At 33.0% G+C, this 288,358-nt stretch overlaps 25 protein-coding genes and 1 pseudogene across 36 annotated transcripts; 13 read left to right on the top strand and 13 right to left on the bottom strand.

The window, feature by feature from the left end:
- Positions 1 to 5,272: 5,272 nt before the first annotated feature.
- LOC130827391 (pentatricopeptide repeat-containing protein At3g57430, chloroplastic) lies at positions 5,273 to 8,348 on the bottom strand. The gene has a single exon (XM_057693098.1). The coding sequence runs from the start codon at positions 8,262 to 8,264 to the stop codon at positions 5,580 to 5,582; it is 2,685 nt and encodes an 894-aa protein (XP_057549081.1). The 5' UTR covers positions 8,265 to 8,348; the 3' UTR covers positions 5,273 to 5,579.
- A 1,131-nt stretch (positions 8,349 to 9,479) lies between these two features.
- Positions 9,480 to 17,200, bottom strand: LOC130827390 (delta-aminolevulinic acid dehydratase, chloroplastic). Its single transcript, XM_057693097.1, has 12 exons — positions 16,420 to 17,200; positions 15,129 to 15,240; positions 14,952 to 15,025; positions 12,881 to 12,949; positions 12,686 to 12,769; positions 12,534 to 12,603; positions 12,367 to 12,422; positions 11,553 to 11,674; positions 11,361 to 11,432; positions 11,173 to 11,254; positions 11,015 to 11,092; positions 9,480 to 9,973 (listed from the first exon to the last, which is right to left on the bottom strand). The coding sequence occupies exons 1-12, from the start codon at positions 16,747 to 16,749 to the stop codon at positions 9,806 to 9,808; spliced, it is 1,317 nt and encodes a 438-aa protein (XP_057549080.1). The 5' UTR covers positions 16,750 to 17,200; the 3' UTR covers positions 9,480 to 9,805.
- A 3,453-nt stretch (positions 17,201 to 20,653) lies between these two features.
- LOC130827389 (monothiol glutaredoxin-S6-like) lies at positions 20,654 to 21,180 on the top strand. Its single transcript, XM_057693095.1, has one exon. The coding sequence runs from the start codon at positions 20,727 to 20,729 to the stop codon at positions 21,039 to 21,041; it is 315 nt and encodes a 104-aa protein (XP_057549078.1). The 5' UTR covers positions 20,654 to 20,726; the 3' UTR covers positions 21,042 to 21,180.
- Positions 21,181 to 26,210: 5,030 nt separating this feature from the next.
- On the bottom strand, positions 26,211 to 33,734 carry LOC130827388 (BTB/POZ domain-containing protein At1g03010-like; annotated as a pseudogene).
- Positions 33,735 to 35,827: 2,093 nt separating this feature from the next.
- On the bottom strand, positions 35,828 to 42,397 carry LOC130827387 (zinc finger CCCH domain-containing protein 32). Its single transcript, XM_057693094.1, has 7 exons — positions 41,932 to 42,397; positions 41,656 to 41,798; positions 40,394 to 40,459; positions 40,195 to 40,314; positions 39,792 to 40,079; positions 39,395 to 39,706; positions 35,828 to 36,569 (listed from the first exon to the last, which is right to left on the bottom strand). Exons 1-7 carry the CDS (start codon positions 42,002 to 42,004, stop codon positions 36,285 to 36,287), a joined length of 1,287 nt encoding a protein of 428 aa, XP_057549077.1. The 5' UTR covers positions 42,005 to 42,397; the 3' UTR covers positions 35,828 to 36,284.
- A 15,803-nt stretch (positions 42,398 to 58,200) lies between these two features.
- Positions 58,201 to 72,574, top strand: LOC130827386 (cysteine-tryptophan domain-containing zinc finger protein 3-like). Its single transcript, XM_057693093.1, has 13 exons — positions 58,201 to 58,788; positions 60,706 to 60,778; positions 60,853 to 60,983; positions 61,155 to 61,523; positions 61,605 to 62,881; positions 63,071 to 63,417; positions 63,510 to 65,197; positions 65,317 to 65,474; positions 66,701 to 66,861; positions 67,891 to 68,051; positions 69,620 to 70,302; positions 70,408 to 70,470; positions 72,390 to 72,574. Exons 1-11 carry the CDS (start codon positions 58,651 to 58,653, stop codon positions 69,806 to 69,808), a joined length of 4,692 nt encoding a protein of 1,563 aa, XP_057549076.1. The 5' UTR covers positions 58,201 to 58,650; the 3' UTR covers positions 69,809 to 70,302; positions 70,408 to 70,470; positions 72,390 to 72,574.
- Positions 72,575 to 74,832: 2,258 nt separating this feature from the next.
- Positions 74,833 to 83,314, top strand: LOC130826812 (homeobox protein LUMINIDEPENDENS). Its single transcript, XM_057692405.1, has 13 exons — positions 74,833 to 75,211; positions 75,377 to 75,404; positions 75,676 to 75,806; positions 75,911 to 76,260; positions 76,359 to 76,452; positions 76,534 to 76,627; positions 77,127 to 77,244; positions 77,323 to 77,374; positions 77,464 to 77,507; positions 77,601 to 77,689; positions 77,843 to 78,253; positions 80,884 to 81,464; positions 82,211 to 83,314. Exons 1-13 carry the CDS (start codon positions 75,038 to 75,040, stop codon positions 82,934 to 82,936), a joined length of 2,892 nt encoding a protein of 963 aa, XP_057548388.1. The 5' UTR covers positions 74,833 to 75,037; the 3' UTR covers positions 82,937 to 83,314.
- Positions 83,315 to 96,601: 13,287 nt separating this feature from the next.
- Positions 96,602 to 107,511, top strand: LOC130826430 (metal tolerance protein 2). Its single transcript, XM_057692020.1, has 12 exons — positions 96,602 to 97,086; positions 98,387 to 98,456; positions 99,372 to 99,469; positions 100,925 to 101,070; positions 101,232 to 101,347; positions 101,932 to 102,028; positions 102,789 to 102,873; positions 103,352 to 103,414; positions 103,865 to 103,970; positions 105,671 to 105,804; positions 106,690 to 106,781; positions 107,102 to 107,511. The coding sequence occupies exons 1-12, from the start codon at positions 96,733 to 96,735 to the stop codon at positions 107,217 to 107,219; spliced, it is 1,479 nt and encodes a 492-aa protein (XP_057548003.1). The 5' UTR covers positions 96,602 to 96,732; the 3' UTR covers positions 107,220 to 107,511.
- On the bottom strand, positions 107,266 to 114,102 carry LOC130826429 (potassium transporter 5-like). Its single transcript, XM_057692019.1, has 8 exons — positions 113,862 to 114,102; positions 113,074 to 113,299; positions 111,424 to 111,672; positions 111,253 to 111,303; positions 110,107 to 110,367; positions 108,976 to 109,143; positions 108,632 to 108,886; positions 107,266 to 108,551 (listed from the first exon to the last, which is right to left on the bottom strand). Exons 1-8 carry the CDS (start codon positions 114,000 to 114,002, stop codon positions 107,590 to 107,592), a joined length of 2,313 nt encoding a protein of 770 aa, XP_057548002.1. The 5' UTR covers positions 114,003 to 114,102; the 3' UTR covers positions 107,266 to 107,589.
- Positions 114,103 to 121,374: 7,272 nt separating this feature from the next.
- LOC130827329 (wee1-like protein kinase) lies at positions 121,375 to 126,888 on the bottom strand. The gene is made up of 10 exons (XM_057693008.1): positions 126,513 to 126,888; positions 125,650 to 125,710; positions 125,498 to 125,567; positions 124,712 to 124,975; positions 124,027 to 124,094; positions 123,824 to 123,933; positions 123,548 to 123,588; positions 123,307 to 123,455; positions 122,292 to 122,639; positions 121,375 to 121,896 (listed from the first exon to the last, which is right to left on the bottom strand). Exons 1-10 carry the CDS (start codon positions 126,767 to 126,769, stop codon positions 121,816 to 121,818), a joined length of 1,449 nt encoding a protein of 482 aa, XP_057548991.1. The 5' UTR covers positions 126,770 to 126,888; the 3' UTR covers positions 121,375 to 121,815.
- Positions 126,889 to 130,084: 3,196 nt separating this feature from the next.
- LOC130827861 (uncharacterized) lies at positions 130,085 to 140,811 on the top strand. 5 transcript variants are annotated; one of them, XM_057693735.1, is made up of 12 exons: positions 130,085 to 130,158; positions 134,227 to 134,374; positions 134,562 to 134,708; positions 134,854 to 135,046; positions 136,423 to 136,754; positions 136,821 to 136,946; positions 137,026 to 137,156; positions 137,277 to 137,374; positions 138,447 to 138,538; positions 138,730 to 138,851; positions 138,930 to 139,094; positions 139,975 to 140,810. In XM_057693735.1, exons 2-11 carry the CDS (start codon positions 134,357 to 134,359, stop codon positions 139,090 to 139,092), a joined length of 1,422 nt encoding a protein of 473 aa, XP_057549718.1. In that variant the 5' UTR covers positions 130,085 to 130,158; positions 134,227 to 134,356; the 3' UTR covers positions 139,093 to 139,094; positions 139,975 to 140,810. The 5 variants fall into 5 exon arrangements, with proteins under 5 accessions (XP_057549718.1, XP_057549714.1, XP_057549715.1 ...); XM_057693731.1 differs by lacking the exon at positions 134,227 to 134,374 and adding an exon at positions 132,971 to 133,010 and having other exon boundaries at positions 130,089 to 130,158; positions 139,975 to 140,811; XM_057693732.1 differs by lacking the exon at positions 134,227 to 134,374 and adding an exon at positions 132,971 to 133,010 and having other exon boundaries at positions 130,089 to 130,158; positions 136,435 to 136,754; positions 139,975 to 140,809.
- Positions 140,812 to 143,793: 2,982 nt separating this feature from the next.
- Positions 143,794 to 145,257, top strand: LOC130827860 (protein SRC2-like). Its single transcript, XM_057693730.1, has one exon. It carries the CDS (start codon positions 144,053 to 144,055, stop codon positions 145,115 to 145,117), a length of 1,065 nt encoding a protein of 354 aa, XP_057549713.1. The 5' UTR covers positions 143,794 to 144,052; the 3' UTR covers positions 145,118 to 145,257.
- Positions 145,258 to 150,806: 5,549 nt separating this feature from the next.
- On the top strand, positions 150,807 to 154,651 carry LOC130827859 (vesicle-associated membrane protein 722-like). Its single transcript, XM_057693729.1, has 5 exons — positions 150,807 to 151,196; positions 153,020 to 153,161; positions 153,240 to 153,360; positions 153,794 to 153,856; positions 154,226 to 154,651. Exons 1-5 carry the CDS (start codon positions 151,007 to 151,009, stop codon positions 154,373 to 154,375), a joined length of 666 nt encoding a protein of 221 aa, XP_057549712.1. The 5' UTR covers positions 150,807 to 151,006; the 3' UTR covers positions 154,376 to 154,651.
- Positions 154,652 to 158,012: 3,361 nt separating this feature from the next.
- On the top strand, positions 158,013 to 160,665 carry LOC130827858 (60S ribosomal protein L13a-4-like). Its single transcript, XM_057693728.1, has 4 exons — positions 158,013 to 158,364; positions 159,115 to 159,231; positions 159,344 to 159,431; positions 160,328 to 160,665. The coding sequence occupies exons 1-4, from the start codon at positions 158,093 to 158,095 to the stop codon at positions 160,469 to 160,471; spliced, it is 621 nt and encodes a 206-aa protein (XP_057549711.1). The 5' UTR covers positions 158,013 to 158,092; the 3' UTR covers positions 160,472 to 160,665.
- A 2,108-nt stretch (positions 160,666 to 162,773) lies between these two features.
- Positions 162,774 to 176,700, top strand: LOC130826759 (phosphatidylinositol/phosphatidylcholine transfer protein SFH9-like). Of its 2 annotated transcripts, XM_057692332.1 has the most exons (14): positions 162,774 to 163,087; positions 163,281 to 163,307; positions 163,392 to 163,677; positions 166,908 to 167,007; positions 168,757 to 169,023; positions 169,116 to 169,193; positions 169,295 to 169,396; positions 169,476 to 169,525; positions 169,626 to 169,719; positions 169,799 to 169,888; positions 171,405 to 171,486; positions 174,232 to 174,647; positions 174,732 to 174,806; positions 175,822 to 176,700. In XM_057692332.1, exons 2-14 carry the CDS (start codon positions 163,301 to 163,303, stop codon positions 175,849 to 175,851), a joined length of 1,677 nt encoding a protein of 558 aa, XP_057548315.1. In that variant the 5' UTR covers positions 162,774 to 163,087; positions 163,281 to 163,300; the 3' UTR covers positions 175,852 to 176,700. The 2 variants fall into 2 exon arrangements, with proteins under 2 accessions (XP_057548315.1, XP_057548313.1); XM_057692330.1 differs by having other exon boundaries at positions 162,774 to 163,307; positions 175,822 to 176,698.
- A 4,660-nt stretch (positions 176,701 to 181,360) lies between these two features.
- LOC130827523 (cyclin-dependent kinase inhibitor 3-like) lies at positions 181,361 to 184,478 on the bottom strand. The gene is made up of 3 exons (XM_057693262.1): positions 183,871 to 184,478; positions 181,952 to 182,149; positions 181,361 to 181,863 (listed from the first exon to the last, which is right to left on the bottom strand). The coding sequence occupies exons 1-3, from the start codon at positions 184,269 to 184,271 to the stop codon at positions 181,794 to 181,796; spliced, it is 669 nt and encodes a 222-aa protein (XP_057549245.1). The 5' UTR covers positions 184,272 to 184,478; the 3' UTR covers positions 181,361 to 181,793.
- A 3,613-nt stretch (positions 184,479 to 188,091) lies between these two features.
- Positions 188,092 to 192,927, top strand: LOC130827337 (uncharacterized). 2 transcript variants are annotated; one of them, XM_057693018.1, is made up of 3 exons: positions 188,092 to 188,608; positions 188,749 to 188,997; positions 192,014 to 192,927. In XM_057693018.1, the coding sequence occupies exons 1-3, from the start codon at positions 188,593 to 188,595 to the stop codon at positions 192,376 to 192,378; spliced, it is 630 nt and encodes a 209-aa protein (XP_057549001.1). In that variant the 5' UTR covers positions 188,092 to 188,592; the 3' UTR covers positions 192,379 to 192,927. The 2 variants fall into 2 exon arrangements, with proteins under 2 accessions (XP_057549001.1, XP_057549000.1); XM_057693017.1 differs by having other exon boundaries at positions 188,094 to 188,997; positions 192,014 to 192,926.
- Positions 192,928 to 193,166: 239 nt separating this feature from the next.
- LOC130827359 (putative pentatricopeptide repeat-containing protein At3g25060, mitochondrial) lies at positions 193,167 to 196,208 on the bottom strand. The gene has a single exon (XM_057693053.1). The coding sequence runs from the start codon at positions 195,875 to 195,877 to the stop codon at positions 193,847 to 193,849; it is 2,031 nt and encodes a 676-aa protein (XP_057549036.1). The 5' UTR covers positions 195,878 to 196,208; the 3' UTR covers positions 193,167 to 193,846.
- A 772-nt stretch (positions 196,209 to 196,980) lies between these two features.
- On the bottom strand, positions 196,981 to 200,962 carry LOC130826668 (probable pectate lyase 8). The gene is made up of 4 exons (XM_057692237.1): positions 200,871 to 200,962; positions 199,511 to 200,153; positions 198,496 to 198,741; positions 196,981 to 197,665 (listed from the first exon to the last, which is right to left on the bottom strand). Exons 1-4 carry the CDS (start codon positions 200,960 to 200,962, stop codon positions 197,447 to 197,449), a joined length of 1,200 nt encoding a protein of 399 aa, XP_057548220.1. The 3' UTR covers positions 196,981 to 197,446.
- A 1,538-nt stretch (positions 200,963 to 202,500) lies between these two features.
- On the bottom strand, positions 202,501 to 207,874 carry LOC130826949 (ER lumen protein-retaining receptor-like). Its single transcript, XM_057692589.1, has 6 exons — positions 207,693 to 207,874; positions 205,701 to 205,966; positions 205,447 to 205,562; positions 203,747 to 203,820; positions 202,884 to 202,947; positions 202,501 to 202,799 (listed from the first exon to the last, which is right to left on the bottom strand). The coding sequence occupies exons 1-6, from the start codon at positions 207,781 to 207,783 to the stop codon at positions 202,763 to 202,765; spliced, it is 648 nt and encodes a 215-aa protein (XP_057548572.1). The 5' UTR covers positions 207,784 to 207,874; the 3' UTR covers positions 202,501 to 202,762.
- Positions 207,875 to 210,502: 2,628 nt separating this feature from the next.
- LOC130827536 (uncharacterized) lies at positions 210,503 to 213,218 on the bottom strand. Its single transcript, XM_057693274.1, has 2 exons — positions 212,765 to 213,218; positions 210,503 to 211,942 (listed from the first exon to the last, which is right to left on the bottom strand). The coding sequence occupies exon 2, from the start codon at positions 211,935 to 211,937 to the stop codon at positions 210,858 to 210,860; it is 1,080 nt and encodes a 359-aa protein (XP_057549257.1). The 5' UTR covers positions 211,938 to 211,942; positions 212,765 to 213,218; the 3' UTR covers positions 210,503 to 210,857.
- Positions 213,219 to 214,298: 1,080 nt separating this feature from the next.
- Positions 214,299 to 215,037, bottom strand: LOC130827287 (uncharacterized). Its single transcript, XM_057692955.1, has one exon. It carries the CDS (start codon positions 215,010 to 215,012, stop codon positions 214,806 to 214,808), a length of 207 nt encoding a protein of 68 aa, XP_057548938.1. The 5' UTR covers positions 215,013 to 215,037; the 3' UTR covers positions 214,299 to 214,805.
- Positions 215,038 to 218,758: 3,721 nt separating this feature from the next.
- On the bottom strand, positions 218,759 to 242,728 carry LOC130827581 (chromatin modification-related protein EAF1 B-like). Of its 4 annotated transcripts, none has more exons than XM_057693337.1 (24): positions 242,377 to 242,728; positions 236,644 to 236,838; positions 236,474 to 236,528; positions 236,290 to 236,387; positions 234,872 to 236,204; positions 234,674 to 234,790; positions 234,239 to 234,505; positions 232,909 to 233,100; positions 231,773 to 231,853; positions 231,375 to 231,447; positions 230,825 to 231,297; positions 230,672 to 230,722; positions 227,658 to 227,712; positions 227,387 to 227,565; positions 226,939 to 226,992; positions 226,779 to 226,859; positions 226,482 to 226,619; positions 226,201 to 226,317; positions 225,596 to 225,696; positions 225,003 to 225,221; positions 224,561 to 224,924; positions 221,414 to 223,147; positions 221,143 to 221,324; positions 218,759 to 220,348 (listed from the first exon to the last, which is right to left on the bottom strand). In XM_057693337.1, exons 2-22 carry the CDS (start codon positions 236,778 to 236,780, stop codon positions 221,498 to 221,500), a joined length of 5,835 nt encoding a protein of 1,944 aa, XP_057549320.1. In that variant the 5' UTR covers positions 236,781 to 236,838; positions 242,377 to 242,728; the 3' UTR covers positions 218,759 to 220,348; positions 221,143 to 221,324; positions 221,414 to 221,497. The 4 variants fall into 4 exon arrangements, with proteins under 4 accessions (XP_057549320.1, XP_057549319.1, XP_057549318.1 ...); XM_057693336.1 differs by lacking the exon at positions 221,143 to 221,324 and adding an exon at positions 237,373 to 237,514 and having other exon boundaries at positions 218,760 to 220,348; XM_057693335.1 differs by lacking the exon at positions 221,143 to 221,324 and having other exon boundaries at positions 218,760 to 220,348.
- A 14,799-nt stretch (positions 242,729 to 257,527) lies between these two features.
- Positions 257,528 to 261,928, top strand: LOC130827345 (uncharacterized). Of its 3 annotated transcripts, XM_057693029.1 has the most exons (9): positions 257,542 to 257,699; positions 257,863 to 257,980; positions 258,089 to 258,120; positions 258,419 to 258,466; positions 258,575 to 258,616; positions 260,063 to 260,146; positions 260,692 to 260,780; positions 260,882 to 260,932; positions 261,352 to 261,912. In XM_057693029.1, the coding sequence occupies exons 2-9, from the start codon at positions 257,907 to 257,909 to the stop codon at positions 261,376 to 261,378; spliced, it is 447 nt and encodes a 148-aa protein (XP_057549012.1). In that variant the 5' UTR covers positions 257,542 to 257,699; positions 257,863 to 257,906; the 3' UTR covers positions 261,379 to 261,912. The 3 variants fall into 3 exon arrangements, with proteins under 3 accessions (XP_057549011.1, XP_057549013.1, XP_057549012.1); XM_057693028.1 differs by having other exon boundaries at positions 257,528 to 257,980; positions 261,352 to 261,911; XM_057693030.1 differs by lacking the exon at positions 260,063 to 260,146 and having other exon boundaries at positions 257,535 to 257,980; positions 261,352 to 261,928.
- Positions 261,929 to 267,022: 5,094 nt separating this feature from the next.
- On the top strand, positions 267,023 to 270,052 carry LOC130827316 (ras-related protein RABA5b-like). Its single transcript, XM_057692996.1, has 2 exons — positions 267,023 to 267,600; positions 269,558 to 270,052. The coding sequence occupies exons 1-2, from the start codon at positions 267,267 to 267,269 to the stop codon at positions 269,863 to 269,865; spliced, it is 642 nt and encodes a 213-aa protein (XP_057548979.1). The 5' UTR covers positions 267,023 to 267,266; the 3' UTR covers positions 269,866 to 270,052.
- Positions 270,053 to 273,404: 3,352 nt separating this feature from the next.
- On the top strand, positions 273,405 to 279,862 carry LOC130827935 (adenylylsulfatase HINT3-like). Its single transcript, XM_057693840.1, has 7 exons — positions 273,405 to 273,783; positions 277,190 to 277,245; positions 277,330 to 277,387; positions 278,574 to 278,640; positions 278,822 to 278,877; positions 279,267 to 279,320; positions 279,410 to 279,862. Exons 1-7 carry the CDS (start codon positions 273,493 to 273,495, stop codon positions 279,548 to 279,550), a joined length of 723 nt encoding a protein of 240 aa, XP_057549823.1. The 5' UTR covers positions 273,405 to 273,492; the 3' UTR covers positions 279,551 to 279,862.
- The last annotated feature ends 8,496 nt before the right edge of the window (positions 279,863 to 288,358 follow it).

Below are 288,358 nucleotides of genomic sequence, written 5' to 3'. Positions count from 1 at the left end.
TACAAAAATCAAATTATGTAACACCAGTTAAATGTTAAAATGCACTCTATTTTCTAATAAAAGAAATATACTAATATAGTCCTAATCATCGATTGAAAAAAAAAAAAAAGCCATACAGTTAGAACAAACAACAGTAAATCAGAAATCACATTTTTCTAGCTAGTTGCTCTACTTAATTACGAAGACGTAAAAGCAAGCATATAGAATATTGTGCAACTCTAATCCTAAGCTGACTCAACCTTATAAGTCAGCAGCTAAGTCAGCATATCTATGCTAGGTGGCAGTGGCAGCAACAGAGGAAGTATGAGAAGCTGACAAATACTCCCTCCGTCCCATTAAAATTGCAACATTTACATTTAAAAACTTTTACATAAATTTATGTAATGCTACAATCTCAATGGGACAGATGCACACACTACCTTCTTCCCAATGGCGTGTCATTCATTTTTAAGCGAGCTCCTGGACCAAAGATAAAAAATATATCAAAAAAATATATTTCGTAATAATTATTCTTTTTGTTTTTTATTACTGATATTTTAACTAATATAGTTCTAGATAATATTAACCTTGCACATAAAAATAAATTTCTCTCTCAGGAAAAACTTAAAATGAACAAATAAAAAGAAACAGAGGCAGTATATACTATTATAGGTCATTAACTATCGTTTTTAAATTTTTTGGATGAGTCCAGGGCACACGCTCTCCGAATAAGACAATAACTCAAAATAAAAATGACAAGTACTACTATCTCAAAAACATAACCTTTCCCCAAAAAAATTATACAGTTTTTTGTATCTCGTAATTTGCACCAATTTTATTTTAGATATGCGTTGCATTTTGCATATTGTTTCTTTGACGATGGTTTCACTCTTTTTTTTAATATTATATCCACTAACTTATACTATTTCTTCATTTGAACAACTTATTTATATCATGGAGTACTTATTTTTCGTCTCATTCTCCAATTAAGTTTTCCTTTTTACTAAATTTTAGTCATTTTACTACTTATGTAAATGAGGAGAGACTGAGAGACTAACTATTAAAAAACACTAAATTCTCCTTTTGTATAAACCTAACTCACGGCGAGACGATCTCATACAAGATATAGTTTGAAAAGAATATACAACTAGTCTCTTAAGAGACCGTCTTTTTGAGAGATATATCTCAAATCTAGCCCATTAAAAATTAATACCTACTTACCGTATTCTTAATGCCTACTTACATTATCCTTAACGCTTACTTAAGGTAAACTTAATGCCTACTTTTAATATCTTAATTGTCTACATACATCATTTTTAATGCCTATTTACAATATTTTAAAAAATATATAATGGAAATTATAAATGTTCTTTCAAAGAGACCGTCTCTCATAAAAATTTGTGAAAAAAATATAAAGACCATAGTTTACGGATTTAGGAGCAAATTGAAAGTTGAAGGCCATTAAAAAACAACCGAAAAACATGAGGTACATATATATATATAGAAGGGAGGGATCCATTGAGAAGAGGTTGAAAATGAGAAGGATAAGAAGGACTCTACACCCTTGATTTCACTAAAATAAAAAAAATCTATGATCATGATTGAGCCAAAACTCATAATTGTAAAAGTAACTATGTTACACTGAAAGATAACTATGAAATAATTTTTAAAATGTTCTTAATTTATAACATCGTATTCTTTTTTGTATATATAGTAACCAAATAAAATCAAACAAAAATTCTTCTCACCCTTCTCATTTTAAAATTCTTCTTATTTCATTATATATATATATATATATATATATATATATATATATATATATATATATATATATATATATATATATATATATATATATATATATATATATATATATATATATATATATATATATATATAAAATCTGACCTATGTAAAGAAGCCACGTCGAGCAGGAATATTTATCCTACGTGGCTGCGTACAAAAAGGTTGTCCTGCTGATCATGATTTGATGTCAAAAGTGAATAAGATCATATCGCAAAGTCGATAACAAAGAAAATAGCTTTAAAAAAAAAAAAAGTTAAATATAGAATACTTTTTATTTTTATATATCTTAACTTATATTTTTCTAGTGACTGTCTTCACCTCTTGCTTTAATTCTTATCTAAGTTTTTTTGTTTCTTTTTACAATTTAATAGAATCTACTTTTTGTGAACAATTATGTAATTTCAATATGTTAGAGACAGAGAAAGTATTACTTTAACTAAATCTATGTCATAATTAGAGGTGTTCATTCGGGTAATCGGATCGATTTCGAACAGGTATCATTCGATTTGGTTGTATTTCGGATCGGTTATATTCGGATGCGTGTTGCGACGGATCATACTCGGGTTGGATCGGTTAGTCACAGTTCGGTTGAAGATCGTTATTCGAGCTATCAGGTTAGCATCAGTTTGGTGTCGGTTGAAGTTTGTGTCGAGTTTCAATCGGACTCGGGTTGTCATCGGTTAATAATTGTTTCGATTTTACCGGATGCAGATCAGGTTCGGGTATTTTTCAAGCAGAATTTGGCTACGAATTGCGAATTACTAATTACTATTGATCGAGTCAGTATCAGATTAAGTTGTTAGTCATTTTTTAATTGCTGATAGGTTCCTTTACTTAAAGCAAAATAGTTAAAATGCAAATCAATTAGTGATCATTATTACATTGCTACTTTTGCTTGTTTGACCGGAAATTAAAATTATAAATTTCTATCAATTTTTATATAATTCGATTAAAAGTAGTTAAATAAACATTGACCATTGATTATTAACTCTAAATATATGAAACCATGTATTTATAAAATTTATTTTACTAAAATATTTATGACTTTATTAGAATAACTAATAAGATGATTGAATATGAGTCAATCATACTTCTATGTAAAAAATTGGTTCAGGTTTACAGCAATTCGATCTAAACTTCATTCGGGTTAAGTCGGTTTTAGCTGGATCGAGTTCGGTTTTGAGCATAATTCGGGTCGATCACTATTAAGTTCGGATAATCTCGATTAATAGTTACGTGTCGGTTAGAAAAATTGGTTACAGCTTGGGTTCAGTTTTCTCATTTTCGGTTGTCGTTCGGGTATAGCTTCGGGTCGGGTAATATCGGTTCGATAAACCTAAAAAAGGAACACATTTTCGGGTCGGTTTGCTGTCGGTTTCGGATCAGATTTTCAGGTCGGGTCACTTTTGAACAGCTCTAGCCACAATAAGTATGCGGATCATAATTCTGGTTCAATATTTAGAATAAAAGAATATTTGTTTGTTTATAAGAGATACCACACTTTTTTTTTCTTTTTTAATTATAGTTTTCTTTTATAAAAACATATTTATTATTTTCTTTAATTTTTATCTATACATTTTAACTCTTATTAATATCATGCACACAATTTTAATAATTTCACATTTTCACTGTTTAATACAACTATATTAATATCTTGAATACAAATTATAATGTAGCATCATTAAAGTAAAATATTAACCAATGAGGTCGGTAGAAAAGTAGAAAGATCACAAACTTTGCAATTTGTGGAATTATTATGTACATGTGAATATGTGATGCCATGAGTCGGTTATGTTTACATTAGATAAGATGACTACAACTATGATAATGTCAATCTATTAACTTTCTAAAGGCAGATTTAGGATATTATTATAAGGTGGTTTATAGTGAATCAACTTGTTAATTTTTAATAAATTATTCATGTTATAACATAGGAAAGTCGGGTCTAATTTTTCTTTTAAACAATCTGGGGTGATAATAGACTCATTTATAGCGCCCAATCGCCTAAGGCCCAGAAAACAAGGGTCTTTATAGTAACAAATTCCTTATATAATTCATTAGTTGAGCGTAACGTTAAAGTTTTATATTGTTGGTTAGGGCTTCAAAAGCACTAACGTTAAAGTTTTACGGAAATTGTAGTTCTTAATTTAACATTAATATAATGGTTGAGGGAGAGCCTCAATTTACTAAATATCAAAAGTAAATAGGACTCCTAGTCTTTATTTCGCCTTGTGGACTATAATCACATTATGTCCCTTATTTATAATCAAGTATTGCGATAAGTAGATAATAACACTTGATATAATATATAATCCAAAGTTACAGTATTACGTAAATCTATATGAGTATTTTTAGTAAAAATATTGCAATCTCAATAATATAGAGGAAATATGTGTTAAAATTACATTTTAAATATTATATTAGCTTAAAATTCTATATCAAATTCACTTATTAGTATTGTTTGCTTATTAAAATTCTTTAGGATACTTTTGAATATTTACATTTTGTTAAAGCCAAGAAGGTAAGGCAAAACTAAATGCAACAATGTCAAACATTATTAAATTAAGAGATAAGGCAACTTTAATAAAGACATAATCAACAAACAAAAGTGCAAAGCAATAAAGTATTTTAAGCTTGGGCCCACTAACAGATAAAATGAGCATTTAATAATTATATTTCAACAAACAAAATATAGGTAGATGACAAAATTGTTTCCAAATTTTATTAAACTCCAAAAATTAACATTCAAATTGATTTGATTTTGATCTAATATCAAATCGATTTATAATTACGTAAAATTTTATGTGTACACAAGATTTATTTGAAGCAATTCAAAATACTGAACTTCAATTAATTTAATAATCAGAATGAATATCTATATGCAAGACTTTTTTAATTGCAAAAATGAATATAGCGAATTATTTAGTTGTATTAAATAAAAATTAAAATTCAACAATCAAAAAAAGGAAAAAGGAATGGAAGTGCTAGGAATATTTGAAATATAGGAATGAGGTCACTTGTCCCTAGCTTATCACAGTGTGAAACATATTTGACCTTTGGCTATACATTGAGCTGGTTAGTCTTAGTTTTGTGTTTCACATTTGCTTTGGAAGTCTATCGGAACCGAACCGAGTATAACTCTAAGAAATTCAAGTATTCATAGTTTAGGATTATTAGTGTAAATATACTTTTAATAAGCGAATGAGATATCCTTTGAATCAGCCTAAAATATATTCCGTTTTTACGTACTTTTATAATGTAAGTAGTATCATTTAGACTTAAAAATCTTTAAGATTTAGCCGATATAACATAATGTGGACTATAAGTTGATTGGGTCGACCTCAATGCCGTCACGTTTATTTTTGGACCCTGGAGCAAAAGATAAAAAGGGCCAATAAAAACTTAAGGCGTAACAAATAATATAATACACTTTTTGTTTTTTATTGTTGATATTTAAACTATTTTATAAAAGAACACTAAGAACTCATATCACTTAGGAAAAAATGAAGTTATTTCCAAATTTTGAATCAAATTAATATCACTTGTATACATTAAAATAAGTTTTTTTTCCCTTAAAACTTTAGGGTTCTGGGCGGTAGCCCGCTTTGTTCTTGCTAATAGACGGCCATGGTCGACCCGCCCCGTTAAACACATGAGAACTGATATCATGTGCACACTGCATGTCTGCACACCTGTGTTCACAACTGGTAATTGTATATGAAACACAGCTAGTATAACAACAAATTGAATGACAAATTCCAATCAAGAGGGAAGTTAACAGAACTAACTATAATTCACCAGTAGTCTCCACAAGAACAGATTCCATCTTTAAAATGATGAAACCTCCTGACATCTCGAAGAATAATTTCTCTGTTTTCGATCTTCGATATAAACTTGGTAGCAGTATGGCAATCATTGCAAACTCGTAGGTTCTTTGCAACACGAATTATACGTCCAGGAGGTGAATTCAGAATCCCGAAAGCTATAGCCAATTTCTCACTATGCCCACACAATAGCGTCTCCTTTTCCCCTTCATCGATATTGTGTAGAACACACGACGTATCAGGAACATAGCCTTCTTTTTTCATCCGTTCTGATAAATCCTCGATGAAACCATAGAGTCGCGCACTTTGTGGGTGCAACGAATCACCCGCGAGGAATTTATGAACCTTATCGCCATGTTCGATCCAACTGCATCCCGGTTCTTTTCTTACTCCCATTTGCTTCATATTCTTCCTCACATCCAACGCCTTTTCCCAAAACCCAGCTGACGAATAAATATTAGACAGTAGAACATAGTGGCTATCAATATGTGGTTCTAAATCAATGAGATTTCTCGCTGCGATTTCCCCTAACTCAACATTCTTATGCACCCGACAAGCACCCAACAAACTGCTCCAAGCACCCGTCTTGTCATAATTCACAGGCATGCTATTGATCAGTTCATAGGCAGCTTGCAGTTTCCCTGCTCGGCCAAGCAAGTCTACTAAGCAAGCATAATGATCAGAATTCGGATCAATCCCATATTCGTCTCTCATACTATGAAAAAGATTTAGGCCTTCATCGACCAAACCCGAGTGGCTACAGGCTGCAAATACAGCGATAAATGTTACATCGTTGGGTTTCACCTCACTCGACTGAGAAAACTGGGCAGACATTTTTTCGAAAAGACTAAGCGCTTTGTCTCCTTCCCCGTGCATACCATAAGCCATGATAAGCACATTCCATGTTATAACATTCTTCTTTGGCATATGATCGAATACTTTTTGGGATAACGACAAACACCCACATTTCGCATACATGTCAACTAGCGCACTTCCGACAGCAACATCTGATGCCATATTATTTTTTAAGGCATAAGAGTGTATCTCTTTCCCTTTAGCGAGTGCTGATAAGCAAGCACAACCAGGAAGAATCGCCATGAGAGTAATCGAATTTGCTCTTTGATGGTTTCTTCTATGGTTTTCATTTTCATGTTCATCATTATCATTTTCATGTCGTTGCATCTCATGAAGCAGCAGAAGAGCTTCACTGTGCAGTCCACAAACAACAGAGCCAGTTATCATTGTGTTCCACGAGACAATATCCTTTTGCTCCATGCTATTGAATATACCTCTCGAAATTTCAACCTTTCCTATCCTAGAGTACATATCCATTAGAGCATTTCGTACATACATATCGTGACCAAAACCCAATTTGATGACAAAACCATGAATACCTTCTCGGTCTAAGAAGGATCGACTATGAATACAAGATGGTAAAACACTTGCCATAGTGGTGGGATTTGGGATTAGCCCTGAAACTTCTAGCATTTCAACGAAAAGTCTCAATGCATCGTCAAAACATCCGTTTAGCGCATAACCAGCTAGCATAGCATTCCAAATAGCAATGTTCCTCACATGGGTGTAATCAAAAACTCGACGACCACTTACAAATTTCTTGCAATTGCAATACATGTCAATCAAAGCACTAGACACAAACGAATTTTCACTCAAGTTTTTATTTCTAATCACATAAGCATGAATTTCTTTACCTAAATCCAACATCTCCAGATGAGAGCATGCAGGTAAAACACTAGCAACTGTTACTGCATCCGGGTTAATTCCATCACGAACCATATATGTCAAAAACTCTAATGCTTCAACAAACGAGTCATTCTGCGATGATGAACTTATAATCGTATTCCAAGTGACTAAATCGCAGTCCTCAAATGTGTAAAGAAGGGATTTTGCATAATCAAGCTGCCCCAATTTTGCATACATAGCCATCAATGCATTGATATTATAAGTTGTCACACCTCCTTTCCTTAAAGCATAAGCATGAATTTGTTTACCAAGCTTCAACCCATTAACAACCCCCAAATTCCCACAAACCTTCACTAAACTCACCAATGAAAACGAGCTAGCTTCAACGTTTTCTGCTTGCATACACGAAAACGCTTCTAGAGCATCCTCCCATTCCTCATGCCTACACAATGCTGAAATAAAAGAGTTCCAAGAAACTTGATCTCTTTGACGCATTTCATCGAACACCTTATATACATCCCTGATATCTCCACATTTACCATACATATTCACAAGTGTATTATCCACAGTAGTTGATTTTGACCCATACCCAAATTTAACCACATGAGCATGACCCTGTTTCCCAAAATTCAAGTCACTAAGGTCCGCAGCAGCTTTAATAATGGCGGGAAAAATGAAGTTGTCAGGTAATATATCCTCCATTAACATAGCAATGTAGGTTGAAATGGCTTCTGATAAAAGACCAGAGCGAACTTGAGAGCGAAGAGTTTGGACCCATGATTCTTTAGAGCGGATTTCTGAAGTGGGTTTTGGAAGAGAAACAGAGGGAGTTGAATATGAACAGGATTGAATAGGGACTTTTTGAGGGGTTGGGAAATTGTGTTGAAGGATTGGGAATGAAGAATCAGAAGGAGAGGATAATGGAAAAGATAGCAATTGAACAATGGAGGACATTGATGAGTAGTGATAATTCTAGTATACTTGGTAGTTATGACAGTTGAGATGGAATCCGCGCATATTAGGGCACTTCTGTCATCTTAAAATGGAAAAAAGTTTCCATAATCGCAAATTTTTAAATTAGATTGTTTCACGATAAGACGACTCTTTATTAAATCAATCACTTCTAATTTTAAAGTAATTAATTAGGAAAATAAGTTTATTATATGGATCTTTTTCATATTGAGATGTCCTCATATAAGACGACTAAAACAGCGACAAGGGATCGATTCTCGCAACATACACCAAGGATTAAATTTTATTTTCCTTCAAGAATAAGATTTTATTGCAGTTGGAGCAAATATTACATTTTTAAGTAAGATTCTGGTTTTTGATTCTAATCTAGTTTTTTCATTCACTCAGTCTATTGATATATACAAAAAAAAAAAAAAAACTTATTTTTTCTTCTTAACAGTAGAAATTCTCCAATATAACTCGAATATAAAAAATGTCAAATTAGATAAATTTGGAGTATAGAATCATAGTAATAATGTGGTCAAATGAGGCGATGCATGGTATAAATTGGACCTATTTGAATAATTGTAAACCATGTAAATTCAAAATATTGGTCAACTAAGTGACAAAAGCCTTGACACTAAGTTGGTTGACTTTGATAGAAAAATAAAATTGGTGACAAATCGTCGCTGTCGATGAGGACGAGATCATTAGTTCTCGATCATCATAAAATTTTGTTGTCGAGATCATTGAATACATTGATGGGGATCAACAAGTTAGTAAAGATCTTTTTCATTATCTAAAAGAAACAAAGAATTAATCTTAGTCTATACCTCAAAAAACAAAAACGAAGAAATAATTTAGTTTACTATATTGCATTAATTAACTTTATTATTTTGAATTAAATAATCATAAAAAGTTAAATCTTTATAATAAGCGATAAGTACAAAAGATATACTTTTTTGTCCTTTAAAATTATTAGTAACAGTAATTTGCGAGAAAAAAACATACTCAAAGAAATAGGAAAAACATGTATCTCAAACTTTAACTCATTTATCAATCTTTTTTAATTTTTGTGTATATATACATTTAAATCACTTCTAACCCAAAATATACTTTCCTTTTTGAGTTATAACATCAAAAATTTTTAATTTTTCGTTCTTTGGAGTGCCCTTGAAATATTCTCTCCAAACTTCAGCTTCTATGAAAGAAATATACTTGAAATAACAAATTGACGATAATATTATAATTTTTCTTTCGCACAATTGGCCAAAAAGCCTAATAACTAAAAGTAGTAGCTACACTTGTTCATCAAATGTTAAAACATTATGGTGTAAAATTTCCCTAGCTCATACACAATTTATTACCTCTTCAATTTCCTCGATTTTTCTCTACATTTGTTCTACGAGCCGTCAATAGGCCATAAGTAGCTACTCGTCGCCAAACACAAATTTAATCTCTTCGTCAAGTGACATTAACAATTTACGTTGCTACGTTCACTACCGATGTTCAACTAAATCATCCAGAGAGAGCTAAAGAGGGAGTCATCTTTTTTCTCCACATAAACACCTTGCAGCTTGTAAAGCAAAATATGTAAGGATGATATCAGCACCAGCTCGACGCAGACACAAAAGTGATTCCATCATGACCTTTTCTTCATCGATCATTTGGAGAACACCGGCAGCCTTAATCATGGAGTACTCACCAGAAACCTAGCATGGGCAGTTGAGACAAATAAATGACTATAAGAGGCAATACTCCATTAATCACGAGCAGAGTGGTTTGATCGATATGATATTAGTTTTATTGTTTTTTTTATCGGGGTAAGGCTGGAGAATCCCAGACCGATAAAGAGGAACGGGCTGGGTAAAAAGAAAATCTTCAGCTACTAGACCAATTCATTATTCTCAATCGTTATGATATTAGTAAAAAAATAAGTCAACTACTAAAATTCAGTCGAAACCCCAATTGTTCTAATATTAAATTCCCGGCCCCAGAATTAGATAGGCCAAGTTATTCTTTGCCTTCAAAATGATTTTGAGGATAAATGATTTTAGATACAGGCAATTTGGTGTAAACGATTCAAACACATTCTAACAAAATATTTTCAGGTGAAAGGGGAGGAGAACATCCATATAAATTGATAAACTTCATCGGCCCAACAGTGCTCGTAACACAAGAACCGCACTAGTTTTATCTTGCATATTAGAGGCCTCAAACTTAGACCCATATATATTCTTATTGAAATTTGTTGTATGAGATGGTATCACTGAGAGGCGTGTCTCATCCATCGGTTAAATAGCCCGATCTTATACTCACTCCGTCCCTCTCAATTTGCACCTCTTTTCATTTTAGTTTGTCACACTCATTTTGCACCCTTTTCTTTTTTGGCAATTACTCCACTCTCTTTCTTTAGATCTCATCTACAAACTTTTTATCTCTCTCCATCTTAACCACTCATTTCTTTCATCCACTTGTTTTTTGTCTAATTTTCCAAATCAAATTCACTTTCCACTAAATTTCACCTAAAATAATTTAGGTGCATTCTCATAGGGACGGATGGAGTACGTATTATGAGAATATAGGCTCCTTGTTTGAGGTGGTCTCACCGTAAAGACGGTCTCTCACAAGAATAGCTCTATTCTTATAGGCCTCATAGGTTACTATTAACAAGACATGTAATAAAAACTAGTAGAAATCCATACAAATCCGAAAATGTGAGCCTGACACTTTTGTTATATATTTGTTTGTACCTGATATGCTGCAATTGGCAAAGGAGAGTTATCTCGGAGGAGCCTAATGATATCCAAGTATGGAAGCCCAGGTTTTACCTGTAAGTCAACCGTAAAGCCACTATAACTAACAAGCAAGCACCGGTAATCATTAGATTTTAGCTTGAAAAGAGACCAACCAACAATATATCTGCTCCTTCAGATTCATCTTCTTGTGTTTCGATTAAAGCCTCTCGATAATTAGCCGGGTTCATTTGGTAGCTTTTATTCAATCCAACAAAACAAAAAAGAGATGAGAAATCAAGAGTGTTAGTCAAGTGTAAACACAAGTTCATCCATGAACGACAAGACCTAAAAGCATACTTACGTTTTCTTATCCCCGAAGCGTGGATTTGAGTCGAGAGCTTCTCGGAATGGACCATAAAATGAACTTGCATACCTGTATTTAAATAATATTAGGAAACAACCATTAATTGTTTGCAGGTGACAATGTATAAGAAAAAGCAAACCCGATTGCAATTACTTAATCTTGAAAAAATATATCAGGAAAACAAATTACTTTGCCGTATAGGACATGATTAAAACATGCGAAAATCCTTCTGCATCAAGTGCGGCACGAATCGCTCCGACACGACCATCCATCATATCACTAGGACTGACAACATCAGCTCCTGCGCGAGCCTAAATAAGTTCCCAGAACAGTTATCGCACAATGTTAAAAAATGATCAACTAGAAAGTAGAAAAACGAGGGAACTCCCCATATATAAATCAAAGAACAACTCATAATAAGTTTTCTAACACATATAGTACACTCAATATGTTATCGAGATCAACTAAATCTAACACATGGCACTGCTATACCATTCTATAAACCACAACAATACATCAGTTCAGGTAACCAATTTTCTTATCCAAGAAAAAACAGTTTATCGGAAACCCAATCAAGCACAAACCTCAAAGTTATAATGACTCGTTAATGAAGTGGGAATGAAACATTTTCCACAACATTGTACATGCTTGCAACTAGAGGCGTTCAACATAGACCGGTGACCCGATATTTACCCGACCTTAGAACCGAACCAGACTTCAAAATGAATTTAATGTAAAAATCAATGTGAACACAAGATCCGATTTTAAACCGACCCGAAACACCTAACCCGTAATCTACCCGATTTTGTACCGACCCCAAACACCTAACCCGAATGAACAGCTCTACTCGCAGCAGTGAGAACACTTATAAACGACTCACCCATAGAGGGATGGTTTTCCACTTCTCACTGACAAAGGATAAACAATTCTCAATGTCACACTTTTGATTCATGAAAGATTCAACACTCAAACTGTTAAAAACAAAGCTATATATTATCATCACCTGGGCCACAGCTTGTTTACATAACTGGTGTACGGTCTCATCATTCATAATCACACCTGCAGGGCATATAACAAGAGAGAATCACTTCATCCAACTATTGAAAACCTCTCAATCTTGAAATAAAGCTACACACTATCCAAAATCTATTAAACCGTAGCCTTACATACCGTCTTCTCTAACGATACCGTCATGTCCATCAGAGGAATATGGATCTAAGGCAACATCCGTGTAAATTATCTGCCATGTTGAACTTGTATTACAAAAAAATGCTATTGAGGCACCTGAAAAAGAGAAAAGATAATATCTGAACTACACTTACAACATCGGGAAATTTATCCTTCAACATTCGTATTGCCCGGGGCACTAACCCATTATCATTGTATGCTTCATCACCAGTGGGAGACTGCCGATAGGAAACAATTGTCAAATGTCATTTACTCATTTACTTCTGCGGAAACATACATGAATAGGAAATTGTGGTAGACATGTAAAATAACCAAATCAATTGAAATACCTTTAAAGCATCAGGAACTTTTGGAAATAGCACGAAGTTCTTAACGCCAACATCACGGGCTTTTGCCACCTGTAGACATTACAAGCAACGATGTTAAGTGTCCAGTAAATCGTGGCAATGCGTTAAAAAGTGCAGACATTTGGCCCATTTAAGAGACTGGTAAGCATTGGAAGCAAATATATCTCATGCACTGCAAAATGTTTTTTTCTGATGAAGATTTTTAAATACTTTAATCTAACATACCTTCAGAAATACTGCATTGTATCACATTTTGTTACAAAAAAAATTCTACGATATCCCATCTAACAAAAGCTATACACACACACATATGTATATATATACACATATGATTTGGATCATGTGAAAACCAATTAAAATGGTGAAAACTGAAAACAGTACATACAACATTTCAACCTTGAAAGGTGTACATATTTGGGTGGCAATTTTGTAAATAATTGGACATTTGCTAAAAAGTGTACCTATTCACGTGAAATTTATGTAAATAACTTCAACATTTTCTTTCACAAAAATATGTACTCCTTTTGCCACAACATTTATACCTCAGTCTGATTTTCAGTTTTTGCCACTTTAGTTGTTTTCACTTGATCATGTCCGTATATATATATATATGCCTTATTGTTTTCACACAACAAAAACATAACTTGCTTATTGAAATGAACACTTTGGCTAAGTGACACAATAGCAATGATTAACCTTCAACTTAAATCTTAATAATACTAATGGAAACTTTGAAGAATTATACGCCTTTTACCCCCCTTAAAGACAGATATAATAAACCATTAAACGGATATATTCTTTTGTCAAATATAGATGCCAATGGAGATCATATAACTTGTAAACTGCAACTTAGTAACCAATACAACTCCATTACTTAGGAACATTCAAGTTATAGTTTACATTTTTAGTCCATGAATTTTCTTGAGCGATTCTTATCAGGGTAAGAGATTTGAGGAGGGGGTGGGGAAGGAACTAGGACTTATAGATGCGGATTATATGATGAAAAGGGAATGAAGGATAATTAGTTATCACGTTTGGTAAAAACAATGAGGTTAAAAGGAAGGGAATATGATCAGCTCCGTAAGGGAGAGGTGATTAGGAGCATAGTGCAAAAACATGGCCGCATAGCCATATCGCGACCGTATTGTAAAGGTTTTATTATTTACTACGACCAAAATATAGACTGGATTGACCGTGAAATTATCCCTATTGGCCATGAAATCCGTTTGTGACCGTTACCGACTTACCGCTACCGTACTTTTGCACTATGATTAGGAGTGAGGGGAAGGAAAATCAGTGACTATGAACAGATCAGCTTGCGCCTCTTTCAGAAGTGGGGCGACATCAAAATTATCACAGAGCAAACCTCCATTAACCCCTGAAAAGACCCATAATAGAAGGAAGATGCTCCATACTAATCATTATTTATCACCCCCTCATGACCGACAGGGGTAATAGAACGACCCGTATAATTACCAGAACAAACATTAATTTGAAAACCAAATCAAAATGATTTATTCCTAGATAGCACAGCCAAAATTCCAGGTCAGATTCCAGAAAAGTATAAAAGTGTTCTGTTTTTTTATCCACAACTGCCACCATTGATAAGGTAAAAGTTGGCAATAATGAACTCAAAACAGCCACTGTGATTTGGGCCTTCTTACACCTCAAAACGCCTTTTAGTGCACCTCAAAGTGCTTCATCTAAAACGCTTTGAACCAGGAAGTTCTAGGTATTTGGGTAGCTGCACACCAATCATTTGGGATTAAGGCTTTGGCATTGTTGGTATGGTGTGTGGGTAGCTGTACCTTGAGTAAGTTCCTAGACACACCTTGTAATACAGAATTCAAAATAATACCCCATAACAACTACAGCAAAAAGGCCCCATTTTTAGGTAAATCACAACTTAGACAAAGCTAATAGATCACTTTCAAGATTTAAATTCATATGTCAAGCAGGAGACTTCCGTTGATATGAGATGCAACACTTTGCGGAAAGATGATTACAATATTGACTTTACACGTAAATGTCACAAGAATCTTAGAACAATTACCTCTTCCACAAGGCCATGTCTCCATCCAAGTCTATAACATCCAGGCATTGCTCCAATAGGTGTGTCCTCTTCTCCTGCAAGAGGAAGCATAAATCCAACCAATAATAGATCCACTAACATTCAAATGAAAGGAAAGACCTGAAAAATGAGTTAGGAGCCGTTCACTATATTACTGACCCTCGTGAATGAACAAAGGATAAACTAGATTCGCCGGGGACAAGGTTGTCTCTTGAAATGCTGCCCTAAGGACAGGTGATCTTCGATTGCGACGAGGACGTCGACCTAGTGACTGGTTAAAAGGGATAAACAAAACTTTAATCTTATGGTGATAAGCAATATTCATACTCTATAATCTTAAGTGTAAAAAATCTAAGAGATAAAGAATGCTTGAGCAAGCGGTGTTCACACCCCCAAATATGTGCTAAAGTACAATAAAGGGAGTCGGCGTCCAAAGACAACGACTCCTCGATAAGACCATAATGACCATTTTTTATAAGTTTGATGCAGGATAATATTGCGATCACAGCGGTAAACATTATGGGGCTGTTTGGCAAACGACTGATAGCTGATAGCTTCAAGTACGCACACCAGAATATGAATAGTTCGACAGGCCTGTTTGGGTTAAAGATAATGATTTCGATTAACTAGTAGGCTCATACACTGGAATACATAACATGTCCAAGACAAGTATCCCTAGTTCAACTAACAAATAGGAAGCTAAAACCAAATACCATTTACCCTTGGTATTGACTACTACAATAAATGGGACCAATCAACTAGTTTATTCTAAATCAATTACAAATTCAACTTAAAGAAAGCCTCATATTATTGAAAATTCTGCACAAAATAGTTACCCCCTCCGCCCCCTTAGCCCTAAGTTTGCCACATATTCTATTTTTGTCCGTCTCACTTGTTTGCTACATTTCCAATTAATGTTTTTTGCTCTACTCTTTCGGCAATTAAAATACTCCAAATCTTTAAGCTAAACCCTTCGATAGAAAACTCAATGGGACAGATGAGTATATAAGCCTAAGGGCAACTATATTACCTAAAATAGCTTTAGGTGGTTAAGATAGTAGATATATGTAACACTAAGGCCTTGTTTGGATGGAAGAAAATTGAGAGAAAAGAAAGGAAAGGATTTAAACCCCTTGTTTGGATAGTAAAAAGGGAGGAAAGGGATTTGAAGGGATTAAGTGGTCATTTAGTAAAAATCTCTCCATAAGAGAAAAAATTTAGAACGAAAATAAAATTTCCTTCTTTCCTCTCCCCTTCCTTCCTATACAAACAATGACGTCTTTTCCCTCCCCTTCCTTTCCTTCCCCTCCCTTTCCTTTCATTTCTCTCTTAATTTGCTATCCAAACATAGCATAACAGCTATTATACCACCAAATCAAAAGTCAATCAATGAAATTAATGTTTCATTAAAAATACCTCAAAAATAGAAGGGTAAACAAAGAAGACTCACAAGGGGAGAAATAAGAGGTGTGTTAGCAGGTGCTCTAGGCTTAGGAGAAACAGGAGGAGCTGAAGGTGCATTCCCTGAAACAACAGCAGCTTCACATTCTTCAATGCTCAAACCTTTCTTCTCCTGAATCAAATTCTCCCTTTTTTCACTTGCCTTCACCACTAATTGAGATGGAGATACAAACCCAGAATTTCCCCAATTTTTCAGACAAATTTTCCTGTTTCCAAATACTAAACTTGAACCAAACCCCACAAATTTCTGAGAATTATTGAAACCCTTTATTGACCCAACATTGCAAGGGATGTTATTGCTAACAAATGTTGATGCCATTGACACAATTCAGAGTCCAAACCTTTTTTGGGTAAATTAGAAATGGAAATTGGACCTTTAGGTAAAATCAGATAAATTAACAAACAATTCTAGTGAAAATTGAACAAACCCAGAATTTGTAAAGAAAAATTAAAGTGAAATATGATGAATTTAAGTGGTGGGTGAAAAAAATTTAATAGAAAATGAGAAGATTAGTGGTTGAAATTGAAGGAGGAAGAGAGAGAAAATAGAAATAGGGCCTCAATCCTTATCTGGAGGATTCAATGAAGATTGAAGATTGTCGTTTTTTAGTTGAAGGGGGGATGGTAAATTGGTTTAGACTTGCGCCAATTGACAAAGACAATGCTTGTTCAATTACTCAATCTTGATCATGTGATGACTGCAACAATATTATTGTATTTTTATTATTTCATTAAAATTATTTTATTATAGATTTATTTGTTAAATAGTCTTGTTAATATAATGGAAAGAAAAAATAAAAATGTAAATTTTGAGGTTGTCTTTTTAAAATACAGAAATATAGTCTGTCACATGACTAATAATTTTATTATAATTGAAACAAACGAACAATTGTCTTATTTCAAACTCTTTTTAAATTACTAGTATTTTTTCTTTTTATTTGTTTCCATTTTTTTTAATTGATTTATGAATTTTGCACATCACTTCTTTAAAATCCTCATAACATGTTCTTTTAGAAAACTAGAAGTACTAAATTTATACTTAAATATTAACTTCCATGAATTGAAAGCTTAATAACAATTAATTTAACTATGCAAATGACGTATAGAAATAATTTCTAACTAAATCTGTCTTTTTCAAATTTTAAAAATCCTATAAATGGTTCTAATTGCTTGTTTTATACTACTTGATATCCATATAGTCGCATATTTTGTGTGACTGTGCAAGAATTTTAAAAAAAATATACTTTCTTGATTGTTATTTATTATTGTTATATATTAATTATTTTTAAAGTATATTGCATATTATATGGTCTCAAATATCAATTTGAATTTTTAAAATTATTATATATTTTTGTTTTGCCCCACTATTTAGAATGATAGTGGTTTTAACTTAAGTATAAATAAAAGTGATATCATTGTGAGCTAATTGTGTTTGTAAATAAAGATCATTTTGCAAATCATTAGTTCCTAACTTTACCGTAGTTTTGAATTTCTTGTACAAGCAAAAATAATATACATCTCACATTTTTCGAATTTCATTGTTAATATAATCCATCAATGTATACAATATTCTTCCATGTTCTTCATTTCAAAAAAAAAAATTATTCTTCCATGTACTTAAATTGTTTCTTATAAATTTCTAGTTATGACTCCTCTCAATTGAACGAGAACATCATATATATACATAATTGTCGATTAGCATGTTCAAAGTGGTTTACGAAACTCAATTGTCTGAGTCTCATTACCTTTGAGCATCTTCAAGTCATCGGCAATAAGTTTTACACCCCATAAGTTAACCTATATGGTCTGTGTTGAAGTGGCTTGAACAATTTGCAAAGTAGGTACTTAAACCTATAAGTATATCACTCATTTCTTTTTTAAAGTTGATACATTTAAGAAAATTTGGAGAATTTGCATAAATTTAACTATCTCGACATTTTCGATGTTGAATTCACCTTTCATGTTGTTTTAATGTTAAATTTTAGTTGATAAATTTATTTTAAAGAGAAATTTAGAGAAAAGGGAAAGAAAAATACATTAGGGGCAATTTTGGAATTTCATTTAAAAAAATTGTGATTAAAATAAATGCCCAAAATTTATGGTTATAAATAACATTTTACAATTGTGCTTTACGGTTTAAATCAAACACTAAAAATGTAAAGCATATTAAAAAGAGAAGAGAAAAAATAAACATAAAATAAGTTTTGTATGATACCGTTCTACTATAAGATTGAGTCATTTAAGAGTTTGTGAAGTGTGAATGTGAAAAAAAAGACACCACAAGAAGAATAGCATATACAAATGTAAAGAATGTAAAACAAGTGTTGATTTATGGATAAGGGATTATCCATTTTGGATTTAACACATTCATTCAAGTGGTCGATGGAATCGGCCTTTCGCTTGCTAGTGAGCTACTTATGTATTGCATTTGCATTCTTATTAATTTAGATAGGAAAAAAATAGAAAATAAAAGTGAAGAAATTTAGAAGGAGAAAAAATCTTAATTTTGATAACAGAATAAAAGGAAAGAGATTTAATAAAAAGAGATTGGATTGGAGAAATAATATGAATAATTTTTGTTAAGATTTTAGTTTTTTTCAAAGTTGAAAAGATTTAAAAGAAAATTTTTGTCTATTTTAGTGACTTTTATTTCATTTCCTTTCACTTCGTTTTCTCTCCCCTTCCCCTTCTCTTTTCTTTATTCCTCTTTAAAATTGTTATTCAAACAAATTATATTTAGCCACTGAAAAAGCTAGCTGAAACTTGAAAAATGCACTTCTATTTATGAAAAGTCACCATACAAAAATTTCTTTTCGCCAAAGTTATAATAGGCTTTTTTGCTGGTTTAAGTAATCTTAATGCTAAAAGTCTTGCGTCAATTCAAAAATGTCACAAAAAGAGTCAACTTTGACACGATAAACCCTCTAGACCCTCACACGAAAACCCTTTGGTTTGGAAGTATGAATGCAACTCATGTTTTTCTCTTGATGCTAAATATTCCATTTAAAATGAAGAGTAAATGAAATTCAAACTCGTATCCTTTCTGTCATGTTGGCTTTAATTGAATTGATTTCTTAACAATTAATTCATACTTCTACGTGCCAAGCACTACATACAAATTGATTATAGAATATAGTATACAGATTTTAAAACAAATCATAGAAGTTCAACCATCAATTTAAATTTATATTTAAGTTGATTTATTAACATGATATCAACCATCAAACTTTTTCAGATATCAATCTCGAGTATAGTAAAGTTTTAAACCCTAGGTAGACTTGAAATCCTTCATCCACATCATTAGATTCCTCCAAAAATAGCTTTAAATTAAACAGTTCTCCAACACTTGAAAGTAAGAGTCAGAGAAGAAATGATAAGCAAAAGCCACATCTAGTTTCCTCATTTTACAAAATATCTGGAACTACTTGAACTGAAAGGCCATTTTTAGAATTTGTTCTTTTACTCCACTATCAGAACAAACACAGCATCTTAAAAAGTGGAATCTTCAAAGCATTTGATATTTTTCATTACATTCCTTGCTTGTAACAGCCTAACCCTTTGTGGGTTAAAGACAAACTAGCTCTATAAATCAACATAATTCTTTTTCAGCACACTTTGTCTTTATTCATGCGCTTTCTGAAAACTTTTAGAGATTATACTGATAATTCAACCTAAGCACGTCTAAATGTGGAGATTTTCTCCTAAAGAAGATGCACCTTATTGATATGAGCAACTGTGAGTATAGAATAAAAATAAGGCCATATTGTACAGGTTTTCAAAAAATCTAATATTTGTAAAAATGTTAAAAAAAAAAACACTTTTTGAGTTGTACTAAGGGATATCTCATGCTTTGACTAATATATAAGCGTTATATAATCATATCACTCTTGCTTATCGGCTGCATTATAAAGGTTTTAAAAACAAACAAATCGATATTTCTGGCGTTGTAAAAGTGTAAAAAAAAAACTGCCTTAAGGCCTAAGGGCTAGCTGTATCAAGGGTTGTTTTATGATTCAACCGATATTTAGGCATTATGATAACCGCATTACTCCCGTTACCAAGTTGTCGTTTCGTTATCGTTACCGCATTTTTACAATCTATACTGGTCCAAGAATATTAACCACAAATACTATCTAAACTTTTGTTCAGCATAAATACCAGATCTTTGTTTCGGCTGATATCTATAAATAGCCCTTGTAGGCATCATAAGTAGAGCACAAAAAACAGATCCTAAACACAACCATTACCATTTTACACAACTTCAATTAGAAAAGAAACTTGCATTGCTTACCAAAAATGGAAAGCGTAAGGAATCTAGTGAATGAAAAGCCATTAGTGATCTTCAGCAAAAGCTCATGTTGTGTGTCTCATTCAATGAAGCAACTAATGAGTAGCTATGGAGCCAATGCAACAATATATGAGCTTGATGAAATCCCTAATGGGAATGAGGTTGAAAAGGGTCTTACAAGTATGGGGAGTAAGCCAAGTGTGCCAACTATTTTTATTGGAAATAAGTTTGTTGGTGGGTCCAATGAAATTCTTAGCCTTCAAATTCAGGGAAAATTGGTGCCTATGCTTATTGAAGCTGGTGCCATTTGGGTTTGGAAGTAGATCATTTGGGTATAGATAAAAGATTTAGGGTGTGTTTTCGGGAAATGACGTTTTTTGGTTGGGTTTTTAGTTGACTTTTGGTTTTGGATTTTTGGTTGGTTAAATAGGCTGACTTTTAAGTCAAAACTAAAGTGGTCAACTTATTTTGTAGCTTATTGATCCGTTTTTTCTTTGATAAAAAGTCAATTGTCAACTGTCAACATAACGGTTAGCTTGAAAATTTAGACTAACAACTAGCAAATAAACTTGCAGGTTTCACTATCAATCAACAGTCATTTGTAAAATAGACTCTTTTTATTTTAAACCTCCTCTTTTTATTGTGGGAGCTTAAGAATTTATAAGTTGAACATTGATCAATAAAATGCTCGTGTGTAATCACTTTCAATTGTAATGTCTTTCTGTTTTTCTGGTGTAAGTGAAGTGTATTTGTTTTGTTTAAAAAATTGGGATAAGGATAATTCCCTATAATAAGAGGAAGAATTGATAATCTTATAGAAATTGATCATCGCACCAAAATTGATATTTTTGTAGATAGTGATAATCGTATTTGTATCAAAAGGGTAGAAAGGAAAAGCATTTCATGTAAACATAAAGATCTCTACACCTATAAGCCATAGATTTATTCATCAACTTTTATTGAGTAACGTTTATTATTTTGATGGGCTAAAGATCTATAGTTCTTTGATTTTAATTTTATAATGAACCAAAATAAATTAATTCATTACATGACATGTGCTACCAAAAATTAATCTGTAACAATCTCTTTATTAGTTTTTGTAACAATTGATAATAAAGATGAAAATCGTACATTCAGTCCTGCAAACTCCAATCTAGGTGGAGCCGCTAATAGCAATGGGAAAATGCTGAATTTTTTTTTGAAAACCTTATTTCTAACTAAGAAGCAACAATATTACTCATGACTTCAAAATAATTATGTGAGAAAATAACATCATATCCTAAAAATAGGTTAATACTCGATACTCATTGTCTCTTATGGCCCACTTGAAGCATGTTTGGTTGGGACATAGTAGCTTTTAGTAGTTTGACTTAAATTAAAACACTAAGTATTTAATAGTGTTCAATGAGTAGTGTTTTGTGTTAGTTTTTTTTAGCGTTTTGGGTAGTATAGTTGTAACACTCTAAAATTTTCGACCCCTTAACGAAACCAAAATCGTAAAGGACGGGTGGAAATTCAGGTGTTACATAAAAGAAAAGGAAAAGAATTTGGATAAATGTTAAATATTAACTTTAAAAAGTTGAGTAGGAATTTCGGCAGCATCTATTCTAAAAAATCGAACATGTGGTAGAGCACTTAACACAATAAAAACATTAAAAATAATCTAAGGCATCATTGCCTTTAGAATCTCACACCACGATGGAATGATTCATCGCCGACTTCTCTAATCAACATGCCAAACATGGATCGTGGTTCTAGTGTCGACGCTTGCATTTTAAAATGACTTAACTCCTTAAAACCATACAGAGTTATAAACTACGCAGCGGAAATACAAATATACAAAGGAGGACACAAGGCCTCGTAACAGAACATATACAACCAAAGTTTACAAAAGATAATAACAGTTACAAAATCGAAAGATAACGGTATGACACAGGTTATGCTTCGCCCTCATCACTCTCCCCCAATGCAACACAATGCAAAAGAAGCTCCAAAACCTGCTACACCTGTCTATGTAATACCCCAGATTTAGCTTGAAAAAGGATTAACAGACTATTCATATCAACAAGATGCATCTTTTTTTCTAAGGAGCCCATTTGCTAAGAACTCCACAGTTAAGCGTGCTTGGTGGGGAGCAATCTTAGGATGGGTGACCTCCTGGGAAGTTTTCCCGGGTGCGCACGAGTGAGGCCAAAGTGCGCCGGAAAGACTTGTGTTGGTTTGTGGGGTCAGTCTATAGTCTCCATGAGTAGTCACCAGCGGTCCGAGGGGCCGGGTGTTACAGTCTATGATCCTCCTGCTGCTCGACATTAAACCAAAGACCAATGTGTCATAGCAGGACAATCATAGAAGGTCATCAACAATCAAACATAAACACAAACACGTACACATCAGTAACTAGCATCAGAAGATGATTTCATAAGACACAAGCACATATAGTAACCGTTTATCGTTCACTTATACTTCTTGATCTCATTACGTCCTTTCCAACCCGAACCATGTGTTCTTGGTAGAATGCAGGTCTTCACACTCCACTTTTCAAAACATAAACTCTTGCAAAACACGCATAGTATCAACTCAACCAAGGCATTAACAGAATACCTAACACATGACCTTATAGAGCTTGTCTATCTTAAGTTAAGTGTGATTATAGTCTGTAATACCCTTGAGGTAACTTAAATTAGGCACACTCCTCACTAGCATAAACTATTCTATCAATGAGTAGATATTCTATCAATGAGTAAACGTTCTATCAATGTGTAAGCTTTCTATCAAAGAATGAACCTTCTATCATTAAATAACTTTCGATCAATGAATAAACTTTCTATCACTGAATAACTTTCTATCAGTAGATCTTTTCTCTACTTCCTGGCATAGTGACACGGCCAAGGGCGTTATCGGCCATCCGGTGCCCATGGAAAAGTATGAGTTCATGCCCTCTCCAGCTGACCCTCTCGGGTCCTACCTTCGGGAAAAACTAACACACTAGGGTACTAAACCAGTGAAGAGGCCACCATATTGGGGTTTGCAAGGCACGCATGGTAACACCTCGGTCAAGGGGCGTTATCGGCCATCTGGCGTCCAATGACACAAGCATGCTCATACCCCCCTACGGTGATCCCGTCGGATCTCACCTAGGGGACTAATAAATCAACCGGACATAATCCAGTTGAGTCACGCCAGCTAATCATAATCTAATACTTTATCAGATGGGAATAACTCCCACTTTCGACTATTAATGAGCTCCCTGGGATAGCAGCACGCCAAAACCCACTGAGCCACTCGACAAAATATGAAATTCACCTATAAAGGAGTCATTCTAACTCCAAGTAAGGCATAATCCAATTCTTAAATAAATAAGGGGGTGGTCCCCGCCTCCTACTAACACTCTCATTCTCTATAACTATTCTAAGCGCAAGGATTTCATAATCGATAGCTTTTCGTATAAAGTGTATTCACTAGTACCTCATAGTTTACAATGCATATTATCACAAAACAATGATCTCTTGAAGGAAAATTGTATATAAGGATTAATTACTGCGTGTACGTACCTATAAGCGTCACTGCACGACCAAAGTTACAAAATTCACCCAATAAGGTTCTATTTTCCTCTTATGAACTGGAAACCTATACAAGTTAGGAATAAAACTAATAAATCCACTTAACTACTTTGTCATATCAACTAAATACCAGAGTAACCACTATCACCTATTCAACATGAGTTTTTCGATTAATCTAGCACGTACACAACTCATTCAATACAAGTCAAAATCATTAACTCAACACAACATAAGTCTTTTCACTTATTTAAAAGTAAAAGCATATGTGAATCGTTCCATTTCATCAACTAATTTTGAGTATATCGGTTTACGTTACCCATAACTACCTAATCACAACTAAGCCTTACAATTTTAATATAACATTTATACAGCAATAAGGCAAATTTTAGAGTTATCGAATCGCGATATCATTTGTTACATTCTCCAAAGTTAGAAAGAATTATAATTAAAACACGACAAGTAACTTTAGCAACTATTGACGATAAGTTGACATTATGCTCTTGGCTTACTAACATTATGCATTATGACTTCCATAACAACCTAATAAGGGTACTTGTAATTTGCAACAATCAAACCACAACAATTAGCAACTATTATTTCCAATTTAACAACCAAAATCACTTCCATAATCAGCTACAATCATCACCATTACTAATCATCACAACAACAATCAATCGATTAAGTTTCAAAACAACTTTTAAGGTTATTTAATCAATCATCACACCACCCAAAATATAGCATAAAACACACATCATTAGTGATTTCATTTCTAAATCCAAACCCTAGTCATTTCGTATTCAAAGATAACATATTTAATTAGTACCCATACTAAGATTCAAAGAAAGCAATACAAAACCAACACATCACCCTTAATTTCAAATCACACTTCAAACCCTAAGTCATAGACATGTTTAATTCATCAATCAAATTCTTACCCACAAAAAGATTCAATGAAATTAACACAACCAACATCAAACTCAATACACTTAATAAAACTCCAATTAAAAGCTAGAAAATAAATTAGAGAAAAGAGGAGATGGCTCACAATGTTAAAACTAGCAAAAATGGTGAAGAAGGTAAGTGAAGGTTGTGGTGGTGGTGAACCAAGGCTGTCGTGGTGGTTGAAGGGCCCAACGCAGCCTAGCTGCTGTCCATGGGCTACACAACGCAGCCAAACTGTTGTGCGCTGGCTGCACAACGCAGCCTAGCTGCTGGTGGGAGAGGCGGCGCTGCTACTACATGGCTAACTGCCGGCTGATGGTGGTGTTCATGGGGAGGCTTGTGTGGCCTGTGGTGTGGCTGGGCTGCTGCTACCGTGAGGAGTGAGGGTGAAGGAGAGAAGAAGGGTGGGGAGGTCAGGCGTGTGAATTGAGTGAGGGAGGGAGTAATACCCACTTAAAACCTTAACTCACCTTCGTGTGCTCACACATTTTTATAAAATAATTATTTTGATTCGAACCTCCTTATTTAGAAATTGTAATTGTATTTTTAATATAAATATTAATGTTAATATTTAAATTCGTATATGAAAGGAATTTATTAAAACTACTTCTAACTTAATTTAACATAATTATAAAATCCCCAAAATTTATTAAAATATTAATTAATGACGTCAAAAAATCTCAGGGTGTTACAATAGTTTTGTATAAAAGCTAATAAAAATAGTTTTTTAATACTTTTTGAAAAAGACATATATACTATAATTGATAGCTCTATTGCTATGCTTAACCCTTATCTCAAATAATAAATTACAGCTAATCACTATATGATACCTTAAAAAAAATATGAAGTATACAATACACTCACATGCATCATAATATTCACATTTTATTGTCAAATGACCGTCTAGACCTTACCTTAAATTATAAATTATTATGATTTTCTCAAGAAAAATTGTATAATAAATTACATTATTGTAAAAAAAATATAATGTCATCCAACAGAATGGCGCCTTCGCTTCTGAAAGAGGGGTCGAGATTCATTGTTCGGCTTAAACGATGAGCCTAAGGGCTTACCACTCTTGAGCCGAAAAAGGGCATTAAGCTTGCTCAGTTTCCTTGTCAAGGATGTGAACAACTTATTAGCAGGAAGTGATCTAACCATCTTTTGTTTCATAGAAACATGATCTTTTTCTAAGTCGATTAGTCTTATTCTCATCCTTGCGACCTCTAGTTTAAGCTCGCGATTTTCTCTTCTTACAGACGCATAGTTATCCCTAGGGGATATGGCTCCACTTGCTACTCCGCTACTTGGCCTATGTGTAAAATGATGTGCATTGCTAGTATTCGTAGAGCCAAAGAAGAATGGGTAATGTCCTCCGTTCATTGCATTTCTAAGCCTGATTTGTTCGAAGTAGAGTACTTGTACCGCAATTTGTACTGGTAGTCGTTCATTTTTTTCTGCATGACTACACGCTTCTTGGGGAAGTTTCTGACAATCGATTGTTTTGCGCAACCAGTATCTCTCTGAATCCTTTATATTTCGATGAGCCTGAAAGGATAACCAACTCAACCAAATGTTTAAGTTGATGACACTTAATATAGCATTTGAAATGACGATGGATGAGGCTCAAATCCAAGACTGGCGACATCTGATACCATGTCAGAGAATAAACTAAACCAAAAACTTAAACTGATAGTTGTAACACCATAATAGTGAAAGTGGATGAGACGAAGGATAAGAAATGTTACCTTAAGGAAGATATCGACTGCTCTACAGAGGCCGTCAGTGAAAACACGAGCATGATCAGGCAACAACTCGGCAAGAGCAATGAACTTGGAAGGTGTTAAATTTGAATCCAAGGCAACTTCTGCAAGATAATTGTCTAACAAACTTGATACTTTAATAATTGAGCTTTGTTAGGGCGAAGTCGGACTATCAAAACTTATACATCATCGCACCATCATCCCTCAACGGTCCTCATCATCATCCTCATCTAAGTTCATATATATCGAGTAAATCCTCAAAATCGAATCAACAGCATACACAGGACTACAATCATTCCCATGTGAACTCGCGGGAATAAGTATGTCTTCCAAGATTGCTTGATCTAATTGCAACCCAATCCCTTTCTCTAAATCGGCGCTACAAGAAGTCGAACCCATTTGTGCAATCGCATTCTTGAGTCAGCTTGAAAGAAACGCCATAGTAACCGAGCTTTTCCTAGATTGCGTAGGCAACAAACTCACAATCACTTCGACAAGCACTCTTTGCTTCTTTCTAACTTCCAAATCGCCCATGTAGTTCCACTTCATAAGCCCACAATCTCTTACGACTAACCCTTGAATATATTTTTGCGCGTAGTTTATCAATATCTTGCTAATCAAATCTTGTTTAAGACCCTTTAATTTAACAGCTTTCAAAACCCTTTGGAAGAACTCAAGATTCAAAACTATAAGTGATTTCCCCCACCAATCTATAGGTGTTTTGGCTCCAAATAATCATGTTTAAGCTTAAGTAATCCTGAAGAAAGTTGTTCTTTACAAGCATTATTAACAATGGCAGTAATTAACTCTGCTATAGGCAAAAGTGTCTCACATTTATGTAGAACTGATATAGAGTTTGCTATACTTTGTAGGATCGTGTCGCTTAAGTATTGCTCGCTTTTGGTTTCAAGGCTTTTGTCTGCGTATTGATCAGTCATTTCGAGGAAATATGCAGCACACCGAAGCATAGCTACATTAGATAGAGTGATCTCGATTTTGATCCCGTAACAATACTTTGCTGCTAGCTCGAATGCTTCAGCACCACCTGGTACCAAAGGGAGACTAATCTTCGACACTTTCGAATCCTTAGCCTCTAATACTTGTCTTCGGATTCTTCCACTCTGAGATAAAGAGGAAACTGGAGCAAATTAACATATGTTAGAGCCTTAACTATCAGCTGAAGCGTTTGATCGAGTTGATTCTTGTTAGAGTATATAACATATCCTGGGACCTCAACCATGAGCTTAAGCTTTTGGATGAGATGGTTCCTTGACAGTATATAACATATCCTGGGACCTCAACCATCAGCCATCAGCTTAAGCTTTTAGTTGAGTTAGTTCCTTGACATGGTATCAGAAGCCAACGTGACAAGAGGTCACGGGTTCAAATCTCAACCACCCCTCATTTAAAGTGGAATATTCAGCGCCTATGCGCATCCACACTTCTAGTCCAATGGGCTCTCGTTTGAGGGGACATGTTAGAGTATATAACATATTCTAAGACCTTAACCCAACAGCTTAAGCTTTTGGTTGAGTTGGTTCATTGACAATTTTGTGCTAGAATCATATTTAATCCCTCTTTAAAGTGAAATTATTAGCATCAGGTATGAGGAGACTTGCGTTGCACCTAAAGGTGTTCATTCGGATAATCGGGTCGATTTTGGGTCAGTTCAAAATCAAGTCTTGTGTCCACAATAACTTTTACATAATTTTAAGTTCATTTTGAAGTCAGGTTCGGTTACAAGGTCGGATAAATATCGGGTCATCAGGTTCGTTTTGAACACCTCTACTTGCACCCACAGTTTTAGCCTAAAAGGCTCATGTGCAGGGTCGTGATGGAGAATATATAACATATTGGGGACGCTACCATCAGCTAAAGCTTTTGGTTGAGTCTGTTGGTTCTTTGACAATTTGAAAAAGAAAAAAAAAACAAAAAGAACTTGAATTGTAATGAAACTATGAACAAATCCTTCTCTACGTAAAAGTTGCAACAACATGATCATCAAGCAGAGTTCTTACTTTGTGAAGTGCAAAACTAGCATCGCCTACTTCGATTGTGAGATCACTCAAAACATCAAATATCGGCTTGAAAAGCGCAAAACAATCACAAGTTTTCAAACAAACCAACTAAAGAAGCCATCAGTATTAGTACGGTTTAATCTAAAACACAAATACGCGCATATATGCTTCCGAACAATGAAATACGTGCATAAATCCATGTGGACACAAGACCGATTAATGAAATACGAAAGAAATAGCAAACAGTTCAATCAAAAATGTATAATAATCTATCGATTGTTCCTCGAAACGAAGGATTATGACTAATGTGGACAAAAATATCATTGATCAATCATGTAATAATGGATTTTCTAGTATTCTACTTGTGAGTTGATGCAGGTTGGTGGATAGACAGATTAGGCCTAGTTTGTGATACAGTCATTATCAGCAATACAATTGCAAGCTCTGAGGTTAAGGTTCAACTATGGTTGCACAATCACATTCTTAGGTTAATTATATTGTCCCTAACCCTCATATCGATATACTACATGAATACACTAGTGGAAAAAACCTCATTTGCTGCGTGTCATTTGCTGCGGTTTTTCTTAGACGCAGCATTAAATAGCAAAAAAAAAAGAAAAAAATATATAGTACAAATGTTGCGGGCTACCTGATGCCCGCAGCAAATAAGCATTATTTGCTGCGGTTTTATTAAGCCCGCAGCAAATAAGTGCTTATTAAACGAAAAAAATAAAATAAAAATAAAATTATTTGCTACGGGCTTTCTAAAACCACAGCAAATAGTCATTTTTTTTGTTTAATAAGCACTTATTTGCTGCGAGCTTCTTAAAACCAAAGCAAATAATGCTTATTTGCTGCAGTTTTTTAAGAAGCCCGCTGCAAATAGTCAGTTCAAAAAATATAAAAAACGCGTTTTGACGTTCAATTACTTAAAACCCTAAAATAACTTTCTTCAAAAACCCACGAAGACGATTGTCTCCTTCTTCAAGCTCTTCAATTTCAGAAAATTTCTTCAAAAACCCACGAAAAATCTCTTCAAGTTCTTCAAGTTTTTCAAATCATACGACTCTACTGTGTTTTCTCTTCATTTCGTTTATCATCTTCCAAACCCCACGACTTTGTTTAAGTTCTTCAAGTTCCTGTGTTGTTGAAATTTGTTGCTTCAATAACCACCCATTGCACGAATTTCCTTCTCCATCTTTGTTTAAGTTCTTCAACCCACCATTGTTGCTTTTCCTCCAAAAGCCACGAAATTAGGGCTAGTCTTGTTCTTTTTCAAGTCATTGTGTTTTAATAAGGATTTAGTCTTTTTTTATACTAATTTTGATTTTATTTTTCATTGTAGGTTACATAATCTTATTGTAGAAACAAAATTATCATATCTCATTACCAAGGTATGTATTTTATATTTGAATGTGAATAATTTACTTATGTATGTACTTAAATATTTGAATGTGAATAATTTTAATTAATTAGGATTTTTAGGGTAGATTGAATGTGAATAATTTACTTATGTATATATGTAGTTGTATATTTGAATGTGAATAATTACTTATCTATGTAGTATCAATGGTTCAATGGGTAGTTGTTCTTGTAAACGACATCATGTAAGATTATAATCATGTAATTTAATTATCAATCTTTATTTGGTGATGATAATTTTTCCTGGTATTAAACCTGCTTTGCTTTATTATCTGTGTGAAGTAGAAATTTGGAAGTAGGATAGTGGCTTTTGCTTATCGAAAATCGGCTAAGAAACTGAAGAGATTTAAAGAACCTCAGAATGAAATGAGATTTATATACATTACTTATAAAATACAAGAAGATATCTTTTAGCTAATGAACAATTCTTTTAGCTTCAATCAGGTTCAAAAGGTTTGTTGCTTTTGTGTCATTATTTTTATGTTTATAAAGATTTAAGATTGAACGCGATGTTTGTGAATGATCAAGTTCCTTGGTGATTGATTGTTGATAATGTATTATTCATTTTCTATTTTTAGGATTAAGTTGGTATTCTAATGTACTTCTAGGGTGTTAATTAATTATGTTTTTGGATGAGTTTAATGCTTATTTGTGTTTCGTTGGATTTGCAGATTGATAGTTTGCCATATCGATGTTTATTCGAAGGACAAAAATTCTCAACTCGAATAATCCACTATTCACTTTTGCAAGCTGCTTCTATATGAAACATATAGGATTGAATCTCAAAAATCGAGAGCTTTTGATGTGTGACACTCTTTTTGGAGTCAAGTATTCATTATTTTTATGACTAGAGTAAGTTTAAAAGTAATTGTGTCAAGTTTAAAAGCACCTTTTGATTTATTAGGACTTTAATTTGTATATGTACATATTATTATATTATATATACGATCAAGAATTTACAAAGAGATTATTGGTGTTAATTGGTGATTATCATTGGATAAATCATTGTTTATTACATTGTACATTATTGGATTATTTAATACTATTAAACGAAAAAAAGCAAAAAAAAAAGGCTATTATTTGCTGCGAGCTTCTTAAAAACCGCAGCAAATAGTCATACACTATTTGCTGCGGTTTTTTAAGAAGACCGCAGCAAATAGCCTTTTTTTGCTGTGGTTTTAAACCGCAGCATTTAAAATAGGTCATTTGCTACTATCACTATTGCTGCGGGCCAAAACTGCAGCATATTATGGCCAAAAAACCGCAGCAAATAAGGTTTTTTCCACTAGTGATATGTATGTACGTATCTATGTACATCAGCATTATACCCAGTGCATCCCGCTCATAGAAGCTAGTCAAGGTCTGAGAAGGGTTGGAAGACGGCAGAATATACCCTTGTCAAATAAGATGAAAAGGTTGCGGCCAGTGAAGCTGTTGGCTCGAGAAAGATTACATATCTATGTACAAGCTAAATCTGGGCTTGGGCCTTGCCTAAACCCATGTCTCAAGTCATTTGGTAAATACTCTATTAATATTGAATTGTGTAACATGTAACGCAAAATTAAGTGTTCGAGCTATGTTGTACTTATATCTTGGATTTGGCCTGTTGTAGACATGTATCATTCAAACCCATTGCTGATTATAGATTATTGTTCAATCAACTTTTAGGAGAAGAAATGGCTTAAAAAGGTTAGGAACCCACCAAGTTTTTCTAGAAATTGGTTAATATACAAGACATTTGACTGTTACACGAAAATTTGTATACTTGCATTATTTATTATTTGATTATGGTGTGGACTGAAGGAAAGAAAGGACTAGAAAGGACTAGATGAGAGTCGAACAACGAATTTTTCTTAAACAGTGATATTTAATCTCATTATTGAGATAAAACCTGATTCTCATATTTATAATTTAATTTGCTATTTTTGTTTATTTTAATTTTCTTATGCAATTGCTAAAACACCTACTACTCTGAGAGGATAGTTGGTACTTAGGTCATCCCCATGATAATGTATATATAATTTTTTGTCATTTTATATTATTATTTAATATCACATTTTTCAAGTGGTAATGAATAATAATAAATTTTGTAAAGAAAAAAAAGGTAGGACAAGCATAAAAATAAACATTGACAATTATTTTTTTCAACTAAATTGCAATTAATACCAACAACGTAACATATCCAAAATTTATTTTTGTCTCAGGATAAATATTACTTTTTAATAAGGTTATAGATTTAATTATCACATGTTCCACTGTCTTATTTTATTTAATTTTTGTCTTAATTAAAGAGTATTAGACTGATAAAAAAAATTGGATAAATTTCGTGAGATATCATAATTATGTGTAAAGTTTAATCTCATAATTTAATGGCTACAATCAAGTGACGGCTACGATCAACTCTAATCATGTGACGGCTATGATCAAGTGTAGTTATGTGTAAAGTTCAATCTAGTGATTTAAATATAACTTTTTAGATGCGTCTTCAGGACTGAGTTTTTGATTTGACGAAAAATATATATTTAAAAAATAAATTTTTAATATAAAAATTAAATTGTAATTTTTTTTGTTTGGTTTAATGAAAAAGAATTAAGAGAAGATGTGTAAGTGAAAAAAATTTATTTACTTTATTTTTTTATGAAAATTAATTTTCTTCTATTTTTGCAAAAACTATACTTTTCTTTTTTCCTCCGAAGAATATATTTTATCGGAAAAGTAATGAAAAATTATGTTCCATGCAATTTCTTCATTTAAGTTCACTTATCAAACCAAACAACAAAAATTAGAAATAGCATTTTTCAGAAAAATGCATTCCCTCAAAGGTGAAGAAAAATACACAAAATAAGACTATGAGGCCATATTTAATTTTATTTTTTCATAAATTTGAGACTATAAATTAATAATTAAACTGAAACACAACCATCTTAAATCAATATAATTTAACTTTAAGAGTTATGTACGAGCAGACACTTTATACGTAGAAAAAAACCAACTTTACTCTCAAACTATAGATGTTCATTTGAGTTATTTAATCGATTTTAAATTGGTATAAACTTTTTACATATTTCAATTTATTTAAAATCGGATGAATGTCGAATTTTGTTAGTTAAATGTTGAATTATCGGGTCTGTTTTGAGCGCGGATAACTCCAACCAAAGAATTTGAATGCAAAGAGAAAATGGAAGAGAAGGAGGAAGAGAAAAGACATAGCATTGAGTAGAATGGGTGGTAGTAGAAGTAGGGTGAAAAGCTCTCTTTACATAAATAGTATTGGTGTTGAGATCAGCCATTGTATTTGTAAGTACTCTCATATTTCTGTCTTTTTAATTCCTTCAAATCTTTCCTAATTAAGTAACAATCTCTATATATCATAATTCATAGCTAGCTAAGCTTCATCTGATCATGAATTCAGTTAGGTCATCTGCACTTTCTCTCTCTACTCACCCTCTCGCTCTATTCGGTTAGATCATGGGGTATAGGATAATATGTTTTCATCATTTGTTCGAGGTAAAATCACAATATCCACCGATAATTAAGGTCACATGATATGTTATATATTCTAATACGTGTTTTTATAAGAGAATTTTTTGGGTTAAATGCGGTATAAGTCTTCCTCAAACCTGGCGCTAAATAAATATATCACGTTAAATGAGGGGTGTTTGAGATTCGAACCCGTGACCTCTTGTCACGTTGGCTTCTGATACTATGTCAATGAACCAACTCAACAAAAAATTTAAACTGATAGTTAAGACCCTAGGATTTGTTATATACTTTAACATTGATACTTTTTAGTGAAAAGTTGAAAGTATAGATCTATTTGGCAAATAATTGTTTAATCGATATTTTTTATTTGGTTTGACTAATTGGAAGTTTTGATTGTTAACTAGTCATTAAGTCACTTACTTAAGGTAGTTGTTACATATATGTGATCATTTATTAGTCGCTTAGGGAAAAATAGATCACTTCAAAAAAGCAATAGTTTACTATCAAAAAATAGTCAATGAAAATTAATAATTTTTTTTTTACTGTTCAAGCAACTAAAAAATTAAAAATTAAAAATCAAAAAATTAAAATTTTATTTGCAAAACATTCTTTTATACTAAAATGAATAATTAAATTAATAAAATTTAATTTGGAGACACCAACCGGATTGTTGATGAGGTGCAATGCTTTTGGGTGTATGTGAATCATGCCTTTTTGAAAGCAACTTAACATAAATGTATTAATTAAAGAGATTATGTGTGAAAAGAGTAGCTTTGGGGTCCTTAAGCATGACTTAATGGGGTATATGTTTAATCATCAACACCATACTTCACCATCCTCTATTAATGCCCTATCCATTTATGCTACTAACTACTCCACCCTCTTTTTGAGTTTACTAGTCCGTATTGACATTTCCCTTTATGACATGTCGCTATTAGTAATAATTTAAAAGGATGAAGAGAGTGCACCTTATACTTTTATATGCTACTTTGGGTGCTATTTATTTATTTACTCTATAAGTAATTGTCTTGTAAACAAAAAATTTCACAAATGGTAGGAACTCAAATACCAAATAGAGTGTCGGGAATTTCAAATAATATTGACTTTCTACATCAATTAAACGACCTCTAAAACAAAGAGTTATTATTTGGAATAGTATAATATATTTGAAATACTCTCTTTGTCAACATGAGATTGACCAGATGAAAAAGGACAAAAAAAGTATATTAAAAATTTGTAATTGAAAATTAAAATTAAAAAACAGTTAGACAGAACATAGAAGAAATGTGTGGAAAATATGAGAAAAGAACAACTTTGTGAATGAAACTAAATTAGAAAATGTATGACCACAATAAAAAAAATCAATTCAAAAAATGCCTCAAACTCTTGAGAAACAAAGGAAGCAACATACTCGTGAATTGTATTAATAAGGTAATGATAAAGTATGATCAATATTAAGAATGATACTATGAGCCATTGATTAAAACATATTTCTTTCTATTCAGCCTAAATGTCTCATTTGACCAAAAACATTTGTCAATACACAATTCCAGTCATTAATATCTATAATTGTGAATAATTTTAATAAGTTGAATTAATAATCTTTATATTAAGACGAATCAAACAAGATTGGAACTTGAAAACGCAAAGAGGAAACCTATCTTACCCAAATCATGCTCCTTAAGAACTATTTTTTCAACCTCCGTAGAGGTTAACTCTAAGTACAGTAAGACAAGGAAACAATTTGCATCACCGGCGAAATCTTCAGAAGATTGAACGACGGATTTCAAAGCTAAGGAAAGGATGCAATGGGTAAAAGAGAAACCGGTCTTTCAGGGAGGACGGACGAGTGCCATGTTTCGTGTGAACCCTCCCAGGTAATGTACCCGAGGCCTAAGGGCAAAGTTGATAACAATGTACCTCAAAAAATCCATAGCATTCCCTTGATATAATATCATAAAAGTGCTATTAACAGATGGGCAATAATGTTATTGTTGGGTACATAACCTGACAAAGGTTACCCAAAATGAGTACCTTACATATACTCTACATACAGAGTCTCGCAGGACAGCATAGCTTAAAGGGTATAAAACAGCTTCCCTTCATATCATTACTAAGTAGCAAGGACATAGTCTACAGAGCTACTTGCGACGATAATTTATTACGCGATATAAAGTTTTGAGCATATATGAGGTTATTTAACCCCTAATGTGAACGGTTTGATAGCACGTGAACACTTGACAACAATACAAGTACCTTTGGACAGGTGACTTACATGATATTTACGATATATGACAGAGATGACAATGGTAGATTGGTGATAAGGGCTGCTTTAAGGTCTTGAAGATAAAAATGGGCATCAACCGTGGAGTAATGGCTTAGTTTGAATGATGAGATTCGTCATCTGCTCCCGTGCTTCTGGTACTGCTTAATAGTGCAGAACTTTGACTGGGCCGTTGGATGTTAGAACCTAAAGCGTATTCTGGAAGAAGCTCAGTGGATGATGAATGAGGTAAAGATCCCGTCAAATAGCCAGCTGGTGTCTCGGGGAGAGATGAAGCTGATGGACTGTATTTCATCAGACTCACTGGGTGATCAAACTTACAGGTGGGCCCGAATTTGCAGTATCCATTTTGCATATAGAAGGTACAAGGCTGTGCTCCCTGTTCGGAAGAAAAGTAAATAAGACATCGATTTAGCGCATGCAGGTGACTATGTTTGGAAATATACTTAACAAATTAAACGACGATAGCAGTATGCAGTAATAAACTTCAAAATCAGGATAAGCATTGCCGGGGGGGGGGGGCGGGCATGTTCAAAGAAACACTTCTCATAGAATTTACTACGGGTAATTTCCAGACACTTTTTATTTATGTGAAGTTGCACATGATATTTGCTACCAAGAGTCAATCGGAAACAACCTCTTTAATAGGTTTATCACTTACAGTGGTAAGGTTGCGTACAATCAATCCTCCCAAACCCCACCCTAGGTAGGAGCTACTTAATGGCATTCAGGTAATGAAATGTTGAATTTCCATGCAAAAGTTGCAAAGCACCAAACATCACACATTTCTCAAATGGATTTGCAGCCCAGAGTTTTGATTGCGAAGGTCCATCTGAAGATGATAACAATCAGAAAAGAGCACAGGAAAATCATTGGAGATAATGGGGGCAATTGAGGTCAAGGATAAGAGAGACGGCAAAAATAGAGATGCCATTCAAATAACTTCGTAGGCATGGCTACCCATTTTGACTACTAGACGTCACATGAAGGTGAGCACATATTGTCCACACTGCAAAAACCATCCCACAGAAGAGGATTTAATAAAGAACAGTTGACCAACATCTAATGCCAAGGCCTCTGAACTACTAGATTTCCAAGCACTTCTTTTTCATTAATAAAAGAAAAAGTCCACATTTCTATTAATATATATGCTCTGCAAAGTTTAACAAAACAATATGGATGAATCAATGTTCAGTTATCCACAATTTATGCAGACACATTTTAGAAAAACGACATGGATGAGATTGCAATAGTGGACATGTTGCAGGTGGAAGTGTCATCTCTTGTGTACTACAACATGATTCACAGACATTGCACGTGAATTAATGGGTTGATAAAGATCCGTTTTATAAATGTAAACAAAGATATTTTTTGCATTTCTTAGATTTTACTTAGAAAATATAGCTTTATGAACGATAATCAGAATATATCAATAGATTAAAAGGACTAATATGGTAATGTTGTAGCTTTTGTACTATAAAACAATAGCGTATAACTAATATCACGTGTTGATTTGTCATCACACGTTATGTTACGGTGTTTCTGTAACAGATTAGCCCCAAAGGTCCAAAACTGACTTTTATTGATGATTAACAAGAACGATACAAGGGGATGTTCGAGTCTACCAAATACTCCAAGTGTATCCACTTAAGTTCCTAGTTATTTTCCTCCCTTTAGCATTCCATACTCCCCTCTATAAGATATGGAAGGAGAAAAACAAATAAGAATAAAGGCTAATAAAAGACCAATTAACATAACAACATAAAATAACAACTCTAACTACCTTTATTTAGTTACTTTGCTTTAAGACCTTATGTAATATCCTGTGCATGACAGTTTCACAGAAGGATATATTGAAAATCCATAACAAACATGTTACATTATGGAGCAACCTCTTAACTATTCCATGGCACATAATGGTAGCGCTTCAACAATCAACTTTTGCGTGTATTGTTTTGAAGGCAAGGAAATACCCTTCAGTGTGTGTTTCATAAAGCATGGGTCAAAATTTTCAGTTCATGGAGATATTGACCCACAAAATAAGTTGGGTTGGTTCAAAGTTCAGGGCAACAACTGGAATATTGTGTAACCAAAGCGTACCTCTATGGTTAAAAGAAATATTCTACAGGACAAGCAGTAGACTAACGTTATTCTGGGTGACACTGTTGGGTATCTTGAGAAGATCATTGTACAATGGGGTCTCTAAGATGCATTTGTAGAGATTATTTTCCACTTTGATGGTACACATTATAAGATAGAATATAAATGAAGATATTTGAAGGAAGTTAGAGATGCAGGTAAGGAAGATCAGATACGGGAGAACCGATTTGTGGGTTGTTATGTTCGATGAAGATCAGAAATATGCAAGGAAAGTAAAGACGGGGGATTATAAAGACTATTGACGAAATCCAGGACAGCAAAAGATGACTTGACATGGGAATAGTGAAAAATGACATGAATATGCATATAGCACTAGAAAAAACAAATGGAAGGATAGGACTTGTCAAATTACAGTTGACTATAGGAGATTATTTTTTATTTGGTTCATGCAACTAAGTGACAAATTAATATTTTGGAACTTAAAGAATTCGCAAAGTTGTTATTGTTCGGGGGTCTAAAAGAAAGGATTTCACCTCCTAGTCATACGGACACCTTATCACCGTCCAAATTAGGCTGGGGTGATCAGAAATCAAATTGTAAATCCAGATACAGAAATATTCTAACATAGTAGCATGTCAGATTTATTTTATAAATAGTGCTTCTTCATATTAGATTTTCAATAAAGAATAGCAAGAATACAATGTGTTGTCAGAGGTGAGCTACAGCTCTTCACGTCCCAAACTCAGAATAAAGATGAAACACAAACTAGAAAGTTCACTCTCAGGCTGAGATACTCAGAGAATTAAATAACCATACACTGCAACCATAGCATTCACCTTTGACTTGTACAGTTACCTCCAACCAAGCCCCAACCTTCTTCACCACCCCCCACCCTCCCCTTACACATCAAAGAAAATCCTGATATACTTAAAGTTCAGAAAACATCTCATAGATATTTTCAAAATCGTAAACCCAAAAATCTTGTGAATAAACGTCAAATCAAAGTCAACTATCAACAGAAACAAAAGGAATTTGCAAGATTCAGTAATCATTATATATCTGAAACAGTATGCACATGTGTACCAAGTTCAAGGAGAAGCTTACAGGACGTAGGGGCAGACCAAGTGGTCCAAGAAAGCAAGCTGCAGATGTACCCTGATCCGGTGGGTGATGATATTTACAAGAGGATCCATATTTACAGTTTCCTGTTTTCAAATAGTATTGACACTCAGGTTCACCTGGTCTCTCTGGAAACTTATGTTCTGTGACACCAGTGATTGACTGCCCAGCAGAAGACAGTAGAGGATAAGATCCAGCAAGACCAGGTGTAGAAGGGGATAGTGGGGTTACTCCATATACAGAACCTCCAGCTGCAGCAGGTTGAACACCAGGGGATAGCGCGGGGCTTACAGGTCCCTGCACCAATGAAGTCCACAGATCACTGACCAATGTTTCAACATCTTCCGCGCAACTTATAACACTAAACTTCATTAAAACTTACAGAATATGAACCCCAGCCTGCCATGGGCATAACTCCTGGAGAAAGGAGCACAGGACCGTAAGACCCTGGAACATACGAACCAGGTACAAGAGGAGGCCTAGCTACTCTAAAGCTAGGGGATGACCCTGCTGCTTGTTCAGGTACAGGAACTGAAGACTGCACCGTCGGATAAAATGGAGGTGCAGCTGCAGGCATTGACATGCCAGCTGGTTGAGGATGATGGAATTTACAAGTTAAGCCAAATTTGCACTGCCCCGTTTTCAAATAGTAGGAGCATTCTTTCTCACCCTGTCCAGACATAAAAGCACCGTCAATCAAATTTGTCAACATCGAGGAAGCATACTTAAATAAGTTACATGAGTTGAGTACTTTTTAAATACAAGCAGGACAGGAAAAAACAAACCGTTCGTAATGGGTATCCATGAATATTTAGAGGAGCATTAGCCAATGATCCACCAGCATTTCGAGGATGATGGAACTTGCAAGTAGTCCCAAATTTACAAGTCCCAGTCTTTAAATAGTACTGCATAAGGGGAAATGCTAAAATACTTGCATGAAGCATTTAGGGTGATTCAATACAAAGAAATGCAATTACAACTCACCTGACAAACAGGCTCACCAGGACGTTCAGGGTATTCTCCTCCAACTAATCTTGCAGCTGCTACAGCCTAGGAAAAATGAAAACCCCATTCGTTCATAAAAGAACTACTCACACTTAATCCTGTAACAATGTGCTAAGTAGGACTCTTTAATTCTCCTCAATAGAGTTTTCGTGTCAATTTTGATGAATTGTGCTATGTCACTCCCATGGTAATACTCAAACATATTTTTTCTTCACAGTTTTTCATTATCATCTAATATCATCTTTTCAAGTGATAACAGATGAGAATAAAAAAGATGATTGGCGTAGGATGACCATGATCATGAACTTTTTAAAATTATTTTCTAGCTAAGTTACATTGACATTCGTTATTAATTCCATCACTGAAAACTGACAAAAAAATTAGGTTAATAAGAAGAGAACACAAAAGGTATGCAAAAACCCAAATGAAAAGGCACCCTTGTTAGTATTATAAACCATGCAAGTACCCTAATAAACTCTTTCAATTCACTTACATTCACATTCCATTACCCCAATGTCATTAAGTGGTTTCCACTTAGAGTGGGTTTGGGAAGATCAGATGTAGGCAACCTTACCCTCGTTATTGATTTCTAACAAAAAGGTTTTTTTCCGATTGACTCTTGGTAGAGAACGTCATGTGCAACTTCACGCAAATAAGAAGTGTTCATGATTTAATGAGTTATTTTACTTTAGTACATTATAATTCGAAACCAAAGAAGTATAAATCTTTGGCCCCAACAAAATAATGGACATTTTTCAACTCACTCACATATGATACTAAAATCTCAAGGTGTTCATCAAACACATAATGCGCACACATTACTTTCTAAAACCCATGAAGTCATATTCAAAAGCTTAAAAAAACATATAATTTCATTGATTTCTACAAAATTAAGCAACAATCCAACAACAAAGTATATATTCTTTGAATGTTTGGAAAAATAGTGTATTGGGAAATTTAGCTTATTTCTGGGATTCGGGAAGTCAAGTATTTAGCGTAAGTGTTTGGTAAATTAGTTGGGAAGTGTTTGCAGATTTAGTTGGTTGAAACAATTTGTTATATTTTGAACAAGTTGCCCGTTGCCCCTAGCAGTGTGTCCAACCGGTCAAATCAGTCATATCAACTATTTGGCAAACAACCATTATTTGACATTTTACAAATTGTAACCCACAAACACAATGCATGTTAATTTGAGCACAAAATCAACAAAATAAACAAATAAAAAGCCAAAGAGAGCTCACAGCAACACGATCACGAGGGTGATTGTACCGACACCGGGTACCAAACCCGCAGAAACCCGTACGCATGTAATAGACACAATCAGATACTCCAAGACGCTCAGGGTACGTCTCCCGACCCGAAACATCCATCCTCCACATGGACTCTACATTATGCTCAAACCAAACACAATCAACGGAACAATAATCAACAACATTACAAAACCCTAAAAAAAGCACAAAATAGAAATGGGGAAATCTCAAAAATTGAAAATTGAAAAAAGGGATAAAATCAAGTACCTTCGAGTCCAGTATCCCCCCATTGAGCTGATGGATCCACCTCCGAACCCTGATTTCTACCGTACAATTCCATTTATATATCTGATTATTCAAGTGAAGAATCGAGAAAAAAAAATACCTTTTCGAATTACTATTAGTGATTCTTCTACTACCCAAAAAGGAAAGTAAATTACATCAAAAAAAGTGAAAAATTGGAGGTTTACAATTGAAAATTGTATGAAAATTAAAGATTAATAAAAAATTAAAAAAGGGGAAGAATGAGTGAAAAGCTTGATCAATGGAAAGAGAGAGATTAATGGAGGGAAGGAGAAGGAGATGCGGGAAATGGAAATGGAGATTTTGTCATTTTTATTTAATTTTTTTTTATTTAATTTTTCTCTTTCTCTTTCTCTTTCTCTCTCTTGAGATCAGTTGAGTACGGACTATTTTTGTAGTTTGTGAGAGTGAGTGTGTGTGAACTATCTTTCTCTCTCCTGTTTGGTCCTTTTTTTTGTTCTTTTTCTTTTTATTTTTCACTTTTTATTTCAAGACTTTGTATTTTTAGGGCTTTTTAATTTTATAATTATATTGAATAAAATGTGATGAGCCAATGTATAAATGGCACGTGTAAGTGTGCTACCTTAGTTGTACCAACTATTCTCCTCCTACCTTAGTAAGTACTCGTGTCCAAGTATGTACACTCTTCGCACTTTAAAGTTGTTATAAAACTAATTATGAGAAATCAAAATAAATAAATTTTTTTAATTGGTTGACATAATAGTGTAGCAATTATTGTTCATCAACTGATCTTATTTGGTATATATTTTTTTATGTATAATGTAAAATATAGTCAAGTGAGATTTTATTTAATTCATCTTAATACATATTTTCATAATATTAATTTTTTTAGAAATTTTTATCATATGAAAATAAAATATATTAACGATTAAAATCGTATATTGAATAGCGTGAAAAATAGAAGTATAGCAATTATTAAAAACCCAAAAAAGTATACTAGCTATCAAAAAAATATTTAAATAAAGTTAACGTAATATTTTTATGACAAATTTGTATAATACTCCTACGTTTGTTTTTCTTTTTATTTACTTTTTGTATAGTTTTAAAGTAAATTTTGAATCTCAATATATCTAATACGCATTATAAAAAATTTTATAAATTATGCATATGATAAAAAGTCCTATGCATTAAGACGAATTTAACAGAGATCTCATATTGATTTACTTTATCTTTATTTTATATATGTCTCAAGAACTTTGATCAAATTTATCTCTTTTTAAAATGAAATATTCTAAACAAGAAGAACTTTAAAAAACGAAGGATGTAGTAATTTGTGCTTAGCCTGATTTATTTTGTGTTCGTGAGCATAAATACATCATTGATATTATTTGAATATATAATTATGATAAATGATATCACTTTATTTAATCTTGAACATTATTTTGCTTATATTGATGAAAAATATATATTTTCTTACATTTATTTAATATTTTCTATACACTTTTCATTTTGGGGGAAATAAATGTGATTCCGACATGTGTTAATTAATATAATCCATTTAGTATATTGGTATAAATAGATTGGAACTAAAAAATTGAAATCAACACAAACCAAAAATATTTAGTTTGAAATAGGTTGGAATTAAAATATATAATATTGAAAATACAACATGATTTAATTTAAAACATCAAATTCATCTAAATTATGCATCTAGCCTTTCTTGTTAGGACTCAATGGAATTATGGTTTAAGAGATCTCTGAATTCAATTATATCATATCATATTCATCAAAAATTAGAAAATAAAAGAATTAAAAATTTTTCAAATGACAACTTAAGAAATCTCTACATTAATATAGAATTTAATTATTAGATGCTACTTGCATTGATTGCGTGACGTAATTTTGACAAATTATACATATTTGTCAAAAAAATTTTAAAAATTATCAACAAAATTTATTTTGACAGCAATTGTTGTTTATATTAATCTAAATTAGGTATTATAAAAATATGATTAATTATACTAACTTATATTTTCCTTACACCAATATTTGAAATTTAAATATTTCCATACCTAAAAAATAATGCACTATATATTTTCAAAAAATCTAGCACATAATATCTAAGTTATTAGCTATATTGCACAAAATATATAGTAATATTCAATTTTTGAAATTTGATTATTATATGTCTAAACCTCAAAAAATATTAATTTAAATAAAATTAATTTATGATATTTATGTTGTAATATGAATGTCAATAATAGAATTTAAGTAAAAATATTGAATATAAATGCTAAAATAGTATAATTTTTATTTTAAAAATTTAAAACGAGGCTACATTAGTTAATCAACTTCAGTTCAAAAAAGATTATTATATAGAAATAATTTTATTGGTTTATTAATAAATCTAATTTAGATATGATAAAAATATAATATTAGTTAAGATTTTAGATTAGTGTTTAAAAACCAATCGATTACCTATTAATTAATAACAGTATTCAATTATTTTTAACTTATTATAAACTTAGAAAACTCTAGAATAATTCTTTAAATTTGTTTTTATTTTCTTATTTAATGGATTTTTAATTGATAAGGATAGTTTAAATATTAGATTTAATATGATAGATTGTATATATCCTATGGTGAATTTCCATATCAAAACTCATGTATGTTTGTAAGGAGAACATTATAAAAAAGTTGGCAATCGTCTTTAATCAGTTGAATTCGTAGCCGACTTTAGTGTACGTTGCAAGCAAATGATAGCGTTGTCCATTTTACGTTCAAAACGAGTATGGAGTCTAGTAATTCAAGGAGATTATAAACACAATTTGCATGTAGTATATATATAATATTATTATTTTTGAAAAAATTATTTAGAATAATTCAATATTTTTATGATTTTTCTATAATAGTTCCATGTATAGATAAAGCATGAATAATTTATGGGGTATTTGTCTAAAGTAAATTCTTGTATTCAAATACCTGCTATAGCAAGTTAAATTTTTTTTAAAAAAAAGACAAATTAAAATAAATTATCAATAAAAAAAATAAATAAATATTAAAATTTTTAAAAAATTCTTATGTAAATTTTTAAAATTTTCCTCTAATTTTATATATTAATTTTCAGTTTACTTTTTTAATAAATTACCGACTATAACAGATCATTCGATTACCCGAATTTACTCTACGCAAATACCTTATAAAGTTGGGATTGTTCATGGTTTATAATACATGAAATTATTATAAAAAAATTATGAGAAATTAGATTATTCTAGGTAATTTTTATTTATACTTCTTGTATATGTAATTTAGAGTCCCAACTAAGGAATTGTGAATCAACTCAATACTTTTTGTCCTTTTAAAATTTAATGTATATGGATATAATTATTTTATTAATTTTTAAAGGTAGATTAATAATTAAATAGTGAAAGGAAAATTATTTGAATATGATCAATAGATATAAAAAGATTTTTGGATAAGAATAAAATAAATACATGAAATTAAAATTTAAGAAAATATTTTAAAACTAAAGTAAGGGATAATAAAAAGTGTCATAACTTATACTTTTTCGTTGAAATTTGAAATTTACCGGTGAAAGTGACGTAAAAGTATACATATTTCAAATTATAAAATACTTTTTACGTTTCATTTTGAAATACTTATTATAGACAAAATATTTAAGAACAAAAATAAACAAGAAAAAATGGGTTGATTATTTATTTATTTTATTGGGAAATGGAAGGGGGTGACCGGGGGAGGAGAGAACGTGAAATAGAGGCCTATTTTTGTGTTTTGTTGGCTTTAATTAGTGTGGGCACTCACATGAAGATGAGGTTTTGCTCGTGCTCCCTATGTTGCTCTCATTCTATGCATAATAATATAAAATGAATGAAATTTAGTCGAAACGGAAATTAAGTTAGAAAATAAGACAAAAATAAATAAGGATATAAATTAATAGTTAAGATGGAAAGAGTATAAGTTTATGAAAGTGATTACAGGATTAAGATTGAATCATTGTCAAAAAAGGGTGCTGCAAAGTTAGTACGAAAAACTAAAATGAAAAAATTATGCAAAAATAAGAGAGATATATAAAATAATTATTTTTAATTTATTTTTTTAAAAGGAATATAATTTACTTGATCTAATTTGATTCTAATAATTATTTAAATTTTAATTGTCATAATATTTATTTTTACTAAAAAAAATTGAAATTAATCGGATTAAAAATATCATACCAAAAACCGGTATCAACAAGACACTTTGGCTTGGTCCTATTATATCAAATATAAATATATATCTGACGACAAAGTATTATTATTTTTATTTTAAGAAAGGTGATAATTGTTGTACCGACAATTGGTTTGGGAATTTATGCTAGTCTATTTTTGTTTGTTGCTCTAATTTTTAAATTTGTTGTCCTTAGCTTTTACACTTACATTCTTCACTCATTTTAGTCTTTATTCCTAGAGCTTATTTAGTTGGAAGGTAACTTAATATTTTCCTTATAATTATAATTTTAATGAAATATTCTATTGAGCTTGTATTTGGGAAATATAAATTCAAAATAAATCAAATTTTCTTTGTAGCTTAGGAATTCAATAACTATATCTCTTCTTAGTAATTACAAATTATTGTGTTATTTATAAATATTTATAGCCAATCAAATTATATAGGTGTGTTTGACAAACGACTGATAGCTGATTGTTGTGATAAATTTGATTAGTCGATTTTTTTAACTGGTTTGACCACTTGGTTTTGAACCCGTTGCTATTAGCAGCTTGTTCAAAAACAGCTTATTCATAATAATAAGTGATTTCAATAAGCTAATTTCCAAACATTAGCATTGAATGGTTTTACCACACAACTCTATTTCTATTACAATAAGTTAAAACTACTCAATAAGTTGTGATTTGATTTATACACAAACAAGGATGGGGTTTAATCACGAGGAAAGAAGAATGTGAGGTCTCAACCCGTAAGGAAGATAAAAAGTTGGAACTATAAGACTTGAAATGAGGGCGAAAAAGACCTAAGATGACTGGAGGGCAAGAGAGGAAAAAAATATGAAGGATAGAGGTGTTCATTCGGGTGATCGGGTCGATTTCGGACAGGTGTCATTCGATTCGGTTGTATTTAGGATCAGCTATATTTCGGATGCGTGTTGTGATGGGTCATACTTGGGTCGGGTCGGTTAGTCACGGTTCGGTTGAAGATGTTATTTGAATTATCGGGTTAGTATCAGGTCGGTGTCGGTTAAAGTTCGTGTCGAGTTTCAATCGGACTCGGGTTGTCATCGGTTAATAATTGGTTCGGTTTTACCAGGTACAAATCGGGTTCGAGTATTTTTCAAGTAGAATTCGGCTATGAATTGCGAATTTACTAATTACTATTGATCGAATCAGTATCAGATTAAGTTGTTAGTCATTTTTTAATTGATGATAAGGTTCCTTTACTTAAAGCAAAATAGTGAAAATGCAAATCAATTAGTGATCATTATTACATTGTTACTTTTACTTGTTTGACCGGAAATTAAAATTATAAAGTTCTATCAACTTTCATCTAATTCGATTAAAAGTAGTTAAATAAACATTGACCATTGATTATTAACTCTAAATATATGAAACCATGTATTTATAAAATTTATTTTATTAAAATATTTATGACTTTATTAGAATAACTAATAGATGATTGAATATGAGTCAATCATACTTCTATGTACAAAATTGGTTCAGGTTTACAGCAGTTCGATCTAAACTTCGTTCGAGTTAAGTCGGTTTTAGCCGAATCGAGTTCGGTTTTGAGCATGAATTGGGTCGGATATGACTCGGGTCAGTAATTATTAGGTTCGGGTAATCTTGGTTAACGGTTACGTGTCGGTTAGAAAAATCGGTTACAACTCGGGTTCAGTTTTTCCATTTTCTGTTGTCAACCGGTTTATATATAGCTTCGAGTCGGGTAATGTCGGTTCGATAAACCTAAAAAAAGGAACACATTTTCAGGTCGGTTTACTTTCGGTTTCAGATCGGATTTTCGGTCGGGTCACTTTTGAACATCTTTAATGAAGGATTTATACTTACATAACGAGATGGTTGAAATCAGAATGAATGGAAAAGAAGAATCTATATGGATGACCATTGAAACTGATATATTAGTTCAAGTAGTCAGCTCTAAACTTTCGGGATTACATCACCTCCTTCCTTCAAGAAGATGGTGAGTGGTTGTATGAATATAGGTAAAGATACGAAGGCTTACAGCGCAAATATCCAAACAATGACATCCTTGACTTTTAAATCATCCAAAAATTTTATAATGATTTGAGAGCCAACATTCATATTTATTTAGATGTTGCAACTACATGAACTTTTAGTCAAGAATTTGATTGAAGAAATGGTTTTGAATTTTTATTGACAAGATAAGAGAAAATCCAAGAGGGATAGGAAGAATGAGTTGTGGGCTGAACATAACAAAGATAGTTTAATTAATCAACCAAGACTCGCACCAATATTACCTTAATTAGCCAAATAGTTAGATTGCTCATAAATAAACTACTATAAATACACAAATGGAGCAAAATAAGCTATATTTTGCTAAAATACGTCGTTAATTACCCAAAAAAATAATATAAACCGTATGTATTATAAGTGATAATAATTGCATTTATCAGCGCTTAAGTAGTTGATAAAGAACAAGTAAATGCAATGTATAACCTCTCCATTCCTAAGTCTGAGTTTCAACCCATAATACAATATTTATAATGACAATTGAAAAGATCATCCAAATTTTTCATACAAGAAATAAAATATTGCGTTGAATCCTCCTCCGATCCACCTCCTTACAAGTACCAAATTTTCAAATCATCGTACCCAATGTTTCCCGCTTATAGAAAACTACGATCAAGGTCTGAAGAAAGAAGAAAGACGGAACTCATAACCATAAAAGACGAAAACCCGCCGATCCTCTGAATCCAACCACGAATCCCTTATGGAGACTGTGATATTGTTATAGGACAAATAGGAGAGTTCACCCAAAAGACTAGCCTATTAGGTAGGAGAGTCCATTTGTCTATAATCCCCACACCAATTGCATTTTACAATTGATGTGGGACAAGTCACTTACCTTTCAATGGACCATAACTAGGGGTGTTCAATGGGCCGGACACCAATTTTGAGCCCTTGTACTGCCCGTTTTTAGAAAGGTCGGGCCGAAAATGGGTCGAGCCTAAAACGGATCTACTATAATTAAAATGAAACAAGCTATAAAAGAGCTCAATAAGGGTCGAAAATGGGCCTTTGTAAACAATATAATTTATGTATAATTTAAATATTATAAATGACAATGTCAATGAGTATTGTTAATATTTTTTTAATTTAATTATTATAAATGAAAGCCCGGCCTATTTAAAGCCCATATTAAATTTAAAGGGCCCTTATCTAGCCAGGACCATATTTACTTAAGCCTCGCTGGCCCATATTAACCTAAGCCCCGTCCGAACCTTATCCGGCCCTAAACACCTCCAACCATAAGATATATCCAGTCAAATCAAGATGCACTCAGATACCACAAATTCCATTTAAAAACTTTAAGCTCACAATATATATATTGTAAAATAACAAGACTAAAAACAATATTTATACAAAAAAAGAAGTTGTACAAAGAATCATAACAGAAAGTTGTTAGCCTTACATGACGTGGCACAAGAGTTTGAGGAAAAATCAGAAACTTAAGGAGAGCACGGATCAAGTGCATGGCAGCAGCATATCCTATGGTGCGCCTTAGCTTGTATATTGTTAACATCCCCCTCAAACTTGGGGTGGGATAAACACCAAGTTTGGACAATAATGGAAGGAGTTGAGTAGAAGGCAATGACTTAGTGAAGAGATCAGCAAGCTGTTCATTAGTAGGAATGTAAGCGAGGTGTAGGAGGCCTTCAAGAACCTTTTCACAGGTAAAATGACAATCTGTGGCTATGTGTTTGGTACGCTCATGCTGTATAGGATTGTGAGCAAGATGTATAGCCGACTGATTATCACAATAGAGTAACCGACTGTAAGTGAGTCAAGTCTAGGTCACCCAGCAAGCAAACAATCCAAGTAATCTCTGATGCAGCAGAGGAAAGGGCACGATATTCAGCCTCGGAAGATGACTTGGAAATAGTGCTTTGCTTCTTGGACTTCCAAGAAACGGGAGATTGACCACGCATAAGAACATACCCTGTGATGGAGCGTCTAGTATCAATACAAGAGGCCCAATTTGAATCGGAGAAGGCTTGAAGATTAAGTTTATCAGAGGCTTTCAAAAGAATGCCCTGGCCAGCTGTGTGAGCAACTTAACTGAGTGTATGGATTAAGGCATCAAAATGTTGGTCTGTGGGATGTTGCATATATTGGCTTAGAGTTTGGATTGCATAGGAGATATCAGGTCGAGTGTGGGTTAAAAAATTAAGTTTTCCAACAAGACTTCAGTATAGAAAAGGTTTAGAGAAAAGAGGGGAGTTGGAATGTTGAAGCTTGAGATGAACAGGTAAAGGTTTGAGAGCTCTTTTGAAATCAGTAATGCCACTTTCTTGAAGAAGTTCAGTGGTAAATTTCTTTTGAGAGAGAACCGTGCCTTCATCCAAATAAGAGACTTCAATCCAAGAAAAAAATTCAGTTTGCCAAGGTCCTTGATACTAAAGACTATGTAAATGAGCTTTCAAGCGATGAATCAGAGAGGTGTCATTCCCAGATAAATATTATATCATTAACGTAGACAGCGGCCATAGTAAAGGAATCAGCAGTATGTTTCACAAATAGAGAATAATCGTTCTTTCTTTGAACAAAACCCTGATGTAAAAGTTCATTAGTTAACTTGGAAAACCACTGACGAGACGCTTGTTTGAGACCATATAAGGACTTTTTGAGCTTATAAACCATGTTGGGAGGATGAGAAAAACCTTCAGGGGGGATCATATAAACCTCTTCATGGAGATCACCATGAAGGAAAGCATTATTGATGTCTAGTTGATAAAGAGTCCATTTTCTATGAGCAGCGACGGCTATAAGACACCGAATAGTAGTCATTTTGACTACGGGTCAGAATGTTTCTTGGTAATCAGTACCATACTCTTGAGTGTACCCTTTAGCCACCAATCAAGCCTTATACAATTCTTGACTCCCATCGGCTTTAAGCTTAATCTTGAATACCCATTTAGAGCCAATAGCTTTCTTGTTTGGAGGAAGAGGAACCAATTCCCAAGTATTATTTAAATCAAGAGCATTCAACTCATTTTGCATAGCTTGCACCCAACCTGGATCTTTAGAAGCAGTGATGTAGGATTTAGGTTCTTTCCATTGAGCTTAAGAAGCCAAGAAAAGTTTATGAGAAGTAGGTAAGTCATTTTAACTGATAAGATTGCAATAATAATCATGAAGATGTTTGGGTTTAGAAGAGGACCTAGAAGAACGTCTAAGAGGTAGTGATATAGGAGGATTGTTTGAGTCAGTGGGTGAAACAATAGGCAAAGGACAAAGAGTATCATGTGAAAAAATAGGTAAAGGACAAGAATTATTATCATGGGAAACAGTAGGGAAATGGGAAGGAGTAGGAGGAGTGTGTAAGGTAGTATGGGTTTTGGTGGGTAAAAGAAAAAAGGCAGTAGTATTTGAGGTGTCAAAATCAAAAGGTAAATGGTTAGGATATGACTCACCAACATGGAAATGGTATAGGTAGGTAGGTAAAAAGGAAAAGGAGTGCCATTAGTAGAGAGTTGCTGGTGATATGGAAAATAATGCTCAAAGAAATGTACATCTCAAGATATAATCAGTTTCTTGGTGCTAGGATTGTAGACCTTTTAGGCCTTTTGCCCATAAGGATATCCAAGGAAGATACACTTCTCAGCTCTAGGATCAAATTTAGATCTCCCTTGTTTGATAGTTGAAACAAAACATAGGCATCCAAAGGTTCTAAGATGATCATTGTTAGGTGGGTGCCCAAATAACTTTTCATAAGGAGATATATTACCAATGGATGTAAGAGACATGCGATTTATTAAATATGTGGCACATTGGACAAAGTCACCCCAAAAACTCAAAGGTAAATTTGATTGGAAAGAAAGAGCTCGTGCTGTTTCAAGAAGATGACGGTGCTTGCGCTCTACAACACCGTTTTGTTGCGGAGTTTCAGCACAACTCTTTTGATGGAGAATTCCCTTAGAATGATAAAATTTTAACATAATTTTAACATAGCACCTTCGCACTGTTCTTTGGCATTATCTGTGCGAATAATTTTTACATGACCATGAAACTGAGTTTCAATATGATTAATAAGTTGCTGCAAAACAATCACACTTTGATCTTTAGATTTCATCAAATACAACCAAGTGTTGCGTGAAAAATTATCAACAATAGTAAGAAACAAGCTACAACCAGAGTGAGTTTTATTATTATATGGTCCCCACACATCAACATGTAACAATTCAAAAGGTGAATTAGACTTTACATGGCTTTGAGGAAAGGAAATTCTAGTTTGCCTAGCTTTTGGACATATTGAACAAATAAAATTTTCTTGGACAACTTTTACATCCAAGTTGGGAAACATCAATTTCATTCTTGAAAAAGGTAAATGACCAAGTATTAGCTGCAAGAGCTTGGCGTGTTCTATGCAACTTTTAAAAGCAATAGTGACTATGCTTGCTTTATTGGAAAAAGCTTTTGTCATCATGAGTAGGTAGTAGGATATTGTCCAGTGTGTAATAGAGTCCATTGTGAAGTTTACCAAAATGCAAGGACCTTCTCATTGAATGGTCCTGGAGATAACAAGAGTTAGTAGTGAAAAGTATGTGCATAGCAGTATCAACTGTTAACTTGCTGATAGAAATAAGGTTGAATTGTATTTCTGGAACAAACAACACATTTTGAGAATTAATCCTTCTTTCAAATGCACACCACCAATTTTCTTGACAACCATTTTATTACCATCTGGTATGGTAATACTGTGGTCATTTCCTCTAATGTCTCTAAGATCCTGGAATAATTTGATAGTGTTGCACATATGATCCGTTGCTCCACTATCAATTATCCAATGTACATCATCATAAAAGGAAGATTGGCATAAAGTACCTGCTAAATTAGCTGAAGCATCAATAAAAGTGATTTCTTTTTCATTCACATTGTCTTTCTTCCAAGGAGCATAAGAAGAGTATTATATTGAGCAGGTGTAAAACCAGAATGATTAGCTTCCATGTGTGTAGCATTTTCTTCAGAATTGACACTATTTGCAGCAAACTTCTTGTTTGGAAGAGATTTGGTGGAGTTAGGGTATCCAAGGATCTTGAAACACCGTTCAATAGAGTGACCGGAAATTTTGAGAGCCATTTTTATAGTTCCTATCATGAAACTTCCTTTTATCTACAACAAAAGCAGCAGGCTCAGTAGGAATGACACTCATTTTACTGATTTTGTTCTTGCATAAGAAGTCTATAAATTTGAGAAGGATTAGGAAGCTCATCCATCATCAAAATATTAGTTCTGATTTGGCTGTAATGCTCGTCCAATTTCATCAAGAAATTGATGATTCTTCGATTTTCTTGCTGCTTTAAATTTCTTTTCGTTGTGTCACATTTGCATCCATTACAAGAACATACGAACAGAGGATCTACATTGTCTAGTTCATCCCATAGTGCCTTTGCCTTAGTATAATATTCTGCAATATTCGATCCGGACTGAGTGAGAGAAGCTAGATCTTCTTGAATATGATAAAGTTGCGTAGAGGAAGATTGTCCAAATCTGTCCTCAAGATTGATCCATACATCCCTAGCAGTGTTATAATACATCACACTTTTAGCAACTGTTCTTTCTAAAGAAGTCATAATCCAACCTATCACCATTGTATTACATCTCTCCCATGCTTTAAGATCTGATGAATTATCTTCTGGTTTTGGCAAACTACCATCAACAAAGGCCAATTTATTCTTGGAAACAAGACCAATAAAATAGACCTTTTCCAATCAGCAAATTCGGTTCCATTAAAAGGCATAGTGACAAATTTTAAAGTAGAATGAACGGACGGATGTATGTAATATACACTACCAGGATTTTGAGTTTGATCAAAAGAAACATAGAGGTGCTTTGATTTTGAGAAGCCATGAACAAAACAGAGACTTAAAAAAAAAGAAGAGAAAGAAGGATTCAAGAAGAACAAAGAAAAGAGAAAAAAAAAAATTACTTGAAGAATACACGAACAGAAGCAAAAGGTAAGGGATCTCAATCCCGCTCTGATACCATGATAAAGTTTGGAATGAAGATTGGATTTCAAAATATTCATTCTAATTAAAATGCATTACATTGCCATGTTATATATATATTTAAAAATAACAAGACTAAACACAATATTTATACAAAAAAAGAAGTTGTACAAAGAGTCATAACAGAAAGCTGTTAGCCTTGCATGACGTGGCATAAGAGTTTGAGGAAAAATCAGAAACTTGAGGAGAGCATAGATCAAGTGCATGACAGCAGCATATCCTATGGTGCGCCTTAGCTTGTATATTATTAACACAGTAAAAGAAATACCTGGTTGTGTAAGGCTCAAATATTGTAGGCTACCAATGAGACCTCTATATTCAGTAGGATTAGCAATAGGAGTACCATGCATTGCTAAAGGTGGAGTGGTAGGTAAAGGGGTAGCAATGGCATTACAATTATCCATGTTAATTTTAGTGAGAAGTTCTATAATATACCTTTTTGATTAAGAAATAAACCTTTTGGATGGGGTGTGATTCTACTCCTAGAAAGTAGGATAGAGAGGTCTTTGAGAGAGAAATGGTTTGCAAGTGTGTGTATGAATTTGTTTAGAGTGGCGGTACAGTTACCAGTGACGATAATATTGTCCACATACACAAGAAGATATATAATAATCTCAGACTTATTAAACACAAACAGTGACGAATTAGAAATGGTGTTTTTAAAACCCAAAGACATGAGAAAATTTTTAAGTTCAATATACCACGCACAAGGAGCTTGTTTGAGTCCATAGAGTGCTTTCTTGAGCTTACAGACATAGGAGGGGTTTGCAGGATCAACAAAACCATGTGGTTGACTTGTGTAAACATCATTCGTGAGATTTCCTTGAAGAAAGACATTGTTTATGTCTAATTGGCGTAATGACCATTTTTTACTAACTGCAATAGATAGGACTAGTCGAACTGTGGTGGGTTTTACTACAGGACTAAAAGTATCCCCATAATCTATGCCCTCCCTTTGATTAAAACCACGAGCTACTAGACGAGCCTTATGTTGAGTTATTTGGCCATGTTGATCTCTTTTGGTACGAAAAATCCATTAGATGCTGATTATGTTGTGAGATGGTGAAGAAGGTACAAGGTCCCAAGTTTTATTTTCCAATAGAGCACTCATTTCTGTTTCCATGGCTTTACGCCAGATCGGACTTTTCAATGCTTGAGTTATATTTTTGGGCAATTCAACATCAGTAAGTTGAGCATGAAGATTGAGTTTTGTGATGGGTTTAGAGATGCCTCGTTGAAGATGAGTTGTCATGGGATGGATAGAGATAGCCGAAGGTTGATGAAAGTGGTCAGTAGCATTGTTTAGAGGCTCATTTGTTGTAGAGGATTGATTTTGATTAGAATGATATGTGGAAAGTGGTGATGGATGACCAGTAGAAAGAACATCATTAATATGGATTTGGTCATTTAAAGGTGAAGAAAAATTGTTCACTTGATTGTTATTTATAAGTGAAGATATGTTGTCAGGAACATGAGGTTGGATATTGGGGTGTAGAGATAGAGTACTGTTTGATGGAGATATCGATATCTAAAGATAATGGTGCCCATTCATTAATAAGAGTTGAGATAGGTGGAGGAAGTGGTGTTTTATCTGCGAAACGAAAAGTATTTTCAACAAAATGAACATGACGAGATGTATAAATACAATTATTATTAGTGTCAAGGCAGTAGTACGCACTTTGAGTGGGTGAGTATCCAAAAAATACACATAGAATAGATTTAGGTTGAAGTTTGTGAGTGGTGTATGGTTTTAGCCAAGGATAACAAAGACATCCAAAACTTCTTAATTTTTGATAATTAGGTGGTTTTCCAAAAAGTCTAAAATAGGGAGTGTCATTGTTCAAAGTAGGGGTAGGAAGTCTAATGAGATAGACGGCGGTAATACAAGCATGAGTCCAATAAGACAAAGGCATATGTGAATGGGTTAAAAGTGTAAGGAAGGTTTCGAAAATGCGTCGATGTCTACGTTCGGAATAACCATTATGTTGTGGTGTATGTGGTGGTGTTGTGAGATAAGTAATATCTTCATGACCAAGATAGGATTTTTATGCCTCATACTCCCCACCATTGTCCGAGTATAATGTTTGAAGTGGTAGTTGAAAATTTTTTTCGACAAGTGCTTTGAATCTAGTAAATATAGGTTTTGTGTCTAATTTTTGTTTTAGAGGATAACGCCAAATGTATTTGGTGTAGTGGTAAAAAAAATAACATAATATTTAAAACCATCATGTGAGTATATAGGAGATGTCCATACATCTGTATAGATATATTGTAAAGGCGCGGTGGAAGAAATAGAAGAGGTTGAGAATGAAAGCTTGTAACTTTTTTTAATGCAACAAAAGTTACAATCCAAAGTAGAAATGAACATTTAAATTTTGTAGTGAAATTAGTTGTCTAAAAATATGAAAAGAGGGATGGCCGAGATGATGATGCCAATCCATTGAAGTAGTTTTCGTAATGGCTTGAACTTGAGGAGCTGTAGGCTTGACAACATAGACTCCTTGAATAGTTTTTCCTTGTAAGAGGAGTTTGTCTTTTAGGAAAAAACAGGTTGAAGAAAAATGAATAGAAATATTATTATCTTTGCAAAGTTGCGAAATAGAGATAATATTTTTTGTCATTGTAGGAACAACTAAAACATTATTAAGTTGCAAGTTGAAGAGATTCATAGTACCTATATGAGATATGTGAAGACCCATACCATCACCAACAAGGAGTTTCTCAGTTCCATCATACGGAGCATGAAGTGAGAGATTGCTTAGATTGTTTATAACGTGATGGGAAGCCCCACTGTCAAGGAGCCAAGATGCATCAAAAGATGGCACATTCATATTATAGTTTTGGTTTTGAATGTTTTTTGGTGAATACAGTATGCAGAGTATGTTTTTCAAGATTTGAAGAGGATCAAAACATCTAATACCATATAGATAATAGGTTGAAAATATTGTTTTTGCTTATCTTTATTCAATAACAATAGTGAGTATATATACAATGCTAGGCTAGGATAATAAGGACTAAAGACCCTAAATCAATGGCTACAAGGATGGTACTCACGGCTAACTTAAGAAACAAATATTAAACTTTACATGATTGAAATTGAATAGAATAACATAATCTATAATTTAGGATAGAATAATAATTTGGCTTGATTTGAGGAGAAGATATAATTTTATATTCTTTCCTTTATAGAGGGTAAACGGAGCAAATATTCTCACTTGATGATATTTGAAAATCAATTCCATAACATAAAAATCGTATAAAAAAATCTGTAAATTAAGAGTACCATATGGAAAGAACTTTACTTTCCTATTCAAACTCATGGATATGGTAAGTTATTATTGAGATTAACCATAGTGTTTCCTAATCTACCAAAGAAAGGACACAAATTTTCATTTAAGACGGTCTCCTCGTCATACGATTAAAATTGAGCTTTATATTCACATTTAATTATTTAATGTTAAATAAGTCATTTTGAATGTTAAAATTAACAATTCATATATTGAAATATTCAAATTTTCAAATCGGATTTCTTGTATGTATCTGTTATTGTAAGACCATCTCATACAAGAGTTGTTAGAAGCACAAATTCTTGTATGAGAAGCTCACCGTGAGACGCACCTCATATATGGGTTAAAAAGCCCAATAAATACAAATTATCAGTATATGAACTTTTTTTGAGCTCATCACACCGAAAGATGGTTTTTTTACGAGAGTAGCTGTACCGGAAGAATGTTAAGTTTGCATTTTGAACCTACTTTAACACTTCACAAATTGTTGTGAGAGACGGTCTCTCCGAAAGACGCATTAGATATATATAGCCTAAATAGTCCAATTAATACAAATTAAAGAGATAATAAAAATATGAGCTTCTTGTTTTGAGGTCATTTCTTTGAGAGACGGTCTTCCACAAGAGTAGATGTTAACACTTATGTTATGTGTCGAGTTGGATCGGCCCACCTTTCTTACACTTAAGAAGATAGGGAGAAGAATTGTATGAACCCTCAAAATAGGAAAACAAAATATTAGAAAAAAGAAACAAAATAAAAAACGCTGCTGCTTTACACCAAAACCGTAGTTTTGTCTGCTAATCAAATTCCAGCTCCTCCAGATCGTCAATTCACGATCCAAACCTAGGAGGGTTTTCAATTCCTTTTACCCTAATTCCGATCAATATTTGACGTTAAGCAAATGTGTTCATTCTGTAACCTATTTTAATTTCTGTTCTATTTCGTTTTGTTGCAATTTTGCGGTGGCTTTGGAATTAAGCTTTTGATCTTGATCTGTTATGGTTACACCACTTATGGAATTTTCTAGATTTCGAAGTTTAATAATGGGTCGAAGAGAGTTTGTGATTTTATTTTCTGGTTAATTGGGAATAAGAAAGTGAATTGATTTGGGGGTTAATTGGGAAAAAAAGAAACGTTTGAAGAAACGTTTCTGAGATGATTACTTTGGGACTTGAGCAAGAATTTAGCAGTAATAAAAGAGAAATGAATGAGATTGATCTTGAAGAAGGAGAAGCTTGCTCTTACCAAGATTTTGATTCTACCATTGACCCGGATGTTGCCCTATCCTATATAGTAAGCCTAATACTTTCCTAGTCTTGATTTTTATAAATTGATTTGTGTAAATTTCGTATCCAATTATATCCTATTTTCAGCTGAATTACAGGCTTTACAGCAACCCTTTTTAGATCAGAGATGTTTAGCAAAGCTGAAAGCATGCTTAATTGACTTTATTGTTTGTAGCTTGCTGATGATTTTATTTTTTCGAGTTTGAAGTAGGTGCATTTCATATGATTTATCTTGTGGGTGGTATATTTGATCAATATATTAGCTTTATGAAGTTAAATTCTTGGTTTTGAGATGTAATTTTGATCAACTTAGGTGGGGTATGGAACATTTTGGTGATAAGTTTGTTGCCAAGTACCAACCTGCTGTGTTGGGAGAAACTTTTTTCCTTATTAGGTTTGAGACGAACTTTGATGTCTAGGTGATAAGTTTATCTTAATTGTGATATTTGGGTCGTTATGTTGTAATTATGAATTATGATAGTTTCTTAGTTTTTGAATAATTCAATACGGAATTACATAGAGACTATGGCATTACCGAAAACAATAGATATTAACAAAGGAAGAAATAATGAGTGTGCTTGATGTGTGTATTGAATCGCCAATATCATAGGCTGTTTGGAAGAAACTTTTATGGTATTGGACAGTTTATAGACTTAGATTAGAAGAAGATCTTTTGATGCAAACATCTATCACTTATGTTTTCCCCTCATCTTTATTTCTATTCTCTTCTTTTTTATTTCCTTAATTTTATTCTTGATTTTCAAGTAAGATTTTTTATTTCCTTTTTTAATAGGATTTCGGGCGCTTCACACTCAAAACCTAGCGCCTTTACCTTGCGCCAAGAGTCTAGGCAATAGGAAACCTTAGCGCCTTAGAGAGCCTCGCGCCTTTTTAAACCAAGTTCACAATTACTGCACTTGTGTAATTGTTAGTTGATGATCAATGTCTCACCAGTTAATAGAGTGGCACAGTGATCTAACACTTCAGAGGTATCTTTGGATATGTTTCCACACGAAACCTCAAAACTTCCTTAGAACTTTGTGCTTACAGGCTAGTATATTGCTGAACAAAAGATATGTAAAGCACGATTAACAATAAGATAAATCCAAGCATTTGATACTAGACATATTCACTACTTGCGACTTGTGAGTCATAATCTATACAGCCTCTTAGAGTTATGGCTATGTTACAATTGAAGTGCTTGCTTTAGATTGGTTGGTAATCGTTGTATAGAATATGAGGGATATGGTCCTTTAGCTCATAGCCTGCTAATGATGACAGCTTTTAGCATGTGATTTCAAGATAGATGCTAGATTTACCTGCTTCACACCTTTGATATCTCCCGACTCACACGCTAAAACTTCACTCCTCAAAAGATAGGGGAACAAAGTCAAAGAGGCCCGAGGGAGTATATGAGAGTTATATATATAGATATTGATTTTCAAATGCTCTTTCTATGCAAGATGTTTGTCACCTTTGGAATATGAGGCTGACTAGATTACGGGTCACAACAACTAAAGAGGCTGAAAAGTTTAACTGTATTCGTTTGTCTTCACTTTTTCTTTTTATCCTTTTTCCCTCGTTTTGGATAAGAATAACTAAATTGAGAAAACCCATTTTTGGGTAGAGGCTACAGGAAGGCTTTTAGTACCTGAAAGATTACATTCAGAGTTATATATTATCAACTACTAACATCAATATCTGTTGTAAATTAAGGATATAGACTTGTAGGGTTTTTATCATTCAATGTCATTTCTTATTTCTGCTGTACTTGTCTTATGTAATAGAATAGTGATCAATTAGCTTCTTTCATGATGCAAGTCCTCTATTTTTTTTTTCTCTATAATCTATGGGAACTTGGGTTCTTATTACTTTGTTTTGGTATCAAAATAGTACACCTTATTGTTTTTAATTGTTTTTCAAGGATGAGAAACTACAAAATGTACTGGGACATTTTAAGAAAGATTTTGAAGGTGTTGTTTCGGCGGAGAGTTTGGGTGAGTTAAGTACTGATAACAACCTGCTCTATTTAATGATATAAAAGGCCTTTTAATGAGTCGTATTCTTCCAGGGGCAAAATTCGGTAGCTATGGTTCATTCTTGCCTGCTCATCGCCGATCACCTGTTCATGCTCACTCTAAGACTCCACCAAGAGTTCAAAACCATGTTACACACCAGTCTCCAAATACTTTTCAAGCAGAGGTACTCTTATTAAATTATTGTTCACGACTCTTATTAAAGTGTTTTGTGGAAAATGATTAATTTACGTGAACTGTGAAAGGCCTCACCTTGAATCTTTTTTATGTACAAGTTTTTTAAGAAACATTACTCTATTGCAACAATATTTTTTGATCTTACTTATCCCTTTTTTAGGTTGCCCATCATAATTCTCTTGGTCCAGCCAATGTCTCCTATTCAACTAAACAGGGATCTGCTTCTTCTGGTTCTGCTTCTTCTTTTGCTCACAAACCGCCACCCCAAAATGATTCTTGTTTAAAAAATGCAAGTACAAAACCAAATCAGTTAGTTGAAGTTTGTTCGCCTAAATCTGAAGTTCGTGACCATAACACACTGAAATTTCGAATTAAAGTGGGCTCTGAGAATTTGTCGGATAAGAAAAATGCTGAAATCTACAGTGGTCTTGGCCTTGTTGGTTCTCCAACTTCATCACCTGATGAGAGTCCCATGGAAAGTGAAGGATTGTCTTGCGATGATTTTGAGTCTCCAACTCGGATTCTTCAAGTGAGTTATGTTGTTTACCTTTGCTCTGGGCATTATTGCGCTGTATTGACTCTTTTTGATTTCTTTTTGTATTTATGGCAGATGATGACTTCATCCCCACTATGTAGAGGCCGCTTCTTGTCTCCACTTCCCAATAACCTGATATGCTTGAGTGAAAGGCCAAAATCCGCGCAGAATATTTTTGTTCAACCTTCTTCCAACGTCAAGTTGGAAAATTCTGTCATAGGGCATCCCTCATTTTCAGTTAAAGATAAGAAGACAATTTCTGGTGAGAACTGCATGAAGTTGTTGGATAAAAAAGGGTTGGTTCCACAAGATAAAGCAGATCGGAAAGAGAGCAGTATACATTCTCCTTTTCATTCAAAAGAGATGGGGATTGATGCTGTGTCTTATGAAGATCTTGTTTCTGATACTTTGAAGCTACCCCTTCTATCTAATGAACCCATTCACATGAAGGGGTCGCCAAAAGCCTCATTCAAGGAAGAGGTTTTCTGTGACACCACAAAAAGGGAGTCTTTTGAGCCAGTTTCTAGCCATGTTAGCTTGAATGAGAAGTCTAATGAAAAGATGATTTCAGCTGGAACAATTGTACATAACAAAGTTTGCGATGCTCGGAAGAATATGATGACTGAATCAAAAAAAGTAGGCGATAGCAGAAGTGAAACGGTTGACAGTGTAACCAATATTAATATCGGTGTTCCAAATCTTAAAAAGGCTTCAAAACTTGGACAGAGAAATCCTGTTATTCACAAGAGCGACTCATCAATTTACCATGATGATGCCATGATTTTACCTAGTGGAAATGAGCAATTCTCATCAGGGGATGAAAAGAGGCCCAAGAAAAGTCAAGTTCATGGCTTTGCTAATAGAAAGAAAGTAATGGAAATAGGTAAAGATAGTGATCAGGTGCTGAAAGACAGAATGTATTCTGGTGCTGAGAATAATGCGTGTATGCGAAAGGATTCAGCTAAGGCCAGGGATCAATATGCTGATTTTTTTGGGGAGCTGAATGAAAATGAAGATGATATCGACTCCCCAGTTTTGCCTTCTGGTGAGATGTTGAAGACCTCTGAGGTTGGTGAAAAAACCATGTTAGCTTTTGAGCACACATCAAAGGTGAAGACGAGCTCCATTGACACATGCAAGGGACCAACTTCAGGTGTGAAAGTTGGAGGTTCCTCTAACATTGTTTCTGTACAAGAAAATTTCCAACCAATTTCTGAGTCAGCTCCTATTCCTGTTGTTGAAGATGACAATTGGGTCCTGTGTGACAAGTGTCAGAAATGGAGATTGTTTCCCCCTGGCTCGAAAGTGGACAACCTTCCCGATAAATGGGACTGCAGCATGATGACCTGGCTGTAAGTTCTTTATTCAAGATTATCTTTAATTCCTGACTTGTTATGCAATTCTTTATCATTATAGAACATTTGTATGCGTCATAAAGAGCAGGAAAACACATAGGATAGAAAATTAATTTCTCTAACTTATATGGAGGATGGTCTTTCACTCTTTCTGTGATTTCTTATATAATTATGATTTATGTCCAGACCTGGTCGGAACCGCTGCAGCGTTAGTGAAGAAGAAACCAACAATTACCATGCACCTCCTCTGGGCATGAGCTCAGCTAATATTTTGAGCTCTGTTTTGCCGATTAATGGAAAGGTGAACAGTAAAGGAAAGAAAACATTAAAGCCATCCCTCCAGGATTCTCCAAGTAGGCTGCCAAGCTCAAAGAAGAAACAACAGTTAGGGAAAGGAAAGACATTGAAGGAAGCCAAGGATTCTTTCCTTACGAATGGATTGGATCTTCAGCAACAACCTAATATTGATTTATTTCTGGAGACAGGGTCAGAAAAGAAAACGGAGAAGCGCAGAACTGATCGTGATTCTGATGGTAATATTTAATGTCAAGTACACTTGTCTCCTTGTTCTGATCAAATAGCTCTTCTTTGTTATAGAAAACTCACTTTCTTGATGTTGACACAGGTCATACTAAGATCTTAAATGTAAAAGGCAAAAGGGAATTTGATCTAGAGCTTCATAAATCTTCTAAGAAAAGCAAGACACAGAGTGCACAAAGTGGGGATAATTATCAGGTAACAGCTACTCAGGATCAAGGCATTGAGAATTTGGGTGTTAACCCAATCTATGGGTTTGGAGCCCGTACAACTGCAAAGGGTCGGGCATCTAACTCTTATCAGAATTCTAAGAATGATATGTTGAGCACCCCTTCAGAAATATATGGCAAATCAAAGTTCCAAGTTGAGGCACACCCAGCTGTTGGTTCTGTGCTTGTCGGCAAGTCGGGCAGTGGAAATAAGAAGAGAAAAGGTGATAACTTGAAGGATTCTCCAAGTTCAACTCCGTCATCGTGCAAGATGATTGATGATGATAAATCAAGTAGAAAGAGGCATAAGATGTCCAAGTCTGAGGGAAAAGAATCTAGTCTTAGTAAAAGACACGGTAAAGTAGATAAGAAAAGTAAAAATGTTTCTCATCAAAGATTGGATGGTATTGAGTCCTTGCAAAAGGATTTATCATTTGTGAATCCTGTTGTGGCAGCTACATCAAGCTCTTCAAAAGTTTCTGGATCTCTTAGAGTCAGATACAAAGCTCAGGAAATAAAAGGTTCTCCAGTTGAATCAGTTTCTTCTTCTCCCTGCAGAATTCCAAACTCAGATAAACTAACCTCAGGGTACGAAGTCATAGGAAATAATAATGTCCAGGGCGATGTCAATCTGGAAACTGGCAGTCCAAGGAGGTTCTCTTCAGCTGATTATGAAGGTAACGGTGATCAATCTGGAGCTAGAAGGAAAGATATTTTTGTAACTGGCACTTTTAATGGCTCTTTAAATGACGACATGCATGAAAAAAATAAAGGAGGTTTACATGTGGCTAATGGAAACAGCTCCATTGATTATATAAATCATGATAATGGGTATTCTTTTGAGGCACAAGTTTCATGTAAAGGTATCAATGAGACAAGTAGAGCGGAAGTCCATATTGATGCTAATGTGTCTAACTCAAAGAAATCTTGGAAGGATTCTCTTTCACTTTCTAAGGATAAGAACCAGACTTCAAACTCTAATTCTGGGAGAGGGAAAGTTAAGATGTCTGTGTCAGATGATAAGTCAAAGGATCTTTCATCAGTTAATGAAAAGAAAGACAGGAATAGAAAAGAAAAAGTTGGTGAAAAATGTGCTTCAAAAGCCAACAAAACTGAAAATCGCACATTAGCTGACACTAAAGACCGTGGTTTTCCAAATTCTGAAAGAAGACAGGAAAATGATGAGAGAAGATCTTCAAAGAGGTTTGATGTGGAAAAATCTGAGGAGTTGGTGCCAATATCTGCCAAAGAAAAATCTCGACATATACTGCAGTCTGATGGGGAGAGAAATGAGGGGTCGAATACTATGCAACCTTGTCAAAAAAACAAGGCAAGTACTTCAGCCTGTGATGTTCAGTCAGATGGTCGTCCTAGAGAGCCCAGACCTAATAAGAAAACTGATAGCCACAATGGGACTCATACTCCATCGAAAAATTCAATATCTAATGGGCATAAGATGAAGAATCAGGATGCTCCAAGTCCTCTGAGAAGAGACTCTTCAAGCCAAGCCGCAAGCAGTGCGATTAAAGAAGCCACACTCCTCAAACACATGGCCGATCGCCAGAAGGTATTATATTTTTTATTCTCCCCTTACCACCTTCATCCAAGAAAAAAAGAGCTCTGAGGAAGCTTGGGAGGGGAAAATTATTATTTGTTCTAAATTGGTTCTATTGTTGTGTGTTGCAGAGTTCTGGTTCAACTGAGAGTACAGGAATGTACTTTGATGCAGCTCTGAAGTTTCTTCATGGTGCCTCGTTACTAGAATCTGGAAAAACTGAGAACATCAAACATGCAGAAGTAGCCCCATTTATTCCAATATATAGCGATACTGCAAAGCTTTGCCAGTAAGTAAACAGATTGATCCCAAATTCAGTTTATTTTTTCCTGTATCTGCTCAATATTTGGGTACATTTGCACAGATGTTAGCCGGTGTAACTTACTATCATTCTATTCTTGGTGACATATATTTTCTCAGCAAAAATGTAGAGATTCTGTTAGATGAGTGATGATTTAAGCACTTTTGTGTTTCTTTTTCTCACTGATGTCACATCAAAGAGGCCTTGAATTTTGAGTGAGTAGATCACAATTTTATTATTGATAATAAATGCGCTTGTAAGGAAATCGGGGAGTTGACTTACTTGGATTCAAGAAGCCAATAAATAGGGTTGATATAGATAACAGGAGTTAAAATTGTTATGGAGTAAATGGGATTGTTGTTGCACGTTTCAGAATATATAAATGCAAGGAGGATCATTTTTGTGGATGAGAGATAAATCGTTTAGTATATTTAATGGTAGTACCGTAGTGGTAGTATGGTTTTGATTGAACTTTATTTTTTATACCTGAAATTTTAGCGGTTATGTAACTTAGGCACAATATGTCTCTTTATGATGGATCAAAGGATTTATAGTTCTTTGATTAAGTATCATAATAGACTACACTATTATTGTTTCTTGTTTTCTTTCTATGTGAAGATGTAACCGGTGTTTCCAATTGGGGTCCTTCAGAAACAGTCTCTTTGTTATTCAGGGCATGGCTGCATACATTTGACCCTGCCAAGGAGGGAGTCACTTAGTAGCATTAGATTGATGTAATGTTGAAAACGTAACTTAGGCACAATGCCTATGTTGGTGATAATCTAGTTAAAATTTTGAGCTGGACATGCAGTTAATTGTTTAGCTCTTTCTGAAAATTTGTCAAGAGGCAGTGGCACAGCCTTTTATCTGTTCCTCATTGAAGCTTAGAAGTGCATTCGATATCTGGTAGAATTGCGATGGATTAGTATGTGGTGGTTGAATTGATCTTGCAGAATGCTGATCTAAAAGACTACTGATTGTTCCTGTTGAGAATACTTGAGTTGCTGTCTTCGTTATGGAGATAGTTTTACTGTCTAAAACTATATAGCTGCTGCCTTTTGCCTTTTTCCTTTTGTTGCTAAATGTTCTATCAAATGCTACCTGTAATTTGTTTTCATCAATTAGCAGTATATAGTTATATCATATTGATTTATAAGGTTCTCTAACTCTGGAGTTTCTTGTCCCTCAATACAAAAAAAATAAATGAAATATAGGTATTGTGCCCATGAATATGAAAAGTCGAAAGACATGGCCTCTGCTGCACTGGCATACAAATGTGTGGAATTGGCATTTATGAGGGTAATCTATTCTTCACATAACACTGCAAGTCGAGATAGGCATGAGCTGCAGACTGTTCTGGAGATGATTCCTCCAGGTAATATACTTCTACTTGTAACCACATTATTCGATTTCTGCTTTCTTTTATTTCTTATTATTCCTTCGTTTATATTTAGTGAAAGGCCTAGCAGTTGTAACAAGGAAATGCCGAGACATATCTTTATGTTGGCAACTCTATTTTGTGTAAATCCTTTATCAGTGGGCTTTTCCGAAAGTCCCTTCTCTGTTGTGTGTCTAGAGGAAAGGAGAAAGAAATGGTAGTGACCGCCCCTTGCATTAACTGAAATTATATAGTCCCTCCATCGCCTTTTGTTCTATCCATTTAGCCTAAACTAGCCCATTTTTTATGATTTGATTTGGCGCTGTAAACTAAAGCAGCCCATGGCATGTCACTGTAAGAACTACTATTTTTTTTTAATTGTTTTTAACGGTTTTCAAAATCTTTTCAATATAATGGATATAATGTAGTTAACTTGTTTTTACAATCTCTCAAGTCTATCTCAAGTATGCTGATATAAGTTTCTAGAATAATATATTAAAACATTAACAGCCAAAATGTTGTATTTTATAAATTGATATTGTATATGTACATTTATAACCAGTAATCTTATTTGATCTTTGAAGAAAGTTGTCAAATATCAATATTGCAAATCCACATGATAATTTATTCAAAAATAATACTTTAAAATAAAGCTTTTGAAGGATGAGCCAACATGAATAAGCTCATGGACACAGACACTAAAAGATCATAGCTATGTAATGCTAAGGACTGAACATATGTAAGTTGGAATGAACGCCTGACATGAGGCTCAAGCCAGCCTGGGGAGTGCCATCTTTAGCCATAAAGGCTTTGTTGAGTAGATAGATTCATATCTACATAGTAGCGGCTATCTGCACATGGCTTAAATACTCACATTTTCAATGTTCTAATGTTACTTTTTCAGAATGTATGTCCCTCGTGCTATGGGAAGCTTTCATAATCTTATTTATTTGCCATTGATTAGATCTTATAACATGATGTTGGAAAAAATCAAAACCACTTATTTCATGAATATCTATTTTGTAGGAGAGTCACCTTCTTCTTCTGCCTCTGATATTGACAACTTGAACAATTCTGCAAATGGGGACAAGGCTGCCCAAGCTAAGAATAGTGGTTCTCCTCAACTTGCAGCAAACCTTGTTATTGCAGGCAGGAACCGTCCAAACTTTTCAAGGCTTCTCAGTTTTGTAAGTTTACCTTCACCTATGTGGATAATACTGACATGTATTGATGTATATACGTATGCTCATCTAGATCGATGTTCGTATATTAGATTGATAATTATAATGGATACAAAAATATTACCTTTGACTAGTCTACAAGAAAGATCCCACCTTTAGTTTTTCTACGAGAAGTTTCACCTTTAAACTATATTTGCAAAAAGTCCCCTATTTCATCTAGTAGAAGTTCCAAAAATGCCTGTGTAAACTAACCACTGACAGGTAAGATATTCTTAAGTATGGAGATTGAATTTTCACTAGCCTTGAGTTAATTCAGAATAATACCAAACTTTGAGGAGTCCCTAATCACTTTCTTCATGTGGTGTTACTACTGTCAAATACGGATTTTTAATGAAATTGTAGCCGAACAAGGTTAAAGGGAGCAATTTTCTGGGGAACAACTCACATTTTATCCTAGCATCATCATTAATCACTACAGCCACCACCTTCCTGTACTCCCTATCCTCCTTGTGATTATCATCTACACTTCTTTCCATAGTGCAAAAATGAGACTTATCTACCTTAGCAAAGGGGTCTTGGCAATTTACCCCTCTATCTTTAAAAGTGGCTGCTACAATCGCACCTCTATTGAATCCTTAAATGAATTCGTATTTTTTCTGAAGAGTCATGACTTAAGCATATACTGCTTGTTTGTTTGCTTTCAAATGAGTGGGATCTTTGTTGTGATTTGCTGATTTCATGTCGTCAAATCTATTTGTGTCTTTTCTTCATGCTTCTAAATTCTGTAATCAGCAGACATTTTGGTGCTGTATGATCTCACTTTGATTACTTTTTAGCTTAATTAGATGTTGGAACTGTCCAATTGTGATGGTATGGAAGTTATGACTGTTTGATGTAGGTGAATTATGGTTGGATACATGGTATGGGTATGAGTTGGTGATAATTTCCTTTTTTGATTGAGATAAAAGATGGCTATGGAAGGGGTGATGCGGAGGATAAGACTAGGGTTGTTGATGGATCTAATTTTCTGATGTACTCAAATCAGTCTTGAACTTTACTCGAAGAAAAATATATATATAGTGAAGATTCCAAGTGGAAAGAATGTTTGAACTTGCTCAATATAGTAAGTGGGAATAACTTTTAGGAGTAGAGAGTGTATGATTTTTGTGAAGCTATGCTATTAGTTGATAATCAATCGCTTACAATTGATATGTTGATCCCTCCAGTTTGTGAGATTCTTTTACCTGTGGGCTATTTTTTCAAGCTTATTAGCAAATATGAACATGAAATGTTTGACTACGTAGCACAAACAGTGTTGAAGCTAGTAACTAACGGCCATAATTACCATAAGCTGATCCTGTAGTCTCAGATCTTTTTCTATTAGCTGTTTTTCTCTCAACTTATGCCTTGTGCTGATTAGCATGCATCAATATTTGGAGTTTAACCAAGCTTTATTTCAAACATGAGCCATGAGGTCAATATTATGCTTGACCATACTTCACGTCAGGTTTCTGTAGCTTAGAGAAGGTTAATGTTTAGATGTTATGCCCTGAAAATAGGTGAATGTTTTGCAGGCTCAGGATGTGAGTTCTGCAATGGAAGCTTCAAGAAAATCACGCATTGCTTTTGCAGCTGCTAATGGTAGTCAGGATAATTTAAAAGATGCAATCACCTCCATCAAGAGAGCTCTGGATTTCAACTTCCATGATGTAGATGGACTTTTGCGTTTGGTACGGCTTGCAAAAGAAGCAATTGGCCGTTGAGCAGGTTAAGCATTATGGCAGTTCATGTATCCATACTACTGAGAAAGCAACTGTTTTATGGAGAAAAACAATTAACAGGCTCAATATGGTGCTCCAACGTGATTTTTATTTTGATGTCATCTTGTCCTTTGCTTGAATATGCTGTAGTATGTCCCAGAAACCGTCTCACATCTTCATCTGGTTCTTCTAATGGTCAAGCGACAAGTTACTTGTTGAGGATGCCTTATCAAAACGATTGATGCACTTTGTTCTTTGGGCTGTGGTTTGATAAATTTTGCCGGAAAGTGAAGGTTGCAAATAGAGTTTTAGTGATGAATCTTGATTTTGCACCAAGACAAGTGAATTCTGATGCCATTCATGTTTTTCTATTTCCTGTATAGTGTACATAATCAAAGAATAGGTTATGAGAAATAGTTCATATAGTCATTGGTGTTGCTAGGAAACCCTGACTGCACCGTCACTCTTATTTCTCAATAATGCAGAAGGTTGAGACGGTGAGTGGAATTTGTTTTTGCTATTGTCTATAATAATGAATTTTCAAGGACTAATACGATAAATTATTTTGTATATACTTAATGGTACCAGTGTCTTTATGGCAGTGCTTGCAAGATCCATGCTGGAAGGAGGCAAGTTGTATGAACCATCAAGTGCATGTATATGAGGTGAATAAATCAAGTCTTATTTCTCTAGAAGTCTTCATTTTGTGTGGATGCTTTTCTTAATTTTAATCTTGAAGGTACCCTTGATGAAGTTATATTATGAGTTAGCCATATTTTTGTGTATTGATTAGTTTTTTAGAGGAATATAAGGAATTATTATATTGTCTTTTAGTGTGATAAATTCGGTATCAATGAAGAGAGAGATTGAATTGTGTGGATGTCAGATGGTATTGAAAGTGAGTTGAAATCTAGAGATGTGATCAAAAGAGAGTTTAAATGTCAAGATGTGATTAAAAGAGTGGAATGGGACGATTGAAAATAGAAAATGAGGTGTGGAGAAAATGAATGGAGGGAGTACGAAAACAAAAACAACAACAAACCAGAGTCTTAATCCCAAAAAAATTGGGTTGGTTACATGAACCAATAAATCAGTTCCATTGGTTGTCCATATGGATTCTTCTTTTCCATTCATTACGGTTTTCTACAATCTCGCTCTTCCTTCATATCCTTTTCACTCCTGCCCTCCAAGTCATTTTTGGTCATTTTCGCCCTTTTTGTAAGTCTCTCGAGCTTTAAATTTCTATCTTCGTTATTCGCTAATGTTCCGTCTTTTAACATTACCAAACTATCTTCAATGATTTTTTTTAATCTCTTCTTCAATATTGACAACTTCTAAAATCTTTCTTATGTTCGTTTCAAATTCTATCCCTCAAGGTCTGCCCACTTATTCACACTCCCATCTTTCTACTATAACATTCTAGTCCATATGAACTTGTCCTTTAGCTTTAGGGGCACTCCTCAATCACATAATGGAAGGAGTACTAGATTTTATTTGTACAGGTTGACGGGCAAAATTCCTCTGTACATAGTTAGGAATAAACATATCAGGATATGCTGTATAATCTCCTTTCCTTTCCATTTTTAATCACGCGCACTAACGTTGAGATTGGCTTTAGAAGACACAATCTCTAGATCTTTAGTTCTTTTTTTTATCTTGCTCACAAAGTACCAAGTTTATTTTTTTTTTCTGATTGGATGTCATAGAAATAAAATTACTGTACTTGGAAAACGAGGGAAAATTTATGATTATTGTGTTTTCTACCTGGGAAGAATATAGGATAAGAGAAGTGTTTTTGCTGATGATTATTGTGAATTTGATTGTGTATCTTCTGCTTATTATTTATCTTAAGTTGGAGACTTAGAACTCATTTAAAACCGTTAACATACATGATTACACATGAATGTGAAGTCATTTAAAAAATTATATTAATGGACTAAAGTATTTCATTTGCCCTTCTTATTTATGTGAAATTGCGCATGACTTTTGCAGTTTTGCTACTAAGCGTGAATCAAAAACAACCTCTTTGTTAGTTTTATCATTAACAAGGGTAAGGTGGCGTACATACGACCCTCCTAAACCCCGCATTAGGTAGGATCCACTTTTTGGCATTGAGGTAATGGGGTGTTGTAATATACACAAACATGAAGAGACTAGAACAAAAATGACGGTGCAGCATTTGTTTGTTTCTTTTCAGATTACCTATCATGTTTTGCACCTGTCTTTAAAAGTATTGTCGTTATAGAATATGGTCAGCATAAGTAGTTAGCTGTTAACTGTATGTGTAATCTTTATTGGTGAAAGAGTAGCTATTAGTGGTTAGCTGTTTGACAACTGAAGTATCGTTTTACTACGAAACACTACCCGAACACTGCTATTTTGTAATTAGTAGTGTTTTACACCGAATTGGTAACAATTATCCAAAAACCTACGCCTAACACGCTCATACTCTTTGCTAATTTACTATCAATGGGACTTGTGTCGCTGAAAAGTGAAAACCGTGCATAGTATCATGTTTGATTTTTCACCCTATATTTCTGCTTGATGTTCCAAACTGATCAGCATTCCTCTGTGTTGGTTTCAGGTGTATGCTGATGTTTATACTTTTATTAACCAGGAAAACTGTAAATAGATGAAATATTAGAGTACCCCACCTGTTTTTAGGGTTTTTGTTCCCTCTTAGATTTATTGATTATTTTTGAGCAGTTTTGTAAACAATGTTCAAGTGACATATTGTCTATTTGTCTCAATGTATGTAAATTTTTGATCGTCTCGGTGTATTAGATTGATAAAAGAGCTGTACAAACAGTCGGGCTTCGATTGCTAGATTTTACAGTCGCGGTTTTTGTAAATTTTCCTTGGGAGTTCGGTGTATACATTGACACCATTGTTTTAGTGAATGACTGTCGTGAACCTAGTCGAGGTACCCGAATGGCAATCCCATTGTTGCATGATTTGCTAGTCTTGCGAATGTAAATCTAAAAAAGAAAATTGTTGGCATATTTTAAATTAACCGGTGAATATGGTCATTCTGAAGTATGCACCCCATCCCATGCAGTACAAGAGAAGTTTCAGAAGATGCACCAAAATAATGTTGTCATCAACCTTGTCAGCAAACAACTAACAATTGGGTCTTACTTTGTAACTTTTGTGTTTTTATAACCACTTGGTAAAGCTAATTGTTTTCTACAAATTGTTATATCAAAATGTTAGGGCTAGATAGAGTTGTTTGTATAGGTCATCGGGTTGAATTTTGGTTACATGTTTTGGGTTGGTTTGAAATCGAATTTTGTGTCCATATTGATTTTTACATAATTGTTAATCCATTTTTAATCTTGGGTCAAATCTGGTTTGGTTATAGTTTCGGTCAAATAACGGATTATCTGGTCTGTTTTGAAAATTTCTAGGGCTAGGTGGCTAGTTGTTTTGTAGGGCTTCAGTTGCCCACAAATAAGTTTGTATATAATATACACAATCAGAACTAGAACAATTGAGAAGTAAATATGAAGTAGAAGCAAATGAAATTATATAGTGTTTGGGGACAAGTTTTTCATATCAAATTATAAATTTCAATTATGATATCATAAATGAAGAATTTGAGAATGACAAGATTTGGGTAGTCATTCTCCAATTCTCAACTTTAACTACTTCATAAACAATGGTGGAATTTAATTCAAATTCACATTTGAAAATATTTTATTTGCCAAACAATAAATTTGAGCCAATTTCAAATTTTCAAATGAAATTATTATTTTCAAACATGACATTAAAGAATTAAAGAAGTAAATCACTTAAAAACTATAAAATTCACTCAAATAAGGGGAAAATCCATTGTACTCGATAGATAAATGCTGGAGTACAAGAAATTACAAATAAGAACTTTTCACTAATTTCACTCATGAAATTCCAAGGAATTTTAGTGTTTAATTTTACGTGAGTTTTCCCTTTCGTGGCTTAATTCATACAATTTCTCTTTAAACTCTAATTGAAGCTTTCTCTATGTGTATGGGAGGAAAACAAGTCGGAATTAAATCCCACAAAATACCATTAACATTATCAACATCTCTATTTTCAAAGAAAAATATAAACACAAGAATATTAAAAGATACTTGAATTAAAAAAATCATGTATTTAAAATTTTTTAACTCCGAGAGATCTTGTTTTTTAAATCAAGTTCCCAAGTGAGATTTTTTTAATTGGAATAGTATTTTTATTTAATTTAAATACAATAAAAAAGAGTATGTAAAACTGTCAAATATTTTCTTCAACGTTTGTAAATTTATTAACTTTAATTGTTATTTGATTTCATAAGTTTATTGTAACATTGTATAACTCATAATTATCAACAAAATAAGCTTACTTAAAAAAAAAAAAATAAATACAATGAGTCATACTATAGAGCAATTGTTATACTTTTAAATACTTTTCATATTTGACACAATTTGTTCAAATATAGACATATATACTTAAAATCTATATAGAAAAAACGCAACACATAACTCAATTATAAAACTATATATTAAAAGATATTTTACTTGAAAATATCAAACCTCAAGTGAGTTTTTTTTTTTTTATTAGAATTGTATCTTTATTTGATTTAACTATAATAAAAGAGAATCAATTTCAATTATTATTTGATTTCAAATTTTGTAATGTAACATAATATATCTCAGAAGTTATCAACAAAATAAACTTATTAAAAAAATATCCAAAATAAATTTTGAGAAATTTTAATTTTAAAAATAAGCGCTTCTTGTTCAAGTCTGAGGTCAAGTATGTTCGCAGTTACTATCAGCAAACAAAGAATTTTGACATTTTGATCGGTTAAAGTGAACATACTTGACCTCTGACTCGAAAAAAAAACGCTTAAAAAACGCTTATTTTAAATATTAATACTTTTCAAAACTTATTTTGGGTATTTTTTTGATAGTACGCTTATCTTTTTCAAATTTTCAATAACTTATTTATCAATAAATTACTTATTATTATTATTATAAATAAAATAAAGTAATAAAAAATAGCCGAAGACGTATTTTCACCTAAACCGTCTTCCTCTGTCTCCAACCCATTCCAATCATGAACCCGTAAACAGACGCAATTCTATGCCCTAACAGCCGTGAAAAACCCTAAATTATCATTGCAATGTCTTCAATTGATTTAATTTTTCCTAATTGAATCTCCAACCAATACTATCCTCAAATTCCTCCTTTTTGCCCCTGAAATTGGTTCAATATGGAGGCTTTGAAGGACTACTCTTCAGAAATTTTAATCGGAAGTTCCATGGATTCGTTTCAAAAGACAATGGAGTCTCAAAAGCAGCTTTTCCATAGTCAGATCGATCAACTCCGCAGTGTTGTCATTACTCAGTGCAAACTAACCGGCATTAATCCTCTATCCCAAGAAATGGTTCTTTTTTCTTCCTTATTCCTGGCTCCTTTTTTATGAACCCTAGTTTTTGAATATAAATTATTACTGTTTCTCATTGCATAGCTTTACTAATTTATAGGGATCGATTTTTACTTCGGTTAGGATGTCTAATGCTGGTGCTATTTTTTTGTTGTGTGATTGCAGGCAGCTGGTGCTTTATGTATAAATATTGGTCAGTGTGTGAATTTCTCTTTTTGAATTCTAATTTGTTGCTCATTAATGTTCTATTTGGGTTTCTTAGTTTTTGAATTCCTATGGATTAAGACTTTGGCATATGTGTTGTCATGCTAAGATATCTTTATTTATGATCATTACCCACTTTTATTTCAAGTCCATGGGTGGCGCTGGTTGTGATTAAGACTTTGACATTGCTATTGTTGTGGTCGTATTGAATATGAATTTTGAACTCTACAATGCTAATATGAAGTTTTAACATTTGATAGGGAAAAGACCTAGGGACCAGCTAAATCTTAAGGCTTTGAAATATATGCAAGCTGTTTTTTCTATCAAAGATGCTATTAGCAAAAAGGAAGCTCGGGAGATTGGTGCTCTTTTTGGTCTAACAGTCACACAGGTACCTTTTTTGGGAATAGTTTTAGCATTGAGGTACAGCATTTTTGTGATTGATAATTTGACATTGAACTTGCTTTTAATTGGTGTTTGTGAATCCTATGTTAGGTTAGGGAGTATTTTGCCAGTCAGCGTTCTTGGGTGAGGAAAATGGTTCGGCTGTCGAGAGAAAAAGCTATTAGGGCTGGCACAGATAAGGAACTACAAGATGGTGTAACTGCTGATTCTGATCTTATGCTACCCATAAACCCTACTCCATTGACTACTGTTGGTCCGTCTGATGCTGAGGAAGCATCTTCTTCTTCAAACCAGGACGAAGTCTTGCCAGGACTAGGCGAGTCTGAAAGAAAATTTGTTGAAAATATATTCAGCTCTATGTGTAAAGAAGAAACTTTTTCGGGCCAGGTGAAATTGATGGAGTGGATTTTGCAGATGGAAAACCCTTCAGTATTATGCTGGTGATTGATTGCCTATGAACGAAGAGCTACTTCTGATTTTTTTTTCAATGTGAATATTCATGCTTTTGCTGTGACTGAAGCTGCTTTGTCTTTGGCAGGTTTTTGATGAAAGGTGGTGTCATGATTCTGGCTACTTGGTTGAGCCAAGCTGCCAATGAAGAACAAACTAGTGTCATTTCAGCTGCTCTCAAGGTTCAAAGATATGCTGTTACACACTTCTTAGATATTTTGTCAGAGGTTAAATTATGCAGTGATGTTTTGGGTATCTTTCAGGTTCTTTGCCATTTACCCTTGAATAAAGCTCTTCCTGCTCACATGTCAGCAATACTCCAAGGTGTCAACAAATTGCGGTTTTACCGAATACCAGGTGTGTGCATGTTAGCTTCCTTTTTCTTTTGACTCTCAGTTTGTGCTGCTTTTCGAACTACTGGCTCCACATGGCATCTTGTCGTAATAACATATGGTCTCTTTCCATGTTTCTTTCTAATAGATTTGCATGAAGGGTGCTTTGTACTCCCTATATCTAGTATTCTAGTATTTGGAGTTGAATGGGGGTAATAGTGCAGATCTAGTCTTGGTTTTTCTAAGTCTGGTTTTAATGTTGGGGTTCTGGATACTGGTCCTTTTTTCGCTTCACCACACCCTTGTAGAAGTATATGCAATGTTTCTATTTCAATGTTCTAGGTTTATGAAAGCTTTATTCTAATTAGAGTACTCTTTTTTGTAAAGTTAAACCTTGTGTGGTGAATGGAAGAGAGACTTGTAATATTTCTTTGGTACGGTAGAATGTGTTAATTTTTGTTTCGCCATTTTTTTTGTACACTCTCTGCTACTTTCACGTCTTATTAATCTGATTAGAAGATCAGATATCTCAAACAGGGCCAGAGTTCTATTGTCAAAGTGGAGCAAAATGTTCGCCAAAAGCCAAGCTTTAAAAAAACCTAATGGCACTAGAGCTGCTGGTGATATCGACCTGACTCAAAGGCATGTAACAAGTTTCCCACATCATTTTCTAAATACCAGCTGTTTAATTTCCCTCTAATGTTGAACATGACATTTCAGGATTGATGAACTTGTTGGAGATGATTTATGGCCGTCTTCTGTTGATGACCCTGTGAGTAGTGTAGTCAATACTAACTTTTGCTTGAAAGTTCGTTCACGAGCTTTTGTGACATGTATGTGACTTTGTTGCTTTCCTCACAGGATTCTGTGTTAGTTCCATCTTGTGTGGATCCAAATAATACCAGGTTGTTCTAAATTCTGCATTCACTAATAGTTCACGTAGTTAGCCAGCACTGTAAACTTTCCGTATTTTGACATTCCTGACTTGTGCTTATCAGGAAAGGGGAATTTGTCGAAGCAGTGAAGCTGCTAACTGCACCTTCTGATGAATCTAATAAGAAACTTATGCTAGGGACTTCGGCTGCTCGTATCCTTCAGATTTTGTCTTATGAGTTCATTCTACAAGTTGGCCATATGAATCTTATGGTGTTACTTTATAGATTCTAATATGTTGTGTAGCTTTTCTTTCGAGCACAGTCGATCAAGAAGATTTTCACACTCCTTAACGGGCTAATCACAGATAATAAAGAGCGTAGAAAGGTTCAGCTTGTTGAACAACCCGGCCAAAAAACAAATAGCAAAAGCCATATTGTAAAAGCAGTGCCTACCAATAAAAGGCGTCCTATCACTGCGGATGAAATTCAAAAGGCAAAAATGCGCGCGCAATTTTTGCAGAGTAACAAAACGAAAACGGATGGTCCTAAAAGACCTTCGTTACTCACAAGTGATTTTCTCTCGGCATCAGAAGCGTATCTTAGGCCTAAGCTTGAAGCACAGAAAAAAACTTGGTTGCATCCTCGGTCGAGTAGTAAACAGGTGAATAGTTCATCTGATCAAAAGCTTGCTTTGGATCAGAAGTCAGCTTTTGATCAGAAGGAACATTTGCTGGAAAAGTGCCGAAGGGTTGAAATCCCTTGGCGGGCACCCCCAGGTACAGTTTCTTCAAATTTTGTTGGATTCTTTTTGTGCATTTCAGAACTTTCTCTCCAAGGGTACTTAACTTTGAAGAGTATTGTTTTTAGAATTCCTTTCACTAAAGGCGATAATCATGGTTATTAGAATCCTGATTCTAATTTACGATTCTACGACTTGACGATCTAAAAACAATTGAGCGATTTAGATCTTTAGTATGATTTTGATAATGGTAGAATCATATGATCCTATCAAGCTCAAGAATATGGGTGATAAAATCATAACACAATTTTACGATCTTACAATCCAACAAGCAAATCTTACAAGGTAGTCTCAATCATAAAAAATTCTTATATTTTAGCTTTTACTAACATAAATACAAGTCAAAACTACTATATTGTCATCACAATTATGAAAATTCATGTACTTATCAATTTGTAGTTTATAAATGATTATTAAAAATATTTCTTTTAATTAGTTAAAAATAAAGTTAAATGAATTTTTATTTACAGCTCAAAACTTTAAAGATAATTAAAATGAGCAAATATGACAGATAATTAATTATCCTATAGCATGCTAAATTATATTCGTAGGATTTTACGATCTTACGATTTTATTCTGCCTATTTTGTTTCCATGCCTTCACCTATCCCAACATTGTCAATAATATTTATGGCATTCTCTGAGAAGCCTCTTTCATATCAAAAGCTATTGTTTTGACAAATACATATAGTTGTGAGAGACGCTTTCTTTGAGAGATTATTTTTAATGGGGCTAGTTCATTATATATTTTTTCAAATATATTTAGTAGGTATTAAGAATGATGTAAGTAGACATTTAAGATAATGAATGTAGGCATTAAGGATACAATAAGTAAGCATTAAGGATAATGTAAATAGGCATTAAGAATACGGTAAGTAGACATTAATCTTAAATGGGCTGGACTTGAGAAACGTCTCTAAAAGAAATGGTCTCTCAAGAGACTAGCTCTTTGACAAATAGTTCCACTCATAGGCCTAAAATATGAATGCCAATTTTTTCTTTTTATAATAAATAGTTCCTTTTTGTGAATTTGAACTTTTGTTGTATAGAACAGAGATATTGTACACCTTTTGGAATACAATGTAGTCTACTAGGGTGTTCAATAAGTGAGGGTTTAGTTTCATTCTCTCTCCTATTTAGTATATATATTTAATTTTATTTTGTTTTGACCCCATTCATATTCAATTTTAATTTGTATTTTCTTTGTAATCTTTAACTTAAAGTATAGTCAGTCAGGTGAATCTTGTTTGATTTGTCTAAATATAAATTTAATTTATATCAACTCTTAACTGTGTAAAACATAATAGAATACATAGACAGAATAGGAGGGAGTATAATTGAAAAGTGGTCCAAACGCACCTTAGTTTCTTCGAGCCTTGAATAGCATTGTTAAAATAGAAATGATTTGAGCTGACTATTAGTTTTTGTACATTTGCATCTGAGCTATAGTTTCTGAATACAAATGGTTTTTCTTAAATAGCATTATTGGAAGATATTTTAACTATTAAAATCCAAAAATAGAGTTAATAGAAGTTTAATTATCAAAACAAAATGGGCGTTAACAAGCATTGTCGAATGAAAAAAGTTTCTTCAATCATATGCATAGGTTAGTGATTATAATGTTATTAGAGATTACTATATGATAGTTCAACAGTTTTGTAAGTGATCATTTCCAAAGTTCCATGCAAATCCATATTTGCAAAAGTGCAAATCGGATTACACTGTATGAATGCGGATCATTGATACCTGGTGCTCGTTTTGATACTGATTGGTTTTCATCACGACTCTTGCCCTATTGGCACACATATCTAGTCTTCTATATGTAATCACAACCACAAAACTATGAAAATTTGTATGAATGTTGGTTGTTTACGAAATGTAATTTATGTAACATGACGAGGATGAAGAAGTGTTAGAAATGAGAGCCTGTGTTTCTTCACCTAGCTGCTGGTTTTGTGCTTCTTGCTTCATAAGCGCCACCCAAGACCCTTATTTCGCAGTAAATCTGTATTTGAAGAAAACTTCGTTTTTATAAGTTTATGTGGTGTACAAGTTTTGATTTTGTGATGGATACTTGTGGATTTGGCTAGGTGATGTTGCGTTACTAGAAGTCTATATTTTGTTTTACAAATTGTTTCGATCAAGGGAATCAAAGGGAAACGAAGGAGACGGATTTAGAGGGTTATAATTTTCTTAGTTTGAATACTAATTTTGAAGGCGAGGGTTTTAAAAGATCAATCAGAAACGTCTTTGTTATCATTAACAAGCGTAAGTATGCGTACATTCCACCCTCCAAAATCCCGCTTTGGTGGGAGCTATTTTAATAGCATTAAATGTTAAGACAATTGTGAAAAATAATAATCAAAGGTCATCTGTATATCAAATCTAAAGCTAATCAATAACTGCAAGAACGAAATTCTGGGTTTTTGCACACTAATTCTCAGAACCCGACAGCAATCATAGACGTTGCGTTACAAGCCATGGTTTGATCTTTAAAACAACGCGGTTGTGTGTTTATCCAACCGATGTTATTTACCTTTGATTACGATCAATTGGTTCTATATTACCCATGTTAATCACTGTTCTCTGTTTTTGCCCATTTGTGCAGAAATTCAAATTACATCACAAGTTAGCACAGGAGAAAGCAGTAAGGAGTTAGAAATCCAGAGGAACCGAATCCACCGAGAAAAGGAAACCGTGTACCAAACGCTTCAAGATGTCCCTTCTAATCCTAGGGAGCCCTGGGATATCGAGATGGACTACGATGATTCCTTAACCCCGGAAATACCCATCGAGCAGTTACCAGAAGTCGATGAGGATGCTTCAGTGGATTGTCATGTACCCGAACCTGAACCTTCAACCTCGACACAAGCTGAACCCGATCTTGAACTTTTAGCTGTTTTGCTTAAAAACCCGGAATTGGTTTTCGCTTTAACATCGGGCCAAGCCAGTGGGCTGTCTAGTGAAGATACTGTGAAGCTCCTGGACATGCTCAAGTCAAGTGGAGGGGCCGGGTTGTTGAATGGACAAACCTTTGTGAAGCCCGAGCAGGCAAGGATTGAAGTTTCGCTTCCTTCGCCTACCCCTATTACGAGAAATAATGTTGAAGTCTCTCTTCCGTCTCCTACCCCACTGAGCAGATTCGAGGTTTCTCTTCCCTCCCCGACGCCTTCTACCAATCCTGGGCCGGTGCGTGAAAATGTTTTCATATTGCAGTACTCACATTTTTCTTGCAATCAAATATGGCAAATTTTATGGGAAAATTTGGCAAATTTTTATATGGGCAGAACAAATTTTTGTGGGCAGTTTTAGATTTTTTTTTTGGGCAATTTTGGCAAATTTTATGTTTAACTTCGGTCTGGGCATTATTGATCGTTACAAGCTAATCACCATAACAAAGCTATGCTAGTGCGTACAAAATTAAGACGTGGAATCTACATAAATGATTTTGACTGCCTATCAAAATTTTCATTTTTTTTTGTTTTCGATGACGTCTCTTTCCTTTTACTCATCTATCACTTCCAATTGCTACATAATGCAAATAAAAGTGAATTTTTATTTATTTATTTATTTATTTATTGCTGTGTGGCAAATTCAAAGAGGTAGAAGAACAGTATTCTTTTGCTTTGAGTGGAGAGTCGATGTTCTGGGTTTAACATTTTAAGAATATGACCGCAAACCTTATTGGGTATTCGTTTAACATTGTAGTCACCTGTTTCATCGGCCCAAGTTAATCCGTCTTCCAAAGCCGATCATTATTCGTATATAATCTAACAATGATTTAATAGACAATGAACTGGTATAATACTACACAATTTTAATACAAAATGATATTTTTATGCATCATTTTACCTATTTTGCTGTTACATTGCACATATTTTCTAAACATTTGCACTCAATCATTCTAAAATTAGTTTGTTTTACATAATTTGCAGAGTGGATGGACAGCAACACAGGCTGCAAAGAACCCGTTTACGCGACATACAATCGGAGTTCAGGATAGTATTACATCGGTTCCTGTCGTTACAACTGCTGTTGTTACTTCAGATAGATCTCAGACGAGCAGTAGCTTGCGGTCGCAGCCATCTTTGCCGCTAAACCTTCCTTCTCAACCTCATTTTTCGGTTCCACCACCGTCTATCATACATGAGTCTCACCCTGCTTATCTTCCCCCTACCGTAAACCATAATCTCGCGACCATCAACTCTTCGGTCCCTTCATATTCACAGCCGACACCTACACTTTCGCGGTCACAAATGCGTTTGTACTCGCGAGAGTATGTACCGGAGCCTCGAGTTACTGAAGATAGTGATATGTGGATGGTAAATCCTAGGCATGGTTTGTCTTATAATGTGCCTTTTTCCTCTAATTGTGTTGATCAAAATGTATATAATCAAACTATGAAGATTGGACAACCAGGCCCCACAAGAGGGGATGGTCATTACAGGGTTGGTCACAAGGGGTACGAATCGTGGAGTCCCGAGAATAGTCCTGGGCCAATAAGCTACCCGCCTGAGCATCATCATGCGCATGGGCGTGGGTGGAATCGCGAGGATGCAGAGAGGGGATATGGGCACCCTGATAGAGTTAGTAGGCATCAGAATTGGCATGGTGTCGGTGGTGTTAATCGGAGATGGAATAATGGTGAGAGGAGGCGGTAGCGAAAGTGTGTTGGGCCCGCATGTACAACTTTGTTATTCTGTGCATAGCAATGGAAATTGTGTCGTGCTGGACCATTTATGTGTATCGTGTCTCGTGTTACATTGTACCGTGAAAAGTTTCATGTCGTGTTGCTCTCTGTCGGGGCGGGCAACGTAACTCCCGGCCTACTTCAATCTCTAGAGTACATAAAGGATATTAATATTTCACACCAGAGAAAAAGGTTGGGCAAGGAGAAAGCTTTTGTAGGATAACGAATATTGGAATTGGTAGATGTAGAAAAATTTATTTGATTAGGAAAGTCATCAATTGTTGTAAAGGAATCATCTAACTGAGCATCCAACCCAAAGAAACTGAAGAAAATAGTTAGTTTGAGTTTTGTTTTTCTTTTTTTTTTTTTTTTTTTTTTTTTTTTTTTTTTTTTTAAAATCTAACATTATGGTCTTGGGAGTAATTGCCTTTGAGAACAACCTTTTGAAACGACTTGGAAAAGGACTTGAACATTTCTCATTTACGTATATTATGATTTTCTTAACTAATAAGCATTATATTATGATGTATTTAACCCTTAATTTAAAAATATATTTACATTTCTCTATCAAATACACAATTTATTTAGTTGATCAAAATTAACGACAAAGTAAATATTTAAGTGAAGAGGAAACAAATGGAAAGCACACTAACAAAAAATATAAAAACAAGCTAATTCTAAGTTTTTATTCTAAAATAAATTAATTTGAAACATAAATTGAGAGGCTATAAAGATGACAACATGGCTTGTATTTGTGTCTAGAAAGACAAGGAGTTTCTTTCCTCCAATGTGTATTGATATGTTTTAAAATAAAATGGGACAACTAATTAAATTGTAGGGAATATTTTATCAACTACTCTCTTGAGAGATCGTTTCTTTGAGAGACATATCTCAAGCCCAACACATTAAAGATTAATGTCTACTTACCGTATTCTTAATATCTACTTACATTATCCTTAATACTTACTTATAGTATCCTTATTGCCCACTTTCAATATCTTAAATGTCTACTTATATTATTCCTAATGCTTACTTATAATATTTTAAATATTATATAATGGGCCGACCCAATTAAAGATGGTCTCTTATAAGAATTTGTGATATTTTATAGACAAATAATCCCCATTATAGAATGATATATTTTTAAAAAAATATTTTATCTCAATGTAATAATCAATGAAAGTCATGTAACACTAGTATGCAATTAATAATACTTCTAATTATAATTACTATTAGGTTAAATAAGAAAAATACATCAATTACGAAATAAAAATAAATCAATAAATATCATGTACGCAAATTACTACTAATAAACGTCAGTCATTTGTTATGACTTCTTATAGTATGTGATTTGTCATTTTTAGTACAATTATTAGATCCATTATAATTAATAAATATATATGACAGATTCATTTCAAAAGCCTAAATTAATTAATATTTCCTTGGTCTCTATGAGAATGCACCTAAAATTTTTTAGATGAAATTTAATGGAAAGAGCAATTAAGTTTGTGAATAAGACAAATAAAATGGTTAATAAAAACGAGTGTTTATGATAGAGAGATAATAAATTTAAATATGAGATCAAAAGAAAGAGTGTAGAACCATTACCAAAAAAGAAAAGAGTGCAAAATGAATAAAATAAACTAATGTGGAAAGAGATACAAATTATGAGAGATGGAGGGAGTGATCGATCAGTTATGTAACTTAATTATAGTTGAGAATTGCAAATATTAACATGTTCCAAAGTCTAAATAGAATTTTTTTTCAAAAAAAAATCAATAAAATTGAAAAACTCAAAATTTTGTTCCGAATTCGATATTTGGTCTAAAAAGTAAATTCGATCTAAATTATCTAAATTTTAAACCGGAAACCAAATAACTTAAATCAAATAATTATGCACACTCTTAGGTAACATAGTCAATAGAAAAACTAAGTGCATTCTGTATAGGTAGCTAGGAATATCATTTAGTACTATTAAGAAACTTTATTCAATATTAAGATAATGAATAAATTATATCATTACAATTAATAATAGGTAGTATTTTGTAACAAATATTATTACAATTTAAATTCTAGATTTCAATCATGAAATCATAATAATAACAATTTAAAAATGATTCTTAATCCATCAACTTTACTTACTTTTAAAATAATAATAAAACTGGCTAAAATTCGTATTTGAATTTTATTGTTAGCCAAACTCGAAAATTAAGACAATTTTAAATTTTCAATGAAATCATCGTTCTAAAACATAACATAGAGTTCTATTATTTAGCTCCGCCACGAGCACAATGTTCACCGACGGTGCATCCTCGACTATAGTCGTTGGCCGGTTGACCAACCTTACCCTTGGCATGAACCCTGTCCTTCTCTAAAGCACCATAACTTATCTCATCTGCTTGGGCTGGTTCACAAACCAAAGAAGAAATCAACATTACTGTTAAAATAATTGAAGCCAATGACTTTCTTGAAATGCCCATTTTATTAAATTAAATTTTTTAAAATTGAATAAATGACAAAAAATAAGAAACTTTTTTTTATTTATTTTAGTTTGTGAAATTAAGTTTTTCATTAATAGGTATTTATAATAAAAAATAGATTTGTATTATTTGCTAATTTTAAAATGACTTGAATTATAGCCATGAATTATTTAGGTATTTATATTATATTTAGACATTGATATTTCTAGAATTATTTAGGTATTTTATTATATTTAGACATTGTTATTTCTAGAATTAGGCCTAATATTAAAATTTGTGTACTAAATTAAGGTTTATCTATTATAGGGTTATTTGATTTTCTTTTGCTTATGTTACATAATGCATTATTGAATTACTTGGTAATAGTATATGATAAGTACTATATTAATATGATTTTCAACCGCATTTCAGGAGACTAATAGAATGTTTTTATATTTGATTGTAAGAATAAAAAAATTCCATGGGATAGCCTTCAGTTTTCATGAAACGCCAGTGGTAGTATTTTTATAAGATTTTTCCACGTTGTAGCATTCAGTTAATATACTATCTAACTGCCATAGCATTTTCTGTTAAATTCTTTTTAATTTCCGTTTAATTCATCATTTTGTAAGATTTTTCTACATGGTAGCATGCAGTTTTTGCTCTCAAATATTTAATTCACTATTTTAACGTTTAATTCATCGATTAATTTATCAACGCCCTTAAATGTTGTAATGATTAAGTAGATACGTATTAGTGCTTGGAATGCACCTTTTAAACTAATGAAATGCACCTTTTGAGCTTATAAAAGGTGTCTTTTGAGTTATTTATTAGTGTTTGTAATGCACCTTTTGAACTTTATAATGCACATAATTTGAATGAAAATAAAATTGTTACAATATTTAAGGACGTTGATAAATTAATCGGTGAATGTTAAAATGGTGAATTAAACATTTGAGAGCAAAAATTTGATGTTACCATGTAGAAAAATCTTACAAAATAATGAATTAACAGAAATAAACAATAGTTTAACGGAAAATGTTACGGCGGTTAGATAGTGCATAAACTGGATGCTACCATGTGGAAAAATCTTACAAAAGTGCTACCACTGGCGTTTCATGAAAACTAGATGCTAGCATGTAGAATTTCCCTAAGAAAAATTATCAGGGGATGTTTTCCAATCCAATAGCTACTCCGCACCCCGCGCACTTCGACCCATCTCTTGATTTCATGTTAAAACCCGATCTTAGACTCGATTCGAGTCACAAAATCTCAATACTTCACATGTGAGACAAGATCTCATATTGATAAAATAGTAGATAGTAAACTTGTATATATATTGATTGAGCTAATCCACCTACTACCATATGATTTTAGAAGATAATGATGTAATACCCCAGATTTAGCTTGATAGGGAGCCCATTTGCTAAGAACTCCATAGTTAAGCGTGCTTGGTGGGGAGCAATCTTAGGATGGGTGACCTCCTGGAAAGTTTTCCCGAATGCGCACGAGTGAGGCCAAAGTGCGCTGGAAAGACTTGTGTTGGTTTGTGGGGTTAGTCTACAGTCTCCCTGAGTATTCACCAGCGGTCTGAGGGGCCGGGGTGTTACAAAATGGTATCAGAGCAACCCTGCGACCGTGGCTGATTGTGTGTTCAGTGCACCTAGCGGGGGAAAAGATCCTAAAGTTACGGTCCAACAAGGACGTTGTATTCTTAAGTGGGGGTGAGTGTAATACCCCAGATATAGCTTGAAAAAGGATTGATAAACTACACAGATCAACAAGGTGCATCTTCTTTTCTAGGGAGCCCATTTGCTAAGAACTCTACAGTTAAGCGTGCTTGGTGGGGAGCAATTTTAGGATGGGTGACCTCCTGGAAAATTTTCCCGAATGCGCACGAGTGAGGCCAAAGTGCACTGGAAAGACTTGTGTTGGTTTGTGGGGTTAGTCTACAGTCTCCCTGAGTATTCACCAGCGGTCTGAGGGGCCGGGGTGTTACAAATGAACCTCACCAAGTGTATGTGCAAGTCAACGCTTTTAACTTGTATTAAATAATAATGATGAATTACACTGATATTTATACCCAAACTACTCAGCTAACAAAAATAACAAGTTATACTAATATTTACACACGCTCTTGACCCGTGGGTTTGTGGGGCCGAGCTCACGGGGGTCCCGTGTCCACACGAGTAGATAACGGTGAGATTATGTGACGAATTTCACTTCCTAACATGGTATCCGAGTCGAAAGTTCAATCAAAAATTAAAAATAATACGTTCGAAAAAAATAGCGTTCCTACCCTATTTGATTACTCTCACATGCGATCTTGACGGGGGTTTGCATGTGAGGAGGGGTGTAGAGATGGTTTATGCCATATCGACAAATTAAAGATGATGTGCGCACTTTATAAGTTGTTGGAGACTTTCTTTCCATTGTCATATCATTTTGAGATGTTATATATCGCTTTTACTTATGAAGTGGGTGCACCTCGTGTTTCTCCATTAATATCTTGATAATCACTATAAGTTGACCCTAATTTAACAATGGCAAAATAGTTGAATTGCAATTAGTTTGTGAATATTATAATTAGGCAGTGGAATCAATTTTGGCTTTGTGTTCGAATTCATCTGCGTATGCTGTACAAATTATACTTATAATTAGTTAATTACGACACGTCATTTGTTTAGTGTGATTCAGATATTAAAGGTTACAATTGAACATATGGTTTTCAGTTTCAAGTGAATCTAAGTTTATGAAAGTGAACCTGTTTTGAAGAAGAACCATCGTAAAAACTTTGTTTTATGCTATGTAGTTAGTTTTATAGGAAATTATGAGTTATACTTCTAAGTTTTTGCCCTTCATCAATGATATTTTAAGTTTTCGATTATCAATAATGTTTTCGTGTTATTGAGCATCTTATAACTGTAACTTTTTCTTATTTTTTTGTCAAAAACCGTTAACTTTTTTCTTTTTTCTTTTTCAATTTAAAACATAAAGAAGAAAAGAAAAAAGTTAACGACTTTTGGATGATTTTAGACAGAAAATACCATTAATAATCGAAAAAACTTAGAGATACTATTGATAAAGTGCAAAAACGAGTAATTTGATAATTTCTCTAAATTTACTCTTGGGTATAGCTAAAAATTGTTCTCACATTTCTTTTCACATGTGAGAAGAGGTTATAATAGCCAAATAGGGTAGATAAAAATTACCTATGATAACTTTTATAACAAAATACTCTTACAAGGAAAGATATTTTTCATATTTATTATAACATAAAGTCAAATTTATCCTAATCCAAATTATTATTATACGCAACATTAGGGGCATGTAAAATTGGATATCCGATCAATATGGAATTGAAAAATTGAATATCCGATTTGTTCGGATACTAAAAATCATGATTCTGTTCCAATCTAATTAAGTTGAATATTTGGAATTCAAATATCTTATTTATTTCAGATTGAATACTAGATAACCGGTTTATTTATATTTTGCGCTTTTGTACAAACGAACATTTTAAGCCCCTTTCTCTTTCTTTCTTTAATCAAAATAATATAACAAAAACAAATTATTTTGGCAATGTGCGTGGTTGGGTGTGTAAAAGACTAAATTAATTAATAATTGACAAGTTTTGTAACTTGAGCTGAGAATTGTAAAAATTAATTAGTATGGTTAATTGTATAAATAGAGTTTTTTTATAAAAAGTTTTAAAATTTAAAATGAATATCCGATTTCACTTAAGTTCTTATTCAGATTTAATCCGATATTCGATATCCAGTTTAAAGATTGAATATTCAATTTTAATTATCCGATTTTCTAATCGAACACCAGATAATTCAGATCAAATTATGCACACCTTAACGCAACATAGTTAACTGACAAATAGTTAAGTACATTGTTATTAGTTAGCTAGGAATAATACTAGATAATTCAAATCTAATAATTATGCACACCCTTATGCAACATTGTTAATTGAAAGAAAATTGTTAATAGCTAGCTAGGAATATTATGTAGTACTACCATTTAAGAAATTTAATTCAATATATATTAAAATATTAAATAAATTATGTCATTACAATTTATACTAGGTTGTGTTTAGAAACAATTATTTCAATTTAATTTGTAGATAAATAATGAATTTTTTCAACTTTATCTACTTTTAAATAAATACTGAAATTGGCTAAAATTCGAATTTGAATTTTATTGTTAGCCAAACTCGAAAATTAAGACAATTTTAAATTTTCAATTAAAATCATCGTTCTAAAACATAACATAGAGTTCTATTATTTAGCTCCGCCACGAGCACAATGTTCACCGACGGTGCATCCTCGACTATAGTCGTTGGCCGGTTGACCAACCTTACCCTTGGCATGAACCCTGTCCTTCTCTAAAGCACCATAACTTATCTCATCTGCTTGGGCTGGTTCACAAACCAAAGAAGAAATCAACATTACTGTTAAAATAATTGAAACCAATGATTTTCTTGAAATGCCCATTTTACTAAATTAAATTTTTTTTAATTGAATAAATGAGAAAAAATAAGAAGCTTTTTTTTTTTTATTTTAGTTTGTGAAATTAAGTTTTTCATTAATAGGTATTTATAATAAAAAAATAGATTTGTATTATTTGCTAATTTTAAAATGACTTGAATTATAGCCATGAATTAGTTAGGTATTTATATTATATTTAGACATTGATATTTCTAGAATTAGGCCTAATATTAAAATTTGTGTACTAAATTAAGGTTTATCTATCTTTCGCCAAAAAAATAATAAGGTTTATCTATTATAAGGTTATTCAATTTTATTTTTTTTGGCCTATGTTAGTTAATGCATCATTGAAATACTTAATAATATATGATAAGTACAATATTAATATGATTCAACGCATTTTATGAGTCTAACACAATGTTTTTACATTTGATTCTATTACTTTCTAAGTGTTTGCATGAATAATGGCATAAAAATGGAAATAAAAGTACTAATTGTTAAAAATGTTCAATAATCAAGTGAATATTTTATAAGTCATTTAACGTAATTAAATAAGTATACAACGAGATGTTAATTTAATTTACATTGAGTAACGTTCTTGTAGAGTTTATAAAGTTTGACCATGAAAAGAGAAGACAATGTGATTACATGAGATTCGTTACATAACTAATACTTCTGTGTCAGTTTTGATGGTCGTTCACCTGGGTTTTTTTTTTTTATTTATTTAGATTTTCTACTATCTAAATTTGTAATTATTAATCTTTTATACTAGTATGTTTTTCACTATATTACCCTCTTTAAAAGTATTCTAATAAGCTCTACATTTATATATTCATTATAATTCGCTAATATATCATCTTTGGATGTGTCAAAACCATACAAATAAAATTTATTTGTATATTTGTCAAAACAAACAAATCAAATAAGATTTAGTTGTATGGTTTGTTTGAATATATATTTTTAGAGCCGTATCTTCAAATTTCGTTCACAACTGCAAATTCTCCAAATCCGTTCACTAATGCAAATATAATTCAATCAGCACTGCGTTAAATACGGCATTCGTTCGCTATCGACTGTAGTGAATTTAGGGCATTGGAATAATTCAAATTAATTTAGGGCTTTTGGAGAATTGACAATTTTTCGCTCTTATTCGCTCACAAAACTGCTGCAATTTGAAGATATTAAAGAATCCAGCGTTAAAAATTGAATTTGTTTGGTATGTTTTCTTGTTCTCCTCCCCTCTTGTTATTTTTCTCTTATGTTAAATGATTGTTGGAGATATTTCATGTTGTGCGACAATAGAAGTAAAAATCAAAAATAATGATGAAAATCAATAAAAATTCAAACAAACAATAAAGAAAATCACACCGAGAAATTAACGTGGTTCACTATTAACGTGATAGCTACATCCACCAGCATCGGAAATAAACTTTTCACTATAAATCTGGAGATTACAAGATGAACTAGAAGCCACAACAATGGCTCTCCAAGCTCTCTTAGTTTTCCTCACTTTGTGTTTCATGCATCATCTCATAATTCTAATTACAAGAGTGGTTTATATAATATGCCACTTAATAAAAAGAAATTAGGTTAACAATTACAAAGAAATCGGCACAAAAATTAAGTAACCGTCAAAAGAATGTGCGAAAACTGAAAACCGTAAAAGTCCCCCAATAGGTCGCGGCCCGCGACCTATCTGTTTTCCAAAACAGTAGCTTTTCCATCAGAAACTCGCGACACGCGACCAAACGCACGACCCCCGACCTGGGCATCTTCCAATCCAATAGCTACTCCGCACCCCGCGCACTTCGACCCATCTCTTGATTTCATCTTAAAACCCGATCTTAGACTCGGTTAGAGTCACAAAATCTCAATACTTCACATGTGAGACATGATCTCATATCGATAAAATAGTAGATTGTAGACTTATATATATTGATTGAGCTAATCCACCTACTACCATATGATGTTAGAAGATAATGAACCTCACCAAGTGTATGTGCAAGTCAATACTCTTGACTTATTTTAAATAATAATGATGAATTACACTGATATTTATTCACGAACTACACAGCTAACAAAAATAACAAGTTATACTAATATTTATACACGCTCTTGACCCGTGGGTTTGTGGGGCCGAGCTCACGGGGGTCCCGTGTCCACACGAGTTGGTCAAGGTGAGATTATGTGACGAATTTTCACTTCCTAACATGGTATCTGAGCCGAAAGTTCGATCCAAAATTAAAAATAATAGGTTCGAAAAAAATGGCGTTCCTACCCTATTTGATTTCTCCCACATGCGATCTTGACGCGGGTTCGCATGTGAGGAGGGGTGTAGAGATGGTTTATAAATTAAAGATGATGTGCGCACTTTATAAGTTACGTGTGTGCACCTCGTGTTTCTCCGTTAATATCCTGATAATCACTATAAGTTCACCCTAATTTAACAATGGAAAAATAGTTGAATTGCAATTAGTTTTTTTAATGGTCTTATTTGCGCCAGTGTGATTTAGTTGCTTTTTACCCGCTCTTTTTTGTATATTTATTTACTCAACGTGTTTATTATATAGTTTTAGCCCTAGTTTTGACTAGTGTTGTTTTTCTGCAGGTAGTATCATCCTTTAGACAACAATGTCACTTATTTTCTCTTTAAGTAGGGCTATCACTTTATGGGGTAAAATTAACAACATTCCTCTGGCTTTTTCTTTGAAAGAAGTACGAATATAGATTGTCGTCACCTTCCTTTACCTAGACTCTATTTTGAACAGTATATTGAGTTGTTGATGAGATAATGCATCATTGAAATAGTTAGTATATGAGAAGTACTATATTAATATGATTTTCAACCGCATTTTAAGAGTTTACTAAAATGTTTTCATATTTGATTATATTACTTTCCAAAGGAGTTTACCCTTGGTGTAGATTAGTCCTTGTGTCTTTAACTGTTTGCATGAAAATAGTGGCGTAAAAGTCGTAGCAAAAGTACTAATATCATCCATGCAAACAATTCTTGTAGAATTTATGAACTTTGACTATAAAAAGAGAAGACAATCAAATTCAAAGGAGTATATGAAATTTGGTCATAACTACGAGTGTTCAATGGTTGTGGTCTTATTTTGAGCCCTTTTTAAGGCTAGAAGGGTTTTGTAAGAGCTATGTTAAAAATGGGTCGGACTGAAAATAGGCTATATTATAATTAAAATGAAGCGGGTTATAAAAAGGCTTAATAAGGGCAGAAAACTGTCTTTGTAAATAATATAATTAATGTATAATTTAAATATTATAAATGACAATATCAATTGAATTATTAATATTTTTTCAATTTAATAATTATAAATGATAGTGTAACTGTTCTAAATTGATAAATAGAGATTAAAATAATTATTAGTAGTAAATATGAGTTGGGTTGGGCCGCTCATTTTTTCCGGCCCGGCTCATATTTACTTAAACCCAGTCCAACCCTTATCCGGCCCATTAAACATCTCTAGAAATAACTTAAGATATACAAGTTAGAATGATGCGATACTAATGGAATTAAAAAGTAAATTTTAAGTGCTTTTCAAAGGGATGTTATGTGTAGGGAGCCCCCCGTCAAATTCCTTGTCGAGAAAGTTATTATAGCTTTGTTCCCCTAACTAATATAAAAAAGTTATTATAGCTTAATGGTTAGAGTAAAACATGTGTTATTAAAGGAATAGGGGATCAAATTTCAATTTAAATTATTATTTTTTAATAAACTAATAAATTCATATTATAATGTCATTATTCTTAATCTTTTATAATTTTAAGAGAAAATTGTCATAAATAACCTAAATTAATCTAACTTTTGTCAAAAACTACCTAGAATATTTTTTTCTCATCAAAACTACCTATATAACGTTTTTTTTTTTGCCAAAGACTACCTTTAACGGTTTTCATCTAAATTTTATGTTACTTCTCTCACATGAAATTCAAGTGACTATACTCCATAGATTTTGCACTATGAACCCTAATTTTCGATTAAAACAGGTTCTTAATTCAAAATTATGTTTCTTCTCCTTCCCCATTAAAACCCTTTAACTTAAGCTTTGAAAATCGCGGTTTTTTTATCTATATTGTAAAATTGTTCATCTAATTACCTCAATTGTATCTAATATTCTAATTTAAATTTTAATGGAAGGTTAAAGGATTTAGGGATAGAGGAATAGTTTCATACAGATATGTTGTTGTGAAAATCAAAATAAAATAACAAATTTTTAACGAAATTTGACAATAAAAGTTAATTGGTAGTTTTTGACAAAAAAATATTTTAGGTACCTTTTGTAAAAATAATGTAGGTAATTTTTTACAAAATGTGAATTTTCCTAAGTTGTTTCTCACAATATTTTCCCAAATTTTAATTTATCATTTTTTAGTGTGTTTATATTTTTGCTATCTTAATTTTAATATTCCTTCTTATTCGCTTTTTGCACGGTTTTCAAAACAAATTTGGAGCTTCAATATCTCTATATTCACATTATAAAAACTCACTGAAAAAATATAATAAAAAAAGATATACATCAAGACGAATCTAATGAGATCTCAAATTGATATATTATATCTTCTATATATGTCTCAAAAACCTTAATAAAATTTCTCTCTCCTTAAATGGAATATTCTAAACGGCAAGAACATTAGAGGACGGAGGAAGTAGTGTTTTTTTTTGAATACTTATTAGGCGAATATATGATGTCAAAAACACTTGTTTTGTTTTTTAAAAAGGATAATTATATGGAAGTTTGAACTCCATTTGTTGATAAAATTTTTGCTATCATTTAAGTTATTTTCAGTCTACATGATTTTAAAAATTTTATAGTTTAACTAGGTTTTAAGTAGTATATCATTTACCTGTATATCAACTATTAATCCCTTCTAATTTAAAATCTTGACTTCGCCCGAGTATATTGCTAACATACATTGGAGTAAAATTTTATGGTGGTTTTATATTAACTGAATGTCTATACTCGGATAGGTATTTATAAACCCGAGGGGTATCCATGTACTGAAATTAGTACTTTTTTTAATTAAACCTAAATTAGTATACTTCATTAGACTGTGAAGTGAATTTGGGTGAAATATCGTCTACTATTAGGTTCCATCGAAAGAATTCTATTTTTTTATCTCTTTTTTTCAATCATAAAAACATTTTTTATTATTAATAACACTTTTTTCATTTAAAACATTACTTCTATTATACAGCCCTTTTGATAACCGGTACTAAATGAAGGGAATGATAATGATTTTAAGTGTAAATTTTCATAATATGTATCATTTCATTCCTCTGGTAATGCAAGTTTGATCATAAAAAATCTTTGTTTTATAATTTTTCATCACCACCTAATACCGCATTAATACCATTAACCATATATTCAAATGGTAATACATTAAATTGAATTTGGTGAAGAAAATGAGAATATAGGACAATAAACATGATTATTAAACTTATCAAGAAAATGTTTCTACCAAAATAAAACTAAATTTGCATTATCATTCCCATATACCGATTACCAAACAGGCAATTAGGATTTAATACTCCGAGTTCCGAAGGCATCTGTTTATACTTTTAAATATTTTTTTTTGAAGGGAATACTTTTGAATAGTTTGATTCATTATTCAACTTTTCTCATCAATAATCGCTTTCATTCATTGCGTCTTTTAGTTTAATAGCTTAAATCTCCGTCTACAACAATAATAATAACAATATAAGAGTCTTAATTTCAAGAGATTAAGAGTCTTAAATCTCCGTCTACAATATGTAAGTTTCAATGATCGTCACAATTGTGGACCATATGGATTTTTCTTCTCCATTTATTTTGATTTCCTACCATCTCAATTTGTAAGTTTAAATCTTTCATATCTTTTTCCAAACTTGTTCTCTAAGCCATTTTCGATTTTTCTGGCCCTATTTAAAGTCTTCGATTCTAAGCTCCAAATAGAGTTTTTCTATAAAAAGTTTAGCTAATATCCAAATAGTTGAGAATTGTAAATATCATATTTAAAAGTAGGGACAGAGGAGTGTAGTTTGGGTAGTTTGAGTTAAAAAAAGTAAAGTTCAAAAATAATTAACAATAATCAAAGGTATAACACCGGTGATCAAAATCCAGTGATATAATTATAATGATTGCATTTTCGATTTATAGGAACTATAACTCATATATATTAAACTTTATGATTATACTTTATAAATAATCTAAACTTATTAACAAGAGTTAAAAGGTCATTTAATGTTTGGTGACCAAAATCCATTAACATAGTCACAATGATTACATTTTTTAACTTATAGCGACTATAACTTGTAAATATTAAACTTTATCGCAATAATTTAAAAAGAATAATTCGCGAGTTATGGTCCTCAAATTTAGCATTTTTTTGAATTACACTCTCAAAATTTGCATGTTCAGGCTAAAACACAAAATTTCGACCATTTTGGAGGTCGGAATTTTAGATTAAGTGGTCGGAGTTTTGTGATTTTGGCCTAAACCAGTAAACTTTAATACTTTGATGGCTGTAATTCAAAAAAAAAAAAATATTAAGACTGTAATTTGTAAAAGTGTTAAACTTTAAAGTAAAAAAAATAAATATTAAGACTATAATTCGTTTAAACTTTAAACTTGCAATTTGCAAATTATTCTTTAAAAACGAGTAATTAAAATAATTTGTAAACTTGAGGTGCACAAATGACAAAGGTAGATGTTGAAGGGGATGTTTGGGGGTGCACTTTGGGGAGCATCGAGTGAATTGCATTCGTGATTTCGTTCAATTAATATTCGGTCAGCTCCATCTTCGATCAATCTGAAATGGGTTTCAGATTCTTTTATTCGAATCACATTTACAAACCATACATCTCAAAATTTCCCTCAACAATCCGCAAAAATCCAATCATAACCCATCAAAATCCTTCAACTCTCAAATGTTTAGCAACCCAATTGGGAGGAATTAATCAATCAAATTGCCTTATAATCAAACGGTGGCATTTAGGTCATTCACATCATGATCAGAATGTTCATAAAGGTTCTAGTAAAAAAAGTGAGAACATATTTAGGCTGGGACTTGCTGCTGATGTTGGATTGGCGGCAGGAAAAGCCATCACTGGGTATTTATCTGGAAGCACTGCCATTATAGCTGATGCTGCTCATTCTCTATCAGATGTGGTAATTTATCAATCTTGAACTTTTTGGGTGTAAATTACCCTTTTTGTATGATTGTTACCAAGTTCATGCTATTAGCTTATATGGGTTGTTGTTTAGCAATTTGCATGTGAAGGGGGTTTATACATAAGTGTCGCATGATTTGTTAATCTACTTGTGAATCGTAAAACAAAAAAAATAAATTATGGTTGGTTTTGGGCTAATCTTGGTCAAACTTGAACGAAATATGAATTCAAATTGGCGAACTATGTTGCACTTGTATATATATTGAGAGCTGTGAACTGTGATACATGTTTTGATGCAACTGTGAATATTGGGTATTATTTTCTTTTTTGGGGATTACAGGATAGGCGTAGGAAAGGGGTGTATAAATGATGAGTAATTTTTTATTTGTTGGTTTGCTGAAAAACTGTTAAGAGAAATGGAGGTGTGGGGATGGAAGGGTGGAGGAAAATTGGTTTCTTTCCATTTTTGGAAGAAAGTGTTTACAGAGTGTTAAAAACTCTTGTCTACTCAAGTTTTAAGTTTGCTTCCAAAATGGGGAAAAAAGTTTTCAGGGAAAATATTTTTCTCCAAACCAAACCTTAGTGCTTTCAATGGCTGCTCTGAAGGCTAAATGGCTTCTTTTTAGGCCATTTTAAATGTTTTTTATATGTTACATAAATATAAGGAATTGAGCTAAGACAAGCAATTATACTTCTATTGAAATCCTTACACCTAAGAATGCTAATGGTGTCTATTTCAAATTATTTGAAGGATTTTATCAAGTGTATTGGCATGAAAGAGCAAAATATTTAAAAACTTATTTCCAGGGGCGGAGGAAAAATTGCAAATTCTTTGAAGGTCCTATACAATTTTAAACGTTACGATATTTTCCAACAATTTTGTATCTTTTAACGGTTAACGGAGAAATTTAATATTGAGACTCTCAATTTTTTGGGGCCCTATGCGGTTGACTACGTTGAACATGCTCAGAACTTCCCCTGCTTCTTTCTAATCTGGTTTTTTGGAGGATGCATTCCGATTCGAGATTTGGTTTTATCCATATGTGCTCTATGAATAAATGCACTTTTTGTGAATGTTGGGTTGAATGGAAGCTAGAATTCACATCTAGAGTACTATGCAATTGTCTTCTACAGGATTTATTCTTGCTATTTTTGATGCAGGATTTCTTGCTAGGATTCTCTTATGTTCTTCATGTGTTTTTGTTTTTCTTGTAGAGTCTCCATTTTCAAGATCTTGAACATTTTTAATGTTGATTATTGCTTACATCGGTTAGCATATCTGCATGACTGCATTGCAGGTTCTCAGCAGTGTTGCTTTACTCTCATTTAAAGCTGCGAGAGTGCCTAGAGACAAAGAACATCCATATGGTTGTTTATCGTTCTTACCTACTTTCATGTCTGTTTCATTTTTTGTTATGGGGCATTATGGATTTTTTAAATTTCATATCTGTATTTTTTGCACACACTTGTACTATGATCTTGACGGTAATTTGTTTTCTTTTACGACTTCTGAATTCCTTGTAGCCAGCAGTTGGCTATCCAAATTCACCCAACGCTGTCTTAATGAAGTTGTAGACTCGTTTAAAAGAATTTGTAAAGTTCACATGAATTTTCTTTTCTATACTACATTCTGTATGAGGTAGTCCTTTCAGTCATGTTATGTATAATATCCTCAAAACCACTGTCACATGATTCACTAATCTCCTTGCGAATCGTGAATAAAATAAAAGTGAATTATGGTCGGTTTTGGTCTATTTTAGGGTCAGTTTGAGCGAATCGCGAATCCAGAAAACGAATTAACTTGCAAATCATGTTACACTTCAAAACTTTCAATTTCATGCTAACAATTTCAGATCTGTTTGCTGTCTTCCCATAATAAAATTATAAATACAATTTCCTGTTGTGCATGTTCATTCATCCATGTATTTAAGTAAAGATCCAAGTATTTCATTACGTAAAGTGGCCATTAAGAGTCTGTATCTTTTGTGTCATTAAGTAGATTGACTTTGGGAACTGCTTCAGTATCCGCATTCCATTCGGATCAGTCAGAAAACAACCTTATATTTGGTGAAAAGAAGATTAATAGCTCAAGAGCTCAATCTATATAAGAAAGTAGATCACTTAACTTTTTACCATGGTGATTTGTCAAACTCATCTTCATCGGTCCCTAGACCAGGTAGAGGAGGGTAAAGGGTTGCGATAGGTTGGTGACCATCAACATAAATCACCGTCACATTTTATGCCATGAGCAGAATTTAAATTTTCATTCTTTATATGCTGCAGGACACGGAAAATTTGAAACACTTGGAGCACTAGGAATCTCTGGTATGCTCCTTGTAACTGCAGGAGGTATTGCATGGCATGCTGCTGACATTTTGCTGGTAGAAACTATTCCCATATTAGCTCTTTCCCTTTCTCCATGGCCTTGTTCTCATTCTCAAGCTAGTTTTTGTCATTGTGCCTATATGCATGGCAGTGCATCTATGCTCTTAGGATAGAAGTCATTTATTGTACTTAATATCAACATGGCATTGTTCATTGGTTATTGTATCTTATAGATGTTGATCGAGTCTAGAGGTTATCCATCATTGTTACTTTTGGAGTGCAAAATATTCTAAATTACCGATAAAGAATGTTGAGGGCGGGCAATAAATTGATTTGCCTTATTTTCAAGGGCTATTATGATATATACATTTGTAGTTTATTAATAATTAACCAGTCTGAGGGTCTTCTAAAAATTAAAACCATGGAAAAATAAAGAGTGCTGGTCGCATTAAATATTGGTTATTTAAGTCCGGAAAGTTCTCTATAGTAAAATACCGTAAAAAAACAAGACACAATGTTCATTGGTAGTAAAAGACCGTGAAATGCTTGACACAACATTCTCATACATAATTTCTCTGGTTCTCTCTTTACGTGCTAGATCCTACCAAAGCTTCATCTCTCTACATTGAAATAACATGTGTGGAGTTTGAAGTCAGAGACATAGAAATCTGGAATATGGAATATAACTTCGTTCTGTGAACCTAGAACACACATCCCAAATCACCAACAAAATGAACCCCAATCGTAAAGTGTAGTCCAAGTGTAGCAAACCTTTAATCGATTGAAAGGTTTTTAACCTCCATTTGAATATTAAAGGAGAGAGAAGGGAGGAAATCCAAGAGATAAAGCCGTAAAGCTAAAATAGTTTCAACTATATTTTCTTTTGATATTAACTTCACATTCTATGTTTTTTACCTAGTCGTTCCAGCGTCACACTAGGTTGCGTTCTGCGTTCTCGTTCCCGTCCCACGTACAAAGACGAATTGTGTTGGGGAAACAATGATTAGAGTTGTCCGATCCACATAATTGACTTACATACCCAAAATGTGTAAGTTGGTTTGCACTAGTTACCTTTCATTTTCTTTTGTCTAGTCTAATTATCCAGATTATAAATTGTGTTTTAATATTTATTTTATGTACTCAAGCATGCCACATTATTAGGTACTAATGGATAAGAATTAAAATATTGTGAGATACACATAAAAGTTGGGCTTCAAAGTGCCAATCTGCTTGTGGCTTAATCTTTTACATCTTCGTGCTTTATGTCAAATGGAAAGCTTCTTTATTTCGTTGTAGCATTTCTCTCATATTTTAGAATTTCGGTATTTTTTTGTGATGGTTAGGACTTTGTTGAGGCAACTTTCCTCATATTGTTGGGATTTAGTTTTTGCATTATTGTTGGTACAAACTTTGGTGTAGTCATATACTATAATACGTATCACTCTATGAACTTTTGGGTTAGTGTGATGCTGCTTGACTCTGTATTAAGTTTTGATGTACGTACTGTGCAGGGTTGGTTTGCAGCAGCCCCTGAGGTTGTTAGTAATTCTTTGACACATGCGCATGGTCATCATCATGGGCATGACCATAAGATCGACATGGAGCACCCACTTCTAGCATTAAATATGACTATTCTATCCATTGCCGTAAAAGAAAGGTATTTTCTAAAAAAGAGATTTTCTAATCTTTGTGGTCCTCTTTTGTTTGCTATCGTCCTTTTGAGTTTGACTGTTTTATTTCTCTCTTTTTATGGATTTGAATGCACATTTCAATCAATGTTTGAGTGTTGCATTATGCCTTTGTATTGCGTTATTGCAGTCTTTATTGGATAACAAAGAAAGCCGGAGAGAAAGAGGGCAGTGGATTGATGAAAGCAAATGCCTGGCATCACAGGGCTGATGCTGTATCTTCTTTAGTTGCTCTTATTGGGGTAGGTAAGAATTGTATTGGTTTTATAGATATCATGTAAATTCAGTTTTGTTCCTCACTATCTCGAAGGCAATTTTGAAGTTTTATGTAGCATATTTGTGTACACGAACTTCTGCAGAAATTAATTAAAAGCAAAATCATCAATCTTAGTTATATTACTTGCACAAAGCCCACACTGATATTTGTATGGTCATTGTCATGAATGGTTGGAATATCCGGAAAATTTGATCGTGCTTAGTCTTTGTAACCAATGTCGAGGGGATTTGCGTTTAGCTATCAATGTTGGGTCTCTCACGTTCCGAGTCTGATGTCACTAATAGTAGCTAATTGCTACTTTTCATACTCCCTTTTGTCTCATAAATGCAGATATTTAGAACACAAGTGTCAGTCCTGGTTAATGGCTTATTTCTGGTTGTTATGGTGATTTCTCTTAAGCTAAATCATGATTCTTATTACTATTCAACAAAAAGTTTATCATGTTTAGGAGTTAATATGAATAGGACATGGCAAGTGTGCTTGTGTTGTGTTGTTTTTGCTGGTTTTATTGACAGAAGTAGTGCTGACACATATGACCTAATTCTGATCTCAGGAGGATCTATTCTCGGGGTAAAATTTTTAGATCCGCTTGCTGGACTTGTAGTGTCAGGCATGATTCTAAAAGCTGGTCTGGAGTCTGGTTACCAGAGGTAATTGTTTTCTGTCAAGATATCCTAAATTATGCATCATGAAATATAGATTCTAGTGGGGGCGTCCCCTACTTAGCGACGCGCTACACTTTCTAGGCCTGAGTGTGGTGAAAAGTGTGTAACCGACAAAAGATTAATGCTTTGGAATTGTTGAAGTTGTGATATGCTACACTATTGATGTCTTAAATCATGTTACTATATACATCTTAAAACTTTGAACATATTAGCATAGGTTTAAGTTTAGTCGGAGTAAGACAGCTTACATGAAGTCTTACTTAAGCACCAAGAGATAAGTAGAGACACCATAAAGTCGGAAGAAAAAAAATCGCTCCAATGGATGCTTCAACTACTTTTTGGTCATGTTTAGGAGTCCCGAATATCGATAAGAATGTGAAAGAGAATCATTTAAGATGGTATGGGCATGTGCAACGATGGGGTATTAGTGAAACGGTAAGGAAAATAGAAAGTTGAAACATGGGGAAATAAAAAAGAGGGTGAGGAAGACTGATGATGACCGTTAGATTTACAGGCTGAAATTGTAGAAAATCGAAATTAATTGAGAAGGAGAATTCATGTGGAGCACCACTAGAACTATCTATTGGTTCATGTACCCAACCTAGTCTTTTGGGATTAAAGCTTTGGCATTGTTGTTATGGTTGTTGTTGGTAATAAAAGTGTTGGTTTATTTAAGTAGGGAGTAAATGAACATGGTGCTAACAATATGTTGGATAGCCTGAGTAACAATGTCTTGTACAAACAGTATTTTGGAGCTGGTGGATGCTGCGGTTCCACAAGAGCAATTGAAATGCTACCGAAAGATTATTCTACAGGTTGAAGGAGTGAAGGTAATACACATCTTTTAGCACTGTTATTTTAATAGAATTATCAATCCAAGTGTCGGCGTGGTATGCAGAACTAACAGCATACTGATACCAGAGGTATTCTATACTGTTCTCATAGATTCCTACAAATCCTTTTGTGCTATATGATTCATCGTGAATATTATAACGTGACCTGACTCTAACTTTGTTGAATTTCCATGAAATCACAACGTGAATACGTGATAGCCTGTTTAAAATGTAATGCTTTTAAAACAACAAAGACAATGTCAAAGCCTTATTCCCAAAATCTGTGTTCATTACATAGTCGAAAACAAAATGTGATGTTTCTAATGATCACAATTTTTCATATTTTCAATAATTGAATTATAAAATGCAAACTGAATTTTCCATGGCCTGTCATAGATTTGTCATTCGGTAGTACCCACTGCTTGTGTGTTGGACGTTATGTCTTGCTAAAAGGTGCACTTGGTTATGTATATAGGGTTGCCATCGCCTCAGAGGGAGGAGGGCTGGCTCGTTTTTACACCTTGATGTACACATAGAGGTATAGCATCTTCTCAATGCTTTCATATTTCTGCTGTGTGTATTATGGTCTTTCTGGTGCTTTTTCCTTTACTGGGATTTAGTGATTTTCCAAATTGTTTGTCTTATATATTTTTCCCTAAAACTTATGTCATTTTCTTTATGGAAATTGTAAAAAATCCCAAACATCCTTTCTTCACGTTCAAAATTTATCCTCAACTAAAAAGGATGACAGTGATTTAACTTTTAATTTTTGAAAAATGGTGAACTGCGTTCTCGATTCCTTTTCATGACCCGGATTGTCCCTCAATTTACCATTTTGCATATCATTGAATAAGGAGTGGAGGACAATCACTGGTGATTAAATTATATATTTGTCATTTATATGGAGGTTGGAAAGGAATGTGAGAATTTGACAAGTCATTTGATTTCTTGCTAAAATATAGGTTTTGTGTTCATGTGTTTCTTGCAGGTTGATCCTTTCGCCAGTGTTAGTGCGGCTCATCATATTGGTGAAAATGTCAGGCATCGGATTCATGAGTCTCATCCTGAGGTGGCTGAAGTCTTCATACACATAGGTAGATACTTCTATTGTGTACTTTTCATGAATCGTCATATTGTCATGATTAACTTAAATGGTAATCTTTGCTGTCACAAGGTGGCATGGATTTTTTTTTTTTTTTTTTTTTTTTTTTTTTTTTTGATTATGACTAATTAAAGAAATTACTTTAGATTTTACAAATTATGGATTTTGTAGCATAATAGAGCTAGTTATGAACCTTTTTTTTTCTGCTAGTGTTTATGATAATTTGTGTGGGGACAATGAGAATGTTGTTTTCTACTTCCTTTTTTTTCTTGATGATATTAAGTTGGTTATGTGAAAATGCAAAATATGACCACGAGCCCACCAAGGAGTTCATGGCTTCAAGATAATGCCTCCGTACCATAGTGCCAAATTTCAAGTTGCGTCACCCTAGATTTCGCACTATGCTCCATGCTCCACCTACCCACTTGCTATAATAGTAAGCCCATATTCAAAATGAACCTCTACTTCATATGTACTGTGAAGATTATTCAAATGTTGGGGAAATGTGGAATTCACAGCGTATTACAATTGAGTGAATTATTTTAGGGATAGATTTTCATGATTTTTTTGTCCCTAATTTCGTTGGGGCTGAAGATTTATGGTTTTTTGGTTATGGATTATAATTGACTATATTAAAATGGCTCATTAAATCATATGCACTTTTTATTTATGTGAAGGTGCACATGATGTTTGCTACCGAGGGTTGATCATAAACAATCTTTTTGTTAGTGTTATCTAACAAAGGTAAGGTTGTGTATATCCGACCCCCCAAACCCCACCCTGGGTAGGAGCCACTTAATGCCATTGGGGTAATGTGATATAGTTGATAAAATACTAAAAATAGCATTATAGCTTTCCATTGTGTAGTGGTTTTCTAGGAGTGGGCGACTTTTGTGTTAAAAGATATATGTGGGCCGGGATGGCACTCAATAGCCAGGCAAGTCGCTGCACGACTTGGCACGGTACGATTAGGCGCAAGACACAATAGACACGACACATGGGTGGCCTAGCACTTCACAATTTTCGTGGATAGACCTCATTTTTGGATGGCCAAGCACGACTCGACACGACACTCGACCTAGCACGACTTGGAACTAGGCGCGACAGGCACAGCATGTGGCAGCTCAGCACGACACAATTTCCATGATTATGACAAATGTGTTTGGTATCACTCTATGAATCGGTGGTCAGACATGGAAACTATAGATGCAGTTCTAACTTTGATAGTGGTTTCAGCTCTCGAATTTGGTTGTCTTACAGCATACTCGTACTGTTATGTATGCTATGCATGGATGCTAAATATATAATCTTTCAATCATGAATTGACAATTTGCTTGACATTTGATAAGTCCATTGCAGAGACTTGAGTCACAAACTTTGCCAAGTCTTTCTAACTTCAGCTTTAAAAAAATTTTGAATCGAACTAATACTTGCCAGATATCTTGGTTAAAATTCATCTTGAAATATATTAAATTTTAGGTATTTGAAATGCAATGTGTACTGTTTTACCTGCTGAAAACCTTTTTTACATGACATGTTAATCAGTGTCATTTTCCGAATCTTATTTTGGGAATTTCATTTGAAAAACATTGTGTTCTCCAGGTATTATCCAATGATGATGAGCTCATCTAGCCTCAGCTTGAACATTGTTTTGCAATTGTTACTATTTCATTTTTGGGACTTCTATTGCAGATCCTTCTATTTCACCAGAAGTTAATATGAAGAATAAATTAGACAGCTCGGATAAAGATCTCAACATCGTTTCCTTAAAGGACAAAGACATTAACCATATGATCTCTTGTATATTCTCATCACAATTTCCAAAGGTAATGTTTTTTTTTTGCTGAAACATTTCTCCATTTGCCAACATCTTGTTGTATGTAGGTTTTCTCTGCATTTCAAACATTAATTTGAATTTCGATTATAAAAAGAAACTCTTTTTTAGTTGAGGATTTTTCAAAGCACTGAAATTATCTACTATATCGAGTTTTGCAATTTTTGTTTCCATGCCTCAACTATTTATTAGAAAGGGGTGTTTGGCAAAATAGCTTATTGGGCAATTTTAGCTTATTTTAATACAAACAGAAGATTGGATGGTCAAACCACCCAATGCTAATGTTTGGTAAACTAGTTGGTTGAAGCAGCTTATTGTTATGAATAAATTGTTTTTGAACAAGCTGCTATGAGCAGCGGGTTTAAAATTATTGTTGGTCAAATCAACCACTGTAATTAACTATCAGCTACTACCTATCAGTCGTTTTCCAAATACCCATCAATATGTTCATTGTTGATTATATTTGTTAAACACCAGCTGTAATGTTGCATTTCCGTCATGATTGATCCCATTCATGGACAGATTCTTTAAGCTTTCCGGTTGCTTTGCATTGTTTGATCTATTATCTTTTTACCAGAACAATCATTTTCTATCATACTTGTATAAGAACATCATTTTCCCCCTAGGTGGTGTTTGGTATGGCGGATTACAGTTTCTGGGGAAACAAATATCCATGAAAGAGGACAAATGTAAATAAAAATTAGTTTTCTGTTTGGTACGATGCGAAGATCTTTTCCACCTAAATTATCGCTTTAAAATCCCTTATCAAACCAAAAATCGGAAACTAAAGAAATCAGTTTTTATGGATCACTGTCGATTCCCTGTTCCTTTTTTGTGGTAGTATCATAATCCATAAGATGATTATGTAATTTTACAGAAAATGAAGCTAGAGCATATAACTCACCACTTGTTGCAAAACAAGATTATGCTGGATATTGAGGTCTCCATGCCACCTGACATCATGATCAGGTAAAAATGCCGCAAGAAATAATTTTTTACATCATTCAGTGAAAATATGCTCAATTTTATTCGATGGGCAAAAGATTTATAATTTTTTGATTTCAGATATATTGGATAATAGTAAAATGACTCACTAGATTATGTGCGCTTTGTATTTATGTGAAGCTGAGCATGATATTATCTACCAAAGATCTATTTGAAACAACCTCTTTGTTAGTATCATCACTAATAAGGGTAAGGTTGCGTATATCTGACCCCACAAACTCCATCCTAGATGGGAGTCGCTTAACGAAAATACATTTATGTTCTTATCTGTTTGTCTATTCTAGAGAAGCAATGTTGATGGCGGAAGAAGTGAAAAAGGAGGTTCTCGGAACTGTATCCGATGTCGTCCAAGTTAGTGTTAAGCTGCAGCTTTCTCCGGCAACCCATACAACTTCCGCATAAACTGATTATCCGGTACTCTTTGACACTCTTCTAGATATAGGAAAAATAATACAACTTCGACATCTTTATAGAATAGATAGGAGTAAATGGTTACATGAAAGTGTTTATCTATGTGAATGGAAGAAGGAGATTCAGAATCTCTACCGGAATAACAAACGTCGAAGGATGATCCCTGTTTTTTAAACTACAAAATAACACAACTTGTAGTATGAGACGGTTTCACTGTGAGACTGCCCCATATATGGGTTGAATGACCCAATTAATACAAATTATAAGAATATAAACTTGTTTACTGTATGCACATAAACTTGATGTTCTTGCATGAGAAGCTTGTTCCGGGAAACATGGATGCAATGTTTCGTCTTCTTTTCTACAGTTCGTATGTCATCCCAACTTTAAGTAGTCGTTTACGAGGGATATTGAACATCTTATCTGTCTGCCGTAAATTCCTCTTCAAAAAGTTGAAAGCCAAATCAATAACAATCCTTTTTCCAATCCCGGACCTTTTACTTGCCATCACTTCGCTCTCCCCCATCATGTGTACAACCCCTGCACGCCATGCTTTATCGATTACCTCTATTTCGTTCTCTAATGCTTCCTCCTTTGATTGCACTACATTTTCATCGTCAACATCCTTGATATATTCCTCCTCTGTGCAGTGAGAATCGAACTCTCGTTTCGAAGTTGGTGTTGGGGGGTTATTATCCGTTACTTGTACCCAAAAGTCGTCTCTCATAAACTCTTTCAACCTTTGAATTAGCATTGTCTCGAAAGGCTCTTCCTCATTGCGAGTATCCGCATAACCATACCTAACCACACAGCGGAACACGTTGAGCTCCCTTGGATCAACTCTACGGAACAAAAATCGTTCCTCTATTGGAACCGTGCTGATAGGCAATGACTTAACGGATGCAAATACAAGCACCGAGTGCAAAGCTGGGATGTTCTCTACATAATGCGTAAAGATAGGAGGGATTCCATGGACTAATTCGGAGTAGAAGATTGCTAAACCCGGAACCCTCCTCAACTTTGTTCGAGTCCCAATCTCCTTTAGACAATCCGGTGATACTTTATTCTCCATTTCGTAGTAGTATTTCTTTCGATATACATAGTTCCAAATGAACATCGTCGCAAGTAGGATGCTAGCAAATGCTATCGGAAAGTACCCACCATGAGGGAATTTGTACATCACCGAACTCAAATATAGAAACTCGACTGACATAATGCAGCATACATACAAAATCACCCATAAGATATGCCTCTTCCAAATCACTATCATTACGAGTACCATGAAAGACGATGTAATTGTCTCAGCAAACACGACTGCTATGCCTGGTTTTTCATTTCACGGGCTGAAAATTAGAACTGAATTCTAATACTAGTATAATCAAGAACAAATTTCGGATATTTACCATAAGCATGACCTATTTTTTCGGTTGTTCTGAAAGCAACCGTGACAAACACACTGGCCAACATCAGAATGTAGTTGACTTCCGGGATGTAAACTTGGCCTTCGAATTCGATGGATGTATGAACGATTTTAACTCGAGGGAAACACCCTAGAGCTAAAGATTGTTGGATGATCGAGAACGTGCCCGAGATCATAGCTTGGCTTGCTATGATTGCTGCTAAAACCGCAACAACGAACATCGGCCAGTACATTGGATCTGAAAATTGACGCGAAAGTTCCGAAAGATAAATGAATAAACCTGATTACATTTGATAGGAAAAAATACAAGGGATGATGAAGATTTACCTGGTATAGCATTATAGAATGCATTACTGACTTTATCTTGGTGTAAGCGAAGGTATGATGCTTGCCCCGAGTATGTTAACATAAGAGCTGGGTATACAACACTTGACATACTTAATTGGATTGATCTCACTGAAAAATGGCCAACATCTGCAAACAGTGCTTCCGTACCTGTAAATACAACAGTCATTCAACTCAACTAAAAGCTTAAGTTATAGATTGTAGCTCTAGGATATCTTATATATACTATCATGACTTTCACATAAAAGTTTTTTAGGTTAGAAGTGTGTAAAACGCATGTATATGATCTACTTGTGCATGGTTGTGCTAAACTTTCTATGTGAAATATAAGATGGATAAGATTCGAACCTGTGACATTTATGTTACGTTGGCTTCTAATACATGTCAAAAGCTAAAAGCAATGATTGTAGCCTCGAGATATGCTGTATACTTTTTCATATGTGAGGAAAATTCCACATCATTAAAATAGCGGGTTGTGGACTTGCATATAAGGCTTGGTGGGTAATCTTCCTATGACCATATGGTTTTGGGAAAGAGTGAACCTCACATCAAGTGTGAATGCAAGTCAACGTTCATTGCCTATCGGGCGCACAAGTGCCCCAATGGTGTGTCTACACGAGTGAGCCCATGGAGTGATCATGTGATGAATCGTCATAGCCTACTCTCCTCATACTGCATGCTCCTAAATATGTCGTATGCCACTTGAAACGAGGGATCGATAAGGTTCAAATTCATAACCTTTTTACCACGTTGGGATATAATACCATGTTAAGAGATCCTTTCAACCAATCCTTATGATATATTATATACTTTATAATAAGAGAGTTACCCTCAGTGGCGGATTCAGAAAGAAACAAGTGATATCAATTTAAGTAAAAAGTGCTACTAAGTTTTGATTTCTTGTCACATATATGGAGGCAATACACTAACAAAATTATCATTTACACGTAATATTTGATTTAATTTTGAATTTAACTGATATTAACTGACCTCAGTAACATCACGCTAGATTCGTTAGTGCCTACACCCCTTGTAATGAATGTGTTTTCAAACTTGTGATATGATACCATAATTATATAGAACATGGGTATGAAGGATATGAGAAAGACAAACCTGTAACACAAAGAACCACACCTCCAAGAGAGACCCAAGCATCTTTGCCATTCCTTGTGAAATACTGAATTATATACCAAGGATTTACAGCTTTGACAACAGTGGGATCGTATTTGACAAAATTATGGACACCAATTCCGGCATTTAGTAATAACCAAATGCTAACAATTGGAGCAAAACTGTATCCAACTTTATCTGTCCCAAATCTTTGTGCTGAGAATAGAACTATTAGAATGCCAACTGATATCCAAACCACCCTTCCTAAAACAATATAAATAAGGTGCAAAAAGAATAGTTAGTATCCCATTCAAGAATCTTGAACAATATATATACTTCATGATTTCGGTCCAAGATTGTATCCAGAATATGTTAGTCACAGTGCTGTTTCTGACAATTTTTGGACTCTTGGCGGAACATAAAAAAGGGCCCTTGTATAAGTAAAATTTCGATTTTTTTACTTCAACTATGCATCATATAATATTCTCTTTTTTTTCATATTAATTTAATGTCAAATAAATGTACAAATTTAAGATCATATAATGATAAGGTACTTAAGCACAAACTAATTCCTAATAATAAGGATTAACTTAATTTAGGCACCTTTATAAGCTAGGCCTTAGGTGTTGCACTTCAAAGCTACCCTCAAAAACAGTCCTGTTGATGGACTGTATCCTTTTTTAAGGGTATGGGTCTATTATTTTGACCTTAAAGATTTAGAACTAAGTCCGAGTCCAAAACTTAACTAAAATTTTGGGGTTTAGATTTTTCAGCTATGATTTCCACATATTAAAACTTTTTTAGAGTTTGGGTTTGGTTTACACCCAACTCAGACCCTGAGTCCGAGTCACTTAAGATAATAGTTCGGGTTTGGACCCAACCTATATTCAGGATTCGGATAAGAATCGAGTCTAAACCCAACTGAATCCTAAAATGTCAATTCCTAAATGTAACAATATTGCATGGAACTGATCTCATATCAATTGTGTATGCAATTGGTGTGGGGGGTTTATAGGCAAATAGGTTCTTTCACTCACCAGACTAGTCTTTTGGTGAACTTCCTATTTGTTCACTATAACATAAAATTTGAGAAAAAAACTAATGAAATGAGAGTATAAAAGTATAAATCAAGTGTAAATTTTACTTTACCTTCAGTAAAGTAGGATGAAGCTTCTTTTAACCCTCCAACAGCAGATAAAACTGTAATTAATATAGTACCACTTTTCAGAAAAAGTCGATTCTCACCTAACTTTCCTTCTTTCAACGAGACACCCTATAATCAAAGGTGAAAAAAAAAGAGTAGAAAGGATGAAGTGATACCTGAGATAGAGGGAGTAAGAACACCATCTCCAATAACCAAAGAAGTAGAGAGCATTGTAACAATCAAAAGAAGATATTTAATGAATGTAGTTTTCTCTAAAAAGGTTTTGATCTTCAAAGATAACCCTAATTGTTTTGTTGGCAACTCTAATTTGTAATTTGAGACTTGTTGATCTTCAACTTCTTGACTTGGGAGTAAACCTACCTTTGCATTTCGGCATAGAAGAGAATATAATGCAAATGTTCCCCCTGTTCAATTTCCCAACTATTCATCATCATTATATCAAAAAAAATATATTCATCATCATCATATCAAAAATAAAAATTCATCATCGTTACTAAATTAATAGATATTATAGTAACAACTTTAACCACCTTTCTTTTATTAAAGCTCTTTTTATTGTTTGAAAAATTGTCAAAAATAATTCTGTTAATTTTTGTTTATCCACTTTATTTTTTTTACGTATTTCAAAGTAAATTTTGAGTCTCAATATCTCATAATACGCATAATAAAAAATTTTAAAAATTATATATTAAAATTCTTTGCATCAAGACGAATCTAACATGAGTCAACATGAATATATTTTGTCTTGAATATATATTTTAAAAATCAAATTTAATTTTCTCTCTTATAAAGTGAAAAAATTTAAAGTAGACAAACCAAAAGGAACGGAGGGAGTACAACTTTTTCCCCTATCAGCTATTGATAAATCAAAAAATTTTTTTAACAATTTTATTAAACTCTCCAATTCTAATAAAATAAAAACATGTGAATGATAGGAGTATAATATTATATTACAGTTAAACTCTCCCCAGATTCAACCTAAGATAGTTGCAAAAAAGTCCAGATACTTTTAGCATCCTCTTAAGATTGCCTAAGGAATATTCTTCCAAATTTAGTGACACATCACACTTCACAAGCCAGCAATGCATTGAGCCGCCAGAGTACCAACAAGCTCCTTGGTTCTTACACAAATCTTGACTTTAGAGTTGTCTGTTAAACGGCTTATAGATAATAGTTGGTAACTCATTAAATTAATATTTTTAAATATTAATTATATTTGATATTTGACCAATTAATGTTATTAATTGATAGAAGTAACTTAATTATTTTAAAATATTAATTTTTAATCTTTCTACGCATTCAAATAAAATATTAATTTATGATTTTTTGATGTTTCATTTATTTTACAAAATTTTTTTTTTCAAACAATAATTTTCCTTATTTTAAATTATTTTTCTCTTGCTTGACTTTATAATTATATTCTTTCCCTTTACATAACAAAAATTAGTTGTAAAAAATTAGTAAAATAATTTCTTTATTATTGATATTTAATATTGTATTTATTTTATTAGGCTTTGATTAAGATTAAAATCATAACACAACAAAATATATATATATATATATATATATATATATATATATATATATATATATATATATATATATATATTTCTATTATATATATTCAAAATATCATTACTATCATTTTGTTTGTAATAATAATGTAAAATAAATCTAAGATAATATGAAATTTCAATTATTAACTTTAGCTTTTGATTGAATTATTTCTGACAATATTATAAAAAAGGAAAACGAAAATATAAAAAAATAGAATAAAATAAAAATAAAAATAAAAATATACGTACCCTTGCCATTATCGTTGGCCCTTAAGACAATGAAGACATACTTGACCAAAGGAAGCAAAGTAATGGTGTAGTAAATGAGTGAAAGAACACCCAAGATGTCATCTTTATTTTTAATTCCTTGTGGAAACGTGCTTGCATACACATAAAGTGGTGAAGTCCCAATGTCTCCGTAGATTACACCAATACTTTGGAATGCCAATGACAATACCACTCCCCAACTTACACCCTACTTGTTTTTTTAGAAAAAAAAATATTGTTATTTGCCAATGTGACGTGTTTTTTCTTTGTCTTATTGAATTTGCAACATTCACGTTTTTCACGTGAAATTCTTTTAGTGATTTATTGCAAACTCAATCTAACTGAAGGAATATTATGTATTGTTTGTTTGTCTAAGTAATTGTTTTCAATATGTAAGTACTTATAGTTGTAGAAGCTAGTCAAAAACTAAAATTAGTGTGTTAAATTTCATTCTAGATTTAGTCCAACAATTAATATATATGTAATCGCTATTTTATTAAATAGTAACAATTTACACATCTAATTAGACAGTTAAATATCTAATAATAACAAACGAACATCAGCAACAACTTAAAAATAAATCATGTGCATTTCTTATTTTTGAGAAGTTACACATGATGTTTATCATCAATAATCAATCAGAAACAAACTCCGTGTTAATTATATCATTAACAAGAATAAGATTGTGTACTTTTGATCTTTTCACTTTAAGTAGAAGCGACTAAATAGCATTAGAATAATGGAATAGAATCAAGAAAAATGAATAATACCTTAGAGTCATGACCATTATTATGGCCTTTAACATTAGCGGCTTCAAGATCAAGAGAATCATGACGATGTAATTTTGTTTTCCTTTCAAGAATCTCAGGATAATTATTTTCATGTTCATTATTATTGTTATCTTTTGACATATTAACACAAAATAAGAGACAAATGGAGATTAAAAAGGTTATTAGAGAGATGGGTAAAATGAAGAGTACTTTAATTCACTAAATGAGTAATGAAATTAAGGGGGGTTTTATAGAGTTTCAAATTTGTTCCAAGTGGAAACTTATGTTGGGCCTACAAGTATACATTACGCATTTTTCTTTTTAATTCGTCTTTTTATCTAGCAATACATTTTTATAACAGTTTGTTTTATATGAGACTATCTTATAATGAAACGGGCCCATATAATTAACTCATTTATTTAATTAATTATTTTAAGATCATAAGTAATCACTCTAAGACTATAAAAAATAATTACTTTAAAATTATAAGTGATCACTTTAACGTTATAAGTGATCACTTTGAGACAAAACATGTGTATTGGACCGAACCAATAAAGATAGCTCACTGTGAGACCGTCTCATTTAAGAATTAGTGTTTCTTTAATGAAAATGTTTCCAGAATTTATTTATTCTTATGTACAAATTTTAACTTTCATTTAATATCATATACACAATTTAAATGGTTCCACTATTTTTTAATCTTTATTCAATATACAATTGTAATAATTTTATAGAAACTGAGGGAGTATTAAAAGAATCACGATATACTTTTGAGAATCTCACAAGAAAGTGGTTGAATAATTTTGGGTGTAAATGAAGAGGTTACTTTAGAGCCTAGTCTCTTTATCCTACTTTTCAAAGGTTGCCAACTTTGGTTATTCAAAACATAGTACATTAATCAATAAGTGACAACCATCTAACTCTAGACTAATAAGGTGTTTAATTTGATAGAGTATATAATAATGTATATTAAAGTCTAAATTTTTTATTTAAGTTTTTTATTTGATTTTTAATAGGATATTAAAAAGTTTAGATTACGGATTCAAATCTCTTAATAAGGTATAATAGTAGTTTTGTTGGACCTAAACTAAATTCAAATCATATGAAATCTGGTCATTGCTCGGGTTAAAACGGAGTACTTTGGTTAATTAATATTTGAGTTTTTGATTTTACTTAACTCATGGCCCGGATTAAAAAGATACATTTGATTAATCCCTTGATATATGTTATCAATTCTTTTAAAATTTATCTCTTATTATAAATATTACGGATGGCTTCGGATATTTATAAGGTGTTCAATTGCATAAGGACTCTTATATTATTACACAATTAAATTTATCCACCTATTTTACACAATTAACAAACGGTATTATTACTTGATTTAAATAATACTCCTTTGTGCTCCTAAAATAGTAGCAAAGAGAAAATAGGTTATCTTATGAAACAATAGGAATTAGGAAGTATCATATCATATCATACAATATTACAAAAACGTTGGAAAATTTCGAGTGTCATTCTTTAAGGAGATATAACAAATCATATCATATCATACAATACTATAAAAATGTTGGAAAATTTCAAGTGTTATTCTTTAAGTAGGCATGATAAATGAAAAAATAATACTATACTATTCTATTTTAGTTTTTTACAAATGACTATTGCTTAAAGATTAGTATAATGTTCAACATTTCAATTGAATTTATATAAATCAAAAGATTAATATAACTGTATATTGTACGGGTACATGTAATAGTTTGATGATAAATGGAGGGGAGAATGAATAGCGTTGAAATTAATAGAGTTGAAATATATGTATAAAATTAAAAGGAATTAATATATTATTGTTTAAAAATAAAAATAATGCAAAATAAAAAAGAAGAAGTAATTATAGGTGATGCGTATCCTGCTGCTTTCCAATTGCCAGGCCGTGCCAATGTTTATGGAATGGAAGGCAAATTGAGTTACGTAATGCGCCGTCTTAATTTGACCGTAAAGGGGAGATGACACGAGCAATCCATCAAATTGCTAGTTTGCAACCACCTCTTATCATACCATACGTTTTTGGATTCTTTCCCTTTGCATTTTTTAACACGTTTTCTTAATTATAAAATTTTGGAAAATTAAAATTTAAAAACTTTACTTTTACCCTAAGATAATAAAAACCTTACATCTTAAAAGATGTATAGAAATTAGAAAAAATGACCGTAAATAATACAATATTTTGTTAATGTTCCTACAAATTAGTTTATTAACTAATTTATCAATTTTTTAGTCTTATAATCATCTATAGTTTGATTTTTATCCTGTTAGAGATTTTCTAGGAAAAAACCCTTTAAGTTAGTATTATTCAAGGTTAATCAAAAGTTCGTATTATTGTATGGAAATAAGCAAAATATTGTATTATTCATGGTAATTTTTCCTACAAATTACATATTTATACTATTTATTTATTTATCAATTTAAAGTATTTTTTGATTGTTTTCTGTTGCATTTTTAAGTTTGTATAGTTGTACGAAATCCTTAATTGTAAATGCACAACGTATCTGTATCAATGGTAGGTTAAAAAACAGATATTAACAAGTAAAGAGATCAAAAAATACTTTACATGAAAAAATGATGATGTAAAGGTTGGACTTTTATATATTAATCAAAAGGTAGTAATTTCAATTTTTAATTTCTAAAATAAATATTTGTTATAGTATATAATATATTTTGAGGCCTCAATTATAAGCTTAAGCGTTTGGTTGAGTCAATTCCTTGATATGGCATTAGAAGCTAACATGATAAGAGACCACTTAAAGTATACTTCTTCCGTTTTGAAATACTCGCTACATGATTGTTTGTTACACTATTCATCGTTCGAGCTTATTTTATATATGACAGCTAATGTGTAAGAAAAAATTTAGTTAATTAGGATCTTGTTTGATAATCGCATACTTTCATAATATTAACTTTTTATTATTTTTAGATGTACATATTTCATTATATAAATGATCTAAATAACACATTGGATTGCGTAAAAGCATAATAGAATGGAGGAAGTATAATATATCATGGGCCTCAACCATTAGCTTAAACTTTTGATTGAGACCTCATGGTATATTATATACTCTAACGATATTAAAAACTTACAAATTATAAATTTAACGGTCCATTTGGTAGGTGGTAATAAACATCGGTAATAGAAATGAAAACTAGTGTAATTTTGGTTGAAAAATTTGTTGGCTACCTTGATGGCAACGCTTGTCTAACTTAATTATCTTATTTTTTTAATAAAATTCATTTCAATGCATTACTATTGGGAGTGGTGATATTAGATGGTAATGGAAATTTGTAAAAAAAAAAGAACTTTTTTGTGATCAAAGTTTCATTACCATGGGAATAACATAAATCTTTTGATGAAATTTTACACTATAAATTATTCTCATAACCACCATTTAGTACCACTAACCAAACGGGTCGTAACAGTTTTAAATCAATGCTTTTTTTATTCTAGCTGATTTGGCTCTATAATTATATATCCCACCTTGATCTTCAAATAAAAATCTCTGGTGTCAAACCCAAAATTTTAATAAATTACTAAAAGTTAACAAAGAAAATAAATTATGAACTAGAACTTTCAATATAAGTTCACTTCCTCAGCCAAATAATAATAATAGAAAAATGAACTATTTGAACTATGTTTAGACTAATCTGAAATTTACAATAAGTACATGAATGAGAGATACAAATAACAAACCAATTAACATGCATTGGACATAAAATGAATACAAATATACAATTAGTACTATTTTTAGACTAATCTAATATTAAGATGGTGTCATGCATTTCACAAAAGTGATACTTTAATTCACTAAATGAGTAATGAAATTAAGGGGGGTTTTATAGAGTTTCAAATTTGTTCCAAGTGGAAACTTATGTTGGGCCTGCACGTATACATTAAGCACTTTTCTTTTTAATTCGTCTTTTTACCTGGCAATACATTCCTTTAAGATGTTGTCATGCATTTCACAAAAGTGATACTTCATCTATCCTATGAAAATTGCCCCATGAAAAAATTAAAAAAAAAGTAGGTAAACTGATATTTTATGGGAATTAAAATGAAAATTATATGGATTGGATGAGATGAAACGGTAAATTAAATTTGTCGATTAGAAGTTTGAGTCATAACCAAAAATATAAATAAAGCGAATTTAATAAGATGAACTAAAAGAAAAAGTGAGGCAAATTTCATAAGAGAATAGTACATATAATCCCTTTGTCCCGCTCATTTAACATCATTTGTTATTTCGATTCATCTTACTTGCTTTGCATCATTTTTACTTTTGGACAATGATCCACCAATTTTTTTAATCTCATTCATACATTTTAACTTTTTTTTTAGTTTCATGAACACAATTATTTTACTCTCTTCATTTATCATATCAAATGTTTTTTTTTATAAAAAAGTATATTTTTCTTTATTACCAATTTAAAGAGACAGAATAATATACTCCCTCCGTTCTATATAATTTACAGTATTTTTCATTTTGGTATGTTCTATTTAATTTGCATTATTTTTATTTTTGGACAATAGTCCATTACTTTCTTTTAATCTCATTCATATAATTTAACTCTCTTTTAATTTTATACACATCAAATCTTCCTTAAAATTATCCTATTTCTCTTTTATGCAAATCTAACTGGAGAGATGAAATATATAATTAGTAGTATGATATTTAGACTAATCTAAAATGTAAATAGTGTGGATATAGTAGTACGAGTGACAGCATCATTCATAAGTGAGAAATGCAAGTGTCATAATCAAGAAACAAGTCGAAGACTGTGATAGTGGCGATTAGAGCATTGGTAATGGTGACCCAATATTGGGTCACATGACCCATCAAAAGAAAAAAATCTTATTATGGTAATCTATATTAAGATAGGTCATGGAAAAGGTTGATTTAGATATTTGACGTCGTCTAATTAGATATTTTCACTTGACATGACAGTCAAAAGCTAACCAAGGATGCGCAACAATTTCACAACAATATCCAATGCAATTATTCAATTCTTAATATATTAATTATGTATAATTAAAAGGTAAAAACTATAAAAAAAAATTAATATTAATAAACTTTATATTAAAACGAATAAAATAAAATCTCATATGACTATGTTTTAACTTATTAATAATAAAATTCAATTTAAAAGTAATAAACAAATAGTATTTCAAAAATAACTAAGACATCTAATGTGACTAGGAGAGATTATATTTTAAAAAATTAATTTATAAATATGTAGAGTATAATAGTTTCTTTGTTTCATATTACGTGTAATATTGAATTTTTGTCCCTATTAATGTTTTTCGGAACTTATTTCCCATTCTATGGTCATGGGAAACTTATTTTCTATGATATTGTCCACGTAGGACAGTACACAAAATATTTTTTTAATTTATTTTTTAGATCACACCGTTATCTCAAATGACGTTTTAGGTTTTTTTATAGAAAACCGCTATTTAATTCAAACTATAATTCCGAGAAAAAATTTAAAAAAAATCCCTAAGAGTAAATTACCATCTGAGATGACAATTTATGTTATTTAAAAAGTTTTAATGAAAAAAATATCAATTTGGTGAGAGGTTATGGTCCAATTGTAGTTAAAATCAAATATACGTACATCATTGAATGCTAAGATTATTAATATCGAATTTTTAAAATTTTTTAAAATACCTAATTAGAAATATTAAGTATTGAGTTAGTACTTTAAAGTGTATAAAAAGTCAAATATTACAAGTATTTTAAAACGAAAGAAGTATAAATAATGTTTATACACTAAAGTAGGAGACAAGGAGTTATTTGCTCATGGTCTTCCATGTTCGTGAAGGCTTTGTCACTTATCTTTATAGAGTATATTAAATAAAGTAGATTGGATAACAATCGAACTTATAAATTTTAAAAAAGTGATAATTACTCTAACTAATTACTAATCAGATAAGATCTGAGTCAAAATCAAGCATAATTGCATAAATAAAGAATATAAAAGTTAAAAACTAATACTCTTAATAAGAGAAAAGCTTTTGCAGATGCAACTACAGTGGGGAAGACTAATAAGCGAGGCTGCTACCCCAAACTTCGTGGAAGAAAATTGGTAAATTACACTTCTTTGGGATGGTTTACGAAAATGACGTATATGAAAATAAATATTTTTTTATTTGCAATATTAAAAATATTGCATTATTTATTAATTATTCTTTGTGATTAATTATTTTTTTATTCGTTTGTCTTAATGTAAAGAATACTAATATTTATTTATAATTTTTTATTATAAAATTAGAGATATTAAAAATTAAATTATTAAATTGAAATGGTAAAAAATTAATCATGAAAGTTACTTGCACTATCAAACCCACAAGAATAGACGGAATATTCCACAACTTTTGTTTTAATTTAAATAAGTCAAAAACCACCAACTCGTTATTGTCACTCATAAGTCATAACTCATGATTTAAGAGTACAATTCATCCCCTATTTACTAAATAAGCTTAAAGGAAAATGTGAGAAAAATTAATGGTACGTTTGTTATTGTTTTTAATTTTTGGTTTTTAATTTTTTGAAAATTACAAATAAAAATAGAACATCAGAAAAAATAATTTTTATTTTTTAGTTGTTAATTTTCTAAATCAACATGCTTCCAATAAATTTAGCTTTTTTGAAAAGAATTGCTACAAGTATAAAATGAATGGTTGTCAATATGGATGAGATGAAATGATAAGTCGAATGTGTATATAAGAATTAAAAAAATGTGTTATAGCTGAAAATAAAATTGTAACAAATTCAATGGGATAGACTAAAAGATTTGAACATATTCTATAGAAGAGATTATGTCGGACACAAAAAATTGTATGGCTTATACATATTAAGAAGAAAATAAATTGTTGTAGAAGATGGTCTCATCAAGAGACGCACCTTACATATGGGTTATATAGCCCATCTAATACATATTATAAGAATATGAGTTGCTTATGTGAAGTTGTCTAACTGAGAGACCGTCTCTAATAAGAGTAGCACTAAAAAGAATGTAGAACCTTGAAAAGTCCAAAAGTTTTCAAATTGATAAAGACTTCTCTTGAAGGCAGACCTTCTTTGGTTATAGGCATGGCTAGAGCATCTAGAATGGTGGATATATGTCTATCTTGGTTTAGGGAGAATTAGGGCTTCATGAAATATGTTAGGGCATGAGCCAAATTACCCGTTAATAGAGGTGATATTGATCGTATAAATAGCTAGATTAATGGCATGCTGCATGCATCATTGAAAGAGATGATATGAGATGATAGCTTGATCATGGTGCAACGAAGAAGCAATGATGGGTGCAAAAGAGGTTGCTCGAACAATATAGAACACAATAGGTGCAGGTTGTGCAGCACTGGAAAGCATTGCGCTCAATAAAACATAATTCGCCAGTTATCTTGCCTTTTAGATTTGCAATTCGCTCAAAATAGTTAAAAATAGCCTAAAACCGACCATAATTCAATTTTTTCAAATGATGTGCTCATTCGAACAAAGCTAGCAGAATCCTTGTAGAGAAAAGAGATTACGGAACAAAGCAATATCAGACAAAAACTTATCACTTACAAATGATGGGCATCTCTTGCCTTCACTTACAGAACTGTTCCGACTTTTAACTGTTGAAAGTTACTACAATCTATCTTATCGGTCGCTGGGAAATCGAGATTGCTGTGTAATAATGGTATTGAGATAATAAGGGAAATACACAATACCAATCCATGCATTTACAAAAATGTGCACCATACATGGAACCAAAACTTGGTGCATCCAGCATAATCATTAGCAGTTAAATCAGATTCATAATTTAGTATGTTGAAGCTGAAGCGTGCTTGCCATTCTTTAAACAGGCCTTGCGAGGATCTCTAACCCGGTAAACAAGAGTAACGTTTGGATTTATGGTTTCACGAGATTCTTGAAAAAATAGGGTTGTCTACCAATTGTTTTGCCGAAGGTCGCCTCATGGGGATTGGCTCCATCATTACCTGTTAAATTTTCGAGAATAAATCAGCATTGTACAGAGCTACAGATAAGCATTAATGCTCAAAGATTTCGAGTCTATTTGGCAAATGGCTTGTTGATCGGAGCCGTTGACTTAGGATGTTGGTTGGTTTGACCAGCCAAAAGTATTGGCTAATGAGCCAGTTGTTTTAGCCAACTGTTTGAGTTAGTAATTATGGAGGTGTTTAATAAAATTTGTTGTTAGGTGTTAGCTATTTATTAGAGAACAAGTTGGTCAAAAAGTCAAAAGTCAATAAAAAAAAACTACTGTATATAGCTTACAAGTCAATTTTTCAGTTGAAAAGTCAAACTAGGCGGGATTTAAGAAACATGGGGTTTCAGAAAAACATCAATGCACTCAAAAATCAAGAAGTTATACCTTAAGCAAGTTCTGTAACTGTAGTGATTTGTTAGGAAGCAGTGGTGGTTTGCCCTCTCTTAAAAGCTGATATCCCGTTTCTAATAATGATGACCCTCGTAGAAGCTCATAAATAGAAACCCCGAGTGAAAAGATATCAACTTTATCAAGATGATCATGTTTCTCGTTCAAAATTTCTTGAGGCATATAGCGTGCATCACCTTCTTCAATGGGAAGCGTCTTATCTAATAGTGTCGCACAACCAAAGTCACCAAGCTTATACACACCATTCTTTACATATATGTTCTCTGGTTTCACATCTAGATGAGTGATTCCTCTTTCATGTATGTATTGCAATGCTCTAGCAATCTGCAACCATAGGTTTTCCGAATAAAGAGAAGGATAATCATATTGAGCAAGGAATTCATTAATGTGAAGAGAAAAGGAGAACAAGGGTCTATTTGTTTGACGGAAAACTTTTTTAGTGCAAAATAAGGTGCACTACTTATTTATGTGAAATTGCAAATAATGTTTGCTACCAAGGGTCAATCAAAAACAACTGACGCCCATAACCCTGACCAGGTTAGAGTCACTTAATAGCGTCGGAGTAATGGAATGTTATAAAAAAAAAAAAAGAAGAAGACATTTTCCAAGAAAATATATAGAGGTACAAAGTACAAGAGTTTTCCAAAGTGTGGTTGCAAGCATAAAAACTATGAGAGAAATTGAGTAAGGATGGAAGTGAGGAAGGGCAAGGTAAAGAAATAGGGTAGAAAATGTGGTTCTACTTCCTTACAAAAAGAAAATAGGAAAATTATATAATTGGAAAATTTTTTTTAGCAAACCAAACACTCCAACATTAGCATTTAGCATAAATAACACTTGAAGAAGTAAAAAAAATTACTTCACTTTGAATTTCTAGGAGATTAGTCATATGATAGCAAGAGAAAAGGTAAAATAAGAGGTAAACTTCATCTAAGCTAATATTACAATTCAATCCAGCATTATTGGGACGAAAAAAGCACAGAATAGCAACCTGAAAAAAAGCTTTCAAGATTTCTTCCTCAGTTAGCAAGCAAGATGAATGATAAGTAAAGAGGCTGTAGTCACAAAGCTCCATCTGGATGTACAGATGCTCATTTTCAAACCAGGAAGTGTAATAGGTTACTATGTTTTCATGAAACCCTGCACCAAGAGGAATTATTCTTTAAACTGTATATTAAACTAAGATACAACGTAAAAGGCTATAACTTTGAGACGGGTCTCATCCGACATACCTAAAGCTGCCAATGCTTGAACTTCCATCAGAGCTTTCCTTCTGCAGTACACCATAGAATTAGAAATGTTGCCAATCAACAAGAAAACACATCCAAACAAGTCAATCGCTTAAAAAAGTTTCAGCCGGTCTCCTGAGGAACCGTCTCTCATGTCCAGCCCATTAAAGCTTAATTAAACTAAAAGATGATAACGGGTTGACCAAATTAGGGATGGTCTCTCAAAAAGACCGTCTCTCACAAGAATTTGTGAAATAGTTTTGTGTGTAACAAAGTTACCTTTCTGTGTCTTGGCACAATTGCTTTGTGCTATGTTTTACAGCGTACATGCAACCATCAATTCTTTTTAAGACTTTGTATACATGGCTGAAGTTCCCATTTCCGATTTGCTAAGGACAAGAAAAATATTTGAGTGACATCTGAATTTTATCTTCTTTTGCAATTCAGTATTAGTATAGGTGTCGGTAAAAGAATAGAAATACCTCAATTTCATGGAAGTCCGTACGATAGCGTGACATGTTTTCAGCACCACTAGACGCAAAGGGATAGCCTGGATGAAAAGACAAAGAATTCATTCATTTCACCACACACCGCAAATATATAGTGTATTCTATATTGCAACTTATAGTCAATATAAGTTGATCACTTTTAATTTAGGCCATGCTTCCTTAATGGTTTGGATTTATGATGCCAACCCCATAAATTAATATTATGGCCATTAAACGGTACTAATTGGTGGTAATGGGAATGATTTGTAGTGTAAATTTTTATGATATTTATCATAAAAAAGTTCTTTTTGTTCACAGTTTTTCATTACCACCTAATAACCACATGTTCAAATGTTAATGTATTGAAATGAATTTTGTGAAGATAATAAGATTGTTGAGAAAGATAATCAAGACCACTTAAGTGTGTCAAGAAATATTCATACCAAAATTACACTAACTTTCCATTACCATTCCAACCATTTAGTATCGATTACCAAACGGGCAAATTAAGGCTTTGCATTGTTGTTGATGTGCCCGAATGGTGTATATTTAGCTTATTTTTAGTGACTCACACACACATGGGATTCTTCTAGTCCTTGTACACTAAACCTTTTTAAGAAGATTTACTTATAATCTAGCAGATAGTAAAACTAAACAAAAAAAGTAATAAATGGAAAACCTGAACATTTTGTTCTCCAACTTCCAAATGGGTCCACATCCATCTCCACAGCATCCTTGAGATACGGGTTCTTTAAACAAGGTGGTGGCATAACACGGGACCTTAAAGCAATTGCCGACTGAGGGACATAATTGGGACCTTTGCATAATGCATTAGTTATAGGCTTTCCTGTCTTGTTTCCATCCGCATCAAGAGAATATTTTGTAAGCTCCTCTGTCTGTTGATGGTCCAACATAGAAGCTCGGGATTGTACAAAGGTTTCGTCTGTAAGAAACATGTACAATTCAGCGACGAAGGTACACGGTAAATCACATAATAGAGACATGAATTGTTGGTTTTATGGACGTTAAATGGAGAAATGAAAAACATGAACACAACATGAATAGACAAACCATTACAAAAAAATACTCTCTCTGTTTCATTTCAAATGTCCCATTTGTTTTTTTCATGTTTGCCAATGCACTAATTCAATATTTAATAGCAATAATTGTGTATAACTAAAAATTATAAAAACTAGATTATTAATAAACTTTGTGTTGAGACGAATCAAACAAGATCTAATTGGCTAGATACCATGACTTGATACCATGGCCGCTCTAGCAAAAATGAAAAAAAATCTTCACAATCCTTGCAAGTTTATAAATCTTATGTCAATTATTTGTAATGCTCATACAAGGCAATTTCAAAAACCAAAATCAATAGAAATTACATAGACAACAATTGTATAAAAGGAATATGAAATTAACTTGTAACAATCTAAATAAACTTGTAGAGAAACGCAATCACCTTGTTTAAATATTTTACTTCTAACGGCTTTCATTTTCTCCGGCGAGGCTGGACAAGCGATATCTTCCAGCTATCATACCAAAATTGCATAAATCAATATCACACGCCCAAGAATTCCTTTGCGTTACTAACAAATGATGTAAACTCCTCACCTTATTGCCATCCAAATCACTGAAGAAATTCTGACATTCTGGGGTAATATAATCAGGTGTGCTGCATAATAATTTCCTCAGCAATGATTAGGGTTAATAAAACACACTTGAAAATGCAAATTAAAAGTCAACCCAATTACCCATTTACTCAAAGGAGCAGCATTACTCAATCAAAGAAACTAAACTTAGAACAACCAATAATGAATGAGAAAACAAATTAATCAATAATTAAATAAGGATTTTTCAAATTAAAGATAAAATTAATAAAAACTGGGGTAATATAATCAGGTGTGCTGCATAACAATAATTAGGGTAAATAAAACGCAATTCAAAACAACAAATTACAATTTAAAACCAATTACCCATCAACTCAAATGAACAGCATTACTCAATCAAAGTAACTAAACTTAGAATAATCAATAATGAATGAGAAAACAAATTAGTCAATAACTAAATCAGGATTTTTTCAAGTTAAATATAAAATTAATCAAAACTAGGGTAATATAATCAGGACAATAATTAAGGTAAATAAAACACAATTCAAAACAGCAAATTATAATTTAAAACAAATTACCCATCAACTCAAATGAACAGCATTACTCAATCAAAGAAGCTAAACTTCAAGAAAAACAATAATGAATGGAAAAGCAAATTAGTCAATAACTCAACGGGATTTATTCAAATTAAAGATAAAATTAATCAATACTGGGGTAATATAATCACTAATCAGGTGTACTGAAAACAATTCCCCAACAATGATTAGGGTAAATAAAACACAATTTAAAACAGCAAATTACAATTCAAAACCAATAACCCAACAACTCAAATAAGCAATAAAATTAAGAGAGCTAAAAGAGAAGTACCAAAAGAAATCTTGACTAAGAATTTCGGAACAACCAACATCAGAGAAATCGGCGTCAAGTTTAGATGATTGATGGCCGAAATCGAAGTCTGAATCATTAATTAGGGTATTTTGAAGTAGTGATTGGGGTTGTTGTTGGGAATGGAGTAGAGAAAAATGGGAAAGCATAGGTTTAAGTGGTCTTTGGACTGATGAGAGTTTGAGTTGTTTACGATTTTTACATGATGAGGAAGAATTTTTCCTTTGCCTTTTCTTCATCTCTTTCTATCTTCAGTTTTTTTTTCTTTTTTCTCTCTTTTCTCTTTGAGAATCAATGGAGTAAGATGAAAATGGAGTATTGGAGTTTAGGTCGATTAGAGAGCAAATACCACTTTGCAATAAAACTTCTAAATACTAATCAATTTTTTGTTTTGAAATAAAATACTTATCTCAACTAGTTATATTTTTTGTTAGTCTAATTTAATCTCTAAATATACAAAAATGAGACTTATTTAAGTTAAAAATAAAAAAAATTCAAATATGAATTTTAACTACTTGTCTGATTTCCTCGTTATAATATCCACATATATAAAATTTTAAAGGAAGGAAGAAGAAATTAAAATAAAATAAAAATAAAAAATCTAACTTATTTCAGTTAAGAGCAATATATTATTTTACTGAAAAAATTAAAATTTAAATTTCACTTAATCATTTTTTTTTTCCGAAATCAAAACATTTAATGAAAAAAAAGGAGAAAGAGGGTAAAAATAGGAGTAAATTCGTATATGCGCGGGAAATGAAATATGGATGTATTGATTTGAGTAGTGACCAGTGAACTAGTGGTGTATGCTTTATATACAAATACAAATACAAATACATTGAATTGTACTAGTATGGTAGACTACTAGTATATAGTATTTATTTTTAAATGACAAGATCCCAAAGGTTTTCCTAGTTTTCGTGTATTGTAAGCTAGTTTCTTGTATTGTAAGCTTTTAGAGTGTCTACTTAGTGAGTTTGAATTAGTATTATAGACGCTTTTTATATATACATCGAATAGTATAATTACTACAATTATTAGTATATAAACTTTTTATTTTGAGGATATCTAACTGAGAAACGGTCTCTTACAAAATAATAAAAATTAAGTATTTTTGAAAAAATTGAATATATGGTAATAAATCAAGAGAAAATAAATTGTATGGATAAAAAAATTAAATATATGGGTGAGATTAAAAAAAGTTATAAGTCATTATCCAAAATATATAAATGATGCACAATAAATAAATTGGACTAAAATAACAAATTATACTAAATGAGTAAGACTTGTAGATAATAGAATTAGTCGACACTGAAATTAGGGATGGCATAAATTTCATGAGCTTCGCATCGCATACGTATGGGTATGAGTATAGGTATCATGGATAGTTCACATTAATATATTCTAGTTTTGTTTTTGGTGTTGTTTTCAATCAAGTTTGTATTATATTCGAATCAGTCGATAATTTAAAATATAGTCAAAAAGAATTTTGTTTGATTAATGTATATAAATTTTATTAATATCAACATTTTATACTTTTTGATAATGCACAATGAAATATATAAATTATATTATATCAGTGCATCGATAAGTATGTAAAATCATAATGACATTTTATTTGAACATGAGAGATAATATTTATAATTAAAACTACTCCAATAGATTTGGGATAAGGCAACATTTCTAATATTTTTAGTTTTAGTATTAAATGTAGAGAGAAAAATTTGTTTCAACAAGTCTTTTATAATATCGTTTCACAATAAAACAAATTCATATAATTAGTATATTTATGTAATTGCTTAGTTTAAGATTGTCATTGATCACTTTAAGATTATTAATGGTTTCTCTGAACATTTAAAGTTGTAGGTGATCACTATAAAGTTATAAGTAATCACCTTAAGATAATAAGTGTACATTAAACCAATTTTATAGAGATAAACACATCGTTAGACAATAAATCATTAATCTATAAAAACTACTGAAGAAGAAATAGTCTTAACACGTGTTAGATTGTAGGCAAAAATTTTCCTACCCATTCTTCAAGTTAGTATGTTAGAAAAAAGATTGACTTTTATAATTCATTTCTTAATATAGTTTATATGAAAATCACACCTTTCTTATTTCCATGATAAAAGTTGATAAATATGTCTATACAAGTCTTAATTAATTATTCATTTCTTATTAGAGCAATGTAACTGTTTTCTATAAAAAAATATCTGCCAATTTTTAAAAAACACAAAATAAATATCTTATTTCTATAAATTATTTAATAATTAAATATGCTTTTTTATCATTTAATAAACTCATAATATTTACAAAAAATATCTTTAATTCTTTGAATCAACTATAAAAATAATTATTATTACAATAACATCAAAATCTTTACGTAAAAGATTTTTCAGGCTTTGAAATAACTTTAATATAACAATTGTATAATGATCTAAGACACTGAAAGCATTACAAATTCAATATCTAATAAAATAATTAGGAAATTTCTAATGTTCTTTCACATAATATCTTTCCATTATAAAATAATGGTCTTATTCAATGATTGGATTCAACATGTTATGATGTATAGCTTTTTATTAATTTACTTTCTTCTTTATAGAAAAAAGATATAAATACTACAAAAAAAACACATTTATTCATATAGTTAGCTCTAAATTTAAAATGGGACAAATATAAAGAAAAAGTTAGTAAAAATAGTAAAAAAGAATATATTTAATTGAAAAATGAAAGAAAAATACAAATGAGATTTAAATATAATATAAATATATGAATGAAAATTAAAGAAATAATACAACTCATAATCAATAATAATAAAAAAAATATTATAAGAAAAATTATAAATGTTTAAAACATTACCCAATAACCTTCATATATAAAAAAATAAATGATCTTATAAATTTTTATACAAATATGTAATGAAATCAAAAATATTTTTCAATCTCAATACAAAGGACGGATATCTATTTAATATACAATAATAAATATACATTTAACCAGCTTAAAAAAAATGATCTCACATTAAAATCATCTTTTATCTAAAATTCGTGAATCAAGAAAACAAGGTAAAACGAGTAAGAACCATATTTATATCCGAATTCCAATTTCCGACCCATCCATTTTACCGAAAAGACTTGATGGATTTCGGACAACCATGAACAACTATACAAATTGTTGTGAGCTTTGTCTCTCGGAGACGTGCTGGAACAACTAGAGAGTAGTACTTTGTAAAAGGCGGGGACGAGTAGAAGGTTCTTCCCTCTCACGGCAACAAGCAAGCACAGAATTGATTTTCTGAGAATCCCTAACCGAGGAAACTGGGAACGAATGTGGCGGCATAATTCTCTTTCCGTAAGGATTTCATCACTTAGATATCGCTCTTTCAAATGTTGTTTTTCTTCAACTTTTTCAAATCGTTCTTTGTTTTTCTAGGAATTTCACGATTCTGATCAGAGTATTTCAGGTAAGCGAGCTTGATAAATTGGATGAAATCTCAAGTAAAATACAGTTTTTGGAAGTAAGCTTACTGTTTCTGAAATTGTCTGTAGATGCTGATGAAGAACAGGACCATGACTCGCCGACAAATTATGTTTCGTTATCTGGAACTTCCAGCTATAAGAAGGTGAGATTGATAATCAGCTCTTTTAAATAATCATACGTTTACTATGCTGTTAGTACTTGACAATTTGATTTTATATAATTAGTGTTGGTTAGTGATGATGAGTGTTGCCTTGAAAGTAGCCCTAAATGTTTGAACAGTCACTATACCAATATTGTTACAACTTACAAATATATCCCAATTATATTTTGCACAGTTTTCAATTTAAATTTTAAATTTCTCTAAATACATATAATAAAAAATTATAAAAAATATAAAAAGTATACATTAAAACGAATCTAGATTTGAATGTATTTTATATTTTAAATGTGTCAAAAATATTAATTAAATTTCTCTCTCCTTAAATAAAATATTCCAAATGGGAAGAACGTTAAAGAACGGAGTGAGTTGCAAGAAACTGAACCAACCACCTGCTGAATTGAACAGAAAAGAAACAACAAAAAAAAGCTGACAACGACAAACTAACTCACTAGAAGAAAAAAACATAAGAACTGTATTTGAAGAAGCTGCAATTATTTCGTGCTTGTAGAGATATCTTCATCAGAGTGAGAGCATATAATGTCTATCTCTATTCTATTAGAATAAAAAGAATCAGAAGACATGAATTTAAAGCTATAAATGGAGCTAACTATATGCTATAATTATGGGCAATGAAGTAACAAAAGCCCTGAAGATGGGCCTCTGACTTGATCATCCGATGCGAGTGATCCCCACCAAGCTTCACTGTATTTAATTCTCCGTAACTTTTTAGCATTTGTTTTGTTCAAGAAAAGACCGGTGAGCTTTTTTCATGCCACAATTACTACTTGTTGCAAATGCAAGCCATTCGAAACAATCTTCATCATGAATAATATCTACTCCTTAAAGGCTCACGAGAGTTCTAGTGTTTGCAACTTGGGTGATAATCACTCTCACCAGACTCTCTCTTGTTTCAGTGATTTCCTTTAATTGTGAGGGATAATGTGGCAGGTATTTATGCATTATGAATGCTAAGGGAACTGTATTTGTTCAAGTTGCAACAGTGTAACCATATTTGCCAAGGCCCAGTCACCTCAAATACTTTTGCACAATTAACAACTGTGAGTGTCTAAATATGAAGAACCAGGGAGATGGCGAAAAATCTAAGAAAGCTACAACATTTGAGGATAGAAAAATGTTGTCAAGTAAAGGAAGTAATTGAATGTGGTGAGCGTTGAAATACCAAGTTGCAAACACTAGAACTTGTGAGCCTTGAAGGTGTAGAAATTATTCATGCTAGAGATTGTTTTGAATGGCTTGCACTGCAACAAGTAGTAATTGTGGAATGTGAGAAGCTTTCAAGTCTTTGCTTGAACAAAACAAATGCTACAAAGTTACCGAGTATTAAATGCGTTGAAGCTTGGTTAGGCTCACTCACATTGGATTATCAAGTCAGAGCCCATCTTCAGGCATTTTGTTACTTCATTGACTATAATTATAGCATATAATTAGTTCCATATTCAGCTTTAAATTCATGTTTTCTGATTCTTTTTATGTTATTAGAATAGAGATAGACATTATATGCTCTCTTTCTAATGAAGAGATCTCTACAAGCACGAAATTATTTCAGCTTCTTCAAATGTTGTTCTTCTAGTGAGTTAATTTGTTATTGTTAGCTTTTTTTTTGTTTCTTCTTTACTTAGGTCAACAGTCAGCTTCTTACTATATCTATAACAAAATTGGTATAATGAGCTAGACTATGGGTCAATGTCTTCTGCAATTTAGTATTCCTATCGCTATATCTGTAACAAAATTGGTATAATGAGTGTTGCCTTAAAAGTAGCCCTAAATGCTTTGTGATTTTCTTGTATCAATCTGAAATTCACATGGGTATTAGTGAATTAAGTCGCTTTGGGTACAATATTATGAGAAAGGGCAAGTGCCACGATCTACATCACTGTGTGATGAGTAAAGGCAGAGTGCGTAGAATAGAACACAACTGACCTGCTCTAGGATTTACCCAAGTAGGTTGTATCTGTACCACATGAAATGTGAATTATAAAGACAACTCGACTCCTTTACTTGATCAGCCCCTCGTTGAAATCAACATAAATTTTCCATGAATCTAATTCCATCAGCTGTATACAACCTGAAGCCTTATGAAAGGAAAAGCCAAATTCCACTTTTTTTCATTCCAGTATCTCTAAGCTTGTCAAAATAATTAACACTAAGTAATGAGATTGATCAAATATCAACCGAAGAAAAAAAATGAATGTGATTTGAGAAGAATAGAAGTACTCGATAAGCATTATAAAAAAGCAAGCAATTCATGAGCCCTAGGTGTTGATACAATGTGAAGGTTTAACAGCATTTGCTGAACAACCAGAGGAAAGAGAGAGGGGAGGGGAAAAGAATTTTTGTAACCTCCTATTTCTAGTTTTGAGCAGCCCAATATATACAACTTAAATCCCTTCCCAAGAAGCAAAAACACGCCTTAATCAGCTTATAAAACAACACAATAGCAACTTGTAACAAAATGAGATGTTGATTTCTGATTAGGCAGGTCAGCTACAAAAAGTTTAAGAAATATGATGCTATAAAGTAGCTGGAAATATAAAACATGTATAATGCTAACAGTAACATAAGAATTGAGGTAATTATTTGCAAATAACTCAGTAGGAAAAAGTGCAGCTATTGTTGCTTCTTTCCTAATCGAATCCGTGCTGTTGCTTTAGTATATTGCAGACCATGCTAATTTCAAAGCTTAAGATTTTTTCAACTGTGCGATATAGGCTCTGTAATCATTGGCGTTTGTTAATTTTATTCCTGAAAAGCTGCCCAAATTTTTTTATATCAGGAAAATCAAGGACTTGCGTCGCGGCTTGAGTTACTCAAGGGTATTGTCAATTATGCTCTGATCTTTTCCCACTTCTGAATCACTTTTTAGATTTATTGTATTTATCTTGTTTGCTTGTTTTGCTCTGCTAGTTCACTATCACTGTGGCCTGCAATGCTAGTTCTCTGCAATTTATAGTTACATGGCACTTGTCCTCTTCTTATTTGCACTGGTTTTTTGTTTTTTTAAATTGATATCTCTCTTATTTGAAATCTGACCAACTATTCATTACATTGTTATGATCCCAATGGAAGACTTGTGATGATCTCTAATCATCAAATTATTCTTTTGATCTGTACTCTTATAACTTGTTAGGACTTGGGAATTAGGAGGCCAATCACTTTAGAGTTCTATGTATTTTTTTTGGGGGGGGTGGGAGTTGGGGTGTGTATGTGTGTGAGTGAGTATTAGACAGTGGCTGTTTAAGGATTCTTGTATTGACTAGGCTGTAATTAAATAGCAAAGGATATTTGATCACACTTTATTATATGTACCTGTAACAACATATTTTAGTTAACATCTGAAGTTTCATTAAGTTTTTCATAAACAAACATACTGATAAAATATGGCAAAATATAACAATGTATTGCGAAGGACAAGTTCCAAAATAAGAAGTCAAAACTTTTTGTATTCTATAATTTTTAATGAATAATTATGTCCTTATAAACTTGCTAGAAGGTAAAGAAAACAACTATAGAGGGTGTTATAGGGAAAAATAAAATTTATTGATGAAAAAGAAAAAAGTTTTCTTTCATTTGCCATTACAAAAAGTGAAAAGGAAAAATGTTTGGACAACCAAACAGGGAAAGGATAGAGTTTTCAATAAGTAAAACGAGCCCTGAAAAGAAAAAGAGAGCAGAGATTTGAACAGCTCACTGCTCATAAGTCATACGTTACGTTGCTGCGTCCAGCGTCATTACTAACAGTGACAAGAAGTTTAACTTGTAGATCTAACTAATGAATAAATGAATTTTTTCTTATATCTTTCATGAGAAGACTACGTCTCAGGCTTGAATTCGCCTCTGGTTTTAGATGTTAAGGGAGTTGTGTGTCGAACTTACATCCACTACAATGTGGCCTTTCTAGTTCTTTGTACATGGATAAGCTCATTGCAAATTCCTGCTCTGTATCCTCCTTGTTTTGCAATCCTACTACATAGTCATGAGAGTTCTATCTCAATAACTTTGGATTTCAAGTAACTGGCCTCTTTGTTACAGGTTTCCATCAGGTAAATAAGATGACCAACTGTGAGCTAGTCTGTTTTCTTATGCTGATGTTGATTTACAAAGTGTGAGGACTTGCACCATGGACTTGGCGACTGGATGAGTGGGTTTTGATTTTCAATGCATGAGATCAACTTTGCAGGTGCAAATTACTGCAGTTATGAAGGCTGTAATATTCCATAATTTTACACTCTGATGCAGAAGTGGTCAGAAGTAGAACATATGGATAATTGACTTATTATAAGATGCTAAAGCATATCTACGTTTTAATGGCGCATTCTTGCATATTCAGAATGTGGAACTGTATATAACGAAATTTATTCTTTCAGAATGGTTTAGGCTTCTCTTCTGAAGACGAGGTTGAAGTACCAGATTTTCATAAGAGCAATGTTGATTGCAATGTTGGAAGTGACTCAATTAGCTCAAAACCTGATGGTTCTTCTTTTGTTCCAGATGAATGGATGTCTGACGTAAAGGTACATGTTAAACTGGCTCATTCCTTTTTGATAAGTGGTAATCTGCTTACATGATGATTCTACTTGTTCAGCTACTGGTATACTTCTGTTCTAGTATCAGGACTATAAATTGGAGTCTTACACCGTTGACTTCTATATTTTGTAGAAAAGAAGTACGTCCAGCAATAGTGAGCATAATGTATCTGCGGTTCTTGATCGTTATACTAAAGGAAATGAAAACCAAGTTGAGCCGTGCACATCTTCTGCAGTTTACGGAGAGAATAGAAGACTGGAACAAATGAGTAAAAATGCCGGATGGCTCATGGGCGATCCTTTATTTTTAGAAGACAAGAATCTCGGTAAGCATTTTGTGTTATTGTGCATGCACCTCACAGTGTTACAACAATGTTAATTGTTAACTTGAATATATCTTTTTTATCATATCATTCAACTTTTCTAGAACATATTTTTAGAATCTAATACATATTTGAAAAAAAGATTATATTGGTGAATATGTTAGAATAACAAAATATAATGAATATTACCACATAATTTCAAATCACAAGTTACATGACGGGGTGATGCAGATTGCAGAACAACAAGCTCAAAATCTTTTATCGACTATTATTGAATGGAACATTGTCATTTTTATTCCATGATACACTAGAGATTCGTTTGGTTCACATAGTAAATTAATTCCCATGGGAAGTTTATATTCATGGGAGTTCACTTCCTACTTGAACTTTCTAGGAAATGGCTTTATTGTGTATGGTTTGCAGTTTACAAAATGAAATTTACACTTCCTAGGCTATGACTTCCTGTGTTTGGTATGGTTAAATTGGGTTTATTGCAATGAAGATATAGTTGATGAGCAACTAGAGTATTAATACAATTTTTACAAGATAATTAACTTGGAAATGACTAAAGAGGGCGAACTGATAATATTTTTGTGGGAATTTCCCGTTCATCTATTTGTTGTGAACCAACACCAGTTCAACCACCATGGTAAATTCAAATGTTGGTGCAATTAACAGCAAGCAATTGAATCCAAGGTCTTGGGTTTGAGACTTAGGGACATGTAAATGTTGGTGCAATCAACCACAAGATAATTTTCTTTTTTCTTGGGCATAATACTTGAAGTATTATTGTCCGTTCTTGATAGGGCAGATTATAATTAACTAGAGTATGGCTCAAGAAATCATATGCATATGTTATATATGTGAGATTTTCGACAATGTTTGCTATCAAGGGTCAATAAGAAACAACAATTTTTGTTATTGCAAATGTAAGGTGCCTTATCGAAATAATGGACATGTGAGAGCTTGCACGATGTGCGATTTGAGATTAAACCAGCAAACATTACAACAAGGTCAAACTTAATTACAACAGTATGGGGGTCGGCTACATGATCAAAAAATTGCCAAATCTGAAAACATTAATGCAAAAATAAACTTCCTTTTTCTGGTTGATGACTCCTGTATTAAATTCTGGATACGTATCCATCTTGTGAGATGATGATGCAGATTTCAGGGAAGGATCAACCAAATATTAGTGACTGAACTTATCTGTGCTCCCTGGCTTTTGCAGGGGTTAATTGCAAACTTTATAACAATCCTTGAGTGAAGTGAGATACTTGTGCTGTTAAGCCTTTTCAAACTTCCTTGAAAATGAAGTGATTCTTGTCTTGATAAAAATGCAATGAGCTCACTGGAACTGAAAGAATTTGATTTGAAAGTAACTGCTACAGGTGGCATGTGTACTGCCAAGAGAAGATTATCCCGATCACAGGAGCGTAAACAGGGAGCGTTTTCATCTGTTTGGAAAGACAAGAATCCCAATCCAGTCTGTGATGATGAGCTGCTTGATGATGTTGAAGCCTGTGATGATCTGCCCATAGATTATACAAGTTTATTACAGCCTGAAAAATGTGATGGTAAGACTTCAAAATCAAGTCTGGCATTGCAATTGGAAGCAGTTGTACAACAGGATCACCACAGACATTCCATGGCTGAACGTTTTGACAACCTTCGGGGAAGAAATACAAATCTGCTCTTCAAGTCAAAAAAGGTCCTCTATTTATAATTCAACTTACATTTAAGACTCTTGTCGTAGTCTGATGACCTTGTGCTGCAGGAGAGTAGAAGAAAAGGTTTGGTACGACGTAATGTCATGAATAATATGTCAGCGTCAGCAAAAGACGTAACAAGTGATGAAGACCCTTGTGAGGATTTGCACAGTGAATCGTCTACAGACAATGAGGTATCTATGTGTTGCTGATTCTTTTGAGGCTTCCTACAATATCTTCCTATGCTGTTGATCAAGTTTCTCCTTTATTTAGGACAATGGTCAAAGTACAGAACTTGCTGTTGTAGAATCTGAATGGAAAACAATGGCCGACAAATTCCAGGAAGCATTTGAATGTGCTTCAATGGATGCTCTGAGACCTTTTGTAATACCAAAACAATCCCGGTGAGTACTGGAAGTAGGTAATTCTGGAGAAGTCTTTTCTTTGGAACTTGGAAGCTTTTTTTAATAACTCGTCTTGTTTCCTGAGGCCTGAGTTGCTATGTGTGCTTTTGAGAAGTGCAGTTCTGGACTCTTTGGAAGATTGCAGCATATAATGTTAGAGCAAAAGGAACAAGATGCTGAATTCTCAAAGAAGGTGCAAACCGAAGTTTGGCCTAAAGGTGATTGTATAATGCTCTTCCCTACGAGCTATCTCTCTCCTTGTATACACACACACACATATATATAGGGTCAAGTTCCAGTGAGAACCAAGATTATATGAGAACCGTGACAACCAATCTATCCGATAAATATGTGTTACTTTTTCACAAGAAAGGTGTTACTTTTGCAAAAAAAAAAAAAAAATGTTACTTTTGTTTTTAAAAAAATCTGGTACTTTTTAGCAAAAAAGTGGTACTTTCAGAAAAGAAATATAAATACAAAGTAACATGTTTTTGTCGAAAATTAACACTTTTTTATGTAAAATGAAATACATTTTTGTAAGTTTATTTTCAAAATTATATATATATATATATATATATATATATATATATATGTATATATATATATATCTATATATATATATATATATGTATATATATATATCTATATATATTATATATATGTTGGATTTGGATCATGTGAAAACCAATTAAAGTGGTGAAAACTGAAAACAGGTGTACATAAAAGATCAAATGGGTACATATTCCGGTGGTAATTTCATAAATAATTGGACAATTTCTAGAAGGTTTACATACATGTTTAAAAGGTATACATATTCGGATGTCAATTCTTTAAATGATATGAATTTTATCCTTCACAAAAATATGTACACCCTATAAGATAGTATGTATACCTTCTACTACAATAAGTATATCTCAGTCAAGTTTTCAGTTGTCACCACTTTAGTTGTTTTCTCCCGATTCTTCCCCTGTACATGTATATATATACATACTCAAACATATCTATACGCACATACATATACTTCTTATACATATACATATATGCCTTCTTATCCTTCTCATTTTATGGTGCTTTTTTAATTATATAGAATGTATATTCCAAACCTCTATCTATCTATCTCTATATATAGGAAGATTATATATATATGTCTTTTCTAGGAAAATCTACTTTCTCAAATTTTATTTTCAGTGTAGACAAAGTTTAGTAGTACCAATTTTGTATTAAATGTACCTTTGCCGGGAAAGTTGAAACTCAGCTGATTTTCAAACTTTATTTTTTTAATTAAATCAGATGAAGCTAAATGCATTGATGTGAAGATATTATCAAGATCCTTTGAAGCGAAGCTGAGTGTTTGTTGTTGCTCTCTAGTTGAAAACGAGGAGGTAGTATTTTCTGGCCATGGTCCTTGTACTTCAGCACAACAGAATATCTATTCTTTTGTTTCCATTTTTTCTGTTTGGCGTTTAAATTCCTTGGTGGGGAAGGATTGTGAACTTCGATTTTTCTGCTTTGTATTATGCCCATAAATAAATGGCAGTCCATTCATGTTTATGTCTCTATTTTTTGGGTGTAGAACTCACTTCAGAATCCCCAACAAGAAAGATTTGGAAAGATGTGGACTGTGATTTTCAGCTCTCGGGTTTGTGGTGATGTTGATTTGGATGTAGGGAATCTAATTCGTATCCATCCGCCATGGTAAGATTTTAAACGTCAATTCCCTTTCAAATATTATGCTTGCACTCTGCTGCTGTTTATTTGATTATAAAGTGATAGCTTCGTGGTGGGAGGGAAGAAGGGAAGAACAAGTAGGGAACAAAATGGTTCTCTCTCTCGGTTCAGCTTTTCTCTCCAAATTTCCTCATCCAAACACATTAATGTCCCGACGCCTATCCGACCTCAGTTATTAGGGTGGTTGTTACCTTGGAGGAGTTTCTGAAGGCAGGTGACACTTCCCTATTCTACAAAGAAACGCTTTACTAATCAGTGTGCGACAAACAGAAATTCTCTATGCTTTTCTGTTTTTGTTTGTGTCGCTATGAGAGTAGTGTCTACCACTTTTTTTTATTCTCGTTAACTTATTTGTTCTTTCTTTCAATATCATTCATTCACACTTTAATATTTTTAGTCTTATACTCTCAACAATTAGATTACTCTTAAATACTTCATTCCATTATATTTGTTACATTTGACTTTTCATGCAATTCAATGTGTTATTTTGATCATTTATATATTGAAATATGCACATTAAAAATTATAAAAAATTAATATTATTAAAGTATGCGATTACACGATTCAAACAAGATTCCACTTGACTATATTTTTTCTTACATATTAGCCATAAAATATAAAATAAGCTTAAACGATGAATAGTGCCAATAATTGTAATGTAGCAAGTATTTTAAAACGGAGGAAGTATTTGGGTCGAACCTTTAAGTAGCAAATTCAAAAGTACAGATGAGTATACGATACGGGTGTTTGATTTGAGAAAGGGAATGGGACTTTATTTCAAAAATAAGTCAAAGTCTTTGTTTGTTTAAAGGGAATGGAAATAGGGAATGAGACTAAAATAAGAAAAAGTCTCCAAAAAAAAATGTCTTGGAAGAGGGTAGGTATTTGAGTTGAGACTTTTATTTTATCTCTTTATTCTAAGTTCCTACCATAACAAACAAAGAATGAGACTTTTTTATCTTCAAAGTCTCAACTTAAAAGCTCTATTTAAAATCTTACAAGTTTGATTTCCTTGTGCCAAACAACCCTAGTTGTTTACCATTATGGACTGTACACATGCTAATAGAGAAGGTGTTTGTGAATTTGACAGGAGAGATGTACAGGTGCTACCGGGTGGAGAAGTCATACTTCTAACAACATACTATTCTCAAATTTGTACTTGACTGACGAATTTGTATCTGAAATATGAATAATTTGGGACCATGTGGGAGCAAACATTTGACGGCGTACACTTGAATGGCATGGGCACATCCGTCAAATTTTGATCTAACCCAATCGGAATTTCAACCCATGTCTCGAAGATGACCTTACCAAATCGGAAAAAATTGGGGCATACTTGACTGTTTTGATTTATTTACAGTTTCACGTTAGCATTTTCAATTTAACGTCATTATTTTTTGTTGAAACCTACTATATTATTAGTTAGTTTAAAAAATTTAATTCAACATTTTTAATTGTTGTCCAACAATTAATACATTAGTCTATTTTAATATAATAATAATATAATATTTTCTGCAAAAGCAAAATTGTATTTTATTTTAATAGAAAAATCTAATGATAAGAAAAAAAATTATAAAAGCAATTGACTTGTTGGGACATTTCAAACCCGAATTGAATTGATCCAATTTGAAAATTTCCCGACTGAAAGTGATTCGATTCAAAACCCCGTTTGATCGTTTTGTTTTGACAGATCTAGTCACTGGTACAATTGATAGAATGGCTTCCTGGGGATGTCAATAAGCTTAGTCAAGTAATGTGATTCTTCCTCTGTTTCTAAATGTGTTGTTATGCCCAACAAATCTGTTGATGTAAAAAATTTAATGTAAAGTTATGAACTCAAATATATGCTTTTATTCCATGAATTAGTATTATGTAAAATGCTTTCATTTTTATATACTCAGAAAAATACGATGGGTGAAACAATCAATGTACTTCTATTTGTTGAAACCACTATCATTGAGTTCTAATGATCAACTAAACTTGTGTGAGTATGATTAAAAATGAAAGAATATGAAAAAGGATGTGTGTATATAAATTAAAGAAAGTGGTGAAGATATTATCTAAACTAAAAATATTATAATGTTAACGGGGTAAACTAAAATGAAAAATGTGGTAATATCTTAAGACATTAGGAGTACTTTTTGTGAATTACTTTGTTCCGAAATACTTGGTTATTGTATTATATTATTCAAGATTATTTTATATATTAAAGGTAATGCGTAACAAAAAATATAGTCAAATAGGATCTTGTTTAAATAGTCTAATACCGCCATGCAATATACCATATTATTGTAATTTTCTATTACCGCCATCACCTCTCTAAATGCAAACATTGAAATGAATATTGCCAAAAAATGAAATTATTGAGTATAAATATATAACTGTAAACTTAATAAAATATTTTTCTATCAAAATTACATTGATTTTTCATTATTATTTCTTCTAATTGGCGACTAATGGACCATTATTTATGTATAGACTATATTGATAAATATAAAAGGAATTTTTCAAAGATGATTGTAGTTAATTTTACAAACCCTAAGGCCTCAAGCCTTCAACAAACAATTTAAAATCCTCAATAGTGTTAAAGAGTATCTCAAGTTAAACTACTAATAAAAGTACATATTCCGAGCATATCGTATGTTCTACTAAGAACGGTCCAGAATAGCTTTTCTTCTTTTCCAAAAATCATAAAATCAATTTCATAATAAAGAACGGTCAAGAATTCAAGAATCGCTTTTCTTCTATAAGATTTTTTTTCAAAAATTAATTTTCATTATAACATTTTTTTTGAATTATATAGTAGGCCGAGAGAAAGAAAATTAGACGAAGATTAAATTAAAATTTTACCCAAATAAAATAGTATATATTACAATCAAGACAAGATTCAATTCTCTATAATAACTGCTCCATTTCGTATACTCCTATGTTGCCCTCATTTTGTTCTAATAAGTTCACTTTGTTTTTATTTAGTGTAGAAATATGTGCAATGCATAGTTTTTTAGCATCAACATGTATAAACATGTGATATTAAAAAATAAAGCCGGACATATAATGCGGTAGAAACACTCATTTTGACAATTATATGTATAAATTAACTCTGTAATTTTAAAAATTGTCAATAATATATTATGCGGCATATTATATGAATTTAACTATAAATAAATGCTAGTCAAAATACTTTAATGGTAAAAATATTGGTCAAGATCAAATGTCATGTCATTTTTCTTTAACAAATAAATAAGTTTTATGTGACAAACTCTTTTTAGTTGTGAGTTTGTGACACTTAAAAATTTTCAAATTTTTTAGTATAATGTATCAAATGTTATGTCATTTTCGAATTTTTTTAGCATAATGTATCATTATGACTCTATTTATTTGACAAACTTTTTATGTTATCTCTCCATTGCTAATACCTTAGTTATATAATTCATTTTACCAAACCTTTTAGGGGTGTCTGGTATAGGAATATAAAATGTAATGGAAAGGAAAATGATAAAGAGGAGTAAGGGTAAGGGTATGGGTTGTAGTTATATGTTGTTTGGTATGAAAATATAAGGGAAACACTTAATTGATCATAGAAAAGGGAATTTGTTACTTGACATAAATAGGTGGTAACAAAGTAAGGGTATCCATTACCCTCAAGAAAGGGATTCGGTTAACCTGATATCATACCAAACAAATATGTGTAGTAATGGTAATTGAATCCCTTACTTAGTATTAAAAAGTTTATACCAAACACCCCTTAATCTCCATGCTAAATGGCAAACAATTAAGGCAAAATAATTGGGAAGAGCAATATATACTTCCTTTTGTGGTCCAACAAAAAGGTACAATGATAGAAAATTTGAAATAATTAAGAGAATTTATTAACAAATGAATAAAATAGTATAAGTTTCAACTTTATTCTAAAAGTAAGCGTGAAAATCTTAAACTTATGGTTTGGGACTGCAAACAGGTCAAAAAAAGTCAAAGCGTTGTTTGCAGTTAGTAACTGCGAACAACTATTTTGTCTTTTTTAACATGTTCGCAGTTATTAACTGCGAACAGCCTCAAACCACTGATTTGAAATTTTTACGCTTATTTTTAAAATAAAGTTGAAATTTATACTATTTTATTCATTTTATTGATAAATTCTCTTAATCATTTCAAATTTTCACAATAACAAGTTTGTGTATTTAATGAAATCAGGTGGAACAATGGAAGTCTCCTCCCAAGTACCAAGACTTTGCTTAGAATTTGCTAGTGGCCCACCAACTACTAGAATATGCTTGCCATTATCACACGATTCATCAATTTCCCCTGGTTTCCTATACTAAGTTAGAATTTTTATTAAAGAAAATAAAGTGATATTTTAATTAAAAGTCCGAAAAATATCTGGCTAAAGTAAAAAATAAGTTAAATAGATAAATGACAATTAAAGAACAAAATATAAGTTATTGTAAAAAATAAAATAAGATAAATTTAATAAAATATATTTAAAAAAAGTTAGTTTTGTGAGAAACAGTCTCTTAGGCCTTAATGTGAGTGTCACACACAAATTTGTGAAAGAATAAGTAAATTTCAAAGGACAAAATGCATATATTTATCAGTTTGTCTTATATGAAATTGTTTTATTGTGAGATTTTAGTCTATTTCCTTAAATAATCATCATATAATAGACTAAATATATATGTGTCAACCTAATAATCATAGTCTTATTATGAGACCTTATCATTTAAAAATTTGTGCATATTTATTTATTTTAAAAGGTAAAGTTTCAATTAAAGTTGTTCATTCAGATTATTAGATTAATTTCCAATCAGATATTTCGTGTCGATTCAAAAACAATTCTTATATCTATATTAATTTTTACTATATTCAAAATGCATATTAAATTGGGTTATGGGGTCATTGATTGCCATATGCATCATCAAACTTAAACGCGTCATTTTCGAGTATGACTAATTCTTTTCGCCTTTATAAATCCCAATAACAATTCAACATTATTAATTCACTATTTATCATCTTCAAAATCAATAACTTCCTAATTTCTATCCATATCCTCTGAATTACAGCCATTTTTGCTCTCATCATTCATTCTAAATCCTAATCATTATCTTTTCTTTATTCAATCTCCTTCCGAATTCCATCAATTACACAAAAAATCTAACCAAATACTGCTAAATATGGTTTACAAAACCCTAGAAATCACTCTAATTTCCGCAAAAGATCTCAAAAATGTTAACCTAATCGGAAAAATGGATCCATATGTGGTAGTTCACATCTCAGATGAACCGAAAAACAAGCAAAAAACTCCAGTTCATCAAGATGGAGGAATCAATCCGTCATGGAATTACACCATGAGATTTACTTTCGATGATTCTACTGCTACGAAACCTGGTAAGTATTTGATTATGACTCTTAAACATGAACAAACTTTTGGATCTGATAAAGATTTGGGTGAAGTTCTTGTTCCTTTAAAGGAATTGTTAGATGGGTTTAAAGATCCAAATTCCTCCCAATTTGTTACGTATCAGGTTAAAAGGGTTTCTTCTGGGAAACCTCAAGGTGAGCTTAAATTGTCTTATAAGATTATGGATATGAATCAAAATCTGGGTTCTAGTAGTTCTTCTGGGGTACCTTACCCTCCAACTGTAGGGTATGGTGGTGGAGCACCATACCCTCCTCCATATCAACACGGTGGTTCTGTGTACCCACCTCCACAATCACATGGACCATACCCTCCAGTTGAAGGGTACCCTCCAAAGGCACAACCCCAATCATCTGTTGCTGCTGGTGTACCTTACCCTCCTCCTGAAGGGTACCCTCCAAAGGCACATTCACAATCACATGGACCTTACCCTCCACCTGAAGGGCACCCTCCAAAGGAACAATCACAAGCACACTCAGTTGCATCAGGGGTACCATACCCTCCACCAGCAGGATACCCACATGGAACAGGAGTGCCATATGCTGCAGGAGCACCACATGGGTACCCTCCATACGGAGGGTACCCCCCTCCTCCTCCACCTCATGTAGGTGGAAGTGGAGCATATGGGTATGGGTACCCTCCACAGGGAGGGTACCCTAACCCAAGTTATCCACCTGCAGGGTATGGGCAAAAACCACAGAAACCAAAGAAGAATAATTTTGGAATGGGTTTGGGAGCTGGACTCTTGGGAGGAGCTATTGGAGGACTTGTTCTTGGAGATATGGTGGATGATGCTTTTGATGTGGATTGTGATTTCTAGATGGTGGAATTCAACTTTATTTTGCTAATTTTATATTTTTATATGGTTTTGTAAAGATTTGGCTTGCTGATAAATCCAGATTCCAGATATAATAAATAGTTAAAGCTAACTAAGTATTTCAATTTCAATTTCAATTTCAATTTCATTAGATTGCAGATTTTAAGAATTCTTTTATTGTACAGTTCTATTTTAGCTTATTTAAAATTCCATCTATTACGATTTATAGTCATCATAAATCTAAAAGCGGATTTATTATTTATGAATCTGATGATTAGACTTTTTCAATAACATGTTGAATTGGTATTTTAGGGTTAGGGTTCTGTATTGATTTGGACTGAAATCTGATGATTTATTGTTGGTTAAAAGAGATTTAAGGGACATAAGTATTGGAGGGTGAGTTAATTAAAATGAGTTATGTTATTGTTAGTTGATCAAAGGTAACAAGGAAAGTTAAAAGGTTAAAAAACTAATTCAGCTTGTCATTAAAGACTCAATTTTCATTTTTTCTATATTTTAAAATCAATTGTATTCAAGGATATTTAAATGTATACGTGCATATAAGTCTTGGTGTTCAACAAGTCGGGCGGTCGGGTTAAAACTCAGATGGGGTGGAGCGTGGCTAAATCAAAGTCTATTTAAATCTAACTCACTTTGAATCGTTTTTAAAAAATTTATAAAATATTTTTTATTCTATTTATGGGATGTTGGGTGGCTCCACATATTTATATAAAATATCATATAAAAATATTAAGAACAAGTGCTAAAAAATTTTCGCAACCAATTCATATTATTATTTGACCCGGCCTGACTCTTTACACCAGAGCCCATTAATGACGCGTTTCATTATTGACTCGATTCGCTAATGACCCGTTAAAATATAATCCGACTCTTAACTCTTTGGATCGACCTGACTCGTTAAATACCTCGTACATATAAAAAAACTACCACAACAACAATCTTCACAATGCAACTTTTCCAAGATTTATATGGTTGTTGTACCAAATTCAAACGAACGATGGTAAAGTATACAATGTTATAGTAGTCAATTATTGTAAGGCCTCTTTGCTTGACGTGGGGATGAACTCAAGTTTAATTTCAGAGTTTATTCCTCAAATATTGCAAAATAAAAACATAATTCTCAATCTACATTGTTGGAAAAAATAATTCCCACTCTATCGTCCATGTTAGACAGATTTTTTAAAAAGAAAATATTCAGAGCAAATTGCCATCCTAGATGGCGATTTGATAATTTTACCTAACCGCTATTTCAAATAGCGGTTTTCTTTATTCTATAATTGAAAAAAAAGCAACAAAAAAGCTTAAAATGTGGGATGCAGGTTTCAATCCCACAACCTCACATATTAGCAACTTAAGTGCTAATCACTGAAACAAAGGAACTTCTATGAAGGAATAATACCTACGCATCATTTTAACTTTGTATTTTGAGATGAGGTAAATCTCAAAATTATTACACGAAGCAAAAAAAAAAGTACTAAAGTAAACCACCATTTCAGATGGCGATTTGGTGTTTTCATCATTCGAATCAAATTGTGTTTTTAGAAAGCAGTTTATTATAAACAAATTTATATCAAACTGCTATCTGAGATGTCAGTTTGCTAAAAAAATTTATTTTTGACAAACTATCTTACATGGACAGTAAAAGAGTATTAAGTTTTCCTACGACGCAATGCTGGAAATAATTTTCTTAATAACATTATTGATGGAAAATAATTTCATCATACTCTATGATGCAACCAGGCCTAGCTAAAGCATCCGTTGCTGCCTCCTTCGTGATGTTCACCATTGATTTCAAGCAAAAATGTTTTTAATCTTTTAAGTTTGGATATGAGAGTTTTTTTTAATAGACCAAACTTAAAGGAATAGAGGGAATATAATATAAGGCTACTTAGAAGTATTCCTCTAATTGAAATACACGTGGGACCAATGTAGTAGTCCGGGTTAAAGTGAACCGAATATTTATATGTAAATTTGAATTTCGGATTATACGCCGGACATTTAAGTTAAACCATTTCCAAGATCGATGCGTTCGAGTGATAAAGAAATAAGTAATCAAACGAAAATGATAAGAATAAATCAGCGGAAGTCTTCAAGTTTACAATTTGAGAGCCTAAGGGCCTCAACAAAATCAGATAAGATCCAAAATAAATAGTAAAGTTCAAACGATAAACTAAAAATGACTTAAGCTCATGTATGATAGTAAGCTCTTTAACATATTCTAACGTTTGAATCCTCACACACACCAGCCCCACCTGTAAATCAACCTGCTAGTTGTCAAATGACAATATCATACCAAGCACCAAAGAACACAAAACAATACACGTCAGAGACTTCATACAATGTATCATACAGGTTACATACAACAACGAGTTCATCCTAACATACAAAGGCTCTAATAGTTAATATATCATATTTGAGTTTCCAATTCCCGACTCATGTCGTTGCCCATCCAGTTCGGGTCGCCAGAACAATATAAAAGTTTGGAGGAATACACATAGGAAAGATAATCCCAAAGCAACCTACGCCCTAAGACGTTGCCTGTCCTATTTGGGTCGTCAAAGGTAAAGTATGCATACTCTCATGGTGACCGTAATGATCCAAAACTGCCATGAGAACGATAACAATAATAATTCCATTCCAATAATTTAACCCCGTGTGGGTAACCAACACAACCATCCTCAAATTTCCAATTTAAAACTCTTTTCAAATTATTTTTAGTGTCTAAGCCTTAAGTGATGAACAACATCACATTATAGAATGAACACAACATTACTTTACATAGCCAATTACAAAAGCATGGTCTAAGTGTATATACCTTGATAGCACGGTAAATCAATTAAAGGCACTTTAACAAACGGGATTTCAATCTCTTATGAACCGAGGTCCTAAACACAAATACGTACAAAAAAAAGCACGCATTAGAACGTGCTTACACATTCAATTCATTTTATACCATCAAGGCATCAGTAAACTTCATTATTTTAAATGATTAAATACTAATCTCAATAACTTCTTAATTTTAAAATGCAACCAGAAACTTTATTGGCATTTTTGGACAGTTTCGAAAATTCAACAGAAAATTCGACTTCACCACTATGTTCGAAAGGCATCAATTATGTTGCATACCAAATTTCACAATTTTTAATGCTCATTTACAATTTTTAACTAATTTTAGCATTTAATTGACCTTTAATGCAATCGGTAAACAAAACGACAAACAAAACGCACTTGACTGTCGAGGTTCGAGGCGCGCCTGTCGAGGCACACCTACTGTCAAGATTTTTTTTTAAATAATTTTTTTTATTTTATTTAAATATTTATATTCTTTTAATTCCTTTATTTTAAATTCAATGATTTTCATTCCCAATATTTACAATTCAACACATATTACCACAAATCATTCTTAATAATGGAATAATCAAAATTTAATCATCCACACATACACAAATCTCAACACCCAATTAAAGACAACATAAAAAGAAAATATAAATAATTATATTCAAACATTTATCACTCATCAATTATATAAATATATATTTTTTTTCCTTTATGCATAAAAAATAAAAATCATTAACATAAATTCTTTAGTAAATTGAAATTTTGCTAAAGAATCATAAATGATTATAAATAAATACTCACCATAACTCATCTAACAAATTAAGATTTTGTTAGAGAATTAGGATTTCATTAAAACAACTTTATCATTCTAAATGTATGGATACAACCCCTTCTGACAATAAAATTTTGTTAAAAGGTTATGAACTTATAGAAAAACTAAACATGAATATGAATCTTAATAAACTTTATAAAGGTAACAAATGAATATAACTCTTCTAACAAATTAAATTTTGTTAAAGAATTATAACTTGCAAGAGATCATAAAAAAAATTTTAATACATGAATATAATTCCTTTTAACAAATTAGATTTAGTTAAAGAATTATAAATTATAAGAGATCATAAAATAAATTTTAATACATGAGTATAATTCTTTTAATAAATTAGATTTTGTTAAAGAATTATAAATCGTAAGACACACACACATAAACTAGAACATGATTATGATTCTTCTAACAATTAAACTTTGTTAGAAAATCTAAATCATAAGAACCTTTATAAAATTAAATAACAAAATACATTTTGTTATAGCCTTATAATTCTTGAAAGACTATATAGTCTAAAAAAATAAAACCCATGAACAAATATCTTTTAACAAATAAAATTTTGTATAATAATCAAAAACTTATAATTTTCAAGGATTAAGGATTAAATTGCCTAGATAATACTCAAAGATTTTTCTCACTTTCTTTCTTTTTTTCCCACAAATGGCAAAAATAATTGAACAATTTGAGAAGAAAGTGTTCACAATTTTTTTGGTGTAATTCAAATTAGTTTGACCCTTCAAAACCTTTATTTAGGTATACTTACATCCTCCCTTAATTGCCTAGCTTAATTACCCCTTAATTTCAAATCATGTCAAATTTATTTTTTTTTTAAATTTTTTTTAATTACTTTATTGTTCGATTTTGTTGTTACGCGATAAACTTGTTATGCGACGAAACGCGCACAATCGAAAGTATACTCGAAATAATTATATAATATATATAGTTGACTAAATTTTTCTTATTAATAATTTAGTATTAGTATTTTTTTATTGATAATTTAACAGGGTGTTACAACCAACTACATATTAAACAACTAGAGGATTTAGAGTGAATTTTGTATAAATTTAATCCACACAAAATAGTTTGAATTAAAGTAAATTTGAGGGTTATGATCAGTTTAAAAGTTGACTAAATGGAGTAGAAAATGAAGCATATTTGCCTATAAATATGAGATTAATAAATTATATAAGATAAAAATAGTAAGGATCAAGTTCATATTAGACTTTTTTGAAGGATTATTACACATAAAATATCATTATCTTTTTCATCTCTTTATAAAATATACTCTCTTTAATTCACACTAAATGTCTCATTTGATTTTGACACTCTATCAAATGCACTGATTTAATTTTAAATATCTCAAATTGCGCATAATTGAAATTATAAAAAATTTATATTTATATTAAAAAACAAACAAAATCTCAATTAACTATATTTTGACAGTCATTGGATTAGTTATTGTGGGTTGCTTAGATTGAGCGTAAATATTTGCGGAATAAAAAACATCAAACTAATAAAATAAAGGTAAGTAGAGATGCAAATGAAGTAATTGAAATACTTGTGAAAGAGGTACAATGAGAGTAAACTAAAAAAATGAATTAAAAAGAAAGAGGGGGTGAATTTATACCCGAATATGAGAGAACTATTGGTATTTTATCTAATTTTCATTTCTTTTTAACCAACTTTCCACCTTTCTAATAATCAAATTCCTTTAATTCTCTTCTAATTAACTTTATTTTTCTACTTTAAATTTTATTTATTCTTAAATATCTACCTTCAATTTAAGTGAATCTTTAATGAACAAATTTTCCTCATCTTTGGGAATTGCACAAGAATTCAATTCTCCCCTACATATTAATTATTATTATTATTATTATTATTATTATTATTATTTATTATCCAAATCCGTAAAATGTGCATTAGCAATCCCAAATCATGCCACATAAACTAAAAACATTCCAAAAATACAAAAACATTTTCTCTCCCTCTTTTTTCCCACTCTTTTCTCTCCCTTCCTCTCTCTTTCAAAAAAATCAAATCGAATTCAACCACCAAAATATGAACACTTTTACCTTCATTCATCCGTAATTCTCTTCCCAAACATCTTTCTGCAACAAAAAATTTGAAAAAATTACATGTTCGAATTCCTGTATTGATGCAAAAAAAGAACTCTGTAATTGTGAGAAATCAATAAGAATTGAGAACAAATGGGGCAACAATCGTTGATTTATAGCTTCGTAGCGAGAGGAACTGTGATTCTGGCGGAATTTACAGAATTCACAGGGAATTTTACGTCGGTTGCGACTCAATGTCTGCAAAAATTGCCTTCATCAAGCAGCAAATTCACATATACCTGCGATGGCCATACTTTCAACTATCTCGTCGATAATGGCTTCAGTATTCTCTCTTCCCTTGTTTTTTTTTTAATTCGTTTTTTTTTTTTGCTTGCTTTTGATGTTATATGGATGTTTTTATCTCTCATACAATTCTGGTAAGCGTTGATATAAATAATAATTGTAATGTTCCTGTTGCTTATGATTTGCCTATTTTATTACTCCTGTATTGTTTCAGTTGATGAATTAAATCAAATTGAAAATTGAGGTTTCATTTTCTTATTGTCCTTGATTGATATTTTTTTAATGAATTATCATAAAAAAGGTATTACAAATTATACATTTGCTTGTTATGATTGGATGTGGTACGTCGTGTGATGGATCGCATTGTTTTCATTTACATCTGTTGTGAATGAGCTATTGTAATAGTGAAGAAACTAACAAAAACAAGTGCAAAGATAAACACTAAAACAGAGCACCAACAATGGAGAATAGAAAACACAACAAATATGAAGTATCAAAATGATACCTCCCCTCAAAACAAGTATCTTATCATTAATATAATCAACAATACATTAATGAGTCACCTTACAAGCTTTAAGAACAACCTCTCAAAGCAAACATTGAACCTTTAATGTCAATCTTCTCTCAAATACCCTAATACATATGAAGTGAACTCTCTTGGCTAAAACCCTAGTTAACTCTTAACATTAGGGCTCTTCTCTTAAACCCTAATGAAATCCTAAGACCCCTTATATAGTCTCATGACATATTTAAAGCCTTTGGACAAACACACAAAAGCCCATGAAGAACCGTGAATAAAACAGAAAAACAATCTGTTTTCCCACTGATGGTCGCTCGACCCGAACAGCATTGCTCAACCAGTCGAGCACACTCAGAGAAGCTGCTGATTTCCTCCATTTGAACCACTCGATCGAGCCACAGCTGCTTGACCGGCGGAGTGGCCTTTGATCAGTGCTGCTGTCTTGATTTGATCATGTTTCTTGATCATCAAGCATTCTCCTCGACCCATGCCACGATCAAGACATTCCATCCCTTGCACAAGCCTATTCAAATCATCATCATTGATCACTTGTTTAAGTGACCCAAACCTTAGCACTTCATATCCCATGGCACACCCCACACCACTCTCAAGTGTGTAAGATATGGCATGAGCTACAAAATGCTCAAATTCGTTATCAATATTGTAGGAATTGGCTCTTAATTCAACAACATCATAATCATATGATTTCTTTTGAAAAAATGAGGAGGAAACTGCAATTGATACACAGTATTTGTTGCTGGATCATGCCATGCATGTTGTGTATTGGGAGTTTATGTACATGTCAGTTGTAAACATTTTTCTTGTATACTCCTATGTCCTCTAAAAATTTGGTGATTATTAAAAGAATTTGATAATAAATAAAGAAATAAACTGAAATATATGGTTGATATTAAAATGATGTTTAAATAATAAAGTAATGTAAAATAAGTAGAGAGGGATAGAAAAGTAATGATTTTCCTATCTCTTTTGTTTTCACTTACGTGCTAATATTTCATAATATAGAATATAGAGTTAATTGATCAAATCTCCTTTATATGACAACTATAAATAGACATTCATAAAATTTAACAATCAAGTTGTTTTCAATTGATCTATTGCAGTAAATATTATTTAAAACTTCATATAAATGAAAAAAAATACACTATACGCAATAAAGAAATAATGCAAATTGCAATTAAAGCATCATAATAACGAATGCAAGTTTTATGTTGCTCTAAGTTTTTCATTAGTTGGAATCCTAGGAACCAATGAAAGAAGGATATATCTATTGATGTAGCTCCTGGCTGTTCTTTTGTTGACTTGTTAAGTGCTTTGTGGTGCAGCTTACTGTGTCGTTGCAGTTGAGTCTGCCGGTAGACAGATTCCAATTGCGTTCCTTGAGAAAATAAAGGATGAATTTACCAAGAAATACGCCGGAGGAAAAGCAAAAACTGCTGCTGCAAAGGGCCTAAACAAAGAATTCGGGTAATTCTTTGGGACTTTCTTGGACTGATTAAGATCTTTTCCTTCTATCGTGTGTGATTCATTTATCCCTCTTTTTAGACCCAAGTTGAAGGAGCAGATGCAATACTGTGTGGATCATCCAGAAGAGGTTAACAAGATTGCAAAAGTGAAAGCTCAGGTGTCTGAAGTTAAAGGAGTTATGATGGAAAATATTGAGAAGGTATTAAGCATTTCATCTTTCAACTACCATTAGATTAACGCAAATTCTTATGTGAGATGGTCTCACCGCAAGACATTCCTCGTACATGAATTGAATAGCACAATTAATGTAATTATTAGCATACGGACTCCTTGTTTTGAGGTTGTCTCACCCTATGCTACTTGGACTCGGGTACTGATGTTGGATACTAGTACGTGTCTATGTGTCAGATACATCTAAATATTCAATTTTACGCCTAAAATGAAGTGTCTAAGTGTCGTACCAATGTCTGAACATCAAGGATCGGACACGGCGACACGTGTATGTGAAAGTTTGTAAACTCCACAACTATGCGTAGACCGAAAGACATAAATGTGACTGAAAGATGGTCTCTCTAGTAAATCTTAAATCAATATTTGGCTTTCTGACACACTTTGAAAGTTTGTGGTTTCAGGTTCTTGACAGAGGTGAAAAAATTGAGCTATTAGTGGATAAAACAGAGAACCTTCGTTCCCAGGTTAGTAAACTCCACAACTATGCGTAGACCGTAGATTGTTTGTAATAACTGAATGGTCAGACTGTGTCCTGGATTTATGATCATTTGAATTGAAAATTGTTAGAGCAAATAGACAATCATGTAAATGATAATCACCAAGAACATAAAGAAATCAATACCAAAGAATTTTGTCATTCATGTGTTGTTTTATACTTTTATTAGTTCTCACAAACACAATTTTGATAAATTTTGATATCTTTCTCGAGTCAATGGACTCTTGGCCACATCCTCCTTTATGGGTACGGGTTGCTGCCTTTTTTCCTTCTTCAAACCTTGATCATAATTTGTATGTGTGAAATACACTGAGCACGATGATGATGGTGGGTGCAGGCTCAAGACTTCAAAACTCAAGGTACCAAAATCAGGCGAAAGATGTGGTGGGAGAACATGAAGATAAAGATGATCGTAGCAGCTATTGTCTTGGCCTTGATTCTTATCCTATTTACGTCCATTTGTGGCGGCTTCAAATGCATGCATTAGTTAATTTAGAGCCTTACTCTAAACCTTAGAGATTCATCATGTACACTGTATGATGGATTTTCAGACCATTTTGTATAGTTATGTACCCAATTCCTTGACAGTAGTACGATATTATCCCCTTGGTCTCTGTAATAGTTGCTTACCTAACTGAGCTAAATTTAATGTGAAATCTAACTTACTATGTATTTTCATAGATAGTGAGAAATACTGTTGATAGTTTGCATATTTTGGGGTATGCAGAAAGAAGCTTGAATATGCATCCTTGCCTTGTAAAAAAATGACGCCAAATATTGCTTATTATCAAAATTTATAACAATTATGTCAGAATTTCTGGTAGTGATGTGAAAAAGTTTTGCAAGGAAGTTGATTAGCTTCTCTAGGCATTCATCTTTGTATTGTCGATCAATCGATCTTTTCCAAACTTGTCAGGTGATGCCCGCATAATGCAAACAACGATTTTGGTTACAATCACGATATGGCTTAGAATGCCATATAAAAATTAGGTAACAATCGTGATGTTGCCTTTATGCATTAAGGATGCCCGTAGCCGTAAGAAATACACATATAAGAATTACGAGACCATAAAAAGATTACAGACACATAGGATGACAATAATTGATTTCTTATCTTTACCGGCCCGTTTGGTAGATGGTAATAAACAATGGTAATAGGAATGAAACATTAGTGTAATTTTGGTTGAAAAATCTCTTGGCTACCTTTATAGTCATACTTGTTCAACTCCAATCATCTCATTTTCTTCATAAAATTCATTCCAATGCATTACCGTTGGAAGAGGTGGTATTAAGTCGTAATGAAAATTTGTAAAACAAAAAAACTTTTTGTAATCAAAGTTTCATTACCATGAGAATGATATGAAACTTTTGATGAAATTTTACACTATAAACTATTCCCATTATTACCATTTAATACCACTAACCCAATGGGCCGTAAGAGACCATAAAAAGCCACAATGTGTATTTTTTTGGGGTAAAAATTATGTTTTCACTTATGTCAAACTAGTTTTTTTTTATTATTATTATTTTTTTATTGTTTGGTTTGACAAGGAGTTTAAAATGTCTCACTCTTCTTTGAATATCACGCACATACTAAATATATTTGCTTTCTATCTTAATCACTTAATTTTATCATTGATTTTTTTTGTCTCATTCTCCGATTCAATTATTATTTGCACTAAATTTCACACATTTTACAACTTATGTAAAATAAAAAAGACGGAAAGAATAGAGCAACTCAATTTTAAAAGAAAATTTGAAAAAAATAAGATAATTTAACAACTTTATTCAAAAAACAAGCTTCGTTCAAACTTTATTCCCAAAATAAGCGTCCTTACCTCCGAAGTTAGGCTTGGTGTATACTGGCACTTACTCACAGCGAGTATAATGAAATGGTCAAAAATTTAGTCAAGAGATATGTCGCTGTTAATAACAGCGACCTAATGTTTGATTGGTCAAACATAATGTCGCTGTTATTAACAACGACATATCCCTTGACCTGGTTTGACTTTTGTTGATCTTTATGTATGATTTAAACTAACCGTTGTAAAATTGAAAAATAGCCGTTATGAAGTTGAAAATAGCCGTTGTTATTATCTTCTATAAATAACTCCATCATCTCCCTACTTCATTGTATCCAAACTCCATCATTCTTGTTCTAATTAATTGATTTTAAAGGTAACATAAAGTATTATGTAAGTATTATTCTCAATTTATAAATGTTAATATTATTTTTGAATGCTTACTTATGTTACTATATCATATGTGTTCCGTAGATGTCACAGGAGCATTCTATTGAAGAACTTTGTGATTGTGGTTATGAAGTTGAGATTAATACAGATTGGAGCGACGTTGATCCTGGCCGTGATTTTGTTGCTTGTCCTTTCTTCTTGGATGAAGGATTCGGATGCACGTACGTTAGGTGGGTTGCTCCGAAGGGTACCAAATCGCTTGAAAAAGAAAAACAAGAGCTTAAAGATGAGGTATTGAATCTCAAGAGACAAATATATGATGTGGAACATGGGAAAGAAGAGACTGAAAGAATTATGAGAAAGTTGAAGAAGCAATATTAGTTAACGGCGGTGGTTTAACTTAATGAATGAACTATGTAATTTGATATGGATTCGTTGAACATGAATGAAATTGTGTTGAATTTTTCGAAAGCATTTTCCCTTTTTGAATATGATTGTCTGTTTATTTTTGATTAAATTCATACTGCATTCTTGGCGGAATGATTTATCGCCGAAAACTCTGAGTACTTAACATCATTTCATTCATAATAAACGTGTGACATCTTGATTCCCTAAGGGTACCTATTTTACATATAACTCTAAAGAAGGAATAGAGGTAGACTTTGAATACTCCCACATTGCATCTATAGCCTCCTCATCCTCAACCGAAAGAGCTAACAATTCTTCACTCATTGTATTTAAAACTTACATTAACAGTACTTCTTGTAGTGTCAATGCCAATCTTAGAGCATATAAAATGTTTAAATTCATTCAAGTCCATGTTTGAGTTGCATGCAAACAGTTTATGTCTTCCCCCAACATACTTAACATTGCTACTACTTGATCAAATTAAACCATTCCAAAAACATACAACAGTCACACGAAATGAAGCCATTTCTACAACAATACGTACAAAATCAACTTCACCATCAAGTTCATAAATATATACATAGATAACAACATTGATTAAATTTAGGTTTTACATTCAAACATTCTCTAAATTAAACTCAAATTTAGGATTTGCATTCAAACATTCTCTACATTAAACTCAAACATCTTCTACATTAAATTCATGAACAAACAACCTCATTATGATGGTCATGGCAAATAACAAGTACATTCGACATATTCATAGAGTTTAAGTGTAAATGACCACTATAAATGACATACATTTTAAAATCAACAACAAATAAAAAATTTATAATAAAAAAGTACCTTAATAAGCTGTAGATCAACAAGAAGTAGTAAATTACAAGTTTATGAACCTGCATTTATGTGAAAGTTAATGAGAAATTTGTGAACCCTAATTTTCGAAAAAAGAAAAAAACACAAAAAAAATAGTACCTTAAGTGAATATAGGAAGATGACAAAACTAATTAATAGTTGAAACTTGAAATTTGATGAGATTAATTGAAGGATTGAAGTTGATTTTAATGGTGGAAAGTAGAGGGAGATTTCGTGGGTTGTTTCACGGATACGAAATCGGGTGAAATGAGGAAGGAGGAAGAAGGCTGCTGAATTTAGAAACGTATTAGATCGTTGTTACTAACAACGACTTCACCAGTTGACTAGTCAAACAATAGGTCGCTGTTAGTAACAGCGAAATAAACTTTGACTAAAATTTTGACCATTTCATTATACTCGCTGCTAGTAAGTGCGAGTATACACCAAGCCTAGCTTCGGAGACAAGGACGCTTATTTTGGGAATAAAGTTTAAACGAAGCTTGTTTTTTTGAATAAAGTTGTTAAATTATCTATTTTTTTTTCAAATTTTCATTTTAAAACACATAATTTGCAAACATACTTTGGGCCGTAACTTCCAAAAGCCCAATCATCGCTACTGTATAAAACCCATACTATATGTTTTCTGAATCCCCCCAAATCATATATAAATACTGAAGCAACTTAAAACCCTAGATCCTTCATTTTCGTCGAACAAAAAGGCGCAGAGAGAGTATAGATTAACCCTAAAAATGGTGTCAGGATCAGGAATTATGGCCAAGAGAGTGGTGGTGGACGCCCGTCACCACATGTTGGGTCGTCTGGCTTCCATTGTTGCCAAGGAGCTTCTCAGTGGACAACGCGTTGTTGTTGTTCGTTGCGAAGAGATCGCACTTTCTGGTGGTCTTGTTAGGCAGAAGATGAAATACCTTCGTTTTCTTCGTAAGAGGATGAATACCAAGCCGTCGCATGGACCTATCCACTTCCGTGCTCCTTCTAAAATATTCTGGCGTACTGTTAGAGGGTATATTCCTTTCCTTTGTTTTTTTTTTTTGATTGATGTTGTTAGATCTTATTGGGTTTCGATCTGGGTCGTTTGGGGAGTTTTCCAGGAAATGCTGTGTGATGATTGGAAAATGATGGGGTTTTTTATGTTGTTTTTTGAATTGGGGTGTACAATTTTCCATTTTCGAATTTTGAGCTGCTAGCTTTCTTGAGTAAAGTATCAAAACCAGTTGTGTTTATTCATATGTTTGAGAAGCTGCTTTTGAGTGTTTCTAATTTTTGGAACTTTGAAGACGAAACTTTTATATTTGTAGATCAGGTATCTTTGTAATTAGATTAGTCTGTGTATTTAGTCCTAAATAGTTCTTTGTGAATTTGTGTTATAGTTCAACTGGTTAGCATGCCAATGTGTTTTGAAGTGTAAAGGTTTATGTAGGATTAATTGACTTATTCTTTAGCTGCTATCATACAATTTTTTTGTTGGAATTGGTTGTTTTACTTTTTGTTTGCAAACTATCTAATGCGCTATTATCCTTGGTATCATTAGCTTTACATGATTGAAGTTATATAAACTTATGATGTAACTATATACATTGGGACAGATTAAAATCCTACTTGATTATTTGTTTTCTTACACAAAATAAAAGTAGAACTGAACCATTGATGAATAATAGTTACTATGCAGGTGTATCAACTAATTACAACTAAAGGTAGTAATTAAATAACATTGTTAGATAAATTTATTTCATGGAAACTGGTTTTGTTGTAGTATGATTCCTCACAAGACCAAGAGAGGAGCTGCTGCCTTGGCTAGGTTGAAAGTGTATGAGGGTGTTCCCCCACCTTACGACAAGACCAAGAGGGTTGTTGTTCCTGATGCTCTCAAGTGAGTTCAATTTTCTAAGCTGTTATACATTTTCTTGTTGGGCAATTTAGTTCTTTTGTTTATCTTAATTGTGCACATTTGTATAACTAATTTTTAATTTTGTATAATGCAGGGTGCTGAGGCTGCAGAAGGGTCACAAATACTGCTTGCTTGGTCGTTTATCCAAGGAAGTCGGCTGGAACCACTATGACACAATAAGGGTATGTCGTAATTTGTTATGTTATTATATATATGGTTGGTAATTCTTAACTAAGCTTGGACTTGTTCATATGCATGTGTATGTTATCTGTTTGAATGATTGTGAAGTTCTTCGATGTCTTGTTTCTTGCAGTGTAAACTTAGCATACACTTTATCTCTTTATGGTCACATTATGATTGTTAGATGATGTTCGTAGTTTACCTTATTTCTGAACAAGTCTATTAGATTGAGAGTTATGTATTGTTTAAGTGCAACAATTTCAGCATGTGTTTATGTTTAAGTTGTTTCTATGCTATGACCCTTAATATAACATTTAAAAATTAAAAAGTTTAATATACCACGGCTCTTCGCTCCTATAATATTGTAAATCATCTTTTAGATTTTGATTACTAGAAACCATTCTACTAGGGCATGTTTACTAGTTTGTGTGAAAATGAAGGCCAAGTGTGTACCAATTTCTTCCGTAATTTAGATAGTTGTGTATAATTTGTTGTAAGAGATGGTTGCTGTTGGTTTTTTGAGGAATACAAATGGTAATTTTTTTCCAAAATGTACTTACTTTGTATGTTACTCTATCATTATAATGTTAATACTTCGTCATTGGCATGCTGTAACTATGTTTTGCCACCAAGCATGTTATCTTTGCTGTTATGGGTCTTGCCACCACAAAGTCTTCTGTCCTGCAGCCTGCTTTATGAACTATCCATTCCTTTGAATTTGCTACACAACATGCAAAGAATTTTCACTTTAATTTCCATTATGTAGCAAATTTAAAGGTACACAACATGCAAAGAATGTTCAAGCAGAATTTTACTTCCCAACTGTTTCCATCCGCTCCTGAACTGTATCAATTATTTTTATTGAAAATATCTCTTAAAATTGTAACTGGACTTGCAGGAGCTTGAGGAGAAGAGAAAGGCAAGATCCCAGGAATTGTACGAAAGAAAGAAGCAGCTTAACAGGCTGAGGGTGAAGGCCGAGAAGGCTGCTGAAGAGAAGCTCGGAGCTCAGCTTGAAATTCTTGCGCCTGTCAAGTACTGAGCAGTGAGCATTGTACTGTCGTTGTTTTTTGGAAGCTAGATAAATAGAATTTGCATTGTACTGCCGTTTTGTTTCCTTTTAATCATTTGTCAAGTTATACTTGCATCATAGCTATCTTATGTGTTGAGTTTAATATGAAAATTTTTGGGCACAAATTATTTCGTCAAAGGAGTTTTAATAGCGTTTTAGTTGAAGTAGTCTTTTGAGCAATGCTGAGTGTTGAATTGTGAAATCATCGTTTTAGTTAAATTTATGGTGAACTCGTCATATATAAAGGTGTTCATAATCCAAATGAACACTTCTATCGTCACAGAGGTGCTTCCAATTTTCCGGGATTTAGGCTCTTGTTTGTCTTGTCTTTTCTAGTTTTGCTTTAAACCATCACGAATTCTTACGAGAGAGGTCTCTTTGAGAGATTATTTCTATTTTGGCCGACCTTTTATAGATTTTTTAAATATTGTAAGTAGACATTAAAAATGACGTAAGTAGATATTTAAGATATTAAAATATGCACTAAGGATATGGTAAGTAAGCATTAAAATAATATAAATAGACATTAAAAATATGATAAGTAGATATTAATTTTTAATGGGTTGGGTTTAAGATACGTATCTTTTATAAGTAACCATTGGCTTAAAATGTTGATAGTATTGGTATTTTTTAAATTGGATGAAAACATACTCTTGTATCTTAATTAAATATCTCATTTCTTTCAAAAAAAATAAATTAAATATCTCATTTGATTTTAAATTTCTATAATTTGGCTAAAATTATATAAATTTAATATTAATAAAATTTATGTTAAATGAATCAAATAACATTTAATTTAATTATGCTTTCACTTATAGATTGAAAATAAAATGTTAACTTAGAGTGATTGGTTTATAGCGTAAAAGAACCACAAATTCTTATATGACAGACAGTCTTATCGTGTGATGTATTTTATACATAAGTTAATTAGTCTAACTAGTATAAATTATTAGCATATGAGTTTTTTGTTTATTACTTGTCTCATCGAGAGATGTCTTTTACAAGAGTAGCTTTTTTGCTGAAATTGTACTTAATCTCCCCCACATTTTTGTCTAAATCTTAAAAACACTTCAAAATAAACATACCTACATGCCTAATAAAACTTGAAATATAGAAGAAAAAAAAGCTTATTTGATAAAAGAATTTTAAAAATTAAGTGTTGCTAAAATTATTCTCAAACTAAGCGTCTTTTAGCCCAAATCTGTGGAATGACGGAATTGCTCTATTTTAATAACCACGTGTGATTACTAAGCTAAGTAAAAAACAAGTCATCTTCATAATCGTCCGATGTTACAATAGGCGATTTACAGTCAAAACTAGCAAATGCCAAGTATACGTTATTTAATCATGTTCCTTTTGATAGACTCTCTTTAATTATGACACTAGAAATATTTCAAACTTTTTAATAAAATGCATGTTTGATTGTTGGTTATTTATTAGAGAAAATGGGAATCAACAATCCAATGAAAAAAGCAAATCAAATTAATCTTTCCATTTTGGGGTTAAAATGCAGAGTTATTTACTAAACACTTCTTTTGACTTTAAAACCAATCTAAAATATACCGTGAAAAGTAAAAAGTCTTTAATTAAGTTAATTCTAAACTCATTTGTTAAAAACCTTTTCTTTTGCAAATTGAAGGACAAAGAAATTATTTCTTTTGTCCATTTGAGCTTGTTAATGTAATGTAAATCAGTAATACTTTTGAAAGCATCAAAGAAATTATTTTTTCTGTCCATTTGAGCTTGCTACTCAAAGAAAACAAAAGCGCATTATCTTAGAGACAAACAAAAAACAAAATACTCATATGTCTTTCTCATTTAACATCATTTTTAGTTTGGCATTGTTATTTTTATTTTGCATCATTTTTATTTTTGAAAATAGACCCACCACTTTCTTTAAGTCTACTTCATATCTTAACTATATTTTAATATTTATCCATACAATTTAATTTCTGTCTTCTATTATTACTAAATATCCACACCTTCTTCAAAACACCCACTTTTTTAAAATTTCTAATACTAAATAAAATGATTCGAGGAATAGTTTAGATTATAAGGGACAAACAGAGTTATGCAACAAGTGTTCATTCGGATCATTAAATTGATTTTAGGTTAGATGATTTGGTTCGATTTGAAATCAAATTTTGTGTATATAATGTTTTTACATTATAAATCATTTTTAAAATCAAATTTTATTCACAAGATCAAATAAATTTTTTAATCATCAAAATCTGTTTTAATATATTATAAACAAGTAACGAATAAAATTGAGAAAGGAAACCTATGAGAGTAAGAGCAGACTTGATTGACGGAGACCATTCCGTCGCCCTCGACCGTGACGGAAGCCTTTCCGTTTCTAGCAATTTCTGATAAAAGCCGTCAGACACCGTTTATTGCACCTTCTTTACTTTACTCACTTTCCACGCCTCTCCCTCTCCCCGTCTCTCTCAGCCGACATATTACAGTAGAGAGAGAAACTCATCTCATATAGAGAATCAAAAGTCAGAATTATTTAATGCTTTTTGGCTTTTTTTCACTTGATTTTCTGATAGTGATGTTTCACCTCCGTTGAAATTACTCTTTCTCGTATGATGCTTCACCTTCATTATTAATTAATGGATTATTTTTCAGATTCTTCCTTTTGTTTAAATTAAAATTTTACTGAAAAATTACTAGTGAAATTGGATCAATTCGAATTGAATTTGTGCTTAAATGTTGCTTAGATCAGTTTTAGTTTGCTGATTTTTCCATCACATTTTATTTTATTGATTCATTGCAGAAAATTCGGATGATTTAATCATGCCAGGTACTTACTGCTGAATTAAATTTTTTTTTTTTTCGATTTGAATTCAAATTTCTTTGATTGATTTTTGATGATGATCTATTCTAGAGGAAATCCGAGAAGAAAGAAAGTCGGAGATTGAAGTTTCTGAGGATGAGCCAGTAAGAAGAACGAGGGTCAGGAGTTTGAGGAAGAAAGCCGTCAATGCGTCAACGAAATTGGCTCATGGACTGAGGAAAAGAGGCAGGCGAATTGCTGATTGTAAATTCGCGGCAATTGCTATTGATGACTTTAGGGACGAGAAAGATGAAGAAGCTGTTGATGCTTTTCGTCAGATTTTGGTTGAAAAGGCTTTGCTTCCGAATCATCTCGATGATTATCATACCATGCTTAGGTGAGTAATACGGATTTTATTGTGCTAATGCGTTTTACTAATTTTATCAGCGGATTGGAAGATAAGTATTTTCATATAGAATAATAATTATATAGCTGTTTTTTTTATTTTATTTTTAATTTTTTTATACCTGGAATGGACTGTTGTCATTATGGAAATAGTTTCCGTTGATCTTCGAGTTCAGACTAAGATGAGTTGATTGGTGCTAATTAATAAATTTAGGGTTGCTGAAATTATCTTTTATGTATTGAATTATATTATATGCTTTCGTGGAGCTTATCGTGGAGTTCAGGCGAATTTAGGGTTGTTTCGTGTGTTTTTGCTTTGTCTTCCTCGCTAGTAGATGGTGAGGTTTTCCCTTTGTACTTTCTTCCTATTTTGGTAATATATTATGTCATTATTTGGTAAAAATATCTCTCCTAGCCTTGGTTCTAAAGACTAAAGGTATGTTTGTTTGGAGAAGATTGGGGAGAGGGATTGAAACTTTGGGATGAGACTTGAATAATTCCCTTGTTTGTTTTGGAGTAATGGATATAGATAATAAGACTTGAGAACTTCTAAGTCTCACGGAAAATATCCTATGGTTGTAGGTAATAGAATAGAAGCTTGAGATATGAAAAAAACTATTTTAATTTTAATGAAAATGATAGATAAAATAATATGTAGGGGAATATTCATAACTTATAAATTTTTAATCTGTTCTCATCCCTTGAGCAATAAAAGACATGACATGAAATTTACCAAGTCTCAACAAATAATTCCCCAGTAAACCTCAACTCTATATCTCTGATTTTCATTCCCATTTCTCGAAAAATCCTTATATGTTCTTGCAATCTTGGTATTATAAGCGTATTGCATGTTGCAATGTCCTTTACATAGGAATCTCCAATCTTAGCGTATTTGTAGCACCTAAGGCTAATGCTAGATAATCTTATCTTCCATACTTAAGGTCCTAAGGAGCAAGGGGCCTTTGTGAGTGGTATGAGCATCATTCATAATGTGTGCATCTCTCAAGTTTCTATCAATCCATACAAGAGAAGTTGTCTCTTTGGTTTCCTCATTATGGCGGACCTTCAAAAGGCTTATGTAACAATTGCATAAAAGGTCCTCGAGGAGATTCATCCTTCATCCCAAAACCTATCCTATTTCTTATTATGGAATATTTCATTTCCTCTAAGTTTTCTATCATGTTTAATGATGACCCCTTAGGATATTTTTCCTCTAAGAGAGGTATGATCGTACAGGGCAATTTAATATGTTTTTCTCGTCTTTGTATTGGCATAGAGTACCTCGCTAGAATAATCTTATATGCTATCACAGTGCAAGGATATCAATTCCATAGGTCCATCCCATGTGCTAACCTTTAGACCTAAATCACCTAAATTTTGCTTTTGCCCTTGGTGATGAAACTTTAATCATGCTTTTATTGCACTGCCTCAATCTAATTAAAGAAAAGAAACTTTAGGCATAGCCAACAAGGGGACATTAGTTATCAACTGTGTTGGAGTGCACTGAGTTCAATTCAATCCAATTCCCGTATCAAGCTCTACTTCACTTACTTGGGTTTTGAGGGATTCCAAAGTAAAGTAAAAGCCTTAGAATGTAAGTTTGGAGAAATATCCCTATAAACTTAAGTTTCTATGGTGTAAATCTTTAAGTAAAATAGCTTAGCATATTGCTTGGAAGAAAGACTCACGGTGCACAAGAGGTATTTAGGAACATACTTATGGGGGAAGTTTTGGCCACCCCGTAACTTTGGATCATGAGGCAATTATGTAGAGCTAGAGATCACTTGAAGACTCTCTATATGCCTAGTAATCTGTAGTTGTCAATATGCTACTCTATTAAATTGGTCTATGACCTCCTCACCCTGATGATTGGATACGCTAGAACAAAACATTGTGGAATAGATGCTCCACCCCTAAATGTAGGTTCATACTTCATATAATGGATGGGGATTTAAGATAAATAAAGACGGGCTATACTAATGGTTGGATATACACCCCCTATGTCGTATGTGCAAGGAGTCCCCTTATACTCTCATCTACTTCATAAAAAAGAGAATAGGGTATTCTATGCTCTTGTAGGGGGCCTTGTTTACTGAATAGCCGGTAACTTTGCTATTTGGAACAACAGTCTTCCGTTTAGCTTCACTCAAGCAAATTCAGTTTGAAGTTGGAGAAAGAATGATGTCTCCTTAAGGAAGATGCCAATGAAAGAGCTTATGGATTAGTATTTAGTACTTTGTGTTGAGTGTTTTTTGTTTTTTTTAATGTTTTGTGATATAGCCTTTCCACCCTTTATGCTGTTGGAGTGTTTCTCTAATTTTCATACCCACGTCTCGCCATCTGGGTATGCATTCAAACCCATCCACACCCACGAAGGCAAATTGCGTATGCCCATCATGGGTATACTGCCTTATACCCGCCTCACATTCACTCTACGTCGGCATTAAATGTGCTCCATACAATTGCGATTTCTTACAAATTTAATTGTATATCTAATTTTATGTAAACAATAAAATGTAATAAGATAAAATTAATATCCTTAATTTTTTGTAAATAGATTTTAATATAAATATACAAAATTAATGTAAAATAGTACATTATAGATATGTGGCCGATGAGTATGGGGCATATTGAATGGGTATGAGGCGGATAAGACCTCATACTCACCACCTACCCACTACACATGGCGAGTAAGATGTTTCATGCCCATATCCACCCACTACCCACCAAATTCATAGTTATAGCCGCCACAACTCGGGTGGATGTAGTGCAAAACTCGTATAATTTTACCCGCATGTCATCTTTATTTGTAGAGTTTTTTGGTTCAATAATATTTTTTACCATTAAAACAAAGACTTTTGCCTGAACTTAATATCTTGCCTTTAATGTTAGAGTATTTTGGTTTAGCTCAACAGGGCATTAGGATTAGCTAGTCTTAAGTTATGTAGCGGGTTACTTCTAGTCATCAGCACATTGGGCTGAAGCTTTTTTGATGATTTGATTATTGAAGTAATTGTCAATTTACCAGTGAAGTTTTCTATAACTGAATTATGATCTTTCTCATAATTTAGCATATAAAAAAATTTCAAGTTGTCAGAGTTGAAATGGTGAAAGTGTGGTAAATAATCGTTATCCTTGTGATAGTTAACTCCTATTAGTATCACTTGAAACTGTTTGTGTAACCATTTCGTTTCCTGAACAAAATATTTCACTTTCTTGCAGATTTTTGAAAGCAAGGAAGTTTGATCTTGATAAAACTGTGCATATGTGGGAAGAAATGATCAAATGGAGGAAAGAAAATGGAGTGGATACTATTATACAGGTAGTACTATTTTCAAGAAACAGATTTGATCTAACATTAGAGAATGATGAACAAAGCATCATGGTCTTGTTACCATGCTAACATTTGGTGAAGTTTCAAAGTTGAGTGTCGATAGTTTTCAAGAACCTTTTGAGCCTTTGAGGAGTTTAGGCAATGTTCTTCACTTGAGCATAAATTAGACGATGCTCTTTGTTGAGAACTTTTGGCTGTGTTTTGTTGTGTATCTGTTTGCGTGTTAGCTACTGCCTTTTTGTTTTTTTTATGCACCAACTTAACCCCACCCCACACCACCTTTGCTAATTTATTCAAGATATGCTTATGGAATACTGTCAAGCCTAAAAGTTGAGTTATACATAGCACAGTGCACCAATCAAGAATTACCTTTTCTCTTAATCCTGTTGCCCGGCTGCTTGGCTTTTACTGTTTTACATGCCGAAATTGTTTTCGTTTCTTTTGAAAATCGTCATGTGCACTTGATATATTCATGCTCCTTGCTTTCTAGCAATCAGTTGAGGTGAAAGATTCTCAAGTTTCTGTAGAAGACATGAGGTGAAGACGTGAAGTATGATTTTGTTTCTGTAGAAAATCAATTATCTGTAAAAATTAATTTCTCAGTTTTTTTGGAGATATTTTGTGGACGGTGACGTTGGATCTGTGAGCTGCAGGCAGCAGGCTAGTGGAATCTTTGGATGGTAGGGAGGAGCGAAGAAACTCTTGTTGAGGGCTTGAGGCAGAGCTCAAACAAGTAACCTTTGTTTACTATTGCTCTTTATGATTGCCTGAGTAATTTATCACACTTGTGTTGAGGGATTTTTATAAAGCCTAGAATTCATGGGGAAGTTTGCTGCTTTCACTATTGGCTTTTGGTTTTTTGTTGGTCACAACCAGTTTATGTTTGTGTCTGTACTCTCTAGTGTCATTTTATAACTAGATTTTATCATGTATTGTGGTGTATGTAATTTTTCAATTGCTGCACTTGTATTGTTCGCCTTGATATGATACTTTCTCCATGTCTAATTTGTTAACAGTTTACACACTTTCCCTTTCTTTCCGTCCCATTTTTGGTCTTACAGTTTTACTTTTGGCATGGCCCCACAAAAGTTCTGTTTTATTTAAGCTGTGAAATATCTATACGGTTTTTTGAAGTTAGCCTTTATTCAAACTCATGTCATCTTGTTAGCCGTTTATTAGCCATTATTTAAAGTAATCTTCTCTTGTTAGCCTTTATTTGAATCCATTGGTGCTATGATTTGAACTTGGGCAAACCGGTATTGGAACTTTTATAGTGTCTTAATTCTCTCATCTTGTGAGCTTGTATTGTGTACTCGTACGTCTCTCTCATCTTGTTAGCCCATATTGTCTTACTTTTCTCTCGCACGCTCACTTTTTTGGACCTGAAATTTTCCATATCTGAACATTTTCTTAAATGCCACGGAAAAGGTATAGTACCCTTTCACAGACCTCAGTGTCTATATCATTGTTCACTAGGTTATCGTTGTGAATGGTTAAAGAAGGATGATGAATGCAATAGCAAAACGATTGTTTTTTGGTGAAATTGTGCTCCTAAAATTTGATTTGCTCTTGTAATCCATTTTGATGATATTTCTAGTCCATTATCATCCACATGTCAAAAAATTGTGACCCACTGGATGGAAAGGACATGTACAACAATGTCATTGATTTACTTTTCGGTTTTGCAACATCTTTCTGCCATAAAGTTTACACATAGCTTCTGTTTCCTTTCTGTAGGATTTCTTCTACGAGGAATTTGTAGAAGTACAGCGATACTATCCCCATGGTTATCATGGTGTAGATAGGGAGGGGCGACCAGTTTATATTGAACGATTGGGCAAGATTGAACCTAGCAGGCTTATGAATGTGACTACAGTGGAGCGCTTTTTAAAGTATCATATACAAGGATTTGAAAAGACTTTTGCTGAGAAATTTCCAGCTTGTTCAATTGCTGCTAAGAGACATATAGATACTACAACTACAATATTGGATGTTCATGGGGTGGTATGGAGATGACCTGTTCCAACATTCTTTCCAAATAGTATCTGCAAGCAATAATCTCTTATTTAATCTTTATTTCTCTTTTGGTTTCTTAGAATTGGATGAGCTTTGGTAAAATTGCTCTTGATCTTGTAAAGCACATACAAAAAATTGATAGCGACAATTATCCTGAGGTCAGTTACTCAGTCTGTTTTGGTATGTATTTACTATCAGTGGTTTCACATGGTTGTAAATATTCACTCAGCTGTTTATTCTTTGCTCAAATTTTCTACAGACCTTGCACCAAATGTTCATTATAAATGCTGGTGCTGGATTTAAGATGGTTTGGTCTACTGTGAGAAGAATTCTTGATCAAAGGACTACCTCAAAGATACATGTAAAATCTTGTCTGCATTTATACAAATTTCTTAATGTTTTGAAGATGAAATTATCCTATTGTTTGTTTTACTTTTCAGGTGTTGGGCAACAAATTCCACAGCAAGTTGATGGAACGTGTAGATTCCAGGTTGAGTTTCTTCTATTTTATTGCTGTTTTGTTGCTAGTCATAATAAAATAACTTACAATATCTGGTTTCTGAAACTGATATCTGTACCATTTTTTGCAGCCAATTGCCTACTTTTGTAGGTGGGACTTGCTCTTGCCCTGGTGGCTGCCTTAGATACCAGAGGGGACCTTGGAATGATCCAGAAATAATGAAAGTAAGATTTTTTTTTTTCACTTTCACAATTCCTTGTATTTTCCAGTCTTTGTTGGTCTTACATAAAGTTTGTCTTGCAGATGGTGCTTGCACAAGAAATGATGTATCTGAAGACTACCACAAGTTCTTCTGACTGTGAAGATTTAAAAACTAAGTTACTTGGTCATAAGGTATGTACATATTAATAATTGATGTCATAGCCTTGTTGTAAAGTTTCAAATAATGCATTGCACACTGCTCACACAGGCTTGAAGGATGACTTGGTTTTTACTGACATGGTTCACGATTTTGATGTCCAAATCCCTAACGCTTTAATGCTATTGAATGAAAAGGCAAGTTTCTCAAGTCAAAGGTCATTACTACCTCCACCACCTTTATCCCAAGGGGTTTGGGGAAAGATAGACTTTAAGCAGTTTGGAAGTAAAATAACTAGTTTTTGTTTGTATGTTTACCTTCAGGTTTTGACTTATTGTTTAATATTAGGCTAAGGTTATTACATGGATAAGGTTGTGTACATTTGACCCTTGAAACCGCACCTAGAGGTAGCTTTGGTATTAGGGCAATGACGTGTTGTTTTATTTCAAGGTACCTAGAATAGGTTCCAAGTCATGTGTATGGTTATTAGAATTTAGAATCCTAATCCTGATCTACTATTCTATGATCCTACGATCCAAAAATAAGCGAATGATTTGGATCGTAGGTAGGATCTTAATGTTGATAGAATCGTGCAATTCTACTTAGCTCAAGAATCTAGGTAGTAGGATCATAATACGATTCTACAATCTTATGATCCGATCCTACAAGGGTTTGTCAATTGTAAATTTTTTTCATATAATCTAGATTTCACTCATGTATAAATATATATTATATCAGTACGACTATAAAATTCAAGTTTTTCTTGATTTGCAGTTTAAAAATGATTATTATTCTTTTTAAAAACTTAATAGATGAAGTCAATTTTTTTTATTTACACCTTAAAACTTAAAAAAAGAACAAATTGAATTGATAATCAGTTATCCAAAGCACATTAATGCATATTTGTAGGATCACACGATCTTATGATCCATAAAATGCGGTGATGGTCGCGATCGCAAAAACAAAACAATAATGCGGTAATGAGAGTGATGCGGTTACCATAACGCTTAAATATCGGTCGAATCATAAGATATTCCTTGATACGGCCCAAAACGCAGTTCATTTTACACCTTTACAACACGAGAAATATCAATTCATTTTTTTAAACCTTTACAACACGACCGATGTGATGCGATGGAACTTTGTTTTTACACTATGCTATGATCCGATTCTATCGATTAAGATCCTACCCCTTCAACGATCTGAAACATTTTAAAATAATTAAGAGGAACTTGATATGGTATAGAACTGGTACAGGGTAGCCATGTCCAAAAAATTTCATAATTCCTAACATAATTGCTACAGACCTTTCATTTACATGATTTGACAATCTATGGACTAGATTTGATCTGCTGAGTGATTATCAAAGCATTATATCTTAAATGTTGTGTACGGTCATGTGCTTCAAGTAGGTTTCCAATTTTTGTCACCTGCTTTACGGTTTTTCTTTTATTAATCACTCATTGCCCTGGGCTGTGCAATTCTTAAACAATGCAGATACTTTGTTGGAATTATTTATATAATCTTTCTCTCACATTTACCTTGCCTCAGGTAAGCATTGGTGAATGGTCCACTGGCAACCCAGAGGAAGTGGTGTGCACTGATGCTATAGTTGAAGAGGTTACTTCTACAAGTATGTGATCTTTTTATTATATTTCTCTCCTTATTTGTTTGTTTTCTGATTATTTTTATCACTTGTATCTGACTAGTGACCTTTATCCAAGTGCAATGATTCAGCTGTGCCCATCAGCTTTGTCATTCCAAGTTCCTTAACAGGGCAACAGGAAATGAGATTTTTATGTATGTAATGACAACCTACTCATATTAATGTATATTTTAGCTGCCTTTAATTGCGTAATTTTTCCTAGTAATACAGTAGAGGATTTGGTTGAGGGCAGATGATACTTGGTCTCTTTCAAGGAAATTTCATTTGTTCAAATGCAGCTCTTTAGAAAACCATTAAGATTGTTTTCCCCTAACTGAGTACGGGCTCTTTAAAACTAAAAAAAAAAAAAAAAAAAAAAAAAAAAAAAAAAAAAGCAACATGAGGAGATAACCAGTTTTACTTTTAAAGAAAATTAAAAGAAATATACAAGTTAAATCTTCATGTGTCTTGTGTACCTGAACCCGTACACACACGACATAAAATGACACAATATTGAACCAAAATATAGAAATTATATTCCGCAAAGCATCCCTACCAATTTTTTTTCTTTTTCTAATCACGACACCCCTAGGGATAGATGTACTTAGGACTTGAAGAAAACATAATTGGAAAAAGCTGTGTGAATATAATGGTATGTACTTGCTCCCATTTTGAAAACTTGCAACCTGGAGGAGAGGCGCAAAGACCTAGGACCTTACCTTCTATCCTTGCAACTCCAGCCTCACAGCTTAACATCAACTGCCATCCTACACGATCGGCCCCGTACCTATTCTTCCACCCACCTTAGATCAACTCCCACCAGTCACCACCTTAACGACTTTGATCCCTTGTCCATCATTAATACTAATGCCCCTCTTTGCTTCACCATACAAATCTAATAGTGTAATGTCCTCGCACGAATGACTAGCTGTTAATCGTGATCTTTATCATTAGAAAGAGAAGATCCCATCTCATCCAAACTCTTTTAATTTAAACCAACGTTCTTTTAGTCTTTGATTTTTCTCTGGGTTTGTTTTGTTGTTTTTGATGTGGTTTAACAATGTTAGAATTATATTTTGATAATGCGCCAATATTTAAAGAATTCTTCTTATTTTGGAGCTTTTCTTCTTTTGTTTTCTTCTTGTCCTGGTTCAACAGTGGTTGAACAATCATCAAAATTCGCCAGAGTTAAGAGAATCAAGGAGAACAATGAATATTTGTTTAAAGAAAAAGGAGAAGAATTCAAAGAAGGGAAGAGGATTTGATATTCGCGGTACTAATTTTGGGAAGGATCCAATGCAAAGATAGGAGTCAATGAGTTAATAAAAACAAATGTCTTCACCGCTAATGGCCGAATAGAGTGTCGATTGGACTCTGCTGCGGCTTGGTGCAATGATGTGGAGAGTGAATGGTGGTTCTATTCAAGGAGGAAAGAGAGGAATGACATTTGAGAGATATAGATAAAGTAAGGGAGGAGAGATAAAATGTTGATAGGAGAATTCAAGGGATGAGAGATACGGAAAAAGTAGGGGAGGAGAGAAGAAGAGGAGGTGGATGAGAAAAGCCGGGGAGATGGGCTGGGCATTTTGGGAAATGACTGTAAAGTATCTCTTTAAATGGTATTTCACAAGTATTAGAAAACTTCCTTAAAAGATAAGTGTTGCAAGGTTGGGATCACTTAGTTTTATAAGTGTTTTCTGAAAGTACCATTTGGTTACTGGTTACTCACTTGTAGTTAGATGTGCTTTTGCTTAACACCTTATTGATTTTTTATTTGTTTTGTTATTCATCCCGTGGTTATATTAGTAGCACTGTGGAGTGGGGTTCTTACTTCCACATATGGATGTTATAATTGCTAATAATATTTTCCACAAAAGGAAGTTGGAATTTAGTAACAAATGCTGCAAGATGGTTACATAATCTGAACTAAGCAGGTTGTATTTACTAAGGTCTTATTTATTTGACCTTGGCTTTCATTATCTAATTGGATTGTTGAGTGAAGGGAGGAATTGGTTTGTCTTCTAGGTGCCTGTATGAGCTATTGAGTACTACCCTAAGTCCCTAACCAAGCTCGCCAATTCAAAATATGTGGTGAACACAACGACACTTGATAAAATTGCCAGCTCTTTTAACCAAGGATATTTACTAACTTGAACTTTCTACAAAAATAATTCAATTTGAATAAGCGATGTGAGAAATATGTAACGTGGTAAAGGGTAGTGGTACATATATGTGTATAAATGACAGCTCTCCCTCAAGAACCTATAATTTCTATTTTTCCAGGTCGTGCAGCTAGAGATGTACATGGTTCAGATTTGGGTAGGGTCTAAACCCAGATCCGGATCCTTAATAGGGTCTAAAAATCAGTTACATGACCTGGATCTATAGAGCCTGGGGGGTCTAGGGTCTGAATCTAGGTCTAAAACAATCTACTATTTTCACAAAAAATATAATTGAATATTAAATCAATAAAGGTAAATTCTTGTAAAATTTATCAAGTCACTTTTCATTGATGAGACTTTTCTAATGCTGATGCAATAGACTTCACTTGTTTTTGTTTTAGCTGTAAGGGGAAAAGTGTTGTGTGCTTAGACCAAAGTAGCTTTCGGTCCGAATCTTGATCATTAAATAGTCATGGAAATTATGATGTTAAAGCCTGATTACATATTATGTCGTTCTTCTTTTTTAGTAAAAGGATTCTTTTAATGCACCTAATTTGGAAGTTGTCAACAGATCATTCTTCTGGCAGGAGTGTGGATGCGAGGCCCTGGAAAGCCATTCCTCATCCAAGGCATTCAACAGCATGTTTTATATTCAACTTTTTTGCATGTCTGCATGTTATATTTCGGTCCTTTGGAAATCTATGGGCGCTGAGTCGAGAAGAGAAACACCCAATTCTGCAGCGTGAGCCTGGTGACTATACGGTGAATCCTCCTGAATCTGAGCCAGGTTTGAAGGATCGAGCCACTGCTCAGAAGATAAATGAATCTGTGCTTAATCCTTCTTGGCAAAGGCTTCAGCATTTAGAGCAGTTGGTAACAGATCTCTTTAATAAACCTTCAAGAATCCCTCCAGACAAGGAGCAGACAATCCTTGAGTCTTTGACAAGAATTAAGGCCATAGAGCATGACTTGCAGAAGACAAAGAAGGTAAAGAGTGGTATATCTACCTGCCGATATGTGTCTATCTAGTTATTTTCAAGCTAATGGTTCCCTGATTGTCATTTTGCATAGATCCTGTTTGCAACAACATCAAAGCAAGTAGAGCTTGCCGAGTCACTGGAAAGTCTTAAGGATAGCAGCATGCATGTAAGCCCTCATATCTAAATATACAATAAATCTGGTCAGTAAAAACGTTATGTTACATGCTTTCTGGTTAGTTGACTTGGCTTGATGATGTAGAAACCTTATGGTTGCTAACTTACCATTGAATATTAGAGCTCACTTACTGAACTCCCACCAGACACCAAGATAAATGTTTTTTTCTTTTCCTCTTTTCATTTGATGTAGCTGTGTCATACGCGAAAAAAGATGTCATGTAAATCCTCATTTGTGAACCTACTGAAAAAATCAACAGTATTCCTTGGTGGCTCAAGTAAGAGTATTGTATTATATAATAACAAAGTAAGGAGTTATTGATGTGTTTGTCGGCCTCAGCCTTTTGTTCTCAATCACCAGTAATGACCAAGTGATATAATTGGGCTGTAAGCCTTCTCCCATTGCAACAAAAAATGAGGTGATATTTTAATCTAGGATGGACCAATTCGACATGATAATTGATAATTCATAATTCTGAACTTCATTTCCAAATGTAGCCATAGGTGGTATTTAATTGATTTATAGTTATCTTATAATGGGCCTGTTCGGTGCAAGATAATTGTGTGGGTAGCTATCACATGTCTAAGTAGTTGTAGTTGTGAATAACTGTGTACAATTGTAGCTTTTAGATGTTCAATTACCTATATAGTTGTTTAAATTAGTATTGTCGATAACAGTAGCAACTATGATAGCTTTTGAAAATAATTTGTTGAGAAATATATTGAGAAATTTTTAAACCGCTACTTTTGATTTTGGAACATCACAAGTAATAATGTTTTGAAACAACTATCTACACACTTAACTCCTACTTACCGAACATTGACATTTTTTTGTAAAGTAGTGTTTTCGTCTCAATAAACCACCAACAGCTACTTAAACTGCTACGTCGAACACACCCAATGTACCTTGTCAAGTGTTTGAATTTTGTAGTTTATTTGATTTGTAGTTTTAATGCTATATGGACATTTGCTTGAATTCATTTCCTTATAATGGGTGCTTGTCACAGGGACGGTCAACAACCTGTTGGAGAAGCTAATGATAGGATGAAGTCGAAATAATATTCATGCAATTTTTAATATAACTGTGCACAGTGGTACTGAAGGATCTTTTTATATTACGGTTCTCCTTACAGGTCTTCTTTTATTGCTTTAACTGCTCAGAGCGAACTCAAGTACAGCAGATTGTGTGAATAGCACTAGTTTTTGCTGATGTGAATAGATCGGCCATTAAACTGTCGAAACAGATTATAGGTTCGTTTTTGAGAGAATGATTGATAAAGAAGGTATCATTTTTAACAAAGAACTTAAGAATAATAACAGAAAGATGTAACAGATATGCCCTATTATTGTAATAGAAATTGATATAAATAAGATCATGGAAGGGAATTGAGGGTAATTTACTCTTCCCTTACCCAATCTGTAATTACTCTATGCTATTACTTTTACACATGGTAATAATTCATGGTAATAGATTAGAATTTCCATATTTTGTGCTTGTATGTCGTACTCAATTTCATATTTTTTTAATCTTTTTATTTTTAATTCGGTTAACCCTTAATATTACATTTATGATTGAATTTGTCTGGATTTTATGCTTTGAGAATTTATAGATATTTTTAGCTACAAGGTATATGCCACAACTTAAGTCTTAAAGGCCAATTAGCCTCAATGAAGGAGCCAACAAAAATGCATAATGCAAAGCTAATGGTCTGAAAATTTGAAATAGATAAGATTAATTATAAAAAAAAAAAGCATCAAACAAGAGCAAAATTAATTTACTTTTAAATGTAAGTGCCTAATTCCTAAATCTGGATATGGATTTGCTCGCACTTACTAACTGCGAACAAAGGGTTTGATTCAAAAAAAAGCCAAAGGAGCTGTTTGCAATTACTAACTGCGAACAAAGTTGTTGACTTTTTTTGACCAAATATCGTGTTTGCAGTTAGTAATTGCGAACAATATCGTGCCTAAATTCAGCAGCTTTTTTTCCTTCCCCATTTCAGTAAAAATTAAACACCCTAAGCCCTAAAAGTTGACTTCTAACTCTTAGACTACCTTCAATCCATCAATTCTTACATTCATCTTCCAATTTAGCTCTTCCAATTTAGTCTGGGATAATCTAGCTTGCACGAAGGTAAACGTTTATGCGTTTTTTTGAGTTTATTTCGTTTTTTAGGGTTTTAATGAAGTTTGCTTATATACTCCTATGTAGGTCATTAGTTCTAAAATCAGCACTCTTCTAAGTCATCCAAAACTGATCAAGGTAAGTTTAATTGTTTTATTAACTTTATTTTGTTGTTTTTGAAGTATTGTTGTTGATGAGCAATAGAATTTTATGTACATTATATGTTATTAGAAATTTTGATGTTCTTATTAGAGATATTATTTATGAACTTATTAATTGATTTATTGGTTGAATTTTATTTATATTATATATTATTAGAAATTTTGATGTTGTTATTTATTAATTGATTTAGTTACATTATATGTTAGAAATACTATTTATTGTTTATTATTATTTTAATACTATACATGACTTTATTACTTTATATATCAAAAAGATTATAATCAAATGAATATGATGTACTTGTATTGGCATGAAGTTGATAATGATGTTGATTTTGTTTGTATTCATGTAGAAATGACATTATTTCGTGTAACTATAGTATGTTTTTGGATTGGTTCTATTTTAGAAAGTAGTGGCAATGTTCATTATGTTGGGGGTAGACGTAGGTTGTTTGCATGCAACTCGAACATGGATTTGAATGAGTTTTAACGTCTTATATGTTCTAAGATTGGATTGGACTCCACTAGAAGTACCGTTAATATAAGTTTTAAATATGCCATGAGTGGACAATTGCTAGCCTTTTCGGTTGAGGATGATGAGGCTATAGATGTTATGTGGGAGCATTCAAAGTCTACCCAAATTCTCTCTTTGGACCTATACGTAGAAGAAGTACCCTTAGGGAATGTAGTTGCTTCTAATCCTACTCCTACACCTATGCCTATATCAACTCAAGAAACTCAAAATCCTTTTGTTCCTTCCCCATGTTGTACTCCTTCTCAACCCCCTCCGAATCAAATTCCAATTGATTCAATGGTTAACTTAGGAGAAAGTAATAAGATGGACCATGGGATAATGGTAATGAGAGCAATGAGCTTATTGACGATCCTTTTGAAGATGATGTGGATGTAGATGAGGATGCCCTAGCAAATGACATGACTCTAGGCAACATTCCTACAATCGTTGTGGGAATGAAGGTCACAACACTAGAACCTGTAACTCCAGGTAATTTACTATATATATTACAGTAGTATAATACTATATAACATATAGATACAACTACAAAATATAATATTAAAGTTATAACACAAATGTATGATAAATAATTATATAAGGAGTAGTAATATTAACTAAAGTCACTGTAAACACAGTAGTACATGAGATGGCTCCAGCAGCTCCAAGACTCCAAGACCGTAGTGTCTTGACTATGCAGGAGGAGCACAGGAGCACTCCTCTTTGGGATGCCCAGGTTAGTATACTGTTTTGTATCATTTGCATTTTACTAATGATAACATAGTAATAACTTATTTAAATGTCTATTTTCGCAGGTGTCCGATACAGACACGTTAGGCACTAGGCATCCAGATTCTGTTCCATGGGTGATCGATGAAAGGATCATCCTGTACCTTGAGCGCACGAGGTTATATGACTTACACCTCATTGCGTACGATAGAGTTGACCGAGCTATTATCACAACACTTGTAGAGAGATGGCGTCAAGAGACGCACACCTTTTATCTTCCTCTCGATGAGGCTACCATCACACTGCTTGATGGAGCCTTATTAACACGGCTTCCCATCGAGGAATGTGCCATGTCTACCACTGGACGCCAGCTATCAAGTTGGCGTGACATGGTTCACCGCATCTTAGGAGAGCGCCCTCCAGCGAATGTCATTAGGGGGAGCGATTTGTGGTGTACATGGTTGGTGCAGACCTTTTCACAGCTCCCCGAAGGTGCTAATGAGGGCACCATTTCGAGGTACCCAATATTTGATAAGAGTTGTCTTGTTTGCTGATAAAACAAACAACCAAGTTCAGCTCCTATATTTGACGTTACTAGACGACCCTTGGGAGCTCATCGCCGAGCATAGCTAGGGTTCCGCTGCCCTAGGGTACTTGTACGGAGATCAACGGGTGCCACATCGCTCGTTGGGATCAGAGACTGGAGCTACTAGCCCAAGGTGCGCCAATCGATGCTTTTGGCGCACCTACTGCACCTGTCTACATGCCGTGGTTCCTCTCCATCACTCGTTGATGGATGACACCACATTGCATCATTGCAGCGGCACAGTATGCTCCTACTGCGCCTACGATGACCCAATTTGTAAGTCTTCATTTGCATTTAAATGATTAAGTTGTCAATTACATAATATAATATTACATTAACTAACTATTAATTGTAGGCACAAGGTGTGGCAGCCATGATCCGGTCTAGACACGAGGAGCCGGTACGGGAGATTGTGCAAGGCATGCTCCTCGACACGCAGTTTCAGCACTTTATTGGAAGTCGTTGCAGAGTCATCACCGGCTACCGTCGATGTGCACGTCTCATCTCCACCTCATGACATTCATTTGGAGGAGATGGACTTGTCATACACTGGTGACGTTGCGGGGACCTGCAAGGCTGGGCCAGCCCAGCCATCACAATACCAATCCCCTCCCCTACCAGAGCGACACACGAACGCCTCTTACTATTGTAGGAGGCGTAGGAGACCAACTCAGTTGGATAGGGTAGAATAGCATTAGGTTTTGATTGACTATATATATATATATATATATATATATATATATATATATATATATATATATATATATATATATATATATATATATATGTTTATTTAGTTGTATATGTTAAACATTTGTATATATTTAGTTGTATATATATGTTTATTTATATTATCATAATCTCCAAGCTTTAACAAAATTACCTTAACTTATGATGATAAATTTGTGAATATGAATGAATGATTTGAATTATAAGGTTTTAGTATTTATAGAAGATTGGTTTAATGGCTAGTTTGACAATTCAACATCTAATTTGAACAAGTCAAAAAATAGTCAAACAAGTTGTTCCCCACTTACTAAGTGCGAATAGAGGAGCCTGGTCAAATAGGGTCAACTCCCTGTTCGCAGTTACTAACTGCGAACAGGGAGTTGACCCTGTTTGACCAAGTTTTCCTTTGTTCGCACTTAGTAAGTGGAAACAGCTTGGTTGACTTTTTTTGACCAGTTTGCCTCTGTTCGCAGTTAGTAACTGCGAACAGCACCGAAGCTAAGCTTTGGGGCTGGAGGCACTTATATTTGGAAATAATTTGATTTTATTCTTATTCTATGCTTTTTTTTAATAATTAGTCTTATCAATTTCAAAATTTCCCAAAATATATCATAAAGTTTTAATATAAAAATTACCCTAACACTATCTCTCAAATCTTATAGAAGAATACAAAGTCTTAATAAAAAAAAATTAAACTTTTTTATGTCAAATACATTGATCAATAAATAAATTATTTGTGGATTCTAATTTTATATCATTTTGACACATATCAATTACAATAATTTTTTATATAGTATTTTTATATAACCTTTAATACTATGAAAATATTTCCTCCATTTTACTTAGCACTCAAATTGTTCATCATTCGATGGTATTTTACATATTACGGCTATTATGTGAGAAACAAAACATAATCATGTGGATCCTTATTTTGTTTGTCTCGTCCTATATTTTCATAATATCAAATTAATTTTTTTTATAATTTTTGGTTTTATATATTCTAGATATAAATAATCCGACAAACACATTAGACTGCATATAAAGCGTTTGGGTGCAATTAAAAAAACGAGAAAAGTATATCATATTTGTATCCAAATACAATTCAACCTAGAACATTAAACTTTACTTAAAAAAATAGAAATTCTACATGGTGGCATCGAACTCTTATGAAACGCCAGTGGTAGCACTTTTATAAGATTTTTCCATATGGTAGCATCTAGTTTATGCCTAATTTGACTGCCGTAGCATAATCCGTTAAATTCTTGTTAATTTCCGTTTAATTCACTATTTTGATGTTTCTACCCTAATTAAGTGTTGGTTGTTGTCTTTATAATTTGCCTAAAACCATTTTTATGATTTCAAATGTGTAATTCACCATTTTAATGTTTAATTCACCGTTTAATTCATCAACACTCTCAAATGTTTAGGAAAAATTATAAAGACAACAACCAACACTTAATAAAAGTAGAATGTCAAAATGGTGAATTAAACGAAAATTGACAAAAATTTAACGGAAAATACTAAGACAGTTAGATAAGGCATAAAATGAATGCTACCATGTGGAAAAATCTTACAAAAGTACTACTACTGACATTTCACGAAAATTCAATGTTAAGACATAAAATTTCACGAAAATCAATGCTAACACATAAAATTTCTAAAAAAAAAAGGGAAACGAATAAATTCAATCAACAAAACAAACATGTAAATATGTAACCATAATGAAGAAGGGAAAAATTGATATTTAAAACAACATTGTTCATCAAATCCATTAAATTACAATGGTGTAGTTAACAACTATTCATGCTAATAACGTCACAATGTATTATACTTATAAATTACTTCTATAATAATCACCTATAAACTAAACTCTTAACTATAGTTATTTTATCTTCCGGTTAGGATATTCTTAATGAAAAGGTTAGAGAAGATCGGGTCTTGTCTCAACTAAAGCATGTAACTTTCTCCATGTAAAACCCGAGTCTGATTCGTGCTACCTCCTTCCCTAGCCTCCCCTCAGCCTACCTTGTACTCAAACGAAAGGGTTAGGACTTAGGAGTACATACTGCACACAAATAACAGGTTACACAATACCTTCTGGGCTATTTTTCAGAACTTTTTTTGCAAGAATATCCCTCTTATGTATCTACTCGTACCCATTCGTATCGTCCTGAAAGAGGCACATCGTTCTTAATGTCGTAGTTGTACCTGCAATGTCATAAGTTTCATCCAGATCAATAGTTGCACATTTGCACTACAAAGAGCCCTATAATTATGCAGTTCAAAAAACAATTACTTTTCAAGGAAATGATTCTGCCGGCTATGTTCATATTCAGCAAAGAACTCCTCTATCTCCTGGTTTGTTGGGATTGTTTGTGTATTTCTAGCTCTCTGATTTGTTGCAGTGGAGCATGTTGGTGTGGTCGTCGATCCAGGCGTTTTTATGTTTTCCGAGTCTCTAATCAAACTGCACGGAGTGCTCTCTCGGGTGCTCCTGCAAATAATGTATGCAACAAATATTAGCCATACCAAAAAATTTGCAATCCTAGAAATAAACCAATCAGAAACAGTGTAACAGCACCTATGGCTAGGTAGCATTAACAGCACCTATCTAAATGTAATATTTGAAGCAAAAAAAAACAGTGAAAAATGAACCCTAACTTTGAAGATTAATCTCCCTCACTTGATGAATTACAAGGCTCATCATTTGTTTGATGATGTTTAGGGAAGTATTATACAAAAATGAAGGAGTAAAATGACTTTTAAAAAGCCCTGCCTAAAAACAAAAACAATAGGCTGAATTTTCGGAAAAAGACAGAATGTCCGATTTGCAAACAAAATAACTTCTGCTCGACTCACTCGAGCAAAATCGCTCAGTCGTGTGAGCTTCAGCCTGGCATTCTAACCCCCTTTACTTTGTGCAGCTACTCTAGTGAGAGACCGTCTCAGAGAAACGATTTCAAAACATGAAGATAACATTTTTATTTCCTCTTTAAGTTGTATAAATTGAGCTATTTAGCCCATATGTGTAATGTGTCTCTCGGAGAGACCATCTCTTACAACAATTTGTGTTTTTTATGTAGCAGATTCTTATTAGCAAAAGCCTATCATGCCAATATACTCCACCTCAAGACCATCACTTAACCGCACTGAGCATTGAGATTATAAGTCACATCAATAAAAGAGCATTTAGTGAAATAGATAAGTAGGCTCAAGTCCTACCTAGCTAAGGTTCCATATGATGGTATACTTGGACTCTACACTTTACCTCAAATACTCGAATTAGACCCATAACTCTCGAATTGAATAGTTAATTTAGATACTTCAATTTTGGTTTAAAATATCTAAAAATTTTAAATTAATTAGTTGAATCAGACACTTTAACACGTATTTCCTCCGTTTCATTGTAGTTACTACATTTCACTTTTTACGCAATTCAACGCGTAACTTTGATCATTTATATCTTAAGTTATGCTTAACTAAACATTATAAAAAATTTGATATTATGAAAGTATTTGATTAGACGATTCAAACAAGATCTCACTTGAGTATATTTATTCTAACACATTAGCCACAATATAAAATTAGTTTGAAAGATAAACAGTACCAATAATTCTTATGTAACGACTATTTTAAAACAGAGTAAGTATGAGTGTGACATATAAAAGTACGGCTAACATAGGTAGCTAATGGGTAGAAATAACTTTACAATCACAAAAATCTAAACCTCAGATACTACATGGAGGAGTACGTAGTACTAGTCCAAATGACATAACTCACATGATTGAGACAAAATATTCACCTTTTAACTACCATCTTTACAGCACTTTATAAAATATTCTCACAAAACTAACCTGCTTTTGTCCCTTTTTTCTCTTCTATTTTTCTCCAACACTTGATAAAATTAACTTTAAATAATCACCTCAACCACCAAGAAATGCTATTTTTTTAAAAATGACAAATAAAAAGGAAAATATTTTTTTTCAACATTCATGAGAAAAAAAGGCGGGTATAAACAGTAATGCAAATTTTAATTTTAAAATTAAAAAGATAATCAAATTATCTCTAACTAAATTTTTAAATATTTTTTCAGAAAATTAAATCCCTGTTCCAAAAAACACTCATAGATATGTACGCAACAAACTCATAAATTAAATCCCAACTTCAAAACTGAAAGATAATTACTGCAACAGAAACTACAAAAAAAATTCAAACCTTTCTCTAGAATCAAAATCCAAATTATTCTCGCCAAAGGAAGGCTCAAGAGAAGCAAGATCATGAAAATCCTGGGATTCAGCAACAGATAAATAACGAAAACATCCATGAGACTTCTTGGAAGCATCCGAAGTAACCGAGGTCACTGAGTTAGCTCGGAACTTAGAATTCGAAATCTGGTTGTCCGAATTAGGGTTTTTATCACAACTGGGTTGTTTAGAAGGAGATTGAAACGGGGGTTTCTGAAGCCTTCGAGTCCGAAGTTGAAGATAAGAGAGTTCAGGATTTGACTGAAGAATTCGAGTTCGAGCCCGAGTAAGAACACCTACAGAAGTAGATTGTGGAATTTCCATTACTGCAACATCTCCTGTGATTTTTGCTTTCTTCATGTATTTTCCCATACTACTTTTAGGGTTTATGCAATTGCAATTTCTAAATAAAATATGGATCAATTGAAAAAAAAGGGGGAAATTCAAACTAGAGAAAAAAGAGGGAAAGAAATCAAGAATTAGGGTTTTAATTAAGGAGGGAAAAGAAGAGGATTTTTGAGAAGAATAAGCAAAGGAGGAAATTGAGAAAGGAGAAATGAGCGGGTGAAGAGGAAATAGAAAAAAGTTAGGGTTAGAAAAGGCGGTGGGAATAGTTTTGGGTGTTAGTTAGCACGTGATTTGCACGTGTTAACTACTATTTGTATTTCACTTTCCCTCCTTGTGTTTTCGTATTGGAATAGGGATGGGCAAGGGTCTAAGACCCTACCCGGACCCTATTGGATCCTAATCTCTTTTAAGGGTAAGGATTTTTTTTTTTAAGGGTCCGGGTCCGGTTCCAGGTCCGATTTTAAAAAATATTATAAGGTTTCGGGTTTGGGTATAATTTTTTATATTTTTAATTTTTTTTAGGTTGGAGAGTATAATTAGAGTTTGATAATTTTTTTCCCCCTTTTCTCACTTTCCTGTAAATTTATCCCTTTTTTAAAGAAATTTAGGGTTCTATCAATTTTCACCTGATTAAATTTCAGCAACCTCAGATATTTGGATTCTTGTCTTAACTTTACATTTTTGTTCTCTGTAATCTGTCTTGAAATTGATTTTTAATCTGTCATGAAATTAGTTGATTTTGAAAATATATTGGTGTTTCTCTAATCTGTCAGTCGCGAATTAGTTTGAGATAGACAATTCTGGAATTAAGTTGACCGACAACTGTATTCATGAAATTGATTTTTAATTTGTCTTGTCTTAACTTCACATATTAGTGTTTCATCAACCTCACGCATTCATCAATTGTTTTTTTTTGCCGACAACTAATTTTGGTGGTGAAAACAGTAAATAAGATATGAGAAGATAAATTTCAAAATCTGAGTCTACAATTAAGAGTCTACATGATAGCATTTTAATGGATTTTTTTTTTATTTAGGAAATAATGGATGATTTGTAATTTCAAATCGGTTCTAAAGACTTTGATATACATGAGAGCATTGTCAATTTAGGTGCAGATCAAGAGGTATATGAAGAAGGATTTATCAATGTAAATGATAAAGTGGACAATAATACAACTTCTTCAAAGTCTACAAATATAAGTGAAACATCCAATAGGAAAAATACTTCATTTGTATGGCAACTATTTGACAAAATCATGGTGGATGGCGCTTTGAAAAAGGCAAAAGTATTGTCAAGTCAAACTTACAACAAGTGGTAATATGGGCAGTTCACATCTTCACAAGCATGCAGCGAAAGCATGTCCCGGGAGACACTTTCGACTTACTCCTACTAGCCAAATATAATTGAAGATTAAAACAAATGATGATGGATCAAAATTTTCGGAGTTAGGTAGTATGAAGAAAGATGTATTCAATCAAGATGTATCGATAAAGGACTTAGCTCATATGATCATTATGCATGAGTATCCGCTGTCAATAGTGGACCACATTGGATTTAGGAGATTTGTTTTTGGTCTCAATTCTTCTTTTAAGATGATATCTCGAGCAACATTGAAGCATGATATCATGAAAATGTATGATGAAGATAAAAAAGCACTCAAGGTATTTTGGAGCATAATGAGACTAAGGTGTCAATTACTATAGATATGTGTTTTTGTAGTTTGAATTTAAGTGCTTTAATGTTGTTTGTAGTGTTAGAGTAATTTTTGTCATTGAAGTAAAAATATGTTACTTAAATTTGTTTTTAAGTTTGGTTTTGAAATTATTATTGATTTAGAAGGTTTTAAGTAATTATTTATGGATTTTAAGAACCTAGATCCTAAGAGTCTAATAAGGGTTCAGATTAGGGTCTATAATAGGGTCTATTTTTTAGACCCTTTAATCTCAGTCAAGAAAATAAACTTTTTAGGGTATGGTTCTAGACCCTTAGGATCTGGGTCAGCGTCTAAATTTTTAGACCCTTAATATCAAGGTCTGGGTCTGGACCCCACCATAAAATTATGGTTCGGATTCGGGTAGGGTCCATCTTTTACATATTTTCATTAGGAGTGTGCAAATTGATTATGGAATGGAATTCAATTTAGATATTTGGATATTCAGATATTTATAGAAAATGGACTTGAATAATAATAATAATAATAATAATAATAATAATAATAATAATAATAATAATAATAAGGGAATGTTGTCAATAATAAATTAATATTTGTATTGTTTCACTGAAAATGAACCTATTTATTGTTTATTTTTAAATAAACACACCTATTAGATATGTTTATCGAAAAGTAAATTCATCTATTTTTTATAACCATCTTCAAAACTCATTTGTGATCAAACAATTAAGTATAAACAATAGTTGAGTATATTTTCAACAATTATATCGAATAAGTGAGTTTATTTAAAAATAATCAATAATTAAATTAAATAATGGATCAAGCAAAAATTGATTTAATTTTAACAATTTACCCTAAAAATGAGGTAAACTTTTGTTTTTTTTGTATTTGTATACAAGAATGTGGGACTAAGATATATTTAAAATTTTTACCATCTGACATTTTACATTTATAGTTTTTTTTTTATTTTTTATTTTTTTATTTTTTTTTAATGTTAGGGCTATTATCCCCATTGTCAAATGTCAATGTGGGACATTAAAGTGTAAATTACAAGTTACAACAACAATGATTTATAATATTAAGTCTTAATTTGTTAAATAAATGATGAGATTACATTTAACTTATAATTTTTGTTATTAATGGGGTTGATGAATATAAACGATGGAATCGGTTAAGTAACTTTATTATAAGTACAACAATAATAATATTTTTTTTATTTCAATGTTGTTAAATGACTCCTATTTAGGATGAAATGTGGGGTCAGATATACATAACTTTATCCTTATTGTTTATAGCGTATGTGAATATAAGAATCAAATATACAAGTATGTGATAAATGACAAAATAAACAAAGCAATAAAGATTACAAGATTTTTAAGATGGTTTACTAAATAGAGATTACATCCACCATATATAGCTAGGATAATGTTAATATTGTTTTTAGTAGACAAACTATACAATCTTGAGGGAATTACAATGGAGGTTTGATAAGAAAGAAAGAAGTTAATAAAGGAAATAAACTTAAGCACTAAGAATAAATTTAGAATGAAACTTTTGGCTTTAAAACAAATGACCTAAGACTATACTAGCATTTATAGGGAATGATAGGGCTTAATATGTAACAAAAATAGTGCAACAATACAAATAGGCATAAATGTATGGAGGTGTCCATTGCATGTCTGCTCGTTCAAGCATACAAGTTAATCGTTTGAGCAAGTACATGACATTAGTATTGAGAGTTTTTTCTGGCTTCTTCCACGCGTCCTATAATCCTCATTTTTACCTGTAACATTCTTACGCTTGTCATATGTCTGGAACAAGCCTTATTCTTCAAGATTATGCCTTGCCTTTTAAGGCTCAAGCCAACCAATAATCTAAGAATCTTCCTACCATCCAATACCAAGTAAACACTTAATCTTTCTCTTACCACACTAATACACTTAATTAATTATTTTAATTAGATCTTTTACTTCGTAAACATAAGTCACCCATAATCTCTAATATTTATTTTTATCCTTTAATTTATCTCCAAACTTTCATTGTAGCTTTTGTTTCAAATTTTCTTCAATAAATACACAATAGCTTTCCCTCCTTATCCTTTATTCTTACCATTCACTTTCTTTTTTTTGTCTTATTTTACAAATCATTTTCTTTTCCATTAATTTTCCCAAAAGCAAATGTTGGAAAGGGAAAAATGGAGTATATTTTCTTACACCCATCACCCATGTCAACAAACAAACCCATTGTTATCTCATTTGTTGTATTGACTCTTTATTTCCCTCTCTTCTACCTTTCTCTCTCTTAACCTTCTATCTCTTTTGCACTTTTCTACACAAAAAAGAGGGAACCCAGAAGCTAAAGCTTCTATTAATCCAATAAAATTAGCTTTAAAATTCTTCATCTTCCCTAAAACTTAACTCTTAACTCTTAAACCCTATTTATATTCAAAGGGTTTTAGCAGTTTATTTTTTGTAAAGATTAAACCAGACTACATTAAATCATTTAATCTATTTATTCTTTTTTGTATGTTTGAAAAAGATTTACCCTTTTTGGGTATATTTGTTATTGATTTATTGTGTGTTTCTGGTTTGATAATTTCACACAAATTGGGAAAATTTGACTCCTTTTTCTGCTTGATGGGTATATTGAAAAACCCTTCAAAATTTGTACTTTATGCTAATGGTGTTAGGTAACAGCTGGTTCTCTGAATTGAACTTTTCATTGTTTTTTCCATTGGCTCCAATAAGTTGGGATTTTTAGTGAATTTTCACTAAAATTAGTGGAAGAAAAAGATGATTCAATTGTTGTTTGTGGTTTTGTTCATGGAAGGTGTTGTGGCATTTCTTCTTTTGGTGAAAATTGGTCCATTAAGAGAGTTGGTGATGAAGTGCTTGGATCAAGTGAAAATAGGGAAAGGCCCAGCAACTGTAAAGACAATTGCTGGTACAATGTCTGTGATTTTGGCTTCAAGTGTTATGAGCATCTTCAAGATTCAGAATAAAGGTGCTAAACTTGGTACTATGTCACCCATGGATCAAGTCCTTTGGAGGACCCACTTGCTTGAGGCTAGTCTTATGGGTATGACTTTACTCTTTTTGGTGATCCATTAATTTGCTTCTTTTGTCTTGTTATTTTGTTTTCATGTTTGTATGTTTTAATTCCCTGAGTTGTGGAAAAAAATATCATCATCATACCTATAAGCCCATAAGGGAGAGTGCGGTTAAAGAATCCCTCGGACCTGCAACTACTCGGAAAGCTTGTAACTTACGCACACGATGGCCATTAATAGTAATTAAAAAATAAAATAAAATACATATAAGCAAATAAAAAATTAAAAATAAAAATAGATGGTTAGAAAACGAGTAAAACTGCTATATGTAAAAGGCTAGGAACAATTAAATATTGTGGTTAACTAAGAAATCTAACAATTAGATATTTCAAGAGAGTGGATTTTAGTATTTTTATTGTATATGAAGTTGTGGATATGTTTGTTACCAGGTTCAATCAGAAGCAACCCCTTTTTTTTTGTTACTAGTAAGAGTAAGGTTGCGTACGTCCAAGCTCTTCATACCCTCCAAAACCTGCCTAGCTGGGAGTTGCATAATGTCATTGGGGTAATAGAATCTGATAGAAGTTTTGAGCGCACACGGAATTTGTAGTTGGACCCAAATAAATATTGAATTACATTACAAAATATTTGATTATATCATATAATGTATAATAATAATTTTTGGTGGGACATTTGTTCCACAACTATACACTCTTTTACTTATATTTTTACTTATATTTTTATGTGAGCTCATGTTTCACTTATCTCTCATAACCCACAAACTTTGATCAACTAATATTGTGGGATAGCCTTCTCCATTTTTGTGGCTTATTCTCTTATATTGTGAGTGTTGTATAGCACATACATATTTATACATCCTTATGTTGGTGTATTTCACCAAATACATCTTTTCTAGACTTTTCTCTAACTTTCCTAATTAATTTATGTCAATTACTATCAAATTATCTAGATTTTTCTACCATTAGCTAGATTTTTTAGATTACTTTTTAACATCTTGCTATAGGTTTTAATAGGATGAATGAACTTAGAATTTCGTCTTAATTTTATGTTACATTGTTCTGTTTCTATGATGTAAATTGTTTAATCTTGTGTGAAATTATTATGCAAGATTGACTAATGACCAATGGGCTTGTTTGGCAATTAGTATCTACCCTTTTGAATCTATCCTCTTCATATATAAAGCTTTTTCACATAGTGAACCGTCATGGGGCGAAAGCAAAGTGATGGAGGGCATACATGTGGCTAGAAGGTTTGAATAGTCGCGGGGATAGCAATGTGTAGAAAGTGTTTGGTAAACCAGTTAGTCGGTAAATGTACTAGTGAGGATAGCATATGTGTGATATGTGTTTGGTAAACTAGTAAGTTGGCAAGTGTACTAATGAGACTCTATATGCTACTCGAAATATAGGTTTAAGTTGCAATGTTGTACCTTTTGGAAAATTTCATAGTTAAGCCTACATGTTGAGTATGCTATTCACCGTTTTTTGTAAAAGCTAAACTTCTATGTTCTAGTTACCCTTGGTTTGAAAAGATGTGCTTTGGCATTGGAGATCATGTCATTCAAGGTGAGGCGAAGGCGAGGGGGTGATGAGAGGTGCGTTAGCTGCTAAAGAAGGTACATGTAAATTTTAGGGGGAACATAGTGCAAAACAACGGCATATCAAATTGTATTGGCAGAGTTGTAAAGGGATTTTCCGAATCTACTGAACTTATATTACCCACATTGTAAAGTGCAAAAAAATGCATTTTAGGTCAGTTCAAGGGTGATCTTATGGTAACCAGACTTTTAGAACATAAAATTACATGCAACCACATACTAGGGCTGATACATCACTTGAGTAGATGTGTTCATTCGGGTCATCAGGTCAATTTCAGATTACATGTTTCAGGTTGGTTTAAAATCGGATCTTGTGTCAACATTGTTTTTTCCGTGATTTTAAAGTCCTTGAAGTCAAGTCAAAGTCGGTTCAATTACAAGGTTGGATAAATATCGAATTATCGGGTCTGTTTTGAACACCTCTTGCCATATAGGATGGGAGTGAGGTAAACCATCTAGAGCACCCAATTGTATATCTTTTAGTTAGTGTCATAAACCTAGGCACATCTCCCTCTTTGATTCATTTCCAATCCTAGTTTTTATATTGTTGCAGTTTTTAGTCTTTAGTCTTAACGTCAAACATAGCAGAGCAAACAAGTCTCTCAACTCTCTTACACATAGTAAGCTTCTTCTGCCGATGAGCTATGTTCCTCGCCATCCAAATAAGTTGATCCAGAAAATGCTTATCGAAAACAGCAGCTCTGAATCTTGCTATCCTGTAAGTTTTAATCCACCATTGTGGAAGATCTTTGTTTGAGCTTGTAAGCTGCAGTAATTCAAGCAGAAAGGTAAAATATTGTGTACTTGCTGTACTATATTTGTTATGAATGACTTTAGGTTAGATGGCATGCGAAATGAGTGGCGTAGTAGGGGGTATTATAAGAAAAAGGGGAAATCGAGGGCCAAGGGGTATTAGAATGCATTAAATTGAGGAGATTAGAGAAGCAAGCAATTATTGTGATTGTAAGGCATCCTATAGTCCCATGTCGGAAAATATGATTGAGTGATACCTGAAAATTTTCTTCCTATTGTTTGGGTTTAAAACTTTGGCATTATGGTAACCTTTCTCTTCATTGCGCATAGACACCCCTCTTGAATGTATCATGGAGCATATATCGCCATGTCGGTTATGTTCACTCTTAAAAGGTTGGCATATTTTCGTCTGTTCTCAACCACTGTCACATGATTCACTAATCTCCTTGCGAATCAAAAAGCGAATTATGGTCGGTTTTGGGCTATTTTAGGATTATTTTGAGCGAATCGCGAATCCAAAAAAAGAATTAACTGACGAATCATGTTACACTGTTCTCAACTCTCGAGTCGAAACTCAACAGAGCGAGAGTGGTTTCATATCTTAATAGTTATGACATTCCGATGTCTTGCATGGAAATTGTACAATTGTAAACGAAAGTTGCTTTTCTTTACAGGATTCACTATATTTCTCGGCTTATTGATTGACCGTATGCACCATTATGTCGGTAAGCTCATCAATATTAGAAGCAAGGTTGGGACATCGAAAGAGGAAGTTGAGAAGCTCGAGAACGAAAACCAGCAGCTGAAGGAAAAGGAAGAGAAATCTTCCAAAGAATTAGCAGTACTTCAGATGCAACTATCAAAATTAGCAAATGAGATAAATGATCTAAAGGATGAATCACATGAGAAAGACAAGAAAATTGAGATCGAGGAGGCTCACGTAGTAGCCCTTCAGAAACAATCCGCGGAATTGCTCCTCGAGTATGATCACCTTTTGGAACAAAATCAATACCTTCAAATGCAACTTTTGAGTAAGTGATGATAGAATGTGAATAAAGTCCGTACAAAGAATGAGATTCGTTTGGTTAAGGTTGCTAGTGCTAGAGCCTTCTTTTTGACGAAATTGGTATCGAAAATGGTGAAAGAGCCTTCTTTTTGGTCTAGGTGTTTGGGGTTAGAATGAAGGGTTTAAATTAAGTCGATGTATGCTCGGTGATGCTAAAAGTTTTGCGAAATTGGTATCGAAAACATGTCCATATTTTGATTCATATTCATATATATAGTATTTAGACCTTGACTTTGCGCGAGAATACTGGTTGAAGACCAAGACATTCATATGCTATATACTTCGCAACCACAAAGTTTGTACTTTGATCCCATTTCAAGTGAAATATTACTTATGGTAGTTGAGCAAGCTAGACTCTTCAAGTAATAGCAATTGAATTGATTTTAGTTTTGATTCAAAAATTTATATGTAAAGGTTGGTTATGGTAAAACTAAAAGTAATATACTTATTGACTTATTGTCCATTTTTTCATAACCAGTAATTTTCAATGAAAATGCAAATGATAATTGATTTTCCTTTGTTTGGTTGTCCGTTTGGTTGTCGGTTCTAAACAATGGTAATGTGAATGATTTGTGATGTAAAGTGTTATGAAACTTTGATCATAAAAAAAATTTTGTTTTTCATAATTTCTCATTATTACCTAACATCATATTTTCATATTGTAATGCATTAGAAATTGAAATGAATATTTTGAAGAATTTGAGATGACTAGAGGAGAACAAATATGATCATTTAACTTGTCAAAAGATTTTCCTGTCGTTTCTACATTTAATATCTACTACAAACAAACTGTTTGGGACAATTGAAGTGTTGGGGATGAAAACCGGAGGGAAATTGATTTTGATTTTGTTCAATTTTTGAAGGAAAATGTTTTTGAAAAGGTCTTTTCCATCAAGTTTATCCTTTAAATTTCTTTGTCAAACTAAACAACGGAAAATGAGAAAAATAGTTGTCTAAGATGATAACCTAATATAAAGTGTACCCATTACGTTGTTTTTCATATATGACGAAATAAAAATAAGGCTGTTCCGTTAACATTGTGAATTTGCGAACGAAATTATGCAAGATTGACAATCTTTGTCTTGGCAAGCAGTTGTTCATGTTCATGTACCAGATCTCACCTTTAGATAGTATTGGTTGTATTTGTAGGGTAGAATAAGCAGGATCCATCTCATAGCTGCTACATAGAACTAGTAGTTCAGTGTGCCTCATAATGTGACCTCGGTAAATTAGAATATGTTGATCATTCATCTATTTCCGATGCAACTTGTCGAGGGTCTTACTGTCTGCAACCTCTTATCTCTTTTCTCACAAGGGTATAAAATCCCGTCATCTAACCACCCCCATACCCGATCATAGCTTCTATGAGCGGTATTAACTGGGTATGACGATATGATGATGATGATGATGAAGATGGTGATGATGATTCACAAGTCGCAACTTACCAATAATCTCCACACGAGCAGAGACCGTGCTTAAAGTGATGAAAACGCTTCACATCCCTTACAACAACCTCCCTATTTACAATTCTAGTTATGTATTTGATTGCCTCATGACAATCCCCACAAACTCTTAGATTCTTAGTAATCACTAGCTTAGTCCCCGGTTCGGTGTTCAATAGGCCAAACGCAATCGCCAATCTCTCGCTATGATTTCGTAACATGCTCGATTTTACTTCCTCATTGAGATCATGCAACACAAACCGAGTTTTTGGCACATAACCCATGACTCTCATCTCATGATCCAACTTCTCTATCAAAATCATCATTTGATCATATTGGTGATGGGTTTTATCCTCCATAAGGAAAGCATAAAGCTTACCTTTCACATCCACCATACTATAACCAGGGACTTTCTGTATGCCCATTTTTCTCATAGTTTTCCTCACTTCAGCAACTTCATCCCACTTTTTAGCTGATGCAAAAAAGTTCGCAATCAACGAATAAATGCCCGAATCATCTGGTTGAAACTCGAGAATCTTTTTAACAGCCGATTCACCAATGGAAATTCGCTTGTTTTTATGACAACCCGACAAAAGAGCAACCCAGATGGAGATTCCAACTTCGCGATCATTCATGGAATTCACTAAATCGAGGGCTTCCTCGACTTTTCCTGCACGAGCCAACAGATCAACAACACAAGCATAATGTTTCTCACTCGGTTCAATCTTGAATCGATTGATCATTTCATTGAACCAGTACTGTCCTTGCTCTACAAGACCCGAATGACCTAAAGCTGAAAGTAGAGAAGCAAATGTTGCATCATCAGGATTTATGCCGGTTTTGATCATATCATCAAAAACTGCGAGCGCAATTATTCCATGTCCATGCATTCCATAACTCGAAATCATGGTATTCCATAGTACACCATCCTTGCAGCTTATCGTATCGAATAGAACACGGGCAGAAACAAGAGCCCCACATTTCGAATACATGTCGATCACAGCAGTGGCGGAAACATTGTCGAATTCTTGCCTACGAAGAGTATAAGCATGTATCGATTTTCCCATCTTAAGGTAGCCAACATGAGAACATGCCAAAAGAACATTCACTAAAGAAGCTGAATCTGGTATGAATCCAACTCTCTGCATTTCTCTAAAAAGTTCAAGAGCTTCACTAGCTAAACCATTTTGAGCATAACCTGAAACTAAAGCACTCCAAGACACAACATTCTTTTGCCCCATGTTACAAAAAACTCTGTATGCAAAACCCAAATGACCGTTTTTTGCGTACATGTTTATGAGACTAGTATTAAAAACGACATCCATTGGAAGATTTCTTCGAATCATATAGCCATGAATTGACAAACCCATTTTCTTACAACCAATATCAATGCAAGCTTGAATTAAACCCAGCATTACAATCCCATCTCCTTGCAATCCATGTTCTTGCATCCTCCTAAAAGTTTCAATAGCTTCCATCCCTTCACCATTTTTCGCAAACCCGGTAACCATTGTAGTCCAACAAACAAGATCTTTCCTCTTGATCCCCTCAAACACTGCTTTTGCTTCTTTAATTTTTCCATCCTTTGTGAACAAATTTAACACAGAACAGGCAACAAAAGCATCATGCTTGTACCCATGATCAACTGCCTGATACCAAATCTCTTCACCCATTTTAAAATCAGACATGGTTGCGCAAGCTTTTATGGCTACTGTAAATGAGGAACTGTCAGGCTTTATTTCTTCAGATATCATCTTTAAGTAAAGATTCAGAACCTCATCAGGAAAACCCATCTTTGAATATGAAATAATTATTGCATTCCAAGCATCTACGCCTCTTTGAGGCAAATTGTCGAACAGTTGGCGTGCGAGTTTTATGTTGCCTGTTTGGGCATAGGCTACAATGAGCTTGGTTTCTGGCCATCTTTGATTGAGTAGACTGCTGGTAATGAGGAGGGCATGGACTTTAGAAACAGTTAATTTGTTCCTGCAATATGGCAATAAGGTTCTAAGGGGCTTACTCAACCACATTTATTCATACAAACGCAAATTATAATATACTACTCCATTGCTATTTGGTGGTTTATAATATACTGCTGTTTGTGTTACATTCACTCCGACCTATCGAACTTGCTACAATTTTTCATTTTGGTACGTATTTGTTTAATTTTTACCTATATATTTTCTCTCATTTTCTTTTTAAACATCTTTTTTTCTCTTTTTCATTTTCAAAATATATACATGTACTAAATATTGGGGATAAAGAGAAGACTATATGTCTCGAGTCTTTAGAAGTCTCATGTGTGGGTATTAGATAGGTTAAGGCTATCGATGATTCGATGATACTTAACTTTGGGAGTTGGGGGTACAATTAAAGGAAGATGAAAAGTTGGTGTTTTGGGGTTCATGGCTTTATTTTAAACGATTTAACGTCAATAAGCAAATTAATCTGGTTGATGAATAGTACTAAAGTCAGTATGTGTCCAACTAAAAAAATGGATAAAGTTTATAAATATTAATAATTTAACATTTTGCTCGTTCGCAGTGAATAGTCTCATCTTTAGATTATTTTTCAATAATCTAACATTTGCCCTTATTTTGCCGTGAATAATTCAACATTTGTTTTAGTTGCTGGCAGCATACCTTATTAATATCTATTATAAGTAATATGATATGTTGTGGGCATATGTATGATAAAGTTAAGATTACTAGAAAATAATCTAAATTTGAGGTTATTTACGGCAAATGAGAGAAATGATTAATTATTAATGTCGGTTTTTCACAAAGTATAAGGATACATACTTTGATAAATAATGTTCAACAAGTATTGACTCCATTTCCTTGTTCTAAATTGTATTTGTTGTACTTTATTTTCTTTATCTAACACTACAAAATTAAAAGTAAAAGGCGATAAAGGTTTTGTCGCTAAATCTGTCGCCAATAATTTTTTGTTGTCATCAAAATTATTTCTTGTCTCATAAATTGGCGACAAAATGTATTTGTACCTAGCTGACGACAACGCCTTTTTGTTGCCAGTTTAGTCGCTAAATTTGGCGACGCGTTTTATTTGTCGCCAAACTTTATTTATTTTAATGCCAAAAGAAGCAATTAAAGTGATAGAGATTGTTGCCAAAAGAGTTGAAAGTACTTAAATAAATACCCATTAAGAATAAACGCCGCTCCCAAAAACACCTCATTTACCGTATTCAAAATAAACCAAGGCAAATGAGAGTGAGACGGAGATTGAGCAAGGATAAGTTTCTATGTCCTTCCATTTGAGTATGCTGCTTAAAGTGACAATTTTCTAAACTTTAAACGCTAAACTTAACTAAACTCTATACCTTAAACTCAAAGAAACCGAGAGTATTAAACTAGACTAGACTCAATTTAATACTCCCTCTATCCCAATAAATTTGTTACACTTTTCTTTTTACTCCGTCCCTTTTATTTTGCTATAATTTTTTTTGAAATCTCTTCGTCACTTTTTTATTCTCATTCAGACGTTTCAACCCTCTTTACTACTTCTTAAACTTTGTGCGATGCTCTTTGTTGCAATCTAAAAGGGACGGAACAAGCACGAAATCTAGGGGTAAAATGGACCTAGCATTGTTGACCAGGGCGACATCTAAGAGCACCAGCGCCTGCAGTCATGTTGGCAACAAGGCTTGATGGTTTAGCTGCCAAGTTGTAGGCTTTGGTATAGCTAGAACCAGCTCCTGAGCCTGAGGTTGTAAAGAAGGCTCCATTTAAAAACAAATCACCTTCTGATCTCCAATTCCAGTTCTTCCAATTTTCTTTACTTGTCATCCTCATAGTCACCTGTTAGATACAAAACAACAAATGTAGTCATATTCTAAGCACATGTTTGAGCTCATGGTGACGTTTCATCGGCCACGTCGTAAAGGTTTTCGAAATAAATAAATCGATGTTTTCAGCTTTGTAAAAGTGTAAAAAATGTGTTTTGGGCCGTATGAAGGGATATCTTATGTTTTTGACCAATATTTAGGTGTTACGATAACCACATCACTCCCATTACCGCATCATTATTCCGTTACCACGATCACAACCATTACTGCATTTTTACACTATGTTTGAGCCTCTCAACATCCAATCGCAATTTGCGACCATTTTTTGGACTGATTGGGTGGTCGCAAATACCGACCACTTTTTCGACCACCAAAAGCCATTGAGCAACCATCAAGGGGCGAATCTAGAGCAAATTTAGTTCGATAATATCTTTAAAAATGTGTTCAAGGACAAGAAGGGTTGAACCCAAGTTCATGCATTCACATACTACAAAACTTCTATCATCTCTAAGCATATGAAATTTATTCATAACATAAATGTTCTTAGTTGACATCATTAACTGACTTTAAATTTGCCCCTGCAACCACCTGATGAATGCCTAATGAACATTCTGCGGCTGTTTTAATGATTTGTGTCTAGACACGTTTTTATAGTGAGTACTCATGAAAAACATATTTAAATTTTTATATTATTAAAAGGAATATTCTAAACTTTCAGAAAAAAATTGAAGTAACACTAATCCTTTTGTCGTGCATATATATATATATATATATATATATATATATATATATATATATATATATATATATATTTATATAGACCCGTTAGTCAGATAGTTTTACCTCTTTGGCATAAGGATAATTGGTTGAAGCAAGGTATCTATTCCCTTGGCTATAAATGGTGGGACCTTCACTTCCTCCAATGGCATACTTTTCCCAGTGGGTGTAGTCATTGTTCACAACATGTAAAGTTCCATGTCTAATCCAAGGCATCCTTTGAACAAGTCCTTCCCCAAAGTGATTGTAAGCAACGGTGACTTGCATAACTTTGTCTTTTACATACGAGTCCGAATGACCCAACAACATCACCTGTTGTAAATCATAAGGCCAACCCAATACAATTGTTAGCACTTAAGAACAAACACAAGTATTGTGATTTGATGAATATATAATTCATGTGTTTTTTTACTTGAAATGCTTTGCAAACATATATACATGTCAATGTTTTTTTATCGATTTGAGGGAAGGAGAGGTAGGTGAGGTTCGATCTCAGGTTTTTTACATGAGAAATATAATACTTGCTCTAACTGAGATAAGATCCAACTCCATATAAATGCCTCTTTAATTACATATCTGTAAGTCGATTTTGTAAAATAAAGGGGTGTTTAATGAATGATGGTTGATTGTTGGGTTTTTATTAGGTTTGTTGGTCAGTTAAAAGTATTGGATGACTTTAAGCTTGTTGGCCGGATAAAACAGGAGATGTTTAGTAAAACTATGTATATATTGCTAGATTTTTATTAGAGGAAAAGTAGGTCAACAAAACAATAAATTAATGAAAAAAAGCCAACCAAAGTGGGCCTTTTATTTTTAACTTACTGAATACTTTGTTTATTGTTTTGAACAACTAACAAATTAAAAGCTAAAATCCAAAAACCAACTAAAAAAGAATTATACAAAAAGTTAGTTACTAAACAATCCCTAATATGAAGAATCTAACAAAATCTCAATTGACTATTTTTCTACTTTAAGATAATTCACTATGATCAAAGCAACCCTTTATAATATTCTAAAAAGTTAACTTATACGGTAAAAAGAAACGAAAAAATTATAATATTAGAGAATGTGAATAACGTACCACATCGTGTTTAGTAAAATGATTGTTAGAAATAGTGATAGCAGTGGATTCAATAACAGCATCAATAAGTCCATCAGCACAATTTGAAATAGAGTTATGATCAATCCAAATATGACTCGACCCGAAAATAGAAATCCCATCACCATCAGCTATACCTCTTAACCCATAATGTGAAGGTGAACTTCTAACCATTGCATTACCAGTTGGTTTACAACCATGTATATGAATACCATGAATAATAATATTGGTAATATATTGAATAGTAAAACAAGCTCCATTAGAAATATGTATATTTGCTCCTCTTCCATCTATGGTCTTGTGACTATTCATAATAAGCTCTTGTGTTAATGTTATCACCATGTCATTTTTAAAAATGATCCAAAGAGGTTCGGTTTGGATGACTGCATGGCGCAGTGTGCCTGATTTTGGGTTCACTGCATCATCGTCAGTTGGGTCGGTGACGACATAGAATTGCCCGTCGCGACCGCCGGTGGCATTGCGCCCGAACCCAATTGCGCAATCCGCAAGACGTTTTCGGTTTTTGTGCCAATTTGAATCACATCTCCAACAGTCATCAATTGAATTGCCCGTACCACATGAGGGATTTCCTAAGTTTCTCCTTGTCGGACCGCTTCTAATGCTACTGGAAATAAAAAATTATTTTGATTGTTGATGTTATAAATGTGAAAATGATAATAAAATATAATGTAATTGAGCCGTGAAAATTACGTGAAAAAGTTTATAATTATACTTATCTTAGTTTAATTAATAATATTTTTTATAGAAGTCATTGGTAATTCGTCACCATAAGCACCCAAAACTTTGTATCGTTAATAATTCATAAGGGTTATCGAATTATTGTGAAATCAAGCAAAGACCAAATTAGTAACGAAATATGAGACTGTCTCATAGTGAGAAGAGTCCATATAAATGGTTCATTATGCTAAAAGTTTCTATTATTAGGCTATTTAACCCAAATATAAAACACGTCTCACGGTGAAACCATCTTAACATTTTTCTTTCATTGTTGATTTGATTGGTATGTTAGTGATGAAATTTCAAACACCATCGATTATTAAAATCGCAAATGAAAACAAATTTAACGAACAAATAGAGTACTGTTCACCAATAACTTTTAGTATTTTATTCACATTCTATAACTTAAAACATTGTCAAATGAATTTTTATATGATTCGTATCAATGTAAATTTTATTAACTTAAATAGACAAATGTGTAAAATCAAATAGAACTTTTGATTTGAAGAGAAGTACTATTTTATATTATAAATATATTCAATTTCAATTTCAAATTTAATCAAGAAAATTTCAAATGATTTTAAAGCAATGTAACTAATAATACCTTGAAGTGAATCTTGCATCCACGAAACTTAAAGAAAATGTGGAAATCAACAATGCAAACAGAACAAACTTTATTAGACAAATCTCATCCATTACTCTTGAGAAAATTTTCCCTCTGAATTAAAATAAATTATATAATTATCTTTTAAAGTTACAACCTTTTAAAATGATATTTGCAAAATTTAAAGGTGGGATTTACAAGAGAATGGTGAAGGTTGGTGGGTTTTATAAGAAAAAAAAAAGGTTTAAAATTCCTTTTTAAAAGGAAATTAGTAGAATAAATAAGAAAAAAAGTGGATTTACTAAGTAATTAAGTAGATAAGAAAAAAGTGGGTATAATTAGTGGTTAACAAATAAAGAAAAACAAAAGTGAGAAAAAAGTGTGTCATAAATGGTTAATAATATAAAAATAGATTTACTACAACAATAAGCGATAAAACAGGATTATAAAACTGAATTTACTAATTAAGTAATTATAATCAAATGCCTTTCACAAAAGATTTTTAATGAGTAAACAAATGGACTTATTGAGATTGACCTAAGAAAAAAAATATATATTATGGGTGTTTCTAGGCCATTAAAGTTAGAAAAGTAATAATAAATCTTTCTAAAAGTTAGAAAAGTAATAATAAATCTTTAAAAGAAAGAGAATATGAGAAAATTTTTAAGTTTTTTTAACCGTATGACGAAAAAGTAGTACTTTTTAAAAATAAATTGGTGCTTTTTGACAAAAAAAATATTATTTTGAGAAAAAAAATTCGAAAAAAAAACAAAACTGAAAAAGAAGTGCTGTTTTTTACATTAAAAAATGTTACTTTTTGGAAAAACTTGTTACTTTTCAAATATTAATAAACTAAAAAAATTAATAAAGTAAAAAATGTTACTATTTTAAGATAAAAAATTATTACTTTATGACAAACACATGTTACTCTATATTATTTCTTTTCAAAAACATATTTTTTTTTTCTAAAAGTAAAGTAAAAGTATCACTTTTTTTTAATAAGTAATACTTTTTTATCAGGCAAATTAATTCTCGCGGTTCTCATATATATATATATATATATATATATATATATATATATATATAGAGAGAGAGAGAGAGAAAGAGAGGGGAGGAATTCATTGAGAAAGGGTTGATAATGAGAAGGGAAGAAGGACTCTACACCCTTGATTTCACTAAAATAAAAAAAATCTATGGTCACGAATGAGCCAAAAACTCATAATTGTAAAAATAACTATGTTACACAGAAAGATAACTATCAAATAATTTTTTAAATAAACTTAATTTATAACATAATATCCTTTTTTGTATATATATATCTTAACCAAACAAAATCAAGCAAAAATCTTTCTCACTCTTCTCATTTTAAAATCCTTATTTGATCCTATATATATATATATATATATATATATATATATATATATATATATATATATATATATATATATATATATTACTTTTTTATTTGCGGAGTATGAAAATATCTAGAAAAAGAAATGCCACGCGGTCACATCTAACTTGTAAAAATGCTTCATTTAACAAAGCTCTATAAAGTCATTTTTGTCATTTCACAACAAAATTAATACTAAGAAAAGAACCTTGACTATATCCTTTGTAATACTCAAAAAGAATCAACTTATTTGCTCAATTCTACAATTTGTCCACAAAATCTCCATCAACTACCACATCTACCAGTATTTACAAGAAAAAGCAGTCTGATATCGGATCGTATACAACGTTCCATGAGTAGCAAAAACCCGATACAAGATGTAACCGGGCAAAATGAGTAAACACGTTCATGAGCATCGAACATCTTGGGCAGCGAGTGAATTGTTAGCCGTATGTTTCTAACAGTGATATAGATAGCACCATAGACATGATTTTGGAAGTGCTTAAGCTGGTAACTGAAGTTTACTGTTGTTTCTCCAGCTGCAGTGCGACACAAAATCGTCAGGCAACATGAACGACTTGAGATTAGAAGCAATGAAATGTGTAATATTAAACCGCGTTTACCTCTGGAAGTAATAGTAAAAGAAGTCGGCATTCAACAATGTCTGAACAATTCCAGCGACACATGCTGCGAATTTGATAAACAACGATAATCAGAGAATGGAAGAACGTAAATAAAAATGGAGGAAAGCGAAATGCCTTCTCTCCTCGCGAATCACGTATTGGGAAAGCGAATTATGATCGAGTTTGGGTTATTTTTTAACCATTTTGAGCGAATTACGAAATAAAAAGGCGAATCAGCAAGGAAATTATGTTAGACGGCTTCTCACCCATCTTTTACAAAGACAATTAAATCTAGCTTTAATAAATTCTTAATCTTTTACAAAGACAATTAAATTTAGCTTTAATAAATTCTTACTGGAGCAGGCAATACACATTTCTAATTTGAGAGTAAAGGAAGCCCATATCTTTGTACGCGCATACTAGAGATGTTCATTCGGGTCAACGGGTTGATTTCGGGTCGGTTTAAAATCAGGTTTAGTGTTTACATTGGTTTTTACATAATTGTATATCTTTTTAATAGGGTCAAATCAGATTCGGTTCTGAGATCGGATGAAAACCGGATCATCGGGTCTGTTTTGAAGAGCTCTAGCGCAAACCAAAGGACAAAGGTCAATAACCAATATCAAAGAGCTGGTGCCAATGCCATGGCATGTGGTGTGCTTACGGAGAAGCAGATCGAAGATGAGATTGAAGCATAAAGTCCACGAGATGTATGTTAAACTTTGCAACGTATTCAATATCGGTCACAGAATGATCAAAAATCAAAAACATACATCAAAATCATCAATTCTATCACACTGCATAGCAACTAATATGACGAGAAAGTAAGAGAAATGACGCAAACAAAAGAAAAGAAAACATACGTATCCAGTGGACATAATGAGTCTCAGTGAAGTAACGATAAATCCAGTTAAGGATGTACAATGCGCGGTATGCTCTGCAAGAAAAAAAAGCCACAAATAATGAGTCTAAACTGTATATCATGCTTTAAAACTTTCCTATGATTCCGATTTAGTAACTTTAGACATAAAAGTGCATATGATTTACTAAGTCATTTGAATCCAAAACCAAAACGCAATAAATCCTTGGCTCCATCTGTATAGTGTTGGGCATAATTTAGTTATATTTTCAGTGTGTAGTAAATAATTCACTGAACTCAAACCAACCAGATGCATCCCTATGTAGTTTCACATTGAAGCTTCGATTAATACTTAGATTTACAAAGCCAAGTACAATGCCGCATTAATCATGAAAAGTTCGTACTAAAAGATACAAGCATAGTGCAAAAACAAGGTCGCGTCATATCGAAACACCCATGTTGTAAAGGTTTTCAAAGTTACCGAACAAATGATACCCGAGCTGTTAAGGTGTAAAAAAGCGCGTTTTTAGGTTGTATCAAAGGATATCTCATAATTTTTGCCGATATTTGGTGATAACACAATCGCATCACTCTCGTTAACGCATCATCATGTCGTTACCACAATCGTGGTCGTTACCGCATGTTTGCATTATGGGTACCTGTAGAACACAATCTATTGCACTTGTAATCGGAGTATAATGATCACTTCTGTTTGTACATATCCAATACATAGCTATGCAAAGGAACTAAAGTCATGTTTAGTTCACACACAGGGTTCACACACCCCAAGTTCCTCTCTCCGTCTACAGTCTACACCAACCAATAGCACATAGCTTTCTTTGCCAGCACATTCCCCCAACGACCCCGCAAGTGACAACCACCCATAAGATCACTCTCTTCACTCTCGTCTCTCCCTCACCACAACCATTTGGATCTTCTGATGTTAATGTATCATCTCATGTCCCTTTTCTTTTAACTGACCAAATCATCTAATTACTAATTACGACTTTATCAACCTAGGTTGATGTTCACTATGAGGACATCCGCAGTTCCGTCTCTGAATCTTACAAAGCACAAAGAAGAAAACACTAGCGCGAAACCAATCTCAAGTCAGAGACTAGGACCAACACAAATTGTCCGCAGAACCTCTATTCATCTCTATTCCTTGTCTATCATAATGATTCTCTATGGAAGAACACTAGAAAGTAGAAATAAGTCCCCCCCAGAACAAAAACATTTGATCCTCTGAAGGAAAAACGGAAGAAAAGGATTAGAATAACTAGCGACAAGCACATATCCAATAACATATATCCCAAGAAACCCTTTTCCTTTTTTCTCAAATAGCCCAACAGATCAAGATGGCTAAGATAAATATCCTGAGTCTACTTAAACTGACAAAACAATTCTAGGTCAATTACCTTTACTTAGTCTCATCATTCGCTGCAGTAGTTTTCAGTAGTTAGTTAAATAAACAAGGGTATAAAGGTATCGGTTTTTCGAGAAGAAAGAGCACTACATGATAAGAGTCAATAACACACATACAACATCATACATCAACAAGACAATAACTTGAAAGAATGTCATTTACTCAGCTACAGCGTAACTGACACCTCCATACCCCTCCCCCCGTTCCTCAATCATATCATACTTTACGAAGGAAAATAATCAAAACTGAAGAGCACAAAGAAAGATTTGGCAGCATACCCAAGAAGAAATACATAATGTCCAGTGAGGTTGTCAATGTTTCTAGTTCTCTGCAACAATACTAACTGGGGAAGGATAGCAACTGCTTCTAGGTATAAGGAAAATGTCCACATGACCTGAAATCATGCAGTAAAACATGAAAAAAATACAAAAAAACGTTTTTTTTTTTTTTTTTTTTTTTATTTTTTTTTTACCTTTTGCATAGCAACAAATTCATAAATAAAAACTCAATGTGATGCAAAGAAGTGTATTACCTCTTTAAAAGTGAATTTCTCATTGGCAAGACAAGCCAGGACTAAGCAAGGCAGTACTAAGAACCAATGTCGGAAGGTATCTTGGTCCTTGTCATACGACCTTTTGACAATTTCGTGACTTCTAATGTACCAAACAATTGAAAAGGAGCTGCTGAGGAATATTAGCTTCATGATAGTGTTATAAAGAGATATGAAATCCGTAAAGATATCCAAGTAACGAGTCACAAAAACAATTGAATAGAGTTCTTGTGTCTTCAAAGAAACACCTATACATGATAAAAAGTGCAATCCACAAAATGTAAGTTGACTAGATTAAAACAATTGCATATAGTTAAAAGCTATTCAGCTTAAGAAGGAATCAGACAAGCAAAGAAAATGACCATAACATACTTAAAAGGTGCGACACCACAAAACATTGATATATAACCAATACGGTATCTAAGTCACCAATCACCGCCTTCCGAAAAAGAGAAAATCTGAATTAGTCTAGAGCACTATTAAAGACACACTATATAATAAGTTCATACCTAATTAACCTCAACAAATTCTCTGTCCAGTAATGTATTCACCAACACATAAGGAAACAGCTAACACATTGAAAAACACTGGGATAGACAACTTTTAAGATAGGTTGTTCAAACCAATGCGTTTCTCCTGGTATTTGGTTCTGTAATAGTCCCTCTATATTAGTGACATTTGGTTTTGTCACTATTTATACATCAACCTTAATTTGTACTTTGTCTTCAATCAATAAGTTAAAAATATTCAAGTGGAATCTTGTTTGATTCGTAATTCGCCTCCATCCAAATTTTACTAATACTCTTACTACCCCATGGGGTTTGCAACATTCTTTTATGTATCTCATGAGTTATGCGACATTTATATTTTTTGTCATAACACACTTTTTCTTTAATTTCCATCTACACATGTAATTTATCTTTTTATCTTGTTTACACATTTCTCATTTCCCCAAAAGTATACCTTTTACCTATTTTCCCTCTTTCATTGTTTTGCACAAAAAATGAACTTGTTGCAAACCCTATGTCACAAAGAGTATCAACTTTTTATAATTTATAAGTTTTTTTTCGCTAAGGGAATGGATATTTTATTGGGGTAATGTCCTTTAATAGAGTAATTATAGGTTTTAATGTAGGAATGATAAATAAGTTATAGATTATATTAAGTTATTATAGGTGGAGTCTTATCTAAAAATAGTAATGAGGTAAATTCACTATGATGGATTAAAATAGTAATGATGTAAAATCAGAGGGACGGAGAGATCATACACAATAACACATGGATTCAATTAGTGCATTAGATGATAAGCAGAACCACATTTACATAGAAATGGAGGGAGTATGTCATGGACATAAACAGTCGGTGCAGAATGAGAAATCGCAATCCTTGCCCAATTCTATTGAACAAGATACAATATCACAATCCCCATAAATTCTTCCTCAATAAGTTCACTACTCATACAACTCTAAAACACCATTTCAACTACCCATTACATAAAAAATTCCCAGAAACACAACTCCATACTCCAAACTATTTTCCTTAAATTCCCAGAACCACAACATGATATATATATATATGTATATATATATATATATGTATATATATATATATATATATATATATATATATATATATATGTATATATATATATATATATATATATGTATATATATATATATATATATATATGTATATATATATATATATATATATATATATATATATATATATATATATATATATATATATATATATATATATATATATATATATATATATATAAAAATTAACACTAGAAGCTCATACCCATTGCCGCCATTTAGTAACGACAACTAAACAGGCCGAAAGAGAACAATTGTGTGGGCTAAATAAGTAAAGAAAGTAAGGGTTCATTGACAAATTTACAAGTGACGATAATAATACTCCATAATGAAACAGACAGAAAACACAAGGATTAAGAAATGGGAAAAGTACCAGCACAAGATTTGATGGTATGGATCTTCAGAAGCAAGACAAGAACACTAGCCAGATGGGTCATATCACCAGCTAATCTGAATATATTCATCTTGTAAAATTTTGATCAGAAATCCAAAATCACTTCTGATAATATATAATAATGTAGAAAACAACACAAACTTTCACTGATGATTTTTTAAAATTAGATCAAAAAGGATTTGTGATGGGTTCTAATGATGTTAGATTGTTGGGGTTTATCCTCCTTTTGTTGATTCTGCTTAGGATGTGAAGAGGAGGAGAGCGTGAGAGTGAGAGTGAGAGTGAGAGTGAGAGTGAGAGCAGGGGAGGAAGGAATGGTGGTGTTGCAAAATGCAAACTATTTGTACGAGTTAAGAAATAAGAGTTTGTTATTACTTATTTCTTCCGTTTCTATTTACTTGCAACTTGTTGCTTTTTCATCCAATTTAATATTCTAATTTAATTTTTAATATTTCTAATTATATTTAAAAAAATTATAAAAATTTAATATTAATAATCTTTGCAATGAGACGAATCAAACAAGATCTCACTTAACTATATTTTAACTTATTGATTTAAAACTAATCACAAATTAAGAGTGGTAAATAAATAGTGCTATTTTTCTAATGTAAGCAACTAATTTAAAACGGAGAAAATATTAGTTTTGTTATTTATAGCAACAAATATCAAAACCCAACAAAAATATAATATTTTTTTATTAAAGCCTTTTTAAATTTTAAATTTCATTTTGTATTTTCTTTTTGTTTTAAATATTATTTTATTTTTAAATATAAAAAAACAATCATTATTGTTAAACATGCAACAATTTTTGGAGTAAATGTGTATTTAGTTATGCTTATTTAATTAATCGTATATTGATAAGTGCGATTATTTGCATTTATTCATGTTATTTTTATGCAACTTATGTGATGTTTTAGTGGATTTTAAGTAGTGTTGATAGTGTTATTTGATATTTTTGTCTCATATGTTTAATATTGTATTTTATATAATTTTGAGGTAAAAATCGGAGTTTTATTAGGTTCTGGGGGTAATAAGAGGGTGAAGGCTTGAAGAACTAACCTAAGACCCCTAAAAGAAGTGAAGAGATCGAGCCAAACAAGCCCAAAGGGAAAGAAACGAGTCGTAGCTAAGAAGCATTAAAAAGCCACGACTCATCGCTGAGCAAATGGAGTCCAGAACAAAAGCGACGAGTCGTCCCCATTCAGCCACGACTCGTCGCTTATCCACTGAAGTCATCAGAGCATTCTAGAGCCAAAGCAACGAGTCGTTCCACATATGCCACGACTCGTCACATACTTATTGATCTATGCATATCAATCCAGAGGCTAAGCGACGAGTCGTCTCCAACTTGCCACGACTCGGCGCACATTCACTGAACTCACATACCCCTGATGTCACGAGTCGTCACCAGCACGTCAGGTGCCTTTTTCGTGCGTTTTGACGGTTACTTTTTGGACCCACTATAAATAGTGGTAGTTGTTTTTTTATCATTAAGTCAGTTTTAATTTTTAATTTTTCAGAATTTTTCTTTTTGTTCTTCTTCTTTGAGGGCTTTCATTGTTGAACTCTGCTGTTAAATTTTTATTTTTCATTGCAATTTGCGTTTATGTTCATCTCAATTAGTAAGTGTTCTTGCTTTATTACTTATTTACTTGTCTTTTTGCATTAAATTATTCGTCATTCTCATGTGTAGTATTTCAATTAGGTTTTTATTCATCATTAATTGCATGTTTATCATCATGTCTAGTGAGTAGTTTTCCTCTCTAGGGTTAGGGTAAAAACCCTAATTCGAAGCATGGGATGATATTTTATCGATTAATTGTATGAAATTTGGGTCTATGATTAAACCTATGCTTAATAAATCTTAGTTTAAATATCTTTATTAACCTTTTTAATAAAACAGAAGTTTGAGATTAGGATTAATTTAGGATTAAGATATATTTAAGTTAAATTCCTATTAGTTTAGCCAATAAAATGAAAGTTTGAGGATTAACACTAGTAAGGTCTTAAACTGATATTGATCAATAGAGCGCGGAAGCTTGAGGTTAATTAGATCACGTTTAATTATACCAATGACTCAAATTCATACAACTATGAGAGTAATTGACTCCCATGTTAAAATTAGGTGATTTCCGACGCCCTAGATTTGTCATATTATTATTATCTTCGTATTAATCATCGTCTTAGCTTTAGTTATTAGTTTTATTTGCATTGTAGTATTAGTTTCTCAACCCAACAACTTGTTGATCCGTGTCTCGTAGTCATAAATCGAACAAATTAGTTAACTCGCTTCCCTGAGTTCGACCCGTTTAGCTACACATACACCGCGCGCTTGCAGTTAATAAAATTTACACATCATATATCTTCCGGTCTTTTGAAATTCAAAACTCCTTATGAAAAATAAATGTTTGATAAAACGTTTCAATTCTGCAGCCCCTAGTTGTTGATGATATTGAAAATTTGAAGAAGATAAGATTTTTAAGCAAAAAATTTCAATATAGAAGCTTCGGTGAAACTTAATTTAAAAAATAAGCGCCTGCAGCCCAGACCTTAGATAGGCGTATGTTTGTAGTTAGTAACAGCGAACCAATAATTTAGTAAAAAAAGTCACTGAGTAACTGTGAACAAAGAAGTCGTCAAAAAAAGTCAAACATCTATACTTCTGTACGAATGGATAATGGTGTTCCATCGGATCGTGGTCTTCGTGTAAAACAACCAAATTCAAGCAATTATGCCTCTTGTTGCCGGAATGGGAGTCTTCTTCCAGGATGCCAATGCACGAAATCATAGACAAAGCAACAAGCTTATAATAGTATAAACAATATGTTATCATCAATTACATCTTCCATGTAAGTTCTAACAGATCTCCATTCAATTCAAAAAAGAAATTCTTAAAGATACCCTCTATATAAAACAAATTTTTGATCTATCATCCAAATTCTAACCATGCATATATAGTTCCATTATCTATTATAGACTACTAGGAAATACATACATGATAAAAAGTTCATAATCAAAAGATCAAAACCAAAAACATATGTTCATTTTTGAGCTGAAAAAGGCACATATCCATAATTCATGACTGGTTTCCCCCAGCAATCGGGTTTTCCTTAGCCACGACGATGGTCATTGAAGCATTTATCCTTAGAAGATATCGAGAATCTCCAAGATGAAATTATTGCAAAGTGGGCAGTTACCTCTCTGAACAAATAGCTCCCTGGAACATAACCTGCAAAATGTATGGCCACAAGGAATGAAAGCAGCACCTTTATGCCTCACCATACACACACAACATGAAAACTCTTCTTTCCCTGCATCCTCATCATTGTCTTCCTCCTTTGCCTCTTCCACTTCTTCCTCTTCTTCATCATCCAACCTATATGTGGGTCCGCTGATCCCAGCTTGCCGGTCTGTCTCCTCCAACAAATCCATCAATGACATCTGCATTGGCTGGCCTGAAGGGGGCCTCAGACCAGGAATCTCCACTTCATCCTCATCCTCGTCCTTGTCCTCATCCTCATCTCCGTCTTCCCCAAGAGACCCTTCACTTGCATCATCCTCATCCCTATCCTCATCTAATTCCCTCGACAGCCTTCTGCGAGTCTGCTCTCTCTCAGCTGCCAAAGCCGCAGACAGCCTGAAACTACCCCCACTCCTAGGGGATCCACCACTGTCAACCTCCCTTAACGTTAGGTCATCAGCTGGAGCAGTATCCACCCGCCTATGTGAATTGCTCCTAAGAGAGTTTCTACTTGCCATCATTAGTCCTATAGTAGACACTCTCGTATCAGGTATCACGTCTGATTGTGGAACTGGCAGAGACGATATCCAACGCCTAGAATTGGGATTCTGATTCTGCTGACTTTGATTCTGATTCCTCTTGAGTTTAAGCCTCTCTTTGAATGACTTCCAAGTTGTCTTGTTATTAGAGGTACCTTTAGGAGAAATTGTCTCGTTGTTACTGATGATCTCAATGAGAGTTCGTACAACAACGTTACCAGGGTTTTGTGATTTCTTGTCACTATTAAGTACAGCACCTAATGTAATGTTTGAAACCCGTCTGGGGCTAATAGTGTTGGTCCGTGTAACAGAGTTATTGATAAATTCGTTGTTGATAGCATCAGAGACGTCTGCTGCAATGAGGCTATCACGAAGAGACGAATGTTGGGAGATCAACCTCCTAGAAGCAACAGCAGTAGCTATGCCACTACCGTCACTGTCCATTCAATCTGATTTCCATACATTTTTTCCCACAACACACAAAAGTTTCGTCAACTTCATCACATTTTTAACATTATCAATTTACATTCTATTGTTCGATATAGTATGTAACATATCCTGGGATACTATCATAGGCCGTGATAGAGTATAAAACACCTCTCAACTTTCAACTTTTAAAGCTGGAAGGGGCGGCCTCTAAAAGGTTTTGGATCATTTTATAAAATTAAAATATTATCTTTTACATTTTAAAATAAATTAAGTATAATTTTTAAACAAGAGGATGTGATTTCAAACCTTGGCAAATATGTTATGTAATCTATCATTGTCTGAATTTTAATGGTAAAACATATAAGGCCAATCAATCTCAATTTTTTATTTTCATACATTTCCAAGAGCATACAGAAAATGACAATCAATTGAACAAAAAAAAAGCGAACGAAAATAAGAGATTGTAACAATTCGTCGTTTCAGAAGATTCCCTTTGAAAGACATCTCTGTTTTTTAGAATTCACAATTCTGTCATTCCTGAGTATACTAAGCAATTAACATATAATCTTCATTAATTACATGATATTTGATAATGCTGCATTAATGCCTATGTAATGTTGCAGGACAAACTAATAAGTGCAACTAAAGATTTTCGGAATTTAAAAAATAAAGAGTATCTCAAACTACTCACAAGATTGAACAAAATTGTGGAAATTTAGCTGAAAATAAGACTCATAATACAAAATCGAACAATTTGTAAAACAAATCCATGTGAAAAGCTCCAATAATTTCAATAAATTGAAAATGATTTCAGTAAGGAAGGGAGAGAAGCGTGATGATACCTAAAGTTGGCCGTAATGTCGAATAAAAAAGACGGATCACCACTTCAGATCTGATTGTTGAATGAGCTTCAATGGCAGGAAAATTTGATGAAATTGCCGCAGGAAATGTGAAAAAGGAAGATGATGGGATTTAGGAAAAGCAAAAAGAGATTAGAGAATAATGGAGATGAAAAATTGTGGGAAATCTTTGTTGTTGAATGTTGATGTTTGTGTTGCGCAATCTATTTTTGACTTTTGGTACATATACAAATTGCATGGTAATAATAAGAAAAAAAAAAAAAAAAGGTAAACGGCTATCAGAATCTGAATCTCGATTCTCACCTATAATTTTATGATCTTACGACTTCAAAATAGGAGACCGATCCGAATTATAGGTATGATCTTAATATTGATAGAATCGTGCGATTCTATTTAACTCGAGAATTTAGATACGATTCAACGATCAGATTCTACAAGGATCTACAAGGTGAGCTTCAATTATAAAACAATTCATATAATCCAGATTTAAGTTATGCATAAATAGAGATATGTAAAAATAATTATATTATTACCATTATAAAATTTAAGTTTTTTCTAATTCACAGTTTAAAAATGATTAATAAAAGTATTTTATTTCAAAACTTAACAAACAAAGTCAAATCAATTTTTATTTACACCTTAAAATTTAAAAAAGAACAAATATAATTGCTAATTACTTATCTAAAGCACAACCATACATATATGTAAGATCACATGATCCTACGATCCGAGTTTACCGATTTCGATCTTAACCCCTCAACGATTCTATGTAGAATTCCGATCTTATCAACCTTGGTGCTAAAGATTATCATATGATGAGAATAACGAAGATCAAATGGATTTGGGTTTGGGTTTGAATTTAAAATTAAATGAGTTTAAATTTTGAGAGTTATTCTTGTGGGAGATCATAAGCCAACCTCAAAACAAGTCCATAAGCTAAAAGTTTTTATATTGGGCTATTTAATCTAAGTATGGTGCCGGTGGGACATTTTGTAACTTTACAGCTAATCTTTTATAAGACCGTCTAACCGTGAGATGGGTCCATACAAACGGCCCATCAATAAAAAAACATTAAAAAAAATAAAAATGTAACTCCAAGGAAGTGGGTTTTTTAAAAAAACAAATAAATGTAAATACTTTTTTTGTTTAACCGCGAGATGACAATGGTGAATTAATGTATTATTATTACCAAATTTGAAATATACACGTTATGATAAATGTGGATATTGATGTTAGTAATAATCACCAAATGTGTAAATGATCTTAATATTATTCATATTACACCAAATGGGAATTTATCAAAATACTTATTTTAGAGAATTATATACTTTTATATTTTCAGTTATAAGTTTAGAAAATCTCTTTTACATTTTTCTAAATTCTCTCAAATACAAAGTGAAGTTTTTAAAGATTAGTTACCTTTAATGATTTCAAGAAAAAAACTTATTCATAAATATCGACAACTTATACAGAATTTAAAAGTTTATGGTTATAAAAATTATACTTTAATGCTGAATCTAACTTAAAAAAATATAGAAATAAAAATTGAGAAAAATGTTTAAAACCTTTGTTTTCATAAAATTAATGATGAGCATCAAGATCACATGATATGTTGTCATATCAAAAACTTTTACAACCTACTATGTCTCAACGCACTTAAAATTTATGTTTCATGTAATATTTAAAGCTTTTATTTTTTAAAAATATGTACAATCAAATATGTTGTGCTATGTCTACAACATCACCTCCTCTAATGGAAAGTTTTTGGCATGACTTGTTTCTAACAAAATACATCATATGGTAGAAAGTGTAATGATAAAAGAATATTTGATATTACATCTATAATAATATATAGTAAAAAGTGTAATAATATATAGTATAAAAGAATAATATATAGTGTAATGATAAAAATAACTTCATAGTAACAAAAATTTTATTCTTGCCATTTACAAAAATAATAAAATTTTTCTATTTTCTTATTTATAAGAGATTCTCTAACCGTACCCGGATCAAAAGGATGGTTTTAATGGTAAGATTTGAGAATTGAACCACAAAAAGTACACATAACAGCTCTCCAAGACTTCCAATAAAAGGGAACATGGCAAAATCTAGTAGATGTCTTCATAACGGCAACACTAGCACCACCACCACACCGCGAGCACGTTCCGGCAGCCGGTTTGCTGCTCGTTACGTGCCGTTTTTGATCCACTAGGAAGCAAAAACACACCATTATTTCTCCAACTTTGAAGCTTCAAAACTTACCTGTATTTTTAAGTTTGTGTTTGGTTATAAGTTTGAGGATGGTCTTTATAGAAAAAGGCAAGAGTTTCATTTATTTACTAAGTTGGTAGTTAGTTGATTTAAACCAAAAAAATACCCAAATTTTTAGATAAGATGATCTTTATTGGACTGATTCATATATATTTAGTTTGTTAAAATGATTATTTATCATTTTTAAGTTATCAAAAAGAGAAATTGGCTGATTATATGGATCTGTTTCATAGTGAGATGATCTCATATAAGACGAGCTGAAAAAATAAGATAATAAAACAAAATTATACTCTCTGCAATTCACACTAATTGTCTTATTTGGTTTTTACGCTGTATCCATGCACTAATCAATCCAAAGTATCTCTAGCTGTATATAATTAAAAATCATAAAAAATACATTGAGACAAATCAAATCAAATAATATCCCACTTCATTATATTTTGACATCTAATTAAGAATAAAATACAAATTAAAAAATGATTGATTAAATAGTGTTAAAAAATCAAATGAGATAATTATTGTAAATCAGAGTATAAAAATAGTAAGGGAAGTTGATAGTTGGTACATGGCATTTGGCAAGTAGAAACTCAAGTTGATTAGGGATAGTTCAAAGGCACATTTAATGATCTCAGCCTAATCTTGTTAAGCTGGGTATCAGTTGGGTGAAACCATGTTGAGGTAGTCAAAATCGCACAGTTGATACGGTCTACTCACCTAAAAAAGTGCCAAGAAAAACTACGTCAAAACTACTTAATCAATTTAATTTCCAAAATAAAAATCTTCTTGTTCGAGCCTTAGGTTAATATTTTATTTAATGTTACTAATAGTGAATAAGTGAAAAAAATTTACTTTAATTGTTGTTACTAACTTTTGGCAAAAAAAAATTTCCAAAGCTTATTTTGAGAAAGTTTTTTAAAATAAAATTTGTTTTGTTTAATTTTTCTAAATCTGATCACATAAGGACATAAGGTCTTAAAATTAGAGGGATTTGAGTATTAGGGGTTTGCTTGACGTACAAATAGTTGTATGTTAGAATTGTTGGTTGTTGTCGTTGGCTAGTTAATTTGACTAACTAAAGTTAGTTTTTTAAGCGGCTAGTCTGGAAATATTCTGTAATATTTAATTTTTTTTTATTTTATGGTGAAAAAGTTAGAAACCAATAAAAAAAGTTACTATTAATTTTTTTTTTATGAATTAAACATTAGTTTTTCAATTGCCATATGTATCATTTATTATATATATTATTTATAATATTTTGATGAACGAAAAATCAACCAAAAAGCTCATAACAAAGTATATTGAAATAGAGCATTTTAATATATAATAAAACAATAAGGACCATAGAATATGAAAAGGAGACATGTTTACATGTTGGTATTTATCACAATTTATTTATATAGACAATAATGTTCCAACGGTTATGATAAATTCATGTATAAATATATAATTTTCATGAATAAAACATGGGACTACTATTTTTGACAAAGGACAACGTTATTGATATGTTAATAGGCTCTTGATAATCCAACCTGATCCAATAATAAGAAATTTGGTTTAATATTTAAAATATGAGTATATTAGTGGAATATTTGTATATATTATTATGTGAAAATTAATATTTGCTCCAACTATTAAATTCCACAACTTAATTCCTTTCAAGTGACTCATACACTTACATATGTGGAATTGAAAAATAAAATAAAATAAAAATACAATGATAACAATTATAGAAGAATTTCTAGTAAAGAAACATTTTTTTTATTATGATCATATTTTTGTTGCGGTTGTCGAATAATATGTCTAAAAATAGGCTATTTTAAATTTAGAAGTGAATTGGTTGATAGCTGTATCTGATTGGAGTGACTAATTTGATTACCTGGACACTAGCATTAGATATTCTATGACCAAATTATGTTTTTATGTCAAAATAAGATAAAATTATCCACTAAACTAATTTACCAAATACTCCTAGATTGATAATATACTCCCTTTGTCTTATAGCTTTTGTTACAAGTACAATTTGTAAGCAATATGAGAAGCACATATGTTTTATAGGAAAATGAGATAAATAAGTGGACAAGTACAAATTGAATGTGAATTAAAATAAATATGAGTCATAAATATGGCAAAATTATTAAACTGTTTGAAAAAAAAAATGGTAGGATTACTTTTCTCACTGTTAATTACTCCCTTGTTTTGATTTTCCTATGATAACCTTTTTTGCCTTGGTTGACGTTGATATTTGACATTACTCTCCTATTTTTAAAAGATTGCAATATTAATAATTGACTTAAAAATTAAATATTATAGGGACGGGCAAATTATATGATTAGATTTAAAAATGAGAGAATATATATTGTAAAAGTTCTTAAAAAGTGATGGAAACACTATTAAAAATGAAAATATTGCAAAGTTAAAAAGACGGACTAAAATAAAAAGTGTTGCAATCTCTTGGATACATAGGGAATATAATGTTATACAAAAAGCATGACAAAGTAATAAATTAGTCTTGTTTGCTTTTGACATGAAGTTTAAAAGTGTAATAAGTCGAAGTAGTATGATATTTAGAAATAAAACAGAATATAAATAGTAAAAGTAATTAAATCATATACTAAATAGAAAGCAGATAAATTTTTTTGGATAGACTTACATGAAATATTGGACAAATTTATTAGTACACAAATGTATATGCCTACCCAAAATCTTAGGGGTGACCGTTTCATTTATGAGACGCATCTTATTTGACTAATCCAATTATTATTAATTTTTGTAAATAACTTCAAGACTTAAAAGGTCAATTTTAAAATTTAGAAGACTAATTCTAAGACTTAAAAGACTAATTTTTAAGACTTATAGGACCAATTTTAGTGCTTTAAAATCTAATTCCAACACTAAACAAGGATGACTCAAACAATAAAATTGATATTAAAAACTTTAAAATTGACCTTTTAAGTTTTAAAATTGGTCTTTTAAGTCTTAAATTGTAAAATCTAAGATTTAAAATGTTAATTCCAAGTCCTTAAAATTGGTCTTTTAAGTCATGAAATTGATCTATTATGTCTTAAAATTGATCTTTTATGTCTTGAATTTTTTTAAAAAAAATAATAATTAGACTGATCCAACAAGACGCGTCTCACAAGTGAGAGGGTCTGTGTATATTTAAAATAATAAAAATTTGGTATAATAAAAGTTACAATGAAATAATTAAACAAGATCCTTAAATATGTTGTAACTTGGAATATATATTAAAAATAAAATATAAATTAAAAATGACCAATAAACAATATTAAAATCAAATATAATAATAATAATGAATAAGAAAGCGTATTTCATTTGCTAGAAAACATTTTACTTCATAACTCATTTTTCATGAAAACAATTTTTAAATAAGAATTTATAAGTATATTTATTTTTCTGTTATTTAAATTTTTTGTTAGGATAGAGTGAAGAAAATCTGATTTCTTTTCCATATCTAAAAGACAATATTTGCAAAATTATAAAAAAATTTTCTCCATCCAAATTTTAAATTTAAAAAAAATACTCAACAGCCAGAAAATAGTGAAAACAATTTTGAGAAATTATTTTCTCCACTTAAACACCCTTAAATAAGCAACATTTTAGTATTAAAGTTGGATTTGTATAAACATGATACTCGCTAAAATAATATTCACCAAATTTAAAGGAGATTATGAATTAGAAAATGACAAAAAATATAGTCCCGATAAAAATTTAATTCAAAAATGGTACACAAAATAATTTATTATATTAAATCCATATTAGACTTAATCTTAGTACTATTTAGCGTGTAACAAGTCTTAGAATAAAAGTTCACATTCTGCTGAATTTTCAAGAAGCAATAAATGAAAAACACAACTGGAAAAGCATAAAAATTCAATAACATAAATCCAACAATTTCTAATGGACCCTACTATATTAGATTATAAGTACTCCCTCCGTTCACCAATAGAATTTTACGAAGATTACGAAATGGTAAAACTGAATGAATGATATTAAAAGAAAATTAAAATGTATAAATAAGAATAAAATTAAACAATTAAAGAAAATTATAGCAAAGTAAAAGGAACGGACTAAAACGAAAAGTGTAACGATCTTTTAGGAGACGGAGAGTGATTAAACCCACAAGCCACAAAGATGATAAGATCTCATATAATTCAACAATGTCACAAAGCAGCTTCTCCTGCAAACCATTATTTTAACACAAAATTGCCCTGCTTGACCAAAAAAACCTCCCTACTGGTTCAAAGTTCAAACCAATTAAAAGTAACTTGACTAAACCTAAAGTAACCCGCATATAAAAATCAAATTAGACTGTCGTTATATATACATACACATAAGAACTGAAATTAACCCCCGAGATATCATATTCAAAACCTGCCTGTTACACACAAATATACACCTCTACTTACACTCTTCCCATTGCTGCTCATGTCAAAATATGCTTCCATTCGATATTTTCAATTAGCCATCTTCTTGTGAAGTCTCAACAGTTCTCGTAAAAGCTTCACTCAAGGTTCCCTTTAGTGCTATTTACATCGAAGAATAGCTACATGTGAATGAGTCATACACTTTAGCCTCAGCTTCACCAACGCCATACACATTCCATCTTTCACGCGATAAGCTGATAACAGACCGCATGCCTGCAAAAAAATATAAATTGCTCTCTTCTCGAAGCTTCCCTTTTCACTATCACGTATTCATCTCTTTTTATAGGTAATAAAATTGAATAAATTGCTGATGTGAGTCCAAAGGTTATTTAAGTTACAACAGCCAACAGGAAAGCTAAAATTTTAACATGAACATTTGTAGAGCTCTGGTAAAAAATCAGCTCACTGAACAAGGTTTTTCTACTGTGACAAAAGTTACACTAGCAGCAAAAAAAACAAGGGGAATGATCATTATACACTATGAAGCTATATTCACAAAATTTCTGTCGGCATTTGCCTGTAACAATGAAGCTTTCCCCCTTCAATCAAATAATACATGCACTAACTATGGGGGTGAAAAGGAATAAGGCCTCACATTGACGAAAGGGAAATCTAAATACGGGTAGGAGTTAAGGAAAAGGGGAAAAAAGGCGGTTAACAAGATAGAGAAATGGCATACGGTACACATACCTCTAAATAACTCTATCTTCACAGATCTCTAAGCAGTGGTAATTTACATTATAAACCCTACAAAGTCTGCCTAAACTCGTTAAGTCAGTAACCTGAAAGTTATGATCACCATCCCAATTTACCTTAGCTTGTAGTGCCCTTGCAAAATTGACAGCTTCATCTGCAAACAGTGTTGTGACCTAGTTAGCTCCTCGATTAATAACATCATTGTATTTCTCAAACCCTTCGAGCCGACATTAGTTGTAACTGAAGCAACAAGCATCTCGAATCCCAAATTTAAACAAAGAGTTAATCACAGCCATAGTGACCAGTGAAAAGATATAAGTTGCACAAGAAAACAAGATCCAAGGTTTTTTTCATATTTAATGGACATAAATACACAAGCACGCTGTCTAAGGGGATGATATCCATGGGCACAAATGGAAACAATCAAGGGTTAATGAAAGCAGCCTCCTTATTATTACAAGGAAAAGGCTACGTACATACAACCCCTCTAGATGGGAGTAAATTAATGGCATTGGAGTAATGGAATGTTGTTGAACAGGAATGAACACAAACAACACACAACATATTCAGCTCAAGCACCAAACTTGAAGAACAAAAAAAACAGGACCTAATTATCTTTCTTTGCTCTTCTACAAAATTATCCTCATCGTGTACAATTTAAAATAGAATAAATTCATTCTGTTGGGATTTAGGACTGCCTAAGCTCAGGAATTGAAGGGGTGACCTATGATTGGGCCACACCGAGTCTTCATTAACAGAGTATTAAGAGGTTACATAAATCAATTAGGAAGGCGCAATTTTGGTAATCGCAAAGAAAAAGAAATCAAGTGTCCAAAACTATTTAGTTAATGGTGAAAAGTCCAAAAGTTTTAATCTTCTAGGTAGGTGGAAAAAGGTAGCAACTTGCTATATTCTGTGAAAACTGAGTATAATTTCACACAAATTTACCTCAAGTGTTTCGTCCACCAGACTTGTATTCTGTACCCCAATAAAAATAACTTCTTACACATTAACATCTCGCAAAACAAGCAAGAGGCTAATTCAGAGGCAGTACCACCTTCTCAGAAACCGAGCACTTGCGAGAAGAGAGAGAGAGAGAGAGAGAGAGAGACAAAAGCAGCACACCCAAACTGATCCATCAACATTAATGGACACATAAATTTCAAAACATATATTGGATGCATCACAAGGTCAAAAGTTAATCAACAGTAGGCCATACCTGTACATTGCTGCTACAAGGGCATGCCAACTTAACTTTGGAAGAAACGCAGTGCCAAGCCCTCCTCTCAATCAATGGTGACAGTCATTCCAATTTGGAAGTTGAGGTTCTTGTTAGCATGCTATTTTGCCCAGCGTGAATGTGCGACTGAGGTGGGGGTTGTGACCCTCTTGATTTTTGAAGTTGTGGCTGCTGGTTCTGTGACTTCTTTTGTGGTAATACGGGATGAAGTGATGATGAATGAGGTACATGTGATTGCTGCTGCTGAACTTGCATCTCAAGTCCTTGAGCTGCCACACTACCTGATAACTGTCTCTGCACCAGATCATCGCTAACTGATGGAATTGTGTCATTACATGATTTACTTGTAAGGGCTGGACTGCTAATAGGATCTAATGATGTGGGTGTACTAGTCATAGCAGAATCAACTAAAGATTCCTGAGCTTGTTTACGATTTACGGTGCTGGCAGAAGAAGAATCAGGTAAACCACTTGTATTTTCAACACATGATGGTGGAACCCCTGCATTTAAATTAGTATTATTCACAAACTTCTGGTCCAATGGGGCAGTATCAGGTTGTGTCCTGGCCAAGGAATCAGAATCCACTTGCCAATTTTGTTGAGTTGTGCTCTGACGAGCAGGTGAAGATTGATTAGGCTGCCTAATAGTAGCCTGCAGTTGTCCATGCAAATGCTGATGGTTAAGCAAACGCCCTGCCGTCGACGGAGGGCCTTGGGACGTGCCTGCTGACGTCGGACTAGCAGGAACCACTGGAACCTCGCCTTGGTAGCTACCATCCAAGTGAGAAGGAATCTGTTGAACCTGTTTAAGTGTTGCAGGGACTGTATTTGAAAATGGTTTTTGATGTTGCAAATGACCCGAATTCTGGGGTGAAGCCAGAGGTTTTGATGGTGGCATGGTATTTAAACCAGACCCTGAATATAAGCCCTGCTCCCCTTTCTCAGCAACTTGGTTTCCAGAGTTAGCAGAAAGGTCGTTTACATTAGATAGATCAATAGGAAGATTCAGATGCATCAGCATGTTACTCTTACCCATTCCTTTCACAAGCTTAGCCTGCTGTGCAGGCTGTGATTGTTGGCGTTGTTGAGGATGTTGCCTGCCAGAATGCTGATACTGTTGCTGAAGCTGTTGTCCTTGCCTTAGGCGTTGCTTTCCAGCCTGATTCACCATTCCACGCCCAACACTTTGAGCATTCCGCCCAAGTCCTTGTGGTGGTATCTGATGTTTTTGCTGCTGCAATGACTGTGAAGATACATGAGCAATGGGCGATGAAGGAGTCAGAAGGGGCAATGATACAGCCTGAGAAGAAGATGGTGACTGAAGTTGGGAAGCCTGCACAGAAGATGATACGGGCAGCTGACCCGGAGTTTGAGCATGCGTCATTAATGCACTAGATGCCTGAATTTGTTGTTGTTGCTGTCTCTGTAATAATCTTTGCTGAATCTGTTTTTCCCTAGCCATGCGGATAAGGGCTTGTTGCTCTGGAGTAACAGAATGATTTGATCCAGGAAGATGCATATGATATGGAGCACCAAGTACATGAGTATGTTGCTGTGGCATAGGATGCTGATGGTGATGGTTCCCAGAATAGGATTGAAGGGGTGGTGAAGATGTCTGATTAGAGAAACCAGAATTCAATGCACCAAAGTTTGGGACTCCGGGACTAGTAGATTCTGGCAACATCTGCCTTTGTTGTTCTGAAATCTGCCCAGGCTGTATGCAGAAAGAAATATCACAAAGATGCTCTGAGATAAGTTGAACAGGAACATCGATAATATTGCAAATATTGTAATACAATGTTGAAAATCCATCCTATTCCTAAAGAAGTAAATTAGCTCCCTCTGAAGATAAAGTTCAGCATAAATCCAAGATGCCACAATGGAAGAGGATACAAAACGTTCAAAATGCTAAGTAATAAACGCTTTGAATATGCTGATAAAGAACAGAATGGACCCTTATCCACACTAAAGTTATTGCGGACCGAAACTACAATAGACATTTCATTTTGTCCTTTTTTACATGGAATCCTTTTCTGCAACTTAGGGAGGTCAAACTGCTTCCTAAATCCTAAAAATTGTCATCATGTCTCCTAAATCCTAAATCCGAAACTACAATAGACTGGTAATCTCCAATTTTTCCCAGAATATTATATTTACAAATTAATGTGTTTCGTTATACTTTTTAGTCACACTGTTTAAATTAAAAATACAGATTTAGCAGGCATAGACTATGTTTGAAAATAAGTTGGAATTTGGTATGTGAAAAAGTAGATTCAACACAATTTTAAATGATGGATGAGGTCAATACAGGAATGAGAGCAATTACAGGGATGAGGGGTGAATATGCTTTGGATGAGGCGTTTTTGAGGAGGGGGGAAATTTTCAAAAGAGGGGATGTTGGTGGTGGAAGGGGTGCATGTAGGGGTGGTTGCGACTAGGTTTTGGGAATTAATGTTTTTTATGTTTAATTCTTTATTCTTTGTACATTTTCCAAAATACCAAAACAACAATTCGACATTAGAAGATAAAATTTTGACCTATTTAACTAAGGCCATTAAGACTTACGAAAATAGCAATACCAGAGTCTTAATCCTAAAAGATTGGGTCAACCATATGAACCAATATATCATTTTCAATAGTCGTTCACATGGATTTTTCTTCTCTATTCATTTTATTTTCTAAAATCCAAAAACTGAATTCTAATAAAACAGGTCTGTATACTGCTTATTTTTCACTGATACATCTAGAAAATATTTATTTCACCATATATAACCGAATTAATAAAGGATAAATTAAATAATTTGTCTTAATGAATTATCAGCAATCAAAAAAAAAATACTTCCATCTTCCGCTGGTTTGTATTATACACATCGACACTATGCATCTTTGAACTATGCATATTATCACAATCACACTAAAGAAAATTATCGGCTTTCTATAATTATTATCCAGATGTGATGATAGATAGTAATGAGCAAAATATTGGTGTCGAAAGCATGCAGAGAGAAAATATTGTGGTGTTAAAAAACCAGAGGAAGTATATTAAGGCAGAGAAAACCTAAATGAGAAATTATAGCCCGTAAAGCAGAAGAAAAGAATAGAGGAAAGAAAATCGAAACATACTCACCCTCACCATATGCAATGCAGCACGAGGTGCAAACATTAAATTTCCTTGTCCAGAAGCTGTTCCAGAGTGCATGTTCATATTGCTAGGCATCCCACCCATACTAGAGGAAAGCATACTTCCTGAATTCAGCATAGATGAGGATGAAACTCCTTGAAGTCCTGGTCTTGACATTGGCATACTTCGGCTCATACCAGCAACCATGCCAGCACTGTTTCCACCGGGAAGTTTGCGCACACCCCGATCAGTTCCAGAAATAGACCCAGAAGATAAATTTGGCGCCTGAGCATTTCTTCCGGGTAGCATGTGATTGTACTGCTGAAGTCTTTGCTGCTCCTCAGTTGGCATCACTGGGTATCTAGCATCCCTGACCAAGCAAAAAGTTCAACAAGATATGCAAAACTAAAACAGAAAAATCAGAATCTGACATCAAAGTGTAAATTACCGAGAATTAGTGAACTGCGATGACTGGGATGCCAAATTGTTACCAATACTCAAGCTTGGAGAACCCGGATGACCTTGGATTGAGGAACTGAGCCCTGAAGGGTGCATTGATGGACTAGCACCCTGATTTGGCAAGGACAACCCTCCAGTATGTGGGCTTTGAAACCCAAGAGGCATAGCATCTTGGTCGGATGCAGCAATATCACACAAATCCAGTGGCCTGTAAAATGGGGAAAGAAAGGAGGCCTTAGATTTATAAGGCAAAAACACAACTGGAATGGCTCGAAGTTTGGGATGCGAAATCAACTCAAACCATAGTGCAAAAATGCAGCAACGGTCACAGTTACGGTAACGGACACGGTAATGCGGTAACCGGGTTGATGCGATTGTCGTACCTCCAAATATCAGCCTAAACCATGAAATATCTCTTGGAACGGCTTAAAAAGCGGCTTTTTACATTTTTACAATGAGGGTTGTTTGGTAAAGTTACAAACCTTTACAACACAGCCGATACGATACGATAGGGCCTTGTTTTTGCACTATGACTAAGATTAAGGAACGCTTTAAAGTGCTAAAAGAAGTAAAAGAACTCACGTGAGAATCGCCCCATTCAAATTGTTTGGAATGACTTGGGAGAGTGCACCAACATGTGAACCATGAACAGGTGTTACTTGCTTCATGTCCTGATTATCATTCTTCAAAAACAAGAAAGCACAAGTTTAGAAACTCATAAAGAGGTCATGATGAAGGTGGGAGACAAAAAGAAATATAGTACAATGTCACGAATTGAAGAGTCACTCTCAAAGGGAAAGAGGGTGATATTGGCATTAGGAACGAATCATCTAGAGAATTTTAATGTTTTTTGAAACATCTAGGTTGGTACCCGTGTGATACACGATGATGATAATTTCTTTTCTAAAAGACTTGAGAAAAATAGAAAAATGTTATTGTTAACGTTGTATGTATTAGTGTATTAATTGCCTTCAAAATTTGAAGAATCATCTAGCATGGATATTAATGAACTCATTTAAATTAATAATTGTACGATAAGGATAAAAAATATGATAATAACAATAACGATAACAATAACAATAACAATAATAATAATAATAATAATAATAATAATAATAATAATAATAATGTGTGATAGACTGCCATTGTTGTGAATATAGAACAATACAGAAATGTAAATGAGATACCTGTTTCTTCCGGTAATGCAATTGCTTCCCAATAAGAATGATCTTCTCAAAATGAGACTTTATAGTATCCTCCTCCATGGGTCTCTGAAGTTGCTGAAACAATTGCCTTGCACTACCCTGCAATCAAGGAGAACAAATTCACTAAAAGCACGCTTTCCCACCTCTAGGTAACAACGACAAAACACACCATTGCACACAATACAATACAGGTTTCAATTAGTAAAGAAGGCAAAAACTACGAAACTTAATGAAAAATCAACTACAAATAGCTAAGTGATTGCCTTTGGTATCCCAGGTAATGTAGAAGGATAAGATTGAGAAGATCCTGAATCATCAGCACTATCAGCGCCATCGGCTGGAGTCCGATCCATCAAGATATTGTGCCGCTCCTTGCATTCTTGAGGTTTGCGGAAAATACACTGAACATTTAAAATCAAAGAACCAAAATCTCTTTGTCAAAATGAAGTAAAAATTAGAACTACACATAACAGTTACAACATCAAATAATTTGTACAATCGATGAAAATCTCAAAGAAAGTATTCTAATAAGTTATTAGGAGCAATGCAAAACCAAATACCTTGAATCGCAAAGTACTGTTGATAGCATCACATACAAGCTCCCAATTTGGACCCATATCATGAACAAGAACAATAAGTGCCTGGAGAGAAGATTAAAGTGTCTCAAGTGAACTCAATTTATAAACAAAAACACAACAGATAAAAAAAAAAGAAATAAACCTGATCTTCAAATGAAGACCATGGGCTTCCTGAACCATGCTGAACAAAAGGCACCTACAAGATTCACAAATTCTTGTTGTAATCAATCGAATAATATTACAAAAACCTAAATCCCAACATATGGGGTTGGCTACATGAACCAAAGCAAATCGATGTGAGAGATGGTTCGGTAACAAAGATTATACTCTACTCCACTATACCTAATACTAATCTACAACTAAGAAAATCAATTCTAATTATCATCCACATATATTCTACTCGAATAGTCAGACAAATAATAAGGATACAAGAAAAAAAACATCAACCCAAATTAGATCCTACTGAGATGGTCCAAGGTTGTCCAGAAAAATACTGTAAAACACTAAACTTGTTCAAAGAAAATCAACTAACACAACAAAAAGATGACAATGAACAAGATGACATCAAAATTCCAATCTCAAAAAATTACCTTGAGTGCTTTAAGTTTTCTACTCCTATCACGGCCCAAAAAAAATTTATGCAATCCCCTTGACATGTTACTCATTTGGGAAGTAACAGGTGAAGCAACTGATCCACTCAAGGGCGCATCAAATGGATTTTCCGAGCGTTTCAATATCTTTGGCTTCTTTGAGTGATTGACAAACACACCTAAATATTGAAGATAAAAGCATATGTATAAACAATTACTTTTTACTATACAAAATCAATAGGGAAAGAAGAAAAAGAAACCAAAGCCTCACCGCTAGTCCCATTGGACTCAAGCAGGCTACCCAATCTCTTTCGTCCATGATCCTTCTGCATAACAAAAAGACAATGTCATAAATTTACGACCATAACAAAGCACATATCATCCAAATCAGCAAAATGATAATCACAGGACCACACGTAGATTAGAGAACTTACAAAAAAAAACACATCTGTATTTGAGTAAACTACAAAGAATATATAACAACGTAACGAACTAACACAATCCTTCATATGGCACCATGCTTCCTCACAAGGTGCTTCAAAAGACAATAGAAGTCCAGAAATAAGCACACTTCATGATCACATGGACACTGGAAGTTCATATAGTAATAACACCACTAAAGAACTGTTCTAAGCATCCAACAAAGTAGCACTTGTTAGATGATGAAATGCCAACAGATTATGGGATATTAAAAAAATGAATGTCCACTGCTTATAGGTACAAGAGAGGCAACAGTGAACGATACTAGATCATCTGTACTAAGTTTGAGGTGCACCAATAGTCGTCAAATGGACCTTTTAAAAAGCTTCTTCAAATAGCTAAGTGGGTTCATGCTATTTTTACTGATCTGAAATGTATGAAGAACATATTGATAGAGGTGGAAAATCATCACTATGAGAATCAGAAGGCACTTTGCTACCAATTACCACTATCCTTGTTGCATTCAACCTTGGAAGCAAACTGTAAGAATTTTTAAAGAAACGTCAAAAAGTGTACAAAGAGGTACAAGAAGTTGCGAGGAAGATCTTCATATGATGACCAAAAAGAGACAATCAGTTATAAAAGGATCTTAGTAGGGTAGCATGTGTCCATTACAAATAACGGAACAAACTTTTCCAAGAAGAAGCGATCAAAATTAGATAGGAGTGCTTTAGTGAGTTGTTTAATTGATGTTACATGGTATAGGAGAAGTCTTAATAGAATAGGCAAAAGAGAACAAGGGATATATGAGATGAACACCAAAGTATGCATAGAAGCTTAGAGAATAAAGAAAAAGTGGAATTATAGGGTAGATGGGATTGGCATGATTAACCTCTTTACAATGGATGGAAAATAAACAAGATACCAAAAGAAACATTTAAGGCACATGGATTGACTTGGTTAGCCTCTTCAAAATATGGAAAACAAACAAGATGCCAAGATGAGACAAGACAAAAATCTAAAATTCAATAACAAGACAGTAAGAAGTTTCATGATACATGTCGTTCATTGATGAAGTTGTACTACTGGGAGATGGAGTCAAAGTTAAGATAGAGATGTGGAGGTAGGGAATCATAGGAGTTTAAAACTAAGTCGAAGTAAACTATACAACATGCTTTCTATTGTAAAGTTACACATGGTACGAACGAACTTCTTCCAAATGAGTTTTTCATGTACATTTACTCAATTTTCCAATTAAAACGGAATGTTAAGCATATAATTCAATACAGGGGCCTTAAATGGAGATTTGTAATCGAATTATCAGGTAACCAGGGTGTGCTAAGGTTAAAAGTAAAACATTGATCAAACAACCATTACACCAACATCCTATATGAGATGTTTGAGAAGATGGGTTTGTTGAAATATGTATGTAAAGAAGGATCAACAGGCATACCATAAAGGATAGAATTTGCAGTGAAAACATAAAAATGGATCTAATATGGTAGATATTGAAGACAACATATGAGAAAATCGTTCAACTTTTGCTCATGGAAAAAATTGAATAGAGCACCAATAAGAAAAATGAAAGGTTTAACTTAGGGAATTAGAATGTGAAGAAGGTCGAAATAACTTGGATAACACAAGTGAAGAATGGCATGAAAAATTCAAATTTGTTAAAGCATAAGATAATAGATAGGAATGAATGGAGGAGGAAATATGTGTGCATGGTCATTGGAAATTATTCTCTTAATAATAAATTGGTAATCACATTCATCTTTTTGGGTTTGTATAGTTTAGATTTTGGCATTGTTGCATTATTGGAGCAAAAAAGATAAACCAACAAAGCAATAGAAAACTTCTGTAGTCATACTAATCAAGGATTTATGTTGTATGAGCAAAATCCTTTAAAAGTTCACTTCTAAAACATACAACATGAAACATCACGACATTATAACTCAAGCATGATGTATATGGCAAAGAAAAATGCAGCATTCTCTCTTTATTGATTGAATAATGTCATAAGCCCCACATATTGAATTGACAAAATTTTTTGTTTACCTTTGTATCATCTTGTTATTAAGACTGAATTTTAAATTCTACTTTCTAGTTATTTTCCACAGTTATGCCCACACATTTGCATACCTCACTAAACTCCCTTTCCTTGCTATTCCTTTCCAAGCACCTCAAGGCCAGACTATAATTGGCAACTTCCGAATTCAGATCATAAGTTTAAAGACCTTTGTGTCATGGACACGTAGATTAACATCTTGTAGTAAGGAAATTCACATTGTCGGCTTAGGTTGGTTGTTTTCTTTTCTTTTCTCGTTTGAGTTGCAAGTTTCTACTTACTAGATAAACATAACAACAAAGTGAGAGCTTATATCCCAAAAAATTGGAGTCAACTACATGAACCAATATATCAGTTTCCATAGTCGTCCACATGGACTTATTTTCTCCATTCATTACAATTTTCTATGACTCAATCTGTAAGTCTAAATCCTTCATATCCCTTTTAAGTCTTATGAGTTCTAATTTTCTATCTTCTAATACCTCATCTTTGCAAATGACAAACCATCTTAAATGATCCTCAATTTCATATTTTCCTCAATAATTTGCAGTTCATAAACCCTTTTTTACATCTTCATTTTGAACTCTATACCTCAAGGTATGCCCAGATTTTCCACTCATCCATCAATGCATTCACATTTCCACTACTCTCATCTTTTTACTTAGTAGACCATAGCAATTAAAAAATTACAGGAAGTACATAATAGAGTATCTTATACAAAATATCAAAAAGTAGAAGCCATCTAAGGACTTTTGAATTTAGCAGAATTTGAAATAAATTTAAAAATAGTAAGTCACCAGTTCATTCTGCATAGAAGGATCAATAGGCCACCCAGGATATGCTGGACTCTGTAAACCCCAGAACAGATCAATAATTGGATAGAACAGAAATTGAAAGCATATTAGTCATTTAAGATCAGCTCATCAGCATTATTTTTATCAACTAGTTACCTGATTCTTAATCTTCTTCTTATTCTTCTTGGTCTTTGTAGGAAACTCTAAATCATATATAGATTGCTTATCAAAGTCCATAGGAGAATCAACCTCAGAGCCTCTTGCAGCATTGAACATACCATGAGGAGTACTCAGATCATCCTGAAAAGAGTTGGTATCTCCACTAGAAGCTTCTGCCTTATTTGGCACTGGAGCAACATCAAAAGTTCCAGCCCCAATAGGACCAACAACTCGCTGCCTAGAGTTGGTCCGCAGCCTTTTTGTGGGAATAGAACCAGCATTAGAATTGACAGCAGGCCTTTTTCCGGGCAGTGATGGTCCATAGACACTTTCCATTTCATATGATCTAGAGAGACTAAACTTCAAATTTTTTCGTTTCTTTTTAGATGGTCTTTCATAATCATATGTTCCTAGATAATATACATTCTTCCCTTCATCTTCCTCATAATCATCATCTTGATACCCAATTTCTGTATAAGTACAAGTGATTGTTAAAAATAGGCAACTATCCACCAGCAACAAAAAAATTTGCAACACTGGGTGGTACCTTCTGAAGGCTCATACATAGAAGTATCAACTTCCTCCTGTATATTATTGCTCGCCCTTGGAGTGAATGATGACTTGCAAGGAAAGACGCACAAAGAGATAAAATTATACGTGCATTGCAGAAAATTTGAAATATCAATTGCAAAGCTCAATCATTTTAAATTTACTTCTATTTCTATATAGTAGTCACCGTGTGAAATGATTATATCACAAACAATATAAGAGAGAGAAATGCCCAAAATAATGAACCGTGGACAACAAGAAATTACGTAAAAATTCAATGCAGCTCCATTCTATCTCCTTAATTGATAAGCACTTCAAACTGTTAACTTAAACCAAAGAACTTCACGTATGCATTTATAAGATTTTAGTATACCATCGCAAAGACTAGAAGTGTACCTCAAATTCTGTCAAACATGATTCAATTGATTCTCTGTAGGTCTCCATCGCATTAGGCGGAACCACGTAGAAGAGATTGTCCTGTAGAAGATTGAAACAAATAGAAGATAAGACATTTTATACAAAGTAAGAAACACAACATTAAAGATGAACTTCACTATTTGCAAACATGTCCATGTAATAAAAGATACTGACGTTCCTGGACCCTTCAATCTTCTATCACCTTAAGTACTCTTCAGTTGTTTTTGGTCAACCAGAATGGCGAAATCTTTAAATTATCATAATATAAGAGTTTAACACTAAGACACCTATCCATGTCCATGTAATATAGCATGTGATTCATATGACACTGATAGCCAAAGAAACTTCATAAGTAACATCAAACACATTCTGGATGGTGTAAAACACCATCAGATGAAGTAAATAGTAAACTAATTAAACAAGGCACCGATCTGGGTTTGGCAAGAAAATGAACTAAAACTACAAAAGCAAAACAGCTTACGTGTGGCTTCCAGATTAGGTTGGACCAGACAAAGAACAAATTATTGTACAATATCCCACAACAGCTCACACCCACCTATCACCTGGACTCTAAAAATGAAAGACTCACTAGGAGTATCCGAAATGGATATTTGAAGCCATTCCATATATCAGACACTTCCTCAGTCCCAAAATGGAAGTAAACTTGCAAAATTAACCCCATAATGTTTACTTATGTTAGAAATTATGAATTAAAGACTAGAATATGATCGATTAATCTTTTTTTTCAATGAAAAAAAGTAATTAAAATTCCCTTTTTTGTTTCGGCTATGTCAATTAGCAAATCCTATATTTTGCAGCACAAAATTTTACACATTAGCCATGCAAATACAGACTAATCTGAATAGAGACAAGTAGATATACATTCAATGCAACAGAAACATGTCGATCAGACAAGGCAAAGTACATAGCAGAGTTAGAGATTTTGGGATATCATAAAGTGCTACCAAAAGCAACAATACTAACACTTTGGTAATAATATGAATTGTGATGCCCCCCCAAGGCCCACCCTATTATTCGAAATAGATAGCATGTGCCTAGAAAGCATCAGAATGATAGCACAATAATCAGTTTAGCAATGAAAAAACCAAAAATACCTCTGTAAACTGGTCCTGCCACGAAACTTCAGAAAAGTCAACCTCACAAGGCACATCTGGGATCCCTGAACAGTCCACTTTGACAAAATGTGATAAAGAGCAATTATATTGCAAAAACCTAACTGCATAACCAAAAACAGCAAGACCCTGTTTTTGTCCCGTAGATAGATGCTTCTCTTTAGGAGCCTCATCCTGATCATCAATAACATGCAGCAAAGTTTAGAAAGAAAAGAGACACTTGAAAGCACCATCTTCTATTTAGTGATCTCAAAATCCATGAGGACTACTCAACCACTAAAATCACATTGAATAACAAAAAAACATAAACGTAATTTCATCAGCGCATGACGATTACAATTTACAATCACAAAATGGACCAAGAAATCTTATACTATCATATTGATTCACAAGAAAAAACTAAAAGAAAATGAAAATCAGAAGTGCCTCTGGAGAAGACCACATCTCACATTAGAGGCAAGGAATAGAGAGTACACAACATCAGATTAATATCATAATATAAAAACAGTTCAGGTTGAGATCCAATTTCACATATATAAAAAACATGGTTATAGTGTACTAGGATGGAAGCCATTGACAATATGGTTATAGTTTATAAGCTTTCAAAAAGTATGCTCTCCCCTATATGAGTCAAAACAATCTCAACAGAAATCACATATATAATCCGATGCATTCATCCTTCTGTTATACCCTATTTATAATTGTTTCTCACTTCCTATCCCTATCTACTCTTGCAACACACTTCTAATTTAATGTGTTACTAGCTACAGTATCCTTCAATCTGTATTCATCACAATGGCATTCTATTAAAAAAAACAGCAACACTGTTACAACTTACAACTCAAGGAAGAAGGAGAGTACAATTAACCTACAAGTATCAACTACCAAGTACTCTTCCCATCCAACTATGACTGATAACATGTAAGTGAAAGATATTTTCAGGAAATTTTTGAAATACAATAACAACCCTCTAATTTTCAACAATGGTAGCAAAGCATCATGTAAAGGTTCATTACTTAACTTACTACACATGAAGAGAGTTAGTTATCAGTAGGAAAATATACAAAGAGCAGCATTGAAATAGGAACCTCCTAATATAGATAAGTGGAACACAGGGAGTGGTAAGTTTGATTCTCAAAATATATAATATAATTAATGATAAAATTCCTAAACTAACATAAATAAAAACTAATCATAATTTAAAGACCTAACCCCACCTAGGTGGAAGCCATTTTAATGGCATTGGGGCGTTGTAATGTTGTTGATTTAGACTTCAGATGTTGAAACCACATAATAAGTTGACAACCAATACCTTATCAAAATTTCCAACCTCACCCTTAGTGTGTCCGGTTTCATCTGCCCCTGATGAATTATCAATGTTACATTTCTCGGACTGAGAACAGGCAAGATTCTCCACACTAAGCCTTGCAGAATGCCAAAATTCAATCACAGCCTTTGCCATGGTGTGGGCTACACTTTTCTTCTTCCAACACTTACGTAGCTCCTCCATCCTTTTTTGAGAAGCGAGGGCTACACGGTGGCAAATTTGAGCAGCAGCTGTCACCTTCCAAACACGTTCCTGGAAGAAAATTTTTGAATTACAAAAAATGAGATGAAAACAATACTGAGATATTAATATAACTTCCTGATGGGCTGCGCAATGAACATATAACCTTAGGATCTACACAGGGATAACCAAAGACATATTAAAACAAAATGCATGGAAGAAGGGTTTTACTTGACAAACCTGTGTAAAGTCATTTGCTAACCAAGCCATTTCTTCAAGGACAAAGTCCCAGTGAGACTTGCGTCGAGTCTCCCTTGGCATCGAACCAACACATTCTGCTAATCTTTTACGTTTAGCCTGTGGAAAAGGAAAATACCCTAAGCCCACAAGAATATGTACATCCGAAGCTAAGAGCTAACACAGAACTTTAAAAAACACCTCTATAATCTTTGCCTCTTCCAATACTCTGTCCTCATGTGCCTGATCAAATTGTTTCAGCTGGCTTTCACTCGAGGTTTGAAGCTTTGAAGTGGATGGCGACGCTAATAAATCATTCTTCTTAACTTCGTTAGAAGATTCCATTGCGAAATGCATTCTTTCATGACAAGGACTCTTTGCTGTGGGAATGGAATCATCAATGATACCATGCTCTTTATCTGACTTTGTTTTAGCATGTTCAACTGCTCCTAACTTCCCCACATCAGGACACTCACCCTTGTCTCCAGAAGAAAATCCATCTCTGTCAATTTCTTTCTCTTTATTGGAAAAACCATTGCCTTGGTGGCTGAGAGAATTTTGATCCTCTTTAGCACAAGAAGCATTTTCAACGGGATTGGTAACAAGTTTCTCATTTAGAATTTCCTCATCCACACAAATGGACGTATCCCGAAGGGGTAGCTTGTACTCCGTAGGATCCCCATTATGTTCTACAGTCTTTAAATTAGTGTACAAATCACTTTGAATATTCCCATTTCCATTTACACTACGGCTAGTATTGGTGCATGAGGACTCAGGATCTAAACCTTTTGTTAAAATTAAACTCTTACCAATAAGAGCATCATTTGGTGTTGAATTTTCATCCCCATTGATCTTACCAGACTCATCCAATAGTTTAGCACTAGTAGTACCATCTGTTTTCTCTGTACTAAAATAAGGACTTGCTGCATCTACAATAACAACATTTTCCTTTCCTGCAACTAAATTAGGTTCCATGATGCTTGTAGCAGCAGGAACATCATCAGATTTTACACTTGCATTTTGCAGTCCCTCATGTGTTTCCTTCGAAGTCAAAAACTTACCTTCAGAGGCTTCACTGTCTCTTGGTGTTGTAGTCAAATGCAGAACAAGTGCCCCATCTGACTCTGCTTCAAGCCGATTTTCAGATGCAACAGGCTTGGAAAGCATAGCATGTCGAGCAGGCAGAGAACTCAGTCCACCACGAGATGCCATGTCGCTGGAACTTGATCGAGGACCGCCATCACGGTTTATCCTAGACCTATTCCTTCTCCTATACGCTTGGCTTCGTTTGGGGTTGAAATCCTCAGACTCCTTAAGGTTTTGGCTCCCATCAAGTTGAGAAGAATGCTCATAAGGAGTGATGATACCTCTCGTATGATGCTTAGACTTTCTTTCACTTCCAAGAATTTCGTTCGCACCATCAAAATTATCAGCACTATTTGGCTCACATGTTGTAGTGACCCCCAACCTCCCGCTACTTTCAACTGAATCACCACAAGGTGAGGCAGTCAATGCAAAACTACCTCTTACTTCACTGCATCATAATAAAATCAATACAGTAATAGTTTAGTAGTCCATCTAGTCCATAGTCTGCAAAAGAAATTGAGTTTAGACACTACCTAGTAAAAATCTGATCTGGGTGTTGATATGTGTGTGAGGTAGACTGGCCACTCACAGATGCTGCATGACCGAATTTAAAGTCCAGAGGGTTTCCACCCTGCAAAACACAACATTAGCAATATGGATTGGAACAAGAACATGTATGTTGATTGATGCAATGAAAAGGATTGTTAACAATCTTACTTTCTCAAGGAACTCAAGCTCTCTCCTCCTCTCTTCTCGAACATCATATTCTAGCCTGCCATAAATGGAAAACAAAAAAAAAGTACAAAGAACCATTGTAAATAAAACAATCCCAAAGAGGGAAAAAATTTAAAGGAAACCCCAAAATACAGATAACAGATCTATAATACCGCAGCTCAGCCTGTGCTTTCTCAATCGCTGCTAGGCGTGGAGAGGGTTTTCTTCCAATACCAACTCCACCATCAACAACTCCTCCCATGGAATCAACCTCAGCATTTACGAGGAAGGTAGATCTAAATCCATGCATTCCTCTCGAGGAAGCTATAGTTGGTGCCCTTCCATTAGTTTGGTAACCAATCAACTCTCTGAAATAAAGAAAATAATAGTCATATTGATGATAAAGGCAACAACATAAAGATGATAAAGGCAACAATAACAGCAATAACAATGACTTAATTGCCACAGTCATTGGTTTGGCTACATGAGCCAAAACAAATCATAGTGAGAGATCATTACAAAAGTTACAGGAAAAAAAATAATTAGACTAATGTTTAATCAGAAATAGTTGGATCACAAGCGGAGTCATAAATCTACATACACAAATCCCACAGCAGAAATCACTGTATCATTGTCATTGCATACAATAAATAAGAATCAGAACAGAAAGCAGAGAGTAAGGCAGTAAACTATGATAAAGGGAAAGAAAAAAAAAACAGCACAACAACTCACAACAATGGTAGAACATAAGCTATTGTAGAATTTAAGAGACTTCCAGAAATGAGTATACCAAATGAATAACCTTTTTCCCAAAACCACCCCAGACATAACAATTACTTAAATTTGAAGATGAAGTGCTAAAACAAATACCAGTAAGACGTACACTTAATTTTAAAACTAACCTTGAGCATTGGCTCAGCAGTTAACAGGTCATGCTCCAGCTTAAGCTCACATGTAAAGTACAAAAAACTTTAAATTTGTGATTGACACACATGTCCACCCTACCCCCTGGCCCAAAACACACCGCCCAACACACATGTGCACCTACCAATGAGATCAAATAGGGAAGGTCACAAACATGAAAGAGATGGGAAGATTTAAAGCATTGGATAAATAGTAAAATTGAAATCCATTGGCTGCTTTTGGTGCAAGTCAATGATACACATTAGAAAAATGTATCCAACTTCTTCTACAAAATAAACATAAATATCTGAACATCAAACTAATGACAATCGCCCTCACCACCCCCCCCCCCCCCCCCAAAAAAAAAAAAAAGAAGCACTCATCTCCATCTTCAACCTCTAGACTACGCATACAATATTGTTTATATCCCCCACCTCTCCCCTCGTCTCAGGTGCTTACGAATGACTAATTAGCAGCAATAAACAAACTAATTCAAATGACAATCCAACTATTCACTAGCCAATAATCACAAGATCGGGCAATTAAAGATTTCCTTGCCTTAAAACTGCCAGGCTTTCAGTGAAGAACAAACAGTTGCATGTTATTCCAAGGTTAACCCACAAATAAATCCTAACACTTTCTTGCTAAGCTGAAGCTCTTTCAGTTAGTCCTAGTACAAGGACTAACCAAAAAGAAGAAATTCCTCATACCCTTCCCTCCCCTAGATAGAATTGAACCCTAAACCTTTAGGTTGAAAGGTGCAGCTCTTGTCACTAGACGAAGCCAAGAATGATCAAGTGCATACTTACGTGTATTATCAAAAAAAGTGTTTAAAATACATGTTGTAATAGGAATATATGTACAATGTACATGTGAAAATATATAGTAATAAATAAATATGTTTTGGAAAAAAAGGCACAGCTAAAACCACCATAAAGAAAAGCTTCACCGTAGTCTTGTCCCCCTTCTAGGAAGGGCTTACAACACAAATATCATGTGCAACTACCTAAACAAGAAAAAACTACATAAAATGCTATTAGCTCTACAAGCAAAGCTGAAAAAAAAATCTCATTAGCAGCCTTATAGGGGAAATCTGCCCATCACTAAAGATCATCTTGTTTCTTTGCCCCATAAACACACAAAACCATGAGTTTTGTTTTCCAATGTTTTAGCTACCCGTACTGTACATGAGAAACCTCAGGGGAAAAGGGCTAAGAGAAAGCCCATTAAAAGCCTTGAAGACCAAGGCCCTAACATGTTATGGACAAGCATACATCCAATAAGGAGAGCTAGATAATTAAAATATAAATTTCTCTAATAGACTTTAATGGAGCACTAAGCCAAAGTAAACTATCAGATATAAACAAAACAATAAAGTTCTCATAAGCTTGGCCAAAATTTATAAGACTAACCTACCCTAGGCCAACCCTAACCCTAATGGAAAACCCCTAATTAGAGTGCAACGGCATCCAAGGACATCAGACCAACCCCAAATGTATCTGCAGCACCAAAACCACCAAAGACCAAACACGGGAAAAAGAGAAGATGTCCGCTCTTATGCCCACATACAACACGGAGACAACCACGAACACCATACATAGCATACATATCAGGAGCAAAGGGAAGTCAAGGTCACCATAGTCCAACAAAAACCATGGAACTCCCACCATAGAAAAAGGCATAGAGTTCGTCGCGATTATAATAAACTACAATATCGCAAACGCGGTACGTTGCAATGTTACGACGTGTTCTGCAGACTTCGCGATGTGAATTGTTAACGTGCAAATGCTCATTTCATCGTAGCAGTTCAAGTTTTCTAATAATATATTTAAATTAAAGCTTATATTAGACGTTTTGGAACCTAAAACACTTGAAAAATTAATAATGGCTAATATGTTGGAATACCAACTTCTAATGGCACTTACTCCATGGTATTACATAAAGAAGTTTTGTTGTTCAGTAAGCTCAAAATTCGTTACAAAGTGGTAGTTATGTTACGTAACCGCCTCATGTTATTCCACGCCTCCACCTCTATGAGGACACTTCAACGTCCATTTTGGCATCACGAACAAAAGTGGGGGGGCATAGGAGGAGACGAAAAAGGATACATAAACAACACAACTTTCTTACTTACCAAGGGAGACAAACAGGGTAGACCACCATCCAAAACGCACAGCCACACCCAAGACACTCCTACCACCACCACACGAACCACCCATAGCAACCATGAAAACAAGAAACAAAAACATAGGCCTTCTAAACACCACCATACCAAAGTCAAATTGCAAGAAGGTCTCTCCCATGGGAAAAAGCAGTCATTAATAGCCAACCAACCCCTTACCCAATGGGAGACCATTTTTCCCTCACTAGGGGTCTTTTTTAATATATATATATATATATATATATATATATATATATATATATATATATATAGGATTTGGATCATGTGAACACTAATTAAAGTGGTGATAACTAAAATCAAAACTGAAAACAGGTGTGCATAAAAGCTTAAATGGTGTACATATTACGGTAGTAATTTTGTAAATAATTGGACATTTTCTAAAAGGTGTACATACGTGCTTAAAAGGTGTACATATTTAGATGGCAATTCTGTAAATAATAAAAACTTTTTCATTCACAAAAATATGTACAGCCTATAAAATAGTATGTACACCTTTTGCTACAATACGTATTATTTACATAAGTATTTATGTACACCTTATGTGCAGTTATTTACAAAATTGTCATCCAAATTATATACACCATTTAAGCTTTTATGTACACCTATCTTTAGTTTTCACCACTTTACTTGATTTTCACATGATCCAAATCCTATATATACATATATATATATATATATATATATATATATATATATATATATATATATATATGTATGTATATATATATGTATGTATATATATATATATATATATATATACATACACACAAGGAGACTTCACATGATGCCTTTTCAAATAAAAAGTACTTTATATCCTAACTATTTGTCCCATTTGGAATAGTACTAATGCAATCTTTAATATATTTGATTGTACATAACTAAAAATTTATATAAAAAACAGACCTCACATTACTACGCTTTTACTTATTAGTTAAGAATAACATATAAATTAATATTGGTTGATGAATGGTGTCAAATTTGAAATGGGACAATTAGTAGGGATAGGAGGTAGTATTTCATTTTAGTACATAATTATACCTTTTTAAACTTACAAATTTAAAAGGTATACATTCGCTTAAAAAAGGTTAAATTATGAATTGATCTTAGGAAAGAGGCCTACAAATGAACTCATATTCAAAAGGTTTACTTATAAAATTTAAAAATACTTTTCAATAGACTAGAAAAGATAAGCCGCACTTATGTTCTTATACAAGATTATTCTGATTTGAACTTGACCATATATATAAATAAATAGACAAACAAACAAATAAATAATAAACATATATAAGGTCAGGATCAAAGTGGTGAAAAGTGAAAATTGGACTAAGATATACATGTTATGGCAAAAGTTGTACAAATTGTCTTAAAGAATGTATATATTTTAGTGAGGGACCATAACAAAAAATTTGTGGTACACAAATCCAATATCAAGCATAAAAAGGAGGATCTTGATTAGCAGGTATCAATATAATTAAAAAAAAGGAATTTAGGCAGATATCAATATTTAATTAACAGTAGAATATTTATCGATACTTAATTAATAAAAGAATAAAAATTTAATAGACAACATAAAACTCATCCTTCATAAACATGGAGGAATAAAAAGAGGTCATTTGGTTACAAAACGATCGTTTATAACAAATTTTGAGCTTACCAAGCAACAAAATCGCGTTATGTAACTTGAATCACAGAGTAACGACATTATTTTAACATATTAGTCATATTATCTTTTCCTTAAGTTTATTAGTTTCTCAAAGGTCTATTATAAACTTCAATTCAGATATATATTCAAGAAAACTTGAATTACTTTGTTAAAATATATAACAATTCACATTGTGATGTCCGCAAAATGAGTCGTAACACCGCTAGATGCCGCGTTTGTGACATTCTGACCGTTGTCACAATCGTGACAACATTGCACTTTTTTCTATAAATTGGATATATTATTTAACATTATTCATAAGCTGGAAAACATTGGCGGAAAAGGATTAGAGTGTAAACTAAAGCAATACAATTTTCATTTTCAAGATAGGAAAGAAGGTATGCATCGTATGCCGAGATTCTATAGGTCAAAATGGTCGAGTCAAAATCAGTGTCGCCTTATTCACTAAACCCTTCAAAATGTTAAATGCGAATATCAAAAGGCAAAATTTATACCATTTTGAGCTAATTTCAGACAAATAAAAATCAACATAGTGAATTAGGTAATTAGTCAAAATACTATACAAACAGAATACCACCACTGCAAAATACACAACTACAGACTTAAAAAAGTGTACTACTACTACTACTACTACGGTGGAAGACAAGCTATTTTGTGTATACTAGCAGCAACCCAAGTTCAAAATCAATAAGCACGAGAACTAGAAAACATATCATAATTCCTATCACACCATATTACACAGCAATCTCAAATGTACTATCATCAATAAACAGTAAACCAGAAGAACACATTACACACATGTAAATTGCACCTAAAAGACCAAACTAAGACTGCTGCAATAATGAGCTTCAATTTACATCTCTAATATGCTCAAATTACAGTTTTACATTCAATGCTACTGATAAAAACCCAAAAATTAATAAGCACTAACTATATGAAGCACCTCATCATCATCCCAACATAAATTGAGCAGCACAATGCAAGCAGAACCATATTTCGACACCTATTGGCGCATCAATTGATCAAGAAGGGCTAACATCAAGTCTAATTTAATACAATCAATTATCCCCTAATCCTAATTTCCAAAATTAATGACATTTTAGGGTTTGCGAACAAAAGAAAAATGACTAGGTAGAAATTAAGAGTAAAAAGAATCACCTGATCAAAATAGAAGAGCCAAAGAAACGCGAAACCTTAGATAGAGTAAGCTTGCTTTAAGAAAAAGGCAAAGTATAAAATCCGTTTGCCCTAATTTGACAAACTAGGGTTTTTTAGGGCTTGCAAAATGAAATTAAAAATGAAATCCTCCCCAAAACAAGAATTGGGTACCCTAATTAAGATGAATTGAAGAATTATTAGTTCTTGAATTGCACTGGAAAATTGTTGATACATGCAAACACGTCCTGATAATCGAAGTAATTTGCTGTCTTTGATTTTGTTTTGTCACCCTTCCCAGAAAATAATGGTTTTTCGACCTCGACGTTGTTGGTTCTCAATTTCGAAAATAATAATTTCTTTTTTTTTTCCTCGATAATTCTTTTTTTTTTCAAACTAAATAAAACGTTTTTTTTCTTTTTTTTTTTTGAGCTAAAAAGTTTTTTTTTTTCTTACTCCCCTCTTTTGTGTAACTAAAATTTTGTTTTAACCATTTCAAAAAAAAAAAATTGCTTTAACCATTTCACACTAATTGTCTTAACTTACTTTTACACTCTAATTTAATCTAAAAATCTCTAATTGTGTATAATTAAAAGTTACAAAAAATTAATATTATCAAAATTTACATCGAGATAAATAAAACAGAATCTCACTTGACGATAATTTAACATTTAAATTAAAAATAAAATACAAATTAAAAGTAATCGAAGAATAGCGTAAAAAATTTAAATGAAATAATTGCTCTGAATTAAAAGGTGTAACCTTTAGTAAGCAGTGTGAATCGAATCTCTATTCAATCCAAAATTCTCAAATTGTTTTTTTATTACTACGATTAAAAAATGTGCAATAATTATCTAAAAAAAATGTGCAATAATAACAACAAGATCTAATTAGTGAGTCCCACCAAAATGGCTTGGACGTGGGATAACATAATTTTTTATGGAAATCATATATGTATATAATAATGACAATAATTGGGAGATTATATAATTGTTTTTCTTAAATAATATAATATAATATGGATTTTGTATCTATACTAATTATTTTAATGCAAATTATTAAATAAGACGATCTCATATGGTCATATCATCTCTATTATACTGACTCATATAGGTTTAGTGTGTCAAATTTATCTCTTATAGTTTTAAAGCGACTAATTAGAGAAATTAATATGTAGATTCGTTTTATTCAAAGATAGTTTTATACGAGACGGGCTATTTTTTAAAAAAATAAATCATAAGTTTCTAGAAAAATTGTAGTTGACAAAAAAAATAGGTTAAAGATTAGGAATTTAATGTCTACGACAATAATCAACTGTTTAAAGTTCCTAATCACATTTTAACTTAACGTTTTCAATGTCATTCAATAAATATTGAATAATGAAATCAAACTTATACAATCTGGCGAAAGGTCCTCAATCATGTCAATGGCAGTTTAGGACATTAATTTAATTTTAGAGATTTTGTTTTTTAAATATTTTCACATAATTTTGGGCCAACATGTAAGAATTTTAGAAAAAGTTAAGCGAAAAAATAAAAAAAATTAAGCAAATAAGCGAAATTCTAAACTTTTCCCAAAAGTAAGCGTCCAAACCCCAAAGCTGTGCTTTGGAGCTGTTCGCAGTTACTAACTGCGAACAGCTATAAAAGACAAAAAAACTGTTCGCAGTTAGTAACTGCGAACAGTTCAAAAAACACAAAATAGCTGTTCGCAGTTAGACTGCGAACAGCAAAAAGACAAAATAGCTGTTCGCAGTTACTAACTGCGAACAAAAAAAAAAAAAAAAAAAAAAAATCTGTTCGCAGTTAGTAACTGCGAACAGCTATTTTGTCTTTTTTGACCTGTTCGCAGTTGGTAACTGCGAACAGCTCCAAAGCACAGCTTCGGGGTTTGGACGCTTACTTTTGGGAAAAGTTTAGAATTTCGCTTATTTGCTTAATTTTTTTTATTTTTTCGCTCAACTTTTTCTAAAATTCTATTTAGGTTAAGTCAAAGATAGTGTAAATTAACTGAAAGCTTATTTTCAAAAAGAAATTCTCAAAATATGTTTCGGGATAAGTTAATTTTCAAAATAAGTATTTTTATGCCAAAGCTGAGGTCAGAAATTGTTCTATGATACTACAATGAAACCGTATTATATTTTTTTCTCCCTTCAAAAACATTGCCTTACTTTGGGAACAAAGTCGTGACAAATAATTTTTTTCTTGTTCGTTGTTAGTGATATTGAATAAACTCTAATTTTAGACTCGGATACGTAAATACTTGTTTTGAGAATTTAAATTTTTTTAACCTTATTGTAAGAATTTTTTAAAAAGAACTTAATTTTTTTTTCTATTTTTAAAACTAATATTGACTAATATTTGAGGCCCATAATTTATGGGCCATATAATAAAGCGTAGTCGGAAATTTGAAAAAAATAAGATTATTTAACAAATTAATTCCAAAAATAAGCTCCGTGAAAACTTATTTCCCAAAATAAGCGTTCGTACATCCAAGCCTAGGTTCGGCAAGAGTCGTTGTTAGTAACAGCGAAAGAGAAAAAAAAAATTAAAAGCCCAAAGTCGCTGTTACTAACAGCGACTTAAAATTTTAAAAAAAAAAATAATAATAAATTTTTTTTTTTGTTAAGTCGCTGTTAGTAACAGCGACTTAATGCGTTTTAAGTTTTCAGTTCACCTCAAAGTCGCTGTTACTAGGTGGTTAAGGTTTTTTATTAAATGTTTACTGTTCTAGTACACTAATAAACCATGCATTTCTTTGTTGTATTTTAATTTATTGCTTATATGTGTCTGTATTTCTAAAATTGTTCATTTTATCTTTCAGGTTGTCTGATATATGAAATCTTTGCTGGTATGAAGCTTAACAAGACAGAAGAACTCTGAAATACTTCTTCAATTCCAAAGGTATCACATATTTTCTATGTATGATGTCGTTTTATGTTATAGTCAAATTCTTTAAAATAGTTACAGAATTTAATTGTTAGTAAGCACGATTTTCTTATATATGCAAAATTATGATGAATTGGCTACTTGGTCCTCAAGATGACAATAATTCTTTTTGTATGTCTTTTTATTATTGTTCTTTCAGTCGTTGCTTCTAGATTATTAGAGATTATTGAGTTCTATGCCGTCCAAGAGATTAAATACTTCCACGCTTATTGAAAATAGTGGTAAGTTTTGAAAAGTTTCTAGTACCAAGGTTATGATTTCTCTGATCCTTTTACTTTATTCAAGGAGGGATTACACATCTTATTCTCTCCATATGCAATCCTGAAACTCTATCTATTGGACAAGTTCATTCATGCCGATACAAGCATGTACAAATGGCCCCATCTTAGTATTTCCCTTTGTATTGTCTAAAATGTAGGTTACGCTGCTGCACAAACTTGGTCATGTCAAATGGGACATGTTGCTGTTACTAACAGCGACTTAAAAAAAAATTAAAAAAAAAAATTTTTTTTTTTAAGTTGCTGTTAGTAACAGTGACTTTGGGCTTTTATTTTTTTTTTTTTAAGTCGCTGTTTTCGCTGTTAGTAACAGCGACTTTAGGCTTTTAATTTTTTTTTTTTCTCTTTCCCTGTTACTAACAGCGACTCTTGCCGAACCTAGGCTTGGATGTACGGACGCTTATTTTGAAAAATAAGTTTTCACGGAGCTTATTTTTGAAATTAAATTGTTAAATAATCTTATTTTTTTCAAATTTTCAAGCGTAGTCCTCCTTGGGTCAAACTTGCATCCCATTAATAAAAATTTGAAGAAGAGAATAACACATGGTTGCTTAGAGCACTGACATATTTGAACGGAAGAACTCATGTTTTCAATTTTCATAAAACATTTAACTAATTTGATGGTTAGTCTAATAACACATTGTGAGATATGCCTTATACTAGGGTTAATTAGTCTAATAATAGAAAGTTTTGTGAAATTAGATTTAATTAAGTTTTGGATAAACAAAATTACAAAACTTAGGGACTAATTTGATGGTTCAAGCCAAAGTTAATTAAATATCAAGTTTGGGTAAGATTCATATTTAGATTCGCATGTATGTTTTAACGCATGTTGATATCATGTTAAATTGGGTTCTATTAATGCAAGTGTTAAAACTCTTAACAACGACAACGAATTTGATCACATGAGGTAATTGATGTGAAGTATCTATCGTGTACTTTGGAGAAGGAAGATGGAGATGTGTCGAATTATGCTGAATTGATTTTTCGAATGATACATGAGATGATCGATGTGAAGTATGTTAGAAGCCATGAACAGAACTTCACTAAAGATGTTAGACCATACCCTGAATGAGGCAATGCATGATATGAAGGTTGATCGAACAAGGCAATTTGATGCAGCAAACGGAGAAGGGAAGAATGATAGTGCTTGTTCGAGCATGTATTGTGCTCATCCGAACACATTTATCAGCAGCTCATAGTAGCTCTCTAATTGTGCTGCGCACTCAAGCACATAGGTAGCTTATTCAAGCAATTGCCTATGATGCCCAACGGTAAATTTATTCTTACGGCAATGAAGGGGGGCTTTATTTCTATTTATTGCCATGCTTTAATGTAGAGTTATTGTGTGATTCTATGATGAAATATACCGTCTATATAAAGGGCATATACATTTCTAGAATCAAAACACAACATTGTAAGAGACGGATAATACAAAATAAAGAGGTTAGGGTGTTGATCATAAGAGTTTCTTCATTGCATTAGTATTTGTGATCTCTATTGTTGGGAGATAGTTTGGCTTAAGAGGTTGTTCTCAAGTTTAAGAGGGTTATTTATATTATATTGTTGAATTTAATTATAAATAAACTATTGTTGACGTGATGTATCCAAGATATCTCATATATTGTTGTGTTCTTCTTCCCATTGTTTCTTGTTGTGTTATTATCTAATCTTGTTTTTTCATTCTAAGCTTAAAATTTGTGATGACGGCCTTGTTACTTTACTAAATAATAAGAGGGTGAAAGTAGAATTGGTCAAACTTTACTTTCTCATTTGTAGAAAAAAAAATTAGTCAAAAAATAAGAAAGGCGATTTTACTTTGTGCTAATATTTTAACTCTTTAATGACAAAATTAAACATGCTAAAACTAAGAATTTATGAGATTTGATCAATTCACCCAATTTCCTTATTTAGTAAACATACTCTGATAGTCTTAGTGAATCTTATATTAATAACCAAAGACAAGGAAAAAACGAAAAAGAAATTATCGACAATTAACATTTTTACGATTTTCCTATAATAATTTCACCTATTGATTAATAATGAATAATCTAAACTTTAGAGAGTATTTTCCTGAGTAAACCGGTAATAGGATGACTTAGTAATTTTGTAGAAAAAGATAAAACTAAATAAAATGTCGAACAAAAATGTAAAACAAAAAATTTTCGATTCTTTTTATTATTCAAAATTTAATATGTAAATTTTCAAAAGTTTTCTCAAATTTTACATAAATTTTCAGTTTACTTTTTTTGGTAAATTACCTATTATAATATAACAGGTCATCCGGTTACTCAAGTTTACTCTAGACAAATACCCCTAAAATTGAGAGTATTCACGTTTAATCATTAGGTGAGAACATTGTAGGGGATCATGAAAAAATTGGATTATTCTAGATAATCTTTCAAAAAAAAATCTAGGATGGAAGAAAATATATTATTTGTGTTATTTAAGGTTTATCTATAGAAGTACTCTCTTCGTTCTTTTTTGTTCTTCCATCTACAATTTGCATAGTTTTCAAAGTAATTTTTAAGCATCAATATCGTCTCTAATTACACATTATAAAAAATTATAAAAATATACGATAACAAAGTATAGATTAAGACAAATTTAACGAGATCTCATATAATGGATATATTATATCTTTTATATATCTTTCAAAAACCGTAGTTAAACATCTCTTTCCTTTAAGTTGAATATTCTAAAAGAGAAAAACATTAGAGAACTAAAAAATTATAATTTAGTCTATACAAAAATTTATTTAAAAGTCATTAATTAACTTTAAGAAAAAATGTATCTCGGTTAAAAGTCGAAATAATAATTAAGTAATAGAAATTTAGTAATCCTAGATTATGTAAACATTCATTTGCTTCGTATAACTATACTAAAAATAGGAAACAGAACAGTAAATTTAAACATTTTCTTATAATATAAATATATTTAGTTATGAATATCTAAAACAATAGTACATAGAAATCAAAAAGAATATGAGCCTCTTATAATCACGTATTAATCGCTCGAGCTATATATAAAAATATAAAACTTCATTATATAAAGAAATTAACTCCTTGAAATTTCCAACAAGAAATAAAAAATATAAATATTACTATATTATTAGAATTTTTTTTAATAAAATGAAGCCGATCGGAGTATTGTTTTTAGGTACGATAATATGCATGGTAAACAAATAGAGGTGATCAAACACCGGGCCGGGAGGGAAAAACTGCCCATTGATGCGGGCGCGTCCGAAGTGCGGGCCTAAAAATTTCTGCCCAAACCCGTAATATGCGGGCTTGCGGGTCTATGTTATATATTATTTAATTGTATCATACAATAAAACTAAAATTAAAATATTATTTTTTCCGTTTCAAATTAATTGCAACTTAGAAAAATGTCATTATTAAGTCGTGTATGAGACAAATTTACCATGAAATGAACCGTACAATCAACATGTTTACTGTCTCTAAAATAAACGATCTCAAAATAAAAAGCCCAAATTCTTATTTTCTTTTTAATTTGCATTAATTGGGCTATTTGACCCATATATCTAATGCGTCTCTCTCAAAAAGACCGTCTCTAACAACAATTTGTGTTGATTTTTTTAAGATTATTTAAGTTATCACTAATCAGTTTAAGAGTATAAATGATTAATTTAAAACTATTTCACTTGAGATTTTGTATAATACATCTCATATAATTGCATCAATTTAAAATTAAATAAATTTATATTTACTTTCATATTGTACATTGCACCGAACATTTATAACAAATAATATTAATAATAAGAAAAAATTGCCATGAATAATACAACATTTTAAAAATTTTCTAATAATAATATCAACTATTGATTAACCATAAATAATACGAACTAATATGTGTATTTTTCACTGGTATACAAAATAACTTATAACCTTTTAAGTAGGTTATCTAAAGAAATTTTGTTAAAAAATATAATCAAAATTTTGATAAAAAAATTAAAAATAAAATTTCAGCATCAATTCTTCATTCAAAAATACAATTAAATCTAGTATGAACTGTGAACCCAACCACCACTCCCACCAAGTAATAAAACTTCACCCACCATTTTCATCTTCTTGGTTGTATAAAAACTTCACTCACCATTTTCATCTTCTTCGCTCATACAAAACTTCATCCACCATTTTCATCTTCTTCCTTCATACAAAACTTCACCCACCAACTTTCCACCATAATCAGTAATTAAACATGGTTTTTTCAACTGGGATAGTTTTATTCAACATTTAAACCTTTGAAGCCTTGTTTCTCACCATTTTTTGCTCATAAATCTAACCCAGTAATAAAAACAATTTAAAACAGATTTTTGAGACTCAATTTTAAGAACCAAATGGGGGCAACTAACAAATCAAATACATAAATAATAATGGACGTGGATTTTGATTCAACGGTGGGAGGATGGGTCATAGACTCAGCTGGTGGGGTGGCCGACGACCGGGGGGGAAGGGATGGGGTGCAGTTGATCGGATATTAGAGAGGGGTTATTGAGGGGTTTTATTTTAATTTTCCTTTTTCTTTTTATTTTAATTTTTTTTGGCCAAATTATATTGTAGTTAGGGTGACCTGCTTGGATGTCAGAGGAAAATACGTATCAAAGTTGGTATTATTTATGGTCAATCAATAATTGATATTATTGTAGGAAAAAAGTTCAAAGTTTGTATAATTCACGGTAATTTTTCCTAATAATGATGGTAATAATAATAATAATAATAATAATGATAATAATAATAACAACACAAAAACTTGGACGAGACGGTCCTGTTATGAGACCGTCAATTTGGGTCGGCCCAATTCGCGTATGTAACAACATTTTAATTTTCTGAGCATTTATCAATTTTGACTTTAAAGGTATTTTTGAAAATTGATACCTTTAGGATCAAAATTGAAAAATGCCCAGAAAATAAAAAAATGCCCGAGTTGTTACACGCGCGATTTGGGCCGGCTCAAATTGACGGTCTTATTATGATGTCGTCTCGTCAAAGACCAGCTGCAATAATAATAATAATGAAGAAAAACTACCTAGAATAATCCAACCTTTTTATGATTTTCTTACAATAATTCCACCTATTGATTAACCATGAATAATCCCAACCTTAGAGGATATTTTCTTAGAGTAAACCCAATAACCCGATGACTTGTTATAGCAAGTTTTATTTTTTTAAAAAAAAGATAAATTAAAATAAAATATTGAAAAAAAAAGAAAAAAATATCAAAAAAACTTCCTCATTTTTTAAATTATTCAAAATTTTTTATGTAAATTTTTTAAATTATTTTCTAATTTTACATTAATTTTCAAATTACTTTTTTAGTGAATTACCTGCTATAGTAGGTCATCGGGTTATCCAAGCTTACTCTAGAAAAATATTCTCTAAAATTGTAATTATTCATGTTTAATCTAAAATTAGAATTATTCATATTTAATCAATAGATGAGATTATTGTATAAAAATCATAAAAATATTAAATTATTCCATGTAATTTTAAATATTCTCATCAAGTATAACCAGGCAGCCTCCAATCACCTCGTCTCCGGGCTCCGACACTAAGAATCGCTTTCACTCCTTACTCAGCTGCTGCCCACTGCCCACTGCCCACTGCCGACCACATGCTACTCCTATCTTCTTTTTTTCTTCCTTATTTTAGGAATTTTAGGGTTCAGTACTTCAATTTTAAAGATTTTTGATTGTTTTTTCAATGGTACTTTTTGGAGACTACTCTTAGAATATTGCAACTTAAACAATTAATTCCCACTTTGCTTGAAATGGGAAATTATTTCCCACATTACTGTCCACGTAGGATAGGTGTGAGAAAATTTTTTTTTTTTTAATATAACCGCTACATGAAATGGCGGTTTTGTTTAGGGATGTGAACTAAACCGCTAGTTGAAATGGCGTTTTATGGATTTTTTTTTTTTTAAAAAAAAAAAATTAGTAAACCGCCACTTGAATTGGCGGTTTTGTAGCAGTACAAAACAACAGATTTTTATTTAAAAAAAAATAAAATTAGTAAACCGCCACTTGAAGTGGCGGTTTTGTAGCAGTACAAAACAGCAGCTTCGACATTTGCATATCATTTTGCTCTTCTTCCTTGTTGCTGCTGCCGGTATCACCCTAAAAAAAAAATTTCCTTTACTCTCATTTACTTCAAATTTACGATTCCTCCCATTCAACTAAACTAATCAACTATATTCCCTTCTTCTCCTTGTGTACTAGTTCATTTTCATCCTTATTTAAGGTATGAATAAAACCATAATTTTTTTTCAATATGCAAATTGTTTTTTTGTTCATTGTTGTTTTGAATTGAAGTTATAAAAACGTTAATTGTTGGTTACATTCTATTGTTTTCATGATTTAAGCTTACATTTTACACATTTGTAGTTGAATTTTAGGATTTGTTTTATATGCATATAAAGTGTTTGATGAAATGCTTCAATGAAAGTTTATTACTTTGTAGGGTTATTTTAATGGTTTTTGTATATATTCATGGTATTTTTAGCTTTTATATTTGAAATGAACCTTATAATAAGTGTTCTAATACCTTAGTATCACAAATTCTTGTATTCAAATTTACACTTCCCGTTATAGTGTATTGGGGTGAGGAAGTCATGATATTGGTTGCAAATTGGTAGCAAATTGGTGGGGATATCACATGAAAAATCATTATCCCATTGAAAAACATGTTGAATTGGTTGCAAATTTGGATAATGCGAGGGAAGTCATGATATTTTTATGATTTTTATAACACTTATGGCGATGAAAAACACGTAACAACGATCATGGCGATGCCGGGCCCAGTTGATCCATCAGTGCTTACGCTTTAGGTGACACACAAGAGCGTAGCTGCGTGGGAGGGCTCCACTGCCCAATTGGTTACTCGTCAGCACTACCAGGCGAGTACATTACAGTGGGAGGTGGATGACAGGGTATTAGAGGTAGTCGAACTAGCTGGTTTCAGATACATTCATAGGTTGTTGGGCGGGGGCTTAGAGCTCGATCGAGCTCTTATCACTGCATTGGTGGAGAGGTGGAGGCCGGAGACTCATACCTTCCACCTCACAGTTGGCGAGGCAACGATCACGTTGCAAGATGTGGCAGTTATAATGGGACTGTCCATCGAAGGTCAAGCAGTGATAGGCCACGGAGAGGAAAATTGGCCAGCATTAGTTCATGAGCTACTAGGGGTTTGGCCTGAAAACCCCCAAGACCCCACACAGCCGAAGATCATCGTTGGATCATCATTGAAGCTGACTTGGCTCCGAGAGCATTTTAGTGCGCTGGAGGATGACGCGGATGATGTGACGGTTGATAGACATGTGCGAGCTTACATCTTGTACCTGTTTGGATGCATCTTGTTTCCAGACAAGAGCGGCGACTCGGTATAGTTGATCTATCTCCCTCTACTGGGAGACTTGGAGCGAGTAGATGAGTACAGTTGTCCACTTATTTGTTTTGACATCGTCGAGCTACACCTCCCGGATCGTGTTATGCGTTAATTCGGTTTGGAGCAGGTTATTCCGCATGCTTGTGACACCCAACCTCAACTACATGCGATCGATCGAAGGACTGGGGACAAGAACTACATTCTACGATGTAGATCGCACGTAGATGCGTGGAATGACCGAGCATCTCGTTTGGTTCGAGGAGATAACTTCACAGGTCATAGCACTGGCATGTACATGAGTTGGTACAGGCGTATCTCCATATTACGCCTAACGAACACCGCATTTGCGCAGCCAGGATCACATTACCATCCGACAACTACGTTACTGGTACGTCTTCTTTCAACACTCATAACATATAGTAATACTTTAATGTCAGTCTTTTAACAACATAATGATAACGTACAGGCTGAGCGCATCCGATCGATGCTCATACAGTGCAATGACACGATTCAAGGGGCCGCTACATCGCCGGTTGATGTGGGGTATCGGCTATGTTCTCACACCCTAGGCTCCATCAACGCGTCATTGACCGATGCATTGAGTCAGGCGGGGTATGAGTACCTCATACCGACTCCACCCGTCATTGGCGAGGTAGATGACACATTCCACACTCCTTCTCTAAGGAGTTCAGCCCATAGACGTAGCTCTTCTGGAGGATCCAGTTCTCGGTCCACATGAGGTCGCCAGCGTTCATCTACTTGAGGTCGGTCTTCCAGATCGCCATCGTCATCCGGTACTATGTCGCCATTCGTTCCTCCTACTTCCATCACCACTCCTTCTCCACATCCATAGCCTCCGCAAAGGATCATCACATATCAGCGTGCTAGTCAACGACGAGCTCCTGCTCTTAATGTCATTGCGGAGGTTGACGAGTTCACACCATCATCATCCACCAGTGCGCAAAACAAAAGGGGCCGAGGGTTGTAGTTTGAAAAATTTTGTATATTCTTATATGACTTGAACTTCTTGTATGACTTTCCATAATTGTAATATATCTTTGCATTATTTTCAAAATTAATTTTTTCAAATCAAGCCGGTTCGTAATTGATTATTATGGAATAGATGGTATTGAACTAGTTTAATGCATGTTGCGTTCACTATTTTAAAATGAAAGAAAAAAAAAATTCAGGCCACAAGCAAACCGCCACATGAAGTGGCGGTTTACCAGGGACCAAACCGCCACTTGAGATGGCGGTTTGCTGCTGAAGGCAAAACGCCATCTCATGTGGCGGTTTTGTCTGAAAAATAAAAAAAAAACAAATTTTCACGTGGACGGTATTGTGGGAAATACTTTCCAACATAATGCAAAGTGGGAATTTTTTTTTTAGCCATAATATGGGAAAAGATTCTACTTTTTGTGTATTTGCTGTTTTGGCTTTAATTTTATGATATAGACTGTTAAAAAAGTGCCAATATTCATAACAATGACGTTAACTTTGAACATTTAATCGAAAATGCTTTGTCTTGTACTTTGGAGAGGAACGATAAGAATGTGTCGTTTGTGAATGATTTAAAGTATGGAACGATCGATGAGGTGGCTTCACTAAAGGGTGGAACCATGCCTTGAGCAAGGCAAGGCATGGTATGAAGAAACAAAGTCAAAAGTGGACTGGAGAGGTGTGATCGTTCAAGGCACATAGTGTAGTGGGTTCTGAACTGAGTGCTCGTTCGAGCACATTGGGTGCTTGTTCGAGCACATGGGGGTGCTTATTCGAGCACTTTGCCTAGGATTCCTTTTGGGACGTTTTAGTTGCGGTATGGCTTGGTAGAGCATAGTATTCCTTGATTAATTACTATACTTATTGAGTTGTTTATTGTCATACTAATTGCTATGATTAATTGGTGATGTAATTGTGCTTTGATGGTGCATTGAGTGTGGTTCTATGAAAGATGATTTCCTTTATCTATAAAAGGATACGTCATTCATAGAACAAAGATCACCACAAACACACTTTGAGAGAGAGCTATTACTTTGATTGAAACTCGAAAGTGTTCATCATTGTTTTAGCATTTTGTGATCTTGAGAGGTTTGTTCTCATGATAAGGGAGGTTTATTATAATTGTATTGTTGAATCATTTATAATAAAATTACATTTGAGGGGGAGGTATCCAAGATACCTCATAAAGACTTGTGTTTATCTTTTGCTTTGATTTTCATTTTGTTTTTCATTGTTGAACCACTTTGAGGCTTTCATTTCATTGACCTATGGTTCTTTGATGGTAGTTGTGAAATTTGAGAGTGTTTATGGTTTCTCAATGCCATTTTAGGATTTTCTTGTGAATTTTGCGCAGGATTTAGCGAAAGAATATTTCTTTTATACTCCATCTAAAATAGGATTTTATGCTTATAATAATACGAATAAACTATATGAAAGAATCACACCATTGTAGCGTAAATTCCACCAAACAAATCGGTATGAATGGTTTGATGTGCTATATGCAGAGATATCGTGAACGTCAATTGTCGTCTCTCTAATGTTGGTCCATAAGCATCAAACGAATCACAATGCATGCTAGTGTGGAATAAGAAAATTAATTTTTACATTATATTTAGGTGGAGTATATGTAGAAAACATGAGAATGTTGAAGAGTGTTATTTTGCTGAACGAATACATACTATATAAGTTCATCAAAATCTCTACAGCATCCCATACATATGTTGCATACTTACATGACATACTTATAGTGAACATTAACATGTCACAGTTACAAATCTACTTATGGTAGCTTATTATGTGCTTTAGTTCACTAATTAAACACACACATTAATTCATATCATAAAGTCTATACTATGCTGTTGATGTAACTTATATGTATGATCTCATTGAACCCGACTATAATAGTAGTAAACTAATTGTATTAGTACACAAATCATAGATGGTTTCTAGCAAAGCACTATAGCCATATAGTCGAATGTTTTTTTATCTCCATAGCTCGTCCTATTTTTATGTAGTAATTACACTTGATCAAACGACACTCATTTCCATCATTTTGATGGTAGATTATGAATTTGTTCATTCTTGTTAATATATAACTAAATGTTTAATTTTATGTTTTGATTATCTTTATATTCTGCTCATATTTAAATGTTCTTTCTTTGATTTTTTTATTTTTTAGTTTTTACGGTTTTAGGGATTTTGATTATGTTCAAATATTTAGTTTGATTTAGGTTCTTTGTTATGAAGTTAAATTTAGTTTTATTATGGTCATATTTATGTTCATGTTCATGATATTGGATATACTATGGATTTTAATTAATAGTTTTATTTATTATTATCATCAATTAAAATCTATAACTCTATTCCTATTGCAACACAAGGCAAAACTCGATCAAATGCGCAAAAATAACCTTAGACCCGTTTTGGATTAGGACTCGATCCTGGATATGTAGGATATGTGAATACATGACATATGGGGCTTGATAATATGGATTTGCGGATCCGGGATGAGATCTGGGTCCTCACTCAAAAAGTGGATCTAGATCCAGGTCCAGACATTCGACCTGTTGTCATCTCTACTTGTGGGACATCTTATTTATCTATCTTTCAATTGACCAAATGTTGGATATTTAGTCCATATCCTGTCACAATTTATGCACTCACCTCACATAGAACATTGGGAGGTTTCTCTTATAGTTGTTCGTTATCTCAAAGGTACTCCAAGACAGGGTATCATTCTTTCTTCAAAATCTGATCTATACAGTCTAAATTGTGTGACTCGGATTGGGCTATTAGTGTTTGGATTTTGTTAACTTGTTGATCTCTCACGGGATGGATTGTGTTTTTTTTTGGTTTTTCGCCTATATCTTGAAAAACAAAGAAACAACATACAATGTTCCGTTCTTCCGCTGAAGCCGAGTATCGAATAGCTTCACTTACGACTGAGTTGAAGTGGATTTGTGCTATACTTCGTGGTCTTGATATACATATATCTCGTCCTATGTCTTTTTACTATATCTTGTCAATCAACATTACATATCGGCCGCAATCCAATTTTTCATGAATGTACAAAACAATGAAACATATTGAAGTAGTGTGTCATTATGTTTGAAATAATTCTTCATGGTCTTATTCATACTTCTCGTGTTTTAACAAATGATCAGTGTGCATATATTTTTACAAAGGCTCTTGGCACTCAATAATTTCTTTTTCTTCACAATTTGGACATTTATAATCTGTATGCTCCAAGTTAAGGAGTTGTCAAGCCCAATGCCATAAAATAGTTTACAAGGCCACATCCCACATGGGTTGAATAAATATTTCAGCTACTCTTGTGAGAGCTTTTTAAAGCGATAACCTCAAAACAAGAAGCTCATATTGTTATTTTCTCCTTAATTTGTTATTAATTGGATTATTTAGACCATATATCTCATACGCCTCTCGGAGAGATCGTCTCTGACAACAATTTGTGTAAATATTTTAGATCCATGAAACATGTTCCCAACATAGGGCCTTTTGTGTCTTTTTCTCTGCAGCACAATAGAAAATTAGGTCTTGCTTTTCTTCCATCTGATAGGAATTAGGTATAGACATAGTGATGTTCAGTTTTATCTAAATCCTATTCTCGGGCATTGTTCTTGCATCAGGCGCATCATCAATCTTGTATTATGCTTTGTTCTTGCTTAGTTTGTGTATGTTCTTGTTCCGTTCTGTTACATTGTAATGAAATCAATTCATAAACTGATCGATTGGTTATATGATTTTACGCTGTCTATGGTTATTAACTGTTAAAACTATTTTGGTAATCTTGCTCTCCTGGAATTCGTTGTAATTATGGTACTGCTTGACATATAGCTTACAAGAAATCAATTGAAGTTTTAAACACAGCTGATAAAACTATGGGTCCGCAACAATGTAAGGTTTGTAATGAAGCAAAGTCCAAATATAAATGTCCAACATGTCTTATACCATAGTAAGTTACTTAATACTGTTGAATCTTATCATGTTTGTTGAATTTGTTCTCGAGTGATTTTCGTTGTTTTACTCCTTGTGATGCTAAATATTTGTATTGTAATTGCAGCTGTTCCCTTGTTTGTTACAAGAAACATAAAGGTATGACTGATGTCTAGTTAATTGCTTGTATTTTATAATTTTTGATTAGATTTCTTGATGTCCAGTTAGCTCAAACATTGTGAAGGAATTTTTTGTGAAATTATCTTTTATCTTTATTATGAAATATTGGACGATGCAATTGAATGGGGAACATGCATTTTAATGCTGTTCGATAGTGCAAATAATTGATTAGATCAAGAAAATCATGTTACTTATGCCTTTTGATTTAGCTATGCAACTCTGCTTTGTTGTCAAGACTCAAGACAGTGGTTGACTTGAGCTTGTTTTGTTTGGTCAGAAACTCCATGTGCTACTGCTAAGTCAGTATCTTCCGATGATATACCAAGTAAGGGCCTATACTATATATATCTTATAAGATTTTTTTGTATTGGGTTGCATTTGGTCTATCAAGATGTTTACCTTTGTAATGATTGTTTTACATTCATTTGTGCAGAAACATCGCATACTGCACCTGTTTCCGGTGATAAGAAGCCAAGTAAGAATCACCAAACTCTTGTCAAGATCTTGTTGTTTAGCCTAAAAAGTTAAACTTCTCCTCTAGGATGATTTTCAGTACTTTATGTTATTGGAGGTATCTCCCTTGCCCAATTCCCCTCAATTAGTACATCTCACTTCAGCAGTCTATCATGTTCACTGGTTTCAATTTGTCACGCTTTCGCGGCAATGTTGTCCTTGATGATTGCATATTGTTCTGAATTTGTTCTGTTGTCTGTACTTACATTAGCATAAAGCAGCTTGGTTTTGCTTTTATGATACCTATCTGCTTGGGGAATTGGCCTTTATGATGCCTATTACTCTGCATGTCACATTGATGCATCATATTTTTTTCCGACATTGCTCCTTGTGCAATGTGTACGGATCTCCTAAGATTATTTAACGCAATTGATTTGCTATTATACGAAGCAATTGTGTTGGCGAGGAATATTGGCGAGAATACTTACTCACTGTACTCCATTTTCAATTTCCTTTTTGTGGAATACTCACACCTCAAGTAGTTGGAGAAGACCCCCGTAGGCTTACTCACCAAAAAAAGATTTTTTTTTCTTGAACAATGGCTTTACTTACCACTATATAAGGTTTTTGAACTAATATTCTGAATTTTATTGATTAAAAAAACTAGCAATGATGACAAGGGCAATTGTTATGTGTTTAAAGTTTTAGTAGTCACTATTTCTACTCAGAATTAACAAGCTAAAAAATTAAGTTCTAGTCGAAATAGGAAAAATTTAAATAGACCCCTAATTTAAATAGACATTAGTTGAAAACAAGTCATGTTGGACAAAATAAATAATCCTACGCTAAGTAGGACTACTTTTATAAATCTTAATTTTGAAAGTAATAACTCCTAATCTTGTTAGGAGTTGCTCTCACACTTCATATTATCCCTTTCAAGATGCTGAGCCAAAGCTTGTTAGACAATGGGCTGGATGCTGCTGATGCGGGCTGTCTCTACTAGCTAGACGATGCTGACTTGCTGGCCGCTGGGCCACTGGTGGGTAGGCTGGACATGCTGGACGCTGGCACTGTCGCCGGCTCCATATGCTAACCTGCTGCTAGCTAGACAAGGCTGCTTCACCAGGCCATACAATGGCTGGCCGTAGGCTAGTTGAGCCAACACTCTTGCTATTCGATGGACTATCTAATGTATCTGATGGCGTTATTCATGCTTACTAACCCCAAATGTACACAACTATACCTAGCTCTTTTTGACCTATCTATTTTTAGGCATGATATTAACCAAACCCATATGTTGTGATGGCTCGCTAGATAGTATGTCTTGATGTCCTTGCCTTTCACTGATGTGCACTATTTCAAGTATATTATGCACATGAGTTACCCTTCTATATGTATCGTAGAGATCCTTGTCTCATTGCCCTTGCTTCAACTAATGTATTTTTCTTGTTTTGATTTTGGTAAACAGCTCCTTCTCAAGTCCTTGCAGAACGACCTCTTCATATTGTTAAACCATGTGAAGTTTTGGAAAAGGCTAAATTGGAATCTATTGGTATTGAATTTGGTTTACAATACAGCATATCTTCTTGAGAACGCTGCTTAACTTTGTTCGGTATCTCATCTGAATACGTGTCAAACTTCCTTAATCCATTATTGTTAATAGAACATTATATCAAAGCTTTGTATCTGCCATGCACATTTAGGGCCCGAATCTATTTAGATGCTTCTCTTGCATTTTTAGTTCTCCATTTCTTGGGGCTTTTTTCTTCTGATCGTTTCCATCAATGTCCCTCCATAAAAGTGCATTATGAAGATAAAACAGACCTCTGTGATAACCTACGTTCTTTTTTCAATCTTCTGATCTTGTAGATAGATCTCAATCAACCATGTAGCTGGACCTAAGTCATTTCGCATGCTTCAAATTAGCTCTCTTATCTTGTTGCAATCTTTCTGTGGATTCATTCAATTAATATCCCCACCATTAAGCATCAATCAATTGGTTTAGGAAATAAAGTCATGACTTTTGGGTCTGCACAAAAAGTTGCATCATGTGGTGGATCATTTGGCCTTGACAATACCTCTTTGAATTTTTTCTAGCCACTTCTGAAGAAGTTCGAGATGCTTTGAAAAATGAAGACCTCCAGAAGCTCATTTGTAGCATAGATAATGCTCCAAAAGCTTTGGAAGTGAGTGAATATTATTTTCTTGTATTTCTCAAGTTCTTTCACTTATTGGTTCAAGTACTACATAGCGGGATATCCTTATATGCTGTATAACTCAATTTCAGGAACTTGAAAAGGCTATGGGTGTGGAAGCTTTTCGCATATTATCAGACAAGGTATGCTGGTAGTTGAAGTTATCGAGGCTGGTCCTTTGAACTAGGCTGTGGTCTTTGGCTGTCTCGTGGCTCACTGATGTGTGGTCTGTTGCCTGTCAGTGAAATTTTTATTGTAGACAAAGCGGGGCACCTTGCAGAGGCACACAGGCTCTGCCTGCGAGGTTCTTGGGCCTTGCATCGAGGCCGGTCCTTTGAACTAGGCTGTGGGCTTTGTTTGTCTCGTGCTTCACTGATGTGCGGTCTCATGCCACGTCACAGTGAAATTTTCATTGATCGACAAAGCGGGGCACCTTGGAGAGGCAGACAGGCTCTGCCTGCGAGGTTCTCGAGCCTAGCAAGACCATCTACTTCCATACCAAGTTTTTCTGCCAGGCTGCTTTGCTTTAGTTTCTCATTGCACTCACTTTATTTTCGTCCAGGTTCTTTCTTTGGTAAATCCCGAATGAGTGCGAAGTTCTGAGACGGAAAGAAAACGACTTCTTTCGGTTAGATGATAGCTGCATGAAGATCAAAGGACAAATCCCGTAGAGATCAGGACCATCCTGGCTCAGCACTTTTTGATAAGATAATCTCACTAGTTTTCTTATGCAAAGATCATCATGGATCATTCAAACTTTAGACAATCGGACCTTCAACTTGTTTATATATTGCATGTACACTTTACCTAAATGTAGCATGGAAGATACAGGGCGTTAATCCACTCATAAACACGCATGCTGAATCAAGTCGGGCCTGGTTATGTTGTGTTTTCTATGAAGCCGATATTAATTTTTTTGGTATAATTTTCTTTTGGCGAATATTAAAAAACTTACTTATACAACGAGCTAAATTGCTCATCCAAGGAGCAATTCTAGGTATTGTTTTGTATGGATGATTACTAGGGAATAATTTTTCCTTAATATTAGAATCGTTTTCACATCTCACATTGTTTTAGGCTGCTTTTATAAATTACGACTTATAACCAAAAACTAAAAAGCTATTAAGAGTAATTCTATAAAAAATATCCAACAACTAATAATTAATTTGTACCAAAAATCATGCTTATCAGCTACCTCTTTGTCCGTAAGAGTTTGTCGTATTTTTCTTTTTTAGTTTATTTTTTTTTACTTTTGTTACAAATCCTTTTATGAAAAAATTTCAACCATTTTGTTTTTTACGTCCACATGTTTCAATTCTTTTAATATTATTAACATAATTTAAATTGTCTCACTATTTTTTAATTTTTGTGCAGAATTTTATTGTTAAATTTTTTTAAGACGGACAGAGCTGCAATCTATACAATATACTAATGAAGAAACAATAGGACACATGTCGACTTCACAATAAAAAATTTTCCGCTCTTTTCTTGTTTTTATTAGGCAAATATTTTTTTAGCATATTATGTAATATCTTTCTGATTAAAATTGTTTAATAGATTAGTAATAAAAGATTTTAAAACTATATCTTATTTACTAATTTTTGCCATATACAATCAATTAAGATATGTAATATCTTTTAATTTCAATGGATAATTATCATATAACATATTAATTATTTATGTAAAAAATTTATTTTCGTTAAAATATTTTTGTAATAAATTAAGAAAAGAAAATAATTTTGAAATAGATTTTTATAAATAATCATATACACTACTTACATGGCTATATAAAAAAAATTACACAAATTAAATAGATTATACATTAATTATTTAAATAATAAGAAAAAGATATTGGTAAAATAAAAATTTCAAATGATAATATCACCTATGTTTAACAAAGTTATAACACATAAATAAATAAATTATGTTATAAGTTGATTTATAATAAAATCATACTCCCTCTGTTCCTTAATGAAGTTCTCACAATGAATGTTCACGGGAATTAAAAAAAATAAAATCTTTTAAATTATAGACATATTATTTTATTAAATAATAAATTTAATGGAGAAACAATGGAGATCATAAACATTAAAAAACATTAAATAAAAGTTAATAGAAAAAATATTATTTTATACGTGGCAGATTCATATGACTCTACATCATCAGCTACACTCAGTGCATAACCTGTCAAATTCTCAACAAAGCAATTGCTTCCTTCCATCTCTTCAATCAATCTAACAGGCTTCTTGATAACCCGTCTAAGTTTCTCAAGAATAGTGTCAGATTGACTAGATGACCCCTGATGGAACAACCTCAGGTTCAGGAGTACTCGGCACTGGAACCTCATCATCATCATTAATAAATTGCACTCGAGGTAAATCAACAATGGATGACTGATGTACCTCAAGTACTCCATCTGTCTGCAGCAAGTTCTCCCCTTCTTTTCCCAAATCAAAAGACTCCGAACTCTTCTTGGAATAAATGGTGCTCTCATTAGAAGTGAAATCCCTACTAAGAATGATCCGACCCTTCGAAGCTGATAGATCCTAAACCCCTTCACACCATCACCGTACCCAACAAAACACTCCGTCTTGGCTCGTGGATCCAACTTACCTTCACTCACATGATAGTAAGCAATACAGCCAAAAATCTTCAAATTAGAGAAACTAGGCAACTTACCACTCCATATCTCAAATGGGATTTTGAAGTCAATTCCTGAATGAGGACCCCTATTGATAATATAACAAGATGTCATCGCAGCTTCACTCCAATACCTCCTCCCAAGCCTTGCATTAGAGAGCATGCATCGAACTCTCTCAAGCAGTGTCTGATTAACCCGTTCTGCAACACCGTTCTGCTGTGGTGTCCTCCTGACGGTATGATGCCGACCAATACCCTCATCTGCACAAAACTGATTAAACTCCTCTTTGCAAAACTCTAGCCCATTGTCTGTTCGTAGCTTCTTGATCTTCCTACCCTGTCGATTCTCCACCAAAGCTTTCCATTGCTTAAAAACTTTGAAGGCCTCATCCTTTGACTTAAGAAACCTAAGCCACGTGTAACGGGACTTGTCATCTACAAATGATACAAAATAGCGGAAACCTCCCATACCTTCAGCCCTAGATGCACCCCAGCAATCTGAATGGATATAATCGAGCACATCATCAGAGCACCCTTGCTGAACTTTGACCTGTTTTCTTCCCAAACACACAATGCTCACAAAATTCTAGGTTGGCAACCTTGATCCCGAATAGTAGACCCCTCTTAGACAATAGCTGCATCCCCTTCTCCCTCATATGACCAAGCCTCATGTGCTAAATCTTGGTCATCTCCTGGTGAGATACTGATGCACAAATAGCAGAACTAGATAGTGTGACACCCTCAAAGACATAGAGGGTGTTTCTCTTGATACCCTTAAATACCAACTCCAAACCTCGATAAATGGACAACTCCCCATCCGAAAACACTTCATTGTACCCCAAATCATCCAAGGTACGCAATGAAATCAGATTCTTCCCCAAAGCAGGGACATGTCGCACCCTAGTCAATGTCAACTTTCGCCCATCACTAGTCCTCAATCTCATGGACCCAATACCCGTAATCTTACAAGGTGCATTGTTACCTACAACAACATTACCCCCATTGCAAGACTCATACGTGTCAAACCAGTCTCGACACGGACTCATATGGAACGAACACCCTGAATCTAGAACCCAATCATTAAAAAGAACCCCAGACTTAGCAGAACTCACTAATGCCAAGTCTTCCTCCGAATATAGTTCTCTTTCGGTTTTTCCTCAACTACAACAGCTTGAGACTTGCCTTTCCTTATCGGACAATTAGCCCTAAAGTGACCCGGTTCCTTGCAGTAATAACAGGTCTTCTCCGCAGTCTTACCAGATCCCTCATTGCCGTTTCCAGCACCCGACCCAGTATTGTTGCCCTTGTTAACCCCCTTCTTCTTTTTAGATTTTCCGGACTTAACAAACAACCCACTGCCACTCTCCCCGTTATCACCTATAGCTTTCTGACGAAGTTCCCTAGTATGAAGTGCTGCCTTCACTTCTTCTAAGGTCAGTAAGTCTTTACCAACAACAAAAGACTCAACAAAATTCTCATAGCTAGACGGTAAAGACACAAGTAAAATCAACGTAGCATCCTCATCATCTATTTTAACATCTAAGTTACGCAAATATAGTAAAATAGAGTTAAGTTTTTCAAGATGTTCCCGTAAGGGAGTACTTGACTGCATTCGGAGGCTGAACAACCGCTGCTTCAGCAATAATTTGTTGGTCAGCGACTTAGTCATATAAAATCACTCCAATTTCATCCATAGTTCCGCCACTGTAGCCTGATCAGCGACCTCCGTGATGATATGATCATCCAAACTTAGCAAAATGGTAGAATGAGCCTTTTCCTCCATTACTGCTAATTGCCCGTCAGTTAATCCGTCATCCGACCCTGCAGTAGTACTCTTTGAAGCTAATGGACGCTAGATTTGCTGCTGTTTCAACAGAGCCTTCATCTTTATTTGCCATAGCCCAAAGCTATTTTTCCCGGTAAATTTCTCGATTCTTATTGTAGAATCTCCAGCCATTGTTCCACTCAAAAAACTCTGCAAGGACTTAAACCTGAGCTCTTGATGCCAATTGTAGTGCGACAGCGGAAGCAAGTTCGATGAACAATAATGAAACAATAAGAAATTCAATGTAAACAATAAGAAAATGACACAAGAGATTTAACGTGGTTCACTATCAATGTGATAGCTACGTCTACCGGCACTGAGATTAAATATTTTCACTATGATCGCAAAGAATTTACAAGATGAATCTCAATCACACTCACAAATTAATGGCTCTCTTGTGATCTTTCTCAATTTGTGAACTATTATGTATTAATCCTAAAATGGGAGTTTATATACTAATGCCCAATAAAAGGAAGTTATTACATAATAAACACAAAGTAACCGTCCCAAAAGACACCTCCCGTGAAAAGAAACCGCCATTTTATGAGCCGTGTACAACTACGCGAACCGCGAAATGGAGACAGAACGCACTCCGCGCCCCGCGGACTGAGGCAACAGCTTCTCCGCGCCCCGCGGACTGAGGCAACAGCTTCTCCGCGCCCCACGGACCTCCTCTTTGACCCATAGTCATCTTCTTCAATGGTGCTTGCTAGTTTAAGTCACCATTAATCAACAGTACGGATTCATTCAAGCACTTACAGTAGTATCAATGTGTCTTCAAGAGGAAAAAACCGCAAGACCTATGATGAGTGATGTTGTCAATGCTATCATGTTCCTAAACTCTACTCATTATGAGTAGATTTTGGAATTCCTGCTTTTCCTACCATTTCATCTCCTCTTAGAATGTCTTTTTCCTACTATTAACATGTTATTTATAGGCTAACATACAATTGTTTTGGGATAAATATCATATGTGATTGGTTTGAGACTTTGAGTATTGTAAATGTTTACATTTACATTTACATTTACAATACTCAAAGTCTCAAACAAATCACATATGATATTTATCCCAACACTTGTAATTAATCTTTTCTCAAACTTTTTTATATAGAATAGATTTAGATAATTTCTATATGCAAGGAGAAAAAAAAAATAATTATATTATAAATTGCAAAAATCAAGCCGTTGTCATAAATGGTGTTAGATTGCAAATTTTGAATTAAATTAATCTTAGGCCCATTCTTTTTATTTTTTATTTTTTTTTCAGTTTTTAGTATTTTTATAACTAAAACAATAAATAAAAAATCAAAAGAAATGATTTGCATCTTAGTATTCAATTTTCACCATTAACATCTTACAATAAATGTAACAAGATTTTTATTTGATATGACTTCAAAATTAAAAAAACTTAAAAACAAAAACGCAATAATCAATAATAAACCAACATTTATTTTGATCCGTTGAAAAATAAACTCATTTATTATTTATTTCTAAATAAATTCACTTATTAGATATATTTGCTTAAAATAAGTCTATCTATTATTTATAACTATTTTTAAAGCTTCTTTGTGATCAAAAAATAGAAATAAATAATTGTTAGTTTATTTTCAATAATTATACCGAATGCATAAATTTATTCAAAAATAATCAATAATTAAATTTATTTTATCAGATCAACCAAAAAATAATTTTTGGTTAAAAATTTGAAACAAAAAACCACGATAATACCAAGCACCTTAAGTTTAGTCAAAATTTCCAAATCAATCCAAACAATACTTTTAGTATCCAAGGTCCACTACACTACCTTAGACTATCAAAAACCCTTTATTTTCCTCCTCACAGTCACAAGTCACCTCCATTTCCTCCACCAATTACGCAGTCTTCTCTGCCACCATTCTTTGCCTCCCTCCATTTCTACCCCTTTTCTTCTCTTTCTCACCGCAACCCATTCCTCCATTTCCCTTCTTCATTCTTCTCTCTCTCTCTCTCTCTCTCTCTTTCATTCACATTCAATGGGTGAGGAACAAGAATCAGGAGAAGAATACCTTTTCAAAATTGTAGTAATCGGAGATTCAGCTGTTGGGAAATCAAATTTGTTGTCAAGATTTGCTAGAAATGAATTCGATCATAACACTAAAGCCACAATTGGGGTTGAATTTCAAACAGTATGTGTTGATATTAATGGAAAAGAAATTAAAGCTCAGATCTGGGATACTGCTGGTCAAGAAAGATTTAGGGCTGTTACTTCTGCTTATTATAGAGGTGCTGTTGGTGCTCTTGTTGTTTATGATATTAGTCGTCGTACCACTTTTGATAGTATTACTCGTTGGCTTGATGAACTCAATAGTAAGCTCATTTAATTCTACCATTTCTCTTCTTTTTTCTTGTTTTTGTATATTGGATTTTGCTTCATTGTTTCTTTTTTCTTGTTATAATTGTGTGTATAATTATGGGTTTTAAGATTTTTGAAGTCTAGTTTTATTTGTGAAATGGGTTTTTTAATCATTTTTTGGTTTTTTTTTTTTGCTTAACTTTTAAGCTTTAGGTAATGGAATTGTTCCTTATTCTAATATCAATTGAATATCTATGATTTTGAGCTGATTGAGATGTAAAGTTTCCAATTTGTTTGCTTTTCTTTGGTTTCATGCTGTTGGTGAATGTTGTCCATGCATAAAGATAAATTTTGGTGTTTTACTTTACCAAGGCTTTTCGCGGTGTTAGTTTTTGACCTATATTAGAAGTCCATGTCACATGTTCGAATCTCATCCCTTTGATTAGGTTGAACTATAAGTGCTAAGTACGAGGAAGACTTATGTTATATGCATACTTGTAGCCCAAACTCGTGTGAAGAGGCATGATAGCTACATTATATAGCCGAAAGGATGTTGTGTGAGGGGGCGTGATAAGTTAAATTATTGCTACTCTTGTGAGAAACATGAAGCTCACATTCTTATTTCTTTCATAAGTTGTATTAATTGGACTATTTAGCCCATATATGTAATGCGTCTCTCATGGCTGATCCTAAAGTTTTTGGGGGCCCGGGATGAAAAATATATTATGGGCCCTAATTATATATAAAATATAGATTTGAGCTTAATGTTATTTGCTTTTTTGTTTGATAATCGTGTATTTATTACTCAATAATTAATAAATAAGGTAACAATTATCATTAAAAACACTTTAGCCTGGTGTTAAGTGCACAACTTAATTATACAAGGTCTCAATTTCAGTCTAATTTTTTTGTGGGCCCCATGTACATGCCCTTCTTGCTCATGCCTAGGGCCGGCCCTAGCGTCTCTTGAAGAGACCGTATCTCATTTATGAAAATACTTAATTCCAATAGATGTTATGTGCTCTAGTAGTATTAGCTATATTATAGTAGTATACTATGCTGCGTCATAGTTTTGCTGTTTTTAGGGCTGTCACCTGTGCACTCTTTTGAAAAGTTTGTTATAAACTCTTTGCTAGCATAGGTAAGCATTGATATCTTGTTACTGTGGTCTGTGCTTGCCTAAGCTAAAATGGGAAGATAAAGCTTTTTAGTTTTAGTCTTTTTAGGTGATGGTGCTAGCTTGTTTGAGATTGCCAGCGGCGCAATATTTGCCTTTTAAATTCGCGATTTGCTCAATATGACCCATCATTAGCCCAAACCGATTATAATTTGCGTTTTTCAATTTGTCTTTTGTAAGGATATTTGTGAATCATGTGACAGTGACGGTACCATCCGTTGTGAGACTTGCTTTCATGGCGTTGATGATGAGCAACTAAGTTATTTGAAAATTTGAGAATGACTACATAAACCTTGTTATCATCAAATTCTTCATTTATTATGATTTAATAGTTGAAATCTATAATTTGAAATGAACTAAGCACAACCTAAATTTTTTTACAAACAAAGAATTTAATTGGAATAATTTAACTACTTTTCCATTTCATTTTCCCAACACCATAAAATGACTCCCATATACATAGGTCTTGGGTAGGTTGGATGTACGCGATCTTACTTTTTGGATTTTAGGCCGCTAATCCTAATATTTTGTTTCTATGAGCGTGATACACATGGTAACGAGTATAATGATGATTGTAGGGCTCTTAGTCATGACTCCTTACGATTTTCAGCATTTGATTGAGTTTAAATTAATGATCGTACTGTATGCTATATTCGAGTATTTCATCATATTTGTTGGTAATAAATTCACCTTTAGGATGACTCTAATCCACCCGACCCTGACTAGTGCGAAATATTGAGTTGTTGACTTTGACTTTGATGATTTTAATCGAATCATTGTCATACTTGTTGCAGCTCACTGCGATACAGCAGTGGCACGATTATTAGTTGGTAACAAGTGCGATTTGGAAAACATACGAGAAGTGAGCCAGGATGAAGCGAAAAGCGTGGCTGAATCCGAAGGATTGTTTTTCATCGAGACATCAGCTTTGGATTCAACTAATGTCCAGACTGCATTTGAGATAGCAATCAAGGAAATCTACAACAATATCAGCAGGAAACTACTGAATTCAGATTCGTATAAGGCTGAATTATCTGTGAATCGAGTGACACTGGCTAAAGACAGTGCAGATTCGAATCGAAGGTCTTGCTGTTCTAGTTGAGATTCACCCATTTTTGTCGCGCCTTTAAATTTTCATTGTTGGTTTTTCGGAGTTTTGTCGAAACGAACAGTTCAAAGGAATACATTGAGCATTTCTGTTTTGATTAAAACAATAGAACATGGAATGGATGGACATAAGGCGGAGGACTGGTGTAGATTCCTGCATGTCCCGCTTTATTCTTTGTGTTTGTGTTCGTGTTAGAGTATATAACATATCTTGCGGCCTTAATCATTAGCTTAAGCTTTTGGTTAAGTTGATTCCTTGACATGATATCAGAAGCTAACGTGACAAGAGGTCTCGGGTTCAAATCTCAACTACCCCTCATTTAAAGCGGAATATTTAGCGCTAGGTATGAGAAAGCCCTATGCTGCATCCACACTTCTAGCCCAATGGGCTCTGGTATGAGGGGGCGTGTTAGAGTATATAACATATTATGGGGCTTCAACCATCAGCTTAAACTTTTAGTTGAGTTGGTTCCTTGATAGTTCGTGTTTATGTTCGTGTTCGTGTATTATCATTGTTTACTTTGTACATTGTTTGCTTTATAGATCGATCATTAGTAGTGCGCACCCAAGAAAAAAGTTAAGATGATTTTGGCGCGATTTTAATTTGTAACTCTCACTCGATTTTGCATGGTCATGACCACAACCTGTTAAAATTTTAGCTCATTATTTTGGAATTCGTTCGCTTGTAATCCAATGTTTTTTACGTATAGAGAGCGAAAATTAGAAATAAATATGTATTTTTTGTAAAAAAAATTATAAATAAGTTTCGGTTAAATTTAAATCTAAAAATAAGCGCTTGAAGTCCAATACTAAGGGTTGGTTTTTGTTCGTTGTTAATATGAGCAAGCTATTACTAAAGCTAAATAAAAGAAAGTCAGCTCAAAAATCGCCCGTTATTACTAATAGCGAGCTATTAACATTCAAATTTAACAACAGTCAAAAAGTCAACAATGTCAACTTAAACGCCCCTATTAGTAAGAGTAGTCGATTACTTGGCTAAATTTTGTTGACTCAGCTTAAGTAATGGCCCGCTGTTAGTAATAGATAATGATTCTTTGCCTGACTTTTTTGACTCATCCTTAGTAATGGACCGCTGTTATTAAATGCAAACATACCTAAACCTTACCATCAAACTAGAAGGCGCTTACTTTATAAAATAAGTTTACTCCAAACTTATTTTTTGACTTTTTTTTTTTATCTAATTTTGCGTATTGATTTCAAATTTTATATGGAGAGTAGGATTCTTGGTCCTAGATAGACAAAAAAATAAGGGCATTTTTTTTGTAGGAACTATTTTTATCTTGCAAAATGCCAAAGTGCCATGTCTCATTGACGCATTTTCGTAGTTTTTCTTGGGTAGAAAATAGATGCCTATTAAAAGGTCATTTACACCGTGATTAATACACATTTATTATTATTATTATTATTATTAAGAAAAAATTATAAGAAACTACTTAATTTATAGGTCTATTTGCAAAAAAACTATCTTTTGAATTTTTTTTTTGCAAAAAACTACCGAATCTAATACATTTCTCTGCAATTGAATACCATTTAACAAAAAATGTTAGTTGACCGTTAAGTTTGAGGGTTTGACCAATTTGAGAAGTTGAGTTGTCTATGTGACAGTATCTCATTAGCCCTCCTATTTTTAAATAATTTAAAATTAAAACACATAAATTAACAAAATAAAAATAAAAGATATTTGACGTCATTTTTACCTATCATAACGATTTTTTTTGAAAAAACGAATGTCATTTTTGAAAAAATTCGATCGAAACATGTATTTATGCGCCTATTTCCCGACACATAACCGAAAAAGAAATTTAAAGTCATTTTTATCCACCATAACGATGATTTTTCAAAAAATGGATGTCACAATTACCCTTATGGAATAACTCTTTCGAAAATCCGGTCGGAACACCCTTATGGGTAATCGCGAATATGCTGCTTCGAAAAATTAAATAGGCGAATATGTACTTGTTTCGAATAGATTTTCGAAAGAGTTATCCCATAAGAATAATCGCAACATCCGATTTTTGAAAAAAATGTTATTATGATGGGTAAAAATGACGTTAAATATCTTTTTCGATTTACGTATCGAAAAATAGATATATAAGTACTTATTTCGACCAGATTTCCCCTTAAGGGTAATCAAGATGTCCGTTTTTTATAAAAAAAATTGTTATGATGGGTAAAAATGACATCAAATATCTTTTATTTTTATTTGTTAAATTATGTGTTTTAATTTTAATTTATCTAAAAAACGAGGACCAATGAGAGATACTGCAACATAGACAATTTTATCTGTTAAGTGGTAGTCATTTGCAGAGAAATGTATTAGATTAGGTAGTTTTTTGCAAAAAAATACATAAGGTAGTTTTTTACTATGTATTTTTTTGCAAATAGACCTATAGATTAGATAGTTTCTTATAATTTTTCATTATTATTATTATTATTATTATTATTATTATGAATTTTGTATACACCATGGTTAAAATGCATTGCCCCAAAAGTAATGGAGTCGATTCTCCTCACCTTCAAAGTCAATTTAGTGTTAACACCATGAGTCCATAACTATATAGGCTTTAAACTGGGTAGGTGGTTGGATTTGAAACGTGTCCTTTATTTACAAAAATAAAATGGGCTAAATACAAGCCTTAAACGGGTCTTTATTAACCTTTTTTAATTGTTATACATTAGATTTATAGATGCTAATAGTCTATTTATATTTGGCAAAAGTAAGTGATTAATATATACAACATTTTATTTAATCTAACATGCTTAATTCAATAGAATTTTAGAAGAATAAAAATACGGATGGGGTCGGGCCAAATTTGAATTCAGCCCGGTCTGACTCATTTTTATTTGAGTCTGCCCGATTATAGGTCTAGTCATGAATCATGATCAAAAATAAAAATGAAGCAAATTAAATGAGACGGATTACAATGACAACTAAAGCTATTTCAATTGAACTAAGTGAGTATATATTATTCGTTATCCCTAAAATTTTGCTTATTATTTTTGGGAAATTGTACGTGGTGACCCTAAGTTTTGGCCACGTGGTAGACAATAAGTCCACGTGCCAACCCTGAGCTTCCAACTTTTCCATGTGGTGGAAAAATGTTAAATTTTTGGTTTAAATTAAGTACTCAATTCGACTCGATTACGAAATATATGGCCTATTAAGGTGATCGCGACGTAAATTTTTATGAAAAAAGTCATTATGTTCGGGAAAAATAGTGTAAAGTTAATAAAAATACTTTCGTTTTGTCAACCATGTGGAAAAGTTAAAAGCTTAAGATCACTATGTTGATTAAAAAAAACGTTTGTCTACCACGTGGAAAAGTCGATAATTTAGGATTCCACGTAAAATTTTCCGTTACTCTTCTATACTGTTAAATGCATTTATTCAATCGTTGATATTTTAAATTATGCATAATAAAAAATTATAAAAATTGATAGAAATAATTAGAAACTATAACATTCATTTTGACTATATTTTAACCAATAAATTAAAAATAAAATATAATATCCATTGATAAAGAGCTTTTGACAAAGATGAGAACACAATTTGAGGAAAATCGATGGGCAATCCCATCTTTGGTTCATAAAATTCAAGTGGATGATTAACACAACCAACAATCCATACAAATTCCTCCCAAATTTGCCTCCCTTCCCTTCCTTCTTCTCTCCTTCTCTATCTCTTAATGCGAAACTTGGGACCCATAAAATCATGGATTTCGAAGCTCGACGACGTCGTTTAGCTGTACTATGCGCGCATCTTTGCCCTTCTCGCTTCGATTCACGCCACACCCACATCGTATCCACATCGAATTGCTCGTCTAACACTTCCAATCTTCAACTGGATTGCGTTTTTTGCCAGATTATTCAGGGTTATTCCCCTGCTTTTAAGGTACATTTCCTACTTTCCTTTTCTATTAGAACTACTATTTGGGTAGTATGATATTGGGTTTTGGTTATTTATTCGTAAATGATGATGGGTACTTGCTGGGTTGACTTGTTGGTTATTTTTTATGTGGATTGTGGAGTATTTATTATTGCTGTTATACAGTTGAAATTAGAGATTTTGTTGTTCAGCATTAATAATTTGGCGCAGTATATGAATAAGGTAAAATAAATGGTGTTCTGTGTTCATTGTTGGCAATCTTGTGTTTTTCTGGAGTTGGTATCTGTGTCATTATTTCTAGTTTAGGCGCACATGAAGATTGCAGTTGTAGTCAGATCATAATTGGAATGAGAAAGTGCAAATTTCATAGTTGGGGACCTTTTTTGTGCGCGTTATCTGCAGATTATGAGTAGTTTGAAAATGGAAAGTGGGTTATTGGGTGCATATTGGAAACTTGAATTTGAAAATTCTGTCTAAAATCGTTCAATATACTAGACCACCTAATGAAACCTGTAAAGTGTCTGGTAAAAATATTTTGCCGTCCAAATTAGCTTTTTAGGTTCACTTTCTTATAACTTTATTGTAGCTTTCAGCATAAGATTACTACAATAAGTTTGACTATTAATTTTGCCTATCTAAGATTAAGGAGATTTATGTTTTTATATGCTTTGGAATATTATACGTGATTTTAGTAAGATGATATGTGTTGGAATATTATTATATGTGATTTTAGTAAAATTAAAAATAAATTTTCTATTTAAGATTTATCTTCTATATATTAATACAAATTACTGTGACTTTTTCTAACTTTAAATTGAGCATGCCCCTTAATTTATACCGTATATTAGTCATTATTCCATATACTAAAATATTTACTAAATGAGGTTGATAAATAACTTAATCAAGTAAGTGGCTAATTGCAAAAGTAGTTGTCTTTTATTGCAAAGCAATGACAAAAGAGGTCAAACAAAAATAAATAAACTTATTATTATTAAAAATAAAATGGGTAACTCAAAGGTTTAAAGCTATTCAAATGAGTTAAACAGTAAAGTGAAGGGGTATAAAATGTCGTCATTTGCAAGATTATGAGCTTCATACACCATTCCTATTTATCAGCATCCGAAAATAATTGTTGCGTTCAAAAGAAAAGTTCTCCTCGAAAGAGAAAGACAAATGAGATAAAATTGTAATTTGTTTATATTGCTATGGTTGAAATTCTTCTTTACATTTATAAATATTACTATGTGGATATTCATTAAAATATATCAACAATTTAAGTTAATTATATTTCGCCAAATTGAAAAAGCGTCATTTAAAATTAAGGGGTTTTTCTTTAGTATATTGTATGATATGATATGATGACTTCACTATCTTTGTCTCACTTGGTTTGTGCACAATTTTAAATATATTAATCGATGTCCTAATGCATCTTATTGTGCATAATAAAAATTATAAAAATTTGATATTAATAAATTGCATTATAACGAATCAATTAAGATTACAATTGACTATGATTTAATTAATATATTTGGAATGATTCATAGTAAGAGTGTTATGAGTAATGTTTAAAACTAAATTGAGTAAGTGAAAGGAGTATGTTTTAAGTATAGTTGAATTTGAAGAATTAGAAGTGTTAAAAACTAAATATGGTATAGAAGTTTAAGGTTATCTCAAGGAGAGGTTTTATTAAAAGATAAGTTAGAATTGGTAAGAAATTGATTTTATGTTTGAACGTCCAAAGGAGAGAGAAACTTTGTGTTTTGGGCTCTTTAAGAATATATTTTTCTTATCTTACAAGTACTTTTTGTTTTCATTTTGTATAAGTTAATTGATCTGCAAAGCAAAATAAGCATGTATCTTGTGTATCTACTCCATTACATACGTTAGAGTATTTATAGCCTATTAAATTTTGATAAAATAAATTTTTGTATATCGTGTTAACACGGGTTATCAATTATTATTACATACATACATTTAACATATAGTGATTATTAAATAGTTCATGTTCAGCACGAGTAATCAACAATCATGTTCTAATGATGTGTAAATGTTGTTATTTATTATTCAATTTTCTTTGTTTTGATTTTTTAAAAATTATTATTCATAGTTCTCTTTCTTAACTTTTATTTAATCTGTTTGTAATGATTATATTATTCATGCATAATAATTTCTAAATATCTCGTGCTTTAGCATGGGTGATCACTTAGTAAGAAGCCTAAATATGATACTCCCTCTACTCCACCCTAGGTGTCTCATTTGGTTTGGTACACATGTCAATGCACTTATTCGGACCGTAATATCTCTAATTTAACATAAATTTAAATTATAAAAAGTTAATATTAATATTTTTTGCATCGAGACGAATCAAACAAGATTTCATCCTATTTGACTATGTTTTAACTTAAAAATACAAATTCGAAAAACAAATGTGAACGGAGGGAGGGAGGATTTATAATTAAGAATTAGGTTTCAATTGTGTTTGTGTTTGTGTGTGTGTATGTGGGTGTGTTTGTGTTTGTGTTTGGTGGGGTGCAAAGAGGAATGCTGATTACAACTTTATGATCATCATGTTGAATTCACTTATTTGAACTTAACTAAATTGCTTTTGTACCTTATACAGTTATACTCCACAGTCTTGGTTGGTGAGTTAGCCAGATGGTTGTTTTGGTTTGTTTTTGAGAGAAGTATGGGGAGTTTTATTTTTTGTCCTTTGATATAATAAATTTGATGTTGAATGTTGATATAGATTGAATTGTGTGGATGGTATTAAAAGTAAGTTTAAGTATGTGATGAGATTTAAGAAAGTGGTAGGATTTATTTCCAAATGAGGCAAAATGAGTTGGACGATCCAAAATAAAGAGTGAGGCAAATTTATGAGGATGGAGGGAGTATTAACTTATCCAAACTTGTGACATATGACATATACTTGTTCTAGTTTATTTAAGTTATGATTTGCGAATTGAACTTGGATAGTTATGTGAACTTATTGGAACTTGCTGAAGTTTTATTTGAACAAAGTGTAATGCATAAATTGTAAGTAATGGAGAGACTTATTTAAAAAGGAATTTCTAAAAATAATGACTGTTTTTCATATAAATGATCAGGGTAATCCTCGATTTGCATTTATACATTATCCTTGGTTTGGATTGGCATTGATGGAAAGACAGTCAGAGAGATGACTTAGGTGTTTTAAATGTTTGATAGAATATCATAGACAAATAGATTTTAGGAAGCTGTGTCCAGATATTTTGTACATCTATGCGCTTTTGTGATTTTGTCATCGTTCTTCTGAACTTTGAAACCTCACTATCTATGGTTGACTGTAGTTTTTAGAGTTGCTTTATTGTTTGGAGCTTTTGATATTCATTTATGGATCAAGCTCATTGTTTTATTATGCTTGTTCATCTTACAGATTTACGAAGATGATACGTGCCTTTGCATTTTGGATACAAATCCACTGAGTCGTGGGTAAGGTACCATCATTATGTAGTGTTACTGTAAATATTTATACAATCATGTTATAGTAGTTACTCCTTTTGCTTTAATTGACAGGCACTCTCTTGTTATACCAAAACATCATTATTGTTCCTTGGATGTAACTCCGCCATCGGTAAGTATCCCTCATGAAAATTAAGGAATTCGACAGTGTTTGTGGCCATAGATTGAAATTTGCCTTAAACTGTACATAAAAGTTGCTGCTCATGGCCTGTTCTAGGGGAATCCCGGGTAGCCGAGCCTAGGGCCCCCGAAATAATGGGGGGTCAAATATTAAATGGTGCTATTTAGGCCCGGTTTCGAGCAACACTTTTTAAGCGATTTGTTTGTAAATCTTTTTGATATTTGAAGTAATATAATGCAATACATTTTATCTTGAATTATTTTTCTTAATGTGGAAGTATGGCATATACTATATGGTGATGGATTATTATCATATTGATGTTAGTTGTGTGAATGTACACGATCTCATTGTTTGTAAACAACATTCTAGTATTCATTTCATGGAGTAGCTAGTTCAACGTTTATTGAGGATAGGTAATTTTTGCTTATGATTCTTCATCTGATTTGGTATCCGCTATTATGGTTTGCAAATTGCAAACAGGCGAAGTTAAGATATTAGTTGTTTTCGCGCCACCATTTTCAAGTTTTACCGTACCTGATTTCTCATAGTCTAGTTTGACGGATGGTTTCCTCAACGGCAATTTGCGTAGGCCTACAAACTAGAGAAACGAACTATAATCCTTAGTTCGCTTCATTTTCATTCACACCTTACCAAATAGTTAACATCTTTACTTCTACATGATTCTTTTTCCTTTAAATCTGTATTTTCAATAGGTTGAAATAATGAAGAATATAATGTAAATTGATGGGTTGTTTAGCCTTTATTGATGGATCCTAAAATTGATGAGCTTGATGTTAACATAAGTGTGAGAGGATGAGAAATTGACAACCATGGGCGAATCCAGTGTGTAGTCATTGAGATCCATTGACATCACTTAAATCCAAAATATTAGCAAGTTGTAGATGTAAATATATCCTAAATGAGTTGGTTAGTGTATTATCTTCCACATGAAATCACCAGGTTTCAAAGCGCATTTTGCTTTAATTCATTCAATGGTGATTGTAATTTTTTTATTTTAAATTATTGACATCACTTACTTTTTTCCTGTATCCGCCACTGAAGACAAGGTATAGGAGTCTCAGATCGTTCTAAAGATTTTCATTGATGGTAATTAAATGCTGAAACCCATTTTGCAAAATACCTTCTCCTACTCATTATGGAGTTGATTGTGTCACAGGTGATAGCTTCCATGTGCTCAAAAATACCCTTCATCAGCAATGCAATTAAGAAAGCAACAGGCTGTGGTAAGCCCTCACGGCGCATTCCTGATTTTTTAGTAGTAAAAGCTTAAAAGAAACGAACATGTTACAATCTTTGTCATAATTTGTAATTAACAAAAGATGAATTGGGATTCTTGTAATGCATCTGGCTGTAAAAAGGGATCTTAATTTGGTTGGCTTATATAAAGGGATCTTAATCTTGCAGATTCCTTCAACCTGTTGGTCAACAATGGTGCCGCTGCTGGTCAAGTCATATTTCATGTGAGTCACTTTGTCTTTGTAGTATAATAATAACAAGAGATTCGTAAACTCGACCAACTTTGATTCGTAAAAATTCGTAAAAACCTTCAAAGCTTCCTCTATCTGTTTACGGCCGTGTTTCTTAAAAATTCGTAAAAACAACAAAACGAGAAGGAAGCATGTATAGGAGGATAAGAAAATGAGCAAGAGGAGGACTAGTCTGGGTTTCTTTATTATGGAAGCAAAACATATCTCACTCTGTAGTCCGTTGAATCGGGTTTTTCTTAGAAAATGATGTCCGCTGAAACCGAGTACTAAACATATCGACATGCTCACATTATGAACTATTATTAGCACTCGTTATGTTGATCAAATAACTAATGTTTGTTGTTATTCTTGTGGTATGTTAGACACACATACATATAATCCCACGAAAGGTGCATGATAGTTTGTGGGCTTCAGAGGTATGCATCTTTCGACTCATGTAAGTATTTTATCCCACCATGCGCGGTTTTGGGAAAATCTAACTAGTAAAACCGAAATTGTTTTGTAGAGCTTGAGGCGACTATCTTTGAAATTGGATCAAGACGCACCTCGTCTTGCAGAAAGCATACGAGAACAGATTGTAGTTGCAAATAAAGAGGAAAAACGCAAGGATCAAGGATCCGATTTGCCTGGGATATCTAGAGATTGATCCCTTAAATGTAATCTTTGTACACTAATTTGATTTAAATACCTAATGGATTGCTTCATTCACTTGAGTCTGGTATCTTGAAAGCATGTAGAAATATCCATTATTGTATAAAAATAAGCTAGTTTCAGATCTATTGTAATCTGTAGGGGTGAAAGTTTTTGGTTTGCATTCCATACAAATCCAAATCAAACTGAATAAAATTTGATTTTGATATTTTCAGTTCAAATTCAAATCATAATATTTTTAAATACCAATCCAAATTGAACCGAATAGATCGATTTGCACCTACTTGTATATGTTCCACCGAAAATTAAATTTGCGTGTATTATTTCAAATTTATTCTTTTTAAATCTCTTAAATAGATATTAATAATTTTAGGGTCTTTAATTTGAACAAGTAAAAAACTTTTAACAAAAATCTAAAAATAAGGGCAAAAATTCAAACAAATCAAATGAAAGATATAACATGCCTTTAACATCTTGGTTTTTTTTGTTTTTTCGGTTTTGTTGGACCCTTGATCGAGTCCAAACCGAACACCGAATTATAATTAAAATTCAATCTAAATCAAATCAAATTTAAAATATAGTCAAACCAAATTACTTATTCGATTTGATTTGGTTCGGTGTTCGTCACCAAATTACTTAGTAGTAATTTGATGTTGTATCACAGTTGATCAATACTACTTGTATACCCCACTTATTTATCTGACCAAGAGGGCTTGTATTGACGATAGATCTTAGATCCCAACTGGATTTATGGATCTAAATTCGTTTTATAGGTTGATTAAATTATGTGTATTTTTTATTTATGTGAAGTTGCACTGGAAGTTTTATATCGAAAATAACTTTATTATCACTAACAAGCGTATAGTAATTTTTAGAATTGCGTACATCTGACCCCTTAAATTTCGCCCTAGGTAGGAGTCACTAAATAAAATTGAAACAATGAAACATTTAACATTCTTATAATTTCGTTATTATTTTTAATACTTTTAGGATATGTTCGGCATAGTGATTTAAGTGACGTTTAGCGATTTATTTTGGTTAAAAAGTTGATAATTTTAGCGTTTAGCAATTTAGTATTCGGCAAAATAGCGTTTAGCAGATTTGATAGTAACTTACAAAACGTTCATAATTGTAAGTTTGTAACGTTTGTAGTAGTAGAAATTGTTAAAGCAAGTGCCAATAATCTAATAACGACGTTAACTTTAAACATTTAATCGAACATGCTTTATCTTGTACTTTAGAGGGGGTCGATAAAGATGTGTCGAATATGGGTGGTTTAAGGTTTGGAACGATTGATAAGAGTTGTTTGATCAAAGCAACAAGAAGAGAAACAGACAGTGAGCGGCTCGACCAGGCGCTCAATTGAGCTATGTCTGGCTCAACCGGTCGAGCGGTGTTGGCTCGGTTGAGCAAGAAGTCCAGAACAAGTCAGTAGCTTTCCTGGAAGCACGCTCGACCGAGCGAGGTAGTGCTCGGGTCGAGCGGAAGTTCAGCAGACTACTTTGGATTCTGTTTTGGTCAGAATTTGTAATGTCTAAGCAATAATGTGGTGCATTACTTATATTGTTTATTGTAATGTTTATTGTCATAGTTAATTAGGATGTTAATTGGGATGTTACATGTGAGTTTATGGTGATTTACGAGGGAATACTAAAGGTGATGAATACCTTGCTTATAAATAGGATTCATCACTCATAGTAAGAGACACCACAAAACACACATATTGTTGAAAGGGCTATTGCATTGTTAGAAACTTGAAAGTGTTCTTACTTTGCCTTAGTATTTGTGATCTTGAGAGATTGTTCTCAAGATAAGGGTGGTTTATTATACTTGTAATTGTTGAATTCATTATAATAAACTATATTTGAGGGGGAGGTATTCGAGATACCTCATAAACACTTGTGTTCATTTTTGTATTATTTTTTTTATTTGTTTTTCATTGTTGAACCTCTTTAAAGCTTGCGCTTTCAAAAATCATTTAAGAGATTAACTATCCATGTTTCAAAAAAGTTACATAATTTTCTCAACAACGAACAAAAGTTGATTCTTTTAGTCAAGACTCTTTGATTTGTGGGCACTTTTTTTCTTTTTTTTTTTTACTTTTAATTCATTGCTTTGCTATATATATCAATTGTTCCTTTATATTTCTTTTACTAGGTCAAAAAATTCTCTACGTCTTATATTTGTTTTGATTTGGACTTTTATCATGGTCATTTCTATGTAATTTTTTTTCTAATTCATATTCAATTCATTTTGTCATATTCTTATTGAAATTTAATTTAAAAAATTAAATCATCAAAATAATTTAAACTTAATAAATTAAAACATATTCAAGTATTTAAAATTATTTAACATATAACATATTATATTCAAACGACAATTTTTTTCAAACAAAAATACTTTAAATACTAAGTTAGACAACTATAGCTATATAGATAACTACTACTATTCAACTGTAAACAACTATTTCACAACTTTAAATACTTCCTCTGTTTCATAATAGTAGCTCCGTTCCATAATAGTTGCTACTGAGTGTGACATATTGTCTGGAAAAATGTCGCTATCAATATCAAGTATTATGAAACGGAGGAATTATATGCCTAATTTTTGATTTGTTCAATCACGAATTGTGTAGTAAACTAATAATGCTTTGCTCATTTTTAGGCTGATGACTAACAAGTGATAACCTATAAAACTTTCAAATGCAAAATGAAAAATTAAAGAACAAAAAATGGAAAATAAGACTTTCTGTTGATCAAAAATGATAATGTTTTATTGATTTTTCTGTGTAACTCGACATTGTAATACAAATGCAAGTCAAATTAAATACAAACACGTACAAAAGTTGCATACAAAAAAAAATATACATATATATTTTTTTTTTTAAAAATGTACTATATTATGGACGATGTTATAAATAAGTTTTAATATGTGGATAAGATTAAAGGTGATAGAGTGAATTTTCAAATATAAAAAATAGGGCAAAATAAAATATGAATAGAGCAACTCAAAATAGAAAATAAGAGAAAATAAGACAAATTAAAGATGACGGATAAGTATTCACTTGAAAGCTCTTATGATTAATATTCCCTCTTGCACTTGTCTAATGATGAGCAGCCACGCTTATATTCGTTAATAGGATCCATTTGCAACTTGGCTCGTCTGTTTCCACAGTGAGGCGGCCGATTGAATTCTTTACATGGATCAGAATCAGCATTTACAATTTGGTTATTTGTTATTAACACCATACATATTATCAAACCCAAAAATAATACTCCGGTTGGCTTCATTTTATAAAAATAAGATGAGGTCTATAAATAAGTTTTTTTGCGTCTTTTAATTTCTTGTTAAAAATTTCAAGAAATCGACTTCTTTATATAATGAAATTTCATATATTTTGATTTATAGCTTGAACGATTAATACGTGATTGCGAGAGGTCAATATTCTTCTTAGATTTCTATGTACAATTGTTTTAGATTATGGATAACTAAATAAATTTCTATTATAAGAAAAGGTTTAAATATACTTTTTTGTTTTTTTTTTTTTTTTAGTATAGTTACACAAAGAAAATGAATGGTCACATCTTGAATTTAGGAGTACTAAATTTGGATGCAAAGGTAAGTTAAATTAGATTTTAAATGCTAATAAACTAATAAATAAATATAGTTGAATTAAGGTGTATTATTTTATTGATTAAATGTTTTTTTATGATTTCTTTTTACATTTTAGAAAATTTATAAGAATATGAATGCAGAAAACTAATCATATAAGCATCAAATTAGACTTTATTACATATGATATGAATTATCTAATTAATACTTTGACTTTCAATCAAGATATTACTTAAAGTTAATTAATAAATGACTTTTAAATAAACTTTTGTTTGTAGAATAAGTGATATTTCTGCATGATAAAGCTTAAAGAAAATTGTTAATATATTATCTTAAATTCTAGATTTTTTTTTCCTTTTTCTATGTCTTTCTTAAAATAAGATTCACTAAGACTCTTTGAGAGTTCGGGTTATGGTTGGTCATCAGATCAGTCTAGTGTCCCGCACGAAGTTAGTTTTGGTAGTGAGATAGCCGATATATTATACTCGTATCCTTTTTAGGGAGAGGGTAGGAAAAATACACGCTATCAATTTAAATCTTCAGGTTAAGAAAGCTCTGCTAAAAGAGAAATGAGTAACACCAAGATAACAGGAAAAATGTTGCAAAACACAAAACAAGCTGGACTAAGACCTAGGCCATTTTAAAAAAATTAAATAAATAGATAATAGAAATAAAATAAGTGTAACACCCCGACATTTTAATGACGTAATCACTTAATATTTTAATAGTTTTTAAAGATTTTACAATTATTATTTAATTATTTCCGAATTAGTTTTAATAAATTTCTTTCACATATGGATTTAAATGTCGACTTATATATATACTAAAAATATAGTTACGACTTCTCAAATAAAGAGGTTCGAATCAAAATGATTATTTTATTAAAATGTATGAGGCCGCGAAGGTGAGTCTCTTAGTTGGATCTTGCAACAAAATGAACCGAGATAAAAAAAAAAAGAAAAAAAAAAAAAAAGAAAAAAGAAAACGGTTAAAGACCCACGAAACCCTAAACATTGAAGACAAGCCGTTTTCTCCTTCTCCTCCTTCTCCTTCTTCCTCTCTCTTCCCGTGCGCCTCTTTCCCACTTCCCTCAACCGACAGCTTCACTCGCAAGTAGCAGCAAGGGCTGCGCTCTTCTTCCTCCAAACCAGCAGCAGCAGCCGGCTTCTCCTTCCCCACGCAAGCAGCAGCCACCGCAGCACACCCCCTCCTCTCTCGCTGTGTCTAGCCGGCAGCCGCCAGCTGCTATCGATTTAAGGTCTTCTCCAGCCATTCTTGGCTTTCGTGCACCACCACCACGACCTTCATCCTCCTCTTTACCATTCTTGCTAGTTTTGATCTTTGTAAGCATCTCACTTTTCAATTGATTGATTTGCTAATTTTAATTAGAATCTACCATGTTCATGAGTTGTGTGTTGATTGTATATTGCATTAGTCTCATTGAATTATAGTATGGGTAGTAGTTAAAAGAATTATCATTGAAATAAAATGATTAGGGTTTATATTATGATGAATTTAAAGGTAGTAATTTGGGTAAATTCATGAATCTTAGCTTGGATTAAGTTATATCTTAATAGGATTTAAAGTGGGTAAGCATTTGAAAGTGTGAATTGAACTTGAATAAGTTAGGGGTGGATGAATTAAAAGTAGTATATACTATTTTTGTGGTTTGGATGAATGGTGACTAGTATTGTTAATATCCATTGTTGTAGAGTAAACGATAATAATAATTACTGAGACAGATTAAGGTAGCGATTGTCATTAATGAAAGTATTATCGTGGTTATAGTCGTTGATGAAGTGGTTAGTTTTGAGCTCGGTTGCTAAGTTGGGTGACTTTGACCCAAATTATACGAATCGTTATTGATTCGCCAAGCTACAAATCTAATTTATTCTTAATCGTTTCACTCTAAAAACCTTGGAAAAATAATAAACCACTACTATCATAGGTGATATGATTGTTATTAAGTGTAACGTCATGTATTACGTGTTCTTGAACATATCTTGATATAAACCTGACTAGAATCTAATGTTATGGTTTGATTGGAATTGATGGCATAGTTCATGTATGAACATGGGTTGAATTTATTACATGAGTATGCGTAGAATGCGTATTAGCTTGAATCGAAACTTAATTGGCTAATAGCGTAGCTTGTATGGAGTCGGTGCTTCGTAAATGATGTGAAGTAGGCTTATTAGTCTTACTTTAAACGTGTATAGGTGCCCGGTTCATAAGAGGGGCGTAAGAACCCCTTCGAAGCGATTTTTGTGGCTGTCGTCTTGCAGTGCAGGTAAGTACACGCAGTAACTGATTCTTGCATGCATCTTCAATCTATTTTCCTTGCGTGATAATATTATACGAACTAGGTTGAATATGATTTGCTATTTAAATACGGTTAAGTTTGTGTTACAAGTGAAAATCAGTTGTAAAGATAGTAGAGATTGAGTTCTGATATCGCGAGAGTAGAATGTTGGATTATATGAGATGGAATGGGAATGAGTCCCTTATTGATGAGATATTAAGTTGGATGTTACTGTGACTCCACTGGATTGGTACCCCAGTTGGTTTAGTTCCCGGAGGCATGGATCATCTATATATGGTCGCTGTACGGGGGTATGATCATACTTTGCCATTGGGCGCCGGCATGGCCGTCACCGCCCTTGGCTGAGGTGTTGCCATGTGGGTCTTGCAAACCCCAATATGGTGGCCTCTAGTCACAAAAGATGATACGTGGAATTAAGGAAGGAATAGAAAATGGTGAAGGCATTGAGAAGTGCACAGAAGTGAGGAATGGTTGGAGTAGATTTTTATACATTGGAGTGTCTATCTTCTCTCATCTTGTTGAATTGATTGTTGGTTGCATATATAACTTGTTGCTAGATACTGACGTGTACTGCTTGTTTCCTTGTTGACGGCTTGTCTCTGATGGCCCTGCTATGACACGTTTGGTCTACGACTTTACGTTGAGCAGCAGGGACGTCGTAGATAGGTCTTGCAGGTTTTGGAGTTTCCTTGCATTGCATATGGGGGGGGGGGAAATCGAGTGAGAACCTTGACGCGTGCCCTGTTCGAACCATTTTTGACGCTACATGTGATTTCGAATTGAAAGTGTATATGTTTTGGTTGAGGCATGAGTCCTCCTTTTGATGTAATTCGTTCCGCTGCAAAGATTTATATCGTTTTATATTTTGTTATAGTATCTTGAATGGCTTGTACAGTGGATTATCTTTTTGCTTGGAAAACCCAAGCGTTTACATGGGAACCACGATCCATGCTTAGCATGTCGACAGAGGTTTTGGCGATGACCTTTCCGCCGTGATTCTGTTACGAGGCCATTGATGCCTCTTCATTATGATGATTTATCGTTTGTCTAAATCTTCGGCGCGTCAAATTTCAAGGCAGATGCTGCCGAAATTTCCGTAGGACTTTGTTTGGAAGTTTTCAAACGTCATCTTTCTTTTTCCTATTTAAATAATTATTTATTTCCACAAGTGACACCCATGAAGGGTCTGAAATTCAGGGGTGTTACAGGTGGTATCAGAGCCAGTGGTTCCTATCTTTCCCAAACGCTTTGTGTTTTCTCTAGTACTTATTCCTGTTTTGTTTTCGAAGTTAAATTGCTTTGAGAGTATGGGTAGACATGGGTTAGGTGCATTTATATATGCATGCATTTTAAGTATTATTGCACATGAATTTGCACGCTTAGGCTTACGATCCTTGCAATGATTGGAATGAATCTTTGTAATGAATTTGTGGTAACTTAACAGATGACGTTTTATTAATTGAAATTTTAAGCATGAATTATGTTTGTAGGAGCAAATGTTGCAAGTTATGGGTTGCGTAAGAGGCTACATTTTTTTTTATGTGCCTGACCTAGTTAAGCTACGAGTTGCCGTACTTACCTGCAACCTTATATTAGTTGATTATGTGTTTATGTTTCATTGGTTAGTAGTTTATGTCAAAATTATTTAGATAAGCTTACTAGTTCATTTTCCTTAGTAAAGTTGTTATATTTCAAAATAAGGACGAATTCCACGCAAAATAAGAATGTATGCCTGGTTGGAATTTGCATGCAAAATGTGTATTTGGCGATGAAGCATGTTATCTTATCGAATGGTGAACATCTCTCGTTTGTGAAACTCTTGTTTGCAGGGAAATGCCTCCGTTGTCTAGTCAACGTTTGAAGAGACGCTCGAACAAGGCCTTACGAGAACTGGTCATGGAGCTAGCCGAGGAAAGGAGATCTAGGTCTGCGCCCGAAGTTGAGACGGCAGCCTCCGTGAGCAAGAGCATCTCACAGAACAAACCCCCTGTGTTTACAGGAACTGGAGAACCCGCAATCTTAGAGAACTGGTTACGGGAATTTGACAAGATTTTCAACGTGGTGCAATGCCCTGAGCACCTGAGAGTGGACCAAGCCGCTTTCTACCTACAAGAAGAAGCTGATTACTGGTGGTCCAATGCTAGAGACAACTTGATGAGTGATCCTCAGGAGCCGTTGCAATGGAAGGAGTTCAAAAGGGTGATTCGGGAAAAATACTACCCACCTCATATCAGGAAGCAAAAGTCCAATGAATTTTCGAAGCTCGAGATGGGGGATTTAACGGTTGACGAATACTATAAGAAGTTCATGGAGTATGTGAAATATTGCCCTGATGACGTCCCTACCGAGGAGCAGAAGATGCAGCGTTTTGAATTGGGGCTGAGCAATGAAATTCAAGTGCACGTTGATAGTGACCGGTACACCACTCTGGATGCGATGTACCAAAGAGCCGCTCAAGTGGGAAGTCTACTATACAAAGATAAGGGAAAGAAGCTTGAAACTAGCAGTGCAGGTGTCAACAGTGGGGATAAGAGAAAGGAGAGCTTCCAGCAGCAACACCATTCCCAGCAGAATAAGAAACACATGGGCTTTTCAAGTCTCGAAAGAAATGGGAAGTCGCACCATAGGGGGTTCAGCAATCAAAAGAAGAGTGGAGACAGTAATAGTAAGGAAAGAGTTTATTTCTGCCGCAGGTGTCCAAACAACCACCCAGGGAAGGATTGTAATGGAAATTTAGTAGAATGTAATGTTTGTGGCAAGTTGGGTCATCGTGGCTTCGAATGTTATGCCAAGCATGGGCGTCCGAATCAACAGAATGGGGGACAGCAGCATTTTTATCAGAGGAATTTTGGGAATCAGAGGAATGGG

The sequence above is a fragment of the Amaranthus tricolor genome, chromosome 11 (assembly GCF_026212465.1).
Source record: "Amaranthus tricolor cultivar Red isolate AtriRed21 chromosome 11, ASM2621246v1, whole genome shotgun sequence".
NCBI classification, from domain to species: Eukaryota; Viridiplantae; Streptophyta; class Magnoliopsida; order Caryophyllales; family Amaranthaceae; genus Amaranthus; species Amaranthus tricolor.
The sequence above is the reverse complement of the archived record's forward strand: the minus strand, read 5'-3'. Positions and strand labels throughout refer to the sequence as shown.

What these genes read in the sequence shown, in the direction of transcription:
- LOC130827581 (XM_057693337.1), bottom strand. Translation starts at nt 236,780, where the DNA reads ATGCATGGATTTAGATCTACCTTCCTCGTAAATGCTGAGGTTGATTCC. An exon ending in TATGTATGAGCCTTCAGAAG is followed by an intron (nt 231,298 to 231,374) that starts GTACCACCCAGT and finishes GTACTTATACAG; the next exon opens with AAATTGGGTATCAAGATGAT. An exon ending in TGCATTACCGGAAGAAACAG is followed by an intron (nt 225,697 to 226,200) that starts GTATCTCATTTA and finishes TTGTTTTTGAAG; the next exon opens with AATGATAATCAGGACATGAA.
- LOC130827390 (XM_057693097.1), bottom strand. Translation starts at nt 16,749, where the DNA reads ATGGCATCAACATTTGTTAGCAATAACATCCCTTGCAATGTTGGGTCA. An exon ending in TCCTTTGTTCATTCACGAGG is followed by an intron (nt 15,026 to 15,128) that starts GTCAGTAATATA and finishes TTCCTCTTGCAG; the next exon opens with GAGAAGAGGACACACCTATT. An exon ending in AAGTTCCTGATGCTTTAAAG is followed by an intron (nt 12,770 to 12,880) that starts GTATTTCAATTG and finishes TCCTATCGGCAG; the next exon opens with TCTCCCACTGGTGATGAAGC.
- LOC130827858 (XM_057693728.1), top strand. Translation starts at nt 158,093, where the DNA reads ATGGTGTCAGGATCAGGAATTATGGCCAAGAGAGTGGTGGTGGACGCC. An exon ending in TTCTGGCGTACTGTTAGAGG is followed by an intron (nt 158,365 to 159,114) that starts GTATATTCCTTT and finishes GTTTTGTTGTAG; the next exon opens with TATGATTCCTCACAAGACCA. An exon ending in ACCACTATGACACAATAAGG is followed by an intron (nt 159,432 to 160,327) that starts GTATGTCGTAAT and finishes CTGGACTTGCAG; the next exon opens with GAGCTTGAGGAGAAGAGAAA.
- LOC130827389 (XM_057693095.1), top strand. Translation starts at nt 20,727, where the DNA reads ATGGAAAGCGTAAGGAATCTAGTGAATGAAAAGCCATTAGTGATCTTC.
- LOC130827859 (XM_057693729.1), top strand. Translation starts at nt 151,007, where the DNA reads ATGGGGCAACAATCGTTGATTTATAGCTTCGTAGCGAGAGGAACTGTG. An exon ending in TCTCGTCGATAATGGCTTCA is followed by an intron (nt 151,197 to 153,019) that starts GTATTCTCTCTT and finishes TTTGTGGTGCAG; the next exon opens with CTTACTGTGTCGTTGCAGTT. An exon ending in TGATGGAAAATATTGAGAAG is followed by an intron (nt 153,361 to 153,793) that starts GTATTAAGCATT and finishes TTGTGGTTTCAG; the next exon opens with GTTCTTGACAGAGGTGAAAA.
- LOC130826812 (XM_057692405.1), top strand. Translation starts at nt 75,038, where the DNA reads ATGGAGGCTTTGAAGGACTACTCTTCAGAAATTTTAATCGGAAGTTCC. An exon ending in ATCCTCTATCCCAAGAAATG is followed by an intron (nt 75,212 to 75,376) that starts GTTCTTTTTTCT and finishes GTGTGATTGCAG; the next exon opens with GCAGCTGGTGCTTTATGTAT. An exon ending in TGCTTTATGTATAAATATTG is followed by an intron (nt 75,405 to 75,675) that starts GTCAGTGTGTGA and finishes AACATTTGATAG; the next exon opens with GGAAAAGACCTAGGGACCAG.
- LOC130826429 (XM_057692019.1), bottom strand. Translation starts at nt 114,002, where the DNA reads ATGTCAAAAGATAACAATAATAATGAACATGAAAATAATTATCCTGAG. An exon ending in ATAATGGTCATGACTCTAAG is followed by an intron (nt 113,300 to 113,861) that starts GTATTATTCATT and finishes AAAAACAAGTAG; the next exon opens with GGTGTAAGTTGGGGAGTGGT. An exon ending in GGCCAACGATAATGGCAAGG is followed by an intron (nt 111,673 to 113,073) that starts GTACGTATATTT and finishes GAAATTGAACAG; the next exon opens with GGGGAACATTTGCATTATAT.
- LOC130827523 (XM_057693262.1), bottom strand. Translation starts at nt 184,271, where the DNA reads ATGGGAAAATACATGAAGAAAGCAAAAATCACAGGAGATGTTGCAGTA. An exon ending in GATTTTGATTCTAGAGAAAG is followed by an intron (nt 182,150 to 183,870) that starts GTTTGAATTTTT and finishes CATTATTTGCAG; the next exon opens with GAGCACCCGAGAGAGCACTC. An exon ending in CAGAATCATTTCCTTGAAAA is followed by an intron (nt 181,864 to 181,951) that starts GTAATTGTTTTT and finishes ATGACATTGCAG; the next exon opens with GTACAACTACGACATTAAGA.
- LOC130827329 (XM_057693008.1), bottom strand. Translation starts at nt 126,769, where the DNA reads ATGAAGAAAAGGCAAAGGAAAAATTCTTCCTCATCATGTAAAAATCGT. An exon ending in GTGATTTGGATGGCAATAAG is followed by an intron (nt 125,568 to 125,649) that starts GTGAGGAGTTTA and finishes TTGGTATGATAG; the next exon opens with CTGGAAGATATCGCTTGTCC. An exon ending in TTGTGCCAAGACACAGAAAG is followed by an intron (nt 123,589 to 123,823) that starts GTAACTTTGTTA and finishes GGTGTACTGCAG; the next exon opens with AAGGAAAGCTCTGATGGAAG.
- LOC130827316 (XM_057692996.1), top strand. Translation starts at nt 267,267, where the DNA reads ATGGGTGAGGAACAAGAATCAGGAGAAGAATACCTTTTCAAAATTGTA. An exon ending in TTGGCTTGATGAACTCAATA is followed by an intron (nt 267,601 to 269,557) that starts GTAAGCTCATTT and finishes TACTTGTTGCAG; the next exon opens with CTCACTGCGATACAGCAGTG.
- LOC130827387 (XM_057693094.1), bottom strand. Translation starts at nt 42,004, where the DNA reads ATGGAATTGTACGGTAGAAATCAGGGTTCGGAGGTGGATCCATCAGCT. An exon ending in ACCCTCGTGATCGTGTTGCT is followed by an intron (nt 40,460 to 41,655) that starts GTGAGCTCTCTT and finishes CATTTTTCCTAG; the next exon opens with GCTGTAGCAGCTGCAAGATT. An exon ending in CAGGCTGGGGTTCATATTCT is followed by an intron (nt 39,707 to 39,791) that starts GTAAGTTTTAAT and finishes TCATTGGTGCAG; the next exon opens with GGACCTGTAAGCCCCGCGCT.
- LOC130826949 (XM_057692589.1), bottom strand. Translation starts at nt 207,783, where the DNA reads ATGAATATATTCAGATTAGCTGGTGATATGACCCATCTGGCTAGTGTT. An exon ending in AGAAATTCACTTTTAAAGAG is followed by an intron (nt 205,563 to 205,700) that starts GTAATACACTTC and finishes GCATGATTTCAG; the next exon opens with GTCATGTGGACATTTTCCTT. An exon ending in TTTTACTATTACTTCCAGAG is followed by an intron (nt 202,800 to 202,883) that starts GTAAACGCGGTT and finishes GTCGCACTGCAG; the next exon opens with CTGGAGAAACAACAGTAAAC.
- LOC130827860 (XM_057693730.1), top strand. Translation starts at nt 144,053, where the DNA reads ATGGTTTACAAAACCCTAGAAATCACTCTAATTTCCGCAAAAGATCTC.
- LOC130827337 (XM_057693017.1), top strand. Translation starts at nt 188,712, where the DNA reads ATGATTCAATTGTTGTTTGTGGTTTTGTTCATGGAAGGTGTTGTGGCA. An exon ending in GCTTGAGGCTAGTCTTATGG is followed by an intron (nt 188,998 to 192,013) that starts GTATGACTTTAC and finishes TTTTCTTTACAG; the next exon opens with GATTCACTATATTTCTCGGC.
- LOC130827359 (XM_057693053.1), bottom strand. Translation starts at nt 195,877, where the DNA reads ATGTGGTTGAGTAAGCCCCTTAGAACCTTATTGCCATATTGCAGGAAC.
- LOC130827345 (XM_057693029.1), top strand. Translation starts at nt 257,907, where the DNA reads ATGGGTCCGCAACAATGTAAGGTTTGTAATGAAGCAAAGTCCAAATAT. An exon ending in ATCTTCCGATGATATACCAA is followed by an intron (nt 258,467 to 258,574) that starts GTAAGGGCCTAT and finishes TCATTTGTGCAG; the next exon opens with AAACATCGCATACTGCACCT. An exon ending in GGCTAAATTGGAATCTATTG is followed by an intron (nt 260,147 to 260,691) that starts GTATTGAATTTG and finishes AATTTTTTCTAG; the next exon opens with CCACTTCTGAAGAAGTTCGA.
- LOC130826668 (XM_057692237.1), bottom strand. Translation starts at nt 200,962, where the DNA reads ATGGATGAGATTTGTCTAATAAAGTTTGTTCTGTTTGCATTGTTGATT. An exon ending in ATTTTACTAAACACGATGTG is followed by an intron (nt 198,742 to 199,510) that starts GTACGTTATTCA and finishes GATTTACAACAG; the next exon opens with GTGATGTTGTTGGGTCATTC. An exon ending in ATTATCCTTATGCCAAAGAG is followed by an intron (nt 197,666 to 198,495) that starts GTAAAACTATCT and finishes TGTATCTAACAG; the next exon opens with GTGACTATGAGGATGACAAG.
- LOC130827536 (XM_057693274.1), bottom strand. Translation starts at nt 211,937, where the DNA reads ATGGACAGTGACGGTAGTGGCATAGCTACTGCTGTTGCTTCTAGGAGG.
- LOC130827935 (XM_057693840.1), top strand. Translation starts at nt 273,493, where the DNA reads ATGATTAACACAACCAACAATCCATACAAATTCCTCCCAAATTTGCCT. An exon ending in GTTATTCCCCTGCTTTTAAG is followed by an intron (nt 273,784 to 277,189) that starts GTACATTTCCTA and finishes TTCATCTTACAG; the next exon opens with ATTTACGAAGATGATACGTG. An exon ending in ACAAATCCACTGAGTCGTGG is followed by an intron (nt 277,246 to 277,329) that starts GTAAGGTACCAT and finishes TTTAATTGACAG; the next exon opens with GCACTCTCTTGTTATACCAA.
- LOC130827391 (XM_057693098.1), bottom strand. Translation starts at nt 8,264, where the DNA reads ATGTCCTCCATTGTTCAATTGCTATCTTTTCCATTATCCTCTCCTTCT.
- LOC130826430 (XM_057692020.1), top strand. Translation starts at nt 96,733, where the DNA reads ATGGGTTTCAGATTCTTTTATTCGAATCACATTTACAAACCATACATC. An exon ending in CTCATTCTCTATCAGATGTG is followed by an intron (nt 97,087 to 98,386) that starts GTAATTTATCAA and finishes ACTGCATTGCAG; the next exon opens with GTTCTCAGCAGTGTTGCTTT. An exon ending in ATGCTGCTGACATTTTGCTG is followed by an intron (nt 99,470 to 100,924) that starts GTAGAAACTATT and finishes CGTACTGTGCAG; the next exon opens with GGTTGGTTTGCAGCAGCCCC.
- LOC130827386 (XM_057693093.1), top strand. Translation starts at nt 58,651, where the DNA reads ATGATTACTTTGGGACTTGAGCAAGAATTTAGCAGTAATAAAAGAGAA. An exon ending in ACATGGCCGATCGCCAGAAG is followed by an intron (nt 65,198 to 65,316) that starts GTATTATATTTT and finishes TGTGTGTTGCAG; the next exon opens with AGTTCTGGTTCAACTGAGAG. An exon ending in TCTGGAGATGATTCCTCCAG is followed by an intron (nt 66,862 to 67,890) that starts GTAATATACTTC and finishes TCTATTTTGTAG; the next exon opens with GAGAGTCACCTTCTTCTTCT.
- LOC130827861 (XM_057693731.1), top strand. Translation starts at nt 130,091, where the DNA reads ATGAAGAACAGGACCATGACTCGCCGACAAATTATGTTTCGTTATCTG. An exon ending in GCGGCTTGAGTTACTCAAGG is followed by an intron (nt 133,011 to 134,561) that starts GTATTGTCAATT and finishes TTATTCTTTCAG; the next exon opens with AATGGTTTAGGCTTCTCTTC. An exon ending in CTCTAGTTGAAAACGAGGAG is followed by an intron (nt 138,539 to 138,729) that starts GTAGTATTTTCT and finishes TTTTGGGTGTAG; the next exon opens with AACTCACTTCAGAATCCCCA.
- LOC130826759 (XM_057692332.1), top strand. An exon ending in CTAAGTTACTTGGTCATAAG is followed by an intron (nt 169,889 to 171,404) that starts GTATGTACATAT and finishes ACCTTGCCTCAG; the next exon opens with GTAAGCATTGGTGAATGGTC. An exon ending in TGAAGAGGTTACTTCTACAA is followed by an intron (nt 171,487 to 174,231) that starts GTATGTGATCTT and finishes AGTTGTCAACAG; the next exon opens with ATCATTCTTCTGGCAGGAGT.
- LOC130827287 (XM_057692955.1), bottom strand. Translation starts at nt 215,012, where the DNA reads ATGGTGTGTTTTTGCTTCCTAGTGGATCAAAAACGGCACGTAACGAGC.